At 36.0% G+C, this 288,358-nt stretch overlaps 1 protein-coding gene across 1 annotated transcript; it reads left to right on the forward strand.

Annotated features, from left to right (window-relative positions):
- The first annotated feature begins 31,060 nt into the window (after window positions 1–31,060).
- On the forward strand, window positions 31,061–165,187 carry LOC131078129 (truncated transcription factor CAULIFLOWER D). The gene is made up of 8 exons (XM_058015804.2): window positions 31,061–32,023; window positions 43,453–43,531; window positions 107,962–108,023; window positions 108,163–108,262; window positions 108,511–108,552; window positions 164,439–164,480; window positions 164,568–164,686; window positions 164,776–165,187. The coding sequence occupies exons 1-8, from the start codon at window positions 31,842–31,844 to the stop codon at window positions 164,783–164,785; spliced, it is 636 nt and encodes a 211-aa protein (XP_057871787.2). The 5' UTR covers window positions 31,061–31,841; the 3' UTR covers window positions 164,786–165,187.
- Window positions 165,188–288,358: the final 123,171 nt, after the last annotated feature.

A 288,358-nucleotide genomic window follows, 5' to 3' on the forward strand; every position in this document is an offset into this window, starting at 1 on the left:
TGAGTTTACCAAAAGAGGATAACTACTTGCCTTTCCAAATTGCAAGCTTGGATTTGCACTTATCAATAAGATGCTTCTAATAGTGAGTTACTGTTAATGAAGAGGGGGATTCCAAGAAATTTCCTTGGGAAGTTTGCAACTCTGAGATTAAGAATCCTTGATAATACACCTTGCAAGTTAATCGGAGTATTGACAAAAAACACTTCAGATTTATGCAATTGATTTTTTGCCCAGAAGCCACATAGTAATCATCAAGGCATGATTTAATTGTTCTTGCCTCCCTCCTGCAAGCCAAACCAAATAGAATGGTATCATTGACAAACTGCAAATGAGTCATTTTTTCAACCCATGTTGCCACAGTGACTCCAATCCAACGATCATCTTGCTAAAGAGCTCTTATTGATCGACCTAACACTTCAACCATTATGATAAACATAAATAGTGATATTGGATCACCTTGTCGAATTCCTCTTGTCGAGGAAAAGAAATTTCTAAGGGAAAATGTTGAAGCTAAGGAGATAAAACTGGTTTATGTGAATACTAAAGAGCAGATTGCAGATATTTTCACTAAACCTTTGCTTAAAGAGACTTTTGAATATCTCAAATATCAGCTTGGAGTCATACTACCACCAGTAGAGACTTAGACAGTTGATGATTTGTCATCAATCAATAGAATTAACAAAGAAATCTTTTACTCTGGTCTTTGATGAGGAAGCTACTTCTCAGGGGGAGTAGTTGGTATACTGAATTGATTGGTATCTTGTATATGAACTTGGTTTTATTGTAACTTTGACATTTGATGTCAAAGGGGGAGAGATATATATGGAAAAACACATTATCTTTTGGAGAGATTGGTATTGAAAAACTTTGGAAAACACATGTTTTTCCCAGGGGGAGAGATTGTTGTTTAGGAGAGATTTTTACTCTCTAATTTTTGGTAATGATCTTTTTGGAGATTGTTGGTTTTTGATACTTGGCATTTTTGTTTTGGCACTTTGATGGTTTTTCCATCTTGTGTTGCCATCAATGCCAAAGGGGGAGATTGTTGGTATTTTGGTATGGTTTTGTCATTGATGTCAACACCTACTAAAACACTAGCACTTTGGAGAGCCAACAACATTCATCGGCAAGCAACTATTGCACAATTACTGGTATATGACACACTGACAGGATATAATGATCACCGACACTTGGAATGGCATGGAAGACACATGGTTATGTCAAAGACATCGTTTGGACATCTTGTCCTGGAGTTTTGTTCATTGGTATATTCATAGTTGCATATTTGCTATTACCGGCAAATAGCTCTAGGGTTACACCGGTAGGTTTATCTTTTCCAGATCAGCATGGCACGCAATGGAGATGATTAATTATTGTTGTAAATGCATTAAGATGACATGTTCAATCGGTTATTGCATCGGATATTATATTATTTGTAAAATGTTTTTATTGTAATATCTTGTAGAGCTGACCTACTAAAATTGGTTTTAGGTTATGGTATAAATGTAAGATCTTATTTGTAAGATCAAGTGTGGAATGCGAAAAATGATTGTGTGAAGGTATATGCGAGATTAAGTAGAGCTATACATGAAGACATCATTTGAAGGTGAAGCTAGGTTTTTGTGAAAGCATATCAGCATTACACCGGTACTGAATCCAGCATATGAAGATGTTATTTTGTGCAGTACATTCTTATTGGATTTAACCATCCAACTTTAGTCAGCGTGACTCCCATTTTGTGATTGAGCAGTGAGCTCTAGGTTGTTGGCCTTTCTGCATGTGTAGACCCCATTTATGTACACTTACTATCTGCAGTAGTATCATCTGATTGTGGGTAAGGTTTCCCACCGTGGTTTTTCCCCTTACAGTGTTTCCACATACAAATATTGGTGTTATGTGTTGTGGATGACTTTGTGTTTATGTTTCATGCACTAGTCCTTACCAGTATAGCAATTAACTATTATAACTGTATACCGACATGCTTAACCGATTTACCGGTATTAAGCATGAAGTTGGTTAAATTGTTTTTGGTTTAAATTTATCTGACAACTGATTCACCCCCCCTCTCAGTTGTCCCTGGGACCTAACACTCTCGACGTTCTGATGCTTTGGGATGCATGAAAGGAGCATTCCTAGCATAAACCTACCCACCCAAATGTGCTCGTGATGTCAGTTTGTCCACACGACAACCAAAATTTGACCATTGCGAGTGTGAGGGTGCTCTCGCACCACACACATATTGTTGTTTATATTCATATTGTTGATTACATAGGCAAATATTTATTTAAATTTATAAAAGGGAAGCCACTAAATACAGGGAATACACAATAATGAACTAAATACAAGGAGTTTTGTAGGGTTAATTCAACATTTTAGAAATTTTATCAAATCATATTCCACGATTGCAATGTTTTATATCATAGATTTTTGTTGTTTATATTCATATTGTTGATTACATAGGAAAATGATCAATTGACTTTATAAAAGGACAACCACAAAATACAATGAATACACAGTAATGAACTCACTACACATTTATTGGATCAAATATCAAAATTTATATATATAAAAAAAGGCATGTCTGTCAAGTCAATACAAGTATTACAAAAAAGTGGCATATGCCATGTCCAAATCGATATATAATAAAAATGTAGAATATATCTACATGTATTAGTCATTCTATGACCAAAAATAACACTATATGATCCTAAACTTGTGTGGATCATCAAAATCGAGCCTCTTCGATGTAGTATGTGGTTCTGTAGATGGTTGCAAAACCACAATTCAAAGGCCAAGTTAGAATTCTTTTGTAGTAAATATTTCACAATTAACAACATAACTTTGCATGAAACTATAATTCCTTTGCAATTGAAATGTAGATTACCTCATCGGCTGATCTAAGAGCTAATGCATTTGCTCTCCTCTCCTTGTCACTCTTAGGAGTTTTCTTGAAGACATACTTAAAAGGATCCACGTTATGGTCGTACCGCGAATGGGTCCTTTGTAGATTAAATAAACAATTAATACAATGTGATGCTCTACAAAAAGGACAAGGTTAGGATAAACAAACAGCCAAACAAGAAACAACAAGAAGTTGATTGTTAGATGTTAAAAAATCATAAATTAAAAACTATCCTAAGCAAGCATATCAAGAAAGACACTACTAAGCAAAAAGAAAGCTTAAGGAATCTACAAAAAACAACTAAGCTCCTCCAAATGCTCTCTACCATGCTGGTAGTTTCTCCTTCCTTGTTCCTCTCCTCTCCAAGTTCTAAAATAGTGTAGCTCTCAGCAGCGTTTTGCACTATGGATGCTTATGGAGATTCAAGATTAAAGTATTTGCTCTAAATATGAATGAAAAGCTAATACTAGATGCTATAGATACTAAGATGATTTGTTTTAAACCAAAATGACAATTATATGAGTTTATTATGCTAAAATGCTCTCTAAAATTCACTATAGATTAAATGCATACAAGTTTTTAGGATCTGGATTATGAAGAAATGGACTCTATTTATAGGTAAAATGGAGCAATGGATGGTTGAGATTGAGTAATCTCAACAAGGGTCAGGATTGAATGATATTCAATCCATGTGATGGCTTTGAACCCAATCCCAAGATGACAAGTGTTAATGTGAGATAGGTTGAGAGGAGAGGGAATAAGCATTAAATGCTTGGCATGACCTGGGAGTTAACTTGGGGTTAGGGTCAAGGTTAGTTGAATGAATAAATTCTTTACTCAAAGAATAAAGTTTTTATCCAATGGATAAACTCTTGTGCAAAGGCAAAAGGGATAAACATGGTCAAAGCAATAAATGCTTGAGGAGGCACATGAGTGCAAGTTGAAATAATCATAAATGGTCATGTAAGAGTCATTAGTGGTTTTGGAAGACTTTGGAGGTTAAATTATTGAACACAAAGCATTAAATGTTTTTCAAAGACTTTGAAGTCTTTGAGAAGTGACTCCAAGTTGCTTAGGAATGTGACAATAATTAGGGAATGGATTAGGCTAATTAGGAAGGGGTTAGAAGAATCTAAAAGGGGATTAGATTTGCAATTGGGTTTGGTGCATGAGGGAAAATAGGACTTTTATTTAAAATAAATTAATTTATTTCAATAAATGTGTGCAAGATGCATTTGTAGGAAAATGCAAGTCGGGGGGGAATAAATGATTTAAATAAATGTTTTATTTAATTTATTTAAAAGAGGAATAGGGGATTAAATGATATAAATATGATTTATTTATTCAATTGATTGTGAATTTGGTTTGATGAATTAATTAAAATAAATTAAGTAATTTATTTAATTAATAGGAAAATGTTTGAGGATGAATTAATTAAATATTAATTTAATTAACTGATGGCTAATGGATTTTTAATCAAATAAATAGCAAATATCCATTTAATTAAATTGGACAGATTTATGTGACTACATTTGCCCCTCTTTGAGACGGTGCGGTTTATCGCGTCATTTCAAAGAAAGAAAAATAGGTGTGAGGAATATGCCCCATAAAATTTTAATTTAGTGGGTGGTATGCCCCCTCGAGAGATGGGCCGAAATTTTTTGAAAAACCAGGCGATCTCTCGAAAAAGAATGAAAATTGGCAGGGTGATAGAAGAGAAGAAGTTAGCAATGCAGGTGAAAAATAGAAAAAATCGGAGATAAAATGGAGAAATGGGAGGCTCGGGAAATTAATGGGGACCACGACGGTGAGCGAGGGAAAGTTATGGTGACGACAAAGGGTTTATATGGGGAGAAAGAGATGAAAACAGGATCATTTGCAACCGCGACCATTGTGAATTCAGAGCTCTAATAGTGACATTTTTAGAGGAGGGAGCAGCAGTCAGGATGTTGGTACCTATTGCAGAGCACTGTTTTGAGCGAGTCTGTCGATTCCATCGGCCAGACGACTATGGACTAGCGGTACGCAAATTTGAAATTTTGAATTTTACGCATTTTTGTCATATTTTTTTGCTGAGTCCAAGTTGAGTCAGGACAATAGCGTTGAAACTATGTTTTGGCGCTTTTGTCCAATTAATTAACGCTTTTGTGCCGCAATGGCGCTATTGTAGTGTTGTTTGAGCGCTATTGAAAATATTAGCGCTATTGTGTGTATGTTTAAGTGCTATTGTTTGTTTAGCGCTATTGAGGGGTTAATTGAGCACTTTTGTCTTTAAGCAGCGCTATTGCATAGGTCTTGTAGCGCTTTTGCAATTTTAGCGATTTTGTAGGGTTGATTAAGCACTTTTGTTAGGGGTTTAGCATTATCGTGAGGGGTTTAGCGCTCTTGTTGGCAAGATAGCACTTTTGTTTAGAAAAATAGATGCCCCAGTTTGTGTGAACAAAAATCTCTCGATGCCAATGATGGATGAAAAGATGTGAAGTGAGAGTTGTTTAGAACTATAGCAGCCCTGATGAGACTTCGGTCATTAGGATAAATGTCTTTTGAAGTCTAGGTGTGCAATGATAGTTTACGTGTTGAGACCTGAAGATACTTGATCAAAGTATCTGTTGATAGTCTAGGTTTAAACTTAAGAAAGTTTGAAAAAAAACAACTGATAATGATTGATTGATGCGCGTGTGTAGGAGGATCTACGCGTGTTACAGTTACGTGAGAGACATCTAGCGACACAGGGGTTACGGGATTGACTGACAGAGGCTGAGATTGATTGCATTCCAGCGACTAGGCTGTATGATGTGACGCATATGCCCATGATTTGGATGAATCACGGTTTGATTACAGCCTTGGCAGAGTGCTAGCACAGTGAGACGTGCACGTTTCACCTAGCACAGGGGGGATGATAGTGACTTTGGAGGATGTGTGGCGTATCCTTCATATTCTCATTCGGGGTGAGCTAGTCACATATGACAGATCATGGGGGACTCTAGCAGTGCAGCGATTCTTCGATGAGGATATGTTCATTGATGACGGCTCCATAGCCTAGGAGGACATCATGGCGTTTGTACGAGCCATTGCCAATAGTTTTGTCTTGGATCGTGGGAGGGATACTATGTCCGGATAGGCGCTCGCATGGTCTAGTCGTTGGATGGAGACAAGTTATAGAGCAAATGATGATGAAGGGGACCCAATTTGTCTGGGGACCGTGCGTGTTAGTGCACATGTATCAGGAGCTGCATGAGGTAGCGTATCGTGGGAGAGGCTCTTTGGTAGTGAGAGTGACGTTGCTACACATTTGGGCGTGGGAGCACTTACCAATGACTCGACCAGTAAGTCTTAGATTTTGGGCTGTTGATCAACCTTATATGTTCATGTACAGTGGCATGATGAGTCAGCCCCACCTGAGGAAGTTAGAGTGGTGGCGGCGGGCGGTAGATGATCTTGATGCGGTGATTTGGAGACCTTATCTACAGTGTGAGCCTTGGGAGGATGATGCAGAGGCCTTGCCGTATGTATTCATGACTCGATTCATCATTGGGCGAACTTCTTACGATGTAGAGAGACATGTGCCAAGCAGGGTTCTGAGGTAGTTTGGACAGCAGCAGGGATTGCCGAGGGGATCAGGAGAGTACGTCAGAGTGGTCTAAGAGAGATATGCATGGGGGCTAGTACTTCCATATGATCAAGCATTGGCGGAGTTCCAGACGCTTCAAGCGAGGCCATGGGATATACGGCCGAGGGTGGTGGATGCTGGGGTGTCAGATGAGTATACACAGTATATGGCAGCTCATCTGATTTTGCGGATATTAGATCCAGTAGAGCCTATTCCTGATTTTGAGGAGGAGAGGGGATGGAGATGAAGGAGGGGAGGAGGTTCAGGGCCGATGATAGGCGGACGAGGGAGGGGGGATGGTGGTGATGGAGGAGGAGGAGAGGGTGGAGGTGGTGGAGGAGGAGATGGTGGAGGAGGTGGCTTAGGTGGTCGGGTCCAGTGGAGAGGGAGAGGTAGATTGCCACTATGGATATCACAGGGACCGTTGGTGCCAGGCGGAGTTAGATTAGGTGGCCGAGGTATGGAGAGGGAGATACCGATGGACAAAGAGGAGGGAGCCACTGGAGAGGTACCTATGGAGACGGGGGAGGAAACGACAAGGGGTGGTGATCCTCAGGAGCATATGCTAGCACATTTGCATACTCGATTGACAGCAGCCAAGACATGATTGGAGGATCTAGAGGTAGAGGTTGCGGCGAGAGACATGTAGCTATTTGCATGAGAGTCAGAGCTGACTGTAGTGCTGCGGGAGAGAGATCAAGCCGTTGACAAGGTGGTCCAGTTGTAGGAGAGAGTGAGGGTTTTAGAGGGAGTGCAAGGACAGGGTGTTGGGACTCAAATCAACAAATTGGATAGGTTCTAAGGAAATGCCAACTCCTACGATCAAACCCTCCAATTGACTTGGCCAACTTATAGAGTGAACCTATTTGGTTACTAACTCTCTCACTTTAGGCTCTGCAGGACCTAGGCGGGTATATCTACTCACTAGTTGTTCCTTCAACTAATGCTTTTTATAGCAGATTTAGTGTCTTAATCTAATATCTCCTAGTCTCATAATGGCATAAGTTTCTCAAACAGATTGATTTCAGAAGTGTGTATTGATCTATGTATCTTACAAAGGTATATATGTTACACTTTGGTTAAATTACCTTACTATACCTACTCTACTAATCCTAATGCTTAAAAGTAAAGGTAATTGGGATGGTTAAAGGGTTTGTTTACAAATGATCAGTGCCTTTCCTCTTATTTGGGCTACAGAGTCTTATATTTTTTCAGGACTTATTGTGTAAACTTATGAGACAATTTTTAAACCCACCCCCTCTCGATGAGTCTGTCAGTTACTGTTTCTTATGAGCTCCTTTTAAATGTCTATATTGTAAACCGCTTGAATGAGTTTAACCCTAACTTTAAGAGACCATCCAAGGAAGAAATACAAGGAACAATTACAATTCACAAGTAAATCTTTTTTGATCCAAATCTACACTATGAAACACAAAATTTCACTGGAAGAACACAAATAACCTTATCTCCTTTAGGTAATATCACAAGCAACTGCCTTCTAAAAATATGTTAACTCTCAACACATATGAGAAAGAAAATGCAACTAGTTATTTTTGATAAAAAGTTTAAAAGTACAAAATTGCCTCCACCTCTTGTCTCTCTCTTCTCCCTTTTTTTTTTACATTTTACATCACACATATATATGTGTTTGAATGGTTTTCATACCCCTTTGGGTGAAAAGACACCCCCCTTTTAAATAAAAATAATTCCAAATCCCGAAATTGCCTTAGTTTATGTAATTAATTGTCACTTTACAAGTTGTTTAGGCATATTAGAGGTATTTTAAGGCTATTTTATGGGTATATAATGGATAAATGGTCTTTAAATGATGTAAATACCCCCTTTGGTGCTTCACACTCCATTTTTTATGCCCATTATTGTGTTTATGTTATGGTTTCATATTGTGCAACAAATATAAAATATTGTAGCGTCGTAAATTGTACGCACTTGCTAGGGTGGTACAATTTCACACCTAGTTTAGCACCCGCCTTGGCACATTTTACATTTTGCATTGCATTTCCCTTTTAGCACTTAATTAATTAAATTAATTAGGTCTAAGGTCCTATTTCATCATCTCCCATATCATAAAGTTGGGCCCTTTCATTAAAGTGTGCCCTTTTCATTTTATTCCTCCTATACATCATTTAATCAAAAACCCTAATTAGGTCCTATTTTGAACTTGGGGGCTTGATTTCGGGGGTCAAAACATCTCGAAATCACTTGTAACTTCGGGATTCTCTCTAAAATCATCATATTCGACGGCCCTGAAAATTTGGTGAAAAGTTGTTGGGACCATGGCGCCCAGAGAGGACCATGGCGCCCGGAGTGCACATGGTCCCGGACATTTTTCCCGAAATTTTAGGAGCACAATCCAATCATAAAATAAAGCTTAACCCCAAGAAATTGGCGGGAGATTCAATCTCTAGGTCGGCCAAAAGTTGAAATTAAGACCTAGGGTTTCATATATATGAGCTCTCTTTCTTCATTTGAAAGGACCCGATTTTGGTTTTCAGGGACCTTCTATGCAGCGAAAGAGCAGATCTTTGAAGACTTCAACAACATTCAACATCCTTCTATCAAGCATTTATCAATTTCATTCATCCATTTAGGGCTTGGAAGACATTGAAGAACAATAGGAGATTACCGACTGAAGATTGGCTTGTACTCCTCCCTTGAGGGTCGGGTATGATTTCATGTTGTTTTCATGTCTTTGCATAAGCTTCAATATATATCCTTTATTCATGCTTTAGATCACTTTGCATCTTGATTTAGAGCATTTACATTATCATTTACAAGCAATTAGGGTTTACTTTCTAGGTTGCTCTAGTTTGCTTTCTTGCATTTTAGGACCTTGCACACACACTAGGTCTGCACACACAATACATTTTACAATACAACTTGGCTATTCGTGGAGGTGGAAATCACCGAAGCGGGGGTTTGACTAAGGCAAAACCCTATATAGCCGCCCACCATACCCTTTTTAGATATAAGTGCAGGTTTTAGAATTCGAACGACGCCGCAAGTTGCAAATCCGAGAAAAGCAGGCCGAGACAGCACTCCACACCAAATTTCAGAACAAAAGACCAGGACAGGGGCGTGGGGCGCCCTGGTCCTGCCAGGACAGGGGCGCTGGGTGCCCTGGTCCTGCCGGGACAGGGGCACTGGGCGCCGTGGTCCTCTTGACAGATAGCATTTTCAGCATTTTTGACAGCTTTTCAAGTTGCAAAATAGCAGTTTCCGGAGCAGTTTCAGGGGCAGAATTAGGACAGTGGCGCCCGCGCCCCCGTCCCAAACATTTTCATTCATATTTTAACACTAGGTACGCATTTACATTCTTGTCTTGTCCTTGTGTTTACAGCTTTCCATTGTTTAAGTTCAATTCTACAATCTTGTTATTAGTTCATACTTGCACTTTGGGGTTAGGAATTGAACTTGCATCATTTTATCTTTCAATTACAACAAAGGAATAGAAATCCTAATAGGTTGCCCATGGCTCTCTCTTCCACAAAAAGAAGTAGCCAATTGTGTGATACCTCTAGGCTCTTTCGTATTCCACAAATGTGTGATTAAAAGTGAGATTAGGGCCTGTTTGCTTAGTGTCACTTTTTCTCCCACACAAATATATTACTTGCACCTATTCAATATATATATATATATATATTTAGAATTTTTCTTGCTCCTTGTCTTGGAATTTGGAATTCTAAAAATTGCAAATTTTAGGGTTCTAACACAGGGGCCATTTGTGGAGGCATTGACGAGGGAGGTACAAAGAGCAAGTGGAGAGGTTGATTATTGGCAGGGTGTATATGAGCAGGTGGTGCCATCTAGTCAGCGAGCACTGAGTTATTCACAAATGCGATAGGCCAGATTAGAGCGATCCTAGAGGATGCAGAGCAGTGGGGGTGTGATGGGTACTCTACAAAGAGATAGGTCAGGGGGTGTAGGAGCTAGTGGGGGTTTGATGGGGCCTCCACAGAGAGATAGATCGGAAGGTGCGGGGACTAGTGGTGGAGCAGGTGGCAATGGTGGTGCAGCATCCGGTCAGAGTGACATCTGAGAGAGCATTTTGCATGTATTTATTTTATCATTGTTATTTTTGGATTGTATCTTGGATGGCTCTTGGTAGCCAATTTTTTGTAGACTTCATTGTACTCTGATATATGAGATGATATATATGAGGAGATCCCATATTTTGATGATATGCATTTGATATGTATGGATGTTATGCAGGATGGTGATTTTTATGAGTTTATGCTTAGATGGATACGTGTATATGTATGCATTGATGAGATGATTCCTATATGCATGTTGTTATGATGATTTATGATGTTGGATACTGACATATGAATGCAGGTTTATACATGTGTGCATGTTTTGTTTGATGTAATGCTTTATGTATGTAATGCCATGATGACGATGTATGCTTATAATGATATGGACAAGATTTTTGTGCTTCATGTTATATATAATGATGAGATAATGATATGCAATGATGTTAATGCAAAGAATGAATGATTTATGTATGGATATGCATCTAGATGTTTTTAGATGAATGAAATATGGATAAACAAATGTAAAGTACAAATGTTTATATGATGATGTCTAAATGAAAGCATACGTATGAACGATATATAAAATGGTATGAACGATATATAAAATGGTATGAACCAATTTTGAGACAAATGGTTTGATGATTCTAAATGCCTAAATATGATTAAGTAAAAAATGATAATGTGATGATAATGCAACATATGGTTTAATAACTACACCTTAATACAATTAAAAAAGGATAATGAATGCAATGTAAATGAATCCTAAAATGAGCATAATAAGACACTTAATAGTGGATGAATGAATGCACTTTTTAAACTAATGAATAGATAAATGAATGTATGCAACGATGCATGATAAAGGATAATAAAGGATGATAATATGATAATGGATAACTGACACTAAATGAATGTATAGTAAATGGTTAATACAATCAGGGACAATTGATTTATAGGAATGAATCTAAACATCCCGATTATGCAATGATGAGATGATATAAATGTTTAATAAATGATAATGAACTATATGCTTTTTAACCAACTAAAATGATATGAATGGTTCTTGATGCAAATGTAACTAAATGTAATGATGATGATATGACCATGATGAATGCAAGGTTTTTTTAGACTTTGCATGAAGCATTGATGATGTATCAGAGTACTTGGTCGTGATTGTATCCAAGACCAGCTCAATTGTCGCAGAACTTGCTCATTTTAACTTTGTTCATATTGGCATACAAAAATCATACATATAAATGAGTGAATGGATGGGTGATATGCAACGGAATGACACATATAAACAGATGAGATGAAATGACGATCCATAGTGCTCTATTTTCATCATTGAGCTTTTAAAATGTTGTAAGAAAATACAAGCATCTTGACATAATGATTCAAGATGACCAGAGTATTTCTTACATGGATTTGATATAGCAGGTTAATACAAACAACTTGATATAATGGGTCAGGTTGACCAGAGTATTGCTTGCGGAACAGACAAGGATCATCTCCATTTATGCATGACTTGGATCATCCTCCTTGATCTTGGGCTGATCATATCCTGAGACAAGTTCACACCTTAATAAGAGACAAAAACCTTTATCCAAATTGGATGAGGAGGAACCAAAGAAGGAGCATTGTTTGCGCAAACAAAAATAGTATATACATAAAGAATAAAGAATATGGATCCTAGGTAATGGTTCATGCTCATATGGTCAAGGTATACGCTGTAGTTAGCAAGCCGTAGTGATCTATGACTGTATTTTGCATAAGATCACATAGCTTAGTGAACTTCCCACGTAGGCACCATTAGTACATGCCCCAGAACTTCATCAGAATAATGCGTTGAAGATACACAATCAATGTCATAGGAACCTGATACATATAAATGAATTATTTACTCACAAATCAACCAAGTATCTGATAGCTTAACACATAATTTTCTTGTCAAGTAAAACGTCATTTTGTCTTTGCTTTGGTAAGGAAGGATGCATCCTTGTTGAAGACAGTTTTGAGTGTTGATGTTGATTGTTTGGTCAATTGGAGAAGTGATCATCGTGCGAGTATTTTTCAATGCTTGTTTGGTATCTGCTTGGATGAGTATGTACAATGTGTTGCCATGTTTTTGTTTTATTTTTTTTTATGTTTTCTGATGTTTTTGGATTTTGTGATATATTTTTGAATGTTTTTGGTATTTTGATGATTGTTTTGAATGTTTTTGGATTTTGAGAAATAGTTTTGAATGTTTTTGGATTTTGTGAGATAGTTTTGAATGAAGAACCCAACGAATCATAAGAATAATGTATAATCCACTTCCATCAAACTAGATTAAGGCCATTGCCCCCAATTTAGATATGCCTATGAAAAAGCGGGATGCAAGACGCATGGAGTACTTTCTTGATTACAGATAAATAACAAGCCATGGTTTGGATGGATGGACGAAGGGATGTAGTGAATGTAATCGCAACAAGTCTGAAAGCCAATGGAGCCATAGCCTTTACGAGTGGCGCCTGTTTGCCAGGTTTTCACCATCGCACTTACCCAAAGTGCCACCGGAGTGGTTGTTCACTATTTGGATGTATGATTTTTCTTTACTCTTTTGATGTTTTTGTATTTTCTTTAGGATCTTTATCTGGATGTTTTTGGTATTCTTGCCAGTATATATGGGAGCCTGATGCTCTATGCAACTTATGTATAAAACCTTTTGAGGTGCATACTATTGATCGTATCTGCTAGTGGTTCTCCTTCTGAAGTAGCCAACTGATATGCCCCAGACCCAAATACAGTAGTGACAACATATGGACCCAGCCAATTGATTCAAACTTTCCTTGATGTTCTCGGTTGGGTTAGTTACAAGGATTTTCTGAAAGAACAAGATCACCTACCTCGAATGTACGAGGTCTAACTCGATGATTATAGCTTCTGCTCATGCACTGCTGATAGGCCTTGAGGTGATTGTATGCAGCTTGTTGCTTCTCATCAAGTAGCTCTAAGTCTTGGAGACAGGATACTCTGTATGCTTCATCATCGATGAGATTGTGCAAGGAAACCCGTAGTGATGGTATCTTGACTTCAATAGGTAAGATAGCTTCTGCACCATACAATGAGTAGGGAGTTGCGCCTGTAGGGGTTTGAATGCTAGTTCGATATGCCCATAGTGCTAGATTCAATTGAACGTGCCAATCACAACTGGCATCATTGACTGTCTTCTTTAGGATCCTTAATATGTTCTTGTTTGATGTTTCGGCCTGACCATTGCCTTGTGGGTAATAGGGAGTGGAAAAGTGGTGTTGGATGTGAAATTTCTCACAGAGTATACAGGACATCCTGATTTTTGAAAGGAAGATCGTTATCTGTGATGATGGACATGGGTACACCATACTGGCAGATGATGTAATTGAGGATGAATGAGGCGATCTACTAGCTGGTAACTTCGGTAAGTGGAACAACTTCGATCCACTTTGTGAAATATTCGGTGGCGGTAATAATGAATTTGTGACCATTGGATGAACATGGATGGATTTTACCCACAAGGTCAAGGCCCCATTGACAAAAAGGCCATGGTGTCATGATTGGTTGGAATTCTTGTGCTGGTGCATGTATCAGGTCTCCATGAACTTGGCATTTCTTGCACTTTCTGACAAAGTAGTAGGAGTCTTTTTCCATGGATGGCCAATAGTATCCAGTGCGCAGGAGTTTCTTGGCTAGTGATAGACTGCTTGCATGAGTTCCATAAATTCCTTCATGTACCTCTTCCAAGGCCTTTGTTATCTCATCTTGTTCTAGACATCGAAGGAGAGTACCATCAAGACTGCGTCGGTATAGGGTTTCAGCAATAATGGTATATCGAGTAGTTTGGCGAATGAAGGTTTTACGTTGGTTATTCGATTGGTTAGGAGGAAGGGTGTGATCATGGAGGTAGGTGTAGAACTCACCGTACCATGGGGATTCGGAATCGATAAGGTGACATATTATCTCGGATTCGAGGATATCATAAGCGAGAATCTAAAGCTATTCCACCAAGAACTCGTAGCGTGTTGAATTTTGTGAAACATCTAAGAGAGATGCAATGGTAGCCATAGCGTCAGCAGCTCGATTCTGATCTCTAGGTATCTGCTCAAAGGTGATAGTAGTAAATGATGCCTTTAATTTGTCCACCATTTGCTTGTATGGCATGAGTTTATCATCCTTGGTCTGATATTCATTTGTTGCTTGTCAAATGACCAGTTGGGAATCACCATAGACTTGTAGTTCTTGTAACTTTCATTATATGGCTAGCCCGAGTCCTGTGATCAAGGCCTCATACTCTGCTATGTTATTGGTGCATGGAAATGTGACCCTATAAGACTTCGAGATGCTGTCACCTTGAGGTGTGATAAACAGAATGCCTGCCCTCGAGCCATGCCTAGTGTATGAACCATCAAAGTATAGTTTCCATGGTTGTGTTGTAGTAATTATGAATATCTCTTCATCTGGAAAGTTGGAAATGAGAGGATGATCACCTATGAGTGGTGCATCGGCCAATTGATCTGCAATGACTTGTCCTTTGATAGCCTTACGGTCCACATACTCAATGTCAAATTCACTTAGAATCATCACCCATTTGGCCAAGCAACCTATCAATGTTGCTTTGCTAAGTAAGTACTTGAGTGGATCAATCTTTGCGATGAGCTATACTTTGTGTGTCAAGAGATAGTGCCTTAGTTTAGTAGCTACCAAGATTACTGCTAGGCAAGCTCTCTCAATAGGGGTGTAATTGAGTTCATAGCCAACCAGTGTGCGAGAGATGTAGTAAACAACGCACTCTTTCCCTTCTGCATTATGTTGTGCTAGTAGTACACCCAATGCTGTACTTGTTGTTGATATATAGAGTAATAACAGTCTACTTGGATCTGGTGGGATCAGCAATGGTGTATTTATGAGATAGTCTTTAAGCATTTGGAATTCTTGCTGGCACCTGGCATCCCACTAAAAGTGGATGTTCTTGTGTAGCAGGTGTGTGTGAATGGGTGACACTTATCTACCAATTGTACAATGAATCTTTGGATGGATTGTAGCCATCCTTGTAATGTCCTTAGCTAATTGATGTTCTTTGGTGGTGGCATGTCCATGATTGCTTTGACTTTTGTTGGATCGACCTTAATACCTTTGCTTGAGACAATGTATCCTAGAAGCTTCCCTGAGGTTACTCCAAAGACACATTTCTTTGGGTTGAGTCGAACATGATATTGTTTCAGTCTATCAAAGATTTTATCTAATATGTCTAGATGACTGGCTCTGGTGAGTGATTTTGCTAGTAAGTCATCATCATAATCTTCCATCATAGTATGCATCATGTCATGGAAGATGGTGGTCATTGCTTATTGATAGGTCGCTCTTGCATTCTTTAGATCAAAAGGCATTATTCCAGCAGTATGTGCCCCATGGACATGTGAAGGTTGTCTTATGTTGATCCTCTGGTGCGATCTTTATATGATTGTATCCTAAAAAGCCATCCACGAATGAAAGCATGACATGTCTTGTTGTTAGGTCCACTATGATGTCGATGTTTGGTAGGGGGGAGTCATCCTTAGGACATGCCTTATTCAGATCTCTGAAGTCAGTGAAAATATGGATGACCCCATTTGGTTTGCCGACAGGCACAATATTGGATATCCAATCTACATAATCAATGGGTCTAATGAAACCAACATGTAGGAGTTTCTTGAGTTCTGCTTTGACTAGTATTGCAATTTGAGGATGCATCTTGCGAAGCTTCTTCTTGACAGGCTTGGCTCCTTCTGCTACTGTGAGGTGATGCATGACTAAATCAGGATCAAGACCAGGCATGTCTGCATATGACCATGCAAACTTGATCTGACGCTTCTGGAAGAACTTTACAAACTGAGGTTGTTCCTCTGGAGTTAGAAGAGATGCCAGATGTATGTGGTGAGGAGTTTCAAGAGTCCCCACATTGTATTCTTTTATTTCCTTGATCAGAGTCATTGATTGTTCCTGCTATGTACTAGCAAGGAGAATGTCAAACCTTTCATCCTCAGGCGCCTCAGAGAGGTTTTCACTGTTGGATACGCTCTTTCTTTTTACTTTTATTGAATCAAATGGTGCCACGGTTTGGTTTTCACTAGAAGATCCATGTTTTATTGTTATATTTTTGTAGCTGAAAGGTTTGGCATCCGCCTCGAAGTATGTTGCGCTATTAAGTTCTATGGCAAATCCAACTTTGTGATCCCCACTTGGTATGTTATCTCGTAGTTCCAAAAAGTCAATGATTGCCTCATCGTTTTGGAAAAAGTCAAGACATGGGGGATTTGGTTGGTTCCATTCGATGAGTTCAGGATGGATAATGGACATTACTTCATCGATTAGGTTAAGTTCATTAGATCTATCAGTGAGGGTTAAGACGTTGTGGTGAAGGTTATTGATGGTACTCTCCCTGTCAGAATCAAGCGTCGGATGTGACGTAGGGGCTGTGGAAGATGTTTCTAGCTCAGGAACCCAAGAGGTCGTTATCTGTGCTTCTCCCTAAACAAGGATGTCTTTGCGAAGTGGAGGTAGTGATGTGTCTTCCTCATCAGAAGTATTAAGCTAGATGGAATCAAATTCCCATTCATGTGAGTCAGTCTCTGAATCACTTTCCAGCATCCGATTACTATACCATACTAGGATGTCCTTTGTGTTAAATACTGCAGGTGTGATTGGTTGATGTACCTTTGTAGATGAAATGATCAGTGCTACAGGAAGGATGATGGGGATCAATGAATCTGATACGGGGAGTATCAGTAGTGTTGACTCTGTTGCTTCTGCTGGAATTGTTGGTGTTGTAGATGCTGCTACGGGTTTTGATGTAGTGGCTACTGCTGATGGGATCACTAGTTTGATGAGTGGGATGATTGGTCTTATAGGTGGTTGTGCTGGGATTTTGAGCCTCAGTGGGGCAGTTGCGATGGTATTTGATGCTGCTTTTATGATAAAAGGTGTCCTCTTTGCAATAGGCTGATATAGTGGTTTGCTGGGTTTTCCTTTGAATCTGAGCTTAGGAAAGATCTCCTTTTGAAAGCCTAGGCCTGCATTATCCTTGGGCTTTAATTCCGGCAGCAGTGGTTCATGTCTTCCTTGTTTGCAAGGTCCCAAAGCACTCTGACCATAGTAACCCATTCTTTGCATAATGAGGAGGCTTTTACCATACTGATCCGTGGGAAGTGTAGCTTGCGGTATATCAGTGGTGATGGGATCTTTATAGATCCATTCTGCTAAGTCCTCATCTCTGGTCTCTTCTTCTTGACTTTTCCCAAGGATGAAAGGCATCAAAGTACATGTTGGCATGATCAGTGGTGTTTGAAGTAACTACTGAGGTTTTCCATGTGTTCTAGGAGAAGTGGGCATTTGTCCCACATAAAAGAGTTGACTCAAATTGTATTCCCCAGGACCTTCCTCTGCTATTTTCATCTTAAGCTTTTCTTGCTTGGGTATAGTGGTGTTTGAAATGGCAAGAGAGGCTAGACTTATGTATGATGTGGAGGAGATGGCTTCTCTATTGTTAAGAATGGTAATTTCTGGTTGATGGTTGATATTATGACAATATGCAAAGGGATTTGCATCACCCAGGATTATGATCTCTACACCGTTATGTGGGAGCTTGATACATTGATGGTAGGTGGATGGAATGGCTTGCATGGCATGTATCCAAGGTCTTCATAACAATAGATTATATGGCAGAGGAAGGTCTAGAACTTGACAGATGATATGCTTCACCACAAGGCCTACTCGGATAGGTAGTACCATAGCTCCTTTGGATGAACGCTCTGCATCATCATAGGCTTTGATTGTGATCTTCTTGCGAGGATCCACGAATTCAATGGCATATCCCAAAGCTATGACCAACTGTAGTGTACAAATATTCAAGCTTGCTCCATTATCAATCAAGACTCACTTGATCCTTTGGTGGTTGATAAATCCTTCAATGTGTAGCAAAGCATTATGAGGTTGTTGGAAGGAAGAGTTGTCACTTTCAGAAAAGTGAGACAAGGTGATGACTTTAGACTTCCAACCATGGCTTGGAACTGATCGGTATTTAGGTTTGCAGGGACTGACGCCTCTTGGAGAGCTTGATCCAAGATTGTTTTATGAGATGGAGATAGGCACAGTAGCTCTAAGATAGATATTAGTGCGGGCGTTTTGTCTAACTGTTCCACAAGATTGTACTGCTTTGGGATAGATAGGGTGCCTTGTGGAGCTGCCTTTATAGTAATCTTGTTGTGACGTGTAACAAATTGCAAGTGAAGCTGGGATTTTTGATGGTTATAGTTGCAATTTGTTCACTAGCATCGTACAGGTGATTTACAGTGTAATTATACACAGTTTACGTATAATCAGTGGTATCAGTACCTTTTCTGGAAGTGGAAGGAACCCTTTGATCTTGTGACGGAAGTGGATTTTTGAACATCAGATGATCATTGTTTGTTGTTTTTGGGTCATGTCCTTCAATTTTGATTTCACCTCGTTCAATAAGATCCTAAATAAGATCTTTCAATCTGTGACAATTGCTTGTCTTGTGTCCTCTCCCTTGATGGAAATCACAATGTTCAGTATTCCTCCACCATGCAGGTTTAACTTGAGGTTCATAGTTTGATGTTTTGGGTAGAGTTACCAGATTTTGAGAAACCAATTGTCATAATACTATTTCGATGGGTTCCCCTAAGGGAGTTTATGTTCACTTTTGTTTTGTTGACGAGGTCAGGGTTCATCGTGAGATGTAATGCGGCCTTGATTTGGAAGAGCAACTATGTTATCCTGAGGTGGGGGATTCTGTCCTGCAAATCGAACTACAGGTTGTGCACTTTTGATAGTTCTTGCATCCACAACCCCGTCATTGACAACATTTTTGTTTTTGTTCCAGAAGTTAAGCTTGTCACTATTGAAGCATGGGCAAGGGTCGCCCTTTGGCTCATTATATATCTTGATAAGCCCTTTTTTGATGAGAGCCCGCTCACACTTTAAGCTTTTGGTGATCATGTCATTAAAAGAGTTTGTGTCTTTGACATCCAGGTGAAATTCCATTTCTTCGTTTAAATTGGACACAAATATTTCCACTAGTTCTTGTTCAGGTAACTGAAGAGAACATCTGCTAGACATTTGACACCATCGTTGCAGGAATACTGAGAATAGTTCACCTGGTTTTTGTTTAGTGTTACATAGATTAGCCATGGTGATATCACGTTCAATGTTATGAGAGTAATGTGCCAAGAACTTCTGAACTAGCTCTTCAAAGGTCCTAATGCCACCTGGTAGTCGGGAAAACTGTGATGTGGTTGTTCCCCCAAGCTTTGGGGAAAAAGGCGCATGAGGTACGTATCTTCGTATGCCACTTCGAGGCAAGTTGAGTGGAATTCTTTGACATGATCGTGAGGATCTCCCTTTCCTCTATACTTTTTGAATTTGGGTGTTTCGAATCCTCGTGGAAAAGGTGGCATATAAAGATTTCTATCAAAGGGATAGGGACAAATGTCATTGAGTGAAAATTGATTAGTCTTCACACCACTATGAAGTTGTTGGGTGAGATTTTCAACTTGTTGTTGCAACATCTCTATTTCATTTGGAGGAGGAGGTGGTGGGTTACCTCAAGGAATGTTATATCTGATGGGATCTCTACCTCTTTCTTCTTCATGGAGACTTTGTTGTTCTGATGATTGTCTTAGTTGTGCAAGATCAAAGTTAGAGGGGAGTTTGGCTCCTTCTTGAGCAATCTTTAAAAAGTGAGCATCTGCATTACTCCTAAGTATTTCGTCAAAAAGTCTGTTAAAGAGAGGGTTGTGTTGAGCCCTTTCTATTGTTGTAGGAGTAGGAGTACTTGGGTTTTCGTCATTAGCATTTCCTCCAAGTGCTTCTTGAAATTCATTGATATTTTCCTCCTCTTCTTCTTCAATTTCTATTTCTCATTGCCTTGACTGCGATCGAGTATGAGCCATTTTGTTTATGAGTTTTTGTTGAATTTAGGTGAAAATGATGATGAGTTTTTGATGAAATGAAAGATAGATGGTTGGTGTGTTGTTTTACATGTGGATCTCTAGCACTTAAAGGTAGATATTACCAAAGTTTTCTTCTTTGAATTGCTTTTTGTTTTTTATAAGGTTTGATGTGATAAGGTTTAGAGAAATCTGAGATGTGTTACAGACTTAACTACCTAGTAATGAGAAGATTCACTCATAAACTAGTTTTAACCTGCGATCTAAAAGGTGATGTTTTGTGTTTGATTCAAGCAATATCTAAAAAGAGAACTTGGGACAAGAACCTCTTAATGTTTTGAGAGTTGAAAGGGATTGATGATGAAGGGAATGTGGGAATGGATGAGATGTTTTAACTTCAATAAAAGCTTTGTGTCACAAATGGAACAAATTCTACCTCTTCCCTTTCGGGCGTTGGTGGCATTTTCCGAGCTACGTTGTATGTGATACAAATGTTTGGGAAGAAGTTGGGATTGATCTTGCCTCCTTGGTTTTTGTGATAACTCAAAGCTCTATATTGCATAAAAGCTCTGCGGTTTAATGACTCTGAATCAAATTCGTTTGATTTGCCTTGAAGGTAGAGACGCATGTGACGTAGAAAAACTCAATGAGAGACAAAGATTTGTCTATTTAGATAGAAGAATTTCCTCCTTTTGATCAAAGCCTCTAAAATCAATGGTCTTCTTTTCAAGTTGATGTTTTGATGAAGATTCTTCTTTCTCAAGATGTGAAGAATGGTCATAAAGTTTGATACTTTTCTTTGTTTTTGATCTTTTTGGTTGTTTGTGGGTTTCTGAAAAATGTTTGTGTTGGATGAATACTTGTTTTGATTTTTGGATTTTATGATGTCTCTTTGACAAGAAAACAAAGCAAGCACATAAATACAAGAATGCTGCCTAAAAAGGCACAAATGAGTATGGGTGTAGATCAACCCAATCCTTGGACTTTTTATGACCCTTTCCTTTAAGTGTATTTTAGGTGTTTTTCTTTCCAAAGCCTGAAGTCGGCTCAATTTGTACTTGGTCTTGACTAAAACAAAAACACTTCAAACACTTTGTATCCCTAAGGTCAAATGGCCAGTTGCAATAAATTCAACCCACATCTTGATATTTCTTCGACTTTGGTACTACATACCTTATGAATCCTGTCGTGGCAGGTAAGGATGTGATATACTAAGTCTTACACGAGCATAACAAATAGATGGTTCCTATGATGGGAGAGTCACCACTTTCATCAAGCCACAAGTGACTTTTCAAAAAGCTATGTTTCTACTCAAGGAAATATGTATGGTGAGTATCTTGGGAGCAAAACCATCTATGCTCTTACACTGAATTATATCGCAAATATCTTCAATCAATAGAACGAGTGGGCTACTACTTAAAGGTGTTTAGTAATTTTTGATGTCTTGGGCATAAGTTCATTCTGCAGTGACTCACTTAAGAGCCTTGTAACTTGTGGTGGGTCTCATTTATCCTTTCGGCAAGTTACACTGTAGGAACAGCTATACCCAAGGCTACAACTTTCGCTCTCACCTGATTTCTATAGCGGCTCGAAGGATTTACTACGCGAGGTCGTTCCCAAGAGTGATGTGTCTCTTGGCAGACCTCTCTTAAAAAGATAAAAAATTGAGTGTTACTAACACTTTTCTCTTGCACCTAGGACCACTAAAGCCAAGGGAGATGATAGTGTGTGTTAGAAGTAGGACCACTCGACCAACCTTTTTGCACAAGTGTGCCAATCACGAAAAACACTTGTTCTTTTTAACTTGTCATTGCAATGATTTTCTATCTAATTGGAGATGTTGCTCCAACAACCATGATGTTCTTTTTAACTTCAAAGGAAATATGTTTAAGTAACTAGGAAAATGAAATCCTGGTCAACTTAATAAAAAGTACGTTTGCTTGAAGTAAATAGCTTTTGCAAAAATTGAGACAAGTTGATTGTGAATTTTATTTGCACCAAAATTTTGAAGTGTGGATTGTAAATTTTAGTTTGATGCAAGAAAAAAATTTGTCTTGTCTTGTTTTAAGCACCAAAATGAAAAATTAAGCCTAAACTTGCAATAAACAAAGTTTGTTTAGTTTAGTTTTAAGGCACCAAAAATAAATGATCCTAACTGGAAAGAAAAGAAAAGTTGTTTTTGTTCAATTTTTAAAACACCAAAAACAAAATTTTGATTTTAAGGAAGTGAGTTTTAGACCTACACAAAAAGCAAACAGTTAGTAAAATCCACACCTAAGGGGGGCTTCCACAAGCCTAAAATAAATCAAATTTTTGGTTACAAGGCCTTCCTTACAATGTTCTGTTACAATAGCGCTAGTCTGTGTGAAAACATAAGCGTTAGTTAACCAAAACCACATTTTTACAGAAACAAAAGCACTAAAAGAAGAATTTGCCAATGAATACAAAAGCGCTAGAACAAACTCAAAAGCGCTGAAATAAGCACAAAAGTGCTAAAACCATCACAATAGCGCCAAACTTGAGACAATAGCGCTAGAATAACAAGTTGCAATAGCGCTACAATGTGATCAAAAGCGCTAAAGCACGATCTTCGTGTCAATTTCAACATTCAAACATGTTAGTTGGTTTTTAAAAAAAAAGTTTTTAGGTGCTTCGATTCACGTTAGGTTCACCAAATGATGCTCTGCAAAAAAGACAAGGTTAGGATAAACAAACACCCGAACAAGAAACAACAAGAAGTTGATTGCTAGATGTTAAAAAATCATAAATTAAAAACTATCCTAAGCAAGCATATCAAGAAAGACACTACTAAGCAAAAAAAAAGTTTAAGGAATCTACAAAAAGCAACTAAGCTCCTCCAAATGCTCTCTACCATGTAGGTAGTTTCTCATTCCTTGTTCCTCTCCTCTCCAAGTTCTAAAATAGTGTAGCTCTCAGCAGCGTTTTGCACTATGGATGCTTATGGAGATTCAAGATTAAAGTATTTGCTCTAAATATGAATGAAAAGCTAATACTAGATGTTATAGACACTTAGATGATTTTTTTCAAACCAAAATGACAATTATATGAGTTTATTATGCTAAAATGCTCTCTAAAATTCACTATAGATTAAATGTATACAAGTTTTCAGGATCTGGATTATGAAGAAATGAACTTTATTTATAAGTAAAATGGAGGAATGGATGGTTGAGATTGAGTAATCTTAACAAGGGTCAAGATTGAATGATATTCAATCCATGTGATGGCTTTCAACCCAATCCCAAGATGACAAGTGTCAGTGTGAGATAGATTGAGAGGAGAGGGAATAAGCATTAAATGCTTGACATGTCCTGGGAGTTAACTTGTGGGTTAGGGTCAAGGTTAGTTGAATGAATAAATTCTTTATTTAAAGAATAAAACTTTTATCCAATGGATAAACTCTTGTGCAAAGGCAAAAGGGATAAACATGGTCAAAGCAATAAATGCTTGAGGAGACACATGAGTGCAAGTTGAAATAATCATAAATGGTCATGTAAGAGTCATTAGTGGTTTTGGAAGACTTTGGAGTTTAAATTATTGAACACAAAGTATTAAATGTTTTTCAAAGACTTTGAAGTCTTTGAGAAGTGACTCCAAGTTGCTTATGAATGTGACAATAATTAGGGAATGGATTAGGCTAATTAGGAAGGGGTTAAAATAATCTAGAAGGGGATTAGATTTGCAAGTGGGTTTGGTGGGTGAGGGAAAATAGGATTTTTATTTAAAATAAATTAATTTATTTCAATAAATGTGTGCAAGTTGCATTTGTAGGGAAATGCAAGTGTGGGGGGGGGATAAATGATTTAAATAAATGTTTTATTTAATTTATTTAAAAGAGGAATAGGGGATTAAATGAAATAAATATGATTTATTTATTTAATTGATTGTGAATTTGGTTTGATGAATTAATTAAAATAAATTAAATAATTTATTTAATTAATAGGAGAATGTTTGAAGATGAATTGATTAAATATTAATTTAATTAACTGATGGCTAGTGGATTTTTAATCAAATAAATAGCAAATATCCTTTTAATTAAACTAGACAGATTTATTTGACTACATAATGTACTAACATAAATACATCAAAAACACTTAAAAGCTATATTATAGAGAACAATGGCGTACCATTGCATGAGATGCTTCTCCAATGGACTGAGGATGACTCACCATCGATGGAGAAACTGTCGCTATTACCTATACAAAAAAGATCAAAGATTAAATACAATTAATTTAATGATAAGTATTGTAGGTTAAAAACAATTAATGTAATATATCAAACAAAAGTGTACCAGATCTTGAGATGCTTCTCCAGTGCACGGAGGAGGGCTCACCATTGATGAAGCAACTATGGATATTTCCTGTATGAAAAAATTATAAGATTATAATATATCATAAGTTCACATGTATGTGTGCATATAATTATGAAATCAAGAAAATAAAATAGAGATACATACCTCCGCCCTCTCTTGATCCACGAGTGAATCAGGTGCACTCAACAAATCCACATAGATCAATGGTCGTTGTATATGTAAAATAGACAAAAAACACTAATCAATATACAAACTCCAACTAATAGTTGATTTCAACATTTTCCAACAATTGTACAATGAAAAATGTGTTCAATTACCTTCTTCCCACGTTTTGGCGTCTTCGAGGAATTCTTTTTCTTAGGACGAGTTCTAGATGCAGAGGGGGAACCCTAAAAAAACAAAATTAACATGAGATATTGGTACAGATAATATATTAAACATAATTTAAAAAATATAAAATGAAATGACTTGCATATTCCATCAAAACAATACATAAAAAAGGTTGTACAAAATATGATACTGTATAGCCTTGTAGGCCAAAATCGATTGCTGAGAGCGTGGTGTCATCAATTTGGGACATTTGGTCCCTTGTCAACACCTACAAACCAAAAATTGGACCAATAATTAAAGATAGTTAGTATATCTTGTAATATTTTTGAATTCAAAGTGTACTATTCTATTTTAACATGTTACAAAATTTATACCTCAAGCATCGAAGTTGCAACTGTAGTAACTGCGGGAGGAGTATGGGATACTACTGCTGCATCCTGAAATGCATATTATTTGTCTCAATTTAAATCGATGTATATATCAAAATTCATTTATGTAATTACAAATTTAAAGTGACTGATAAATAAAATGCTATGAATTCAAATCAACATACTTGTGTCTGTCGCTGATGGGCAAACACCATGTCTATCAACTCATCTGTCAACGCCAAATCCTCATACGTGCGGGCCTGACATCTACTCCCACAAATCGTGCATGGATCATATGTGTATCCCTCTACACTGGCCGCATCATCTATTCCTGAGCATATCCCCGAGCAATTGAGACACATATGGTGAATGGGCTTTCTGTCGCCACTTGGAGCAACTAATGGCTCATCATCCAGTACAATAGGGTGTGCTAATGATGTCCCATGCTGGATGATGGCACCAGTCAATGTTGTGGCTTCCTGAAGAGCCTGTAGCTCCATCGACTCTTTCAGCTCTACTGGGACAACCTGATGCACCTTGGGTTTGGGTGCTAGGGGGCAACGACTCTACGGGGCTACTCCCCTATGGGCTGCAAGTCTATCTTGGGTAGAGTCGCCACCTCTACCATGGAATTCTCTCATGTCAAAATAGTTTGGCCGCACATTGAGCACAAACTCACAGTATACTTTTCTCAAAAAATACAATGGTACCTCATAATTATTACAAGGTGGATCATCAAATACCATCCACCACCTCTGCCAAAAAAAATTCTTCATCTGCACATTGGTACACCAATGTATGGGAAACCTCTTTGCATTAAGAGGGAACGACTAACCAGTTGTAGGATCAATAAAAAGGGCACATATTTGTTGTTTACTAATATTTTTGTTTTTCACTCCCTCATATGATAGCCCATCAGCATAGTATTGACGACACCTATCCCTAACGTTTCCCCATTTTATAATTTGTGTGGAAACAACTATGGCACCACTAGCTAATGTTTCTAAGCTAGTGGCAAAGGATTTATGATGCTCAAGTTCAGATGTTTTCAATTTATCAATCGGTTTATTTATTTTAGACGTATTTTGCCCTAACTGATTAATTAATTGCTCTTGTGTTTCAGGTGTGCGATCAAAAGGAGGAATTGGGGGTGTATCTTGCAGGTTTTGAGGAGGTGCATTTTGTTGTTCTTGTTGTGGATTATCAGAATCTGGTTTTTGAAACAAAAAATGAAAAAACCTAATCAAAATTAACAAAATTAAATTCAAAACGTTAAACAAATTGAACAAATGGGAAAGAAAGACAAAAATTAACAAAAACTAACCTTAATCCATAGTGTCTGGAGGAGAAATGAGGCACCCCGCTCGCGGTTTGGCGGAGGAACTGGGGAAAAAAATGTGGTTATCACGAGAAAATAAGACCCAATTTTTTTTTAAAAACTTTTTTGACAGGTACCGCGTACGCGGTCCTTTAGGGCTTATTAGTGCGTACGCGCTACCTTTTTTAGGTTCAGGAACAACGGACCTAAGTGTGTATGTGATGATTTTAAATTTTTTAACCGCATACGCGCTACTTGCTTTTTCATATTTTTTTTGGATGGTGTCCACTTTTCTGACCACCGTCTTTGTGCACATACCCCATGTGTTCTTCCTTCTATCTAGTCTTTCCTCCATATTCAACCTAGGCCAATGATGTTCTTCCATATTTCAGATCTTCTTTAGATAACTTACCAAACACACCATTGCTAAAGCTTCCAAAGGATAAGTGTCAGTTTCTGCCAAAAGAATATCATATGGGACAATAGTTTAAATTTTGAAACTGCTTATGATTAGGTGTTTTCAAATTCTTTCTAGTTTTTTCCATTTATAATTTGATATACTAGTGCCCCAAATTTTACATCCATAAAGAATCACCAGAGTGAAAAGCAAACCAAAAAGCATTCTCTTGGTTTTCCAATCCCATAGCTCAACATTTCTGCACATATTTTGTAGTGAGTACAATTCTTTCCAACCTCCTTGAATTCTTTTTGCTCTACACATTTCCCAACACAACTTCTTGTTAATATCGAGCTTGAGATATTTTTATTCATTCACAACTTCCAACCGACTTTCTTCAAAGAGAAAGTCATTTTGTGCCTTTTTATTTCTTTTTAGAGAAAAGATAATCACTTTGGTCTTTCTAATACTAACTTGCATCTCAACTTCTTAGCAAAATGCTTCAAGTGTCTTCAAGTGTTCTCTCAAAGCTTTGACAATTTTAGCAATTAATACGAGATCACCCATGTATAGAATTACTTTATTACATAATTATCCAAGTGGTTTCCTTCTCTGCTAGTATTGTTTAGCCATTCTTCTAACTTGTCAATGTATAGCCCAAACAACGTTGGGGACATTGGACATCCTTGTTTGACCCCAATATCACTGTCAAAAGATTCTGACATTCCCTCCAAGGTTTTGATTTTAGCCTTGACCTACTCTTATAGCCTATGAACTGCAACCCTAAGCTTATTGGGAACACCCAATTCTTCCATCCTCTTCCACAGTTTATCTCGTGGGACTGTATCAAAAGCTTTTCTAAAATCTACAAAACAGTAAAATGCCTCACCCGTTTGGGTAATATTCCATAATATTTGAACCAAGAACCTAAGTGTAACACCATGGTCTATAGTAGAATGTTTTGACCTGAAACCAACCTGTCCTTTGGCTCTTTTTCCTTCCATTTCTACCTAGCTACTAATCCTTCGTTCAACCATGAGCTTCCAAACAACTTCCCGAGAAGAGGGTTGACCATGATGGTGTGGTAATTTGATGGATTGTTAATATCACCGCTTTTGTGAAGGGGGACCACAACACTAGTCCAATTTTCTAGAAAACCCTCTTGGGTGACATTGTTGAAGATGCAGTTGATATGAGGTGCAGGGACCTCAATAACCCACTTTAGATATTTTGCTTGCAGTCTATCTATATCTCGTGCCTTTCACCCTACAAACCTTTTTGTGCCTTGTTTGATATCTTCAATGGTGAAAAGTTCAGTAGTGACATTGATTATCGAAACTTCCTATTTATCTTGGTCACATTCATATAGCATCTTTGCATATTCAAACCACTGACCTCCTGTGATATTGTTCTCTATTTGATTTCTCTTTTGTTGTAGCTCTTTCCAGAATCTTTTGGGGTTTTGCTTTCCAAGGGTAATCAATATTTCGTTCTCATTTTTACTTTCCTTGTCCATGCCCCCCTCTCGCAAATTTCTTTTTCCTAACTTGCATTCCGCATCAAACCAAAGATTTTTCGGGAAATTGTTCTTTGATGGTCTTCTAGATCTAGTTCTTTTACACATAAGTAGAGCTTTGTGAATTGAGGGGACCAACATATCCTTGCCTACAAGATGATCACGATTATTTTCTAATTCCTTAATAACCCATTTGAGGGCAACCTTGAATATTTTCTAATTCTCTTGAGTCGTGATTATTCTCCCTTGTGAGGGTGCTTTCTTTTGTTTAGGATGTGTTTGTTCTTCCTGCTACATGTTTATGTAAATGACCAACTTTAGATATATTGGGTTATGATTTGAGTTTATCCCTAGTGGATATTCTCCTGTCTTCAATTCTATTAACCTTGAAGTGTGATCTTGTGACCAAATAACATAGTCAACAACACTTTGATCATTGTATGTTCCACAAGTAATGTTTCTAGATTCTGGTCATGTGTTTATACCATTACATATGACCATGTTGTGCAAACTGCATAAACTCAACAATTCTGCCCCAAAATGAGTATCATTGCCCTTACTGTCCTGTGAAGTTCTTTCCTAGTTTTGAGCACTCTCCTCTTCTAACCATAGAGGGTCACCTTTTTCTTTGCAACTCCTTTCCAAATTAAGGGCTTGGTTGTTTGTTGTCCTAGCATTAAAGTCACCTATTATTAAGACTTCCCCCATGGTATTAAATACAAAAATATCTTTTTTTAGTGAGGAATACAGGTCTTCTCAATTTAGGTTCCTTTTCTTATATGATTTTGAGCCTTTTGGAGCAAAATAGCATGCTGTCAACCTTATAGTTACTTGATTTTCTGTTATTTTCAATCATATATATTGCTTGTTTGGGTCTTCTTTTTCTTGTCCTTTGCCACTATCAGTTCATTCATTCCACACTGAAGCTTTTGTGTATCCCTCAAACTCTAGAACTTTATATCCTTCATGCTCATGTGTCTCTGTAAGAACTATAATATCTTTATATGTTTCTATGGGCCCTAAACTAGGTTCTCTTTTGCATGGGAAACCTCTACAATTCTAGCTTACCATTGTTAAGTATTCCCGGGGGGCCTCAAATTCCTATTTTTTATGTCAATTTGTCGCTGATTCGAGCCTTTCCATTTTGTAACCAAGCTTATTTTCCGATGTCTCTTGCTACCTTTACTTTTTCCCACTCTATTCACCTTTCTTCTTGTTGAATTATTGGGCCGCAACTAAACTGGCTCCAAAACCACACAGTACAGATCAATAACCTTCATGTTATTAATTTTTGCAAAAATTATAGATTGTTGATTGTGATCAACATAATTAGGTACGGATTTGATTTTTCAATTTAAAAAAAAAAAATCAATAACACGAGTTTTGGAGCTAGTTTAGCCACATCCTCATTATTGTTAGGTCCTCATCTAGATATATTTGTGTACCTTTGAGGAACCTTTTGTTTCTTAGTATCATTTTTTTTTAATCTCCTATAATCTTTAATGTAACCCTTACATGTCTGCCCCAAGGTAACATTCCAGTCATAGGCCTCTCAACTTGTTTACCCCTTTAAAGTTTTATATTGTTTCAACATTGTTGGTTGTGCAATCCGTTGATCTATAATATTTTTGACACCCGATTCTTCAGTATCGTTGTTTGAAACACCCGAATCTTAAGCAGGGGTCCCATGAGGGGAGCTTAAGCTCTATTTTTAAGGAAGAGGTGGTCCCATGAATAAATTTTTTTGTGCTGGAGGATTATTTGAAATCTTTTTCAAAAAAATAGAAGCCCCTACTTTTTAGGCATGCAAATTTGAGTGGGTGAAAAAGGGGTGGGGCTAGAAATTGCCCCACCAGTTTAGGATGTTATCTCACCAGTTTAGGATGTTATCTGGCACTTGTCAAATATCTAAGTTTAATTTCTATTAAAAAATAGTTTTGTAGGGAAATAAATTATTTTTATTTGTTTTTATTATGCACATACAAAGATATCATATTCATTAGACCACCAGCTTCCTTAAATTTTAGAATTTAAATTTTTAAGCTGAACTACACTACAAAATTCATAAGACTGCCAGCTTTAAAATTTTCCTAAAAAATCCCAGGACTCCAACTCTGTTTTTAAGGAATCCCCCTCCATAGAACCCTCACATCAGAACTCTTGTTACTTTGTGTGTTCTCCTTTATTAGAACCACCGGTTAATTGGCTACCGTAAAAAGACTCTTTTGTTTTAAGAGTATACTAAAAACCCCCAAGGTAACATTCCCATCATAGGCCTCGCAGCTTGTTTATCCCCTTTGAAGTTTTAAATTGTTTCAACATTGCTGGTTGTGACATCTGCCGATCTACAATGTTTTTGCCACCTGATTCTTCAGTAACTTTGTTTGAAACACCCGAATCCGCTAGGCCTCCGTTACTCTGACTATTCTGCTTCATTAGAACCTACCCTTGATTGGCTACCGTAAAAAGACTCTTTTGTTTTAAGATTATGATTTGCTTTGACTGAAAGATTGCAATGTTTTCTTGTGCATACAAAAGGAAAACAAAAAGATGCGAGACAGGCGGGGCCAACTGTTTCCGCTTGCGACTACAAAATCCTCGAAAGCCCATGAAAATCTTCAGTGACCAGCACATCAAAGGCCTAAACTGGCACCGAAAAGGTTGAGGTAGGTGTCCAGGGAGAGGGGGAAGGGAGGGTAGGTGTGCAGAAAGTAGGTGTTGGAAAGTAGGTGTGCAAGCCACCGCTGAAACCCTTGAAATGGGCATTGAATGAAAGCAGTCGGTGTGACATTGAGCGAAGGCATTTTTATTAAGTTTGTTGGTGACTAAGCACGAGATTGACACGCCAAACAACAGTTACTGTGAAGAGGACATATGGCTTGCTATTTAATTAGGTTTTGAGGAGTAAGGAAATCCACATGTGTATATATAATATAATACAAGATTGGAGCATCCATTCGTATATGCATATGCCCATTATATGATCATTTGAGTGGTGGGAAGCTGCTGTTCGGCTGAGGGGTATTTGCAATCTGCAACTGCCGCATCTACAAAACAGAATGGTGAGGGGCAAGGTGCATATGGAAAAAGTACAGGACCCTGTAAATCGTCGGGTTACGTTCTGCAAACGCAAGACATGCCTGTTGAAGAAGGGTAAGGAGCTTTCTACTCTTTGCGACGCGGAAATTGGCCTCATCATTTTCTCGCCAACGGGGAAACTTTACGAGTTTGCTAGCCCCAGGTAAGGAATCTTCATTTTCCCTGTGCATTGCAGTCTCCAAGCAGTGAAAAATTACTTAAATAGTTTATTTCCAAAGTTAGTGAATTTTGAAATATAAAATTTAGCTTTTGCACATGCCGAAATCTAGAAGAAAATTGTGTAATAGATTTCTGGATTAGATTGTATGTAGAGATAAAAAGAAATCACTTATTATGTGCGGCGAGTTCTGCAGCATTAGAGGAGCAGGAGTTCCTGTAATTTTTTTTTTCGAAGGAAATCGGTCTTTTTTGACAACCTATACTTCACTAATCTCTGTGCAGCGTGGAGGGCACGCTATTCATCAAGTGCAAGTGGCGCTTAGATCCCGTGATTGCCGTACCCCAGTTTGTACCCTCATTCACAAGACTTGCTATACCACCTCTCGCATTCATACTTAAAACATTCATTGTCATCATTGCACCAATGGAGAGAGGGGGTCTATGGGGTAGCGTTGTACAAAACCTGCACCGACTCATATGTGCTCATAATGAGCAGATTTTAAAAGAAGTTTCGAAGGAAGGCTAAGTTTCTAGGACAAATCTAGGCATTTGGATAGAAAAGAATGAGTGAGTGAGTGAGTGAAGTGAGTTTTAATGACGTCTATGAGGTCATTGGTTTATGAGATCGGAGTTTCATTTTGACGATTTTCAAGTTCCTTTCAATTTTGATGTTTCTATTGTGGATCTCCATCAAGAAACTCGTGTTTTTGTGAAGCCTTGCCTCTTCAAATAATTCATTTAGACTGCTCACCTTAAAATTGCTTTCATATAGTGTATGAATGTCTTCATATGCTGAACAATCAAACATGAAGTGCCGTTAGTTTTCCACCACCCCTTTATTACAGAAAAGCAAGTTTTTCCATCCCACTCTTCTCTTCTTTAGGGACTGCCCATCTACCATCTAAGATGATGAGAAACGGTTCCCAGTTGCAGAACTAGAAGTCTAACCTTTCTCTTAATTGTTATCCTTAGGTAGTCGTTTTCATCATGTTCCATTAAGGAGTTGAACTCTTTAATATAGTGTGCTTTTTTTCAACCAACTTGTTTTGTCCACATGTTAATTCTAAATTTTTCAAGCAGATACTTTTTTATCTCTTCATTATTATTGGGGCAATCTTGCAACAAGATGTCCCACTTGCTCAACCACTTGCTATTCTACCTCATCCAAGTCCTCTTCCTTAGTTTTAATTCCTCCTCAACAACAATTTTGAGCCAGCGTTGCTTGTCCATATGTTTAACTTTTTTTAAATAGCTTAGCAAACGTATTATTGTTGAGGCCTTCGTTAGGACCATTCTTGCTTCTGTCAAGAGAATCTCATTAGGGATCATTGATTTAACTTTGAGGCTATTAATGATAGTATGCTTTTGGATTCTTTCTAATTGTCTCTATTTGTGATTTGATAAGCTACTCCCCCAAATCTCACAACCATAAAAAACAAGTAATGTAATCAACTAACCAAAGAAGGAAACCTAAGTTTTTTGGACGATGTCTATTTTTGAAAAGTAAGAAAGCTAAGTTAATCAGACAACATCTATTTAAGTTTATCGGACGACATCTATTTTTTAATATTTATATAATCAACAAATTACATAAAAGAAAGCAGTAACTGGTTGTCCTGAAAAAAATAACCGAACCACTACAAACAGTTCAAGACAAGCAAAACGCTGTGGGCAGCAACATGGCTTCCAGTATTCCACACGAGCCCAACAAACTAATACAACATAACAAAATTACAACTTGAACTCTATATAGAAACACTTCCTAACAAACCCATAATTTGGTGTAGTTGTAAATCTGACTCACAAACACAGACAAATCCTCCATAATCTAAATAGAAACAAACATATAATTTGGTATATTTGTAAATCTGGTTGTAAACTCAATCTCTTTATCTCCTAATATTGATAAACTAATATTAGAACTTGTATACACCTTTTTCATGCATGACGCTTTCCTTAACAATCTTATGTGAAAAATATCTATCACTCCTACACATCTAGTGTCCTATGTCACTACTTCCTATAGCTTGAAGATACATTGGTTCTTCTTGATCCTACTTGACATGATTATGTTGAAATTTGTTTATTTGTGTTACTCTTACTTTCTGTACCACATGTGATATAAGCAAGATTCATTCATTGTCCAACTATACAATGGCCATCATCTTGGTGATTCCTTGTACCTAAAACTCTAGATATATCTTAAATTATTTTTTAATTGTTAACAAAACTTTGCCTCTACTTCTCTAGCATAGGCAACATTCATTAGATGTAGAAAACCATTTGTAATTTGTCATGCAGATTCACCTTATTCTTTTAATGTACACTGAGAGGGGAGGGGAGGAGTGGGGTGGAGGTGGGGGTAGGGGTTGAATCAGTGTTTTGTAATTCACAAATTTATTAAATTAATTCTTAAACCATCGGATGAATAAGAATGAAAGTAAAGTGCAGAAATGTAAACCAATAAACCACAAAACCATAACACCAGAAATTTTACATGGAAACTCGGAAAGGGAAAAACGACGGTGGGATTTTAACTCACAATATTATTATACTTTGATTAGGAGTGTGATAATATTACAAAAAGAGGAATGCACTTGCATTCAGGCACACAACCTAGAGCTCACTGCTCAAATACAAAAGATGGCTACAACTTGGAGGACTCACAGTATTATAAATAATTACAATAGTGTCTGAATTGAAGAATAACATCTATTAATGCCAAATAGTAGTTCCGGTTAAGCACAATTTCTCTTCTGCAACTGTTCTGTCTCTCTGCTCTGCTCTGCTGCTCTGTCATATACTGGAGCACTAAAACCTTCAATTACATTCACCAAACTTCGCACATTCACTCATATAGTCTTCTCACACTCATACTATATCATAAAATGCTCAAATGAATTGGTCTTATATATCAGCATCAACAAAACACGTTAATTCTCATGTCGACTTCCAAAAACCGCATAACATGCAACATGAAACGTGTAACCAACAAGTCAGCTCAGTCCATCCACAAATCCATATGCGGGCCTAAATAAGATGAAAATAAGCATTACACATGTCGGCCCAATCTCCTTGAACTCGAAACCAATCACCGAAATCATCCCTAGGATTCAGGATCACACATTACATCAAAATAGCTCCATTCTTCCTGAATTACCAATTACCCCACCTTCAATCTCGTTCATGAATCAACACCGGAAACTAGGATTACAAAATAACTTGCCTCGAACGTCGAATCATCTTCCTCTACTACCGCAACCAAAGTTGTGCAACCAAAATCAAGATCTACATACTGTACTCATACTATGTCGGATACTGTATTCCATCTTTCAGACTTATGCCTAATGAATAATGCAACTTCCGGTAAATCAAATCTGCATATACCAGATATGATTTCTGAACTGAGTTGCCATCAATGACAACTCCTAAGCATTTCTTATGCATCAATCTTCCCCGGAACAATGTCTCATGCCAACAAAACTCCAGACATATCTTAAATTATTTTTTAATTATTAACTAAACTTTGACTCTACTTCTCTAGCATAGGCAACACCCATTAGATGTAGAAAACCATTTGTGATTTGTCATAAAGATTCACCTTATTCCTATTAATTAAGAGATGAAAAATATAACAATATAATCCCACTAAGTAAAGGAAAGTAAGATTTGGACACAATATACCAAACTAATGTATGCACATCCAAATAAAAAATTAAAATGATCTACTCATACAAAATCGTTTCTCAAGCATTATATTTCATCCTTAAGTGAGAAGTTAACCAGAGATAGATGATAACCTATGTAATCTAATTTATAGATGATTGAGAATTCTACTTATAAATTAATTAAATTATTCCCTTTCCTCTAATATTGAATGATAAATTGGGTACAATATTTTGACTATTTAAAAAACCCTAATATGCATAAACATTATTATTCAAGAGGGGAAACTTAAAAAAATTACACTAGTTGATCAATAAGTTCTCTAATTGTGTTAACTAAATCAATGATTCAATTGCTTCTAAAACAACTTCTCCATGTGTCTCAAGTAGACATTTATTCTTGAAGCCCTAATAGAATATGTCAAAAAAAATTACTAGGGTGTTCTTTATTTTTATTTTTAGGATGCCTATCAAGTTTCCGTAAAGGGGGGAAAATGGTGGAAATGTAGTAGAGAAGGGGCCTGATATAACTTTGTCGGAAATATATGCAAAACCAAATGTTGTAGGGCTAATAAACTTTTCGTAGCCCACCAAAATCTCACCGCTTTACAAAAACTTTGGAATGTTACTGAACATTCTATACTTAAAAATTCATCATTTTTTTACAACTTCGAACATAGGACACATACATAAGGGATGAAGGAGAACAACACGTAGACAAATATGAGAAAGGGGACAAAATTGAAGATCCCTTAGATTGATTATCTATGATGGATAATATAAGACCTAAATACACAAAAAAAAATAGGGACTCATTTTTTTTCTGGTAAGGTTTACATTGAGTATCAACAATATTAACTAATTAATAGCACAATCGTGATGAAAAGAGATTAAAAAGAACATGGCAAGGTGTTGGTTGATATAAACACTTTTAAATGCTACCTAGGAAAGCTAAACAATATGGTTAGATTGCTTTAAGTATGAAAGTTAATTTGTCTAAAAAAATAAATAAAAATTAAATGGAAAAAGGTCATACATGAAATGGAAAAAAGTAGATCATAAGAAATAACTTATTTCATAGAATTATGAAAGTAGCTTTCTCTTTGGAAGAGTATGAGATTATAGATTATATAACTCTATATTAGCTTTACTAACACCTATTAGATGAAGCAAATATTTGGATCATTTTTTCACTTTAAAAATTGCTTCAAATTTTTACGAGGGCTTCACTTAGTGAGCTTGGGTTATAGCACGTGCGTTCATGGAATACTAGCTTGAGTTATAACACGTGCGTTCATGGAATACTAGCTTGGGTTATAGCACGTGCATTCATGGAATACTAAAGAATCCTCTTATTTTCAAAAAATATTGCCCTAAACTCCTTTTTTGTCATCCCCTCCCAATATATAGACCGAATTAAAAGCCCCCCTATTTTCACCTAATATTGTATTTTTTCATAACCGGAATTAAAAACCCCCCTATTTTCACCGATAGGCAATATATTGCACCCTCATTTTTGGGATATTAAACCCCCCAATATGAATGCACGTGATATAATATTGCCTAACCAGTGAAGTCCCCGTGCAAATTTCACTCTACAATTATGATAGTTCTCTAATATCAGCATCTTTGTTTGTGGTTTCTTACAAGATGATCAATTAAATTTATTTTTTTTTCAATAAAAGTGGATTATTCCACTAAACTTTTTTATTAATATTTTTTATTTTTTAAACAGGATTCAAAGAGCATACCAGAGGAAAGAACCCTGGGAAGAAAACCTCCTGTCACAACCCATAAAACAAACCTATAGTATCTAACGGATCAATTATACACCTCGCCCAAAACCACATACAAAATGCGGTCACAACACATATAATATCAGTTTTGCATAGAGCCCATATGACAATTTGCCAAAAAAAACCCATCGGATAATTTTCAAATGTAGACTCCATAGCTGCTATCAATGGAAGAAGACAAAATTTTCCAAAGCCCTGTGCCAAATCCCATGAGCCAAAAACCTTCCTGCCAAAAAAGAAAGTATCAACAAACCTTTGGAAAAACACTATTATATCAAATACCATGACCTCGAACTCTTCTCTAGACAACGCACATGAATACTTGAAATGAAAGGGGAAAGCGTGAATAATTATCATCATAAAATTTTACATCGACATTACTCAAGAAAATCATATGACTATTGCTGCAAACCTTCCCATACCCTAGAAGGAATTTCCTTAAAACCCACCTCTCGCTGATTAGCATTGCTATCAATGGCTAAATTTGCCAAATAATCTGCAATCTTATTAACTTCTCTGTAACAATGGGATACCAAGAAAGATTCAAACAATTCTAATTTTTGTAAAATGGGATCAAGTATATACTGCAAATTCCAACAATTTGATTTCTTTTTCATAACACATTGAATAATCACCATAGAATCACCTTCAATTATTAAGTCCTTAATTCCCAAAGAGATTGCCATATCCAATCCAAAAGACAAAGCATGAAATTCCGCATAATTGTTAGTTTTAAAACCAATAGCATGAGACTTAACTCGAATAAAATTTGCATTGTGATCATAAATTACCATGCCTACCCCAGCCGGTCCAGGGTTACCACGAAAGGCCCCATCAAATTCAGTTTAAAGTGCCCTTGCGGAGGAGGTTTCCATCTAGCAGAGCATCTCTTACCTATTGCATCATTCTTTTTTAAAATTGAACCATGAGAGGGTAAAACTGACAGCAGCTTCCAAACTCTAGTAACTCTACTATCCCAATGCGAAAAAGAAGTAAGATTTTCCAAATTCTTATAAATAAATGACAAAGCAATCTCAGAGATTGAAGACTCAATTTTTAATAGAACCTCAGACATAGGAGACTTTGTTTTTTTAAATATCCTGTTGTTTCTCTCTAGCCAAACATTCCAAATCACAATAGACGGAGATATGATCCAAAGGCATGCATAAAAAGATGAGGCAAACATAAAGGGCCAATATCTAAAATGGGAAATGAGATCCTTACTAATAACAAAGGATATATTTAACTTCTCAAACAACCACTGCCAACATTCATAAGCATAATCATAATGTAGGAACAAGTGTGAAGAAGATTCCAAATTTTTGTTACAAAGGACACAAGGGAAAACAACAGTAATACCAAGTCTATCTAGTCTCATACCTGTAAGGACTCTATCCTGAACTGCCAACCAAGCAAAGGCTCCAGCTTTGGGAAGACAAGCCAAATGCCAAAACAACTTATAAGGCCAAGAAGATAAATCTTTAGCAACCATAAGAGAGTTGTAACCATCTTTAACAGTGTACTTACCAGAAATATTCTTTGTCCAAATAAGTTCATCCTCAGAATCAGAAAGAAATACAATTCTATCCCCCAAAATTTTTTCAAAATCTAATTTCATGCTTTGATCAACATCTAAGAAATCAATCGACTTCCATCTAGCTAGCTTAAGGGGTCCACTAGTCACAATTTCAAAATAATCTGCTACAAAAACACCCCAAAGGGAGGAAAGAACAATGATTAGAGGAGACCAATCCCTAATATTCACCAAAGGTGTGTGTCCATTCCATACTTCATCCCATAATCTGACATTTCTAGCATTATGAACAATCCATGAGAGATGAGGCAAAATAACTGATCTACATTTACAAAGGAAATTCCAAATAGCAGAATCCAAAGGCAAATTTGAGACTTTAAAAATGTACTCTCTCGGTCCATTATTTAAATATTTGGCAAACATAATCTGTGCCCATAAGGAGCTAGGCTTGTCATATAATTTCCAAACCAACTTAGCACCTAAGGCTAAATTCTGATTCTCTAGACTCCGAATTCTTGTTCCCCCAAGTTTCTTAGGCAAACATACCTTATCCCATGCAACTAAAGGGAGTTTCTTCTTGCCATCTTTATTATTGTTCCAAAGAAAATCTCTAAGAGTATCCTGTAAACTAACAATGACTACTTTTGGAGACTTCAAAACAGACATGAGATATATGGGAACAACATTCAAAACAGACTTGATGAGAACAATTTTACCCGCCAAAGTTAACCATCTATGATTCCATGAGAGAATTCTTTTAGAAATGACCGAAATAATCTTATCCCAAAAACCAATCTTATCCTGTTTAACAAAGAAAGGAATCCCAAGGTAAGTACATGGAAGATTTCCAGTCTCAAATCCCCAAAAGGATTGCAACCTATGTTGAACCAGTTGTGATGTATTAAGGAAAAAAATCTTTGATTTATCACCATTCACTTTCTGACCAGAAAATGATGCATAATTTTGTATTATTCCTTTAATCACTTTTGCCTCAACTAACGAAGCATGTCCAAATAATAGAGTATCATCTGCAAAGAGACAATGAGAAATACTTTGGGGAATATTCTGAATCCTTATACCTTTCCAAATCCCCCCCACTTTAGCAGCCCTAATAGCCCAACTAAAGGTTTCAGCTAGGAGAATAAACAAAAATGGAGAAAGGGCATCTCCCTATCTCAAACCCCTAGAGGAATGGAAAAAACCACAAGGAGAACCATTAATTAAAACCGAGAATCTTGCAGAAGAAATACATGCACGAATCCATTTGACCCAGGTCTTGGAAAAACCTAACTTCTCAAGAACAACACATAAAGCCCCCCACTCTACTCTATCATAAGCCTTCATCATGTCTAGTTTAAGTATCATGGCCAGGGTTCTTTGGGTGGAAATAGAATGTAGCACCTCGTGCTACAATTGCACCCTCTGTCGTCTCCCTTCCAGGAACAAAACCACCTTGCTCCAATGATCCTAGTTAGAATTTTTGCCAACCTAAGCGAAATTGCCTTCGTAAATATCTTATACAAAGTGTTACATAAAGCAATGGGGCCGAAGTCAGCAAAAGTCTTAGTATCCTCTTTTTTAGGAATAATTGCAATCATTGTAGTATTAATTTCTTTTAAAATGGACCTATTTCTCTTAGATTTCTCAAGAGCCAATAAAACATCATTTTCCACAAAATCCCAACATTTCTGAAAAATAAAAGGAGTAAAACCATCTGGTCTCGGGGCTTTATCCGGATTCATGGTAAAGACAACACTCTTAACTTCTTTTAAGGAAAAGGGAGACATCAACATCTTATTGTTTTCCAAAGATACTAAAGGAGGAATATTAGATATAATATCATTGCTGAGATTTCCATTTTCCGAAGATAATAATGACTTAATAAACCTAACTGCCTTTGAAGTAATGTCCTCTGGCTCTATCAATAAATTCCCATTCTGACACTGAATACAAGATATCTATTCTTACATCTTTTAATCTTAGTTGAAGAATGAAAAAATTTTGTGTTCCTGTCACCATCTGAAAGCCATAACTCTCTAGATTTTTGTCTCCAATAGATTTCCTCTCTAGCTAACACCTCCTCAAGCTCTAATTTTAGTGACTTCAATTCATCAAAAACTTGTGGCACCATACCATGTTGAAGCACATGAGTATTAAAACACTCAATCATATCTTGAATCCTTTGTTTCTCCTGAAAAATGTTTTTAAAATGCGAGATATTCCATTCCCTAATATTCAATTTCAAATAACTTAACTTCTTAGCAATCTGAAACATACGGGACCCATAACAAAAAGGAGCAGAATTCCACCATTTCATAAGCAGGGGTAAAAAGGAAGAATCCCTAAACCACATGGGCTCAAATTTAAATGGAGACTTAAAAGAAGCCCTATCCTCAATAACTGAAAGAGAAATTGGAAAATGATCAGAACCTGAGATTGGTAGAATAGAGGAAAAGAATTCAAGATCTGAATCAATCCAATTCTCAGATAACAAAAACCGATCTAATCTCTCAGCAATCTGAGAAAAATCCCTTCTCATGTTTGTCCATGTGAAAACCCCATTCTGAGACTTACAATAAAAAAGGCTCATATCAGAAATGAAATCCCCAAAGTCATCCATAATCCTTTTATTAGGGAAAACACCTCCTTTTTTCTCATCTAAATCAGTGATAGCATTAAAATCACCCCCTAAGATAATAAAGGAACCATGTTTTAAGGGAGAAGAAATCCTCTTTAATTCACCCCATAACTTACTCTTCCCTTGAATTCTTGACGGAGCATAAATGTTAAAAAGCCAGAATTTAACCTTCGAAATCTTGCTTATAACTAAAGCCAACATCTAATTTGTAGCAGATGCCACTAACTGTACCTCAATATTATAATTATTCCAAAGCAGTGCCAAACCTCCCGAAGCACCACAAGCCGGAGAAGAAAGAAAATTCCACCTTTTCCAAGATGAAAAAACCAAATCAGCAGACTCCTTTGACAACTTTGTTTCTTGCAACATAAAAATATCACACTTTGGGACTTAATTAAGTGTCTCTTGTTAGGGGCATTTAATCCCCTAACATTCCAAGAAATAATTCTCATTGTCCTCGAGGGGAGGCCGTAGCTCCCCTCTTCCCAATAATCGGAGAATTTTTGCTTTCCCCAAAGCAACCTTGCAAATTACGTTTCACAGCCCCTGATCTTGTCACAAGTGGACTAGTCACGAATCTTTTACTCCTCTTTCTTTTTACACTTACAAGAGTTAGGCATGTTTTCTTAGGCCTACCAAGGGAGACCGAATGCTTCCCTTGCCCACCAGCAGGAGAAAGTGACAAAGTCTTTTGAATTCCAGCATCAATTTCCATTTGAGTCTTAAGATTATTTGGAGGCCTACCTCTCCTAGGAGAAACCACCGATAGTGAAAAAACTGGAGTTTGAGTAAATATTATTAATATTATTTATAATCAATAATTTTAATAATATTTACTCAAAATTTAAATACAAACTTATTAATATCTTATTCAAATTGATTTTATGAATTTTCTTTCTATTTTTATATTGTACAAATTAGAATTTGTACACCATAAGATTATATTTAATCAATTGATTACATAATAATTCATTAACACGATCCATTAATTTTAAATTGCCCATATTTTAAAAAATTATATTAGAGATTGCTCCATTCAATTTAAATATTAATTTTTTAATGTTGTTAAGTTCATAATTTGAGGATGACACTTCCTATAATAGATGGAGCAATATTTATTTGTAAGATGTATTCTCAATGTATATATATATATAATAATTAAATTAGTTTTAATAGAAATCTGAAAAATGTTCAAAGTTTGTTGTGATTTGAGATTAAATTATCCCTTATTATCTATTCATTGGTAATCCCAAAATTTGGCCATTTAGAGTTTCATTCGTTTTTCTCATAATCTTAATATTACTAGGCACCTCTAAGAAATTTATTGTTTGGTTTTTGAGGCTTTATATAGTTCTAGAGATTTTTTCTATATTCCTTGATGATTTCTAGAAGGCATGTGAATCTCAATATTAAGCTTAAGTCAAGATAATGTGAATATAATATGAATACTATAAGATAATGTAGGAAAATATATGACTGACTTTTGAACTTTTGGCAATATCTATAACATTGCTTAATTATCGGTGCTAATTCATGATCCAATGTTTTTATTTATAAATTGACCTTTCATTTTAGTAAATGACATTTTATTATATGTTTTAAACAATAAAAATACATTTATAATAAATATATTGTTTCATTTTATTTATTTCTTGAAGTAACATCTTTTTTAGCTATTAAAAGTAAAATTTTATAATTTGTATATTAAACACAAGTAAAATGTGCGTTAATTTATTTATCAAATAAAATTGAAGTGACTGGAATATTTCTTTGATCAAGCATGAGGAGAATAATGAAGAAGTATCAAAAGTTTGGTGCTTCTATGGGACGCCACATACCATTAGATGAACATTTAGAGGTATAATTTAAATTTTGTTTATTAAATTCTTTGAATTTAGTGATGATATAATTAAAAATAGTTAGGTAGTAATATAAAAAACCTATTCAAATTTGTTTCTTAAAATCACTTTTGAAACTTTATGGTGTTTACATTTTGTGTTAATGTATTGCTTCAACTATTTTATAGAATTATTAGGTATTAAGAATTTAAAAGATGAAGTTCGTAGCTGATGATCTTGTGAGTGAATGATTATTATATGCTATTTAGCGAGAAATAAGAGAAAAATGTTGGTGGCATATATTTATTTTGAGATACAAGTTATAATCTTTTAGGAAGAAAAAATAGAACATAATATTATATGTATTTTTTTAATATTTGATGATAAATTTAAATCAATAAAACATATTTTGCACTAATAAGAATATTGTCTTTCTTCACTCTTAGATGTATTTATAGAACAAAATTCTATAGATCTCTCATTTGCTAGTTCAAATTGATGTACTTCCTATAACAAAATAAAACTAACAATAAGAGCATTCAATTATACTGAGAGGGCGGCGGGTGAATCGATATAACAGCCTTCTTTTACTTTCCAAACTTAATGAATCGCAATTGTAATACTTCAAAAATTAATATTCCAAAATGGTAATGTAAATGCAAGATCAAGCAATGAAGAACACATGAATTACATGAAAACCCTTGCGGGAGAAAACATAAATAAAATATTACTTTTGTTTTAGAAACTCCTTACAATGGTGTTCGCACATCAACTACAATAGTGATTGATGAAAAGAGAGCTTATCTTGAAAAAGGATAAAGGTTGAAACAATAATGAAAATACTTGAATCTGCCAATGTTATTTTAGATATGAAACCCTTGGCTTGAACTCTCTAATAAGGCTTGATATTTCTTGAATGATGTTCACGTTTGCCTTCATCACAAAGGAACACATCAAAATTGATCTTGATTGATGAAACAAATATGTAGACTTGCATGCTTGATTCCTTGATTGTAGATATATACTTAATTGAGATACTTATCTCAATGAGAATTGAATCATGTAGGTTCTAGTTTGAAATGAGAGAGGGACTTGTATTTATATGCAACTTCCACCTTTTGAAGTTTAATTTTTGGGGAAGGTCAACATTAGAGGACAATTTACCACTACTTGCAAAGTTGACATTCGTAATTCAAAATTTAGGGCCAAATTACTCGGATAGGGGTGATGGAAACCCTAGTCCTAGTAGTTTGAGTTATAACAAAAGTTGTGAGTAGGTGATTGTACCAAGTTTTCTGAAACGGTCGTGAAACTGATCATAATCAGACATGAATTAGGTACACATTATGCACAACCACCAAAGTACGTTCAAAGTGAGTGTAAAATTGTAAAGGGATTCAATTTTCTTTGTACAACAATGATGTCTTATGCAATGTTCTCTCGCACTATGATTTTATCAATTACGGTTTAGAGTTTCTCTAAAAGGAGGTTTGGTATAACTCAATAATGATTCCTTTTCTTCCTTTTCTCTAGGTACAAAAGGAGGAATGGAAGGAACCTCTAAAGTTTGAGAGATAGGAAGAGGTTGAGATGGTGTTACACATTTTCCTTGTTATCCTATATGGGATGGCGGAGGTGGAATTGTAACATACGCACTAGATACTCTAGTGAGGGAACGATTTCCTATTCAGGATATGGTTCACTCATTACTTGGGTAGGAATAGTTACTTATATATCTATAGATGTTGAGGGATCCTTAGGGATAGTAGTTAGAGTGGATCCTGAGGAACTACCTAAGGATAACTCTTGGCTTTAAAATTTTGGTAAGAAATAAATAATATATCTTTACGAGGTCAAATGGGTTGAGGTTGTTTTTGATTAGTGTAAAATAGGTTTTACAGGGACTTGAAACCCACGCAAAAAGAAATAGTCATTAAAGACAATCCAAACGCCAAGCCACAATGGGCCGGTAGCAACAAAAACAACATAAAACATGGTCTAAAATCCTAGAGATTATACAATTTCATTCAGCATTTGAACAATGTTAACATTTTTATCAATAAAAATCCTATTGATATCAACAAGCTCCTCCATATCACTAGCTTTGACCAGCTTACCTTTATCCCTGCTTTGAGTACGAGCTGAAGGTCACTGATTATTTTGGGTCTTGCCTTCCGGGATGGACTCCTTCTAGTTGCCCTTGCCACAAATTGATATGGAGGGGGAAGCATGAGTGGCCGAGGGCGATACATTGAGAGATTGGGCTTTTTCATTCAGTTTCTGAAGGCCCTCCATGCTATTAGTTATAGTTGTTATGCTCATTACAATAATAGCTCTCAACTTCTCATTGACCTTATCCAAAGCCACCTCCAGGTTCACAATTTTTTCTTCATGGTCATTCTTCATGGCCTTAATATCTGACACCAACTTTTTACTATGATCAAGTAGGTTGTTCGTGTTGTCCAAGGAGGGAGAATTCAAAGAGCTCTGTCCAGTAGTAAGATTATTGATCTTGCTTTTCAACCCAGAGATGTCCGTGACCACCCAATTAAAGAAACTAGTTTGTCCTTCCATAGTTGCCTTCACCACAATCTCACCAGGCCCGGTATCCACCACAGAGGAGCTCATATCTTTACCCATAGGCCTAGGGGTGGAAACCCAGATTCTGTTTATTCGCATCAAGCCTAGGGGTGTTTCCAACCACTTTTTTCATGGCCATTTTATTTCCTTGAGAAGTCTCCAGGGGAGGGGTTTTTATTTTCACACCAGAGGCAAAGCCCAGCTTGAAGTTCCTATTATTGCCATCAAAGTATAGGGGATTAGGGGCTTTTCTTCCATAGGGGCTTCACTTAGTGAACCTAGGTTATATCACGTGCGTTCATGGCTTACTAAAGAATCCCCTTATTTTCAAAAAATATTGCCTTGAAATCCTCTTTTGTCATCCCCTCCCAGTACACAACCTAAATTAAAAGCCCACCTATTTTCACCAGATGTTGCATTTTTTCATAGCACGAATTAAAAACCCACCTATTTTCACCGATAGGCAATATATTACCCTTATTTTTGGGATATTAAACCCCCCCAATATGAATGCATGTGATATAATATTGCCCAACTAGTGAAGCCCACGTGCTTTTCCCTTTTTGGCAGAGCAAGGGCTATAGGAATCAAGGACAAACTCATCAGAGGGGGCATAATTACAGTCTCCCTTATTAGATAACTCCTTATCAGAATTAAAACCCTTTCCTTTAGAAGCTCGGTTTTCTTTTTACGGGTACCCAGGTGGAAAAATTCTTCATTAGAAGTTTCAGACTTCGAGGATTCATCAGTGTAGTGTCAATGGACATTTTGGGTGTAGATATTTTTCTTTCTGGAAGCCAAGGGGTGAGGCTTAATCTCAAGGGATTTAACATGTTCAACAATCAGGGGAATTAAACCCCGATGAAGAACAGGGGAGCTCCATTTTTTGAGGTGGGTATTAACACTATTACATAGAGAGAAAAGCAAATAAAATGGATTTGAAATGCACCTATCATTGCCTAAAATGGTTCAAAATGGTTAAATGATAGGTAAAAATGCTTTTGTAGCGTCTGTCAATAGTAATGTACCTCATAATAGCTTCAACAACATCCGCCCACAGGGATTTTGGGTCCTCACAATTGTATCCTCCATCAATAGTGTGATAGACTTTAGTGCTCTCGTTCTTCTGGAGAAATATTTCAAGGGCTTCCTCCATAGCTTTCTTGTCTCTGTAAAATTTCCTTCCTTCCATAAGCATCCCTTTAACCTCAGCTATGAGGTTCTCATCCACCACGAATTCACCCCCGAACACCTATAGGATGCCATTATTCCTACATTTGATGAAAAGCCAAGTAGCCCTAAGGTCGTGGCCATGAAGTTTCTTGATATATGGTGTTATTCTTCCCTTTGACACTTCATCTCAAATCTTTGCCTTATTTCTCCATTTTTCATATGAAAAGTTGTCCAACTTCCGGAAACCATAACTTTTGATTCAGTGGTCCGATTGATGCGTTGTTTGAAGCGTTGGAAAGCTCTCTGAGTGAAAAATATCAACAAATCTGTCTAGTGAAAGGATTGATGTGGAAAATTGCATTTTTTATGAGCTAGGCTTTTGGGCCTCTTGTGCAAAGAGTGTGAAGGTAAATTTTTTATAAATTCTACATTATGTTTTAATTTTTATTCATATTTGTCTTTTATTTGCTTATTTTCATTCATCTTAAGTGTTAACATTTTACAATATTTGTAGTTCATTGAGCCCTTGGTAGTTCTCCTATGAGTTGGTGATGGGGAGAAACTTGCAACGGGCTACATATATGCAAGTATGGATAGTGCCAAGGAGGCCATTAGATTTATCTATGTAACCGATGAGAGTAAGTATTGTCCCATTTGGGAGATCATTGATAGGAGATGGCAACTTTAGCTTCACAAGCCCCCCATGTAACTTCTTATCACCTCAATCTGCATTTCATTTTCGCCTTAATTTCAAGGTTGATGAGGATGTTTATAATAGGCTCTACCCAGTGATAGAGCGGATGTCACGTGGTGATACCAGCACTATTACCCACAAGATATAGGCCTTTTCTAATGCACAACGAAATCCATTCTCTCATCAAATTGCAAAGACAATTAGACAAAATTGCAAGTAGGTAAAAATATATTTTAATGATATAATTTAAATTTATTATGAAATGTATAAACTTTAAACTTAAAGTCTTAAAGTTGGAAATGAGGCTTATTTTTTTTATTTTTCTCATTTAAGATAGATTGTGGCAAATTTTTGGTCCCAAAACATTAAATCTTAAGAGGATAGCCATTTGCATTTGAGCCAACCATGTAGTGCTTCTTATTGTGTGCTCAATCGAAGTATGTTTGAGCACATACACTCCAAGAGGCGCAATAGATTATTTGTCGAGAGGTTGAGTGATCTTATCTTTATTTATTACAACCTTCATCTTAGATAGAGATAGGTCCAAGGAGGTTGATCAAGAATTTGAGTGGATCACTAAGGCTATGGATCCTGTTTTTATTGACAAGGACCTTGATTGGGTTGACCAGGTAGATAGAGAGGCTGAGGCTGTAGCCATGGCAGAGGATGAGGATAGAGAATGAGTAGACACAGACACAATTGATGTTGGGGAGGGTGGCATGGAGTCACAAGTAGAAATTATAGTTACTGAATCATCTAGGACCTACCTTAGACACCTTTGTGGAAGGGATGCAAGCTCCTCTGAGCCATAGACCTGTGGTTATTGTTTTGATATTTGTTTGAAACATTTAATGTTATGGATTTCATATTCCATGAGTTTTGAATACATTTGATAATATTTATATATTTCAGTTTGTCGTTTCCTTTAGCTACAATTTGTGTTTATACTTATGTGATTGATGCATACATGTGTATGTGATCAAATTTGCTTCTATTAGATGATGATATTGTGTCTTTAAGGTTTATTTAATAAAGGGTTCATGAAACAAATTTTAAATCTTTAAAAATCTCTACATTTCTTGGGTTTTTCACTTTGTCGAGTCTTTATTGAGTCTACGCCAAATTTTTGGCCGAGTCCTAAGTCGAGTCATCCTCATCGAGTTTGTGCATGCCAAATTTTTAGCCGAGTCCTAAGTTGAGTCATCCTCATCAAGTTTGTGCCGAGTCCAAGTCTCATTTCTATGACAAATATACAATAAATTGTTAAATTCTAATATGTAGAACAAACCCATATAACGCTTATTGCACAATTGTGTATGGCATGCAATTCGAGAATTATGCACCTTACACCCTTCTAAGCTTAACTCTTGAACTGCACAACCAAAAAATTCTATGTGGTATATTGTGGACAAAAATCCAACACTCAGACATGAAAATTTATTGTTCAACACAGACAATTTTTCTTAACATCATAATTTTGAAACCAAACTCCAACATCACTCAACAACTGCTTGAGCATGTATCGAACAACTAATGCAATTTTATCCTATAACTAAGGTATAAAGCATATGTAACAATGTGTTACTATATACATATTGTGCTTCTAGATTGATATACTGCCATTGGTACAACTGGTGATCTCTAGAGTGTCTTCAATTATGCTAATCATGTCAAAACCTTAATCAAATTATCTCTATCAAATGTCAAACCATCTTTGTCAAATGCCAAACCATCTTTGTCAAATATCAAACCCTCTTTCAAATGTCTGACCACACATATCATTTGTCAGCCTCTTCATCTTTAACAATAACCTCAAGTTGACATCAATGACAACGTCATGCTACACATATTGCCAACAAACATACCTTAGACATCCATGAACATGTCCTCAAAGCTGCATGGCTATGTCGAATGGTATGATTGAATGTAGAGCATTCCAACTTATCTTCTAAGGCCCTTTGCTATGTCTTGGTGCAGTTCGACATGCTGTGATCTCTAACTTTCTTTGCGGAAGAGGTGGTGACCTGAAACTTTGAATATAATATCTTTATAACTCAACGATCTTAACTTTTAAACTGCAAGATAATATTTTTCTATACGGAGGAGTGTGGGTTTGATTACTGTCTCTACCTTAGTAGATAGTCATTTATCGGCTTAGCCAAATTTCTTGCGCCTTACCACTCTGTGCGGTGTGCCAAATTGATAGGATATCACTACAAATTACTTTAGACACGAGTAATCATTGTCGCATCTTACTTAAACATCCAAATTAATTATCTTTGATATAAATGTCATCAAAACACTAACACATCAAGGATACGCAACATGGATATGAACTTTTGAAGATTTGGTACAACTATGTAGACTAAATACTTACTCCTCGTCTTCCTCATCATTGTAATCATAAGTTTTCTTTCACATGTCTCCAAGGTTGAACTATACCATAAAGATAACATGTGGATAGTATATCTTTACTAAACTCCCCCTTAGTCATGTCTGTTAGAATAATAATTTCTTATATTGTTAATGGTCAACTTAGGTTGTTAGATTTCATTAATGTATCTACAATATTAGGTAGATAGAGGTAGGTAATATCATTAATTTCTACAGTGTTTTGTATTTCTATAAATTTTAATCTTTACCAGTTAATATGAACTAAGATATTTTACCAATGAATTTGATTTTCACATGGTATCAGAGTTAGGGCACGAAATATGTTTTTCTCAAAAAATCTGCACGTTTTTTAACGACATAGGGTTTTTGCAACTTCGCCTAGGGTTTTAACCCTCTGTTTCAAGGCAATTTTTTTTTCGATCACAGATTCTTGGTGGGTTTTTCGAAACCTCAATTGGGTCACCATCAGATTTTTTTGGGTTTGTAGATTTTTTTTCACCTAGGGTTTCTGCAACTTCGCCTAGGGTTTTGACCCTTTGTTTCAAGACAAATTTTTTTTCTGGTTGCAGAATTGTTGTGGGTTTTTCGAGAGCTCAATTGGGTTGATGTCGGATTTATTGGGTGCATCGTTTTTCGTGCCTTGTTTTTTGAGCCTGCGGATTTGACCCTTCATTTTCAAAAAAATTATTTTGTTTGTAGACTCTTTTTGGGTTTTTCGCAAGGGTTTCTGGGTCTTCGTCGGATTTTTTGGGTTAGTCAAAAATTTTACCTCGAAAACTGTGCTAGGGTTTTGAGATTATCTACTTTGTTTCAAGTCAAATTTTTTTTATTAGCAGAATCTTTGCGGGTTTTGGGAGATCTGAATTGGGTTGTCATCAGATTTTTTTGAGTCTTTCGAATTTTTTTTGCCTCGAAAACTGTGCCAAGGTTTCATTTTCTGCCTCTGAATCCGACTTGCAGAATTTGTTTCTAAAAACCTTCTATTTTCATCCTCTAGTTTTCATGCATTCATGCCTTCACCATTTCGACCTTGGGGTACGTGATGACATCGTTGACGAACATTATGCTCGAAAGCAGCCAAAAGTTCAATGGTCGCAACTACAACATCTGGAAGCAGCGTATGTTGACGATTTTTGAGTACCGATGTCTTGATGCAATTGTTCTAGGCACGTCTCAACCAGTGTTCCACGGGGATGCGTCCCCCCCTTTTTGCGCGCGTCCCCCCGTCAGAAACGTCTCGGGGACGAGGATGCAACGTCCCCCGCCGTCCTGCCACCGCCACCCAAGCACCGTCGGGACGCGGAGACGTCTTCGCATCTCCCAAGGAGACGTGGAGACGTCTGGACATCTCCCCGTCTCTCGAGAGATGCCCAGGCGTCTCCCACGTTCCCACGTCAAAGCAAACCAAAAAAATGCAATTTTTAAAAAATGTGACTTTTGGGGGGTTAAGGGTAACCCTAATTGGATGTGGGCCCCACCCTACCGCCCAAAACAACACAAAAACATGTTTCTTGTAGATTTCACTCTCATTTTGGAAAACATATTTTTTTTCCAGCAAGCTGAAGAGGAGGAAAAACTTGAAGAAGACTAATTGAAGGGGTGAAAAAAGTGATTGCAAGCGTGATAGGAGCTAGAAGAAGCAAGAAGAAGAGGAAGAAGAAGATTCTTCTACATGTTGGAGAGATTTTTCAAGTACAAGGTAGGGTTTTTCAACTTTTTCTTGTTTTTTTTTTGTTTTATTTTCTGATTTTCATTGTTCTATGTCAGTTTTGGATTTTTTTTCTCTATTCATCTCAAGACTCAAAATGAGATTTGATGTTGAATCTTGAGGGCATTCATCATTTTGCCCTTGAGATTCAACATCAATCTCATTTAAGATGAATAGGAAATTTTTTTAAAAATATATTGTTAAACTAGGCTGATTTTATTTTTATTTTTATTCTGTGAAATGCAGTGTCAATTTCACAATGAGCTCCCAAGACATGAGTGAAGATGACATGGAAATCCATTCTCATAGTGAGAATGATTCAGAATATGAACCTGAAAATGAGGGGAGTGACCATGGGGTTGATCCTGGAGCCCAATCTAGTTCTATGGCGAGTGCACCAGCTAGTACAGGTTGCCCTTCAGAGTTGTTGGCACCATATCTAGGGGTCATTTTGATCCTAAGTCTCCTCTAAAATAGTTTGCTTCATGAAAATCAGTACAAGGCACATCACATTCAAGTGGGGGAACAAGGAAGTGGAAGTGCAATATTTGTGACACAGAATGGTTCGGTAGCATTAGTAGGGTGAATGCACACTTTCTGTTTTGGAGAGGAAAAGGCGTGAAAAATTGTAAGTTTTTGGAGGAAGCCAAAAATATACAGTACAAAATTGAGTTTAACAGGCTTTGGGGAGTTCCAGATGACACAAATATTTCAATGCCTAGTACTTTGTCTGTTAGGGCAGCACTTTAGGGCAACCAGAATGTGCCACATACTTTTCATGCTTCACAGACGGGAGGAATGATGTTTGGATCTCCATCCACTTCCACTTCTACTGCCACTAGGGCTGGGAAACGTAGGTTGCAGACACCACAGAGCAACCCCATTGCTGATATGTTTAATGTGCAGCTGAGAGATGAGATAGATGAATCCATTGGCAAGTTCTTCTTTGCCAATGGCATTCCATTTCATGTTACACGATCTCCTTATTATAGGGAGATGATGGCTATGGTGGCCAAGGGAGGACCATCTTATGTGCCACCAAGGGAGACGAAAAATGAGGACCTCGATCTTGGATAAATGCTATTCCAAGATCGATATTTTGATGGAGAAGATGAAGGCATGTTGGGTGGCATCGGGGTGCAACATAGTTATGGATGGGTGGATGGACATTAGCCATCGTCCACTCATCAACGTCATGGTCACATGTGCAGAGGGCCCATACTTCCTTAGAGTACTTGATTGTACAGGGCATCGTAAAGATGCTGATTTCCAGTTTCAGGTCCTTAGGGAGGCTATTGAGGAGGTTGGGCCACAAAATGTGGTCCAAGTAGTGACAGATGCAACCCATGTGTAGAGCTGCAGGGAGACTCATTGAGGCAGCCTATAGACACATTTGGTGGACCCCATGTTGTGTGCATGCCATGAACATTGCACTCAAGGACATGGGGAAGATAGACTAGATTAGAGGAGTGGTCACCGATGTGAGAGATGTGCAGATGTTTATCTGCAACCACCACACTTCACATGCACTCTTCAAGACCTTCGTGAAGAAGGAGTTCTTGAAACCAGTTGAGACTAGATATGCATCCTATTTCATTCTCTTGTAGAGAATGATTGAGTTGCAAGAGCAATTGCAACTCATGGTTATGACTAATGAGTGGAATAGGTGGGCTGAGGCCAAGACAGAGCAGGGGAGAAGGGTGAAGGAGATAGTGAAGAGTGATGTGTTTTGGACCGATGTGAAATACATTGTCTCCATCATTTCTCCAGTGTTCTAGGTGATCAGATATGGGGATGGGGATGCACCTAACCTTGGAGAGGTGTATGAGTGCATTGACTCTATGTTTGACCAGATGAGGGCTACTGTGCGAGTGAAGGACCCCTCTTTAGCATTCTACCATGAGCAAATCCGGCCTATCATTCAGCGGAGATGGGACAAGTTGAACACTCCTTTGCATATGGTTACCTTTGCCTTGAATCCTAAGTGGTACAAGACTAGACCGGGTAGACTGACACCGATTCAGGATGATGAGGTGAAGGCGGGTTTCTTTAGGTGCATAGAGAAGATGTTTGATTCTAGAGATGCCGGCACAATGCGCACTGAGTGGGGAAGATTTGCCACTCTTAGAGGTTATTCAGATGCGGCAAAGATGGATATAGACACTATGGCACAGGAGGACCCACTTTTGTGGTGGAATTGTCATGGCCCGAAATCTTTGACCACCACTCTAGCCATCTGTCTACTTTCCCAAGTTTCGAGTTCTTCAGCTCCTGAGAGGAACTGGTCTACATATAGCTTCATCCACTCTCTTAAGAGGAACAAACTTACCTCTAAGAGAGCAGAGAAGCTTGTGGTTGTACACAGTGCTTTGCGTCTCATGGACCGCAAGACACTTGTGTACAAGGAGAGTCCAGCGACACGATGGGATGTAGAGCCAGAGGAGCCTTCACAGATTGATGAGGATGATCCTACCACTTCAGATGCAGGGCTAGTTGGTGTGAGCTTGAGGGACCTTGATCTTCAGGAGTCCAACAGTTCCAGTGAGGAGGACTTCGCAGATGATTAGAGGCCTCCATTAGCTACATTTTGAGTTCTGTCATTTTGTCTTTGACTCTAGTCTCTTTTGTAATGCTATTGCTACATGCATTTGTATTTGGCTACTCATTGTAATTATGAATCATGTAATCATCTTTATTATTATACACTTTGCAATGGCATCAGATATTCGTATTTTTGTTTTCCTTTTTCGATATTCATATGATAGAAATGAGAAATCTCCAATTTGACAATTTCATTTGTCAAATTTTATTTAGCATTTAGCAATTAGTATTACTAATCTAAGTAATCTTGGTATTTCCTATAGTTTCATTTGAAATCTAATTCTTATACTGTTATACATATTTTCAAAACTAGTTTTTCAAGTACTATATGTATATGTATAACTATATGAGCACCACCACTCCGCCACCCCCCCACCGCCGTCTCCCCGCTGTCCCCAAATTTAGGCCCTTGGTCCCCCCCGTCCCGGAAACGCGTCCCTGTGTCCCCCCGTCCCCAACGCCCGTGGAACACTAGTCTCAATATCCAGACACTGCTGGGAAAGATCGGGACAAATGGGATGAGCGCAACCGGGAAGCCATCATGCTCATCAAACTCTTTATTACCGATGAGAAGCTACCTCAGGTACTGTCCGCCAAAACTGCAAAGGAAATATGGGATCATTTGAAGAGTCTTCATGAAACCTCTGACAAGAGCAGAGCGTTCTTTCTTAAGAATATGCTCTTCACAATCATGATGGATGAGAAAACATCTCTTCAGGAGCATCTGACAAAGATCAAGGATATTCGCGACCAACTGGAAGCTATTGGTCGAAAAATGGAGGAAGAAGATATGGTGGTCATTACTTTGAAGAGTCTCCCACGCTCGTATGAGAATTTCATTGAAACACTCAATATCACTTCCACTGACGTTGATTTGAAGTTTTTCAATCTTTGTAACAAGCTTTCACAACAAGATCGGTGGCGCCAGCAGTTTGGATGTAGTACTAGTTCTCACTCCACCAAGCAAGCGTTCTCTGCCAAATCTTCTGCTAAGAACAAAGGGAAGGCTCAATCTTCTCAGCCGAAAGGCTCTGGTTCTTCTCAGGACAGCAAGAAGAAGAAGAACGTTCAGTGCAATTATTGTCACAAGTTTGGTCACATGAAGGCCGAGTGTCGAATTCAATTGGCTTCTTAAAAAAAGAAGCAAGGAGGGTCTCAACAAAAAGCATATGTCGCTGAACACTCTGAGCAGAAATAATCTGCTTTCTATGCTTTTATGGCAAAGAGAATAGCGGACCCAGTACACTCTTCTACCTAGTATATTGATTCAAGAGCTTTGCGACATTTTACTCATCGTCATGATTGGTTCACAAAATTTGAACCATTTTTTGGATTTAGTAATCTTCAGAGGAGAAGATTACATAGTTACTGGTAAGGGCACTGTCCAGATTCACTCAAGAGGTAGAAATTTAATTTTTCTTGATGTCTACCATGTTCCAGGCATGGAACATAATCTCCTCCCCATCAATTAGATCATGAGGCATTCTCTATGGGACTTGAAGATCATGGTTTGTATAGACTTGCTGTTTCCGGTGATTCTCAGGAGCACGCTTTGGTTGCTAGGAGTACATCCATCAGAACACTTTGACATCAGCGTTATGGGCACTTAAATGTGCCCTATTTCTCTCAGTTATATCGAGAGGGTTTGGTTACTGGTCTACTTGAGATCCAACCCCAAAATCATGGAGTTTGTGGAGCCTGTCAAGCTAGGAAGTAGCATCGGACACCATTCTCGGATGGTGATTCTTGGCGAGCCTTCAAGGTCCTTCAATTGGTTCACGTTGATGTATGTGGGCCAATGAATACACCTTCTGTTACTGGTTGCAGGTACTTGTTATTTGTTCATGATTTCAGTTGTAAAATGTGGGTGTATTTTCTGAAAAATAAATAAGATGTGCTCAGTACATTTCAGCAGTTTAAGGCCTTGGTTGAGAAAGAATCTAGTTCTCAGTTTGTCACTCTAAGGTCAGTTAATGGGGGGGGAGTTTTGTTCCAATGACTTCTCTACATTTTGTGCTACACATGGCATTAAATGCCAACTCACCACACCATACACCCCTCAACAGAATGGTGCAGTTGAACGTAGAATTCGCACCATTACTGAAATGACTCGTTCTATGATAGAACATAGAAATATTCATAAGAAATTCTGGGCTGAAGCAATTTACACTGAAGTCTATCTCTTGAATCAGTCACCTACCCATGCCGTCAAGAAAATGACTCCTGAAGAAGCCTGGTCAGGACGCAAGCCTCAAGTGGGCCATTTGAAAGTCTTCGGTTCTACCGCTCATGTATGGATTCCAGACGCCAAACGTGCTAAGTTGGATTCAAAGAGCCAAACACTTATGTTTATTGGTTACAACGACAACCACAAGGCCTACAAGTAGATTGATGTAGAGACAAATCGTCTCATTTTCAGTCACGATGTTGTGGTTGATGAGACTATTGGTCCATTCATGCTTCCTACTACTCCTAGTCTTGCGACTCCATCTATGCAGACACCTGATGTTGGTGTTCATCTTCCTCTTGGTTCCCATGATGGGAGGGCTTCAGAGCATTCTAACTCTAAAGATGAGGAATCTACCGATCCAGGACCACTTGATTTTCCACAGGATTCACATCCAGATGATTTTGTTTCAGAAACTCCGGGGGATGTTGTTCCTCCAATGCCAGATGTTGGTACTTCTACCCTCAGGCCTAAGTGGTGGGCCAAGACTATCAAAGATCTTCATGATGATGAGCTTATTAAGGGCAGATCTGCTCGCAGAAAGAGAAAGCGACATAATACAATCAACTTTGAACTTATGGCCAACATTCACAGCATCCATGGCTACGGAGACCGAATACCATAAGTCTTCTGAAGAATCACACTTGGGTTCTTTCTTATTTGCCTCTTGGGAAGAAACCTATCAGCTGTAAATGGGTTTACAAAGTCAAGTATCATGCAGATGGTACTTTGGATAAGTACAAGGCTAGATTGGTTGCTCGAGGTTTTACATAGTGGGAGGGTATTGACTATGAGGAGACTTTTTCTCCCATTGCCAAGATGAGTACCATTCATCTTCTTCTCGCCATTGCAGCTCAGTTTGGATGGAAACTTCACTAGATGGATGTTAAGAGTGCATTCCTTAATGGTGAGTTGCACGAAGAAGTTTATATGACTCAACTTCCTGGCTTCAAGGTTCCTGGTAAGGATCATCAAGTTTGCAGATTGGTAAAAGCCCTCTATGGCTTGAAGCAAGCTCCTCGGGCTTGGTTCTTCAAGATTGATCAGTATTTGGTTGAACATGGTTTTCAACACAGTCCCTCCGACACTAATCTGTATGTCAAACTTTTCAGTTATGAGATCCTTTTTCTTGTTATCTACGTGGATGACTTGATCATTACTGGAAATTTAGCACATTTGATTGACGCAATCAAACAGGACTTGTGCCAAGCTTTTGACATGACAGATTTGGGGCTTCTCCATTATTGCTTATGTGTTGAAGTGTGGTAGACTAATGACAGTATCTTTATTTCACAATCCAAGTATGCTCGTAGTTTGCTGGATAAGTTTCGAATGCAGGATTGTAAACCTGCTTCCACACCTATGGAGAAAGGGACGAAGTTATTAGCCAAGTCTGATTCACCTGTAGTAGATGAAACAAAATTCAGACAACTAGTAGGTAGCCTCATCTATCTCACTGCCACTAGACCTGACATCAGTTTCGTTGTCAGCTACATCTCTCGCTTCATGACAGCTCCAAAAGCTGATCATTGGATTGCAGCGAAACGAGTGTTACGATATGTGAAAGGTACTTCAGACTATGGCATTCTATATACTAGTGCAATGATCCAAAGTTGATTGGTTATACTGACTCAGATTGGGCAGTATTGGTGGATGACAAAAAATCCATTTTTTGGTACTATTCAGTTTGGTTACTGGTGCCGTCACTTTGAGCAGCAAGAAGCAATAGGTCGTGGCTCTTTCTTCGATCGAAGCTGAATACTTGGGAACAGTCAAGGTTGCATGTGAGGCAGTTTGGCTTCGAAGGATGCTCTCTGACATGCAGATGCCACAGATAGGTCCTTCTCCCTTGTATACCGATAATCAAGGGGTGCTCAAATTGGCCAAAAATCCAGTCTTCCATGAACGTACCAAGCATGTTGAACTTCATTGTCACTACATCCGCAAGCTGGTAGAAGACATATCAGTTCAATTACAGCATGTTCTGACAGCGGATCAGACTGCGGATATTCTCACCAAGTCTTTGAGTCCGGATAAATTTGTAAAATTCAGGGGGCAACTTGGTGTTTTTGATAGATTGACCATTAAGGGAGGGTGTTAGAATAATAATTTCTTATATTGTTAATGGTCAACTTAGGTTGTTAGATTTCATTAATGTATCTACAGTATTAGGTAGATAGAGGTAGGTGATATCATTAATTTCTATAGTGTTTTGTATTTCTATAAATTGTAATCTTTACCAGTTAATATGAATTAAGATATTTTACCAGTGAATCTGATTTTCACAATGTCATACCAATTTCTTTTAGTCATGCAAGTATTTCTTTAGTTATCATATAAGTGTAGCATGAGTTGACATTAATGACAATATTCTACACCATAACTGCATTAATCTCCCCCTTTATCATCGATGGTAATATTATACACGGTTTGTCTTCTCTGCCCCTTTGACATCAAGGGAAAAGGGTTTCTCGTCTAAATTTGTAATGAAAAGAAGATACCCCTAATGGTATCAATCCTCTACTCACTCCCCTTGAGAGGTAGCCTATGTTGTCTTGAAACTGATATAAAAAGTTTCCAAGACTGATGATATGTACATGGTGCCTTGCTAAAAACCTAAATGACATTGCTATAACTCATACTTATTCTTCACATATTCACATGATGACAAAATTGGCCTATCTGCAACAATCTTCTACCTACTTAAAAGGGCAAAATATTCTTACAAATTACCTTTAACTAAGGAAGAGTGGTATCCTTGTGCACCTTTGCAAAGGCTAGGATGTGAACTTGGCATTCAAACTGGATATACAAGCCTTCTTCTTCTTCTGGAGTAGTTGGCACCTTCATCTTTTGATCAACATTTTTTCATGTTAGCCAAGATACCAATTAAGGATACCAACCTTAGACTCACAACTTCTCTGAGCTTATTGATGTCTCATTTGATTTGTAATTTTTGATATATAAGATACTTAACTGAGTATGTAAGTTTTCAATTTGTGCTCTTATAGCACCATCCTTTTCGTTCATAGGATCATAGATATTTGCTAATTGAGTTATTTGAGACTCAGAGTGTATCTGATCATTTAAATGCTCTTTGTTGATATCTGATCATTTATGCTCTTTGTTGATGTTGGTCATCTTAGACAAAATTGATATAGTGCGGTGGCATTATCTAAGCAACTTTTGATGTTTTTTATATTTTCCATTAGAGTATTATGTGCTTTAGCACATCTACCATAGGCATTAGCTAACGTCTTGTCATTTATCTTCCTTATTGCATTCTAATGTGCCTTAAGAGAATCCAGTAAAAACTTCATTTATTGTGAGGAAGGCATGAATGAGTCAATTTTTACCTCAAGCAATATCTCCTAAATTAGTCTTTTGGCTTCATCCAACAATTCTACATAATAAATATGATTGTTGAAGTGTCTTCTTTCTTGTAGATTAATGAAATATCTCCCCTATTTGCAACTTGTGGAGAGGAAATATTTTAGACAGATGGACTTGTCGATCAGGTGTTGGCAGCTGTAACAATTGGGAGTAATCACTTCTTGAAATTATATTTTTAGCCAATACATTCTTGATGGTATTACGAAAGTAATTTGGTAAAAAAATGATTGTATTTATGAATGATCATGAAGATCATTATAAATAATTACAAAGAAATACAAAATAGAAAGTTTCTAATAAGAAACTAAAATTACAATATATTACATTATTGAGCATAAATAACTTAGGAAATTATAATATTAATACCCTCCCTTAATGCTCAATCTATCAACTACACCAATAGACCCCTTGAATTTTACAAACTTATCTGTATTGAGGGGCCTCGTGAGAATATCGGCTTGTTGCTCCGCTGTAGGAACATACAACAATTGAATGGATCCATCTTCAACCAATTGTCGAATGTAATGACAATGAAGCTCTACATGTTTTGGTCTTTCATGGAAGATTGGATTCTTGGCAAGTTTGAGAACTCCTTGTTTGTTAGAGAACAAGGGAGTCGGACCTGCTTGAGATATTTGCATATCTGCAAGCATCCGGCGAAGCCAAACTGCCTCACAAGCTGCCTTAACTGCTCCCCGATGTTCTGCTTCTGTCAAGGACAGAGCCACTGCCTGCTGCTTCACTAGTCCAAGTGACAACACCGGATCCCAAACTGAACACATATCGAAAGGTTATTTTCCTGTCATCAACCGAGCTAGGATCACGACTCCGAGTGTAAAGAAGTCCATAATCAGAGGTGCCTTTCACATAACGTAGCACACGCTTCGCCGCTACTCAATGATCAGCCTTGGGGGCTGTCATGAAGCATGAAATATAGCTCACTGCAAAACTGAGATTAAGTCTAGTAGCAGTAAGATAGATGAGAGTGCCCACTAGTTGCTTGAATTGTGTTTCATCTACAGGAGGAGAATCAGACTTGGCTGACATTTTCAAGTTAGTCTCCATAGGTGTGGAAGCAGGTTTGTAATCTTGCATTTGAAACCTATCAAGCAAGTTCCTGGCATACTTAGATTGAGAAATAAAAATGCTACCATCAGTCTGCCAAACCTCAACACCTAAACAATAATGGAGAAGCTCCAAATCTGTCATATCAAAATCCTTGCACAGATCCTGTTTGATTTCTGCAAATAAATGTGCTGAATTGCCAGTAATTATCAAGTCATCCACATAGACAACAAGAAAGAGAATATCATCACCAGAGTGTTTGATATACAGATTACTGTCAGAAGGGCAACATTGAAAACCATGAGCAACCAAGTAATGATCAATCTTAATGTACCACGGTCGAGTAGTCTGTTTAAGCCCGTAGAGTGCTTTAACAAGTCTACATACTTGATGTTCTTTGCCGACAACCTTGAAATCAGGAGGCTGCGTCATGTAGACTTCTTCCTGCAACTGACCATTGAGGAAGGCACTCTTAACATCCATCTGATGGACTTTCCATCCAAACTGAGCTACAATAGCGAGAAGAAGACGAATGGTACTCAGCTTAGCAATAGGAGCAAATGTCTCCTCATAATCAATGCCCTCCCGCTGTGTGAATCCTCGAGCAACTAATCTGGCCTTGTACTTATCCAAGGTACCATCTACATGATACTTGACCTTATAGACCCATTTGTAGCTAATGGGTTTCTTCCCTGGAGGAAGATTAGAGAGAACCCAGGTGTTGTTCTTCAAAAGGCTCTGGTATTCTGCGTCCATTGCCTATTCCCACTCTGGAATCCCTTTTGCTTCGGTATAAGTTTGAGGCTCATAAATGCTATGAATGTTGGCCATGAGAGCAAAGTTAACTGTATTTTGCTGCTTGCCCTTATTTATGAAAGATCTACCCTCAATGAGCTCATCAGGACAAAGATCATTGATGGTCTTAGCCCACCACTTAGGTCGGAGAGTAGATGTGCCAACATCAGATGGAGGAGGAATAACTAGAACTGGAGGTGGAAGAGGATCTGGAATAGGTGGAAGATTAGCATCATCCAGAGGAAATTCAGGTAGTGCATCATCAAATACAGAATCTGCATCATCCCTCCCAGGAGGTGAACCAAATAGAAGATGAACACCTAAATCAGAAACCTTCAAAGGCGGATCCTTAGAATTTTGCTCATAGGACGAAAGCTGAAATGGTCCTCGATCTTCATCAAAAACAACATCGTGACTGAAGATGAGACAATCAGCGTCTACATCAATCAGTTGGTAGGCCTTATGGTTGTCACTGTACCCTGTAAACATGAACTTTTGACTCTTGGAATCCAACTTAGAGTGCTTGGCATCTGGAATCCAAACATATGCAAGAGAGCCAAAAACTTTCAAATGGCTGATCCTAGGTTTGCGACCAGTCCAGGCTTACTCAGGAGTCCTCCCTTTAACTGATGTTTTATGCCATGTATATCACAAAAAGTGGAGAAAGCAGTAGAACAAAACTCCCCCCATTATCAGACCTAAGAGTAATAATAGAACAACCAAACTCTTGTTCTACCAAGGCCTTAAATTTTTGAAATACAGGAAACACATATGATTTCTGTCTAAGAAAGTACACCCACATCTTACGACTGTAATCATCAACAAAAGTAAGAAATACCTGTACCCAGTAACAGAAGTAGTATTCATTGGACCACATACATCAGCATGGACCAACTGCAGTACCTTAGATGCTCGCCATGAGTCACCATCCTTGAACAGTGTCCTGTGTTGCTTCCCAGCTTGACAAGCGTCACAAACTCGCTGATTCTGAGTTTGAATTTCAGGTAAGCCATGTACTAAATCTTCCCGAATAAGCTGAGAAAGATAATGAATGTTCAGGTGACCATATCGCTGATGCCATAGACGGGAGATAGAGGAGGATTTTCCTGCGAAGGCATGCTCAAGAGAATCACCTGTATCCACAAGTGTATAAAGACCACGATCCTCAATACCAACAACAACTATAGTGCATGTCGCACGATCAACAATAGAACACTTATGTGCACTGAAGATGACATCAAGCTGAGGAGAATGCCGCATAATCTGACTCACAGAGAGAAGGTTGAGTTCTATGCCAGGAACCTAGTACACATTGAGGAATATGAGATTCCTCCCACCAGATTGTATCTGAACGTTGCCCTTGCCAACAACGGTGTGCTCCTCACCTCCTCCAAAAATAATTGAATCCGTATAGGGAGTGAATTTTGTAAACCAATCACGCCTGTGAGTGAAATACTGAGAAGCGCCAAAATCAATATACTAAGTAGAAGATTTCACATGGTCTGCAGGTCTTTTAGCCATGAAGGCATAAAAGGCAGACTCTTTCTGCTCTGTTTGCTTAGCGACATTGGCTTTAGGCTGAGACCCTCCCTGCTTCCACTGTTTGGAAGCGATCCGAGTGCGACAATCCTTAATCAAATGGCCATATTTGTGACAATAATTGCATCGAACCTTTTTCTTTTTCGAGCCTTTTTGTGACTGACTAGAGCCCTTCGACTGAGAGAACTGAGATGACTGAAATTTGCCTTTAGCCTTGTGAAAGGATTTGGCTGCAAATGCTTGCTTAGAGGAGGATGAAGTGGCACTGCTACCAAACTGTTGTTTACAACGATCTTGCTGCAGAAGTTTAGTACATAACTCTGGAAATTTCAGATCAACATTCGTAGACGTAATGTTGAGAGCCTCTATGAAGTGTTCATAGGATTTTGGTAGACTTTTGAGGGTTATGACTACCATCCTCTTCCTCCATTTTCCGACCAATAGCTTCGAGTTGATCTCAAATGTCCTTAATCTTCGTGAGATGCTCTTGTAAGGATATGCGTTCGTCCATCATGATGGAGAACAACTGGTTCTTCAAGAAGAATGCTCGGCTTTTGTTAGATGTCTCGTGCAACTCCTGATGCTTTCAAATTTTTGAGGCTGATGGACCAGAAGGAATTTGAGGGAGCTGGTCTGTGACAGAGAGCTTGAGAAGCATGACAACTTCCCTATTGTGGTCATCAAATTTGTTTTGATCGGCTCCGGTTGTAGAAGGATGAGATTCTTTTCCCAAGACAACATCATCTAGGCGGCGATATTCGTAGATTATCAGCATGCGCTGCTTCCAGGTGTTATAATTTTTGCCATTAAATCGCAGGCTGCCTTCCAACATCAAGTTGGTCAATGACGCCATCTTGCACGTTTTCCAATGCATGGAAAATAAAAATCAGAGAAGAGGCGATAGCACAGAATACAAAGCATAAATCCCAATGCAGAAAACAAAGGCAGATACAGGTACAGACTTCAAAAAGATTATGAAGTACGGCTGACACGGATTTCAAGAAAAACATTTGGCTGACCCAAAAAAATCCAAAGACAACCCATAAATCTTTGCGAAAAACCCAGAAAGAATCTGAAATCAGAATTGAAATCTGCTAGCTCACAAATCAAGGCACAGAAAACGATGAACTCAAAAATTTTTGACGACAACCTGTTTCAGATCTTGAACAACCCAGAAGGAATCTTCTATTAAAAAAAATTTCCGACTTGAAACAAGGGTATAAACTCTAGCCGAAAAACAGAAACCCTAGGTCGTGAAAAAATTCGCAGGTTGGAAGGTTGCAGAAAAACAATTGAGCATAGCTGCCAGAAAACATGGAAAAAACCGTCGCGTGTGCGAAGAAAGAGGACGAAATCCACAGTCATAATGCAAAATCGCGTCGTGGATTTAGCCAAAAATTGCCAAAAATTGCCAAAAAATGCTTTGTCGGAGCAGAAAATCACGACACAAACTCGCGCAAAAGAGAGGAGAGATCGCGGGTCATGGGTAGAGAAGAGAACCAATCGCGCAATTAAAAAATGCGCACTGTTAGAGGCCGTCACAATAAAACCTATCAAAGATAAGCAGATTGCAAAAGGGCAGAATCACGCAGAACAGAGCGCGAAAAAATCATGACACAACTTCAGAGGTCGATGCAGGTTTCGGAAATCATGGATCGAAACTCAACAACGATCTGAAAAAACTGCCCCGGAAAAAATTGTTTCACAATCTAAAAAAAATTATTCGATTTTTTTTTTGAAACAAAAATGGTGCTCTGATACCATATTACGAAAGTAACTTGGTAAAAAAATGATTGTATTTACGAATGATCATGAAGATCATTATAAAGAATTACAAAGAAAGACAAAATAGAAAGTTGCTAATAAGAAACTAAAATTACAATATATCACATTATTGAGCATTAATAACTTAGGAAACTATAATATTAGATGGATTCATTAGGAGCAGTAGAAGAGGAATTTCTTCCTTCTTTTCTAAGTTTTCCCCTATGCTAGTATGTACCTGTGTATTTTACTGATCAAGGGTTGTCTTCTATGGGGTATTTTCTTGCTTATCTTGTTTGATATGCTTTTCTATATTTCTCAAGCATCTGGAGGGAAAAGACTATTGATTCAATGTTAATATCTTTTGTAGTCTACTCTTGCAAGTCTTGTTCGTTAGGATCATCTAAAGGAGACACTTGTACTTGTTCTTGATCATTTGCATCCTATACCTCATGTGAGACAGAGTATAGAAATGTCCCCCATAATTTTTTTTCAATTTTTACACACAATACATTCACCCATTGGCGTTAGCATGATAAAATGTAGAGAGCAATTCAAATTGGTGGTTGGACTAGCTACTTCATCTTTTCAGTGGGATAGAGAAAATTGGAATTTAACAACTAATTGGCGGTGTAACCAGCCAATTGCAAATCCAAAATGACTGAAGTAAACAAGACAATCACTCAACCACTTATTTAGCAGGAAGATTGAAAATAATAATAACTATCCACTCAACCGCTTATTCAACGAGAGGACAGGAGAACAATGAAATAAGATAGGCGGTGAAGCCAACCCCTTCCACTTATTCATTGGGTGTTGTGAAACAATTCTGAAATAAGACAGCTGTTAGTACTACTAATCAGCATTACAATACAAAACATGGATTTTTCAGATCAAAAGATATCGCTGTCCAAAGCTGCAAATAATGTTCAATGTACTTCACAAGATACACGAGACTAACTAACCAAAAACAAACCCACACTCAACAAATTTTAAATCTGATATACTTTTCCAGCAAACTGAAAAACACAGACCAACAACATCAAATCACACTAAAATGCTCACTACTCCTCCAAATCTCAACGGAAAGGCTCAAAACTAAATGCAAATGAATTCTAGGAAGGAGGCGACCTAGCCAAGACAAACAAACAGTGCAAACTTTCTCAAAACATTAATGCATGCCTCTCAGGACAACTTCAGACATGGTACGACCTGGGCATTAGGACGATTTGCAATATAAAATCCAAAGCTTCAAATTACCCTCTGAAAATTGGCATAAGAGATCGTCTAGGCCTAAGGAAAATTATTAGAGAATACCCAGATGCAACAAAAATTTCACCTTTGGACTTATGATGAGAAAACCACTTCAGCTCTACAACCGACTTGCAACCTGAAACACCCCAAAAGACATCAGAAAATATCAAATGTTTCTACAACAATGAACTCCATTTGTTCTTCAATGTAAAGAATAGTCTCGCAATCTCAACTAGTTTCTGTCTTTCAAGCAAGAAGCCAAGAACCAGCTAGGAGGTATGCATTCCTTGAAGCAATCAATCAATATTTCGGTAGCGTTTCGTTGCAAATAATCATGAATAACAAAAACAAGAGCTCAACACTCTTGTTTATAACTTTTTGAAGCTCCAAATTCAAATTCAACTCCCTCCAAATTGCCATGAAATGAAATGAAATTACCTCCAATTTGGATGCCTAAGCAAAAATAATATTTGACTATAATTAAAGTCATGTAATTTCTTCAAAGGGGGACGCCAACTTACCTTAAGTAAAAAAATATTGCTTTATTCACCAAATCGACCCCCTCAAAGTAGCAAATATACTTATAAAATATTCATAAAATGTGTTTCAGCGTCCAAGGTAATAAAGTGAATTATTTCATATAATTAACACATTTCTCTAAAGGTGTTCATCATGCTTTATAAATAATTCACTTGTAAAATATTTTCCGTCAACCATGAATTCGCCCAACATAAGCTCCGATTTGCCAAAAAAAACTTGAAAAATGCTGGAAGACAAACTGTTCAAACTGACCTGCCTGAAATAGCCATCTGAACAGACCCGTTGAACCCCTACTAAAAATAGTACTACTAAAAATAACACTTACTAAAAAAAGCATATTGCTAAAAATAGTAAGTGTTTCCAAAGTGATTTTAACCACATTCTAAGCAGCCATCGCAACTTGCTTAAAATAGTAAGTCCGGAAAAGTCTTCAGATTCATTTGCATGTTACACCATCGTGAAGCTCTCTGAAAACCCAGAAAAACCTAGAGAAATAAGCTGTCCTCGCCTCCACTTACTAAAAATAGTAAGTTTGCCCAACTCCACTGCTAGCTATGCATGTACCATCATTGCGAAGCTTTCTAAAAACCCAGAAAGAATCCAGAATCAAAACTGACAAACTTCAACATGCAAACCACCAAGAACGTTGAAAAATCCCCCTAGAGGTAAGAAACCCTAATTTTTGCTCCCGACTAGCCTACCGGTCTCTGGAATAGGCTAACGACCAACTGAACTGGTTATTGCTTAGAAGGGGACATAATAGTCTGCCCTCCCCAAGATTGCTTGTCCTCAAGCAACCGCAAGTCTGGATGCTGCAAAATCTCCTCATTCTCCCAAGTAGCATCCTCCACAGGCAAATTATTCCACTTCACCAAGTACTCCTTGATTGTCCTTCTCCTCAAAGAGCGTTCTCTAAAATCAATGATTTCCTTTGGAATCAACACCAACTTTCCTTCCTCATCCAAGAGAGGCAATTTAGAAGAAACAACTATGTTATGTTGAAGTGCCTTCTTGAGGCGGGACACGTGGAAGACATTGTGAACTTTGCTACTCGCTGGTAGCTCCGACTCATAAGCCATTGCATCAACTCTTTTGATAACTCTGAATGGCCCATAGAAACGTGTTTTGAGTTTCTCCGCTCCACTCTTCTTGAGAGTAGACTGTCTGAAAGGCTGAAGCCTAAGATAGACCATGCCTCCAACCTCAAATGTGCACTCAATACGCTATTGCTCAGCACACATCTTTTGCTGATTCTGTGCAATCTGGAGGTTATTCTTCAAATCCATCAAAATATCCCGACATTGCTGCACCATATCCTTCTCTTGGGGGGCTTTGCTATCACCAAATATCAAATCAGCAAAGCTAGGGGCCTCGTAACCATAGAGTGCCATGAAAGGGGACATTTTGATGGACATGTGGCAGGAGGAATTTTAGCAGTATTCTCCTAAGTGAAGCCATCTTACCCAAGCTTTCTGCTGCTCCGAGACATAATTTCTGAGATAGCCCTCCAACCATTTATTTATAATCTCCGTTTGCCCATCAGTTTGTGGGTGATAACTAGTGCTTGGAGTGAGCACTGTACCACACAATCTGAAAATCTCCTAAAGTGCTTAGGAACTTGCTGTCCCTGTAACTCACAATGTTCTTTGGTAGCCCATGCAGTCCAAACACCTCATTAAATAACACATCAGCAACTTGAGCCACTGTAAATGAGCTAGCAATGGCATAAAAATGAGCAAACATGGTCAATTTGTCCACCACAACATAGATACAATCCTTTGCATTAGCTCTGGGTAACTTCGTGATGAAGTCCATTGAAATACTTTTCCACTTTTGATTGGGAATTGGTAGAGGTTGCAATAATCTAGCAAGGTGAGTGTGCTCATTTTGTTCTTTGACAAGTGTGACACTCCTTAATGTAGCTCAACACATCATTTTTCAACCCTTTCCACGAGAACCTCTCACAAATCTGCCTATAGGTTTTGAAATATCCTTGATGACCAGCAAGAGGAATGTCATGGAAAGTTTGCATAACCTTCTTCTTAAGCTTAGATTCGGGCAACAAAAAGATTCTTCCCTTGTAGTGGATCAGCCCATCAACTACTTTGTACCTTTCATAATGAAATTTACCCTCAATAATGCTGGTTGCAAACTGATTTTTGGCATATCAGCAAGCAAAAGTCCTTCCAATCAACAATAAGCTCACACAAAGAGCTCAAGTGGGGCCTTCTTGAAAGTGCATTTGCCACAATGTTGTTCTTGCCCTTGACATACTTGTTGATTTTCCCAGGTTTTATTGGATGTATTTTAATGTATATATCTGATTCAATCTGATACTTGCATTCTTAGAATTCTATGTGTTCTCAAATTGAATAACATTATACTATATATATTCCTTTGGAGAGGCATGTCCTTGAACGGACATGTCTCTCCTTTAATTATAATAATTTAATCAATATTATAATGTTTCATCAATCAATTATTAATTTAGAATAATATAATAGATTAATATTGAATATTAAATTTTATATGATTAATAATAATATATTAATATAACATTAATTTTATATGATTAATAATAATATATTAATATAACATAATAATATATTATTATTAATCAACATATATTATATGTATTCTAAATGATCATTCGACTGAAGCTACAAACATTAACACTCCCTCTTAGCTAGGGAGGATGATCAGACAAAATGTGTAGTTATCTCCCATGTCAACACTTATGGCCCTCACCATAGCTACACAAAACATAATTAACACTCCCTCTTAGCTAGGGAAGATAAAATCAATGCAAATGCATTAAGTCTAGATTAATTATGGAATAGAGAAAATATTATCTCACTATGATATTAGGAAGTATGGTATAAACAAGAATATCAAGGCACATGATATTCACCATAACTCAAAAATATCATCTCATGATATTGGGAGTATTTGCATCAACCATATGATGCTCATCACAGGGGACCATAGTCTCAAGGTGTGAATTTGCCTCCGTTGGCGATTTTATTCACAAGCTCTTGTGTGGATTGCCTCTGTCGGCGATTCTATCCATAGACTCTTGTGTGGATTGCCTCAATCGGCGATTCTATCCATGAGCTCTCACGTGGATTGCCTCAGTAGGCGATTCTATCCACAAGCTCTTACGTGGATTGCCTCAGTCGGCGATTCTATCCATGAGCTCTCACGTGGATTGCCTCAGTCGGCGATTCTATCCACAAGCTCTTATGTGGATTGCCTCAGTCGGTGATTCTATCCATGAGCTCTCACGTGGATTGCCTCAGTCGGCGATTCTATCCACAAGCTCTTATGTGGATTGCCTCAGTCGGCGATTCTATCCATGAGCTCTCACGTGGATTGCCTCAGTCGGCGATTCTATCCACAAGCTCTTACGTGGATTGCCTTAGTCGGCGATTCTATCCATGAGCTCTCACGTGGATTGCCTCATTTTGAGGCCAACCAAGGGCCATACAATAGCATATTTCAGACTGAAAAATCTAAAAAAAACTGAATTCTCCAACCCTCTCCAACCTCCAAATTAAACTTCACAGGCCTGAGCTCTAATACCATGTTGATTTTCCCAGGTTTTATTGGATGTATTTTAATGTATATATCTGATTCAATCTGATACTTGCATTCTTAGAATTCTATGTGTTCTCAAATTGAATAACATTATACTATATATATTCCTTTGGAGAGGCATGTCCTTGAATGGACATGTCTCTCCGTTAATTATAATAATTTAATCAATATTATAATGTTTCATCAATCAATTATTAATTTAGAATAATATAATAGATTAATATTGAATATTAAATTTTATATGATTAATAATAGTATAATAATATAACATAATAATATATTATTATTAATCAACGTATATTATATGTATTCTAAATGATCATTCGACTGAAGCTACAAACATTAACAATACTCAATGTCAAAATCGTAAGCTTGTAGCTTACTCAACCACTTTTGTTCTTTCACTCAAATCTTTTTGGTGCATGAATTTTTTGAGGCTATTGTGATCTGTTTTGATAACAAATTTGCTTCCCATCAAGTATTGTCTGAACTTGGCCAGTGCATGCATGATTGCAAGCATTTCCTTGTCATAGATAGAATAAGTTTTCTCAACTCCTCTTAGCTTTCTGCTCTCAAACGCAATTGGATGCCTCTCTTACATCAAAACAACACCAACACCTTCTCTAGATGCGTCACATTGTAGCTCAAAGGGCTTGGAGAAATCTGGTAAAGGCTAAACAGGACACGAGCTCATAATTTCCTTGAACTTTTCAAACACATCTTGTGACTTTTATGACCAAACAAAAGGTCCCTTTTTAGTGAGATCCGTGAGAGGAGTGACCAACTGAGAGTAGCCCTTCACAAATCTCCTATAGAAGCCACAAAGACCCAAGAACCCCTTCAGATGTGTCAAGTTTTAAGCTGGAGGCCAATCAACTATTGCCTTAATCTTCTCAGGATCAACCTTAACTCCATCTGCACTGATGATATGACCAAGGTAGAGCAGCTCATTCATTCCAAACTCACAGTTGGATTCTTTAGCAAATAATGATTCTGACTGCAGAATGCTGAGCACTTCATCCAAGTGCTTCAGGTGCTCCTTCCAAACTTTGCTGAAGATGAGAATATCATCAAAAAAGATTAGCACAAACCTCCTCAACTTCTTCTGAAAGATCCTATTCATACAAGATTGGAAGGTAGCAAGAGCATTAGTCAACCCAAAGGGCATGACTAGGAACTCAAAATGCCCAAAGTGGCATCTAAAAGCAATCTTTTCAACATTTGACTCCCTCATTTGGATTTGATGATAGCCTAATCTGAGATCAATCTTAGAGAAGAAAACAACTCCATGTAGCTCATCAATGAGCTCATCAATCCTGAGAATGGGGTATTGATTTTTGATAGTCTTTTGATTAAGGGCTCGGTAATCCACGCACATGCGCATGGTCCCATCCTTCTTCACTATAACTACTACAGAAGCGAAGGGGCTCTTACTTGGCCAGATGTAACCCCTTCTATTGCCTTGCAACATTAGAGGGGATTCTATACCTATCTAGCATCTTAGTTTGAAATTTTTTTAAGAAACCCCAATACATGGTGTTGTACAACTTATCATCACGAAACCCTTTCATATAATTCCTGATCTATGCAGCAACCAAAATGTGAGGTTGTCAAATCATTCCCTTGAATCCAGGCTACGCATTGAAGAAACAAAGAGATAAATAGATAATTAGGGCCCCATAACTTGAGTTATATCCTGTTTCTTTTGTTCTCTTTAGGTTTTCGAGGAGTTGCTCTCTCATGACTTCGTAGAGATCAAAGTCTTTTCCTTCATCATTTGGTACATAGTTTGAATTATGGTACCAGTAGCAGATCTTTCTCTATTTGTTTAATAGACCTTGTATGTAATTCCCATGATGGCATATTGGACCCCTAGATCAGTTATGTCATTGACACTTAGGGTTATTTTATCAAAGTTTGCACCGGTTAATCTTGTTACCTCCTCATTCTCGATTGCTTTCATCATCAGGATAGTTTGATGGAACACAGACTAGTGATTGCCCTAATTGCTTCCTTGGTAATTCTGTAAGGTTTGTCAAGATAAATGAAATTATCATGAATTCTTCTTAACACAAACCTCACCCATTCTTGCTCGTAGTAGAGTTAGGATAATCTTTCCAGATGTTTAGTTGTTCTGATTCCACATTTGCATACTCTGAAATCTAGTAGTCATTAGCATCAAATAGTTTATATCTAAGCTCTTCGAACTTGGTGTGATCAATCTCATTCAGAGGAGAGTGAATGTAGTTCTGGACATCCTCTGTATACCACATTTGTCGGAATTGAGGAAAATGCACCGCTCTTGTCTTTTGTTATGGCTATGATTGGTAATTTCATGTGCTTCGGTTATGGTCTTTCAACGACATTATATACTTGTGGAGTTGCCATTGCAATTTCTTCTAAATTTTAGAAACCAGGGTTTGAAAATTATTTAGAATAATACCTCTGCAATCTATCGCTAGGGTTTCACCTTTTGTACTATGAAACTTGGATGCTTACTTTTTTTCTTTGCTCTAGACTCAATCACTTGCTTTCAAATGAGATTGGATTGATTGTAGATGGTCTAAATACTTTTGCACTTGCCCAAACTTTTTCATTAATGCATTTGTCTTTGTTAGGTAGTCTTTTGCTAGACAGATTTGTGTCTTCCCTATGATCCAGACACCTACCACATTTCTTTGCATAATATGCTTTAATCCGCTACTTTGATCTAACCATTAGATCTTCGTCCATAATCATATACTCCAGATAGGTTGTCATGAATCTTTATGTATGTTACAAACATTAGTACTTTCATACTAGTCTGGGGTTGAAGGATCTTGCATATGATAACTCCCCCTAAGTCAATGCACTGCCTTTTTTCATTATGAGGTTTTGTGTATCATGCACAAATACACAGTCATTATTCTTCTCATCATCTAACCCTTGTTTCCTTCTCCATACCTTGGTAGTTTCCTTCTTTTCCCTATTCAAGTCTCCTTCTTCTTGCCCTGAGTAGGTGGTTTCACAGATTCACTCCTGCAAGGCTTTGCTATATGCCCATGGTTGTTGTATTTGTAGCAAACAGCATTGTAGTTCGAAATAAATTTATTTCTCCTTGCTTTAAATTCTACTACCTTATGTCCAAACTTATTGCATGCATAGCAGTAACCACGAAAGGGATGTGTAGTCATAGCATTATCTTTTGGAGGCATGAAACATTTCTTACTGATGTGCTATTTTTTCTTGATTTATTTCTACAATCAATAGCTTTATGAGCAAACTTATTGGAAGAATAACAATAACCATGAAATATTTGGGAGTACCTGGAATTAACAGCTTGCCTAGGGAAAGATTTCTTGAAGCCCTTCTAATTGTTGACCTTTGGTTCTTATTTATCTTCTGCCTTTCATCTATAAACTCCTTAGAGTCCTCTGCACAAGTTTCATTCTTCTTTATCTCGTAAATGTTTGTAGAAGTATCTGATTTTGAGTTCTAACCCTTTTCAAATCCAAGACCACCCTTATACTAATGGCATTTTCGGCTATTGATTATCTCATCAATGATGGTGCTTTTCTTGAGTTGCAGGCCTTTATAAACCTGATCCTTTTCTTACTCCAGTTTTTTTCTTAGAAGAACAATCTCTTCCTCAAGCTTTGAACATTCAGTTAATTTGTCATTGAGCTTAGTATTTAGGCAATCTTTAATTCTCTTTCCTTTGTTAACATAATTTTCAGATTGGTGATTGTTTCTTTATAATCCTCGAGTTTTGTCTTAAGCTCTTCATTTTCATTTCTTTTTGCATCTAGATCTTCAGGTGCAGGTATGGGTTCTGCTTCATAATCAACTTCACAATCTTCTTGATTGAAGTCAAACGCGTCTTTATCAACTTCAAGAGAATTAGGCAATATGTTAGATCCCATGTGTTCTTCTTTAAGATCTACCTTAGCTGTTAGGTTGTAAAAAGGAATCTTGCTCTGATATCAATTGTTTAACACACAAATACTGAGAGAGATAGTACTTAATCAATTTCATTTAATTTTGATCATCAATCATTTATCAAATGTAACTTATCAAACTGTAAGAAGGAAAACATAGAAGCACACAACCATAATACCAGATTTACATGAAAATATAAACAAGGGAAAAATCACGGAAAAAAAATTGCTTGGATTTGCTGTCTAAATCGACCTCACAATAATATAACAGTTTTAACAGTTTTACATTTGTTTTTAAGGACTACAACTCAAAAAAGCATCTACTACATAAATTACAACTTTGTTTTAGGATTACAACCCAATGAAACGACAACTCCCTAAAATATAATGTTGAAATAACAAGGAATGATTGTAATGGATGGTTTTACCCTATTGATTATTCAACAATATTTCTGTTCTGTTCTGCATCATTAACTGCTTTTGACTCATTGCCTTCAGCGTCTGCACATTTTCAACACTCATTTTTTTTTATTCAACAATTTTGATCTTCTATATATATAGATATCCACCACAATTTTCAAAAACTCAATCATGTCGGCTTCACGATGACATGTAGATGAGACATGAAATGATTTCATCAGTCGGCCTCATAATATGCCCTCCGCCACTAATCAAAACATCAATTAGGTCGGTTGGAAGTGAAACATGTAGTGCACTGCCTGTTGGCCATAAAACAACCATATCAAGAGAGATAACGTGTTGTGGTGCCAGACAAGATTCAATTGGTTCCAAACACATTTGAATACAAACTCTCAAAGTCGCACGGACTCGAGGAAACATGGCACAAGCATGAAAACAATGTCTAGTCGACCCATCACTCGTTAGTCACCCGGAGATATATGTTGGCCCAAGTACATGATTACTCGTACAGATGAAGATAAAGCATACTAGGCAACTATGTCACTTGTGCACTATGATAACTGTTTCTTGTGGTACACTACACCATCTGGAACTTGGGTAGAACATGCCTTAGAACATGTCCTGAAAATTGCATAGCCATGTCGATTGGTATGATGGAAGGTGGAGCATTCCAACTTGTCTTTTGAGACCCTTTGCTCTGCCTTGGCTGAGCTCTAACTTTCTTTGCAGAGGAGGTGGTAGCCTGAAACTCTGAATATAACATCTTTATGGCTCAACACTCTTAACTTCTGAACCGCAGCACAATATCTTTCTATGCGGAGGAGTGCAAACCAGATTACTATGCCCTTACCTTCGTAGATAGCCTGTTAATGCCTTAAGCAATTTTTATGTGCCTTACCACTGTGCGCTGTGCCAAACTGACAAGATATCACTGCAAATTACTCTAGACATGTGTACTCACTGCCGCATCTTTCTTAGACATCAAACTGATTGTCTTTGATATGGATTTCATAAAAAACTGACACATCAAGAATACACAGTATGGATATGAACTTTAAAAGATATGGTACAATTGTGTACAATAAATAGTTACTCCTTGTCTTTCTCATCATTGCAATGTTAAATCTTTGTCTTTCGTATCTCCGCAAGGTTGAACTATACCATAAAGATAATATGTGTATACCATATCTGCACTAAATTCCCCTATAGTCATGTCAGACCAATCTCCATTAATCATGCAAGTGTTTCTTTGGTTAGCATATGAGTATAACATGAGTTGACATCATGAATTCACTACAATGACAACATTTTACCAATATTTACAACAGTTTTTAGTTAATGATTTAGATATTTTGCAACATTAGAAAGAAAACTGTTCTTATTCAGTTAATTTCCTTTTTTTTAAAGCTTGCAGTGATCTTTTTGCCTTTGAAGGCAGCGAATTTCATTATGCTTTCTATGATATTATGTTATGATAAGAGTGTATTGAGCGCTAGTTTGTGCTGCTCGGTTTTGTAGAAAATATACAGCATGCTTAAAATTTCTGTATGTAAAATGGCTCTGTTGTAAGTGTTTTTAAATTTTTTTTTTTGTTGATATAACTTTGTCATCTTCTGGGACTTTAATTTTCTTTTTCATGTTTTAGCACAACCCTTTGCCATGCCTTTTCCAACTTTATTGAGTTTCGCATAGGTAATTTTTAATTTAACATCCTTCATTTCTCAATGTATCTTGTTACTTACCTATTCTCTAGGTACACATGGTTTATTAATTTGATTAGCCAATTTTTTGGTTCATGAACTCCTCTAAAATTTGGCTGAGAATCTCCTTCCTGACTTGGAAACCATTTTCTTACTCAGGCTACTCAAGCCATGTAAATTTTGTCTATGCTAGATTGGTCTATCCCTCAAACATGCAACTGTATTGGTACTTTTACCTTCATCATAGCGTTTCTCTATTTTACAATCCGTCTTCCTATTTCTCTACCAATCAGTAGTCTAATTCGTGTTTTTCGTGACATTCTCCACGTTCTACGATTTTGACAAATTCTCCTTGGCGATCCTAGTTTATTTTACTCCCTATGTATAGTTGTTTGACTTTGCCCTACTATCATCTGTTGCATTCATATGACTCATTTTGTCTTGGATTCATGCAGCTAGCATCAGAATCCGGATACTTGATTGCTCTTTCTTTCTTCTGTTGGTCGCTCCTGCTGATTAGAATGCACGTTAAATTATACACTCTACCTTCTACTTTGTTGGCCTTAGTGAACATCACGTTCACATTTGAGACAAATTTATCAAGGCAAAACGATACCATTAAAAGATGAAATGTAAAATCTTTGGTTTAGAAACCTTAGTTAAAGTCATCGTCTTATTTCATCATTCTCCTTGACTTCCGAGTTCTGGCGAGTATAATATTATGCAAACGTTAGTCTTGAGTTCTTTTTTAAATAAATCCACATTGCTGCCAAATGTTGGCAGGACGTTTTTTGAAATTAATTTGCTTTCAGCCTGATACTTAAAATTATAAGAATCTTGATTGTACTTAAAAATCCCTAATTTATTTAGAACCAATATTGTTGGTGGTAACCCATAAAATGAGTCGGTATGAAAATGACTCTACGAGTCACTGTTCTTTGATATGTCTTTACATAAGAACTTATAGAATATAAGAAAATATGTTGCAATGAGCTGCTTTCTTATAAGTAGAAAGTTATACCACTTATTTTCAGTCAATCGCATAATCATTATAAAGTAATAATAAATATATTATGCAACAATCATATAAATGTATAGAATTATAAAACATGTTGTATAGTATATATTATGTAACAAAACAATCATATTAAAAAAAGTCAAATTTTATTAAAAAAATAATGAAAAATTATAATTTAATAATTTCTTTGTCAAACTAGTGACTAATAAAAATAATCTGATTTAGAACTGTATAGGGACATCTCTACTTTTTTTATCACAGAAGAATTACAGAAATATTGAACTCAAAGTGTTGGGTAGGTTAGCACAAATGCTACAGCTTAAGACCTTTGCCAATGGTCATTGGAAGTGGTGACAATGATGATAACAGTGAGTAATACAGCAAATAGGAGGGCTTTGAACAACAGGTCCATAAAAAACTCAAATAAAAATGAGAATAACATAACACTTCATTATTGCCACTAAGTAGATTAGATTTATAACCACTAATAATACAAGTTGTATGGCTATAGATTCAGAGGTTTATGGTTTCTATTTGAGGAAAGAGCAGTTTTATTGTTACAAGTGTTTTACAATTGTTCAAATGAAAAGCATTATTATACTTAGAACTGGATAAGCTTCCTTGTGTGCATCATTGATATTGTAGGTTCTTTTATTTGTCATTGTGATGAGGGCAGAACTCGAGACTTAGAAAACAGAGCAGTAGAGACAACAAAAGATATATTTTATTAGTGATTGAAATTTATTTTCAGTACATGCAATTACATTTAGGAGGATTATATTTTCACAGGTTGCAACACATTACGACTTACACAATTTTTTTGGAAAATACCCTTTCTCACAATCCAACTTTTTCAAACCCCAAAACTCTTACAAGTTTCCTCAAAATGAGTTTTAAATAGCCTCCCTATGGTTTGGAGCCAAAAGTACAATTTGAAATTTGAAATTTGGCGGTTAGACGCCAAAACTTGAAATTGGAAATTTTGAACTTGAGCCAAATTCGAAAATTAGAAACTTTCCAAAAAGTTGTCCAACTTCCGGAAGCCATAAATTTTGATCTGGTTGTCCGATTGATGCATCGTTTGAGGCGTTGGAAAGCTCTCAGAGTGTAAATATGTGAAGAGTCCGCTTTGCTAATTACTGCCATTTTTGGGGCCGTTCGGGCCCATTTAGTGCCTCAACTCTGACTTAGAAGATTTTTCAGGAAACTGAAACTTGAATATCTTTCAAATCTTAAATGATTTTGATCTAATTCTTTCGCTAGATTGCTTATTTTTTTGTTCTGAAGCTTCCCACAAATTTCTATATCCATCCGCCTTTGTTTTGAAACTTTCTAAAAATAGCAAGTTGGCTAGAAAAAGTAGCAAGACAATTTTGAAAGTTGGAATCTCTTATTTGCCCAAATGGGTATCTAGAAATGCAAAAACATTAAAAGAACAACTAGAAAAAAAAGGATTTTTTTTTGGGTGATGCAGGATTGCCCTTACACCACCAGACGCTCCTACATCAGACGCTTGGGGTAGTTTGAGAAGTGACCCTATCACGTCTCAGCTGGTCGAGGAAAACCCAAACGGTCAATCTCTGCCTTGGACAACCATGATGAATCTTCAACAGGTCTTCCCTTCCATTTCACCAGATATTCCTTTACTGCTTGTTTTTGATACTCTTTCTAGCACAGCTATCTAGGATTGCTTCTATATCCTCCTCTAAAGTAGGTGCAAGGATTTTATACTGTTCTATTACTTGCTCCTCTTCTCTGTCACCTTCATGATATTTTGTTAAATCTGCAATGTTGAACACAGGGGAAATGTTGATTCCATCTGACAACTCTACCTCATATGCACTCCCTGAATCATGCTTATTTAAAATCTTGTAGGGACCGAACTTCTTCATCCTCAGCTTATTGTAGGTTCCCATTGGAAACATTTCTTTCCTCAAGTGGACCATCACTTCACCTCCAATCTGGAACTCCTTATTCCTCTTCTGATCTGCCTTCGCCTTATATTGCATATTCATCTTATTAATGTGCTTCCCCACCTTTTCATGTAGATTCTTGATGTAATTTGCAAAGTCTTCGGCTTTGGCACTTGTATGCTTCTCTTGGTCCATCTTCCTTAATTCTGAAGTGGTTCTTGGATTGCCTCCATAAACAATTTGAAATGATGATCTACCAGTGCTCTTGTTGACAGAATTGTTGTAAGCAAATTCTGCCAGTGGTAAGATCAAATCCCATCCCTTGGGTTTATCTCTTATGAAACATCTCAATAGATTACCCAGACTCCTGGTCACTACCTCAGTTTGCCCATTAGTTTGTAGATGGTGTACATAATTGAACTTCAACTTTGTTTTCAATTTCTTCCACAAGGTCCTCCAAAAGTATCCAACCAACTTGGTGTCACGATATGAAACTATACTTTTTGGTAGACCATATAGTCTTACCACCTCCCTTAAAAATAAATCAGCAATGTGGACAACATCATGGGTCTTCTGGCATGGGATGAAATGTGCCATCTTTGAAAACCATTCAACCACCACAAATACTAAATTATTTCCTCTTTGTGTCTTTGGTAAACCAAGAACAAAGTCCATACTTATGTCCTCCCATGGCCTCTTAGGTATTGGTAATGGCTGATATAGCCTTGTATTTTGGCTTACTCTTTTAGCCACGTGACATACTCTGCAACTTTGCACAATTTTTTTCACATCCTGTGATAATTGAGGCCAATAATAATTTTTATTGATAATGGCAATGGTCTTATCTTGACCAAAGTGTCCTACCATTCCTTCACTGTGCTTCTCTTTGATCAAATTCTTGCTCATGGAGCTCCTCGGAATACACAACTGGCTTCCTTAAACAACATGCCATCTTGGATTATGAAATCTAGCCAATCTTGTTCTATCCAAAGTAATAGGCTCCTTGCAAGCTTTCCAAGCCTCTGCAAAATTAGGATCTTCAGGATACAAGGTCTTGAGTTCATTGAAGCCAACCACTTAAAACTTCATTTTTGTCAACAAAGTTTGCCTCCTGCTTAAGCATCTGCAACTCTGTTAGACCTTCCACTCCTGTCCTTCAAAACAAAAGTATAACTCTGCAAAGACTCTAGCAAATTGGCTCTCGGGATCAAGTGAATTTGCTGGTTGATCTTATTGGTGGTAAATTCTCATGTACTTTGTCAGACACAATGTCCTGAAACTGTTAAAATAATATTATTATCTTCTATAATGGTCATCTTCTATTTTTAGCAGTTATCTTAGCTGTCGACTTATTTAGCTATTTAGCTTTTTAGTTAATTAGCTTTTAAGATTTATTTAGCATTCGGCTTTTTCTTTTTAGTTAATTAGCTTTTGAGCTCTATTTAGCGTTTAGCTTTTTAGTGGTTCACTTTAAATGACTTGTTCTTAATTTAGAACATCGTCCTTGTAATCTCTTTATATACGATTGTATATTGTTGAATAGATTATCCAATTATTGAATCATTCATTCAATTTATTTTTCATGGTATCAGAGCATGGAAATTAAAAACTTCTAAAGTTTTTTTTATTAAAATTATTCGAAGTTTTTATTGAACAGTTTTTTTTTTCAAAACAGTTTTTTTTTTAAAAAAAAAAAAGAGTAGGTTCCTTTTCTCTTCTTGGGCGGATTTTTTTTTTTTGCAAGTTGAAAATTTTCCTAGGGTTTCTGCAATTTTCGACTAGGGTTTTGCCCTTTAGTTGAAATTGAAATTTTATTTTGGTTGCAGATTCTTGGTGGGTTTTTCGAGACGTCAACTGGGTCATCATTAGATTTTTTTGGGTGCATCGTTTTCCGTGCCTCAAATTTTGAGCCTTTAGATCTGCATTTTGTTTTCAGATTCTTGGTGGGTTTTTCGAGATCTTTTTTGCGTTGGTCTCTGATTTTTATGGGTGCCTCGTTTTCCATGCCTCAAATTTTGTGCCAGCAAATTTGCCTTAGAATTTAAAAATAGTTCACAATTTTTGCTAACTCTGTGGACGTCGGCAATTTTGCTATCTTCTAGGCACTGTTTATTGTATTTTAAGTTTGTAGAAAATTTTAATTTCTGGGTTTCTTCCAAACCTCGAAATTCGTGGCTTCGAATTCATGCCAGAATTCTCCTCTAGGGTTTCAGTTTTTTCAGCAACTACTTCTATTCTGATTTTTTAAAAAATCAGATTCTTTTGTCTCTTGCTTTCACTCAGTTGACTTCGTTCAACCTCGATTTCCGTGATGGCATTTTTGACCAACATCATGTTGGAACACAGTCATAAGTTCAACGAACTCAACTACAACACCTGGAAACAACGCATGTTATCAATCTTTGAGTATCGTTGCCTTGATCAACTTGTTTTGGGCAAGGAATCTCGTCCTACACTCAAGATCTGATCACACTAGAATATATCGGAGGAAAAACCGAACTCTGCAAAGCACTGATCAGAAAAAACCAAACTGCAAACCAGATCATATGATATGATCAATTAAGCTTCCCGGATCACCGAAACCAATACAGAAAGATGTAATGACACTAGAGATACTCCAAACATCGAACTATGATCCCAATAAATCAATCTGCAATCACCGGAGCAATAAATCACATGAATATATTGACATAAATGACAACATATCCTAGTAGCAGCAATGTTCAACATGGATCCCACCAGATATCACTTCTGCAGCTGCTAATGTAGGTATGGAGGTTGTGCCGACTCTAGGGTCAGGTCCTAATCTACATGGAGTGCAAGATCAACAGGGGACCTTGAATGATCCTATGCAAGATGATATTATTTTGGCTAATTTGGCTAAGGAGGTTTTAGCTTCTAATGAGAGTAAGGGGTCTCCTCAGGGCTTGGGGGTGCAACAACGATTCCTTAAGAAAGGTCCTTCTGACAACTCTTGCAAATGGCGTAAGAAGGATCTCGAGAAGATCAAGATTACTAGAGATTTATTGGTGGAATCAGGGTCCGTTAAACCCATTGATGTTCACTTTTCTCAGTCCCCTCCATGATTATTCTCTCCTAGAATGTAAGGGGGTTGAATAGCACCTCCCATCAAAAGGCTATTCATGACTTGGTTGCAGTTCACTCACTAGACATCTTTTATGTTCAGGAGTCTAAGGTTTCTATTGATGTCATGGTTTAGTATGCTTCTCGTATTTGGTATTTTGGTCAATGTCAGTGTTAGTGTATTGGATCTTAGGGCAATTTTGGAGGTTTGGCTCTTTTTGGGGATCCATGCAAGATTGCTCCACTTTGGTGGATTTCTAGTCATTCTTCTATCTCCATGGTTGCTTCCGCTTTGGATTCTAATTACTTATATTTATGCTCCAATTGATATCCATGGTAAAATCCAACTTTGGGCACATATAAGGTATGTCCATTCATGTGCTCCTTATTTTCCTTGGATTTTAGGAGGTGATTTTAATTCTGTGTTGAGTTTGGAAGAGAAAAGAGGGGGGTTGCCTAGGTTAGGGCCAACTTCTGATCTTTTTTGAGCTCAGGTGGATTCTCTTGCTTTAGTGTATGTTAAGCCTTCTAATGGTACTTTCACTTGGAATAATAGACGAAGTAGAGAGGAAGCAATCTCTGAATGGTTGGATAGGTTTCCTGTCTCCTATTTTTGGGTAGGTGGTAGCTTGGTTACTAGTTTTGAAATTCTCGACTGGAGAGGTTTTGATCATTGGCCAATTAAATTTTCTGCCTCTTTTTTTGTTGTTCCAAATAATCCTCCTTTAAAATTTCAGCTTAGTGGCATCGGGACTCTTCGTTGCATGACTTAGTAGCTAAGTGGTGGAGAGAGGGAGGCCCTGCTCATGGCACAACTGTGTATTTCTTTGTTAAGAAACTTCAATATATCAAATATCACCTTAAGAGATGGAATACTTTCTATTTCAGTAACCTTAAGTCTAGGAAGAGAAATGCTTTGGAACGTCTTGTTGTGATTACTCGCTAGATTTAGGATAATGGTTTCTTGGATGCTCTAAGAAAAATTGAATCTCAGATTGTGTGAAATATGGAAAAGTGGGAGTTTCATGAGGAGATTTATTGAAAACAGAAGGCTCAGGTTGATTGTCTTCAAGAAGGGGATATGAATATTGCTTTCTTTCATCATTCTGTTTAGGCTCATCATAATAAGGGGTACATTTCCTCTCTGGTTACCTCTGAAGGACTTCAGATTTTTTTTGTCGGCTATGTCTCGCAAGGCCCATCAGTTTTACTCTGCTCTTTTTGTTGAAGGTTCCCCTCCTCCTGCTGAGAAGAAGAATTTGATCATCTCTTGCATTCCCTGTTGGTCACCAATGTGATGAATGATTCCCTCATTCATCTGATTTCGTTGCCTGAGTTAGAAGAGGTGGTGTTTGGGATGAACAAAGGTAAAGCTCTAAGCCCGAATGGTTTTACTGTTGAATTTTTCCAGGAGTTTTCGGATATTATTAATCTAGATCTTTTGGAGGTTGTTCGGGAATCTCTTCGTAGTAAGCAGATGCTTCAAGCCTTCAAATCTACCTTCTTGGTTCTCATTCCCAAAAAGGAAGGAGTTGATAAGCTTGAATTTTTTTGACCTATTGCTCTTTGTAATGTGGTGTATAAGATTATCGTTAAATTGATTGCAGAGAGGCTCAAAACTTGTCTTCCTGTTGTGATCTCAAAGGAACAAGGGGGTTTTGTGGCTCGTAAACAAATTCTGGATGGGGTGGTGGTGGCTTCTGAGGCTATTCACTTTATGGAAACTTCAAAGGAGAGATCTATGTTCATCAAATTGGACATGGCCAATGCTTACAATAGAGTTAAATGGAGTTTTGTTCAAAAAATACTCTTAGCCTTTGGTTTTAGTCTAGCATGGGTGAGATGGACTATGAGTTGTGTTATTTCTTCATCTTTCTCGATTATTGTGAATGGAGAACCTTCGGAGCTTTTTGGTGTTTCCTGTGGCCTTCGCTAAGGGGAGTCTCTTCCCCCTTACCTATTTACTATTATGGCTGAGGGTGTGGGCAGTTTTCTAAAGTTTTGAGCTTCTCAAGGCTTTATTCATGGGTAGCAATGGGGCAATGGTTTGCCACAACTCTCATATCTCCAATTTTTGGATGTGTAATGCCCCGCCAGGAACCCTAAAGGAAAACAACACATCTAGGCAACGAAAGGGTGAAATAATTTTTTTTAAAGATCAAGTGCATTAATTATAACCATTGCACGTCTAATAACACAACGAAAGACTAACACATGATTTCCTAAGGGTTACCAACGAAGATTAATCATAGATTATATTAACACCATGGTTAATCCAATTGTCCATTTAATTAGATAAAGTAAATGCTTAAGTTCAAAACTACACATACATCTAAATTCCATAATGAAAGAATCAAGTATTCCCATGCATTCAATTTCCCATAAATCATTTATACATAAGATCAAAGCAACTGAATTAACATACATTCCACTAACATAATATTACAATATCCATAAATACATGGCTTCCAATAACACCATGGATTACAAAGTTACAATATCAAGGTTACATAAAAGTTTGATACAATGACCACAAGGTCTCAACTGAACAATGATCACGAACAAGAGCTAGTACATGAACCATGAACCAAGAAACACCAACGAAACTTTTCCTCACCTGAAGATACAATCCAGAACATCTGATGGGAAGTGGCACTACCACCCGACCATGTGATTCCGAAATGGAACCACCCCACCGTGCTAGGAGATAGTAGAAAACCCTCAAGCAAGCAAAGTAAGACAAGTACAAAAGAACTACATGACTCCGCAAACATCCATGTGACTCAACTCACAAACACTAGTGACTCCAAGGAGAGAGTGTCATCGCATAGCTTGATGGTTACCATGGTAGGCCTCCTAGGTCCCGACTCTCTATCCTGGTAACCTCTCCTGGCTTTCGGCTCCAACTAAGTCTCATGCGGACCCTACCAATCCTTTCGTGAAGACAAGGTGGTAAGTTTGTCATTCTAGGCCTTCTCGTAACATTATGAGCCTTGTACTAGCACTTCACCTATGCACGATGTACATTATCTTAATTAATATTTATTTCACTCCCCCCCCAATATATTATTAGGTTATCACTTTTTAACTGACTTTCGACGGGTTATCCTATCATCCACTTCGAGCACGACCCTCGCTCGAAGGCCACTCTCTCTCAAAGGATACTAACAGGAAAGATCTCTCTACGAAAACTTTATGGCGAAACAGACAGCCATAACTAATCTTGACAAACCACAGGTGAAGGATACACAATAACTAACCCAAGATTGACCATTTGGAAAAAACACACAATGACTCAAATCAACAAGGTTATACAACAACACCTGACCAAAGAGATATAATAACATAGGACACAATGGCAACTCAACCAGAATTGCAACGGAATTAAGCTTGACTGAAAACACCATTTACACAAGATCCTAATACAGACAATCTTTCCTTAAAACAGCTAAATGCATAAATAACTTGCAATTAAAGATTTTCCAAAAAATAAGAAAATACAATTATATTAATACAAATAAATCAATTTTGTCATTTGTCCAATAAGATTTAAATCAAGCACATAAAAATTAATCTCCTAATGTTTTGTTCATGATTACTTTACAAATAAACTCGATAGATTGTATCAATAATCTAAATTAAATTCCAAATTCCAAATATAATAATATAATATAATTACATAAATATATATATTCTACGAATATAATATTATATAATTATATCACATTAAAATATATAATAAAAAGGTGATTTAATTTGAAATATCTTTCATTTCCAAAATAACATAATTAAAACCACATAAAATATTATATACATATATATATAATATATTTTATATTTTTTAATTATTATTATTGTTATTTTTTTTAATACAATAATCTAAAACAAGTAAATTCTATTTTCACCCAAAATTTATTTCCAATCAAATTTATTTACAGGGAAATTAATTAATACATAATTTCTCCAAAATAATATAATAAAATAATTTCCCTTAACTTTTAATAATACAATAAATTTAATTAATAATTAAATTTATTTCTATAATAACTAATAATATCACAGATATACACAAATATTAAAAAAGACTGCCATAGCCAAATATCGAAACAAAAATCAAACAAGAGGGAATGATTTCTCTGGTAAATCTCATTCCTCCCAAATCTTGCAATTTCCATGCACAATAAAAATCTTGGCAAAATTTGCCATAATAACTTTTCTCAAATCTTCTCAAAATTTTAATCTAAAAACACCGAGAAAATAACTTTTTTCCATAAACCAAAAATTAACTTCAGGAATGAACTTTAGCCAAGAACAAGAAATAATCAGACAGGATTTTAGATTTGATAAACATCTTAACACACACATCATTCAGAAAGAAGAAAGAAATAAAATATTTTCTTTAAAACAAACAATCAAACGAAGCCACCCAACTTGGTATAGCTTTCCTAGAAGAAATTTGTAGAAGAGGACCAATCCTTCAACAAGCTTCCAAATAAATTTCTCTTCACCTAAATCCCTGACTTGTTTCCTGTCTATCCCTAAAATAAAGACCTATTCCCCTTTTTAAACTAAAATTCTAGGTTGAATATCTTTTTCCCAAAAACCTAAATTTAATAATAAAAGCAATTTTATTTTCATTTCTAATTTTCTAACAAAAGATAAGTTAACATGCAATAATTAAAAATCATTATTTTTTCTTTTCTTTTCTCATGCAACTCTAATTAATTTTCTAAATAAAGAAATTAAAGCAATACTTCAATTCTAATTAATTCTTTTATTTATTTATTTATTCTTTTATTTATTTAAAATTCTAGGAAACAATAAATGAAATTAATCTAATTTATTTTTCACTAAAATTTAAATAAAATATATTTCTAATATCATGCAGCCTGCAACTTAATTTAATAACTTCTTTTTAACTGATTAAATTTATAATCTCAATGCATAAAATGCATAATTCAAAAATACCAACTATGAGATAACTCCATAAATTTAATTAATTAATTAAATACACTAAAACACACAAATTGAACAAACCTCAAGCAAATACTCATAAAAAAATCAAACGACAAAATACGAAAGCCGAACAAACTGGCAGGACGACCAACTAACGACACTCACACGAGTGTAACTGAGTAAAATAGGGTCAACTACTATCTCCTCCACTTCCATCGGAAAATATAAGGCACACTCAGACCTGTGAACCCAGGTGGAGACAATACCCCGTACCTACCCGGTACTTGTACCTGCAAAATCCTGCATCACCGAACCACACATGCATATATACAATATAGAAAACATGACATACACACCGATGAAGGAGAATCACGACGTTCCCTGTCTCACCGAAATGAGTGAAGGAAAATTGTCCCCTTGCATCCAATACACTCGCAGATGCACAACATATAATTACACATTGCATAGATAAAGTAAAATGTTAGTACATAGCAATAATCCATAAAATGCCATAAATCACAAGTACTGAAATACTGCAATAAATTATTCATCTCATATTCAGATAAAGCATGAAATAATGTCATATAAGTCTGAATAACACATCATGGTAATATATCCACTGAAAGTAAACAATAATAAAATATGAGTCTAATGAGTTCAAATGAGTAGGGGTACTACATTCTCCCCCCCAAAACTAGGCTTACTTCTGGAAGCCTAAAATAAATAAGAATACAACTCTCTCTCCTCTGGAACCTGCTGACGCGACTCCTCAACCTAAGCATGAATAGGCTGCTCAAACTCAGGCCTGTGGCCTAACCTAGCCAGAACCTCTTGAAACATCTGTCTCAGCTCTTTCCTTTTGGGAACCTGCTCTCCTGCATGCTGAGGATCCTGATGAACTGACTATTTCGGCTCAACACTCACATGAGTGGGTGGTGGTGAAAGACTGTGATGGTAAGAACCACGGCTCCGTCCTCCACCTCTGCTTCTATTGCGACCACCCGTACGACCACCTCCCCTAGCTTTCCTAGCCATGACCTAGCACTGAAAATAGAGAACACAGTTCAGATCTATGACAAGGTTAAGACGAGAGATGCAAATATTAAGACCTAAGTAAAAAGGTCAAACTAGATAGGCTTACTACAAACCCAGAGTACCCAGTGTTGAAACTTGGGCTCTGATACCAAATGTAATGCCCCGCCAGGAACCCTAAAGGAAAACAACACATCTAGGCAACTAAAGGGTGAAATAATTCTTTTTAAAGATTAAGTGCATTAATTATAACCATTGCACGTCTAATAACACAGTGGAAGACTAACACATGATTTCCTAAGGGTTGCCAACGAAGATTATACGTTAGTCTTCCGCTGTGTTATTAGACGTGCAATGGTTATAATTAATGCACTTAATCTTTAAAAAGAATTATTTCACCCTTTAGTTGCCTAGATGTGTTGTTTTCCTTTAGGGTTCCTGGCGGGGCATTATAGGATGACACTACTCTTATGGGATTGGATTGTCTTCGGGAAGTTGAATCGTTTCAGCAAGTCTTGGATATTTACCTTGCTGCTTCAAGTCAGAAATTCAAGGTGCATAAATCTTCCATTTTCTTCTTTAATACCCCTCAAGCCATTTAGAGGTGTATTGCTGATATTCTGCAGTTTCAAATTGGGTCTCTACCCTTTGTTTATTTGGGCATTCCTCTTACTGTTGGTAGACATCCCAGGTCCCCTTGGCAGATTCTGGTTGATAAGCTGCATCAAAAGATTAATCATTGGACTCTTTGTTGGTTATCTATTGTTGCCTAATTGACTCTTTTAAAATTTGTTATTCAAGCTCTTCCTATCTACAATTGTTTTATTCAAATTGCTCCCATGCATTTTCTTCAGGAATTTGATGCCCTCTCTCGACAATTTCTTTGGAGTGGTACTTTGTTGACTGCTAAATGGAGCCTTGTGAAATGGGAAACTGTATGCAAACCTAAGAATGAGTGTGGCCTTGGCTTACGGTCTGCTATTTTGAATGGGCAAGTTCTTGCTGCTAAGTTATATTGGCACTGGTGTACTAGCCAGAATTAGCTATGGGCTAGTATTATCACCTATAATTATCTTAAAGATGTTAATGTGTTTGATGTTCCTTGCTTTCCTTTGGTGTGGTGAGGTTCTATGATCTCGTATACTTTGAAATTGGGGGCTCAATTAGTAGAGAATGGTCTCTTTTGGATCTGTCATATAGGTTCATAAGCTCTTTTTTTCTGGATTCTTGGGGTGGTCATCCTTCTATCCTTTCTACTCATCCTCACCTTCAACCTCTTTGTGATACTTTTATTATTGTTGGCTAGGACATTGTTGACCATTATAAGATTGCTCATAATTGTGGGTTGGTGGCTCGTTTTCACTGGAAAAATCTTCTGAATGGTCGCCACGAGGATCCAAGGAAGATAGAAAAGAGTTGACACAAATTCTGGAGTCTCGTGAGTGCATCGCCTTGGCTGGGACTGATGTTTTGGCTTGGGCAAGTAGTGATCTGTCTGGAAAGTTTTCTATTTCTGTAGGTTATGTTGAGCTGGTGCGACAAAATTTTGGGGACATTCAGGTTCCTTGGTGGAAGCAAGTTTGTTACAAGTTCTCATGGCCCAAGTGCAATATTTTCATGTGGTTGGTGGTCCATAATCGGTGTCTTACTTGGGATGATTTATGCAAGCGTGGTTTTCAGGGTCCCTCGATGTGTGTGTTGTGTTGTAACAGTGAAGAGAGTGTCTCTCATCTCTTTTTCCAATGTTCCTTCACTAGATATATTTGGCACTTTTGGTGGGATGTGTGGAACCAAGCTTGTTGGCATGTTTCTTCTTTGGTTGAGTTTTTTGTTCGATGGGGCAAGGCCCCTATGAATTTTTTTTTCTTCAAGTTGCTTGGACTCTTGGCCCTTTTATTATTTGGCATATTTGGTTGGAGAGGAATTGTCGGATCTTTCAAGATGTGTTGTTGGGGGCCCACCACTTGTGGTGGAAAATTCTCCTCTCTGGGAGAAATTGCTTAAGTAAAATGTGACTTGACGGAGGTTGTGGATCTTGGTGATGTTATTTGCTAGAATCGTCTCCATCTCCCTCCTCCACAAGGCTATTTTAGGAGAAATAGATGTAGACACCCTCTTCAGAAGATAAATATGGTGGGTAGGTGGAGCCCTCCTCCATAGGGCATTCTCAAAATCAATGCGGACGGGTCTTCGTGGGGAAATCCTGGTCCTGCTGGAATTGGTGGAGTTGGTAGAAATAGCTTGGGAACTGTTCAGTTTATTTTTCTTGTTTATAAAGGTCATCATACTAATAATTTGATGGAGGCTCTTGCTATTTTATATGTTGTGGAGCATGCTTGTGTTCTTGGATGGAGTAGGCTTATTTGTGAATTAGATTCGTAGGTGGTGGTGCATTTGTTGACATGGCAACATTCTGCAGATGTTAATTGGCAGTTAGTTTTGGTTAATCAAATTCTTAATTTGTGTGCGTCTTTGGATTCTGTTACTTTTACACATCCCTTGGGAGTGGAACAGAGTAGGGATTGTCTAGCCAAATGGGCTTCTAATCAAATGCTAAACTAGAATATTGTGGATAAGGGTCAATTACCCCTGGGTTTGTGGCAACAGTTAGATCACTTAGTGGAACTTGATAGGGTTGTTTGACACCCCTGGTTTGTATTTCTTCTTGTTTGAATAAATTTTAACCCCTCTTTTATTAAGAGTTATAGGCCTTCTAAGGGATATTCTTGGCTATTTGTGTAGTAGCATATGGTTAAATAGGTTAATTTTTCATGACAATTATAGTGCTCTTATGGGGTGTGGAAAAAAAGATTTTTGGGGATTTGGGTTGCTATGCTTGAGCATCAATTAGCTCATTTTTCTTTGTGCTTTCTTTATTAAGGTCTTCTTACAGGAATTCATCTCAACCATATGAGAATTACTAATTCAAATTATCCTTACTCTGAATAAATGTTTATCCTCAAGATTAAGTGTCCTAGAATTGGATTGTGAGTTTTTAAAGCCTTTTGGGCCCACCTCATTTTTGTGGCATATGGTTTTTCTTGGGGATTGACCTTGTTGTTCTCACAAGTTTTCCTCGAAATGACACACTTTTAGGGCGGAAATTATTTTCAATATTTGGAAGGATAGAAATGATACTCTTTTTAATCACAAAGTTACTGACAATTTTTTTTTGTACTCTAAAGATATGATTTATTCTAATATTCTTAAGAAAATCTAGTTACAAGCTAGAAAATTTATACTTGAGGTTGCACATCTCCAAGAGTTTCTAGACCACTAGGGTAATGGCCCATGATTGTTGTTCTGTTTCTTCCCAATTCGACATCTCCTTGTGTTGGCATGGATTTAGAAACTTTTTTCAACAAGACAATCATGGAGACAATGGGTCTCACTCTCAAGATCTTGCATCTGAAAATAAAAGAGACTTTATTAATGATGGAAGATGGGCTCAACATCTTTTTTTGTCTCCCCTTCGTAAACTTGTGGTTGAATTAACACTAGCAAGTATTTTAGTTTTCACTCACCATCACTCCAATTTGCACTCAACCTCCTAAGGAGAATGTAGAAGATAGTGCTCTTACTCACTAGGAGCTAGTTGATGACTCCATCCCTTCTGATGTTTGAGAATGCTGATGACAATTATTTGCATTTACCTGGTATAGCCATAACTGCTTAATTTAGTTTTTGTTGTTTCAAAGATTGACACTTATGCTAGACGCACAGGTGTTCCTTTTTACCACCCTCTTTTGTTTTGTCTATTATACAATTTTCTTAATATTAATAAAAATTAAATATGAGATATATAAAAAAATCATGACCAACATTATATACTAAAATAGTTACTATTTACATATGTGCTCCAAAATATTAGGGAACGGTGGAAATCAATTCATGTATTTTGCTTGCATGAGGAGATAATCTTGTCTTTTCCTTGCATGAGGAAGTAATGAAGATAGAAAATAAAAACAAATGTTTATCTTTATAAGTATATGGACACATTTTATTCTATTGTAAAAGGTTCTATCTAGAATAGTAAAACAATATCCTAGTATGTTATTCTACATTCTATTTTTCCTTCATAAATATATTTAACCATGTTTAAATCTCTTCTCAATTAAAATTACATATCTATAATAGCCCTTGCAATTTATTAGTAGTCTTGATAAAATCACATGCTTTATTTTCTTATATTTCTGTGTAGTTTTTCTTAAATAAATTTTTATCCATAAACATCTAAAGTATAAAATGTTTGGGAATTAAGCTTAAATATTATACCAATTAGATGGTATCATCAATTTCTTAGTAACTGGTATGTTTTCATCTTTAATCCAATGCAAATTGTTAGGTTTACAATGTTGTAAAATTATTAAGGCCTAAATTGTCTAGAACAAACTTTGTGCAATTAATTTAGTTTGTGAAGAAGTTTCAAACAAAGTATCCACTACATCACCATTTACAATAAACTTGATACTGATAGGCTTTGAATACGACATCTTTGTACTAACCATAACTCCACTTGACATTAAGGATAATGGGGAATGTTGAGAATGTATACTAGGTGCTCCTTCAAACCATAAATATATTTCTCCTTCATGATAATTTGGGCTAAATTATTTCCTAAATAACTTCTTAATAATCACTCCAAGGTTTGATAGAAATTTACTTTCCAATAGCCATATAAATTAGTAGTCTCTCATTTGAATGCATCTTTCACAAAATGATTATTAGTATAAAAAATTTCGTTCCAAATAAAAATGATATACTTCTAGTTACTCAGTAAATTGATCAAAATTTTCTCTTTTTTATTTGAAGTATATAATTTCATCTCTTTGTTTCTTTGTTTCCTTTCACTTGATGCATTCTTTGAGGATTATATTTTGGTTGAATATCCTCTTATATAAAATGGGTTTCACCCTTTCTCATGATCTTAACTTCTCCACGAGGATTTTTATACAACATTCTCCACGAAATGAGAAATGAGCAAGAATAGGTTATAGATTGAGGAGTCTCATATTTTTACAAGACTTGACACTTACGTATTTATGCTTCTAGTTTACTTCTCTAAATTTTAAAAAAATAAAAATTATAGAGTAATGAGATTGTTGACTTTTTCTTTTTGTGTACCTACAAATTCACAACAACATACTTCTCAATGAAAGAATTTCAAGTTAACTATAAGAAAATAAAAAAGGTAACATATAGATAAAGCATATACACAATACCTTTTACCTTATTTCACCTTCCTCGTCAAATAGAGTGAAAGTAGAGTGCACCAAAGCTCCACTTCATTTTAACTTGTAAAATGATTGCTTGCTTATAAATGTAGAGTGATCAGTAAGAAAAATAGCATAATCTTGGTTCTACGAGGGATTTGTGATAGAAAAATGATAGCATGAACTTGATAGTGAAAGAATTAATGATAACGAAGCTTTACAGATTCTATTTGTATATTCATTGTGTGAGGAATAGATGGCCAAGATATTGCTAAAAGATCAATGATTTAGATTAGAAGAGGTTTCTCAAGCAAGAGGAAGTTGATAAGTGTCATGAGAGGTTTCAGTGAAAAGAATGACTTAATGGCAGAAATTGGGCTAGAAAATGAGAAATTATTGCAGGATTCACAAAAGATGCGAGTTTAACATTTCTCCTATTCCAAGAGAGTTTGGAATTTAAAAATCGAATTTATTAAGAGAATGGAGGTGTCCCCATGCATAGTAAAACCCCAAAGTGACATTTTTCCTTAGTGGATTTATGAATAGCATGGTGGATAATTTTTAGAAGAATGTGTAAGCTTGCACATGTGAGGAGGAAGAATACATGGCAAATTATTGCAAGTTTGGGAGTTGGAGGAATATTTAATTGAAGAACATGTTAATGCAGAATGAAGAAAGGATAACTTAATTAACTAGGATTAGAAGAATTAATAGATAAATATTATGGTTGAATTGTGTAAATTAATCAGCATCACAAGAAAGACTAACATAATCAATTAAATAACATTTAATTAATTATCATAATACCAAAATATTTACTAATTAAATATTAAAATTATTTAATTAATATTGAGAATAAGGTAAGGTAGTGGATCTAGTAAAATAATCAAATTAACTATTTATCCAATTAATCATAAAATGACAAGTCCATTTTGGAGTTTTTACAAAAGTAAGATCTTTTATCACCCAATTCATAAACCACTAAGGGTATTCCTGATCAGAGGAAAATTTGAAATAGTTGAAAAAAATATTTTCATATTTTTTAGTTTGTCTATACGTTAGTAATTGGCATTTTTGAATGCCTTCAAGGAATTTTTAGCCCTTGAAAGCGGCATGCTCTTTCAAATTCTTGTCTACAACTCTTGGAGACCTTTCCAACGAGTTAAACGGCTCGTAATTTCTAGTCTCGTGTAGAAAGTTATGCCTAGTTAAAGTTAGGACAAATTTTATATAGCTTTTTGAAAAATTACAGTTTTAGATTTTATTATGTAATAAACAAATGTGACTGTTGGACTTCGATTCTCAAGGGTTTTTTGTGACCCTTGGAATCTCATGAACTTCTATATGTTATATTTTTGAATGGAATAGATTACTTTTTGGCTTGCTTCAATTTTATGCTTTTTCGTTCTTGTAAACAAAATTTACAATACCACAGGTTCTCACTCAGGTATTGTCATCCGAATCCATAATTCGGATTAGTGGTATCAAAGAAAGTTTGCTCCTGTATGTCATATCACACGCGATCAACATATCAAAAATTGGGGTTGGAAACAAAGAATCCTTCAGATTACCTTCCTTTGAGATGTACACGATCGTAGATGGCTAAGTTGCAGACCGACGATGACATTAAAGCATTAGTTGCAAATGCACTAACAAAACAACATGAAGAAATGATGGAGCAGTTCAAGCAAATGCTGGAAATTCGTTGGTCACAAGCAAACCCACCATTCACTGGGTATACGCCATTCAAGGTGCAAGTGAATTTTGATATACCCACATTTCAAGGAAAGATCGATGCAGATGTTGTTGATGATTGGGTTTCAAAACTGGAAAGATATTTCTTTGTCAATCAGTTTTCAGATGAAGAGATGATAACTTTCGCTCTCCTCAAAGCTGAAAATCATGTGAAAGATTCGTGGGAAGCAAAGTTAGCATCCAAGGCAGCAGAAAACGGCAGCACTTTTATTTTTGATCAAAAACCCACATGGGGAGAATGTGCTGAGCACATAAAGGAAGAATATTTTCTTATTGATACATATGAACATAAATATATGTAGTGGCAATTGCTTCGACAGAAGAAGGACCAAACCGTTCAGGAATATACTAATATGTTCCATGCCTTAGCAGCAAAGCTTGGCATCAAAGATTGTGAGAAGCACCGAGTTTTGAAATATCAGAGTGGACTCCACAGGTACATCCAAACCGAAATGGAATTCCTGAACATAGAGACTTTACCTAGTGCATATAAATTTGCTACCAAAATTGAGGAGAAATTCAAACAAAAGGGAAGGAGGGATAATTTCGCAAACAACAGATGGAAGGGTGAAGGTGGCAAAACTACATGGAAACAAACCTCTAAGGACCCCTCTCCCAATTCACCAACAAAAAAGACATGGAGTATGAAGAAGACACAAGAAAACGGCATGTGGTGTGAATTCCATAAGAGTCCCTCGCATAAGACAAAAGATTGCAGAACCATAAAAAGCTTAATGATGGAGACGCATGAAGACACGGCAAAATCTAAGGTAGCAGAAACTTGCACAGAAGGAAATCATGAACAGGTCATTAAGGCTGATCCATATGCCACGGTAGCTACTACAAGGATATTGCCCCGAGAGGATGAGGAGAGATTGTTCCATTCACAAATGTGGGTTGGAGGAAAAGACCTGTACTTTATCGTTGATAGTGGAAGTCAAAAGAACCTAATATTGGTAGAGACTATGAAGAGACTGAATCTGAAAACAACAACCCACCTGCAACCCTATTCAATGGGATGGATTAGTCAAGGAAGAGATATCTAGGTGCACCAGCAGTGTTGGCTTTCATACTCCATAAAGCCTTTCAAAGATGAGGTAATCTGTGATGTGGCTCCCTTAGATGTTTGTGATGTTCTGTTGGGACAACCATATATGTACCAGTGACATGGTGTTTATGAGTCCAGGCCTCACAGCGTGACCATCAAATTAGGTGAGCAGAAATACCGAATACCAGAGGTAAGCCTTGCATACACTACCTCTTTGATTAGTGTCAAGCAATGTAAGAGGTTGGTTGCCAAAATAGGAACATTCATTTTATTGATGATTCATTTTGAAGAAGAAAGGAAATCAGTTTATAATTCTCATACCATCACAAACACCACAACACTGCAAAAAATATCAATGGATCAAATTTTGATGAAATATAAAAATCTGTTTAAGTTACCAACTAGGGTACCTACACACTGCCAAGTGAGCCATACTATTGATTTGTTACTAGGAACTCCATTACCTAATGAACTAATCTACCGTAGGTCAGTATTAGAGAATAATGAGATCAAGAGGCAAATACAAGAATTGATTGAGAAGGGACATATTCATCTAAGTGCATCACCCTGTGGTAACCTCATTGTTCTAGCAAAGAAAAATGATGGAACTTGGAGATTTTGTATTGACTATAGGGCCTTGAATAAAATTTCATTCAAAAATAAGTATCCACTTCCCTGGATAGATGACCTCTTGGACCAGCTTAGAGGGGCTCGATTCTTCACCAAAATTGATTTGAAATCAGGGTACCATCAAGAACCAATTGAATCAGCCAATGTGTGGAAGACAACTTTCAAATCTAAAAAAGGGATTGTTTGAATGGCTAGTGATGCCTTTCGGTCTAAAAAATGCTCTAGCGACATTCATGAGAATGATGAATGATATACTTAGACCATTCACTGATTCCTTCGTGGTGGTATATCTTGATGACATACTCATCTTCAACAAAACTTGGGAGGAACATTTGCAACATGTGGAAAAAATTCTCTCAACCTTACAAGATCATGGGCTTTATGCAAACAAAGAAAAGTGCTCCTTTGGTATACAGAGTATCAGATACTTAGGATATGTTATTGACAGTGAAGGTGTCCATATTGATCCAGAGAAGATACAAGTTATTAAGGACTCGCCGTATCCTAGAAATCTCACAGAGTTACAAAGTTTTCTCGGGTTGGTAAACTTTTATCGTAGATTTGTGTTGGGATTTTCCCATCAGTCTTGGCCTCTAAATCAGTCATTGAGGGGGGGACACAAGCAAAGTTTAAATGGACAAGTGCTCAACAAGAAGCATTTGAGGGGCTAAAATGAAGGTTATGTTTTGCACCAGTTTTATCTCTTCCTGACTTGCAATAGTCATTTGAAATACAAACAGATGCATCAGAATATGCTCTAGGGGCAGTCCTCATGCAACATGGTCATCAAGTTGCATATCACAGTCAGACTTTTTCTGATACAGTACGTCGATATGCTACTTACGACAAGGAACTGTATGCTATTGTTCAAGCCTGTAAGTAGTGGGAATATTACATTTTGGGTAAGGAGACTGTCATCCACACAGATCACAAACCCCTTCAATTTTTGCAAACACAAGGGAAGTTGCAGAATGATCGACATCAACGATGGTCAACATATCTTTAACAATTTCACCTCAATATTCGCTACAAGAAGGGAAGTACTAACAAAGTAGCGGACTATTTGAGTAGACCTCCAATTGTAGCCATAAGTATGGTTTTGAACTCATGTTGTCATCAAACTGAAGCTTGGGCTTGCTTGTATGAGAACGATGTTGAATTTGCAGATGTTTCTAATCAATTAGTGAAGGGACAGCAAGTGAATGACTTCTATTTGTTGGTATTTTGGTATGGTTTTGTCATTGATGTCAACACCTACTAAAACACTAGCACTTTGGAGATCTAGCAACATTCACCGGCAAACAAGTAACTATTGCACAGTTACTGGTATAGGGTTACACCGGCAAGATATAATGATCACCGACACTTGGAATGATATGGAAAACACTTGGTAATGTCGAAGACATCGTTTGGACATCTCGTCCTGGAGTTTTGTTCATTGGTATATTCATAGTTGCATATTTGCTGTTACCGGCAAATAGATATAGGGTTACACCGACAGGTTTATCTTTTCCAGATCAACATGGCACGCTATGGAGATGATTAATTATTGTTGTAAATGCATTAAGCCGACATGTTCAATTGGTTATTGCATCAGATATTATATTGTTTGTAAAAAGTTTTTATTGTAATATCTTGTAGAGCCGACCTACTAAAATTGGTCTTAGGTTATGGTATAAATGTAAGATCTTATTTGTAAGATCAAGTGTGAAATGCGAAAAAGGATTGTGTGAAGGTATATGCGAGTTTAAGCAGAGCTATACACGAAGAAATCATTTGAAGGTGAAGCTAGGTTTTTGTGAAAGCATATCAATATTACACCGGTACTGAATCTAGCATATGAAGATGCATATCAGCATTACCCCATTTATGTACACTTACTATTTGCAGTAGTATCATCTGATTGTGGGTAAGGTTTCCCACTGTGGTTTTTCCCCTTACAGGGTTTCCACGTACAAATATTGGTGTTATGTGTTGTGGATGACTTTGTGTTTATGTTTCATGCATTAATCTTTACCGGTATAGCAATTAACTGTTAACACTGTCTACCGGCATACTTAACTGGTTTACCGGTATTAAGCATTAAGTTGGTTAAGTTGTTTTTTGTTTGAATTTATTAGACAACTGTTTCACCCCCCCCTCCCCGCCCCCCCTTAGTTGTCTCTGGGACCTAACAATTGGTATCAGAGCCTAGTCCTCTTTTGCAGAAGTTTAACAGCTTGAGGAGATCCAATGTCTACTAATTATTTCAGGAAGGACAGTCCTAAACTCGATGGAACCATGGCATATGGAAGATCAGAATGGAGACACATCTAAATTGCATTGGAAAAGACATCTGGGAGGTTACAAAGAATGGTTATACTGCTGCTATACTTGGTCAGCCCAGTCCAGCTAACTTCACAAAAGATGAGGAAAATGATTGCAAAGCAAGAGAAGCACTTTTGAGCGCATTATCAGATCAACAAATCATGGGACTATCAGATAGGTCTACTGCTAAAGCTGTTTGGGATCATTTGGAAACATTGAATGAAGGAGATTGCACAGTCAAAATTGCAAAACTTGAAAGCTTCCGAGTCAGGTATGAACATCTAAAAATGGAAGAAGATGAAAGGATTTCTGCTTTTATGGAAAGAGTAAATGAAATTGTTTTGGGTATTAAATGTTGTGGAGGAACCTTAAGTGAGGATGAAATTGTTTCAAAAGTTTTAAGAGGATTGCCACCGGCATACAAAATGAAGGTTACTGCTATAAATGAGTTAAGAACAATGCCTAATACATTAGTTACTAGGGACACATTGATTGGAAAACTTTCAGTTTTTGAAATTGAAGAATTTGGTCCTGTTGCTACTATAAAGATAGATTTGGCCTTTAAAGCATCAACATCATCTGCTCCATCAGTTGACAAATCTGATTGGAAAGCCTTTTATGCAAGAGAACTTGAAGAAAGTAGGAAAGAAAATGAAGATCTTGAAGAACTTGAAGCACTATTTGCAAGGAAAATGCCTAAAGGTCCAGTTGGAAGTAAGTATGAAGGTAAAGCACCCTTTAAATGTTTTAACTGCAATAAGATTGGTCAGATGGCTTCAAGATGCCCTGATAGACATGCTAGACTAAGAGAAGAAGTTAGAAGAACATACAAGCCTAACCCTGAATATCAGAGATACAGATTTAAGAAGAATAAAGAGAAATATTGTTACATTGCTGATAAAGGTGTGACTGATGATTCTGATGAGGATCCAATAGACAATGGATGGGTTTTTGTTGCATAATAGAAGATCAACCGACACCTACTGTTCAATCGGTAGTACAGGCTCTGGCAACTAAAGTTGAAGTAAAAGATGAAAGGATCATTGATTCAGGATGCTCACATCATATGACAAGAGATGAAGGTAAATTATTGAACTTTCAAGAATACAATGGAGGATTAGTAAGATTTGGAGATGACAAAGCTTGTTCAATCAAAGGTAAGGGTACAATATCTCTTGATGGTAAGCATAACACTGACAATGTCTACTATGTTGAAGGACTAAAATATAATCTTTTGAGTGTTGGTCAATTAGTTGAGAAAGGATTTCAGTTACAATTTAAAAATGGAAAATGCAAAATCATGAATAGAACTAGTTTGGAAATTGCAACCGGTAATCAGACTAGAGGTAATATCTTTCATTTGAATAACAATAAAAAGACATGTTTAATTGCACATATAGATGAAAGTTGGTTATGGCATAAGAGACTCTGTCATGTAAACTTTGATTGCATGGTAAAGATTAGTACTACTAAGGCAATTAGAGATTTACCTAAAATTGTCAAACTTTAGAATACAGTATGTAAGGAATGTCAATTTGGAAAACAAGTTAGAGCTAGTTTCAAAAGTATTCCAGAAAAATCAAATAATGCTCTTGATTTGATTCACACTGATTTATGTGGTCTAGCTAGAACTAAAAGCTTACAAGGTGATAGATATTTCATGCTAATCATTGATGATTATTCTAGAATGTGTTGGGTTACTTTTCTCAGAGAAAAATCAGAAGCACTTGGAAAGTTCAAACTATTCAAAGCAATGGTTGAAAATGAAACCAGTAAAAAAATCAAATGTTTAAGATCAGATTAAAGAGGAGAATTTACGTCTAGGGACTTTAACAAATTCTGTGAAGTGAATGGAATCTGAAGACAGCTATCAACACCTCGGACACCACAACAGAATGGAGTTGTTGAAAGGAAAAACATAACTATCTTGGATGCAGCAAAAAGTATGTTATCAGAAGCAAACCTACCACATGTTTATTGGAGAGAAGCAATCAGCACAACGGTCTATACATTTAACAAAGTTCACACAAAGGTGAAACCGGTAAGACCCCTCATGAACTATTGTTTGGTAACACTTATACTCTTAAGTATTTCAAAATTTTTGGAAGTAAATGTTATATTAAAAGAGATGAGTATATTGGCAAATTTGATCCTAGAAGTGAAGAAGGAATATTTTTTGGTTATTCATCTTAGAGAAAAGCATATAGATGTTTTAACAAGAGATTGCATAAAATTGTTGAGAGTACAAATGTAAAGATTGATGAACAATTCAGAGGAACTTCAAGGTATATAGACTCTGAACCGACAACAAATTTTTTGACAAATGAACCTACTATAAATGCACTGGTACAGAATGAAGATCCAGTTACCCCGGTACCATTTGAGGATTCCACAGTAATTGAAGAACAAGAGAAAACTAAGACACCCCGGTATGTAAGACTGAATCATTCTGAAGATCAGATAATTGGAAACAAGTTGAAAGGAGTTATGACAAGAGAAAGATTGGCAAATGAAGAGGTATGTCTTATTTCTCAAATTGAACCATCTTCTGTTAATGAGGCATGTGAAGATAAATTTTGGATTAAAGCTATGGAAGAAGAATTAGAACAAATTGAGAAAAACATCACTTGGACATTAATTCCCCGGTCTAAAGATAAAAATGTAATTGGAACCAAATGGGTATTTAGAAACAAACTTAATGAAGATGGTAAGGTTGTCAGAAATAAAGAAAGATTAGTGTGTAAGGTATATTCTCAGAAAGAAGGAGTTGATTACAAGGAAACCTTTGCACCGGTAGCTAGAATTGAGGCAGTCAGATTATTCTTGGCTTTTGCAGCTCACAAAAACTACAAAGTTTATCAAATGGATATTAAATGTGCATTTTTGAATGGAGATCTTGAAGAGGAAGTATACATTGAACAACCTGATGGATTTTCTTTGACAGATGACAATGATATGGTATGCAGGTTAAGGAAAGCTCTATATGGACTAAAACAAGCTCCAAGAGCTTGGTATGCAAGATTGGATAAGTATCTTTTAAAGATTGGTTTTACTAAAGGAAATGCAGACAACAATTTATATTACAAAATAACTAATGATGACATCTTGATTATAGAAGTATTTGTTGATGATATAATCTTTGGAGGAGAAGATGGATTATGTAAGGAATTTTCTATTAAAATGTAGCAAGAATTTGAAATGTCTATGATTGGACATATAATTTTTTTTTTAGGATTGCAGATTTTATAAACTGATAAAGGTATATTCTTGAGTCAATCCAAGTACTTAAAAGAGTTACTAAAGAAATTTGGGATGGAGAACTCTAAACCGGTAAGCACACCTATGACAACAAATGACAAATTATCATAAAGGGATGAATCTACACCTGTAATCCAACTAGATACAAATCTATGATAGGAGGTTTACTGTATTTGACACAAACCAGACCTGATATTATCAATGCAATATGTATTGTTTCAAGATTTCAAAGTAATCCTAGAGAAAATCATGAATCAACAGTAAAAACAATTTTTCGGTATTTACAAGGCACTATAAATCTTGGATTATGGTAGAGATGAAAACTTTGAATTATGTGCATACATAGATGCAAATTGGGCACGAGATGTGGATGATAGGAAAAGCACCACCGGTGGAGCATTCTTTCTTGGAAACAGACTAGTTTCTTGGTTGAGTAAGAAACAGAGTTGTATATCTTTATCAACAGCAGAATCAGAATATGTTGCAGCAGCAACTAATTGTACACAGGTACTATGGCTTAAGCAAATGTTGAAAGACATAAAGGTAAAATGCAAGGAACCTATTACTATCTATTGTGATAACACTGGAGCAATTGATATATTTAAGAATCTAGTATTACATTCTAAAACCAAACATGTTTCTATCAAACTGAACTTTCTAAGGGAAAAAGTTGAAGCTAAGGAGATAAAACTGGTTTATGTGAATACTAAAGAACAACTTGCATATATTTTCACAAAACCTTTACCTAAGGAGACTTTTGAATATCTCAGAGATCAGCTTGAAGTCATACCATCACCGGTAGAGACTTAGACAATTGATGATTGTCATCAACCGGCAGAATTAACAGAGAAATCTTTTACTCCGGTCTTTGATGAGGAAGCTACTTCTCAGGGGGAGTAGTTGGTATATTGAATTGATTGGTATTTTGTATATGAATTTGGTATTATTGTAACTTTGACATTTGATGTCAAAGGGGGAGAGATATCTATGGAAAAACACATTATCTTTTTTGGAGAGATTGGTATTTAAAAAAAAACTTTGGAAAACACATGTTGCTCTCAAGGGGAGAGATTGTTGTTCAGAAGAAATAATTTTCTGGTTATGATCTTTTTGGAGATTGTTGGTTTTTGATACTTGGCATTTCCGTTTTGGCACTTTGATGGTTTTTCCATCTTGTGTTGCCATCAATGCCAAAGGGGGAGATTGTTGGTATTTTGGTATGGTTTTGTCATGGATGTCAACACCTACTAAAACACTAGCACTTTGGAGATCCAGCAACATTCACCGACAAACAAGTAACTATTGCATAGTTACTGGTATAGGTTACACCCGCAAGATATAATGATCACCGGCACTTGGAATGATATGGAAAACACTTAGTAATGTCGAAAACATCGTTTGGACATCTTGTTCATTGGTATATTCATAGTTGCATATTTGTTGTTGCCGGCAAATAGGTCTAGGGTTACACCGACAGGTTTATCTTTTCCAGATCAACATGGCACGCTATGGAGATGATTAATTATTGTTGTAAATGCATTAAGCCGACATGTTCAATCGGTTATTGCATCGGATATTATATTGTTTGTAAAATTTTTTTATTGTGATATCTTGTAGAGCCGACCTACTAAAATTGGTCTTAGGTTATGGTATAAATGTAAGATCTTATTTGTAAGATCAAGTGTGAAATACGAAAAAGGATTGTGTGAAGGTATATGTGAGTTTAAGCAGAGCTATACACGAAGACATCATTTGAAGGTGAAGCTAGGTTTTTGTGAAAGCATATTAGCATTACATCGGTACTGAATCCAGCATATGAAGATGTTATTTTGTGCAGTTAATTCTTATTGGTTTTAACCATCCAACTGTAGTCAGTGTGACTCCCATTTTGTGATTGAGCGGTGAGCTCTAGGTTGTTGGCCTTTCTGCATGTGCAGACCCCATTTATGTACATTTACTATTTGCAGTAGTATCATCTGATTGTGGGTAAGGTTTCCCACCGTGGTATTTCCCCTTACAGGGTTTCCATGTATAAATATTGGTGTTATGTGTTGTGGATGACTTTGTGTTTATGTTTCATGCATTAATCTTTACCAGTATAGCAATTAACTGTTAACACTGTCTACCGACATACTTAATTGGTTTATCAATATTAAGCATTAAGTTAGTTAAGTTGTTTTTGGTTTGAATTTATTAGACAACTGATTCACCCCCCCTCTCAGTTGTCTTCAGGACCTAACACTATTTGCAGGATGGAATGCTTTGTCACCTTGGCCAAATCTGTGTGCCCAATGCAGAACGCAAAAAGTTGATATGGGAAGCTCACTATAGTAAGGTTGCTGGTCACTTTGGTATAGGTAAGACTACTGCTATACTTCAGAAGTATTTCTATTAGCCAAAATTACGGAATGATGTTATTTCATATATTCAAGCTTGTATCGCATGTGCTATTGCTAAGCCTGCCAATCGTAAACTTGGGCTGTACTCACCACTTCTTGTTCCTGAAAAACCGTGGCACTCAGTTTCTATGGACATGGACTTTATGTCTGGTCTTCCTACCACCAAAAGAGGCTATGATTGTGTGTATGTTGTGGTAGATAGGTTCTCGAAAATGGCAGTAATAGTTGCATGTAAAAAAACAATTTTTGCAGAGGACACTGCAAAGCTATTCTTTGAATACATTTGGGTTCTTTTTGGTTTGCCGAATACCATTATCTCAGATAGGGACAATAGGTTTCTTAGTATGTTCTGGTCTACACTATTGGAAACGATGGACACAAAATTAACAAAGTCTACTGCTTTCCACCCTCAAACAGATGGCCAAATAGAGGTAGTGAATCGGATGATCATACACATCCTACGAATGTACCACTCAAAACATCCCTGCACATGGGATGAAAGTCTTCCATATGTTCATCATAGCTACAATAGGGCAATTCACAGTTCATTTGACCACAACCCATTTGAAGTTTGTCTTGTTTATCAGCCACTTGCACCCATGGACGTTGACATACCACTTATTCAACTTGATCTGGTTCCACGTGTTGGTAAGGAGGAAGATAAGGCAACCCAGTTCATTGATAGAATTCATCATCTACAACAAGAAGTTCATGAAATTTTGGAACACACCAATAAGAAGTATAAGGAGAGACATGATGAGCATCGTACTCCTCATAATTTTCAAGTCGGGGACAAGGTGTGGTTGCATATCCAGAAGGAACGATTGCAGGGTGCCAATAGGAAGCTTCATCTTCTGCGTTATGAGCCATACACCATCATCAAGCAAGTTGGTGATAATGTTTTTGAGCTTAACTTACCTCCATTTCTGGGTCTTCATCTAGTCTTCAATGTGGAACTCTTGAAGCCATATTTTCCTCCACTATTAGATGTTGCAGATGTGGCGGAAACAATCTCCACTATAGAATTGAATCCAAATGCAGCTACCCCATTTCAATGCAATCATATTGTGGACACCATGGTGAAAACACTCAAACAACAACAGATTTACTTGTAGAAAGTGGTTCGAGCAGGGCAGATTGCTCAACAAGGAAAGTGGTTTACCAGAAAGCGGCTTCAAAAACGTTTTCCTCATCTCATTCAAAGTGTTGATGCAATGGGGCCCATTGCTTTCCAAGGAGGAAGTAATGATCAGAAGAAAATTTGAAATAGTTGAAAAAAATATTTTCATATTTTTTTTAGTTTGTCTATACATTAGTAATTGGCATTTTTGAAGGCCTTTAGGGCATTTTTAGCCCTTGAAAGAAGCGTTCTCTTTCAAAATTTCGTCTACAACTCTTGGAGACCTTTCCAACGAGTTAAACGATTCGTAATTTCGAATCCCGTGCAAAATGTTATGCCTAGTTAAAGTTAGGACAAATTTTATATAGTTTTTTGAAAAATTACATAGTTTTAGATTTTATTATGTAATAAACAAATGTGACTGTTGGACTTCGATTCTCAAGGGGTTTTTGTGACCCTTGGAATCTCATGAACTTCTATATGTTGGATTTTCGAATGGAATAGATTACTTTTTGGCCTGCTTCAATTCTATGCTTTTTGGTTCTTGTAAACAGAATTTACAATACCGTAGTTCTCACTCAGGTATTGTCATCCGAATCCATAATTTGGATCAATTCCATAGGTTAGTAACCATCTTACATAATGAAATAGAGTTGAAATTTTGGAGAATTGAATAAAAACGAAATTAATAAACACCATAGAAAAGAAGATGTGAGATTTAATGCGGAGAAATCCTTTGTGAGTGCCTTATCAAACACTATGATAAGTGCACACCAATAGTTCAAATTATTTTTATAATTGATGTTTAGTTTGTATAATTATTTGATATCTTGAAATAATTTCTGAAGATCAATTACAACTCCCCACTATAAATTCTTAGTCATGAATATGAGAATAAAACTCTCATACTTAAAATCAAATCCTTTAGTTAAAATACACCACACGCAAAGCGAATAGAATTTTGTTCAAGAAATCCACATGTCGGCGTACACACTCTTTCTGTAAAAAAATTTGTTCAAGGGAATTTAATACGTATTTGATAATTAAGAAAATGTAATATGGGTTTATGTTCAAGGGCAGTAGAGGGCATACATGGTAGCAATCTCCCATGATTGGACATATAAAAAATAAATACTCTTTTGAATTACGACATTTGACGACATATAAAAAATAAATACTTTTGACTTACGACATTTGACATAACGTGTTCAAGAAAAAATAGAGAATAATAATGTGAATTCTATTTATCAACTTTTTTAATATATACTTTGGATCACATACATCTTTCTTATCTATTTAGCAGGATGCATTTAATAGTATTAATCGTCGATGGCTTAACACTTTTTGTGCCAATAGATGCTACGTTTGGAAGTGGAGAACATGCGAAAGAGGATTACTTTTTTAGAAAAAACATACAAGTAAGAATTTAGAATTAATTTTATGTTGAAAATTATATATTTATGTTATAGGTTTCAAATTATAACAAATCTTTTTACGTAGTTTTCTAATAATATTAGAAATATTTTAATAATAAGAAATACTATTCTATTGAAATAGACATATGATTGGTGAAGATTTGGAATCATCAAATTTTAAGGAGCTGCAATGTCTTGAGAAGCAAATGAGTTTGGGTGCTAGAAGGATATGGACCAGAAAGGTAATTATAACAACTTTTATATTTAGTTTAATATTTCGTAAATTTCTTCATTTATGATTTAAGTTCTATATTTACTTTCATCAAAGAGACATAATTCTAGATTAGTATTATGCATACTTCTTTGAATATTTTCTCTTTGTAGGAAAAAGTATTCAAAAATATGAAATTGAGTTATAATATGATTTTCATGCATTAATTTCAATCAAAATTACATTATCTTATTGGGAGCATGCTATTTGAAATTGAAGGAAAAAATGTCACTAGAGCATATTCGATCTCTAAAAATGAAGGTATAATATAATTTTCATTTGAATAAAATCTTATACTTCATTGTTTTAATTTAATATGAACTTTTATTTTGTATCAATTAAATAAACATAAATCATATACATTTTGTCTAAAAAATGTTACATAAGTCATTGGATTTTAAACTACAACTAGACTCAGCCTCTAATGGTACTATATGGGTGATCCTACAATATTGAGTTACACGTTTTGATACATCCTGATTTTTCCCGAAATCTCACATTTAAAAAAAAGTATAATGATTTAGACCTTGAGACGTCTCATTTCAAGAAATTAATTTAAGAGAGTTAGATCAAAGCCTCTTAGATCAAACTCCATTGGATAGAACCTCTCTACTCTTAATACCTGGAATGAAGTCTCTTACACATCTATCAAAATGTTGACACAAAACCACTTTTACATTAGCTCTTTGGGCATCAAATGAGCTCATTTAGAAGTTTTGTTTTGTAAGAATGTAGTCCTTGTTATAAGCCACAAAGAATTTTAATATATTAAATTTCATTAATATATTTATTTTTTATTTCTATGAATGTAAGTTTTTCATCGAATATTAAGGACTGTGTTTGCGCATGTGGAAAAAATGAAAAATAGAGAAAAAATTATATAAAATATCTTTTCCATAGGTATTGATAGCCTTATTTCAACACAAAAAAGAAGTTGATTCAAATGGATACAAAAAAGATACACAATAGAATGCACCTATGTCCAAATTACAATTACTCACATTAAAAATTAACTAAAAAATATATATGTAACATAAAATTATGAAAAATTATCTATCCACTAGATATTGGTGTGACAAATTTGAATTTTGAAAATTAGAATTTAATTCTTGCTATAAAAAATATTATGCAATACACAATAAATGTCACTTTTGAAAATTTTTGATTACTATAAATAGTAAGTTATTAAAAGTTACGTAAAAATATGGACAATTCATTTCTAGTTTTAAAAAATAGTAAGTTATTAAAAGTTACGTAAAAATATGGAAAATTCATTTCTAATTTAAAAAAAGAAAATATTTAGAACCTACATGAAAAATCTCAAACATTGATTTAAGTGTCAAGTTTGACAAAAAAGTGTAACCCAATATTATGAGATCACCCATAGGATATCAAATAATTCTTTCCCTACTAGTGGCTTGATCTTGTGTCTTTTTCCTTTCTTATGAAAACTGAATTTAATATCTTACTTTGATGAGATTAAATTTTGGTATTTCATCGAGCTTAAAGTAAGCCTCTTGTTGTGTACGTAATTTATGTAGGAAGATATAAATGACAAAATTATGCAAGATGCTTGAATGTTTTGATATGGATGGTATAAAGTTTAACTAAGTGGTAAAATTGTGATATTTTATGATAATAAATTTCCTAGGACTTAACTTTAAGTATAGATTCATAGGTAGAAAACTTAAAATATTTGGACACAAGTTGATAGGGAATTATCATTTTTTCAAATTTAGTCTTGCAACATGATATTAAAATAAATTTTGAGGAGGACAAGATCACATCTATATTGTTTTTTCAACAAATATAATTCCACCTATGATATCAAATAAGGTGGGGGAATAGTTAAAATATGAGTTAAGTACAAACTACAGTGGTGAATTTGATAAAAAAGGCATTGGAAGAGACTAAATTTAGTAACCTAGTGAACTATATTCCATAAAATTAAGCACTAGGTTGTCACGCAGAAATGAAAAGGCTAAAGTTAGTAAAAAACACATAGAGATGAGTGTGAAGTATGCACTTTTTTTTTCTATATTTTCTTCTCATTTGTATATATGTAGGAACCAAGTATCCTAAATGAATATAGGACTAAGTAAAGTACCAAGCATGTTTCAAATTAATATACATTTGGAAGATGATTGTTTCTTTCTCTATGTTTTTCCATGAGTCTAGATCTCAAAAATTCCACACATGGGTACAATAAAGCATGAGCAAGACAATAGTAACCATAAAAAGACATACACATCACAATGTATGTGCACTTGAATTCAACATATTATCTCATTTTGAAAAATAAATGATAGGGGAGGACAAATGAAGATGTTGTTAACAGGGCCCTAATAAAGACATGTGAATAATATGTGAAGTGAGAAGGCATCAAGTTTCTAGAGTTGTTGAAGGGTTAGTATTGGTGTGGTCCCTAGTTCTTTACATAAGACACAGAGAGAAATGTTGTTAGCTTAGTGTGTGAAATTTATAATGTTAAGAACATGGATTTATAAATAGCCTAAACAGAAAGGCTTTCTGTCTAACCTTTCCACCATTTAGGATGACACCTCAAGTGTTAAAGATAATTTATGTTGGTGTAATAATCTTAAAACATGTCTTGTGTGATATAAGCATTAAAGAGATTGATTTTATGTATAAGTGTACCTTTTATAAGTAAGATAATGTGTTATTATATGAATATTATCTTAAGAAACATACAACTAGAGATATCATATAAAAATATGATCACAAATTTATGGTGGTCTATTCTTTAGATTTCTTTTCAAAAGAGGGAAAAAAAATCACCGTAAGGGTGGTGTAGGTGCCAAGTTGAGAAAAGTAGTAAGTTCCATAGAATTTAATCAATATTTATATAAAAGAAAAATATATAACTAAGAAGAGCCTAAATTACCGGGGACATGTACCTAGATAAAATTGCTTTGTTCAGGGGTGGAAACTCCTGAGAGGTGTGGGGACACCTTTGAAGTGTGCCCAACCATCCCCAAAAGTGAAAAATTTATTTGTAAATGTTTTAGGTACATCCCTAAATACATAAAAAATATAGTCCAGCGTCCATTGATCGTCCCAAGGACAACTAGCCATCCCCTATGCCACAATAAGGAAAAAGTGGTTCATAAGTAATAAAAAATAGGGATGTGGGGGCCAAATACGCTGCCCAAATTTTTCAAGGGCATTCTATTTAACTTTGTTGGCAATTAACTATAAAAGAAAACAATATTTTTCCCACACCTTGTGAATCCAAAACTGTTCTAATTGTGAGGTTGGTTTTTCTAAATCAATTTTCTGATCATAACTAGTAATGTATAAGTATATTGAATGTCTCAAGGTCTTGTTACCAGCCAGTAGAGTGTTTGCTAAAATTTAAAAATATATTTTTTTAATCACATCTAAATTTATCTACGATAAGTTTGAATAGTTTTAATCTTGGTGTTTGATCAAAGTGTAAATATTATATGAACAGATTAAATCTATGTTTTTTAGGTCCTTGGATACTTTAATTGATTTTGTGGTTAAGTGTTGCAGTAAGGAAAAGGTTGCCATTTAGTTGGTTTCGTATTCTTCTTGTGTTAGATTCTTATTGTGATTTTATATGATAGATATTCAATTATTGGCTTGTGGCATCTCTTACTTAGCATGGTAATGAGTTCAATGTATTTTTATGTGTAGTTGTTTTAGAAAACTATGATTTTTTAGATGGAGATGACTAGGAATACACTCATCTAGATTCTCTATATTTTAAAAATTTTCTTATTTTTAATATTTGTTTCCTACCATCTCCTAAAAAATGTCCCCATCCTATCCTCGTCCTTGAAAGGTGTCCCTCATTCCTACTCTATCTCATCCCAAAAATCTGGAGTAAAATAGAGAGGAGTATAACAATCAAGACATAAAGAAACATTCTGATGTGTAGCTTATAAAAGAAAGAGATAGGAGAAAGAATAAAGTAAAAAATTCTCAAGAGAAAGTGTAATAAAATAAATATAAGGAGAAAACAATGACATGATGAAATGGGTGATGAGCACACAAATAATTTTGGGAGGTGCGAGGGGGGGCGGTGAATAAGTATAATGCAACTTTACTTATTAACCAATTAACAATGATAGAATAAAAAATAATAGCAACAACATCCACATAAGAGAGAAAGCAAGTTTTATGTGGAAACACTTTCAAAAGAAAACAACGGTGAAGGATTCCTTGGATCTACTATCCAAATCTAGTTTCATAAGAAATAATAAAATCCCCACTTATAGAATTTACAACCACCAACCTCCTAGATACACAAGTGCCCACTATTGAAAATCAAATCAGGAAGAGAGATCAATTTCATCTTCTCTCAAGAAGCTCAAACCTTAGGGATACAAGATTTCATCTCCTAGTGTAGCTTCTTCAACAAATGATGAACACTTTTCTCTTCTCTACTTTTCTTTACTCCACTCCTCTACTTTTGATATGTATTAATTTTTCTATTATTTTTTCTACTACATGACTAATTTTATATTTTATAAAAAAACACATCACTTAATTATAGAGAGAATTAATCATTAAAATGATTAAATCAATTCATAGAAATATGTATGATGTCGACTGATAGAGATAATTTAAAAATAAATTTATTAAACACTTGATTTAGCCATTGCAAAATAAATGGCTATGCAGAAATTAGGGCATTGTAGATTGAGGTTTAGTCATACTGCATTTACTAGAATGAAAGAAAATAGTGAATAGTGAAGATTCGTTAAGGGTCATAGGTCAGAGCTTCTTCACACGTCTTCTATTATTAACCAAACATATTAATTGGACATGCCAATCATTAATCACTGAGAGGATAGACCATTTTAGTGGTTGGGAATCTGAGGTTCACCTTAACCTCGACAAACTTAACACTTGGAAGAGTCGATCATCAATAGGATAGACCTTTGTTGATGTTAGGGCTTGGAGGTTCTCTTTAACCTTTACAAACTTAACACTTAGTTCAAAGACCCAATCATCATCTTGTTAAGCTCACATATATACTAAGAGGGGGGTGAATCTGTATATACCAAATTTAACTTCAAATCCAGTGTAACATTAGAATCATTATTGTATCTCACTATAACGTTAAAGAAGTTTAGAAAGAGCTAAACACAATTAAACATCAACACATGATAACACTAGATATACATGGAAAACCAGAAGGAAAAATTAACATTGAGAATAGCTGCTTCGTTCTACAAGCCAAATTCATCCTCACAAAGATAATAAAGAACTTACAATATTTTGTATGCACCAACCCATTGTTGGCAATAGACACTCATCTGGTGACTTTCGGTAGTTGCTTATTGGTCTAGGGTTGTCATTGATGGCAACTCTTCTTGATGATTCGATCCAACGATCGTGATTCATCGTATTCGGAAGCAGCAGTTAACCGGTAAAACAGGGCTATCTCGGTAATGTTTTGGTCTGGAATGACTTCCGATGATTGCGGTCATTTTGGTGGTTGATCTCGTGTTTTTGGTGAATGGGAAGATCCTTAGGAAGCGTGTGATCATGCTCTTTTGGTCCAGTGCTATGTTTTGTTCGAGATTGAAGCCAACTTGGAGCTACACGTTACACTTCTTGAAGACCACTTGGAAGAGATTATTTTTATGTTAAGACCAGATATATAAGATCGAATTGGAGATTGGTTTTTGGTGTAATATAATTATGGTTATCTATTTTGGTGCGATTGAGCACAGTGTCACGTGCGTATTTGGTTTACAGATAATCTGGTAGCTGACTGAGACAGAGATATAGTATTTGTAGAGCGAGGACAGTCAGAGATCTAGTGCTTAACCATAACTCATTTTTGCATTGTCAGATGCTATCTCAGAGTTCATTTCATTGTAATCAAATTGTAAGTCGGTGAGACTTCCCTGAAGGTTGTAGCCTTCCGGGTCATTGTAATTGAGCAGTGAGCCTAAATGCAAGTGCATTCCCCATCTATGTAATATTTATGTATTCCTGGCCATAGTATATGAATATTGTGGGCTCTAGCCCCACCGTGGTTTTTCCCTTTCCGGGTTTCCACGTCAAAATTTCGGTGTTGTGGATCTGTGGTTTATTTATTGCATGTTTATGCTCTTTTTTGTTATGCATTGCTAACCGGTGGATAAAGAATAAGTTTGTGGATTTTATTTTCTACAGATCATTGATTCACGCCCCCTCTTAGTGATCTCTAATTATAACTGTTACTGAATTTTCATAATAATTACAATTTAATGGAAAATTCAAGTACCTAGGCAAAGATTACAGTTACATGAAAAAAATTTCAGAAAATCTTTCAATTGTTTTCAATTTATTATATTTCATACAGTTGAAAAGATTAAGAGAAAGTAATCTACAAAATAAATGTTTCTCTCACACAAGACCGTGAGAGTGATCTTTATTTTCCTATGCAAAGGAGAAAATCAAAATTAAATAAAACAAATGCATAGAGGAGATAAGAAGGGAACCAGCCATTGCCTGGGGGTATATGGCTGACATAAGTCTGTTTCTAAACTTGTAGGTTTGCATTCCTGACATCTTTTGGCCTCCAGTCGCCTTCTTGTCCTGAAAAAAGTCAAAAAAGTGGTTTGGGTTAGATCCAAGGGATCCAAGCAATGACTAATTTCCTACTAATCTTGCCTATACATTTGTATTATTCAATCATGATCCCTTTTTGACAAAAAAATAAACATCATGGAAAACTAAGAGGAAAAGGTCATTCTCATTGCTTTGGAGAATCATTGTTTTTCTGACTGTTTGTTTAATGTGCAGAAACAGGTAATCCAAAATTGCAGATTTCAAAGGTTTCATTTATGAGTGGGATTAAATGAGGCTCCCACGAGGGTTGAGCCCATCTCATAGAAACTATATGATTGTTCAGAGTGTATTTGCAGATATATATAGGATGTAGTGTGGAGAAGATCTTTTGATTCCAAGACAGGAAGGGAAGGAAACATAAGATGGGATAAAGGCATGATTAATCCAAACAGACCACAACTGATGAAGTTTTCAGCTTGGTCCAACGGTGTAATGATTTTGTGATGGGGTTTTCTCATTTTCATTTTTATTTTTCCCATGAATTCATTGCAAATTCAAACCAACAGAAGGAATGCTACAAATATGTGAAGAAAGTGGGACAGACATAGCACAAGCTGTGTGAAAGGAAATATGCCAGCAAAATCTATAAATTTAGTACAGATTGTAGAAATTCCAAAGTTCAAAAAACTATATACAGCTGCCTGTGCATGAAAAACCACCAGCATTGTTTCATTCAACAAAAAATTACAGAGATTTCTTCTTGAGATATACAGTTAAAAAAAAAAACCCAGAAAGTTGCAGAGAGGGTTTCGTAAAAATGCAAATTGCAGAAATTCCAGAGTTCTGTGCATAAAAAGCCATCAACATTTCGTGAAGGAGAAATTTCCAGAGATACAGTGAATGAAACCCCATTGGCACCGTTTCCTGTTTTTGCATTTCAAAGCAAAAAATGGCAGAGATTTATTCAAAATATAAACAGAGTTTTCCTTCTTTTGAAAAATGAAAAGCAAAATACAAATGCTGTTCGAATTGAAAGAAATTCCCCAGAAAATGGAAAAACTATATACAACTGCTTGTGCATGAAAAACCACCAGCATTGTTTCCTTCAACAAAAAAATACAAAGATTTCTCCCTAAAAAATGCAAAGTTTTCCTTCTTGTCTTAAGAAGAAATATGCAAGCAAAACCTACAAATTCTGTCTAAATTGCAGAGATACATGAAATGTGAGAGGACGTGAAGGATATTTGTGCAAAATTCTTTGAAAAGCAGAGATTTATTCCTGAAAAAATGCAGACTTTTTAAATGCAAGCAAAAATAAAAAAATTATAGAGATTGTAGAGATACAGGAAACGTGAGAGTTTTGTGAAGGGAAAAAATGGCAGAGATATCTTCTTCGAAATACTATCAAAACTCATTCAAAATGCCGAGTTTACAGTTGAAAAACAATAAAAATGTAAAATGTCTCTGAAAATATGCAATCTGAAGGAAATACCTCTCATTTTTCTGCAAATGAAGAAATGCCATGGTTTTTAAAGAAAACCCTATGAATTCCAAGAGTGCAGCAGACCGAATCAAGTCTTAGACAACTGCTGAAGAGAAGGAGTCATCACGCAACTTCCATTTTTCATCTTCAGTCCAAAACCCTAACAGTTCGGCAGAATACCTCTTCACCGAAAGTTACAAATGCAAATGAATGATAATGTCTAAGTTGCTGCCGATATTGTTGGCATTATAACAGACAAGGGAGATTGTTGGCATTTCACTAAGGATATTGAGAAGAAGGTTGATGATTATGGATATAACTTCTAAAGGATGTTTACTGTCTTAATATTATTATTTTGTCATTGATGTCAAGAAATTGATTTTCTAATTCAGTATGATGTCGCCATATCTTGAGAAGTATGAATTGATGAGTATAAAGATGTTGGTAAAAGACACAGAAAGAATGTGATGAATAAGGGGAGAAATAAGTTATTCAATGGGCAACTATTACTGAGTTAGAAAATGATGAGATCATGATGTTTAGATTGTTTTGATATCCTACATATGTTATTGATTGTAAGGTTAATATTATACTATGTTACCGAGCAAAGAACCTAGTCGGTAAACCCTAAGGTTATCGCTATCGGTTAATGAAGGCGGTATGTCTACCGAGTGAAGTTTAGTATTTACCGAGTTGCAAACGAGTAATAACAGAATGCATTGAATGAATAAAAGCATTATTTAATGAAGGAAGCTGATGGGCTGGTTATGATTAAATGATTGGTATGTCGTGAATGAAGTTTGTTAAAGAATCTATGGCAAAAGAAAATTGGCAGGAAGATCTACAACGCAGATTGAACCGCTATACCCTTGCACAAGTTCCAAGAAATGTATGCAAGTTCCAAGGTGGGGTAAAACGTTTTCAGATCGAAGGATACATTGAACCTGGTCAAGTTTGAAGATCTGATGGCTATGATTGATCATGGGAAATGTGATAAAGGACATTAAGCGATTGGCAAATTGTTTATAAATAAGGAACTGTTGATAAACAATGTATGCGGGCAAGTGTATGCACAGGGATGCTGCATAGTGATTACCGAGCACAGAAGCTTGAAGACCTGTTTGAATAACAGAGTATAGAGCCCAGCAGATGGACAAGATAAGTCCTATGACTAAATTGCATTGAGCAAATAAGAATCTGCTTTAGCATTTTAGATGTGAAGTTGCAGATAGATTTTTATTACTGTTATTTTGTAAAGTGACAGAAAATCTCTTAACCGAGTGGACTTAACAGTCTTATTTGTAAAACCCTCTAGCAAGGTGACATTCTGATTCAGTGTTTGAAATATTTTAACAAGGTCACTTCTAACAAGGTGAAGATCCTAACAGATCTGAGGGAAATCCCTTAACCAGGTCACATCTAGCAATGTGTTTGTAATCTTTAACAGGATTTGCTTTTAACCGAGCATACTCTGATAGAGTATATTTCTTAGTGGGTTCGAAATCCCACAGTGGTTTTTCCCTATTTGGGTTTCCACTTTAAATCTGGTGTTATAAGTGTTATGATGTTTATGTGCCTATGAGTTTGCATATTTAGCAGTTTTGGTTATATTGCTGAAGTATATGTTACCGAGGTTGAATCTGTTGTTTTTATGGAAGATTAAGTTTGTATGATTCACCCCCCCCTCTCATCTTATTAGCTTGGCATCTGTACTTAACATTAAGTATCATAACTATCAATTGGTATCAGATCTTTGGACTCTGGAAGAAAAGTTTAAAGGTACTTGAGACAAAGATCCAAAGATATATAAGAGAGATGCACCGAAATTGAACAAGTCAAGTTTCTCTACATGGCAGAAAAGGATGAAGCTGCACCTATCAGGTGTTGGAGAGTATGCTATATATTATCTAGAGAATGATTTCATTACACCGAGCACCTATCCATTGACAATGGAAGAGATAAAGGAAAAGCAAGAACATATTCAAGCAATGATTGAAATAACATCTGCATTTACCGACTCCGAGTTTAATGATCTAGAAGGCTGCAATGATGCAAGGGCAATGTGGGACAAGCTCATATCTGTGTATGGTGGAGATGAACATGTTCAAAGAGCAAAAGTGGACAGTCTAAGAGGACAACTTGAATCTATGAGAATGAATGAAGGTGACAACATAACCCAGTACAATACAAGACTAAAGGAGATTGTCAATCAAATCAAAGGAGTAGGTGGAACTATTGAAGAAAAGGATATAACAAGTAAGTTGTTAAGAACCCTTCTACCAGCTTATGCAATCCGAGTCTCTGCAATCAATGAATTAAGGTCTGTACCCAATATGCCAGTTTATTTAGATGCTACTATTGGTAAGCTACATGCATTTGAGTTAAGTAACTTTGATAATAGCGGGTCATCAGTAAATAAAGTTGAATCTGTATTTAGTTCTTTTCATATTGGTGAATCTGATGATTACAATGATAGAATGAGTAAGTACACTGAAGGGGATCATAGTGGAGCAAGTGAATGATTTCGCAAGAACATGGAAAAAGTGCACAAACTGTATGAGGAAATCAGAAAGCAAGAAGAGTTTGAAGCACTATTAGCCAGAAGGTTACCGAAAGGCAAAGGTAAGTATAAAGGAAAACTACCTTTGAAATGTTTCAATTGTGATAAGATAAGACATATGGCTTCTAACTGTCCTGACAAAGATTCTACTGAAAAGAGAGATTACCGAGATGACAGACTGAAAGATAATCATTACAGAGAACACCGAGACTTTAGAAGAAGAGATAGAAAGTCATGCCTAATCGCTGATGAGGAATCAAATGATGATAAATCAGATGAAACTGAAACAAAGGAAGTAGTTTATGTGGCTATCAAAGATGGATTAGATGAAGAAAGGTATGAAGAAAAAGCCCTAATATCTCACATAAATACTAATGATTCCTTGATCATAGATAGTGGATGCTCACATCACATGACAGGTGATAAACACAAATTTGTTACATTAGAAGATTATGATGGAGGCTATGTAAGATTTGGTAATGATGCACCATGTCTGATAAAAGGTAAAGGATCTATAACACTTCTTGACAATGCAAGATGCAATGACGTTTATTGGGTTGAAGGTTTGAAATACAATTTATTGAGTGTAGCACAGCTAAACAATACAGGTTTCCGAATATAATTTCAGAAAGGAATTGTCAAAGTTCATGACAAGCATCTAAAGTTAGCTACTACCAAGACACAAACAAAAGGTAACACATTTCACCTTGCCTCAACTCGGAACAAGTGTTTGTATGCAAAGATAGATGATACCTGGTTATGGCATAAAAAGTTTTGTCATGTAAATTTTGATAATCTGATCAAAATAAGCAAGAAGCATCGAGTAAGAGGTCTACCGAGTCTTGAAAAACCTGAGAATGCTATGTGCCGAGGATGCCAGATGGGTAAGATGACAAGATAAAGCTTTACAAGTAAGTCCTACACTTCTAAGGGAATTTTAGATCTTGTGCACACTGATCTTTGTGGTCCTATGAAAGTTCAAAGTTATTATGGTGATAAATATTTCATATTATTTGTGGATGATTACTCAAGGATGATGTCAGTAATGTTTTTAAAAGAAAAATCAAAAGCTTTTCAAATGTTTAAATGGTACAAGGCAAGAGTTGAAAATGAAACAGGAAGACAACTGAAATGTCTTATATCAGATAGAGGAGAGTTCACATCTAATGAGTTCAACTTATTCTGCAATGATCATGGTATAAAAAGATAAGTCTCTGCACCAAGAACTCCACAACAAAATTGGATCGCTGAGAGAAGAAACAGATCTATTGTGGATTATGCCAGAACCCTGATGATTGAAAAGAAAGTGTCACAAACATTTTGGAGAGAAGCAATAAGCACAGCAGTTTACACCCTGAATCGAGTACAACTGAAGAAAGGAACTTTGAAGACACCATATGAGATCTGGTATGACAAGAAACCTAATGTAAGTTACTTCAAAATCTTTGGAAGTAGATGCTATGTTCACAAAGATGATAGAAATGACAAGTTTGATCAGAAAAGTGAAGAAGGAACATTTCTTGGTTATTCTTCTAGAAGTAAAGCATTTAAATGTCTAATCAAATCATCTAACAAAATAGTAGAAAGTGCAAATGTGAAAATTGATGAATTTGCAGAAAGAAATGATGAAGGAAACTCCAAAGAACCAGAAGATTATGATGAATTTGTCTATGTTCAACCGACAAGTCTTACCGAGAGAACTGTTGAAGAAAATGAAGAGAATATCCAGTTACCGAGTGATGAAGAAGATCATACAGAACCTACCGAGCCTGTATTAGCCAAGTATGTCAGAAGACATCATGCATCAAGTCAGATTATAGGAGATAAGGATGATCTAGTGATGACAAGGAACAAACTGAGACAGAACACATGTCTGGTATCTGAATTTGAACCGAGGATAGTGAAAGAGGCATTTAACAGTGAAGATTGGATAAATGCTATGACAGAAGAGATTGATCAAATCAAGAAGAATGACATATGGACACTAGTCCCAAGACTGAAGGACAAAAATGTAATCGGTACAAAGTGGATTTTCAGAAACAAGCTGAATGAAAAAGGTGAGGTCATTCGAAATAAAGCAAGATTAGTTTGCAAAGGTTATGCCTAAGAAGAAAGAATTGATTATGGTGAGACTTTTGCACCTGTGGCAAGACTTGAAGGAATAAGAACATTGTTGGCATATGCTGCTTTCAAGAATTTCAAGGTATATCAAATGCATGTCAAATCTGCATTTCTGAATGGTATATTAGAAGAAGTTTTTATTGAACAAGGATTTGGTTGAAGACAAGAATAAAGATCAGGTATGTAAATTGAACAAAGCTTTATATGGTCTGAAACAAGCACCTAGAGCATGGTATGAAAGATTGCACTCTTATTTAATCAAGATTGGTTTTATAAGAACAAGTGAAAACAGTAACATGTACATGAAGAATGATGAAAATGGAATACTGATCTCAGCCATATTTGTTGATGATATTATCTTTTGTGGAAATGACTCTCTATGCAAGAACTTTGGAAATGAAATGAGCAAAGAATTTGAGATGTCATTAATCGGTGAGATAAAGTATTTCATAGGTTTACAGATACCGCAAATGAAAGATGAGATTTTCATTACTCAATCCAAGTACATAAAGGAAATCTTGAAGAAATTTGTAATGGAGGATTCAAAACCAGTAAGTACTCCTATGATTACCAACTGTAAACTATCAAAGAATGATGAATCTGCATATGTTGATGAGATACTTTACCGATCCATGATTGGAAAGCTACAATATGTTGTTCACAATAGGCCAGATATAACACATGCAGTAGGTATAGTTGCAAGATTCTCTGCAGATCCCAAGGAAACACACATGACAACAATCAAGAGAATTTTTCAGATACTTGAAAGGCACTGAAGATTATGGCTTAGTATATCAGAAAGGAAATGTTTTTGATTTAAAAGTTTATACTGATGTTGATTGGGCAGGCAACATTGATGACAGAAAAAACACAAGTGGAGGAGCTTTCTTTTTAGGAGAAAAACTAGTGAGTTGGCTGAGCAAGAAATAAGGATGTGTTTCACAGTCAACAGCAGAAGCTGAATACGTTGCTGCAGCATTGAATTGTACCAATATAGCATGGATCAAACAACTGTTGGAAGGTATAAATGAGCAAATTACCGATTCAGTAACTATATTCTGTGACAATACTAGTGCCATAAACATTTCAAAGAATCCTGTTATGCACTCTAAGACAAAGCACATCACTATCCAAATCTTAGAGAAGAAGCTCAAGAGAAGAAAGTGGTGTTGGAGTATGTTAGCACAAAGGAACAAATAGCAGATATCTTCACCAAGCCACTACCAAGGGAGACTTTTGAGTATCTCAGAAGTAAGTTAGGGGTCCTACCCCTATCTTCCATTCACTGACCGAGTTCGGTGAAAGCATCAATTCGATGACTCTACAGAATATCTTTTAAGAGTTGACGCTGATTTACACACTTTAGGATGTTTTCTAAAGGTGTGCAGGAAATAAATGCAGGGAACAGGAATTGAAGACAAAATGCTCTGACCGAGACTAAGTTGACACATAATAGCAGGAAATCACTTCATACAGGAAGAAATTATGTTTTAGTTCTTTACTTTTTGGCATTGTTGTCAAAGGGGGAGAGGACTTAAGAAAAGGGGAGAAGACTAATGTATGGGGGAGAAGACTGATGATAGGAGGAGAGCATTTCAGCATTTCAGAATCTCACAGCAATCCAAATCAATTAGGTCATATCAATTGGTTTTGCCATCAATGCTAAAGGGGGAGATTGTTGGCATTATAACAGACAAGGGAGATTGTTGGCATTTCAATAAGGATATTGAGAAGGTGGTTGATGATTATGGATATAACTGCTAAAGGATGTTTACTATCTTAATATAATTATTTTTTCATTGATGTCAAGAAATTGATTTTCTAATTCAGTATGATGTCGCCATATCTTGAGAAGTATGAATTGATGAGTATAAAGATGTCGGTAAAAGACACAGAAAGAATGTGATGAATAAGGGGAGGAATAAGTTATTCAATGGGCAACTATTACCGAGTTAGAAAATGATGAGATCATGATGTTTAGATTGTTTTGATATCCTACATATGTTATTGATTGTAAGGTTAATACTATACTATGTTACCGAGCAAAGAACCTAGTCGGTAAACCCTAAGGTTATCGCTATCGTTTAATGGAGGCGGTATGTCTACCGAGTGAAGTTCAATATTTACCGAGTTGCAACCGAGTAATAACAGAATGTATTGAATGAATAAAAGCATTATTTAATGAAGGAAGTTGATGAGCTGGTTATGATTAAATGATTGGTATGTAATGAATGAAGTTTGTTAAAGAATCTATGGCAAAGGAAAATCGGCAAGAAGATCTACAGCGCAGATTGAACCGCTATACCCTAGCACAAGTTCCAAGAAATGTATGCAAGTTCCAAGGCGGGGTAAAATGTTTTTAGATCGAAGGATACATTGAACCTGGTCAAGTTTGAAGATCTGATGGCTATGATTGATCATGGGAAATGTGATCAAGGAGATTAAGCGGTTGGCAAATTATAAATAAGGAACTGTTGATAAACAATGTATGCGGGCAAGTGTATGCACAGGGATGCTGCATAGTGATTACCGAGCATAGAAGCTTGAAGACCTGTTTGAATAACAAAGTATAGAGCTCAGCAGATGGACAAGATAAGTCCTATGACTAAATTGCATTGAGCAAATAAGAATCTGCTTTAGCATTTTAGATGTGAAGTTGCAGATATATTTTTATTACTGTTATTTTGTAAAGTGACAGAAAATCTCTTAACCGAGTGGACTTAACAGTCTTATTTGTAAAACCCTCTAGCAAGGTGACATTCTGATTGAGTGTTTGAAATCCTTTAACAAGGTCACTTCTAACAGGGTGAAGATCCTAATAGATCTGAGGGAAATCCCTTAACCGGGTAACATCTAGCAATGTGCTTGTAATCTTTAACAGGATTTTCTTTTAACCGAGCATACTCTAGCAAAGTGTATTTCTTAGTGGGTCCGAAATCCCACAGTGGTTTTTCCTTATTTGGGTTTCCACGTTAAATCTGGTGTTATAAGTGTTATGATGTTTATATGCCTATGAGTTTGAATGTTTAGCAGTTTTGGTTATATCGCTGAAGTATATGTTACCGAGGTTGAATCTGTTGTTTTTATGGAAGATTAAGTTTGTGTGATTCACCCCCCCTCTCATCTTATTAGCTTGGCATCTGTACTTAACATTAAGGATTAGAACTATCAGATATATTTCCCTTGCTTTGCTTTTTCCCATTTTTATGGGATTGTATTTCATTTATCTAATACAAAGTAATGCATACATGGTGGTCAAGTTTCCCCAAACTCCCACTTATGTTATGAAGTATCATTGCCTAGCCGTGGGGAGGCTTTAAAACCCCTAAGTCTTTTAAAGACTTATGTATTTAAAGAAAGATGTAAATTAATTTTTAATAATTAGTTATTATATGAATGTTGTAAAAAATTATATTTCTTAGCAACATTAAATAATAACTAATTATTCAAATTAATTATTTTTTGTATATAGAAAATTTCCTAGCACCATATTCTATAAGGAAATTATTTTTTTGCATCGTTTTAGCCTTTTGGGTTCAATATTTTTCACCCATCGACACATTGAAACTGTAAAATGAATATTCTAATTGGATAATTTATAAATCCAATTAGTATTTATTATTTGTGTCTTTAATGTTTATCTCCAATATGCATATGGAGGGAAAATATTAAATCCAAAAGAGGGAAAGTTATCTCATGAGTTTGGGGTTGTATTTGAGCTTAAGGTGCAGTTGTCCATGAGTTTGTGCCAGTTCTCTAGCTGGTAAGACTTGATTTTGAGTGTTTCATGGGTCAACCTTCAGTTGACCAAGAGTTTACGCTAGATTTCACACATTTATGCAGAATTTGAAGCCTTTTTTAGGGGGGTTTCTTTCTCTACTCAGATTTTGGAGATATTTTTGACTTGGAGATCACTCTTGTATGCTTTCAGTTGACTTGCAGTCATCTTATCCTTGCCTTTGGAAGGCCTTTTTTATAAAGGAAGCAAGGATTTCATTAGAGGAGGTTCGGGATTTTTTTTTTAAGCTTGGCAGAGATTTCTTTCTTGTAAACCATTTACAGTTTTGACAACGAATTCAATAAAATATCAGTTTATGCCTTCACATTTCTGTGCTTATTTTTCATTGTGTGATTGAGAGTAATTATCATATTGTGTTATTCATCAAATAACCTTTTTGAAATTTCTGTCTCATGCATGAATCACAGGTTATGCATTGCGATTTTTTAGTTTAATTGTTTGAGAAGGTCATTTCCTTTCAATTTTTTCTGAGTAAAGATCCTTTGCATGAAACATTTTTTGTGGTATAGATTGAGAGATGTTATGCGTGTAAAACAAGTGGCTTTAGAAGAGTTTCTCTATCATTTTTTCAGATCATATGGTGTATCACCCTATTTAGGTTGTTAATTTCCTTTCCATCTTTATTTTTTTCCCTTTACCTTTTCACAAAAAAGCTTTTTTCCAAGGTCTTGTTAGAATAGGTGATCCATCAGTATCAGTAACAGGCCTATCCAGAGGTCCAATCATACCAATAGTTTACCCATAGATTTATGATTGTTCCCATGTTATCCCAAAGTGCTAGGTTTTAATAACTTAGTTTTCAGGTGCACTTTTGGGCCTTAACAATAACACTTGGTATCAGAGCCTAGTTCCTCTGAGGAAGCTTATCCGCTTGAGGAAGATCCGGGAGATTGATTTTATGGATTCCGGTTTTCGGAGACAACTCAATGTGGCACATGAGGATCTTGATGCAACTAGAAATGAGATATGTACCCTGAAGAAGAACTGGAATGTTGTTGATGAATTCATTAGTGAGCTGAAGGATCAAGCAAGTGTCTGCAAAGAGAAGAAGGAATTGATGGACAAGTTGAAGGAGAAAGAAGATCAGATCATGGAATATAAGGACAAAGTTGATGAAGTTAACAAGCTTGAGAGAGAAAATGTTGCCTTGAAGAATGAGATGCAATCCATTGTAATGAGGCTGACCAAGGAAATTGAGGAACATAAGAAGAATGAAGAGAATGTCGCACAATCATTGAAGGTTAAGAGTTGATGAATGCTTCAGGCTTACCTATGAGAATGATCAGTTGAAGCTTGAGTTGACACAATCAAGGAATATTGGTCAAGAACTTGAAAGATAGATTGCTACCTTGAGAGATGAATTTGCTACTGCTAATGAGTACAAAGACAAATTCAAAGCTAGCTCAGCAAGGCTTGATGAGATGCTGGAAAGTCAGAGGCATGGAAAGGATATGCGAGGCCTAGGATTTGAGAAAGGTGAATCGTCTGAATTAGGACAAGGCAATGCAAAACCTGATCAAAAGAAGAGCAAGAATCCTCCAGTAAGACAACCTAATGCTCATAAATTCAATGGTAGATGTTTTACTTGCAATAAGTTTGGTCATATGGCAAGTCAGTGTTGAAGTAGGATGAATAATGGAATTATGAACAGTAACACTATGATGAACAATATGAATAATATTCCTACCTTTACCGGTCAGTGTTTCATATGCAATAACTTTGGACACAAGTCAAATAGGTGTAGAGCAGTAATGAATAACTTTTAGAATAAAAGATGTTATGCTTGTGAAATATTTGGACATATTGCTAATCAGTGCAGGACAAGACCAAATCAGATGAACTTCAAACATATGCAGAATAATGCTATTTGCAAAGCATGCAACAATACCAGTCACATTGCAAAGTAGTACAGAAGCAAAAACAGTGCTCGAGTAGACAAGAACAAATCAGATTAAAAGGGAAACGAAAAGGTAGATGAGATCAGAGATCAACATAAGAAGATGTGGGTAAAGAAGGATGAATCTAAGGCAGATAATGGATCTGTACCTGAATCTGATGCAGGACCTTCACCCGGTAGCTAGGGCTTTTGGCCTTAAGGGGAGGCAAATTCATGCAAATATTTAGTACCCTTGATGAGATCTATAGTCGATGGATTATAGATGGAAGAAATTGAATTTCAGTTGATATCCGGGATTCAGATGGGTGATTTTGGCATCCAGTAGTTAAATAGGTCATCCGGTTGGATATCTGAGGCGCATTTATTTCAAAATGAAATTAGGGTTTGTAAAGATAAAAGGACAAATACGAGGGTTATTATTCACTTTGCAAATAGTGTTTTTGAGCTGCAGAAGCAAACGATCAAGGCTTCCAGGCGATCAGTGAGCTAAAATCGATCCAGCGACTGATCTAGGGCATTTGACAGTTAGTTGAGGTATTTTTCGAAGAGCATTTCTGAGTTTGGTTTTTTGAAAATTTGAAATGGCATCCTCGTCCTCCATTGCTACTCCACTGGTTGTTGAGATCAAGGATAGACCTCGTCCTGTGTTTAAGAAGCACCCTTACAAATCCATGAAGGTCGACTCGGTTGGAGCCTTCTCATCCATTTTGCACGAAGTTTTGTATATAGATGATGTACGAGCCTAGATTCACTATGAGATCAAAGAAACTAGCACTGAGGATATCTTGGACCTATATACCGACAACATCATGGATGAAATCGACAACCCTAAGCCAAAATTTATGCAATTGCAGAGAAAGGGTTTTACTTAGTTTGTGAAATTTACGTCGTTCGATAAAAATGAATGGGTGAGGTATGTATTGAGCAGAATTAATGCATAATTTATATGTCTAGACCAACCCTATAAAATTAGTTTAGAAGCAATTAGGGTGGTAACTTGTTTGAATCAAACTGGTGACAAGATAGGGTTACTCAAGGTTACAAACCCTACTGTCAACAAGTTAACCAGTGCAGAGTTTTATGGACTCTCAATGAAGATCAACACAATCAAGGAAGATGATGTTAAGTTTGCTACAATGGTAATTGGTTACAAGGTATATCAATCTAATCGACTGAATTTTGTATCCGGCATTGCCATCCATGCGGTCTACTAGATGGTTAAGGAAGATGCTCATTATGATATGTGTGGTGTTCTGTTGGAGGAATTGAAGATAAATTTGAAGAAAATTAAGCAAGATAAAAAGCATGTCTTCAAATTTGGTTCCTTGGTTATCTGTTTGGCACTGCACTTCATGAATCAGATCCCCGAAACCGGTAGTGCAGTGGGATTTTGACAGACCAGTGGCCCAACAGATTAAGCAGGGTCTTGGCAGACTTGGTAACAAAGACAATAAAAATGCTGCATTATGGGCATTCTTCAAGACCTTTCAGGACAAGATGAAACAAAGTCAGAATCCCCAAGGAAATTGTGAAGAAATATGAAGGGACAATCTGTTTCATGGTAAATAAAGATGAATGTCTCATGGAATCTGTTCCACCCCAGACAGTGTGGATAATGCCTATGGGTCGAGGTTTATGCAAGGACTTTGGATGCTTACGCACAACACCTGCTTAACGCTCTGGTGGATGCTAAAGAAGAAAGGTTCAAAAATTGCAAGGAAAAATCAATGGAATTGCACACCAAGTTCACCGAACCGGCTAGGAAAAGAAGTTCCCAAGATAGTAGAAGAAATGCTTGTTGAGGAAGGTCACCCTCGAGAGAAAGTCAGGGCTACAAGAGTTACAAGGGATGCAGTTGAAAAAGTGAAGAAACAAAAGATTGCACCTACTCCAGTCAAGTGAAGGTGACAGGGTCCTCTCCTGCTCCGGTGAAGACACCTCCTACTGAATCAGAACCCTCCAGTTAATCTACAAAAGGGAAAGGTGTTCTGAGGAAGAAGCAAAAACCCCAAAGGAAGTATGTGGCAGTTTCTCTGGTGGCATCTAAAATGGATTCAAATGCGGACATTCCAAAGGTGCAAAAGAAAGGAGAATTTGCAAGAGTAATTCGGAAACCCCAATCTGGTGCTGAGAAGAAAGGGCTGGAGGAGAAGAAGGCAAAGTCTAATCCTCTACCGGCAAGCAAGCCTAAGCGAGGAAAGAAGATAAAATCTGACTTGGATGAGGCAATAGAATCTAGTAAGATGAAGACTACCCAAACAGAGTAACATATTATTCCTTCTTTGTCTACTCAAGAGTTAATTGATGAAATTATTAAAGATGGAAATTTGAAGAACATTTCTGTATATTATGAAAACATGGATGATAAGGATAAGAGATAGATTGAGGAAGCTGTAGTTTTGTACTTGGATGTATTTAGTAAAGCATTGATTGAATTAGAAAAATATCTTCCAAAAGATTTGTACAGTTTAATTGACGCTAGGAGAAAACTTGCTAGTCAAATGGATAGAGAAATAAAGGAGAGTGAACTGGTCAATCAGTGCACCAGTATCACTATTGAGGAAATTGATAGATTAATTTTGTTAGCGACTAAAAAGGAATTCAGGAGCAAGCACAGAGTCAACAGCGTGATGGTTGGCCGAGTTGGAGAAATAAGGAGAGAAACCAGTGCAATCTCGAAGAAGTTTCTAACTGAGAACTGGCTAGTAGAAACTGTTTCACAAGATGAAGCCACTTAGTCAGAAAATCCTCTAGTAAATGATGTAAATGAGGTCACTCAGGATGTTGCAGAGCAACAAATTTTGGATTATGTAGAGGTTGAGCCTGTTAAGGAGAATGTTAAATCAACTGAGGTAGAGGATGGTGCACCAAATGGTGACACTGATGCACAAGAGGCACCCAAAGAAGACAAAACCAGGCAGGATGAGGTTGAGAATAAGGTAGAAGAAAAACAGGAGGAACTGGATAAAGGGAAGGGTACGGTAACAGAAACTACGATTCTAATGGCAATTGACACATAAAAAATTCAAAGCCAAGGGAGCTTTCCACAATTTAATATTAGTTTTGACAAACCATTCAATCAGATGTCTCTGACAGAAAGGATGATTGCTACTGCTGCTCTCCAAGCACAAGCTAGTCAGGAGTTAGCACAATCTAAATCAGAAGAGAAGAGACTCATTGAGAAAACAGTTTCAGTTTTGAAACATATGGTACGAGAACTACAACTTGATGCTAATGACAGTTCATCTGGTAAGCTTCCGAACTTGATAGATCATATATCCACTTAGTTTGATTCTTTGACCAAGGCATCAACCAGGCAGGCTATGGAGAAATTTAAAGATGCCAAAATTCAAACATTTTTGCAAATGATCAGCAATGATAAGGCTCAACTTGAAAAGGAATTAAAACTAATTGATGAGGCCTTAGTGGAAGGTAGTAAAATTTATAAGTCTTGTCTAGTTTTGACAAATTTTACTAGTGAAATAGATAAGCAAATAGATAATTACAAAGGTCAATTAGCTCAGATTTCTTAGGCTTATGATCCTACAGCTAACTTAATTGACAGTATTGAAGGCCAAATTTTGACTATTATGGAGCATATTAGAAATTTTGAGAAGGAGAAGGAGGGAATGGTTAGGTAGATAGGTGAACTCCGGAACCTAATTGGTCCCTGGTTAGACACCTTAGTGTACCATAAGATGGAATGTATTCAAAACATGTCTCAGGAGACTCCAACTGAGATTGCAACTATAGAATTTCATGCTTATATTTTGAATGGTTTTGTTTCAATTTTCGAGAAATTGCGGGCAAGTTGGAACACCTATATTGGGTTCCTTAAGATGGCATATGCAGACATACTCAAGCATGTATAGATTTGATCATCTGGTATGTGTGTATATATGTACAAAATATTTTGTTGCACACCCTATCTTTGGCATTTTTGTCAAAGAGGGAGAGATGGGGCAAAAAATGTACAAGCTGATTGAGTATACAATTCAGTGATGCAGATTTTTGGGTTATTGATCTAAGGGGGAGCCTTAGAATTCTTTCATTTTTTATCTGGTGTACATGCTTCACAGGTTTCAACACTTAGGCATTTTTCACAAGTGTTTCCATCAATGCCAAAGGGGGAGATTGTTGGCAATTGACACTCATACAGTGACTTTTGATAGTTGCTTATTGGTCTAGGGTTGTCATTGATGGCAACTCTTTTTGGTGATTCGATCCGGGATCGTGATTCATCGTATCCAGAAGCAGGAGTTAATTGGTAAAACAAGGCTATCTCGATAATGTTTTGGTCTGGAATGACTTCCGATGATTGCAATGATTTTGGTGGTTGATCTCGTGTTTTTGGTGAATGGTAAAATCCTTAGGAAGTGTGTGATCATACTTTTTTGGTCCGGTACTATGTTTTGTTCGAGATTGAAGTCGATGTAGAGATACACGTTACACTTCTTGAAGCCAACTTGGAGGAGATTATTTTTATGTTAAGACCGGATATATAAGATCGAATTGGCGATTGGTTTTTGGTGTAATACAATTGTGATGATCCATTTTGGTGCGATTGAGCACAGTTTCATGTGTGCATTTGGTTTATAGATAATCTGGTAGCTGACTGAGATAGAAACAAAGTATTTAGAGAGCGAGGATAGTCAAAGATCTACTACTTAAATGAAATTCATTCTTGCATTGTTAGATGCTATCTCAGAGTTCATTTCATTGTATTTTCTCATTGTAATCAAATTGTAAGTCAGTGAGACTTCCCTGAAGGTTGTAGCCTTTCGAGTCATTGTAATTGAGCAGTGAGCTCTAGGCAGTGATCCTGAATGCAAGTGCATTCCCCATCTATATAATATTTATGTACTCTTGACCATAGTATATGAATATTATGGGTTCTAGCCCCAGCATGGGTTTTCTCTTTCCGGGTTTTCACGTAAAAATTACGGTGTTGTGGATCTGTGGTTTATTTATTGCATGTTTATGTCCTTTTCTGTTATGCATTGCAAACCATTGGATAAAGAATAAGTTTGTGGATTTGATTTCTAGCAGATCACTGATTCACCCCCCCCCTCTTAGTGATCTCTGATTCTAACACCCATAGGAATTATAACACAAGATGGAAACACCAATTGTCAATCCCTTAGCCCAAAGAACTGAGAAGCTACTCAAATTGTGATACATAAATCTCAATATCAATAAACTATATGAAAGATATGTCATGTGGACCTTCAAAGCTTATTGTTTAATATCTTTATGATCTTCTCTACTTCAAAACATTCTCACACTGCATGAGATTTGTTGAGCCCAAGGTAGGACTGAGAGGGGGGGGGGGTGGTGAATCAGTCTGAAACTTCAAAATAGATTAATTATAAACAACATTCAACCATTCAAAACACTATTGAGAAAAACTTAGTAACCATCAACACATGAACACTATATTTTATGTGGAAAATCTAAACTAGGAAAAACCACGATGAGAATCTAATTCACAATATTAGTAACAATGGTTACAAAGTTGTAGGCTCATTGCCAAGGAGCAACAATACCTAATGGACTTGCTAAACTAAGCCACACAACCTAAGACAAGATACAAAATAAGGACTTTCTCAATTGAGGCTCATTGCTTTTCGGAAAGATACAAACATGGTGCTTGAAGACCCACTATCATATAGCAATTGAAGAAATACTAGAACTGGTATGAGAAGGATCAACTAATGTTTATTGCTTCTGAGACACAAATGCTACTAGAAGACCCACTGTCATCCAACAACTAAAGAAATAGTAGAACTAATATGAGAAGGATCTCTTAAACATGAAATTGTCTTTGAACAATAATATGAGAAGGATCTCTTAAACATGAAATTGTCTTTGAACAACATAATCAAGCAACCAATATCATGCAAAACATCTCTAAACACAGTCTCTATCTTTGTACACTATATTCCTCTTCACAAATTGACTTTCGCACATTCACAAACTCAAATCTGCTTGCACTCCTTGAATATGAGATATTGCACAAAATAAGCCACTTGGACCAAAAGTACTAAAAGTGGTCCACTCCAAGAGAAATAGGGGACCCAAATACATCATAAGACATACTTTCAAGATATATCCAATGATCTACACATTCTAACACATACTTCAAGGTCAACACCAAATGTAATGTATAGAAAGTCATTAAAGCTTGTCAAATAGTCAGCCAAAAAGATATCTTCCGATGCAAAATACTCCATGCAGATCTCCACACACTAAGGTGAGTTCCATAACAATATCCCAACTTGTCATCCAAAGCATATCTGGACCAAAAACATGATCCAAATAAGATAAACCAATCGAACATACTTAATCACAACATAACATAATATATCACACTCAAATCAACCTAACTTGCGAAACACAATTGCCACAAGAGAATCATATTGAGAATAGTGTAAGAACCATATAATCATGTCCATTAAACCGCAACAAAAACTTCAACATATTCAAAGACCACCAAAGACGTTTCGTACCAGTCTAACAGACATTGTTCATGTCAGAAAGTAGTAACTACTGAAATCTGCGAACCGCGAACATAGAAAAAGGAGGGGCCATAACCCCAAACTTTTTTCCTGAGATGCTCAAAAGTATCCTTTGCCAACACCTTAGTGAAAAATGTCTGCAACTTGCTCCTTTTTATAAATATACTCCAATCTGACTTCCTTTTCTATAACTTTTTCTCTTGAGAAATGCTATCTGATTGAGATATGTTTAGTTCTTGAATGCATCACTGGATTCTTTGAAATGTTTATAGTATTGATATTATCACACATAATAGGAATAGCTACATCATACACCACTTTGATATCTCTAAGAATTTGTTTCATCCACAACTTGAGTACAACAAGATGTTGTTGCAATGTATTTTGCTTCTGCAACATATAAAGATATTGAATCCTACTTCTTAACTAAGACACCAACCTGTCTCCCATGAAAAGTGCACCAGCACTAGAACTCTACCTACCATCAATACTTCCGACCCAGTCAACATCTATGTGTATTTTCATTATGAAATCTCCATTCTTCTTGTATCATAGTCCAAAATTCAGAGTCCCTTTCAAATACCTGAAAGTCCTCTTCACAGTTTGTTCATGAGTTAGTTTCGAATTAGCCTAAAATATAGCAACCAAGAAAACGGCTTGCATGATATCCAATCTAGAGGCATTCAAATATAATAGTCCTCCAATCATAGATCTATACTTCTTCTGATCAACATCTGAAGATACATCATCATTGCTCAACTTATAGGCAACAGCCAATGGGGTTGTTATAGGTTTACAATTCTTGATTTCAAATTTCTTTAGCATTTCTTTAACATATTTTGTTTGAGAAATAAAAATTTCATCTTCTAACTGAGTAACTTATGGACCAAGAAAGAAAGACAACTCACCAATTATTGACATCTCAAATTCCCTCTATATTTCTTCTGCAAACTCTTTACATAGATCATCACTTCCACCAAATATAATATCATCAACATAGACAACAACAATCAGCAACTTGATACCTTCAAATTTGAAATATATATTGCTATCTGTAGTACCTTTACTAAATTTTCGTCGTAACTGATATATGTCCAATCTAGCATACCAAGCTCTATGCATTCGTTTGAGTCCATACAACACTTTCTTCAATATACACACCATACCTGGTTCTTCTAACAGTCTAAATCTGTCTGGCTACTCAATGTGTATTTCTTCCTTAAGTTATCCATTCAAAAAGGTTGAATTAATATCCATTTGATACACCTTAAAGTTCTTAATAGCAGAGAAAGCAAGATACATCCTTATAGATTCCATCCTAGCTAATGGAGCAAAATTTTCTTCAAATTCAATACCTTTAACTTGCTAGTATCCTTTACATATCAATCTCGCTTTGTTCCTTGTGACTTGTCTTTGTTCATTTATCTTGTTCTGGGACACCCATTTAGTTCCTCTCACATTTATGTCCATTAGTCTAGATACTTATTACCATGTTTGATTTTTCTGTATGTGATTTAGTTCTTCTTCCATTTCTCTTACCCAACTCTCTTCTTTGCCTACTTCTTATATGATTTAGGTTCCACCAGTGAAAGGAAATAGTAATTTGTCTAATCACTTTCTTTTGCAACTCTTCTCCTTTTCTAAAATCCTTTGCTATTATCTTCAATTATCTAATTTTCAAAATGTTTCTTTTGCACATATTTGTTTGGGGTTATCATAACTTTCTCTGGTTCTTCTTTTTCTTCCTCTTCTTCATGACTTGTCACTTTCTCTTTGCCATCTTTTGGATCATTCTTTTCTTCTGCAACAACTGGGGTGATCTCAAAATCAGTTTCGTAAATAGGTTTAGGAGCAGTTTGATCTCATACTTCACATACTTTCACATTTTTACTTCACACTATTTTGTTCAGTCTCTTGTTGTAACATTGGTAAGCTTTGTTGTTTGTATCATATCCCAAAAATATCCCTTCATTTGCTCTTGTATCAAACTTTTCAAAATCTTCTTCACCTCTTCTAATGTAGCACTTGCTTCCAAATATTCTAAAATACTTCACCGTAGGAGGTCTTCCTGTTCCACAATTCATAAGGTGTCTTAGTATGATTCACCCTTATCTGTACCTTATTAAGAACATAGCAATATGCACAACTTCCTTCCAATACACATTAGCCAGGTTAGCATCCTTCATCATAGTTCTATCCATCTCAATAATAGTCCTATTCTTCCTTTCTACTACTCCATTCTGCTGAAGGGATCTAGGGCAAACAAGTTCCTTCTAATTCCATGTTTTTAACAAAAAACATCAAACTCATTTGAAGTAAATTCTCCTCTATAAAATCTCAAACACTTGATTTTACCATCTACTTGATTTTCAACTATTGACTTGAACACTTTAAATCTTTCAAAATATTTTAGACTTATCTTTCAAGAATGTAACCCATGTCATCGTACAATAGTCATTAATAAGCAACATAAAATAACTTTCTCTATTGAGTTCTCTTTGTTAGGCCCAATATGAAAAGCTAATGTACTAAGAGGGGAGGGGTGAATCAGTACTTCAAATCCTTTCTTCAAAAATATCTTCACTGATATGCATAAACCAAAAGCTGCTGTAACATAACATAAAGCTAAAACAAATAAATAACAATCATACATGATTCACTCCATAACACATATATTTTGGTTACGCAGAAACTCTTTGTTAGAGAGAAAAACTGCGATGGGAATGGCACCCACAACTTCACTAATGCAATAATAAAGGTTGCTCGGTTAGAGCTACATGTTCAGCTATTTTTGATAGCTTACCCTGTTAGGAGTATCAAGATCATTAGATCTACCTTGCTAAAGGATTTTACAACACTTATTCTAAATGATGCACCTAGTTAAAAGCTTTACAATTTATAGACTTTGTTAGAGTCTTTTACCCTGTTAAAGGTTTCTTTTACAACTTCAAAATATTACAATAAAATCTTTACAAATATCTGCAACTTTACATCTAGAATGTTATAGCAGATTCTATGTGCTCAAAATGAGATTACCTTGCTTATAGCATACCTTGGTAACCCATAGAATAACTCGGTAAACCCTTCTGTTTACTCTGTTCTTTGACTGTTCTCTGAAATCCTTCTCGGTGACCTCTGTGTCTCTGTAACAGTCATAACACTCAGTGCTTTCTTATGTATCACACATGTCTTGCTTCATACACCTCTATGTGTCTCTGTCTGATCTCAATCCATGCTGTATAAATAGATCTCTTATGTCAGCGATTTGGTTCATTGCTTCGATCTTACAAACATGATTTATTGAATGAATAACCATACAAAATATTTCATTGGATAGATGACCTCAAAATCATACACAATCCTTAAGTGCAATTTCCAATGTGATAACGGTTCTATGTTCCTCAATCTTGTAACACGTTTCCACATGTGTCTAGGTTCAATGAATCTGGTAACACGATTCACTTGGTGTATCATTATTTTTGCTCGGTAGACATAGAATGTTACTCGGTAGACAGCTCGATGAATACTGGGCTCTATGACTACTTTCTTCTATAACTGACTGCTTTGTGCATACCGACTGAATGTTTCGGTAGAGGTAACCGATTAGAGTATATAGAATGACTTTGGATATAAAACTAATGGCAACTATAATAAATAGTAACAATCTCCCCTTTTGACATTAGTTGAGATGTTTGACAAAACTACTTTCAAAGTCATAACTCAAAATTCTATATACTTACAAAATTTGACTAGATAGACAGTATATATATTAGTCAACAAAATGGTATGTTTCAGATATACTCCCCTTATCAATATATTGTACAAAACTCCGATTTTGCATGCTCGGTGATCAATATTCTGTATTAACTGGTCGGTTCACTGGCCGATTCACTGCTCTTCTTGTCAAAATTAACTGTGCATATGAATACTTTGTTCTGCTCGGTATACTCCCCCTGTATACTACATTTCCCTCTTTGGTACTTTGATGCTATACTCACCCCCCTTTTTGACAAACATCAAAACTTAGTTACCATTCGGTGGTGGCAACTGGTCATAAATGGATATATACTTTGTCTTTGCATCGGTAAGGGCGGCAGAGAGGGCATCCTTGACACTGTCCATGAGTGAATTCTGAGTTGTAATGTCAGCTAACAGTGAAATTAGTCCATCTAAGGTGCTTCCCTCTTGCTGAGTGGATAGGGAGGTAGCTTTGTTGATCTGCTCTTGGACGGATGAAAGATGAGGAATGAATAATGTTTGAAGTGTCATTATGTCCATCCTTATCTTGTGTTCTTCATTCCTTAGTTCCAATTGTTGAGCCATGAGCTTTTGTAACTTTGTATAAAAATGCTGAATAGAATATGGCTCAGTGGTCAACTTATTTGAGAGATCGGTGATCTCTTTCTCAATTACTTCAGTTTTATTTTTGACATCTTTAATGAATAAAAAGAATGTACAGAGTTTCTGAAATAAATAAAGAATGTGCTTGAGTTGAGGGGACAACTCAGCAATAAATTTGACAAATTTAACTTTGCCAATAGCAATAGCTATCTGTACCTCTTCAATCATTTTAGCAGTGAGCTCCTTGTCTTTTAACTTGCTCAAATATTCAGATGCATCTACTCCGGATGTCTCTATCTTGGTTAGGAGTTCATCCAGTTGAATGTGGATGGCAGCATCTTTTGTCACTGTTGCTTCAGGTAGCATATCGGTTAAGAGTGCTTTCACCTTCTGAAGTACTTTATTTTTCTTTTGAATAGCCATTTGCTTCTCCTGTTCGGCTTTGGCTTTGCATAGTTCACGAAATTCAATGAGTGCTTGCCCTTTTAATTTGGATATATCAACATTGGACAACACTATTGGTTTTGACAAATCTAATTTGAAACTATGCTTTTTCATCTTCTTTTCTTTACCTTTCATCGGTTGAACTAAAACAATGGCTTGGGAGGCTTGTTGACACTCGGTAGGTTGCTCGGTAGAGGCAACACTTTGGTCAGTTTCTTTAGCCTCTGTAGTGTCCTTTGGTGTCTCGGTTGTAACATTTTCAATGCTAGATGGAGCTTGAGAGGTTTGTTCTTGAGAAGTAGCTTATCCTACTGTTGACTTGTGATCTTCTGTGCCTTGTTCTGTATCCTGAGGGGCCTCGATTGAAACAGGCTGATTGACCGGAGGATAGGGCTGAACTTGTTCCAAAACTGATTCACTGGATACAAGTTGATCATAAGCATTCCCTTCTATCATTTCTTGTTTTGGTGCCTCGGTGTCCATGATATCTTCATCAACTTGTATAGTGTCAGCAGGGTCTTGCTCGGTGATATCAGGATCTTGCTCAATGACATCAACTATTTCAACTTCAGCTTGCTCACCAACATTCTTGATTCGAAATATTTCCTGCCATTTTTCTTTGGTCTCATTCTTTACATCCAAGTAAAGGCCATTCATCAATTTCAAGGCTCTTTGCTTGACTAGGAATTTTGTGTGGTAGTTTTTCAGATGTTCGGTGATCTCATCTACCAACATGTCTGGGAAAATATGTACCAAACTTCTTTCTCTCATCTGTTTCTCTAAGTCCATGGCATACTTCCACTTGTTGTCAATATGCAAATATAATTCATTTGGAAGAGATTTAGATACTTCCAATGGGACCAATCGGAATTTCAATAGTGTGCAGATGACAGCTTCTTCTATTTGTCTCTTTTCATCATCAGATCTGGATTCATATTTTACATATCTGAATGATCCATATCCACCATATTGCTTTAGATTAGCACAAAAATTTTCAACACTATGTACATTTACCTTTTTACTCTTGACAATCTGAAATTTGCTTGCATCTTCAGTTTCAGTGTCACTAGACTCTTTAGCCAAAATTAGTCTCCAAGTAGATTTCTTGTAAGTTTTTGTTACCTTTGGTGCGGCAACGTTCTTTGGTTTCTTACTCGGTGATGCTGCAGATGCTCTTGTGTTAGGTCGCTTTGCTGGAGGAGTCGGTGATACTTTTGATGTATCCTGTTTCTTTCTTTTCAAAACTTTCCCTTTAGACAATTCGGTGCTCAGTGTTATAGCTGCCTCTTGGGCTTCAGATTCCTCTTCGGTGATGGCTATAGTGCCCTTGAAAGGTGTGGAGGAAGAACCTTCTCCAAATTTCTCCGTTAATACCTTGATCATTTTTGTTGCCTTCCTTGTAGCCTTGGGTACTACAATGCTCATTTTTACTAATTCCTTCACTTCTTCATATGTTCCATACCTCAGCTCGGTAGCATGCCTTGGTAATGTAAGAAAAGCATCTATTTGCTGTTGTGTGATGTCAAAATCAATCTCATAACCCATAGGTGGCAAAGATTGAGTTCTTGGTTCCACAACATTAACATAGCAGTAATCAGTGTCCACTTCAAAACATATGTCATCCTTGTATCTCTCCACTAACTTGGGTGGAATTCTATATCTGTTATGCATCTTCTCCTAAAACTTGCTGAAATAATCATCCATAATATTATTAATATTATCACCTAGCTTCTTGATGAAGTCATTGATTTGATGGGTGATTGGTCAGTGTAGTTCCCAAATAACTTTACTGACTGATGGAAAGAATTTCTCAAAATAGAAAAACATGCATACCAGAAGTGATCCAAATTTTAGTGTATTAGCCGAATTGTTCTTCTCTGGCTTCCTTATGGTATTGAGATTCTCAAACAGGTTTTTCAACAATACCTCACATAAATCAATTTTCATGCCTTTCTTCACAATTTTATATGCTAAGTTGACTGCTACACAGGGTACATTGTTTTCCTTTGCTGATCGGAAGAAACAATAACCTATTACTCTAATGGCAAATTTTAGCTCTGCATCTGTGACATTGTTCAATTTTAGTCCCCTGCAATCAGATTCTACTCCGGTTAAACTGATCAATTCCTTTTGTGATATCATTTTCTGAGCCCGGGCATGATTATAAATAGGGTAGCTAGTGATCAAATGAATGATTTCCTTGGTGATCTTAAATGGTTGCTCTTCTAGCCACATGAAGTCATCATGAACTCTGCTCAGAACAAACTTGACCCATTGGGGTTTGAAGACACGGGGATAGGTTAGGGCTTCAGTCAATCCCTTGATTTTGATGTGTTCATATTTGCTATCCATTTTACCATCGGTACACAATTCATCATATGTGTCTTTGATCTCAACATGACCTAGTTCTTCAACTCGACACTTAGTGAAGAATCTCACATCCTTGACTAATAAAACTCTATCCGGAATGAGTGAAAATGCAGTTTTGTCATTCGGTTTAGATGCAATTTTGGGAGTTAAAGAGTATTTCAGTGAGGGCTTTTCAATGTTCTCAACAACAACGGGCTTCTGGATCTTAGGTGCCATTGCAGATTTCAAATAAATACTAACAAAAGATCCTTAGGGTTTGAGGACTTTCAAACGACAGACACTTCCCACTTAGCAAATGATAACAACTTGATATTCACAAATGATGTGATCGGTAAACTAGTCCTTAGAAATGCTTGAGATCGATGTGTAAATACCTTGAAATTCGCTCAGGAGGTGGTTTGATCGCCTTTGATTCACTTTGCTCTGCTTTCCTGAAAACTTGGTGAGTGAAAAATGACCGTGAAATAGCTTTAAGTATTCATTGTACCTCATCGGGCTTCATGCGGTTAGGTCAGAAAACATTAAATGCACTTGGTACCACTACTTTTTTTTATGCTTTTACCAAATAGCTAGTCTTCCTGCATTTACCGACTTGACAGGCTTCCAAAAGACTGATAAAATTTCAAATTTTCTAATGCATCTTTAATTATGCAGATTTTGAATTAAGTACAAGATGAAATAGGAACTGTTAAGATTTGACCTTTGAGAGAATGCAGTCCCCTCATACCTTTATCGATTAATTTGGAATAGGTGCACCTAACTCGTTAGGTAAGGTGCTTTCTTCATTTGACACAATTTCCTTCTTTCTCCAAATCATCTGTAATTTTTCTTTTATTTCCTTAGTGTCTCCTCTAGGTTGATCTCTGCAATCTCTAGCCAAGTGTCCAACTTTATGACAATGAAAACATGCCATACCAGGATTTCTCCGTGATCTTCGGCTGTTCATTCTAAACCTTATAAAGCAGTTGGCACTTATATGTCCATATCTTCCACAACATTCACACCATATCCTTGTATTGTAATCTCATGGTACTGCAGAATACTGTCGGTAAGGATCTGTGTGAGTTCGGTAGCCTCTAGTATTTGCTCGGTGTGTAGACCACATATAGTTTTTCTGCTTAAACCAACACTCCTCGGTACTATGTCCATATCTATTGCAGTTTTTACAAATCCCTTTGAATTTTGCCTTCTTATAATTGCTAGTAGATTTTGTCCTACATTGGTTAGATGTGTGACCATATTTGTTGCAATTGTGACAATAACCATTAGACCTAGTGACATTCGATTGCTTACCTTTTCTGATTTGGCACATGTTAGCAGTGTGACCTTGTTCTCCACAGTAGTTGCAAACAGGTTTCTTTCCTTTGATATTCTTCTTATTTCCAGCTTGCTTTGATGATTCTCCCTTCTCGGTTGTATGAATTCTTTTCTCGGTAGAGTCTTTTCCTTTGTAACCGAGTCCTACTTCTTTGTTGGGTCTTCTTGTATTCAGTTGCTCATTCAACATCTTTGATGCTTCATAACTCTTTTTTAGTGTTTCCTTGGATTTCATTTCTGTTTCAAGTTCATTGGTCAACCTTGATATTTCAAGTTTCAATGCTTGATTCTCATCATCTTTCAGATTTGCTTCATGATGTGCATAGCCCAATTGATATGACAGATTACTTTGTATTCCAATCATCCTAGTGATTTCATCATTCTTTTCAGATACTAATGCTTCAAGCTGTTATTTTTCTCTTTCTAGATCTCTTATTTTATCTTCAACTGTCCTCAATGCATCAAGATTCTCAGTCATCTGTGTGCTGAAATGTTCATGTCCTCTTTTCATTGCTTTTAGCTGACTAGTCAGTGCTTTGTTCTTCTCCTTCAGTTCTTCAATCATCTCTTCAGTCTCTTCAGATATACTGTTCTGAGAAGATGTTTCAATTTGTTCCACTAACTCTTGAGAGTCCTGCAAATCATTATATAAGCTCCTTCTAACTTTCAATGATTTTTGCATTTGTCTTTGCATGTCTACAATCACTTCATTAGCATGATCCAACTCTTCTTGCAAATATACAATTCTTCGAGATTGTTTATAGCCTTCCATTGATAAGATCTTTTTCTTTAGGTTGTTAAACCCTTTTCCAAGATTCAAGCTTTGATTCCAATTGTTAGGCCCAATATGGAAAGCTAATGTACTGAGAGGGGAGGGGTGAATCAGTACTTCAAATCCTTTCTTCAAAAATATCTTCACTGATATGCATAAACCAAAAGCTGTTGTAACATAACATAAAGTTAAAACAAATAAATAACAATCATACATGATTCACTCCATAACACATATTTTGGTTACGCAGAAACTCTTGGTTAGAGAGAAAAACTGCGGTGGGGATGGCACCCACAATTTCACTACTGCAATAATAAAGGTTGCTCGGTTAGAGCTACATGTTCAGCTATTTCTGATAGCTTACCCTGTTAGGAGTATCAAGATCATTAGATCTACCTTGCTAAAGGATTTTACAACACTTATTCTAAATGCTGCACCTGGTTAAAGGCTTTACAATTTATAAACTTTGTTAGAGTCTTTTACCCTATTAAAGGTTTCTCTTACAACGTCAAAATATTACAATAAAATCTTTACAAATATCTGCAACTTTACATCTGGAATATTATAGCAGATTCTATGTGCTCAAAATGAGATTACCTTGCTTATAGCATACCTCGGTAACCCATAGAATAACTCGGTAAACCCTTCTGTTTACTCTGTTCTTTGACTGTTCTCTAAATTCCTTGTCGGTGACCTTTGTGTCTCTATAACAGTCATAACACTCAGTGCTTTCTTATGTATCACACATGTCTTGCTTCATACACCTCTATGTGTCTCTGTCTAATCTCAATCCATGTTGTATAAATAGATCTCTTATGTCCGTGATCTGGGTCATTGTTTCGATCTTACAAACATGATTTATTGAATGAATAACCATACAAAATATTTCATTGGATAGATGACCTCAAAATCATACACAATCCTTAAGTGCAATTTCCAATGTGATAACGGTTCTATGTTCCTCGATCTTGTAACACGTTTCCACATGTGTGTCTAGGTTCAATGAATCTGGTAACATGATTCACTTAGTATATATCAACTCGGTGTATCATTATTTCTGCTCGGTAGACATGGAATGTTACTCGGTAGACAGCTCGGTGAATACTGGGCTCTGTGACTACTTTCTTCTATAACCGACTGCTTTGTGCATACCGACTGAATGTTTTGGTAGAGGTAACCAACTAGAGTATATAGAATGACTTTGGATATAAAACTAATGGCAACTAAAATAAATAGTAACACTCTTGTCGTTGTAGGCCCACAAAGTCCTATATGAATCATCTCTAGGAGCTTGGAAGTAGAGTACTCCTTGTTCTTGAAACTCCTCTTTGTCAGATTTGTGAGTTGACATTCCTTGCACAAAGCATCAATAGGCTTGACAATCCTTGGAAAATCTCTTACAGCTTTAGTATTGTAAATATTTATCATCTTATCAAAGTTGACATGTCCCATCCTTCTATTTCATATCAAACATTCATTTATTTGAATTGAAGAACATCTGTTTCCACTTCTATCTTTTATATAATAAGCATTTTCACTTATCCTAGTGCCTTGTGCTACCAACTTTTCAGTTTTTCTTTTTTTGATTATACATCCAGTATTGTTGAACACAACTTCATAACCTCTATTACACATCTAACTAGCACTCAATAAGATATATCTTAAACGTAACTAGTTTTATGTTTACCATTAATTGAGATGCTTCATATTCCACAAATAGGTGTAGCTTCCTCTCCTACAAATTTCATTGATCCATTGTCATACTTTTTAGGATTATTGAACTTTCCTTTGTTACTTGTCATGTGATTTGAACATTTAGAGTTCATGTTTACGATTTTGGTTCTACCTTAGCATGAAAGACAATCTTCTCATCATTACTCTTTCCTTACGTCTTCTGGATATATCCTTATTCTTCTCTTCTATAGCCAAGAACAAGTATTCATTTGAGTTTTCACCCTCTTCATCCTCTAACAAATGTGTCTACATAGAACATAGTTATTTCTTTCCTTTATCATCTGTCTTCTTCTTGAAGTCATTGTTAATCTTAGAGGATCCGGTTAATACTAAGAGGGGGGTGAATCAATATTAACAATTATTTGAAATCAGAAACTTAGACTCATAAAACTTTCACCAAATCAAATATAGATCAACATTAGAGTCATTTACCAATACCGATATCTACTGATAAACATTTGCTAAACTGATATATCAATGTTGCACATTAAGTGCTCATTAACCATGCATAAACTGAAAGTAAAGCAAACCAACACATTAAAAACATTCACCATATGAACACCATGATTTTCATGTGGAAACCCAAATAGGGAAAAACCACGGTGGGAATTGGTACCCACAAATATTTTGCACTCTTTCAGAATGCGCCCTATTTGGAGCCAAGCCCGGTTAGAAACTTACAATGATACCCTGTTAGGAGCAACCCCTGTTAGGAGTCACCTGGTTAACGGATTTACCTCAGCCCTATTAGGAGCTTTGATCTATTAGGATCAACCTCCTAAGAGGATTTAGAACTTAGATATTGAGTCACCATGTTAGGGGGTTTTAAAATGTGAGGCCTGTTAGGACCTACCTGGTTAAGGGATTTTAGCTGTTGTATTTGTTAGAGAACAACAGTGAATGATCTATGTATAGCACTCAACTGCTTGCTTGATCAGATCCAATTAAGTTCTAAGTCAACATCACTCTGGTAGATCTTCTCACACACCCTGGTTTGGCTTCACACACTTCTTAAAATCACCGACACTTCAAAACATCAACCTTACTGACATAAATAACCTTTACAACTAGGTCTACATCAAAACCCTAAGACTTACTACATAGATCATCACAGATCTTTACAACTCATTACAGATTATCATATGGATCATTACAATCAATATCAGTCGTTGAATGATCATAAATCGTCACAGCAAGTCGATCTGATACAAAGTCAAACCTTTAGCTCATTCCGCTAAGCTCTTTGTACATTCCCAAGAAATTCACTCTCCAAACGCGCCAAAATATCTTTCAAACACATCGCATAGTTTGTGTTGTGTTATCATCAACATGTGAACTTGATGTAGATCACCGCCAAACCAAAAATCATTGTCAGTCAAGAGAATTCTCTACCAGTCCTTAAACCCTTCTTAAAACCTGGTAAAAACTCAATATAAATTATAAACATAACTTCCGGTTGTCACAACATGATGCGGTTCCGGTCAGATACATGTTACAATGATAGAAACCACAAAGCCTTAATCATCACCAATCGCTAGATACAATCAGAATATTTCTTCGTTTATTGTTTAAGGTCCTAATTCTCAATTTCTTGATTCTTTACCGGTAAGCCCTCTCCGGTAGACCAAAAGATTTAGATGACACAAAACAACATAAGTAAACATCAGTAGACATGAATAAACATTAGTTTCAATCAATGACAACATAAATAACTGATCAAAGTCATCTATCATGCAATCTCAATCTCTTCATCACAATGTCATCTCAAACAGTCTTGTTCCGGTTCAGTCATCATTCTCCATTTGTATCAGTTATGCCAAACATGCCAACAATATCCCCCTTTGACATTGATGGCAACACTAAACATCAACATACTCAACTTATACTGTTCCGCTCTGTTCTGGACCATCTTTGCAACTCTTCTCTTCTCTGTTGCACCTCATCTGCCGATTACACTTTATCTTCAATTACACATTTTCTCCTCCCGATCATATGTCTTCTGTTATGAGTAATCATATTTCTTCTCCCCCTTTAACAATGCCAAAGGTGCATAAGCATCACAAATCATCAAATCTGTTGCTCCTGTCTTCAACATGTCTGCAGACTCATCTAAGCTACTCCCCCTGCGGAGGAGCCTGCATCTTATCAATCCAAAGTAAAAAATAGTCATGAGGCCCACTGGATTGATTCATCCTGCATTCTAGTTCTTTTTTAGTAGGTGTCTGACCCCTAAATTATCTCTCAGATACTCAAAGGTTTTCTTCGGAAATTCTTTTGTGAAAATGTCAGCTAGTTCCTCTTTGCTTGTCACATACTCCATTCTAACTTGTTTTTCCTGTATTCTTTCCCTTAGAAAATGATATTTCAATTCTATGTGCTTTCTTCTTGCATGTAACACATGATTTTTTGAAATATTAATTGTACTAGTATTATCACAGCAAATAGTTACCGGTTCAGACATATCAAATATGAATCCTTCAAGCACATGTCTCATCCAGATTGTCTGCATGCAATTCATTGATGCTGCAACATACTTTGCCTTTGTTGTTGACTGAGAAACACATGTTTTCTTCTTACTTGTCCAAGCAACCAATCTGTCTCCAAGAAGAAAAGCTCCACCGGTAGTTCTTTTTTGGTCATCAACATTGCCTGCCCAATCTACATCAGTAAACACATTCAAAGAAAAATTTCCTTTATAAGGATACCATAAACCATAATCTATTGTGCCTTTCAGGTATCGGAATATCCTTTTCACCGCTACCAAGTGAGTCTCCTTGGGATCCTTTTGAAATCTAGCAAACAATCCAACAACATTTGCAATATCCTGTCTGCTATGAATGACATAATGCAATTTACCAATTATAGACCTGTGTTCTTATGCAATTTACCAATCATAGACCTGTGTTCTTTCTCATCAACAGATGGTGAATCATCTTGTTTAAATAAATTGCAGCCACTCACCATTAGAGTACCGACCGGTTTACAATCCTCCATGCCAAATGTTTTCAACACCTCTTTGACATACTGACTTTGACAGATAAAAATTCCACCATCCAATTGCTAGACCTGCAACCCAATGAAAAATTTAATTTCACCAATAAGAGACATCTCAAATTCCTTTTTCATCTCCTCAACAAAATCCATGCATAAGTCATCATTACGACAAAAAATTATGTCATCCACAAATACTTCAGCTATTAATACTTTCTCTCCATCAGTCTTTAGATATATGTTACTGTCCTCATTGGTACGCTGGAATCCTATCTTGATCAGGTGTGCATGCAACCTTTCAAACCATGCTCTCGGTGCCTGCTTCAATCCATACAGTGCCTTATGTAGTTTGCAAACCATATCTTTGTCTTCAAACAAAGCCAATCCATCCGATTGTTCTATGTATATTTCTTCTTCAAGGATGCCATTAAGAAAAGCTGATTTAACATCCATCTAATAGATTTTAAATCCTTTAAATGCAGCATAAGCAAGTAGCATTCTTACTCCTTCCAATCTCACCACAAGTGCAAAGGTTTGACCATAATCTTCTCCTTCTTCTTGTGCATATCCTTTGCAAACCAATCTTGCTTTATTTCTCACAACCTCGCCTTCTTCATTTAACTTGTTTCTAAAGACCCATTTAGGTCCAATCACATTCTTGTCTTCTGGTCTGGGAACAAGTGTGCATGCCTTGTTCTTCTCTATCCAATCCAACTCCTCATTCATTGCATTAATCAAGTCATCATCCTTTAATGCCTCTCTTACTATTTTCGGCTCAATAGTAGAAATCAGACAGAAATTTCTCTGATTTTCCTCCTTGTTTGTACTCCAACATTTTTATCTCCAGTTATTTATTCTTCTGAGTGATTTAGCTTGGCATACCTTGGAATAACCGGTTTCGGTGTTGTGCTTCCTGCTTCATGTTCTTCATCTTCTTCATCGCTCTTTGCATTTACCAGTTGAGCACCTATTTCTACAACATTTTGCTCATTAGTCTTCTGCACTTCCGGTTCTATAAACACAAGTCTTTCTTCATCTTTCTCAGGCTCAGATCTGTTGTCTCTCCAGATTTCTCAAAGAGTTCATCTATCTTCACATTAGTACTCTCAATGATCTTCTTAAGTCTCTTGTTATAACATTTAAATACCTTACTCTTTGTATAGTAACCAAGAAAAATGCCTTCATCACACTTAGCATCAAACGTTTTAGTGTAATCATCTCTCTTAATATAACATTTACTCCCAATTTTTTTGAAATAACTTACACTAGGAGTCTTTCCATGCCATAATTCATAAGGTGTTTTGTTATTACCTTTTTTGACAAGTACCCGGTTCAAAGTATAAACATAAATGTTGATTGCTTCTCTCCAAAACATCTTCGGTTCTTCACCTTGAATCATCATGGTTCTAGACGCTTCAACAACTGTTTTATTCATTCTCTCTGTTATCCCATTCTATTGTGGAGTTCTAGGAGCTGACATCTGCCTCTTAATTCCTTGTTCATCACAAAACTTCACAAACTCATCAAAAGTAAATTCACCTCCCCGATCAGATCTCAAACAATTTAGATTCTTCTCGGTATCTTTCTCAACAAGAGCTTTAAATGCTTTAAACTTACTGAATGTCAGAGACTTTTCTCTCAAAATGGTTACCCACATCATTTTGGAATAATCATCAGTAAAGATCATAAAATATCACCAAAATAGCTCTTCATCCTCATAGGACCACAAAGATTAGTATGAATCAGATCAAGAATATTCTCTGAAGAGAAAGACTTACTCTTAAAAGATACAAAGGTCATCTTACTCATCTGACAATCCTTTCATAACACATTGTCCGGTTTCACAAGCTGGGGAAAACCTCTCACAATACAAGACTTACTAACTTTAATCAAATTCTCCAAATTGACATGACAAAATATCTTGTGTCACAACCAGCTGTCTTCAATCTTCGACACCAAACAATCATTTACATTAGTATTCAGATGAAATAGATTACCTCTACTCTGCTTCCCAGTAGAAATCAATTCTCCATTATTTCCAAGAATCCTGCACACTCCACTTTTGAATTCAAGTAGATATCACTTATCATTAAGCTGTCCAACACTCAAGAGGTTATGTTTTAGTCCTTCAACCCAAAAAACATCATCTGCATTACTCTTTCTATTTGAGGAAATTGATCCTTTACCTTTAACAATGCAGGGAGAGTTATTACGAATTATTAGAACTCCTCCATCAAACTCTTCAAGGGATAAGAACTTACTTTTGTCACCGGTCATGTGGTGCGAGCAACCACTATCTATTATCCATTCATCACTGTTATCCAAGTGAGACACCAAAGTCTTCTCATCAGTCAGATCCTCCTTCACAACAACAAATACTATCTCCTCATTGTCATCTTCTTTTGATTCATCATCGGTCACACCTTCATCCATTGCAACATGACAATGTTTTTGGCCTTTTCCTTTGAATCTCCTAAACTTCTCTTTCTTATCAGTGTTAGGGCAGTTAGCAGCTATGCGTCCAATTTTACTACAAGAGAGACACTTCAAGGGTAATTTACCTGTTACTCTAGGGAATCTTTTAGCCAGTAATGCCTCAAGTTTCATCAAATGATCTTCATCATCACCATCACCTCTGCTACCACAATGAATAGATCTGCAGTCATGATTATGACAAACATCTTTTCCTTTCCTTGCTGATGTATCGGTTACAGAAGCCTTAAAATCAGATTTGGAACGTTTGGAAACACTATTATCAAAACTGTTTAGTTCAAACACAGTTAACTTTACAATTAGAGAATCAACGGTGACTTTATCTTTTGAAATGGATCTCAGTTCTTTAATAGCAAACACTCTGATAGAATACTATGGTAAAAGAGTTCTGAGAATTTTACTAACAATAGTACCATCTTCAATCTTACCTCCGACACTCTTTATACCACCTACAACTTCCTTAATCCTTTGTCCATATTGAGCTATGTTCTCACCGTCAACCATTTTCATATCATCAAATTTTCCTCTCAAACTCTCTTCCTTTGCCCTTTGTACATGTTCATCTCCTCCATAAATTAAATTAAATTTCTCCCATACCTCATTTGCAGTTTCTAATCCATAAACATCAATATACTCAGAGTTAGACAAACTACTTACAATTACTTCAAGAGCTTGAATGTTTTCCTGTTGTTCTTTGAGTTCATCCGATGTCAAGGGACTGGTAGTAGGAGCAACATACTTGGTTATCACATAATTCCAATACTGTGAACCCATTCCTTTAATGTAGATCTTCATCCGATGACTACATATCCGGTAGTTGTCCTTGGTAAACTTGGGACCCTCCTTCATCATCTTTCATATAATCTTTCTCTCAAGCTGTTAGGCTTTTTGCACACAGAGGACCAACGCTTTGATACCAATTGTTAATCTGAGAGAATCCAGTTAATACTTAGAGGGGGGGTGAATCAGTATTAACAATAATTTGAAATCAGAAACTCGGACTCATAAAACTTTCACCAAATCAAATATAGATCAATACTAGAGTCATATACTAGTACCGATATCTACTGATAAACATCTGCTAAATTGATATATCAATGTTGCACATTAAGTGCTCATTAACCATGCATAAAATGAAAGTAAAGCAAACCATCACATCAAAAACATTCACCATATAAATAGTATTCTCCGAAGAGAAAGATTTACTCTTAAAGGATACAGAGGTCATCTTACCCATCTCACAATCCTTGCATAACACTGTCCGGTTTCACAAGCTGGGGCAAACCTCTCACAATACTTGACTTACTAACTTTAATCTAATTGTCAAAATTGACATGACAAAATCTCTTGTGCCACAACGAGTTGTCTTCAATCTTCGCCACCAAACAATCATTTACATTAGTATTCATATAAAGTAGATTACGTCTAGTCTGCTTCCCAATAGCAATCAATTCTCCATTATTTCCAAGAATCCTGCACACTCCACTTTTGAATTTAAGTAGATAACCCTTATCATTAAGCTGTCCAACACTTAAGAGGTTATGTTTTAGTCCTTCAACTGAAAAAGACATCATCTGCATTACTCTTCCCATTAAATAAAATTGATCCTTTACCTTTAACCATGCAGGGAGACTTATTACCAGATCTTAGAACACCTCCATTAAACTCTTCAAGGGATAAGAACTTACTTTTGTTACCGGTCATGTGGTGCGAGCAACCACTATCTATTATCCATTCATCACTGTTATCAATGTGAGACACCAAAGACTTCTCATCAGTTAGATCCTCCTTCACAACAACAAATACTATCTCCTCATTGTCATCTTCTTCCAATTCATCATCGGTCACACCTTCATCCACGGCAACATATCAATGTTTATTGCCTTTTCCTTTGAATCTCCTAAACTTCTCTTTCTTATTAGTGTTAGGGCCGTTAGGAGCTATGTGTCCAATTTTACTACAAGAGAAACACTTCAAGGGTAATTTACCTTTATATTTACCTTTTACTCTAGAGAATATTTTAGCGAGTAATGCCTCAAGTTCCATCAGATGATCTTCATCATCACCATCACCTCTGCTACCGCCATGAATAGTCCTGCAGTCATGATTATGAAAAACATCTTTTCCTTTCCTTTCTGATTGACCGATTACAAAAGTCTTAAAAGCAGATTCAGAAGGTTTGGAAACACTATTATCAAAGTTGTTTAGTTCAAATGCAGCTAACTCTCCAATTAGAGAATTAACAGTGACTTTACCTTTTGAAATGGATCTCAGTTCTTGAATAGTAGACACTCTGATAGGATACTGCGGTAAAAGAGTTCTGAGAATTTTACTAACAACAATATCATCTTCAGTCTTACCTCCGACACTCTTAATACCACCTACAACTTCCTTAATCCTTTGTCCATAATGAGCTATGTTCTCACCGTCAACCATTTTCATATCATCAAATTTTCCTCTCAAACTCTCTTCCTTTGCCCTTTGTACATGTTCATCTCCTCCATAAATTAAATTAAATTTCTCCCATACCTCATTTGCAGTTTCTAATCCATGAACATGAATATACTCAGAGTTAGACAAAGTACTTACAATTGCTTCAAGAGCCTGAATGTTTTCCTGTTGTTCTTTGAGTTCATCCGGTGTCAAGGGACTGGTAGTAGGAGCAACATACTTGGTTATCACATAATTCCAATACTATGAACCGATTCATTTAATGTAGATCTTCATCCGATCAGTCCATATCCGGTAGTTGTCCTTGGTAAACTTGGGACCCTCCTTCATCATCTTTCACATAATCTTTCCTTCAAGCTATTAGGCTTTTTGCACACATGGGACCAACGCTCTGATACCAATTGTTAATCTTAGAGGATCCAGTTAATACAGAGAGGGGGGGTGAATCAGTATTAACAATAATATCCCAAATTACATTTTGCAAAGTCTCCAAATAAGATTCCATCCTATGCTTCTAGTAAGGAGAATTTGTGCCATCAAACAATGGAGCCTTAATATGTAGTTCTTGCACCATTTTTGATCTACCGCAAGTGTTTAATCTTTCTAAAGAGGAACCTTTCTCTGATACCAATTATTGAACCTAAGGTAGGATTGAGAGGGGGGGTGAATCAGTACGGAACTTCAAAACAAATTATTAATAAACAACATTCAACCATTCAAAGCACTATTGAGAAAAATTGACTAACCATTAACACATGAACATTAGATTTTATATGGAAAACCCAAACTGGGAAAACCAAAGGTGAGAACCTAACTCACAATATGACTAATAATGATTACAAATTGTTAGGTTTATTGGCAAGGATAATAATGATGTTCCTGTAGATTTTATTCCTAACGATGGTGTTTATGATAAGGATTGCATTGATCTTGTTGTTGACATCACTCCATCTTCTCCTCCTACTCCACCTGTACCGAGTCGAACGTTATGGGCTTGTAGAGTTCTTGAGGATGTTGGTCCTCTTGTTGGTGATCCAAATGCTACATGCTGCACTCTTTCCCGTACTCCAAGTATTAGTCTTTTGAGTCATGTAGTTTCTGCTAATCCTCAAAAAAAATTCCTCTTTTTCACTTTTTCTGTTTTAGCTTTTGTTTGTTCTCTCTTTTGGAGAGGATTTTTCTTACATGGGGTTTTTCTCCTTTTCTTTGGTTGTGAGAGATTCACTTTGCATTGTAGTTGTACATGGGTACCTAATATTGCCGATGTGGTTGAGACCCATAATGCTTCTCTTATTGTATTTTTATTTGCTTAGTGCAACTCTTGCATATTTCTCCCTATGTTGCACTTAAGGAGGGATGTTGGTGTATGCATTTAGGCTTTACATAATTTCTTTACATAATTTCTTAAGTTTACATTGGGATAGTTAATCTTATAGATGCATAGTTGTCTATTAGCTATCAGGTAAGGTATGCCATTTTTTGTGGAGTGGTTATACCTACATCTTTTCTTGATTAGTGCATCTGTCCTCGTTGTCTGTACACTACTCTCCTAAATTTTGCTTTATAAGCATGGTTTCTGTACATTTGTAAACATGTCATTCTCATCAATGAATTGTGTACGTTGATTGGTGAAATATCTTGTGGTTGCTTCTCGTTGTATGGGGCAGGTTTTGTGTTTTGGCTTGCAACACAGGCTCCTTGGTGCGTCAACAGTAGAAGCTTAGGATAAATCATCATCATAGTCAGTATTTCTGCATGTCGTTAGATAGAAGTTATTTTGTCTATAGAGGAAGGTTTCCATTAAAATTTCAGTATTCTATTCATTGAATTAGAAACCTTGATTAGCCAGAGCATTGTCTACTTTATTCACTTCTCTGTAAGAGTGAAGAATTTTTATATTAGAGAATTTAGTATGCAGGCATCTAGCTTTTTCAATGAAGTTCCATAGTTTCCAGAGGGGAGGAGTAGTGGAGTTTAATAGAAAGCTAAACTAAGTTTTGAGTCATATTCTAGAGTCCAAGAGATTAGGATCTTTTTAATCTCCAGCAAGAAGCAATATCCTCCACCTCATTGTTTGTCCTTAAGTCCATATACTTTGTAAATCATTCTATTACATGATTTTTTTCATTTCATATGATCCCCCTTGAGGCACCAGTTTTGGGGTTCCATTGCTACTGCTATCAAAATTTAAATTTATCTAGCCTACATCTATCTTTTTCCATTTAATATATTTTTGAGATTCTTTTAAAGTGTATGATTATATCCATAGGTTTAGTAATACCCAACTAATGCAAATTTTCATCTCTTGGGGGATGGGAGCTTATGGGCTACTTTTAGATTAGCCAAATTGATGTTTTTCTTGATTCCATTTAAAACCATATTGGAGACTCCTCTGCTATTTTTGGATTCTTCTCTAAATATTGTATTGTTCCTCTCTTTCTAGGTACCTTAGGCTACGGAGGAATTTGATTCCACGACTCTCTAACAAGGAGATGGTATGAAGATGGTAAAAGGGAGAGTAATTAGTCAAACTTTCCAAACTTCCCAAGTAAATCTAGAATTCAAGAACAAATGATCTATAGATTCATCTTCAACAAAATAGAGAGAACATCTATTAACCAAGTTTAACCCTTTATTAACCGAGTTATCCTTTGTCAAGACTTTATATGGGTAACAACCCACCAAATATAGTCTATTTATGGGGTGATCTTATCATTCCAAAAAAAATTCTAATTGAAGGGAGACAAAGGAACATCATTCATTATCATGTCTTAAAGAGAGGCAGGATAGTAATTACCTAAGGGATTTTGTGACCATATAGCTTCATCTTCTCTAGTAGCACTAAAGAAAGTACATTTTGCTAGTCCTTAGTTCTTCATTCCCTATGTTCTGAAATAGATTCAGAGGCAACTCCTTCCAATTAGGTTCCCTACCTTGTTGGTTTAATGTAGTGAGAAAAATTAGTGCCGTACACGTTGATCAAAGGAGCGTTGATGGCAAAAGAAGAAACAACTGATAGTTAAAAATCGTTACACCACTGGTCTTCCTAGAAGTAGGTTTTTCTACCATTTCCCACTCTCCATATAATCCCTTATTTTAGAAGCCATATTATTTGAATATTGTTGTCCTTTACTACTGAACCTTTTGGGATTGGGAGGGTAAGTTGAAAGCTACTATTGTCTTCATTACATAGGTATTTAGCTTTTACAATTTTAACCCAACCTTTTTCATTGGAGATGACATTCCATTCAATTTTAGATAAGAGGGCTTTATTGGAATGTTTTTTTTTTAATACCCATGCCTCCAAACTTCTTTGTTTTGCAAACAATGTCCTAACTGACCAAGGGTAGTCTCTCCCTTTTCCTCTATACCTATATATAAAAAAACATTTTGTAGAATTTCTCAATATCTATAGCCATTAAGGAGGGGATTTATTTTAATTATTTTAACTTATAGATAATAAACTGGAATATTTTGGAGAGCCACTAAGAGGAGTTGAAACTTCTTATCTTGGCTTTGGAGTTTGCCTTTCTAGCCTGCATACTTTTTTTTTATTCTTTCAACAATTGCATTCTAGTAGTCTTGAGGTAGCTTTTTTTGGAGTTAGAGGTAGTCAAAGTTAGTGTGCAAGGAGAATATATTTTCGGTAACCTAGAATGTAAATTTTTTATTCTAAATTACTTCAAATTTTTAAAGACATAGAAAATGCTTTTTCTATAATTAATGTGCTACCTTGATAGCCTAGCATACCTACTCAATAAATCTTTCTAATGATTAGCTTTTTGAATAGAGAAGATGCTTAAAAGGATGGTTTCATCAATGATTTGTTGGTGGGAGGAAGTACAAAGGGATGTAATAACTTTTGGCATTTGGCATAACTGATGCAGATCAGGTGATGCAGTTGAAGTTGGATGATTGCACCGGTAAAGGATAGAAGTCTATTTGTGATGAAGAGATTGAGATTCTATGAATAGCTGACATGATCAGTTATTTGTGTTGTCATTGCTGGCAATTGATGTTCCTGATGTTTTGTTTTAACATCTAAGTGATTTGGTTTACCAGCAGACAGGGTTTACCGACAAAGAGCTAAAGTCTATGAAATAGGACTTTAACCGGTAAAGCTGAATTGTTTTGATTGGATCGGTAGATTGGTGATGATTGGTGATATGCGGTTTGGATGATGAACTTGTATCATGGGAAGATGTATCTTTCTGGAACCGAAACTTGTGATGATCATCGAGAGGTGTGTTTCAAATTTCTGATAAAGTTTTACCAAGGTTTTAGTAGGGTTTAAGGACCGGTGAAGAAATCACCAATCCAGTAATGATTTCTATTATGACGGTGATCGACAATGAGTCTACATAAAGTTGGTAACACGGCACAACCTGCGTGGAAGATTTGATAGTTGTTTTAGCACAATTTAAGGAAGATTTTCTTGGGAATCAGCGAAATGCTTAGTAGAGTGTTTTGAGGATACAGATCGAATTTTCGTGATGAGTTATGATCAACCAACGGTTGATATTGCATTGTAATTCATTGTTATGATCTAGATAGCGATCTACGATGATCTTTTGAGATCTTATTATAAATTCATGATGTAATTAGGTTGTGGTTGACCTAGTTGAGATGGCTATTTAGGTTGACACAATTGATGTTTATTGTGCCGGTGGTCTTAGAGAATGTGTTAAGCCGTCCAAGTGAAGTGTGAGATTTGCCTGAGAGTTGCAGAGTGTTGTGTATAACTCGATTTGATCAAGCAAGCAGAGAAGTGCAAGAAAACAAATCGTTTTCTTACTATTATTTCCTAATAGTTGAGGCAGGTTAAATCACTTGACCGGGTAGGTTCTAATAGGCCTTAATTATTTAAGACCCCTAACAGGGCAGCTCTGAAAAGAGTGTTAAATCCTCTCACGAGGTTGATCCTAACAGATCATCAAGCTCATAATCAAGTTGCAAGGCAAATCCCCTAACCGGGCGTATTATAAGCTCCTAATAAGGCTAAGCTCCTAACAGGGCCAAGCTCCTAACATGGCGTACTTCCAAAGAGTACAAATATTTGTGGGTGCCAACTCCCTCTGCGGTTTTTTTTCCCTATTTGGGTTTCCACGTCAAAAATTTATGGTGTTCATTTGTGGGATGTTTTTCATGTGATGTTCTTGTTTATATTTCATTTCATGCATTATTTTTGAGACATCGGTTATGATGTTTTATCAGAAGTTTATCAGAGGTTACCGGTATTGATAAGAAGTTGTTTGAGAAAGTATTTGATCTTGTTGATAAGGTTAATGAGTTGGTAATCGATTAATTTTATATGATTACTTTGGTGGTGAAAGTATTGGTAAATGATTTGATTAATGTGTTAAGCAAATCTGATAAAGAGGTTATTAGATTTGATTATAAAAGTTGAGATATTTGTTATATGGTTTCAGATCTGAGATAAGCTGAAATAAGTTTGAATTGGTCTGAATACAAATTCACCCCCCCCCCCGGTCCTCCCGCCCTCCTCTCAGTATTAACTGAATCCTCATAGGATTAACAATAATATGGATGTCTTTGATTACTTTTTGGAGGATTAACTCTTTAAGATTCCTCCCTAAGACTTCAACCACCAAGATGAGTAGATGGCATGAAATAGGAACCCCTTGTCTCAAACCTCTTTCACTAGGGAAAAATCCTCTAGGTACCCCATTAACACACATAGAGAACATTGGAGTACGAAAACATTGTATGATGATATAAATTATTCTTTCTTCAAATTCAAAATTTTCAAGGGTGGCTAAAAGAAAGGACCAAGAGACCCTATCATAGGCTTTCAAGATGTCAAGCTTCAAAGCCATACAAATTTTCTACTATTTTTCATGAAATGGATTACTCATGAGTGCAGATAACATCTTAAATTTCTTTACCTTGGATAAATCTTTTTTGATTGTGGGAAATGAGGGTGGATAAGAAAGAATTAATTCTAAACACCACTAATTTGGAGAAGATATTATAAACAGTGTTGCAAAGGCTTATTGGTCTACCATCTAGCAATTTATCATATTGGTATTTTTGAGGAACCAAAGTAGTAATAATATTATTTAATTATTTTAGAATATCATCTATAGAGAAGCAATCATTTTACGTAACAACAAGATCATGCTTGACAATCTCCTAGAAGATCTGAAAAAAGATTGGAGGAAAATATTCCAAGCCTAGGGCATTATATTCTCCCAAGGAGAAGACAACATTTATAATTCTTCCTCAGATAGTTCTCTAACAATTTTCAAATTCTCTTCCGCCATCATGAATTTTAGGATAACTTCAAAAATATCATTCTAGGACTTGACAAATACTTGTGTTGTCTTTATATGCTTCTTGGAAGAAGAAAACAAAAAAAATGTATATTGTAGGGCTTGCTAGTTTCTTTAAGTTTTGAAAAAAAACAATCTACATGGAAGGGTATGCTGATTTCTTTGAAAGAAAATGAAAACAAATGTTTAAAAAAAAACGATGTAAATTTCGCTTATAAAACACCAAAAAAACCAAAAAAAATCTATCTTACCTCTTAGAACAAGGTTGAAATTAAATGCAACCTGTTTTCAATCCTCTCTAACAAGCTCTTGATGCACCAAATGTAATTATTACACTAACCCAATGTGATTTGTTGAAGAAATTTTGCTCCTCCTCCTTGCTGGTTGCCCTACTACGCACTTTTCGTTTTCCTCACAACTCACTCTTCTCCTCCTTTTTTTTCAATAGAATGAAATGAGATGAGTTTTACACCATAGAAGCAAATATAAATTAAAAAAAAAACAAGTTAAAACACTTTTTAATTTTTTTTTGTTTGTCTATCCATATGCTACCGCCGACCGAGTCCTTGCATTGGGACTCGCCAGGTCTGGGCCGGGTCAGCAAGTCCATGGATTCGCTTGGACTTGCCCAAGACTCGACGAGTCTGGGTCCGAGCCCCTAGGACTCGCCTAGGGTCACTCGGGACTCGTCGAGTCCTGACAAGTCCAGGCGAATCTTGGAACTTTGGTTAAATCCCATGAAAGGAAACATGAGTGGCAAAGTATGGAAAATATCTCAGACAAATGCTGGGAAAAAATAAAGAAGAAAACTAATATAGGGTACCTATTCATAGCATTCAAGTATGCTACAAAGTTGTCTTCAAATTGAAAGGGTGGTCCAACTACTCAAATCCATTTGTGAACTATGCTCACAAACTTCTTACTTGGTGTGTCTAATGCAAGATTATTTGTGCTCACAAGCAATCTTGCATCAGCAAAAAAATAATTTCTTTTCATGTTCATTTTCTGCATTTTTGTTATAGGTTGGAGATTTAAGAGTTTATTTTGGAGTTTTATAGGATAAAATATTTATTTTATCTAAAGCTTGGCTTCCATTTAAAAAATTAGAGGCAAACAAGTCATTTAATGTGATTTTAAAAGTATTATATTGCACAATTTCAAAGTTTCAAGGGTTGAAGGGATTCATTGGCATATTATAAATTAAAAAATTAATTAATTTACTCAATTTGGATGATGCCTAGATAAGTTTGCAAAAGACAAATCACCTTTTGCATTCCATTCTTGTCTTATTATTTCAATTCATGTGCCTAAATGGAGAAAAAAGCTAGTGATTTTTGAGAGAATAATTAAAAAAACTTAAATTTCTGAATGAGAATGACTTGGTTTATCATTTTATTCATTAAATTCCAAAGATATATACAGCAGAAAGGTGTTGGATATGGTGAAACAACATTGACAACACATTTTTGAAGCGAAACTATGTTTTTATTGCATTTTTTAAAGAACATCAATGGTCATGTTATGAGAAACAAAAGAGTAGATTTGGGTGCCTCTTTTTTGTGACTCAAAAAGGTTGTGAACTCTATTAAATATAGCATTTATTGGTGTTAAGAGGTAGCAATCAATAGCAGCAAGTTTGAAGAAAGGATTTGTAGGTAGCTGTAGAGGATTGCTTGAGAAAAGTGTAGGAAATTAACTTGCCAAGAGGAGAGGAATAGAGGAAAGAGAAGAATGAATTTGTAGGTGTGTTGGTGGTGTTCAAGGAATCCATGAGAGTTGTAAAGTGAAGTTAAAATCAGATTTTAAAAGAGGAGTGAATCTGTGAGCATGTGAAGGCATGGAGGAAAAACTTAAAGGCATGAAGTGCCTAAAAATATTATAAAATTTCTGAATTTTGTTTCTTATTAATATCCTCCATGTATATAATTGCTCATGATGTATTCTATTGCATGAATGTATAAATGAAAGTTACAATAAAGACGTTTCATATTTTATTTTCATATAATGAATTAGATGACATGTTAAGGTTGCAAGATAGGTAATTTTACGAGACCCCCCAAGCTTGTCTGCATCACTTACCAATAGCTTCATCATCTTCAATAATGTCTCGTCCTTCAGTAATCAAGTTTCTTATCATGTTTCTCCTTCTATGCATTTTTGTAGATTGATGCAAGAAATGAATATATATGTCTCCTTTCGTGAGACGCTAGACTTTGGATTTCTATTTCTAATATATTTCCTCTTGTTTCAACTTTTGTAATTCCTCCCTAAGATAGTTCTCCTTTGAGTAAGTTTCCGTATCATTAGACCCAACAAGCATAAAATCTTGGATCTCTTTTATATCCATCAGCTTCATTTTCTTCAGAAAGATAATCCCATAGCATTACTTATTCCATCCTTTGATCCCGTTTTTAACCAAGTTAAGATTTTAATCCAAGAAAAACATAAGAGTGACCTGTATGGGGAAATTATATATAGAATAATTATAACAATCAAAGATAGTTTTTAACCAAGTTAAGATTTCAATCCAAGAAAAACATAGGGGTGACCTGTATGGGGGAATTATATATAGGGGAATTATAACAATCAAAGATAGTTCCTTTTAAGTTTGGGTGGGAGGAATACATGATTTCATAGCTAAAAGGAAAAGGTCCTTCTCTAGTAGGAGATTACCATTTCAGCAGGAGAGCATTGTGATCAGAGCACACTATTGGGAGAGAAATAATATACAAGTCAAGAAGGATATATTCCAACCGCTAAAGATCAAGAATATATCCAGCTCGACTTGGATTAAATTATTTCCCATATGTCTATTGGACCAGGTGAACTGGGTATCTCTCAACTCCACGACTGTAACCCTGTTCTATTTATTTAGAAAATCTGCAAAGTTAAGCATATTGTCAGAGTAATCATCTTGGCCTCCAAGCTTTTCCAATGGGTACAAAGGGGTGTTGATGTCCCCATCCAACATCCAATATCTTTTTGGGAATCGAACAGCAAGGAGAGCTTGTCCGAGAGCTAATTTTCTAATCAGATTTAGTATTGGGGGCATAGATATTAATGAGATTCCAGTTGAATTTGCTCAAAATATCAGTGAGGCTAGTATTGGGGGAGTAGATATTAATGAGATTCCAGTTGAATTTGCTCAAAATATTAGTGAGGCGTACTGTTACTCTTTTCTTGTAACTGCTCACTTTAACCCCCATAAACGAAGAAGGGTTCCACATTGTAACCATTCCTCCTTAAGCACCTTCAGACAGTAATACAAAAAGTAGCAATCGGCCAGATTTTAGCAGCTACCAAAGAAAAAATTGATTCTACTATTACTAATTCTTGAAGGAGAACATCTATCTCGTTATCTAAGATGCACCATTTTAGTTTGTGCGGCTATTTTTCCCTCTTATATAAGAATCTTCATGATCATAAATACATAAGTAGCAATCGGCCAGATTTTAGCAGCTATCAAAGAAAAATTTGATTCTACTATTATTAATTCTTGAAGGAGAACATCTATCTCGTTATCTAAGATGCACCATTTTAGTTTGTGCGGCTATTTTTCCCTCTTATATAAGAATCTTCATGATCAGAAATACATAAGGTGTTCAATTAAATGAAATATTTTAATCTTCAGTCAATTTTTTTCTTCATTCAAATGTAATAATTTTTCAATATTGGATTGTCTCTTCGATTTCTGATGAAGACATAAATGTAGTGACCACTCAACTTCTTTGAAAGCTTATACATAAACTCAACTCGAATCCAACAGACAGAGTGATAGGCATACAACTTTTAGGACGAGTTTGTCAAGCTGTTACATACATCTCGTCTGTCGAGTTAGCTAATTTGTATCAGCTCTCATGAAGTCCATAGGCATACATCTCTTTCACGAGTTTGCCTAACTTGTATGGACTCGGGCATACATCTCTATCACGAGTTTTTCCAAATTGGATGGATTTGAGGGCATACATTTCTTTCACGAGTTTTCCCAAAATTGTATGGTTTTTGCATATATTGAATGAAATGAAGCTTTCACATGATTTATTATGTATTTTTACAATACCACCAATTCTTCTTTGGTTATTGTCCCCTAAATTAGCAAAATAATTCAGATCAGTGGTAGCAGAGCCTCTTCGATCCTTTTAGGTGCATCTACAAACAAGTTTTTCGCCGTTGGTAAGACATGGGTGTTCTTCCTCTGCTCCACACAGTCATTTCCCTCTCCTCATGCTGCTCTCACCACAAATCACCTTCCTTCTGAGTTACTCGCTCACCACATCACTCTAGACCATGGCAGATTATGGAAGCCCTCTTAAAAGAGAACATAACTTGCAACGCAACAGGTGTGGAATTCTTGTCGTCTATTTCAGCTCTCCATAATCCCCTGTCATTACAAGGATGGCAGATTCAATGGTCACAAAGAAAAATGAGATGGATGACAGTAAAGATGCAACTGCTCACAATCTATGCAAAGCTCACCACCAGATTGTTTTCTGCTACCATTTTGGTAATGTGGAGTTTCGATTGCACAATGTTCTGGAAGATTCCCATTGGAACTCCTAATAAGTTCTTAAAAGTGCCGGCAATTTTGGATATCATCATAAGCTCTAATCTGAGATCAATTGATTTTTTTATGAAGGCTTATAATATAAAGCTTCAATCATTTTGAAGTTGGAATACAAAGGCTTGAAAGGAATAAATGAAAGGAAATCAAAAGGTCATAGAAAATAGAGGTTCCTGTTCTAGTTATTGTTGTACCTCTGATAAGCCTTTTTGATATTTAAAAGAGGAATGAAATATAATTTGATGCACATTTTCATCTAATATAGAAAAGAAAAAGCAGTCACATTATAGAACCTCCCTGTCTCCTTCATTTATGTGAAACACCAGCATCCAATGTGAAGGAAAAGTCAAGATTTCTGCATTATGGGGTTATTGATTTTATACAACTCTAGTCCGTCACACATTATAGATGCCTTCTAACTATAGTTGTAGGATCAAAAACTATTTGCTCGAATAAATCTTAATTAAGTTATTTGATCATCTATATGATCTTATATATGTAGTTAGGTCAAGTTTAATTGTATTCATGATATAACTATAGTATATATAAGAGGTATTGATTAGTTTATTATTATTATTATATAGTGAATTATATTTTTGAAACTTTTGAAAGATGACCTCCTTAAAATGATTTATTATTATCAAGCATTTGTAACTTATTTACTCCTCTATTCTTGTCCCATGCAAGTAATTTTACTATAGGTATTTTTGTGACCCCTTTAAGCTCTCAAGTTATGCTATAAAGAATGTTGATGTAGCTATAAAATTATTACAAAACTATATATTTATTACTTTCTAAATTTAAATTATATATAAGATTAATTTTGATTCTTTATTTGAAAAATATGCTTTCACTTTATTCTTTTAGAATTACACTCCTTTGTCCAGTGAAGTGTCACCTCATCCTTAAACAATTATGCCTTAAAAAATAAGTTATGGCTCCCATCTCTTTAAAATTTCTATAAACATAACTCTCTTATATTTGTTTTATATATTTTATAAATAAAATAGTAAAATTTAATTTGTTGCTGATGAAATTTTTATTTTTTTAATAACTTAATTATTCATATCTTTAACTTCAAAATCATTTATCTTGAAATCTTACACCACTTTAGGGCTTAAATATGTATCTTTTTTTGCAGACAGACATTTGTCATTTTTTAATCTGAACTCTTCTAGTTGGAGATGGTCCACTTCTACCGATCAGTCTGACCTAGAGTGGACCTGATTCCAAGTGAAAAAAATTGTGCTCCTCAATTCACCAACCGAAGGGTCAGATGAACATGGTTAATATTTCCCATTCATTTTTGTTTGGTTTTCTCGACATTTTATGCATTTTAATCTGGAATTAAAATACACTGCATAACCGAAACTGCTGTAAATTCCTCACTAACACAGCTATACTGAAGCTATTTTGGTAATGGCTGATGATTTTAATTGTCATGCAGGCAAAATCACTTATAGTAGAAAACGCTAATCTGTTTAAAAAGGTAACAGGCTGTCTATCCAAATTCCATTGCCATCATAATGCTTCTTTTGCTTTTGGCATGAATATTAAAACTGTAAACTTGCTACAGATTGGTAGAAGTCGCACGGAATGTTACCTTAATAATGACATCATGGAAGGAGTCAATAGTAGTTTGGAAACAGATGCTGTAACTCAACAAGATCTGCCTCAGACTAATCTCAATCTCGCGTAATTATCATCATCATAATTTCTGGTAAACAATTCTTCTTTATTGCTAAAGATAAAATTTAATGAAGAAAATGTGTGTGTGTGTGCAGCCTCTCATGAATTCAAGGGGTCTCTATGGTCAAAGTGATTTTTCTTGAACTTATTTCAGGCACAGTGAAGTTCCAACAGTATTCAAACAGATCATATAAATTAAGAAATAAAGTATTCCATTAATGTTCCTAGACTCGCACCTCTCACTTTCTTTGTTGTCTATGCTATGATTTGAGCTTGACGCTTAATTTTTTAACATTAATTTTACCAAATAGAAAATAACTTCTAGATTGAAATAGTATACAAGGTTAAATAACAGAGCGCCTTATGTTATCTTTAATGTAAAGAACAGAATCTGGAACATTCAACAAACCACAACCCATCAAAGTTTCCTTAAATTGTTTTTCTCCATTACAAATTTTTAGCAGTTTACATTTCCCAAATAATAATTCAGGAAAACTTTTGATTCAATATCTGCTGTGCAAGGTATGTATTATAGTGTCATATAATGTACGCGTTGTTCTTCAAATGCTTTGTTTTTACTGTACTAAAAACCTCTTGTATTCACAACTTATTAGATTAAAAAAAAAAGCATATAAGCAAAATCGGTTAGACGTATATACACAGAAAATTATAATAGCTGGTGCTGTTATTTTAGCTCTGCATTACATATAGGAAATAGAGCAGCAATATTTAATGATAAAGAATAATGATTTACAAGCCATATACTTCCATATGCATTATGAGGGGGATTTTCTATCATATAGAAAATTATACAAGTAATTTGAATGAAAATAATATATAATATATATTTCAGATATTGATTAATCATGTTTTACAATACATGTAAATTATACAATGAACATGATTCTTTCATCCTTATTCATAATAAAAGGTAGAAAAAATATAACCAAAAGCTTAAATATAAGTTTCAACTTCTCTGCGTATTCTGAGAGGAAATTTTTTATTATATAAAAACTTATAAAAGTAATTTGAATTAAAATAATATGCAATATACATGCAAATTACTGATTAATTATATTTTACAATATATGTCAATTATACTCATTAGAACCATTAGAAAAAATGCAAAGCAAAGCTTAAAGTGTAAGCTCCAATTTCTGTGTGTTGTCTGACTGGCAATTTTTGTTTTATAAAAAATTACATAAATTTTTTAAATTAAAATAGCATTTAATATACATGAAAATTACCAATGAACTATATTTTATGATACATGTAAACTATATAATGGACATAAGGGAACTGCCAAAGCAAAGCTTAAAGTTTATGCTCTAACTTTTATGTATATTTTGACAGAGAAAATTTTATGTTACATATAAAATTACACAAGTAATTTAAAATATAATAATAGAAAATTATTGACTGGTTATCTTTTACAATACATGCAAATCAATGAGTTTTATTATTTGATTATCAATTATACTAATCATTGGAAAAAACTCAAATCAAATCTTAAAACATAAACTTCTCATGAGCTAAGATAATATAAAATAGCAAGCAATCCTTGCTGAACCAACTCTGTCTCAATATGCTTGGTGTTATTGTGAAACATTAGCTTTTTTCCCATTAATATACTAATTTGGTTATGACAATAAAATAAGATAGTTCCATGTTGTATCTTTCACATATTCTCTTATAATCTTGTCAACCACATTGTCTAACAAGTTGCAAATGTGGTAGCTTTGAGCTTTACTATGAAAAGTGATAGGTTTTTTTATGGATTTCAAATAAAATAACACAAAATAAGAAGTAAAGAATAACTTAAAGTACACATCTTGAATTTGTGGAACATCCCCAATCTGAATCTAGACATCTAATTGATTTAGTAGTGTTTTGGCTTTCAAAATTTTATTTCATTTTCCAAGACTTTCACTCTTAAAAGAGATCTTATATACTAATGTGTAGTCTTCAACACCATAAGAATTAATATTTATATACCAACATACAATCTTCAACACCATATGAATTAATATTTGGGTTCTCTTAAAAGTTATTAGCATATATGATAACATTATTTATTACAAAAAAGACAGGCTTTGAAGGGGCCTCAAAACCCTTAACAACAAATTATAAAAGAGATAAAACATGAAAGTTCCAGCTAGAAAACACATAAACAACAAACAGATACAGTTGGCAAAAATAAAAAGCCAACGAGAGATCCAAGAGTAACAAAAGGATAGCACAGCGACACCCAAGGGATAGCCAAAAGCACAAGCCAACACAACTAAGAAAAATTATCAAGAAGCTCCATAGCTTCTTTCTCCAGCTGAGCCATAGAGGCAACAACACTCTTGAAATCATCTAGTTCCTTAGCTTGTTGAGCCATCTTCCTCGTATTCGTTCGTGTTCTTTTACCAGGCCTAGTAGCCACACCTTCAAGGGTCAAGTCCTTGTCCTTATAAGTATCAATCGTATTCTTTTCCAACTGGAATTGTTCCAGTTTATTGATCAACACTTTGAAATTATCAATCGAAGCTTTCAAAATTTTGTGACTTTGTTCTCCAATCTTCTTCAGGGTTTCCTCATGACTATAAACCCTCTTTTTCAGCTCATTAAACATAGCCTCCACAGATTTAAATTGGGATCCATAAGCTTGAGTAATAGCCTTCGCATCATCGATGACTTTTGTTAATTCCTTCAGATATTTAGGAAAAGAGCTGAGATTACCCATCCCGACAGCTTCCAAAATGTCCACTTTCTTAGAAGAGTTTAGACTTCAAACTTTCAATCTCTGAGTAGATCCTTTTTATAGCTTTATAAGTCTCCATCACCCCATTCTTCGCAGTGTGAAGCATAGCTATGGGAGAATCATTGCTATCTTTATTGAATTATAAAAAATCAACATTATTCTCTAGGGTTTCCACCTCAACAATTGTGACTCTGTCTTTAGGAGGTAGAGTTTTACCTTTCGCCACATTCTTTCCCTCTTTCTCAACACCACAAGTCCATTGATTAGGATCCAAAGGAGGAGGGGGGGTTGCATTGAGGTACCAACCTCCTTCTTCGAGTTGATTTAAGTGATAGCAGGACTGCGCTTACCTTTATTTTTTTCTTAGGCGGTGGGGTGGCATTTTCGCTTTCAGTCTCCATACCATTATCATCCTCATCATCTTCTTCAAACCAATTGTCCTCCTCCTGTACTTTTTTCCTATTTCCCTTAAACCTTTGTCATAAGTCTTTCTGCCAAATCCAAAACCAATATCTTTATCCTTCCCCTTTTCGGTTTCCTTGCCGGAGGTATCCATGTCAAAATCACCTTCCAAATCTGTATTAGACCCCTCATCATCACTGTCATCTAAACTCTCAGATTCCTCTTATGAGGCTGAAAAATTAGTGATGGAATGTTGAACAAAAGTGGCCTTAATATGATTATATAAAATAAAAATAAACCCTTCATACATGGGCGGATTGCTATCCGAGTTAGCCCTAAAATCCTTTAAACTAGTGTTCAAGGAATAAAACAAGTAGAAAGGAATTGACACCATATCCTTGTGGCAGAAGTGATTCAAGAGAACAAAATGATAACCATAAACTCAAGAGTATCTACCATCAAGAGTAACATATTGCATCGCCACAAACAAAACTCCATCTCCATACCTTTTTAATCACCTTCGGCGAATAATAGGTCTTGGTGGATTTCACCAATTTGGCTTTCTCAAAGTCTTCCTTCGAGAACTGCTTGATAGCTGCCTTTGTGAGCTTTCTATCCTTGTAGAATTTTTTTCCCTCCATAGGCATCCTAGAAACTTCAGCAATCATACCTTCATCAATTTCCACCTTCCTCCCACCTATGGTGATTCTGCCCTCCTTCCAATTCTTCTTGAATAGCTTGGTAACAGTGGGGTTATTACCAAGAATTTGCTCCATATATCCTGTCATTTTTGCAGCTTCGAGGATAGCCTACGCTTTAATTTTCTTCTTCCATTTATCACAAGTATTCTTCCATTTATCACAAGTAAGCGGTTCAATCCTCTTCCCATTGCCCCCCATTACAACCACAACAAAGTTTCTAACACCTTTCACAATGCAAAACATAACAAAAACAGAGGCTAAAATGTAAAGAATAGAAAGCCTCAAAAAAGAAATGGACACCCAAAAAGCGTGCAAGGTCTTGTCCGCATTAAATGCCAGCTTGTCCTTCAAGCGTCGCTCTTTTCGATTCATTATATCAACTTTCATTAATAAGTACGTTGTTATCATCACTTACCGCTCCCTTTTTTCCATGCACTCTGTCATAAATGAGGATGGCACGAGCATCATTAGGAAGATCTAGCTCACCTCTCCAGTAGATCATTTGATCAGCTTGAACAACCATGTTGGCATCCTAGTCAGCCATGGCATTGGTTTTTTTATAATTATGTGAAATAACACACCGCTCAAAGGAGTTAATTATCTCCTTGGTAGAAGATATAATATTTTTGATAGTCCAAGATGGGGAGAGAGACCCTTAAGACATCTTATGATGTTATTAGAATCTCCCTCAAGCCAAACATTTTTATAACCCAAGGTTCTGGCTAGGGTAATAGCTTGGTAAGTTGCCATGGCTTCGGCTAAGTGGTTGGTCTGAGATTCCATGGGGAGTGCCACCACTGCAATACAATAACCAACTTCATTTCGTATCACTCCCCCACACCCAGCCGACCCTGGGTTCCCCTTGGACGCCCCATCAAAATTAACTTTGATCCAACCACTTGGAGGAAAAGACCATTTGTTGCTATCTCTTGGAATTGAAGGAATCCAAGAACACTGAGAGGGGGGGTGTGAATCAGTGTTCTGCTGGTAATATAAGGTTTAAACTTATTATAACATACACATATAAATTGGTAAATGAAGAAACATATAACATGAATGAACATATAACATATAAACTTATAATAACATATAACATATAAACCAGCCACATGAATGAACACCATAATATACTGAATTTTATACGTGGAAAACCTCAAAGAGGAAAAACTATGGTGGGATTTGTGACGCCCAATATCAATTCATTGGCCATGTGAAATATATTACATAGCATGGAGGCTTGCACATGCAGGAAGGCACACTGCTCAACACAAAAGAGTCTCACTGACTACAAGCTTCTGCTGAGATAAAACAATAATGGTGAACTCAAAAATACATTTGTAATGCCAAAAAGAGTTCTAGTTAAAGCTCTATTCTATACCGATTCATAAACCCTAAACCCTTTTATCGGTATCTCCTTTCCTCTAAGAATGCTTTACAAACCATCTACTGACCATTGCATGATATTACTTTTGCATACAAATGATCTACATACATATCCTTCGCATCACTTTTTTTCTCCACATTCATTGTCCTATATCAAAATGACCTAATAAACTGACTTATATAGCCTTTACAAACAATATGCCTTATGTCAGCTTACAATACATTACAACAAATATTCAATGTCGACCCTATACAATAATTACAAAATGATTTTACAAATAAAATCTTTCGGATCCCAAACTGATGTTGGCTTCACTGAAGTGCTGGATGTCAGTGTCGGTGATGACACTGATTACTCCAATGTCGGTATTTATCCGTGTATGCCTCCAATGTCAGTATCTGCCGATATATGCCTTCTATAGAATCTTGTTGCCATCAATGATAATATATGAATCCAATGAATGTTAATTGCCAACAATCTCCCCCTTTGGCATTGATGGCAACACTCATGTGAAAAATGGATTCCCTGCCAGTTCAATTGAAATTGAAACATGCTCCCCCTGAGCCTATTGACCACTTGATTCATATACTCTCTGTCTGATATCCTCCCCCTAGGATTATATACATAATTTTCTTTTCATTTCATTTTTCACATACATACACTCCCCCTTCAGCATCAATGTCAAAGACCGGTGAAATAATTGTTAGGAATATGTGCAAAAGAATGAATAATTACATATTACTTACTGGAGCTTGACCAATTTCAAGATTTCCAGATAATCTTTCTCTAGTAACTGTAAATAAGTATCCCAAGTAGTTTTGAATATTTCGGATATGGATACAAGTCTGCTCAATAAATATGCAAGCGATTCTTTCTCAGTGACTTCTACCGGTGTGGGCTTCGCAAGCATATCCATGCATTCCCTCTTATGTACACTAAGTGAATCCAATCTTGGACTCACCAAACCTCTGAGACTTCTTGCTCTCCGAATGATCTTATCTCTTTCCTTTTCAAAAACAAAAAATTTGGTTCTCCAAAGTCAAAATTTGTCCATCAATGGATGTTGTAAGTGAAATTAGTCCATCAAAATAATTAGCAATATTAGCAATCTTCTCTTGTAACTCCTTCATCCTCCTATCTACATTTGTTGTAAGAATCTCTATATTACAACAGACCTTGTAGATGTTACTACACTATTTCAAAGAATTTTCAATAAGTATAAGTTTCTCTTCAATTTTCTTTTTCTCTGTGTCAATAATCCAGTCAAAAGTGGCTTTCTTAGCCAAAGTGAATCTTTCAAGTGCTTGTCGATCAGAAATCTGTTGTAATGATTGAAAGTTTTTTAGAGATGTGCTCTGTCAATGCTTTAAGCTTGCCAGAAGGGCTTGCTTCATTTTCAATCATACATTTAGGAATCAATCTGTGCAAAACTGTTATTGATTGATCTATTATTCCTTTGTCTGCAGATCCCTCCTTCATTAGCTTTTGAGAAGCCATCATCATTAGCTCTGTGGGACTCATCTCTGTGATTGATTTCTTCTCAACTTGAGAAGTGTCAATTGTCAAAAGTTTTGCTGAGGAGTCAACTGCCGATATAGTATTGGGTGTCTTATCAGTCTCTTTTTTCTTTTCTTTCTTTTCCTTATCCTCTCTTGGTGTATCCCTTTTCTCATCGTCTTTTGCACCCGGGGCTTCGCCACTTGGTGCAGTATCTGTCACTGCTAGTGGATTATCATCCACAATATTATCTGTATCCTATACATTCTCTATTTTACCTTGCTCAGACTGTACAAATGTTGTCTATCGGTTTAGCCTGTACACTCTTATTATCTACTAGCTCATTCAAAATTTGATCTAAACTTCGCAAAATTCCTTTTCCTTTGGTTCTATCCGGAATGGTGGGAGTTGTTGCCTTAGCAAATTCTTCTTGGGAAGTAAGGAAATAAGGATTCTTTGGAAGAATTTAGCCCAACCATCTCTGGTCTCATTTATTATTTCATTGACTCTACCCATCATTAAGCTTATTTGCCAGGGTTTACTGCCAAAGATTGTTCTATTTGCAACTTCTATACATCTTCTCATGTCCTCATTATTTATAGAACCACAAATACCTAAAAGTTCAACTTCTTTAATCTCTTTTTCCCTCTTAACTGCATCTAATCTCCTTGCATCCAACTTATTATACAAAGATGAAGGAATTTCCTTCAAAATTTCTACAAAAGCCTCCTTATATATGTCTAAATGTAACAAAATTTCTTCTTCCATTTCATTTTTATCATTGTCATCTAAATGCTCATAAAAATTTGACACATTCTTGAAAATTCCATCTTTAGTTACCTCATCAATTAATTTTGCACAGGTCATATTACCGGATTCAATTGCTTCATCTATCTCACTCTTTTTCTTCTTCTTGCCAGGGGTTGCTGGATTGGATGGAGCTGGCTTCCTCTTCTGAGTAGGTTTCCTTGTCAGAGGTGTGGATATTGGTGTCACCTTTCTTACTATCTTTCTCCTTGGCTCCACCTTCTTCTCTTCTACCAGAGGCTTGTCAGCTTTCTTTCTTTGTACCCTTCTGAATGCAAGAGGTTGTTTATCCTTTGTATCAGAGTTAAAAGTGATAGGAGATATGAAAGTTGTTGGCCTCTTTACCTCAGGAGCACTTTTCACTACAATTGTTACAATTGCCATTGCCAGTTGATCTACCGGTTTAGATCCAGAACCTAGTTCTCTATCTATCTTGTGAATTATATTTTGAACGAATATAGACAATTTTTCTATTTTCTTTTCCCTCCTTTTCTTGTTGAAACAAATTTTAACTTCAAGAGCCTTCTCCTCGGTCATACCAAAGTGTTTAAATTTATCATCCAAAGGAGCATCAATCAACATTTTAGCATATAGTTCCAAGATGCAGTCATCAACTTCATAACCTAATTCAGTGACCCATATTGTTCTTGGTTCCACTGCTTCCATGAGGGTCTCATTTGTTTTTACCATGAAGTAGATTTTAGTGGAGTATTTCTCCATAATGTGTTTGGAGATTCTCTCCCTCAGTCTCATGTTCTCTTGAAAATATTTAAAGAAGCCCCATAACTTCTCATCCCTGTTGTTGCCAAGACTGATGATTGCATCTTTAATCTACATACCTACCAGGAAGTCATGAGCCCATCATTTCTTTCCCAAACTTGGTAGCTCATTCATGAAATACAACATCAAGATGACAATAAGATTGCCAAACCGGAATGTTCCTTTCTTAACACCTTTGATTTTTCCAAGATTTATCATTAATTCATTTCTTAACCATTCACACAAATCATACTTTCCATCATTCTTTATCATTTGATATGCAACATGGATACAAGAACTGGCAACAAAGTTCAATCGACTTGATTGTGTTACCTTGTAGCCAATGATCATGCTGGCAAATTTTACATATGTATCTTTAATGGTACTGATCCTCATTGACCTTCCATCATGGGTTGAATCGATGATCTTTTCAACCTCAGTGTTGGAGATCTTCTTCCCAGGTTCCTGTCCGACTTTGGGTAAGCCGATGACCGCCTGAATTGCTTCTTTGGTGGTCATGTGAGGCTGATCCAGCCAGATGAATTCATTATGGACCCTTCTCAGAACATATTTAATCATTTCATCCTTGAATTCTGGTTAACCCTAGGTCTTCAATGATTTGATATTCCAGCTTGATTGTTCTCGAGCTGCCTAGTATCACAGATTGATACATTCCCTTGATTTCCTCAATGCCTAAATCCTCCAAAGTGCAGTGAATATAAGCTCTGACATCTTCCACATATACTATGCCATTGAGAACCCTCGAAAATGCACCAGTAGAGTCTTCCTTCATTGCTATTTGAGGAACTTCCTTGAAAATAGGTCTAAGCCTATCCTTAACCTCAACTACAGTGGGATTCGCAATGAAAGTAGGAGCAGAGGATGATCTGGATGCCATTTCAAAGAAATACCTGGATAACAATCGTCGGTTTGAAAGATCTTGATCACTTCTCAAATAACTACTGGAAATCTTTAGAATGGCTTTGCTTGCTTTTGATCGCCTATGATTCGCCTCTTCTTTGCTCTGGTTTTCTTGAGTGCCGGGTGAGTGAAAATGAATCAATTTTTCCTTTTTATCGGCGAGTAAACCCTAATTCTTCACTGTCATAAATGCTTAGTGGTGCGCCCTACCGCATGTCAGTTTCACAGTTTTATGCCAGATAAACCTCTATCAATGATCAATACCACTTTCTAGATCTCTTCCGTGGAATATGCAAGATTTGAAATGAATTTGCCAACCCCTAAGGCGTCTGCCTCAGTTACCGGTTGAATTTCCTGCCGGTGCAGGAATGCTCTATTCAACCAGTGGAGTTACTGGTGCAGTTACCGGTGGAGTTGCATCTCCACTTGGTTCTTTAGACTTTCTAACCCATCTCTTGATGTGATCTTGATGTAATTCATCTACCTTTTGCTTTCCTTTCTCATTTGCTTTGTCATTGCTAACCAATTTAGTCTTGCTTCTGCAGTACTTAGCAATATGACCTATTTTGTTGCATGCATAACATGTAGCATTGTTCTTTTGAATTTCTTTGCCATATCCGGTATCATTCCTTGATCTGCATTGGTTAGCCAAATGTCCAAAATTTCCACATGCATGACACTTAACATTTATTTTGCAATCTTTTGACTTATGACCATATTTCTTGCTATTTGTGCATTGACCGAGAACTGAATTGTAGTTTTGATTTGCTCTATTTCTACATTGTTTAGCCATATGCCCAAATTTATTACAAACAAAGAATCTACCATTAAATTTGTAAGCATTAGATTGCCTTACCAGTTTCCTCTGGTCTGGTGAGTTTTACATATCGGTTGTCTGATCTTTATTTCCAGTACAAGACCTTTCATCTTGTTCAAATCCAAGTCCTCTAGAATCATCAATCTGCCTTTGTCTTTTCAATAAATCATCCAACTGTGCAGCACTAATCCTAAATTTTTCTTTATACTCACTTGCAGTAGTCAGATTATTTCTCAGAGTCACTATTTGTCTTTCAAGCTCTTGTTCATTATTCCGAGATTGTACCAAATTAGTTTTCAACATATCATTCTCAGAAGCCAATCTGCCACATTCTTCAAATTTGTTCTTCAAAGATACAACAAGATTTTATTCCTTCTTCTGTCTGTCCTCAATTTCTTTTGACATCCTCATAGCTAGGTCTTGCATTTCATTCTTCATGAGCTTGTTTGCTTGACTCAGCTTCTGACATTGTTCCTCAAGTGCAATTTTCTCTTCATCATCCTGGTTTTGCAAAAGTTCCTTCCTCTTAGCTTGAGCTGATGATAACCTTTCTTGCAGAACAAGAATGAATTCACTAGTAGAATTCAATTCATCTTCCAGCTTTAAGTTCTTCAACCTTTCAGCATCATAATTCTCAAGTGCCATCTTAGGTTGCTTCTCCATAGCCATATTTAATGATTTCAGTTTTAGGATCTTCCTCAAGCTGTTAAACTTCCTCTGAGGCACCAGGCTCTGATACCAATTATTGGAATTGAAGGAATCCAAGAACACTGAGAGGGGGGGTGAATCAATGTTTTGCCGGTAATATAAGATTTAAACTTATTATAACATACACATATAAATCGGTAAATGAAGAAACATATAACATGAAATAAATAAACTAGCCACATGAATGAACACCATAACACACTGAATTTTATACATGGAAAACCTTAAAGAGGAAACACCACGGTGGGATTTGTGACCCACAATATCAATTCATTGGCCATGTGAAAGATATTACATAGTACGGGGGCCTGCACATGCAAGAAGGCACACTGCTTAGAGCACACTGCTCAACACAAAAGAGTCTCACTGACTAAAAGCTTCTGCTAAGATAAAACAATAATGGTGAACTCAAAAATGTATCTGCAATGCCAAAAAGAATTCCAGTTAAAACTTTGTTCTGTACTGGTTCATAAACCCTAAACTGTTTTATCAATATCTCCTTTCCTCTAAGAATGCTTTACAAACCATCTGTTGACCATTGCATGATATTACTTTCGCATACAAATGATTTGCATACATATTCTTCACATCACTTTTCTTCTCCATATTCATTGTCCTATATCAAAATGACCCAATAAACTAACTTATATACCCTTTACAAAGAATATGCCTTATGTCGACTTACAATACATTACAAAAGATATTCAATGTTGGCCCTATACAATAATTATAAAATGATTTTACAAATAAAACCTTTCAGATCCCAAACTGATATCGGCTTCACTAAAGTGTTGGATGTCAGTGTTGGTGCTGGTGATGACACTGATTACTCCAATGCCGGTATCTGTCGGTGTATTCCTCCAATGTTGGTATCCGTCGGTATATGCATTCTATAGAATCTTGTTGCCATGAATGACAACAAATGAATCGAATGAGTGTCAATTGCCAACATATCTTTTATCCTTCTTGTCATTCTTGTATAAAGAGGTAGAAACATTCCAATTATTGAACAAATCCAACTCATCCTTGTTTTTGAAAAGAAGAGATTTACCATCAGCTTTTAGATATTCCAAAATGGCTCGCTTGATTTTAGTAAAAACCGTTTCGAGAGAGGAGTAGGAGTCTCTAAAGATTTTGTTGTTATGCTCTTTCCAAATTCCCCAAACCACATGAGGAAGAATACAATCCCATAATTGGTTGATAGAATTATTTGAGGAAAGGCATCTCCACCCAATGAACAACTCTTGAATAGAAGCAGGAAAGACCTTGTACAGATTCCACAACTGCAAGACCTGCAACCAAATAGAATAGGAAAAGGAATAGTGGAGAGAGATGTGGTTGACATTCTCTTCCTCATTTAGGCAAAGGTAACAGCCATTAGGGAGATGAAAGCCTCTTTTGCAGAGATTATCGATGGTGAGAATTTTGTTCTGCAGAAGAATCCAAAAGAAGATATTGATCTTGGGGATAAGGCCATGAATCCAGGGTTTAGACCAGCAGGGGGATCTCCTGAAATGGGACCACAAAAGAAAAGCTGAAGCAACCGAGAATCTACCAAAATAAGTTTTTTTCCCAAATAATCCTATCCTTAAGCATTGGGTCTAACAAGACAAAATTAAGAAACAACATCAAAGGGTTGAGGGTTGGGTCTATGGAATTTAGATTCACCCACTAGTTATCCTTCCAATAGTCAGCCACCTTAGATCCAAATATGGCCTTGCATGCATGGATAAAAGGAGAAAAACTATCCATGTTGGAAAGAGGGGTCTCCAACAACTAAGTATCCTCCCAGAAATTGACTTATCTGCCATTACCAATAGCCCATCTTTTACCAATCCCAACCACACATTTAGATTGAACAACATTATTCTAAATCGTAGATCTAGAAAGGGCTTCAAAGGAAGTAAGAAACTCATCAAGAGACGACTGAGAATGCAGCTATTTAGCTTTCTAGATTGAATCCTATTCACCAATTTCCCTTAATGTCCTCCAGATTTACTTGGTGAGGAGAGCTTTATTAAGGGTTTAAATGCTTCTCAGTCCAAGGCCACCCATTTTTTAGGTCTACAAACTTTATCCCAAGCAATTAGAGAAATCATTTTCCTCTCCTCAAGCCCTGACCAAAGAAAAGACTTTTGATTCTATTCAATGGCATCAACAAACTTGCTTGGGATTCTAAACAAGCTTAAGGCATACACAGGTAAACTATAGAGGGAGGATTTTAATAACTGGGTCTTTCCAGCTTGGCTAAGAAGAGCTCCTTTCCAACTGACAAGATATTTGTGGAACCTATCCACCAGACTGCTCCAAAATGAATCAGGAGGTTTTCTGCATAGAGGGAGACCCAAGTAGATAGAAGGGAATAAAATAATCTGACATTCTAAGATTCTGGCTATTCTCCTTTGCCTGTCTTCAGGATTTTTGAGGAAGAAGATGAAGCTTTTCATCTAGTTTATCAGCTGCCCCGAAGCTTGGCAATAGTGATTCAGGGCCGATTTTAGAGATCTAGCTTTCTTGATAGTCAATGATCCTAGCAAAACCGTGTCATCAACAAATTGTTGATGGGAGCAGGCCCTGTTAGCCAACAACAACCTAAGATCTTTTAGATGACCTTCAAAAACAAGCTTGTTGATATATCTACCCAAACTTTCAGCCAAAAGAGAAAACAAAATAGGGGATATAGGATCCCCTTGTCTGAGGCCCCTTGAAGACTTGAAGAAGGCGGTAGAAGAACCATTAACAATAACAAAGATAGAGGGGGTATAAATCAGTTGAGAAATCAGTTGAAGCACTCTCTCACCCGATCATAGGCCTTTGACAAATCAAGTTTCATTAGAAATCCCTAATTTTTTTAAACTTCCAAAGAATGAATGTTCTCATGGACTGTGATGATGGAGTCAAGAATCTGCCTTCCAGGAATAAAACGATTTTGCTGAGGAAAAATAATATTAGGAAGGAGGGACATCAGTCTTAAGGTGAGAACCTTGGAAATGATCTTATAAAAGGAGTTGCAAAGGATAATAGGTCTAAAAAGATTCATAACATCAGCATCTGGGACATTAGGGATGAGAACAAGAAAAGTGGCATTGATCTTCTTCAGAATCTTCTTAGAGCCAAAAAATCCTTTTACTCCCTTGACAATATCTTCACTAATAATATGCCAGAAATACTGAAAGAAGAACATTAGGGAACCATTTGGTCTGGGGGCTTTACTGCCTTCAAAGGAGAAGACCGCCTTCTTAATCTCCACTTTAGAGGGGATAGCAGAGAGGAATCTATTTTGGTCATGCCCAATCATATTTGGGATCACATCAAGGAGTAAATCTTCAACAGATTTATCCCGATTGCAGTCAACAGATAAGAGAGAAGAGAAATAAGATCTAGCTTCCTTTGTTATTTGCTCTTCCTTAAAAGACAGGGTCCCCCCTATAGATATTCTTGAAATTCTATTAGCCACTTTGTGTTTCTTGGCAGTCATATGGAATAATCTAGTATTTTTATTTCCCTCCTTAAGACAAAGAGAACGCGAGCATTGCTTCCTGTAATGTGGAAAAATAGTGAATGATAGATCAAGAGGAAACTACCCTTTCCCTCCAAGGAGAGATGAGAGTTTCACTATTGATTACCCTTCAAACACTTTTCACCAAATTACATTTGGAAGAGGAGAGGAGAATTCACTAGATTCAACCTTCAAAGATGAAGATTAAATTCTGAATGAAATGGGAATGATAAGTTGATACCCTCTTCCTTATCTGAAATGGAAAGGAATTGATTGAATTATGTAGTGCAAAAGTGACAAAATTGATTATAACTTAAAATTGGAACATGGGATGAAGCTGTGCACCTGGATTTGGCAGTAATATCTCGAGACGAAGTTGCCCTGCGAATCCACAAAACAAAAAGGGTTTTTCTGCCTCTGCAAATGGAGCCTAAATCTGAGAGTACAGTTGCGCACCTGCAACCTACACACAAAAAAGAGAGGAAAATGGGTTGGGATTGGGGGTTTGCCTTTAGGTCAAACCCAAGTTTTGGAATTAACCAAGTAATGAAAGAAAGTACTTGCAAGTAGATGTAAATGAAAGACTGAATTGTAAATCACCTCAAGGGAGGTTGTGGTAGCAATGTTGATAGAAGTTCTTGTGTGGAATTGAATGTTGGAATCAATCTCCTCTTCAATGGTTGAATCCTTGACTTGAATGCAACACGTAGCCTTGAAGGGAGACTTGAGAATACTCAATGCTAGAAAATAATGTTTGAATGCTTGATCGCTTATGCAACATGACCTTATCAAAATTCTACCTTATTGAACTTATGCAAATGAGAGGACGAATGCCCCTTAAATACATGTTAGTGGATTTTATTTTTATCACAGGTCGACATCGAGGGAGTTTCCCGCCCAATGCACAACCAACAATGCAACCCTAGGAAGGGTCCTGCCCCAAAATAGGGTAGGGATGGGGGCGCCACACCCCTGTCCAAGGGTGACAGTGGCACCACGCCCCTTTCCTACCCCTTTCTCCAGGGTAGAATGTGGACAAGATGATGCAGAGGTCAAGAAAGAAGTTGTTTTTGAAGGTTGAGCAATCTTTGGTCTCCGATTAGGCTAAATGATTTGATCTCACGTGCGTGAGGACCCTAATGCAATCAAAAATTGCTAGGGTTGCAATTTAATAACACTACATTTATCCTCCACTTTAGCGGGAGTATAAGTGTACGCCAATACTGTCGGTAAAGTACAAGGAAACAAGATTGAAAGACTTTTACCATGTCAAGGAGGCGAGATGCACCAAGCCCCCAGTGGACCTAGGACCTTACGACTTCAATTGAAAAAGAAAAAGGAAAGATCAAGAAGGGGAGAACCATGACTGCAAGTATAAAAGTTCCCTTCACTATTTGTCATGAAAACAAGGATACCAAAGATTACAAAGTAAAACAAAGTTCACTAAGTAATTCTAAGCATCAAAGAAGGAAAATATGAGTGGAGTGTATGCTCCCACGTTAAGCAATCACACACACCTTATCGGGAGCGATTGGTTTAAGGTAGGATACACCCAAGAGAAAGAGAAGAAGGGAGCACATTATCGCAAGGATGTAGCCCCCAATCAAGGAATAAACCCAAGGAGAATGAACAAAAAACACAAGGTAGTGTCACTTTCCTTGGGGTCAGTATGTTGTATAATAACTCGTGTATATCATGTATGTATATGCATATAATTATCTTCATTCCCCAAAGAAGGACACTACCTTAGAAGCAATGGAGAAGAGGATGCCTTTTCATTCAACATGAAAGAGACCAGGAAAAGATGTCAATGCTTTGCATCGTCCCTAAGTAGACATTAAGGGAACAATAGAAGAATGGTCACAAAAGAGAAAGAAAGGAGAGAGAGAAAGATCTGCAGTGCTAATATTGCTAATCTAGGACGATATCCGCCTCTCGATCTTGTTGATCACTATTTCGGGAACTCAAGCAACACACCAGAGGAGCAACATCAAGCACAACAGATGGAGCTATCACAAGATCCAAACAAGGACTATGCTCATGTTGTAAGTCACTTTGTTTGATTCTAGGAGCTAGGATTAGGGTTTGTGAAAACTCATCTGATAAATGCTTGTCCACATCAACATACTCATACTCACTGTCAGAAGCATTAGGAGTTATATTGTCATTATGAATAACATTTTCACCCATTTCTTCATCAAGGTTTAGAGAAAGACGAGCAAGAACACGAATAGGAGTAAAACCATCACATGTTTTGTGCAACTTATGATTTGGAGATGTAGGTTGAACATCTTTCTTAGGAGAAAAGGGAATCATGTCAACTGTCAGAGTCTGAGGAGATTGAGTATTTTGAGGGATAGCTTCATGAGCTTAAACACGACGTCTTCGTCTGTGTTTCTCTCACACAACGATTCCGTTGAGTCTTAGTTGAAGGCAGAGAAGGAGGAGGAATACTTGGAAAAGTAGGAATGTTTCTCTCCTTAATAGTGGAAGGTTTAGGTTGAGGTCTTTTTGGTTGAACAATAGGAGAAGTAGGCCTCTTCTCTTGATAAGAGGAAGGAGATGGAACTGCACCATAGAAAAGAGGAATATTAGGTGTAGGAAGGAGACCATGTCCATCATGAGGAGGAGGTATAGGTCTAACCTTAGGAAGAATATTGTTGTTCTCCTCAAGAGAAGGTAAAGTCACTTCCATAGGAATAGGTGGACGATCTTCCTTAGGAAGGAGATTAATACTATCCGTGAGGGGAAGAACCTCATTTTGAAGAATAATAGGAGTGTCAAGTGTTGGAGATCTAGGTTGACTTAAGGATAAGATCACATCTTTCTTCCATTTTTGATAATATTGAAAAAGAGCATCACTCCTTGATGGAAGAGATTGAAATTGTTTAGGCCAAAAGAAATCAATAGGAACACCAGGGCTTCTTTTAGATGGACGAAATAAGTTATGATTCACGGTTATGATTTCTCAATTGTGAGGAAATTTTAGACACCTATGGATTGGAGAAGCAATATCCTTCATGGAAGATAGCCAAGGATAGCCCAACTTCACATGGAATTGCTCAGAAGAGGGTATGATAACAAAGTCAACATCCATGCATTTAGTATGAGCTTCAACAGGAAGGGTGATAGAGCCAATGGTAGGACAAGAGAATCCATCAAATAACTTCACAACCACATTAGAAGCATGATATATTGGTTTATGCAATCGTAAAGTGAAAATATACTCTTCACTTATGACATTAACCATGCATGAGGGATCAATTAGGGCACCACGGCAAGGGATATCCTTAACCTTTGCAACTATGTATAAAGGGCCATTGGGTGCTCTAATGGTCTCGCTAGGGTCAAATGTAATACAATGATCCTTAGGCATATCTTGTGTTTCTACCATATTAATCAAGTTTGGAGCCATAGAGGTGAATTCTTCAGAAGAGAAATAATTAGGCACAATCTCAATAACATTAGGGGTATAAGAAGGCAGGGGATCAGTGAAAATATTAAGATTTTAATTAGGAGGAGCTATTGATTTATTCCCTTAATCATTCACACCTGCCACATATATAGTATTATTATTAATAAAGTTTTAAATCTTATTGTTCAATGCGAAATGTTTCTCAATATCATGACTAGGCCGACGATGAAATTGATAAAAAGAGTTGTTATGAAAATAAAGGGATGCAAGTTTAGAAGGATCAAGTTTTTTTATAGGAGGAAGTTTGATACATTTTTGTGCAACAATTGAGACATAATATTATGTAGAGATTCATTCAAGGAAGTAAACTGTCTTTCTCTTTGGAAAAATTTAGAAATAGAAGGCACACCCATTGTAGCATTTACATTGTGGTTGTTGATTGTATCATTGAACTTGATGAAGCTTTTTGTTGGTTTTAACTTTGAAAATGGTTATTGAACACTCTCCCCCTTATCACTCGGAGCAATAGGAGTAAATTGCTCCATTTGACTCACAACCAGTTGATAATTATGGAGTGTTGTGCACAACTGTGAAAAGGAAGTAAACTTAGACAAAAGAAGCTTTTCCCTGATGTCTTTTTATAAATTAGAAATAAAAATTCTTTGAATATCATTATCAGGTACATGAAAAGAAATTTGAGCACATAAATGCTTATATCTACCAATGAAATCAGTCACTTTTTCTTTAACACCTTGTTTACAATGCATTAAATCAGTCAAAGTGATTTTAGGACCAATGCTATTTTGAAATTGTTTGATGAAATCATTTGCTAGTTGTTGAAAAGAAGTGATGCAATAAGAAGGAAAAGAGTAATACCATTGTAAAGCCTTATCTCTTAGTGTTCTTGTAAACAATTTTGCAAGCAATCTTTGATCATAAGGAAAATCATTACACAAGGTTTGAAATATTTTGACACACATAAGAGGATCACCTTTTCCATTATAGTGTTCCAATTGAGGGATCTAAACATGTTTAGGTGGCATGGTTTTAACAATATCAAGAGAAAGTGGGCTCGCAACATCAAAGGTGGGCACACTAAACTTGGATTGACTCATAGAAGCAATTTGTTGTTGTAAGGAAGACATAGTTTGAGTAAGATTGTTAATTGTCATTTTGATAGAAGAATTGATTTTAGACATAGGTGATTGAGAAGGTGGTGTGATGTTATTGAAAGAAGACATCGACTGAGAATAAGGTAGTGGTACATTATGATAAGTAGGCATACGTGATGATTGAGTATGAAAAGGGACACTTAAAGGAGGAATAAAGTTGTTCAAGGAATTGCCCCCTTGTGTCACATTGATTGGTTGAGGAATAATAGGAACACTCATGGAAGACATAGGTAAAGATGGAGGATTGAATGAAGAAGAGGGATTGTCCCCATGACCAATGGTCGTAGGAGTGAAATTTTGAGTTGATGTAGCCATGATGTTGGAGGTAAAAGCATGAATACTAGTCATAAGAGTAGTCAAAGGAATAGAAGGATTAACTTGTCTTGAAGGTTGTGAATAACCTAAGGTTTCAACACAAATCTTGATAGGCATGACATTAGAATCAACAATATGTGCAATGCCACATAATATATCAATTCCATTCTTATCACTTTGAATCATGTGTTGAAGGCCTTCAATTAATGGAAGAGCTTCACTACTAGGCTATTCTTGGGACATCCATTGTTGAAAGTTATCAAATTGATTGTCCAATGTGGGAAGTTCATTTATAGAGACCCTAGTTAAAGCTTCTTCTTCATCATGGGATTCATCAATGGGGTGAATATGCACATGATTAGGATGGGAAGAAGTAGCATGATCCTCATTAAAGAAGTCACCCAAATTAGGCTCCATCTCTTTGGTAATTAAACCTTGGGAAGCCTTAATTCTAATGCTTCGTCTAACGGGGATAGGATAGGTTGGACTAATAGTGGTAAAACTCATGCACTAGAAGGAAATTTGAATTTTGAATTTTGGAACAAAGCTTACCAAATTGATTAATGCAAAATTTAAGAAAATAATGATTACACAATTTGAATTTTATTGGGGGAAGAGGATGACACAATTTCCGAAAATGAAAGGAAATTGAAATTTTAAAATTAGGACCAAGGGAATACCACTCAATTTTAAAATCAGAATTTTTAAAATCATGGTAGTCTATCATTAACCTCTTAATTTAAAAAATTTTCTTGAAATTTGAAATGTTGAATTTTGAAGGTATTTCCAATTCTAGAGGGATCAAAAATTGATAAAATCAGCTAGTCTTCTAGATTTAGGCTATTGAATATAGTTATAACAGTCTCCCAAAATTTCGGGAAAAAAGCTAAGGACTATGGTGGGAATGCACATGGTCAGACCAACTTTTTTTGAAATTTCCATGGATGGATATTATAATGATTTTAAAGCTAACCACCCCCAAAATGATGAATTTTACAACCTCTATATTGGCAAAATGAAGGCGCAAATGTGAAAATAGGACCCTATTAGGGTTTTTAAGAAAAAGAGGAATTGAATTGCGAATTTGAAAAAGGTCAAACCTAATGGATAGGGACACCTTGGAAAATGTTTAGAAATATGAATTGGAATGAAATTGATTTGAAATTTGCACAAAATCCAATCAATTTTAAAAATTAGGGTTTTATGACCTAACCACTTAATTTTAAAATTTAAATTTTGGAAAAAAAGGGGGAAGTTGAAAATTGGAATTGTAGGATTGAAGACAAATCAGGGAACAATCAGAAATCTGAAAATTAAATGGAAATACAATTTTTGCACAAGTTCAAGATAATTTTTAAAAATTAGGGTTTTAACAAGTAACCTCTTAATTTTATTTTAAATTGCAAATTGGACAAGACAATGAGGAAATTGAATTTGACAATCAAAACAATTTTCAGATCTAAGATAAGTACAAGCAATTTTTTACAAATTACAAGTTCAATGTTAAAATTAAAAACTAGGGTTTTTAATGATTTAACCACTAAGTTTGCAGAAATTTGAAACTTGTAAATGAAAAATATGCAATCTTGTTCAAATGAAAGCATGCAAGACTTTGGGTTCACCAAAATGTAATGTGGAAAAATGGTGAATGATGGATCAAGAGGAAAACTACTCTTTTCCTCCAAGGAGAGATGAGAGTTTCACTATGATTACCCTTCAAACACTTTTCACCAAATTACATTTGGAAGAAGAGAGGAGAATTCACTAGATTCAAACTTCAAAGATGAAGATTGAATTCTGAGTGAAATGGGAATGATAAGTTGATCCCCTCTTCCTTATTTGAAATGGAAAGGAATTGATTGAATTATGTAGTGCAAAAATGACAAAGAAATGATTATAACTTAAGATCGGAACATGGGATGAAGCTGTGCACCTGGATCTGGCAGTAATATGTCGAGACAAAGTCTCCCTGCGAACTTGTAGAAAAGTTGCCTGGACCGTGGCGGGAAAGTACATGGTCCTCCAAAAAATCTGGAAAACAAAAATAGTTTTTTTGCCTTTGCAAATGGATCCCGAATCCGAAATTACAATTGCGCACCTGCAACCTATACACAGAAAAGAGAGGAAAATGGGTTGGGATTGGGGGTTTGCCTTTAGGTCAAAACCGAGTTTTGGAATTAACCAAGTAATGAAAGAAAGTACTTGCAAGTAGATGTAAATGATGTTGGTATTATGGATGACTTCATCATGTGTTGCATTGGTTTTGTCATTGATGTCAACACTTGTCTTCTTGGAGGTCGACATTATGTTCACCGGTATGGTTAGTGACTTATGCACAATCACCGGTATGTGTTCAGCAACAGGATATATTGTTCACCGACAACGATGATGACTTGTTATCCTTTCAAGATCATTTGGTTATGTCGAAGACATGGATTGGAAGTTTGGATTTGGTGTTTTGCTTATTGGTCTAATCGGGTTGACAGATTTGCCTTTAGCAACAGATAGGTCTAGGTTATGGACCGATACATGTTATCTGCTCCAAATCAGCATGACACATTATGGAGATGGTTTATGTTAGGGTTCCCATAGATACTGAGAGGGGGGGGTGAATCAGTATCTGACCGGTAATGAATTTTTCTTAAAACTGAATATGCAGAACATAAAGTAACAGTATACCGGTATGCAAGAATTAATGTAAATAATAGAATCAAAAACATCCACACGAAAGGAACACCATAACACAAGATGTTTAATGAGGAAACCCGGTGTGGGAAAAACCTCGATGGGATTTGTGACCCACAATATTCACTTACTGGCCGCCAATAAGAGAATATTACTTACAATAGGGGCCTGCACATGCAGGAAGGCCAACTGCCTAGAGTACACTGCTCAATAAGAAGTCACACTGACTTACAATGAGGATTATGCAAATCTAATGATCTGTACTGCTTTACAATAGCATCTTCAATGCCAGATTCAGTACCAGTTCTTGCTCTGTTCTTTACATATACCCTTGACCTACGATTCGCATATTAGGTCTTCCTTATAATTTTCTTATGCTTCCTATCCATATCCTACAAATAACTACAATGATCTCTTTTATATACAAGAGTCATTTTCAATTTACCAAGTCGGCTTACAATAATAAACAAAATATTACATATCAAAAATCATGTCGGCCTTTGTGCCGGTATACATGTTTTCTTCTATGCTGGTGCCGGTGTAGAGTGATCTTGTTGATGCTAGTGTACTGTCTTGCTTGAATAATGTTTTGCCGATATAATGTCTTGCCGGTGCCATAGGATTGCAAGGTTGGCTGTGTAATTCTTTGCCAGTATAATGTCTTGCGGTGCCATAGGATTGCAAGGTTGTCTGTGTAATGCTTTGCCGATATAATGTCTTGCCGGTGCCATAGGATTGCAAGGTTTCCATCAATGACAAAACCTTCAATCACACACAATGTCTCATTGGAGTGTCCATATGCCAACAATCTCCCCCTTTGGCATTGATGGCAACACTCATAAGAAATTTCAAAAGATATCCAAAAAAATTTGTAGACCAAAAATGTTACCAAAAATGTGAGAGCTCCCCCTGAGCATGTGATCCCCGTGTTTTGAATTTTCTCATCCTACTACTCCCCCTTTGGCATCAATGACAAAGGTTAGTAGATTTTGTAGTTGTACCAATCTATAACCTCAACCTTGTAGTTGGGTAGTTATTATCTGAAGAATATCTCCCAAAATTAAGTTTATACCATCCATAAACTTCTTACTGTCTTTTATTGTTGTCTTAGTTCTGTATACTGTACCGGTGAGATGCTGCAAGTGCTCTACTAGTGTTTTGCTTCCCTGTGTTAGTGCCTCTGAGATTTCCTTTGGCAGAGATGCTAAATAGTCCAATCTTGGACTTAGTTTAGATCTCAAGAATTTTGCCTTGTTTATTATTTTCTCTTTCTCTCTTTCTAATTTGAGCAATTCTTCCTCAAATTTTGTTATCTTTTCCTCAAAAACTGATAATGTATCGGATGAGTTAACAAAATTATCTACAAGTTTATTGATCTCTTCCTGTACCTTGCTCATCTTTTTGTCTACATCTATGGTCAAAAAGTTTATCTTACAGGTGTCTTTGTACAGAGTTTTGTACTCTTTCAATAAATTACACAGTTCCAGTAGAAGTGTGTCAAATTCCCTGTTACACTTCTTTATTCCTTCCTCAAAGAATTTCTGTTTCTCTTTTTCTATAATTTCCTTTACAGATTCTACCTTTGTTTGCTCAAAATTTCTGGAAATATATTTACAAAGTGTATCGAATTGCCCTAAAGAATCTTTATTGTCTATATTACAATTAGGAGCTATCGATTTCAAAAATGGAATTGAATCATCTATCGCTTTATAAGCTTGTGAGCTATAATCAGTTATTTTCTTGATAGATTCAAGTAATACCTTAGTCACATTTGATGGTGACCCAACAAACTGAGTGCCGGTGGAAGTGACCAAGCTTGTATTGACCTCTGGTAGGTCTGTTTGTGTCTGCATTTCTTTAAGCACTGGTTTTCCTGCATCATTTCTTACCGGTGGCATCTGTTCTGGAGCCTTTAGCTCTGTTGGTTTCTCTGTTTGTGTTCCAGATTCCATATTTTTCTCTGTATCTACTACCGGTTGCTTTGTGTTTCCTGTTGCTGGAGGCTCTTTGGCTATACCTGATTTATGTGGTGTATCCTTATCTACCACTATGTTGATCTTCTGAGTATCAACATTCACAGTATATAGGACTTCAGGATTAGGATTATTATCCTCTGTATCCATACTCTCAGCTGCCGGTTGATCTTCTGTAGTTGTTGTTTTTACCGGTGGAGTATTTAAAGGAGGTGGGGGTAAGTTGTCTCTAATCTTGATACTTGGTGGTCCACCAACTTTACCTTTCCCTTTGTCCTTCTGATATACCAAAATGGGCTTAGGATTCCTATATTCTTCTTGTTTTTCTTTTTCAACCAAGAATATATCCCAACCATTTTCTGTTTCCTCTGAAATTTCTGTAACTCTACCTGCCATTAGTGAAATTTGCCGGTGTGCAGTAGAAAAAATTGTCCAGTTGGCCTGAGCTATCAGATCATCAATTTTCTTAGGTGAGTTAACTGGGTATATTGCAAGTAATTTTTCTATTTTAATTTTCTTATCCAATTCAATTATTCCTTGACTTCTGGCCTCAAGTCTTTTGTATAGATCATCAGGAATTTCATTTAGGACCTGCATCAAAAACTTCATGTCCATGTGTAATATAACACTCTCCTCAACTTGTCCTTTTTCATCATCTGTTAAAGTCTCATATATTTTCTCTATGTTTTTCAATTTACCTTCCTCTGTGATCTCATTCAGTAATATGTCAAGAGGGGTCAAGTCAGTGTTTGTCTTCTTCTTCTTTTTGGGGGTCAGCTTCTTCTTAGGTGTGACTTTCTTGATTAGAGATCTCATGGCTTGTTGCTTCTGTCTTGTCCTTCTAGGTGAAGGAGTGGTTGCCGGTGAGGGGTCTCTTTTCCTAACAACTCTTTTAAAAGTTGTTGGCATATCTCCTTTTGAGGAAGTAGCTACCGGTGATAGATGAGTTTCAGGTTGTTGGGCTGCCAGCTCATCTTCAGTTATGCCAGTTTTCTTTAATACATCTTCCTTTATGGCTTTTGCTAGTCTGGATCCTTTTCTCACAAATGCCTCAACCTTCTTCACTATCTTCTTAGATTGAATTTGACTTTCTATGGTCTGAGCAGTACCAAATACTTCTTCCTTTGGTTCATTGGGGGCTTCCAGAAGTGCTTTGGCATAAGTTTCCACTATGTGGTCATCTGTTTCATACCCCATCTCTGTTACCCAGATTGTCCTTGGGATGACTGCTTCCATCTAGATCTCATCCTTTTTAATTACAAAACATATATCATCCTTGTATTTTTTGACAATTTCCTGTGATAGTTTGATTCTTTTATTCATTCTGACCTTTAGTGCTTGAAAATACTCATTGATTTTCTTTTCTTTGTTTTCACCCATGTTGTTGAATAAGTCAGATAATTGTTTTCCTACCGGTATGTCAAATCCAAAATCCTTGTTGCCTATACCGGGAGCCTATTTGGTTATATGTAGCATTAAGCATACAAGTATATTTTCAAATCTAAAGATTCCTTTCTTATCCTTCTTGATTTTTGCTAAATTGTCAATTAACTCATCCTTTAACCATTCACAGATATCAATTTTTACATTGTCCTTAACCATGTCATAAGCACTCTTTATGCATAAACTAGAAACTGAGTTAAGCCTATTAGCATGAGTTGCTTTGTACCCTAAAATCATGCTAATGAATCTCACATTTGTATCAGTTACATCATTAACCCTCAATGATCTCTTGTCGGATGTTGCACCAGATAACTTTGTTACTAGGTTATTGGAGACCTTCTTAGTCTTGTTAGGTCTGTTACCGGTGGAAGGTAACCCTGTTACTTCTTTCACAGCTTCCTTTGTAATTTTATGCACTGAGTCAAGCCAAAAGAATGAATCATGTACCTTGCTCAGAACTATCCTAACCACTTCCTTGGGAAATTCAAGAATGCAGAGGATTTCAATGAATCCTAGGGTTTCAACAATTTTATGCTCAGGTTTCACATTTCCAGAATTGTCACATATGATAGACTTATACATGTTTTTAATTTCTTCATCACCTAATTCCTCTATGTTGCAATGAATATACATTCTAGGGTCTTCTGCATAAACAACACCTTTTGGAATTTTTGAAAAAGCACCTGTGTTGTCATCTTTCTTAGCTACCTCGGGAACTAGCTCAAACATGGGCCTAGGTCATTTTATAACTTCGACTACTGTAGGGTTTGCTATGAATTCAGGTGCAGAGGAGGATGCCATGATGATAAATACCTTTTTCTGCCTTTGGATGGATTGATTGCTGAAGTGCTTTGCCTCTTTGCTCAGAAATGCCTTAGCTCAAAAATCTTCACGCTCTCTGAAAGTTTGAATTCATGGTGAAATGAAATGGAGCCAAAAACCTTATTTTATAAAGTCTTTTCTACTACCTACCACATTAATTGCTTGCCGGTAATGTATTAGCTTAACTTTATTTGCCGATAATGAATGATTTTCAACTTCTTTTCTCTAATCGAGGGAATAATAGCACATGTGTCATTAGATTGCCAAACCCTCAAGATAATTTTCTTCAATTTGATGAAGAACATCCTGTCGGTGGAGCATCACATTGTCCTACCGGTGGAGCATTTGTTGGTTCTACTAGTGGAGAAGTATCCCTAATATTTATATCACCTTTTCTAATCCATTGCTTTGAGAATTCTTGCTTAACCTCTTCAACCTTTTCTTTACCTTTGAAACTAGTACTTTTGTTATCTACCGGTGTACCTTTACTTCTACAAAATTTAGCAATATGACCAATCTTGTTACATGCATAACAAGTTACATTATTTTTCTGAATAGCTTTCCCATAACCTATGCCGGTTTGTGTCCTGCATTGATTTAATAAATGACCAAATCTTCCACAAACATAACATCTTACATTCATTATGCAATTTTCAGAGTTATGACCAATTTTGTTGCATTTGGAGCATTGACCGGTGGGAGGATTGATATTCTGATAATTCCTAGATCTACATTCATTTGCCCTATGACCATATTTGTTATAGTTAAAGCATTTTCCATTGAATTTGTAAGTATTAGAAGGTCTTACCAGTTTGCTGTGATCCTGGGTATTTGTAGTATCGGAGCTTTCTCCAACTTCAAATCCAATTCCAGAAGTGTCACCTTTGGGTTTTTGATTCTTCAATAAGGTACCAAGTTCTTTAGAGCTTTTCTTGAATTTTTCTTTGTGTTGATTTGTAGTTTCCAATTCCCTTTCCAAGATTTCTTTTTGTCTCATTAGTTCATTCGAGTCATTCTGAGTATGCATTAGATCTGTTTTCAACATGTCATTTTCATAGCTAAGTCTTGTGTTCTCATTTGCTGCATCACTTAGTCTTCTGGTCAATTCTTCTTCATTCTTCTTTCTATCCTCAATCTCTTTGCAAAATCTCATAGTCATATCCTGCATTTCATTTTTTGTTGTCATGATCTCTTGTTTCAATTTGCTTATCATATCATTTAGTGATTCCTTTTCATTATTCTCATTTTGCAATTTTTCACAAAGTCTCTTCTCTTATTTCTTGTAATAGTAAGATTTTCTTGAAGTGCCTGAATAATGTCCTGAAATGCTTTTAAATCATCTTCTAATTTGATATTTTTCAATTTTTTTGCATCATAGTCAATAAGAGCTCCTTCAAGTTGCTTCATCAGATTTTCCATCTTTACCGGTGTCAAGATCTTCCTTAAGCTGTTAGGCTTCTGAAAATAGAGGACCAGGCTCCGATACCAATTGTTAGGGTTCCCATAGATACTGAGAGGGGGGGGTGAATCAGTATCTGACCGGTAATGAATTTTTCTTAAAACTGAATATGCAGAACATAAAGTAACAGTATACCGGTATGCAAGAATTAATGTAAATAACAGAATCAAAAACATCCACATGAAAGGAACACCATAACACAAGATGTTTAACGAGGAAACCTCGGTGGGATTTTTGACCCACAATATTCACTTACTGGCCAATAAGAGAATATTACTTACAATAGGGGCCTGCACATGAAGGAAGGCCAACTGCCTAGAGCACACTGCTCAATAAGAAGTCACACTGACTTACAATGAGGATTATACAAATCCAATGATCTCTACTACTTTACAATAGCATCTTCAATGCCAAATTCAGTACCGGTTCTTGCTCTGTTCTTTACATATACCCTTGACCTACAATTCGTATATTAGGTCTTCCTTATAATTTTCTTATGCTTCCTATCCATATCCTACAAATAACTACAATGATCTCTTTTATATACAAGAGTCATTTTACAATTTGCCAAGTCGGCTTACAATAATAAACAAAATATTACATATCAAAAATCATGTCGGCCTCTGTGCTGGTATACATGTTTTCTTCTGTGCCGGTGCCGGTGTAGAGTGATCTTGTTGATGTCGGTGTACTATCTTTCTTGAATAATGTTTTTCCAGTATAATGTCTTGCCGGTGCCATAGGATTGCAAGGTTGCTTGTGTAATGCTTTGCTATTATAATGTCTTGCCGGTGCCATAGGATTGCAAGGTTGCCTGTGTAATGCTTTGCTGATATAATGTCTTGCCGGTGCCATAGGATTGCAAGGTTGCCATCAATGACAAAACCTTCAATCACACACAATGTCTCATTGGAGTGTCCATATGCCAACAGTTTATTGATTGGTAAATGTATTTATCCGACATGTTGTATCGCATCAAGACTTATTTGTAATTAATTTTAATTGTAATATCTTTAGTGAGCCGACCTATACATTTGGTCTTAGGTTTTGTATATATGATTGTAAGATCTTATTGAAGATTGGGATATGGATATGGTATGAGTGTTTTCGAATATTGAAGAGCGAAAATAAGCAGATCCTTGCGTGAATCACACAGACATTATTTGAAGGTTGAAGGAAGGTTATGAAGGTGTTTAGCACTCATGTTCAAAGCTTCAACTGGTACTAAATCCAATATTGTAGATGTTATTTTGAACAGTACATTATCATTGGATTTAACCATCCAATTGTAGTCAGTGTGACTCCTATTTTGTGATTGAACAGTGAGCTCTAGGCGGTTGGCCTTTCTGCATGAACATAGCCCATTTGTATACACTTACTATTTGCAGTAGTATCATATGATTGTGGGTAAGGTTTCCCATCGTGGTTTTTCCCTTATCGGGTTTCCATGTCAAAATGTGTCATGTGTTGTGGATGTTGTTTCTCTTCTTGTTTTATGCATTAAGTTAAACCAGTACTGCTATACCTGTTAATCTGTTTTACCGACACTTAAGTTTGGTTTATTGGCACTAAGTTTAAGTTGGAATAATTTTCATTTGGATTATAATTTATTGACAACTGGTTCACAACTGATTCACCCCCCTCTTAGTTGTCCTTCCCAGGTCCTAACAAATGAAAGACTGAATTGTAAATCACCTCAAGGGAGATTGTAGTAGCAATGTTGATAAAAGTGCTTGTGTAGAATTGAATTTTGGAATCAATCTCCTCTTCAATGGTTGAACCCTTGACTTGAATGCAACACCTAGCCTTGAAGGGAGACTTGAGAATGCTCAATGCTAGAAAATAATATTTTAATGCGCTTGAATGCTCGATCACTTATGCAACATGGCCTTATCAAAATTCCACCTTATTGAACTTATGCAAATGAGAGGAAGAATTCCCCTTAAATACATGTTAGTGGATTTTATTTTTTTCAGAGGCCGACATCGGGGGAGTTTCCCACCCAATGCACAACCAAAAATGCAACCTTAGGAAGGGTCTTGCCCCAAAATAGGGCAGTGACAGGGGCGCCATGCCCCTTTCCTACCCCTTTCTCCAAGGTAGAGCATGGATGAGATGATACAGAGGCCAAGAAAGAAGCTATTTCTGAGGGTTGAGCAATCTCCGGTCTCCGATCAGGCTAGAGGATTCGATCTTGCATACATGAGGACCCTAGTGCAGTCAAAAATTGCTAGGGTCGCAATTTTATGACACTACAATTCCAAAATTCCTCATCTTTTCCAATAATGTCATGATATTTAGATAGGATCTCATTCTTAGAGGTGATGGAGACCTCGTCATACCCATTAGCCAGGATTTTATCCTTAATGTCTTTGAGTTCTAGTTGAATCGCATATTTGGAGGCAAAGATATCACCAAATACTTCCTTATTCCATTTCTTGACCATGTCCTTAACATGCCTCAACTTTTTTGCCATCTGGAACATGGAAGAGCCATCCATTAAGATATTCCACCATTCCATAACTACCTCATCAAATTTAGGGTACTCCATCCATATTTTTTTGAATCTAAAAGGGAAATTTCTCCTCCCAGAGATAGGGTCTTCCGCGAAAGAAATCAGATCGTGATCAGATCCTATACGAGAAAGAGTGTTCAAGGAGAAATTGTAATGGTTGAACCAGTCATTGGAGATAAGGGCTCTCTCAAGTCTCACCTGAATAAGATCATATCCAATCCTTCTGTTAGTCCAAGAGTAATTAGCACCTTGAAGATCCACATCATGTAGCGCTTGACTATAATGAAGTTCATCAGATCCATTCTACTCTCAAACTGAAAAGGAATCCCTCCAAATTTCTCACTCTCCTTGAGAGGCGTGTTGAAGTCTCCCATGACTAGCCATCCTTTAATATTGAATTGAGCTCTGATGGATTCTAACTTTTTCTAGAATTTGCTTCTCCCTTGTCTAGTATTTGGGGCATAGATATTAGATAAAAGCCAAGTAGTACCATCTTTAATATAATAAAATCTAACAAACACCATATTATTATCTAACCAAACAAGATTCCCTTGAACATGTTGAAGGTTCCAAAAGAGAATTGTGCCACCAGAGGCACCGTCCGAGCTATCCCCCATGACCCCACAATTCTTAAACACTTTGATTTTTTCCACTTTATCCTTAGACATTTTAGTTTCTTGAATCAAAACAATATCAGGTTTATGATCCCTAACAAGGTTTGTGAGAACCTCCTATTTATGTAGACCATTAAGTCTGTGAATATCCATGAAATAATCATCATATTCATTTGAGAGAGCATACCTCATGGATGGTCAGCTGGGTACCATCCGCAATATTATTGTTGGCTTCCAACTCCCTCATTTGCATCACTGATCTCCTTCCTGGCATTGATGGGAATGAGCCCACATTAGATTTGGCTCTTCCCTTGGTTTTCACATGAGTAGTTTGTGGGGTAGATTTAGAACCCTTTTTCCCTCCCCTCTTTCTCTTTGTGGCATCATCATGTTGAGTTTCATCCTCCAGAGGGATCTGGGCAGCAAATTTATGCATAGCTGCAATTTTTCCTTCTTCATCCACCCATTTAGTACTTATGTTGAGAAGAGAATTTGTCACTGACATCGGAAACCTCCAATGGACTTTACAAACTCAATAGACTTTTGGGATTTAGAGGAAGAACCTCGTCCAACAATATTTCATTGTTGGGCATCTTCGAAGCTAGGAAGAGAGTCCTCACAAATCGAGTCCTTAATGACTGAGTTCGAGTCCTCCTTCTCATCATTCTCTTGTAGAACCATATGGATTTCCCCTTCCTCCAGTTCTTCTTCCTTTTGTTCTTCATAGTTGGGGTTTGAATTTTTTTCTTCGTTTATTCTAATCTGGGCTCCATCTTTATCTTCTTTCTTTGATTCCTCTGTGGCTTCCTTATTTGTATTTCCTTTTTCTCAAAGGTGTGGGAATGATAACATTCTAATTCTCTTCTTCTGCCTTCTTACTAGGACTTTTAGCCTTCCATTGCATCTTTCTTTCTTTTTTGGCTTTCTCCTTTTCAACCTACAATGGACATTTCTTAGCAATATGCCCAACCTTTTTGTAGTGTAAGCACGCAAAAGAGGCACTCTCATATTCTAGATGTTGGGTCCATTTCCCAAGCCTGGAGTTAATATCTAATGAGAGATGCATATCCGTACCTTGTGATACACCCACATAGATTCTAGCAAAGGTGAGTCTTCTTCTAGCAGTTGTTGTTGGATCAATGGATAAAAGTTCACCAAAAGAGCTTGCCAATCCATTAAAGACATCTTCAACCTAGAATTCTAGGGGAAGGCCCAAAAGTCTTACCCACGTAGGGGCCTGAACAAAGAAAGATTCTTTTAGATCCATTAGTGATGACCACTTCTGAAGCACCAGATAAGTTTTCCCTATCATCCAAGGATCGCGAGAGAGAATCTTAGTCATGTCTTCCTCACAGGAAAAAGTGAGGGAAAGATCTCCTTTCGGCATAGCAGTAATTTTAATTTGTCCTTTAAGAGCCCACTTTTTTCTAGCATATGCCCTAACCACATCAATATTGGGTCTAGGACCCATGAATATACCGACCAAAGTCAAGGCCATCAAAGCAATATCATGATCAATCATAGGATCAGGGATTTCTAGCACAAATCTCCCCTGTGTAGGATCAGAAATATTATGTACCTTAGGGAAAGAGGATTTCCTGCTTGGTTTAACACCGAACAAAGAGGACTAGGGGCGAGAAGCATCCACCCAATTGGGATCCTATCTTTGGGTACCACCAACACATATCATTCCCCCTCCACCTGGGTCCAAGGGTTTGTCACCCCCTTGTGGGTCCCTAACGAATGGATCCTTGCCATCTACTTGAGGGTGTGCAGTCTCAGGTGCATCCTGTGATCCTTCCTTTCTTCCTGCATCCTAGATTGCAAGGCAATCACAGGACTTCCCGCCCAAACTAGAATTCAAAATTGCTCTCTGCACCATCGTTCAAACTATTTCAACAACTATTATGATAATGCTAAAAAAATGGTTTTGCAAGTTTATTTGATAGGTTTTAGGACTCATGCCCAAATTCAATGTAATCATATATTATTTTTAGAGGGATACACATTTGTAATACAATTTCAATGTTTTTTTAATACATTTCTATTGAATAATATATTTTTCCATTGCCATTGTTTAGACCATTGTGATATCAAACACTCAAATGGTACAAAATATGAGACAAAAGTCATATTTTCACATAATACAATTGAAATTATTGACAAAATTGTTTTTTCATTAGAAATGAAAAACCTTAGTATATTCTTTAAAATCCTCTAAATTTTTTCTTAAACTCTATCCAATATGAATATAAAACCAAATATGGTGACTTAGAAAATTTGATTTCATGTTTTATCATAAGAGAAAATTGGGCATTAAATTATTCAAATTCTTGTCTTATTTCTTTCTTTGTCTATTTTATAAATTTTTCTCTATAAAAACTATAAATACAACATCAAATACCCTTTAGTTTGTAGAAAGAAAGATAAATGGTTAAAATAATCAAATAAGTACAAGCCCATGATTATTGACATAAGGCTTAGACCATCATATTTAATTTAAATAAGGCATACATGGATAAACATGGTGGAATGCTTTTGCAAGGAAGGAGGCCACCAAAACATTAACTATGTAGGGAGACCCATGTAGAATAAGACAAATAGGATGGGTCTCCAAGCTTAAAGACTTACACATTAACAAACATAATCAAGACAAACAATATTGTATTTTCTTGGACAGTGTTGAGGAATTTCCTATCATACAAATTTTGACATCTTGATGTGTGATGCAAAATAGACATATGATAACTCCAAGAAAAAAAATGATTTGGAGTAGTACTAGGATGGGTGACCCCATGGTAAGGCCCAATGCTTCACCTCTATGACCATCACTCACAAGTGTACCATTTGTTGGAGTAGGCTAGAGATCAACTTGCAAACCAAATAAACCTTCACAAAGATCGAGAGAAGCAAAACAAGAAAAAATATTTCACTAATGAATCCATTCATTCACACAAGACATGGGCTCTTGTGAAGCACTACTCATTGAACATGGGTCATTGAGTTTGACTCAAAAAATATACAAATGAATCTTGATAGAAATATGATAATTTTAATTTCTATGGAAACTATCTCCTACTTATCAATTGATGAGATAAAGGGTGAAGCAGTCACAACAAGAGACTCCTCAAGGAGAACAATTTGGACCGTGCAGGATGAGTAAACACAACAGAAGCAACACAATGTGATGGAGGCAATGCAGAATCAGACTTGTATTATATCAAAGGATTCAAATACGAAAATTGGCTAGCAACATGCGGGATTTCGGATTCGGAACACAAGCCCGATTACAAACATGCTCAAAATATAGTATTCGGGCTTAAGCAAGAATTCAAGCCAACTCCAGATTTCCTAAACTTCAGATTATTCTTCTATGTTCTAAAGATATATCTTCCATATGCTTAATTACATCGATTTATATGATATTCATAACTCTAGGGTGACCCATGTTAGCCCAAGATGAAAAGAAAGATCGATGAAGAAGATGTAATGTGAAGAACAACTAAGTCATCCTCCATCAAAAGAATTCCTCTGGAAACAACATAGAAATATGTGTGGACCCAGGGGAAGGTCGGCCACAAATCAAGGAACATTAGAGGATGTGAAATTGGGCTCCGCAAGCTATAGAAATGATCCGCATGATTCTCCATTAGCAAATAGGTCCAAGTGACTCTGGTGCATAGGTCAAAAAACTGCCCCACATTTCAGAAGCAATAACATGCTGGAAAAAGATCCAAATAAATTGTGGACCTAGGATAAGGTAGATGAACATGTCCACAAACAAAATCTAGCTCCACAAGATCTGGTGAACAAATGCGACAAAACCCAAAATAAAATGCTGAAACTGCAAGGCCAAACTAAACAAAAAAACAAACTGAAATGTAAATGTTTTTGGTTGATGCAAGATTGCCAAGAATCAAGGATGCTCCTACATCATAGGGTTTCTATAATGAATGGTTCATAACTAACATCACTTTGTGTAAGTTTTTCAAATGGGGTAGAATGGTAAGTAGGATTGAACTTAGGGGAAACTTCGTGGTTAAACACACTTGAGTTGGAGTAGTACTAGGATGGGTGACCTCCCAAGAAGGCCCATTGCTTCACCTCAATAAGAGTCACCTAGATGCAATAAGTGCTATGTGGACCATTCAATCTCATGAGAGATGGGTTCTTGTGAACCACCACCCATGAAATGTGTCAATGAGTTTGACTAGAAAAATATAGAGATGAATCTTGATAGCAATATGATAATTTGAGTTGATGTGGAAAATATCTCCTACTTATCAAATGAATTGTATTTGAGAGAGAAAAGTAGAAACAAGCATTCTACTCTAGATCCTAAACATGGAGATGAATACAATAGTTTGTTTAAATATAAAAGGGATCTAAGTATTTTAGGAAATAAAACTATGGACTCCATCCAAGCATTTGAACATTTTGGTAAACTATTTTAAATAGGGTAACTCATTTATGGAAAAGATATAGAACATATACAGAAAACAAAAGAAGCTAGTTTGTTAAGAGAATTAAGAGAAAAAAATGTCAAACTTTGACAAAATAATTCTTAGTGTTTATGGGACCTAAGAATGTTCTATTTATACTTACAACTATATATGTTGTCGGGTTCCATAATAACCTTTCACTATTACATCAACTATCTTCATTAAATTATTCAAAATAAGGATTGAATCAAGTATGCCAAAATGTTAGGGGGTGGGTGAATCATATAGGAAGCTCATTATTTCTACCAAGTGACTTGATCAATTTGGGCTACAAAATTCTATCCAAGTCTTTTAAAAGAGCTCAGAGAAAAAAATTCTCAAACTTTTGTAGAGTAGTTCTTAAATTTTGTGGGGGTTTAATAATGCTCTATTTTGAACTAGTGCTAATAGATATAGTGTCCTTTCATAATAATATCTTTTTTTTTTCATCTTCAAACCAATTAACCATGATTACGAAAAAAATCACTTTTGTAAAATATCTAATTTATGTTAAAAATATTGTTGTCAAGAGGGTAAAGCATTGTGGTATTTAAATAACTATATCAAAATAAGGGCGATAGGATAATTTAGAGGAGGCTTGATTTTATCTAGCAATATTTTGATCTATCCATTATACACAATGATGAAAAAGTATTTAAAGAGAATTAAGATCAAAATGCTACTAAAATTTGATAGGGTGATTATCTAATTTCATGTGGCTTAAGAATGTTTTATTGGGCATAAACATAGACATGGGGTTCCTCCACAATATCCTCTCCTAATTTTCATCAAATGAAAACCATTTTACCGTACTAATAATTAATGCATTCTTACAAATTGTCTTTGTGGAATTCAACATAATGTTGTCAAGCTCCATGTATTACATTCTTCATGTTGTGGAGCCTATTGAGATGAGAAGGTGAATTCTATAAAAAATATCATTTCATTTTTTATGGGTCCCAATCCATCTAGCCTACATGGTTCCAAAATAGTCTCTCAATAGATCTAATTGATAAAAATTGACAAACTTTGACAAAAAAATATACTACACTTCATGGCCCTAATAATATGTTAGACAGTTCAGATAATCGAAAGATAATGAGGGGTGAATTAGTTGTCACAAATTACAGGAGCATTGAGCAATTAAAACTTTAATACCAAAACCCAAAACAATAATACTAGAATAGCAGTTAATCTAATTAAGCATAAATGGTAATCATAGAATAAAAGCCATCCACACAACACCAAGATTTGTACGTGGGAAACCCGGTAAAGGGAAAAACCATGGTGGGAAGCCTACTCACAATCAGATAATACATTTGTAGTAAGTATGTGAATTACAATGAAGGGGCCTGCACTTGCAGGAAGTCCAACAACCTAGAGCACACTGCTCATCACAAAAGGAGTCTCACTAACTACATATAAATTCAGACTACAATCCGGAGAAGTGTTGAATTGCAAAAGATAGCATCTCCTATGCCAGAGTATAGTTTTGGTTATGCTCAATATCAAATGACTAAATCCTCTTACATAAACCCAATTCGATCTCCAATGATCAACCAACTCCTCTGCCTAAATGATATTACATTATTCGCACATTACATTCCTTGACCATGACCTCTTACATTAACCATGATGATCTACAATGAGATCTTACATCTATTTATACAAACCATCGACCATAAACAATTAGGTTGGTCACCAGACAATAAATGGATTACATAATTACAAACCATGTCGACCTTAGACCAAACAAATAATATCAACACATAAGACATCTTGGAAATATATCAATAGTTCCTATCCACACATTACATTAAAGTCGGTCCATAACCTAGATCAACCAGGACCAAGTATAGGTCCATACGCTTCAACAATGATCTCTAAACACCAAGTCTTGAACATGATCACCAACAACATCCTGAAACTTCATCAGAAGCTGTACCAACACCACTTATGCAATTCATCAAAGATCTCCACTAAAAGCTTTGTCGGTGAAACCCTCACCGAAACTAGAAACCAATCTTCTAAGCATGTAGGATAGCATCCAATCACCAGACCAAAACCAACTAACCAAATATGAGTATAAGTATCACCAACAAGCCAATTCCATCACCAGATTATACCGGAGCCTGTCGGATCATGTCAGATCCAAGTTAACCAAAAACCACTTAACCTACCGGGACCAGAAGGGTGTCGGTAAAGCATCCAAACAACTAGTGTTGAAATCAATGAAAAAACATCAATGCAACACATTATCAATTTCACCAAATGGCCAACAATCTCCCCCTTTGGCATTGATGGTAACACTAGATGTGAAAAAAATCAAAGTACCTAGAAATGCCAAACAAGTCTTCCCCTATGGAAGACAACCAACAATCATTGCATATAGCTCTGAATATCAATATCTCTCCCCATTTGACTTTTACTTATTCACATCAATATCACTCCCCCTTTGACATCAATGCCACAAGTCTGACAGAAATATCTAATAAAAAACATAAGCCTTTGAATCTCAAAGCTGACTACTCCCCCTGAGCAGTAGCATCCCACATAAGTGTTAGAATGAATGGTATCTCAGATAGTGCATGCTAGACTGATGCCAAACCGCATCAATCAAGTCTCTACCGGAGGGGTAGAAACTCCCAATTTGCCTCTTAGGTACTCAAATGATTCCTTGGATAAAGGTTTAGTGAAAATATCTACAATCTTCTCTTTCGTGTTCACATAAACCATTGTAAATTCATTTGCTTGCACCTTCTCCTTCAAAAAGTTATACTTGATAGATATGTGCTTTATTTTAGAATGAAATACTAGATTCTTTGATATATCAATAGAAACAGAGTTATCACAGTGAATAACTACCGGTGCATCACAATCCACCTTTATATCGTTCAATATTTGCTTCATCCATAAAACTTGTGTATAATTAGTAGCAACAACAACATACTCAGCTTCAGCAATAGATAAAGAAGTACATGACTATTTCTTGCTAATCCATGAAACCAACTTCTTTCCAAGAAAGAAAGCTCCACCAAAAGTGCTTTTTCGGTCATCAACATCTCCAACACAATCAGCATCTGTATATGCACATAAAGTAAAGTTGTCATCCTTAGGGCACCATAAGCCATATTCTGATGTACCTTGCAAGTATCTAAAAATCCTTTTCACCACCATCTCATGATTTTCTCTAGGATCACTCTTAAATCTTGAAACAATACAAACAATATTCATAATATTAAGCCTAGTCTAAGTCAAATAGAGAAGACCTCCAATCATAGATTTGTATCTTGTATGATTTACCGATGTAGAAAAATCTTTTCTTGTCAATTTCTCACTTGTAACCATAGGTGTACTTACCAGTTTAGAATCTCCCATACCAAATTTCTTCAACAATTCCTTATCATATTTAGTTTGACAGATAAAAATACCTTTGTCAGTTTGAGTAATCTGCAAACCTAAAAAAAATTCATCTCACCAATCATAGACATCTCAAATTCTTTCTCCGTGTTCTTAGAAAATTCTATGCATAACTTATCTTCACTTCCAAAAATAATGTCATCAACAAATACGTCAACAATCAGTATATCATCATCGATGATTTTATAATATAAATTACTGTCAGCACTGCCCTTAGTAAAACCAAGCTTCAAAAGATATATATCCAACCTTGCATACCAAGCTCTAGGTGCTTGTTTCAATCCATATAAAGATTTCCTTAACCTACAAACCATATCTATATCATCTGATAGTAAAAACCCATCAGGTTGCTCAATATAAACTTCCTCATCACGATCCCCATTCAAAAAATGCACATTTAAGATCCATTTGATAAACCTTGTAGTTTTAATAAGCAACATAGGCAAGAAATAATCTTAAAGCTTAAATCCTAGCTACAGGTGCAAAAGTCTTTCCATAATCAATTCCTTCCTTCTGATAATATCCTTTACAAACCAATCTAGCCTTATTCCTTATAACTTGACCATCCTCATTCAATTTATTCCTAAAAAGTCATTTAGTTCCAATAACATTTTTATTTTTAGTTCAGGGAACCAAATTCCATGTGTTATTTTTCTCAATCTGATCTAATTCTTCTTTCATAGCTTTTAACCAATGTTCATATTTACATGCCTCAATTACTGATACCGGTTCAACTTATGAAATTAAACATACCTCATTAGTTGTCAATCTTCTTCTTGTCATCACTCCATTTCTCTTATCCCCAATGATTTGATCTTCATAATGATTCAATCTCACATACCTAGGAGTCTTCTAACTCTCTATTCCTCTTCCCTATGCTTCAGTTACTGTAGAGTTCTCTAATGTTGTTGGAGTAATTGGTTCAACTCTCTATTCAGGTAAAGGTGCTACCAGTTTAGATATAATCATTTTCACTACCGGTTCCTTCTCATAAACTCTGATTTGAGTTATGTTCAACTCATCTACTTTGACATTAGCACTCTCCACAATTCTCTATAATCTCTTGTTATAAAATCTATATGCTTTGCTTTCATTAGAATAACCAAGAAATATGCCTTCATCACATCTACGATCAAATTTCCCAATAGTATCATCTCTCCTGATATAACATTTACTACCAAAAATTCTCAAATACTTGACTTTAGGTGTATTGCCAAACCATAATTCATAAGGTGTCTTACCGGTTTCTCCTTTGATATTTACTCTATTGAATGTATAAACCGTTTTACTCACTATTTCTCTCAAGAAGATATGAGGTAGATTAGCTTCCATCATCATTGTTCTAGTAGCATCCAAGATAGTTCTATTTTTCCTTTCCACAATTCCATTCTACTGAGGTTTCCAGGGAACAAAAAATTGTCTTCTTATACCATGCTTGTCACAAAAGTTATTAAAATCACTGGATGTGAATTCTCCACCATGATCTGATCTCAAAAATTTAATCTTCAATCCCGTCTCAGTTTCCACTTTAGCCTTAAAGATTTTAAACTTTTCAAAGGCTTCAAATTTTTCTCTGAAAAAACTAACCCACATCATTCTAGAATAATCATCAATGATTAGCATGAAATATCTATCAACATGAAAACTTTTAACTCTAGTAGGGCCACACAAATAAGTATTAATAAGATCAAGAACATTATTTGATTTATCTTGTATACTCCTAAAAGAGGTTCTGACCTGTTTACCCATTTGACATTCTTTACATACCGGATTATAAGGCTTCATAATCTTAGGTATATCCCTAACTGCCTTAACCTGATCTTCATAATGCAATCAAAAATTCACATGACACAGCCTCTTATGCCATAACCAAATCTCATCAATTTGTGTAATCAAACATGTCTTCTCACCGAAGTTCAAATGAAATATGTTACCTTTTGTTTGTGTATCGGTTGCAATCTCCAAGCCTGATCTGTTAATGATTTTTCATTTACCTTCCTTGAACTGTAATTAAAATCCCTTATCTTCCAATTCTCCTACACTAAAAAGATTATTCTTCAAACCTTCAACATAATAAACATTGTCAGTATTGTTCTTACCATCCAATGATATAGTTCTTTTTCCCTTAATCATACATACCTTGTCATCTCCAAATCTAACTACTCCACCATCAAATTATTGTAAAGACAGAAACTTCCCTTTATCTCCAATAATATGATGTGAACAACCACTGTCAATTACCCATTCATCCTTGTCCAGGTTTGTTGGATGAGGACTACCAGATTCTGGATTATAGGGTGTGACACCATTCTTGTTGGCTTGATGATGATTGTAATGAATAACTTCATATGTTGTCATTGATGAAACACATACACACACATATGTTCATATTGTCTACCGGTGTGACTTTAAAGTTGTTTATATTACAACCGGTATACTAGAAGTTTTTATCTAACTGGTACATGGTGACAACCGGTATATACATGGAGACAACCAATGTGTATTTATATATGGATATACATAACTTGACATCAACCTAAAGATCCAGCGGAGATTATCAAAGCAGAATCAAAGGACAAACGGTTTATATGTTTAATTAACTCCAACTGGTATTGTATTTCCAACTAGTATTCATTGATTATGTGACGAGTTATCACTCGTCGTGATGAGTTATCTTAACCGACAAATTTTTGTGGTATTTTTGTGATGAGTTATGATTGTTTGACTAGATACACTACACTTAGGAAATTGTGATATGATTTCTAGAGGCCGACATGAAATTTAAATGTCTATATATTGACATCACAATGAATTATTTTGTATGAGCGAAGGAGATATGATATGGGATGATTTGAAGTGAAGGCAAAAGTGTTAAGTTGCAGAGTATGTTGGTAATGAAGTTTTGAGTGCGCAGAAGAGGATCTATTCAAGCAAGTCATGCTACTACTAGATCACACCACCTGTTGTTTTCTAATCACTACAACAGTAAAATCCCCTAATCGGGTAATCTCTAACAAGCTTCATTGTACAAATCCTCTAACCAGGTGATCCATTAGTTTGGATTCATAAATCCTCTACCGAGGTTACTCCTAAAAGGGTACTACCTTTAACAGGGTATATCTTTTAACTAAGCTTTGGGATCTTTAACAAGATTCGCTCCTAGCAGAGCAACTTTTGTAGACCTTAACCGGTCAGTTATCTATTACTGCATATAGTTAACTTGTGAGTCCCATCTCACCGTGGTTTCTCCCATTTGTGTTTTCCATGTACAAAAACTTGTGTTATGGTGGATGTTTTACTTATTGTAGATGATTTTATATCATTTGGGATTACATGCATAGTGTTAAAGAAACTTGTTAAGTATATCTACCGATCAGTGTTTAAAGTAGTATTGTTTTTGGTGTCACTAATTCACCCCCCTCTTAGTGCTTTGCAGGTCCATCAATTCTATGTATTATTCGCACATTACATTCCTTGACCATGACCTCTTACCTTAACCATGATGATCTACAATGAGATCTTACATCTATTTATACAAACCCTCGACCATAAACAATCAGGTCAGCCATGTTGGTATTATGGATGTATTGCATTGGTTTTGTCATTGATGTCAACACTTATCAACACTTATCCTTCTGGAGATCTTTGATTATGTTCACTGGCAAGTTTAGTGACTTATGTACAGTAACTGGTATTTGGTTCACCGACAGGTTATATTGTTCACCAGCACTGAGGATGACTTGTTATCATATGGAGATCACTTGGTTATGTCAAAGACATGGTTTGGACACTTGGTTTTGGTATTTTAGTTATTGGTCTAATCGGGTTGACATATTTGCTATAACCGGCAAATTGGTCTAGGTTATGGACCATCATGCATTATCTATTCCAGATCAGCATGACACATTATGGAGATGATTTAATCAATTGGTATTGTTGTAATTGCATTAAGCCAACATGATGCATCACATCTTGACTTATTTGTAATTGATTTAATTGTAATATTCTTTGTGAGCCGAGCTACACATTTGGTCTTAGGTCTTGGTATATATGTAAGATCTCATTTGTGAGATGATGTAAGTGAAGTAATGGGAAGAAGGTATATGGTTATGGTATTGTAACATGGTATGTGCGAATATAGAAGATCATATGAGTAGATCATAGAGAAGGTGATTATCAAAGCTTAACCCGTACTGAATCCAACATTGGAGATGCTACTTTGAGTAGTACATTATCATTGGATTTAATCATCCAATTGTAGCTAGTTTGACTCCTATTTTGTGATTGAGCAGTGAGCTTTAGGTGGTTGGCCTTTCTACATGTACAGTCCCCATTTGTACACACATTCTATCTGTAGTAGTATCATCTGACTGTGGGTAAGGTTTCCCACCATGGTTTTTCCCCTTACAGGGTTTCTACGTACAAATCTCTATGTTATGTATTGTGGATGTTGTTTCTCTTTCTGTTTCATGAATTAAGTTTCACCGGTATTAATATTAACTGTTAATCTGTTAACCAACATTATCTTTGGTTTACTGGTATTATGTATCAAGTTTGATTACGTTATATTTGGGTTGAAATTAATAGACAACTGATTCACCCCCCTACCCTCTTAGTTGCCTTAGGGTCCTAACAGGCCACCAGACAATAAACATATTACATAATTACAAACCATGTCTGCCTTAGACCAAAAAAATAATATCAACACATAAGACATCCCAGAAATACATTAATAGGTCCTATCCACATGTTACATTAAAGCCTGACCATAACCTAGATCAACTAGGATGAAGTATAGGTCCATACACTTCAGCAATGATCTCCAAATGCCAAGTCTCGAACATGATCACCAACAACATCCTGAAACTCCATTAGAAGCTACACCAACACCACTTATGCAATTCATCAAATATCTCCACTAAAAGCTCTATCAGTGAAACCCTTGTCAGAACCAGAAACCAATCTTCTAAGCAAGAAGGTTAGCATCCAATCACCAGACCAAAACCAACTGACCAAATATGAGTATAAATATCATCAACAAGCCATTTCCATCACTAGATTATATCGGATCATGTCGGATCCAAGTTAACCAGAAACCTCTTAACTTACTGGGACCAGGAGGATGTCGGTAAAGCATCCAAACAACTAGTGTTGACATCAATGACAAAACATCAGTGCAACATATAATCAGATCCACCAAATGGCCAACATAATATTCCATCTAGACCTATAGTTTGGTGTGGGTATAGGTACAATAGCCTTGATTAATTATTCTTAACTAAAATTAATTTGATGGTGCCAATAATAAATACATCATTACCTTTTTGTTGAGTGATATTTGTTGAACACAATGTACCATTGAGAGGGGGGTGAATAAGTGGTTCCTAAATTCTTTTCTTTTTTAAACAACCTTTGAAAACCTATTATTATCCTAAGCACTAAATATTCAAACCGGTAAGACAAATGTGGATACCAAAAAAGACAAACACAAAATGCAATCCACAACACTTGATGTACGAGGAAAACCCAATATGGGAAAAACCTTGGTGAGAAATATTGTTGGAGACTACTGCTTCAATCTAGCCTCACAAGTGAAACAATTAATTACAAAGATTTAGGGCACAAAACCAAGGAGAACCAACCCTTGTTGATTTAGGCCACCAACCCAAGGAGCACCAACCCCGACACCAAGCTCCAACTTGGTGATATAATTGAAATACAATTTTGATATAGTTATAGCTTCTGGTTGCAAATAAGTTCTGCAACACTTGATCAAATAGATTTATGTCAGTTAATAGCCTTATCTTCTTCTCTATCAGCCTCACACCACACTTAGTCACACTTGGATGCCTTCTTAACTGATCACACCTCACTTGTTGGCTCAACTGTCAGACCTGCAACAATTTACTGGTACTCTGTCTCTGCCAGTTAAACCCTCTCACCGGTTTGCCTGCTAACTCACTCTGTAAATTTCTTAGAATAATTTGTTGGATCAATCTCTCTTCACTCTACTTCTTCACATCAAGCATCAATCATTTCTATCTCGAGCTCACATATTTATAATCTTGGATTCCTACCAAAACCCGCATTCAAACAATGTCGTGTTAGGTTTTGCCTTCTCCAACTTGATCCAAATCTGATTTGATTCAATCTTCTTTTCCAGGGATATGATCTTCATAATATCAATCAACACCAGCAAAGCTTCACATTCCAATGTGCATTTTCTAAATTTGGAGGTTTGCACCATGATTTTCTGCTTTTGTCTATCATATGCCATTAATGGCTTTGCTGTTTCATTCAACAACTATGTACGAAGATCAAATCTTCTTGCAGGATCAATTCAGTTGTTTTCTAGCTTGCCTTCCTTGAGACACAATCATCTGGCATCCTCCGTGACATGCGGGTTCTTCATTAAAGTTAACCTGCTTGCTGACTTGTTACATCGATGTACACTCCACCGACCTATGCAATATCACCACCTGGCATCTAGTTGTCATGTTTGTCGATATTGACCTTTGCTTGGATTTTTATGTCAGTTTGACATTCTTTGTTGACCAAGGTTGACTACAGGCTCAGTTTGCCTTACCGATATGACCAAAAAACATCCTCTGTACCAACAACACATCCTCTTAATAATTCATCTTTCCTTCTAGTATGTCTTCATGCCATCCTCTTTGTTCTACTCAGCGGGTGGTGTTGTGATTCTTGTAACATCTCGCCTCTTCATCACAAACAAATAGCCAACCTTCATCTTGGTTTGTGCCTTATCGGTAAGCCTTCTTTATTGACAGATGACACAATTCATGTGTACCGGTAGCCTTCCTTTTGTCTACTCACTCACATGAGCATTGCCATCATATGTCTTGCTCTTCTTATACTAGTCACCACTTCTTACTTACCGATGACCTTTCCAAACCAATTGACATCAATGACAACTTACTACCAATAATGCCAACAATCTCCCCCTTTGGCATTGATGTCAACTTATTGCAAGAAAATTTATACTGGCAAGTTTCTCCCCATTTGACACAATGACAAAGGGTATTGTACACTCCCCCTTTGATCTATACCTAGATCCCCCTTAGGCTGCTACTAGTGATTGTAGCTGGTACTGAGATGTGGTTCAAGAGTTATAGATGTTGCTGTGAACTCCCCCTAAACTATATAAGTCCTTCCTTTCTCAAGTGCATAAGGCAGAGGACACAACTCCCAACTTGTGTCTTAAGTGCTCAAAAGTGCTTACCAGCAATGGTTTTGTGAAAATGTCTGCTACTTGTTCTCCGGTAGGGACATAGTCCATCTTTACTTCCTGTCCTTCAACCTTCTCTTTAAGAAAATGATACTTGATGACTATATGCTTTATCCTAGAATGCATCACCGGATTCTTTGATATGTTGATGGCACTCGAATTATCACACCAAATGAGAATAGGATCAGTTTTGTCCACCTATATGTCTTTGAGGGTTTTCTTCATCCAAAGTACCTGAGAGAAACATGTAGCAACAACAATGTATTATACTTCAAGAGTTGATTCTTACTATGCCATGAGACCAACTGGTCACCTAGGAAGAATGCACCACCACTTGTGCTCTTCCAGTCATCAATGCAACCTACCCAATCGGCATCAATGTATGCTTCCAAGATGAATTCCCCTTGTCTAGGGTACCACAAGCCATAATCAAGTGTTCCTTGGAGGTCTCTAAAAATTCTTCTTACAACATTCAAATGTGACTACTTAGGTGCAACTTGAAATTTGGCCACCATGCACGCTGCTTGTACTATATCTGGTCTAGAAAAAATTAGATACAATAGGCTGCCTTTATGGATCTATACAATGTTTGATCCACCATCGGTGATTCATCATTCTTGCTTAATTTGCTTCTAGTCACCATGAGGGTACTTACTGGTTTGTAATCCTTCATTTGAAATTTCTTCAACATATCATTTGGATACTTGGTTTGTGAGATAAAGATTCCCTTATCTTGCTGTAATATCTGCAAACCAAGGAAGTATGTCAATTCACCAAGCATTGACATCTCAAATTTTGAACGCATCTAATCATCAAATTCTTTGCAAAGGGTGTCCTTATTGCCTCCAAAAGTAATGTCATCTACAAACACAACCATAATGATCATGTGGTTTCCATCTTTCTTTTTGTATAAATTGTTGTGAGCACTCCCCTTTTTGAATCCTTGCTCCTTCAGGTACTGATCTAATCTTGAATACCATGCTCTAGGAGCTTGCTTTAAACCATACAAGCTCTTCTTCAACCGATACACAAAGGTTTCATCATTATATAGAAGAAACCCTTCTAGTTGTTCCATGTACACTTCTTCCAAATTTCCATTTAGGAAGGAAGATTTTACATCCATCTGATATACTTTATAACCCTTGTAGGCAGAAAAGGCTAGAAAAATTCTAATTGCTTCTAATCTAGCTATGGGTGCAAATGTTTCTTCAAAGTCAATGCCTTCTACTTGAGAGTATTCTATGCACACAAGTCTAGCTTTATGCCTAACAATTTTACCTTCTTCATTCATCTTATTCCGATAGACCCATTTAGTGCCAATGATGTTCTTGTCTTCTGGTCTAGGGACTAATTCCCAAGTCTTGTTCTTCTCTATCTCCTATAGTTCTTCTTCCATGGCATCCATCCATTCATGTCTTTTGTTTACCTCATTGAATGTTTTAGGTTCTACTTTAGTTATGAGGCAGAAATTGACTTGTTCATCATTTCGGTCAAGTCTTCTTCTAGTCTGCACACCATCATTCTTATTTTTTAGAATTTGCTCTTCCAAGTGATTCAACTGCACATACCGGTTGGGATCCTTTTTGGATGTTTCTTCTAGTTCATTGTCTGACTAAGCTTCCTCACCTTCATCATCAGAATCATCATATCGGTTCACCTATGATTGACTTCCTTTGTGCATATCCTCATCAACTCTTACATGCATACTCCTAATGACTCTTCTTAGTCTTTTGTTGTAGCATTTGTAGGCCTTGCTGTTAGATGAGTAACCAAGGAAGATTCCATCATCACTCCTGGAATCAAAACTACCTAGACTATCCATATCTCTCTTGATAAAAAACTTACATCCAAATACCTTGAAGTATTTGACTGAAGGTTTCCGGTCATACCACAACTCATAAGGTGTCATTTTGTAGTTTGTTTTTAATTGAACTCGGTTCAAAGTATTTGCAGTAGTATGAACAACTTCCTTCCAATATGTGTCTGGTAGAATGGCCTCATTTAAAATGGTTTTGGCCATCTCCTTGACTATCTTGTTCTTCCTTCTACCACACCATTTTGTTATGGTGTCCTAGAGATTGAGTATTGCTTTCTAATTCCATGTTTTTCACAATAATCTTCAAATTCATTTAATGTGAACTCTCCACCTTGGTCTGATCTTAGACATTTTATCTTGCACCCACTTTCCTTCTCCACCATCTTCCTAAATATCTTGAATTTGTCAAATGCTTGTGATTTATCTTGCAGAAAAGTGACCCATGTCATTCTTGAATAATCATCAATAAAGAGCATAAAATATCTTTCACCAACAAGACCTCTTGTCCTAGTTGAACCACACAGATCTGTATGTACAATTTCAAGTGGTCTTGAGGTGTTGTGCTCTTTTGTCCTAAAGCTCACTTTAGTCTGCTTCCCTTTTAGACATTCATTACAAAATGTGGTTACTGGTTTGATGATGGCTGGAATATTTCTTACACACCCCTTTTTTCTTACTGCAACTAAGCTATCAAAGTTTATGTGGCCTAATCTTTGGTGCCACAACCAACTTTCAACAACCTATCCCATCATGCATTGGGACTCATAACATTCCTTCAGATTGTAAAAATTGCCATCTGTTCTCTTTCCTTTTGCCACAACTTGACCAGTACTCTCTTTCTTTATCTAGCATCCGGTAGAGTCAAAGGTGAATTTATAACCTTTTTCACACATTTGACTAGCACTCAACAGATTGTTCTTTAGGCCTCCCATATAATATACATCACATGCCTTCAATTTTCCACCAACATTTAGAGTACCTTTTCCCTTTATTTTGATGGATGAGTTGTCTCTTAATCTTACTGAACCACCATTCTAGTCTTCAAGCTTGATAAATTTATTTTTATCACTGGTCGTGTGGTTGGAACAACCACTATCTACAACCCATAGATTTTTCCTTTCAGCATGTAAAGTAGTCTGCACTATCAGACTTGATTCTACCTTGTCATTTTATTTCTCAACCCATACCAGTCTGGTTTCCTTCTTCTTGTCAGCTGCTATTTTGTGCTCCAGTTCAACTACTGGTTCTTGATCAGGATTTGTCTTCTTCTCCTTGATCTTCTTATTTTTAAAAAAAATTTCATTTAAAGATGAATCTTTTAAATTATTGTAGGACACCAATTTATTCTTCCTACATTAAAAAATCCTATGACCAAATCCATTGTACTGATAACAGACAACATTCATATCCCAAAGTGCATTAAAATAATTTCTACTTTCATAACTCATAGTGGACTTATTGGTTAATCTGCAGTCAGCTATTCTATGCCCAAATTTGTTACACTAGTAACAATAACCATGGAAGTTTGGAACATACTGGTTAGGCTGCCTTGGTCCTGCAAACGACTGCCTCACCAAGGGTCTTCCTTTGATGCTGCTGACTCTGGTGAATCCTTCATGGTCAACCATTTCATTTCTCCTTGGATCTGCATGTTGGTACATTGAGTGTGGCCTCCAATTTATTGATTGTGTATACTGAATTGTGTGGCAATTTCTAACAGCATCTGCATATGTCTTCTTCCTGGTATCCTTTCTTATTGTGAACATCTTCTTCTCTTTACCTTCATTGGAAGAAGTGAACTGTATCTCCTTACCGGATGTGTCTTTGCTATTTGAACTTTGACCTTCTTCAAATCCTAAGCCACTGATATCTTTGGATTGCTTCTGTTGCTCAACATCTTGTCTAAGGCTTTGGTGCTGCCTTCATATTTGCTTCTCACTTGTATTTCTTTCTTACTTTCTTCAAGCTCCTTTCTGAGCTTCACAATTTCTACTTCCAGATCTTGATGCTCCTTTTCTTTCCTCATCATATAAGAGGATGTAACTTGACCTATTCTCTTGGCTTCTTCCAACTGCAATTTCAAGTCACATATAACTTGATTGGACTCATCCAGGGATTGCTTCAAGAGACCTTGTTCATCTACTACAACAAGCTTGAACTTCTTGAGTTCCCTTCTTGTTTTACTTAGCTCCTCAAGAGCACTTATAAGCTCACCTTCTAGATCCACTTCAACCTCAATGTTTTCTTCTTCCTCATCTTCACCAACCGGCTCATCAAGTGCAATAAAGAGATTAACTTCTCTGTCATTCTCATGGTAGTCATCTTCTGATGCACTTTATTCATCTGAGGCATCATACTCAATAGCATATAGGTTGTTTTTCTTCTGATAGCCTCTTCTTCCTTTCCGGTAGACATTTCTTTCTTTATCTTTACCAACAGATCTGCTAAATCCTCTTGACTCATCTCTACTGGTTTCATTGTAAGGACATTTTGTAGCAAAGTGTCCAGCTTTACCACAGTTGAAACATTTGAGTGGTAGCTTTCCTTTATACTTTTCAGATTTTCTTTTGATCTTTTTGACAAATTTTTCTACCTCTGCATCAAATTCTTCACTAGATCCTTTGTGAGAAACCACTTCTTTGCCATTTTTGGTGTAATTAAATGCTTCCTCTTTCCTTGAGGATGTATCACTGGTTGTTCTCATTTCATAGGCTATCAGTGAGACAAATAGCTCATCCATTGTGAAGGTCTTAAGATCCTTGGCTTCTTCTATCAAAGACACCTTCGTATCATACTTAGGTGTGAGAGATCTAAGTACCTTCTTGACAAGAATCTCATCTGTAATTTCTTCTCCAAGTCCTGTGATGGTGTTCACAGTTTCATCAAATCTCTGAAGGTAGTATACAATCTTTTCTTCATCCTTCATCCTGATGCCTTCAAGCTAGCCCCTTAGTGTTTGCATCTTGGCCTCTTTGACTTTTGTATCTCCTTCAAATAACCTCTACATTTTATCCCAAGTCTCCTTGGTGGATGCACAGTGCATGACCTTGACAAACTCTTTCTCAAACAACCCGCTCAAGATAGCATGTTTAACCTTTGCAGTGTTCTCATACTCCTTCTTGGCATCCGGATCAGTGGGAGGAACACTAGGGACAATATACCCATTTTTGATAGACATCCACACATTAAAACCAAGGGAGGATATATAGGTCTCTATTCTTCTACTCCAGAAGGCATAGTTAGACCCATCAAATATGGGAGCTTTTGAGGAGGCAGACTCATTTCTTGCCATTGTGTTCTAAGGCTAGAATCTACCCAAGGTTTAATCCACAGGGAACCTATGCTCTGATACCGATTGTTAAACACAATGTACAATGTACAATGTTCCTAAATTATTTTATTTTAAAACAACCTTTGAAAACCGGTAAGACAAATATGGATACCAAAATAGACAAACACACAAAATGCAATCCACAACACCTGATGTACGAGGAAAACCCAATATGGGAAAAACCTCGATGAGAAATGGGAAACAATGAATTAAAAAGATTTAGGGCACCAATCCAAGGAGCACCAATGCCTGCACCAAGCTCCAACTTGGTGATATAAATTAGAATACAATTTTGACATAGTTATAGCTTCTGGTTGCAAATGAGTTCCGAAACACTTGATCAAATAGATTTTTGTCAGTTAATAGCCTTATCTTCTTCTCTCTTAGTCTCACACCACACTTAGTCACACTTGGATGCCTTCTTAACCAATCACACCTCACTTGTTGGCTCAACCGTCAAACCTAGAATAATTTACCGGTACTTTGTCTTTGCCAGTTAAACCCTCTCACCGGTTTGCCTGCTAACTCACTCTGCAACTTTCTTAGAATGATTTCTAAGGAAGATGATCCTTCTCTATGCTCAAGCTCTCTTCACTCTACTTCTTCACATCAAGCATCAATCATTTCTGTCTCGAGCTCACATATTTATAATCTTGGATTCCCGCAAAAAACCGCATTCAAACAATGTCATGTTAGGTTTTGCCTTCTCCAACTCGATTCAAATCTGATTTGATTTGATCTAATTTTTCCAGGGATATGATCTTCATGACATCAATCAACACCAGCAAAGATTCCCATTCCATGTGCATTTTCTAAATCTAGAGGTCTGCACCATGCTTTTCTTCTTTTCTTTGTCATACGCCATTAATGGATTTGTTGTTTCCTTTAGCAACCTGGTACGAAGATCAAATCTTCTTGCAGGATCACTTCAGTCATTTGGCAGCTTGCCTTCCTTGAGCCGCAATCCTCTGGCATCCTCCATGACTTGCAGGTTATTCATAAAAGTCTACTTGCTTCTTGACTTGTTACATCGATGCACACTCCACCGACTTGTGCAATATCACCACCTGGCATCCAACTATCATGTTTGTCGACATCCACCTCTACTTGGATTTCTATGTTGGTTTGACATTATTTGTTGACCAAGGTTGACTATCGGCCTAGTTCTCCTTACCGATATGACTAACAAACATCCTCTGTGTCAGCAACACATCCTCTTGATAATTCATCTTGCCTTTCGGTATGTATTCATGCCATCCTCTCTGTTTTGTTCACCGGGTGTTGTTGTGATTCTTTTAACATTCCGCCTCTTTATCACAAACAAACAACCAATCTTCATCCCAATTTGCGCCTTACTGGTAAGACTTATTTACCGACAAATGACACAATTCATGTGTACCGGTAGCCTTCCTTCTATCTGCTCACTCACATGTGCATTGCCATCATATGTCTTGCTCTTCTTATACTAGTCACCACTTCTTACTTATTGGTGACCTTGCCAAACTAGTTGACATCAATGATAACTTAATGCCAATAATGCCAACAATATTCAATATAATATAAGATTTAATATTTAGTATGGAATCTAGTTTCTAAAACCCTAATTTATTTCAAATTTTTATGAACGAGTGAAAAACAATACCTTTAATACCACATGTTGGTTTAATCAAGAAATAAATTATTCACATACAATTTCAATAAGATAATCCATAGTCATGCCATTTAAATAGAGTGCAATAGTATAAATATTATGACTCAAGGGAAAAAACAAATTTATGTGGAAAATCCAAACAAGGAAAAACCACGATGAAAATCTAACTCACAATATGAACATGAATGACTACAAAGTTTTAGGCTCACTGCTAAGGAGAAACAACACTTGTAAGAATTGCAAGGCTAAGGCACACTGCCCTAGGTCAAGATACTAGGACTTGCACAACCAAGCCTCAGTTCTTCAAGGCAAGATACACATTGTTGCCGAAGGAATTTCTATCAATTAGCAATGAAAGAAATAGCTGAATTGGAACTAAGAAGGATTCTCCTAAACATTAAATTATCCTTGAGCAATTGGATTGAGCAACTAACATCATGGAAAATATCTCTAATAAATTCTTCTATCACAACAAACTGACTTACTGAATATATCACCTTCAAAGCTCTTCTCAATCTACCTGTGCACATTCACAATCTCAAATTTGCTTGCATATCATTCGCATACACTTCTCATTAATTAATATACAATCCATTTTTCCATACTCTAGAACTCATTCATCTGCACTCCTTAAATATGAGATATAACATTGAAAACCTAATAGAGGGTCTGAAAAAATAGAATAAATAATATTACACAAAATAAGCCACCCAAACCAAAAATACTCAAAACAATCCACTTCAGGAGAAAGAAGGAACCAAAACATATTACAATACATCCTTCCAAGATTAATCCAATGATCCACACACACAAATACATTCCCCAAAGTCGTTACCAAATGTAAAATGTAGATATAGCTATCAGTCAGCCACAAAACAACATGTGGATCTCCACACATCATGGTGAAACCCATAACAACATCCCAATACAACTTCCAACTCATATCCAAACCAAAATAATATGATCCAATTATGATAATTTAATCAAAAACACTAAGTCATAAAATAACTGAATATCTTGAACCCAAATCAACAAAGGTCTCTTGTAGAACAAAGAAACCAGCTGAGAAATATACTAAGTGTTGGCATATGCACACTCCAATGAGACATTGTAGGTGATTGAAGGTTTTTTCATTGATGGAAACCTTACAATCCTATGACACCGACAATTTAGTTCACCGACACTAGCAAGATCAGACTCTACATCGGCACTTAGGTCACCGACACTAGCAAGATCAAACTCTACATTGACACTCAGATCACCAACACCGGCAATGAAATGTAGCATACCGACACAGAGGCCGACATGATTTTTGTTGTAATATATTTTGTTTATTATTTGTAAAATCATTGTAAGCCGACTTGGCAAGTTGTAAAATGACTCTTGTATAAGAGAGATCATTGTAGAACATTTGTAATTAAGAAAGAGGAATGTAATTAGGCGAAATAAGGTAGACCTATTATGTGAATTATAGGTTAAGGGTTTATGTAAGAAGCAGAGCAGAAACCGGTACTGGATCTAGCATTATAGATGCTATTTTAAAGCAATACAACACACTGGATTTATACAATCCATTTTGTAAGTCAGTGAGACTTCCTATTTTGTATTTGAGTAGTGAGCTCTAGGAAGTTGGCCTTCCTGCATGTGCAGACCCCTCTTGTAGCAATAATATTCTCTTATTGGCTAGTAAGTGAATATTGTGGGTCACAAATCCCACCGAGGTTTTTCCCACATCGGGTTTCCTTGTTAAATCCTTGTGTTATGGTGTGTTTTTCATGTGGTTGTTTTTATTTCTATTTATTGCATTACTTTCTGCTTACCGGTACACAGTATTAATATGCTCTACATGTTTTAAGTTAAGAAAATCTATTAACTGGTTAGATACTGATTCACCCCGCCCTCTTAGTATCTGTGGGAATCCTAACAATTGGTATCAGAGCTTGGTCCTCTATTTTCAGAAGCCTAACAGCTTGAGGAAGATCTTGACATTGGTAGAGATGGAAAACTTAATGAAGCAACTTGAAGGATCTTTCTCAGACTATGATGCAGAAAAAATTGAAAAATATCAAACTTGAAGATAATCTAAAGGCTGCTCAGGATATTATTCAACCACTTCGAGAAAATCTTACTATTTCAAGAAACAAGAGAAGAGAACTTTGTGAAAAGATGCAAGATGAGAATGATGAAAAAGAAACTCTTGATGACATGATAAACAAGCTGAAACAAGAGAACATGTCAACAAAGAATGAGATGCAGGATATGACTATGAGATTCTATAAAGAAATTGAAGATAGAAAGAAAAATGAAGAAGATTTGACTAGAAGACTAAGTGATGCTGCAAATCAAAACACAAGACTTAGCTATGAAAATGATTTGTTGAAGACAGATCTGATGCACACTTAGAATGTCTCCAATGAACTGATGAGATAGAAAGAAGTCTTAGAAAGAGAACTAGATACTACAAATCAACATAAAGAGAAACTCAAGAAAAGCTCAAAAGAACTTGGTAACTTGCTGAAGAATAAAAAACCTAAAGGTGATGCTTGTGGAATTGGCTTTGAAGTTGATGAAAGCTCTGGTACTGCAAACACACAGGATCATAGCAAACTGGCAAGGCAACCTACTGCTTATAAATTTAATGGAAAATGCTTTAACTGTAACAAGTATGGTCATAGAGAAAATCAATGTAGATCTATAAATTATCAGAATATCAACACCCCCACCGGTCAATGTTCAAAATGCAACAAAGTTGGTCATAACTCTGAGAATTGCAGAATGAATGTGAGATGTTATGTTTGTGGAAGATTTGGACACTATCTAATCAATGCAGAACATAAATTGACATAGGTTATGGGAAAGCTATTCAGAAGAATAATGTGACTTGCTATGCATGTAACAAGATTGGGCATATTGCTAAATTTTTTAGAAGTAAAGGATCACCAGTAGACAACAAAGGTCCTAGTTTGAAAGGAAAAGAAAAAGTTGAAGAAGTTAAGTAGGAATTTTCAAAACAATGGATCAGGAAATCAGAAATGAATTTGGATAGGAATACTCCTCCATCGGTAGAACCAAGCAACACTTTACTGGCAGAACATAGTAGCACTCCACCGGCAGGAGTCTCTTCATCAAATTGAAGAAATCTCCTTCAGGGTTTGGCAATCAATGAGACATATGCTATTATTCCCTCGGTTGATGGTAAGAAGTTGAATTTACTTCTATACCGATAGATATGTTAAGTGATTACTTAACCGACAAGAATTAAATGTGGTAGTTGGCAAAATTGACATTATAAATTAATGTTTTTGGCTCCATTTCACTTCACCAAGCATTCAAACATTCAAAGAGCGCGAAATCTCCAGAGCTAAGGCATTTCGAGCAAAGAGGCAAGACATTTCAGCAATCAATCCTTCCTAAGGCAGAAAAAGGTATTTATAATCATGACATCCTCCTCTATACCTGAATTCATAGCAAACCCCACTGTAGTCAAGGTAATCAAATGATTTAGGCCCGTATTTCAGCTAGTTCCCGAGATAGCCAAAAAGGATGACAATGTAGGTGCTTTTTCCCAAATTCCCAAAGGAGTTGTTTATGCAGAAGACCCGAGAATCTATATCCATTGCCATATAGAAGAATTGGGAGATGAAGAAATCAAGGACATGTACAAATCTGTTATCTGTGATGATTCTTGTAGAGTAAAACTTGAACACCAAATTATTGAAACCCTAGGATTCACAAAAATTCTCAGCATTCCAAATTTCCCCAAGGAAGTTATTAGGATAGTATTGAGCAAAGTACATAGTGCATTCTTTTGGTTAGATTCAATCCATAAAATTACCAAGGAAGAGGTGAAAGCTGTAACAGGGTTACCCTCCACCGGTAGCAGACTAGACAAAACAAAGAAGGTCTCAAATGACCTAGTAATGAACCTAACTGGTGCAACATCCGACAGAAGGTCTCTAAGGGTTAATGATGTGACTGATATAAATGTGAGATTTGTTAGCATGATTTTAGGATACAAAGCAACACATGCAAACAGATTTAACTTAGTTTCTAGTTTATGCATAAAAAGTGCACATGATATGGTAAAAGAAAATGTGAAAATTGATGTATGTGAATGGCTAAAGGATGAATTGATTGACAACTTAGGGAAGATCAAGAAGGATAAGAAAGGAACTTTTAGATTTGGTAATTTACTTGTATGCTTAATGCTACATATAACCAAACAGGTGCCCAGTATAGGCAACAAGAATCTTGGATTTGACATACCGGTAGGAAAACAATTATCAGACTTATTCAACAACATGGGTGAAAACAAGGAAAATAATATCAATGAGTATTTTCAAGCACTAAAGGCCAGAATGTACAAAAGAATCAGACTATCACAGGAAATTGTTAATAAATACAAGGATGATATATGTTTTGTAATTAAAAAGGATGAGATCTGGATGGAAGCAGTTATCCCAAGAACAATTTGGGTTACTGAAATGGGCTATGAGACTGATGACCACATCATTGAAACATATGCTAAAGCTCTTTTGGAAGCACCAAATGAACCTAAGGAAGAAGTACTTAGTAGTGTTGAGACCATTGAAAGCCAAGTTCAATCTAAGAAGAGAGTAAAGAAAGTAGAAGCAACTGTGAGAAGAGGTTCAAGGCAGGCTAAGGCTATAAAAGAAGATGTACTGAAACAAAACGGTATCACTGAAGATGAGTTACAAGAACAACAACCAGAAACTCACCTGTCACTGGTAGCAACTTCTTCAGAGAGTGACAAGTCAACTCAATTTAAAAGAGTTGTAAGGAAAAGACAACCTTCACCGATATCCACACCCTCGCCTAGAAGAACTAGACAAAAACAACATGCAGTGAGGTCTTCGGTAAAGAAGACAACCCCAAAGAAAAAGCTAACACCTAAGAAGAAAAGGACTCAACAAAAAATTTCTCCAATTGATAAACTGTTGGATGAAATCACAGAAGAAGGAAATCTCAAGAACATAGAAAATTATATGATACACTATCAGCAGATGAGAAAGAGCAAGTTGAAAACAATGTCATTTTACACCTGGATATCTATAAGAAGTTTTTAATGCAGGTTGTAGATGAATTACCAGATGAATTATTCAAGAGATTGGAAGAAAGAAGACAATATGTTGTAGAACTTGACAAGAAAATCAAAATTGAAAAATTACTTGTTGTCTACCTAGTCAACTCTCCAAAAGAAATAGATGATCTGATTGCAAAGGCCAACCGATCAGTATTCTCTACTGCACACCAACATATTGCACTAATGGCAGGAAGAGTAAATGAGGTAACAAAAGAAACAGAAAATGGATGGGATATATTCCTTGTGGAGAAGGAAAAGAAGGAAGAATATAGGAATCCCAAGCCTATCAAAGTCTATCAGAAGGACAAAGATAAGGGTAAAGGAAAGGTTGGTGGACCTCCTAGTATCAAAATAAAAGATAACATATCCCCACCGCCTCTGATTACTCCACCAGTAACAACAACAAAAGACCAACCAATAGATGAAAATATGGATGTATCACAAGAGGATACTAATCCTAATCCTGAGGTACTATACACAATGGATGTTGATACTCAAAAGGTCAACATTGTGATAGACAAGGACACAACTGGTAAAACTAACATGGCTAGTGAGCCACCGGTAGCTGACAACACTGTTAACACTAAAGGTAAACCAACAGATGATAGCATAGGGAAACAGACAGAGACACGGACAGAGAAACAAGCAGAGCAATAGGCTCCGGAACAGGAACAGGTTCATGTGGAAACAGTGCCATCAGCAACAGGAGAGAAACAGAAACCCTTGCTTAAGGAAATAGAAACACAGCCTGACCTACCAGAGGTCACTACAAGCATGGTTACTTCCTCCAGCGACAGAATTCAGAATGTTGGTTCCTCCTCAACAGGTTATAAATCAACCAATGTAACTGAATTTCTTTTAGATTCTTTGAAGAAAATAACTGATTGTAGTTCACAAGCTTATAAAGCTATAGATGACACAATCCCAATTTTGAAGATGATATCTCCAAAATGCAACATAGATAATAAGGATTCTTTGAGTCAACTTGACACTTTGTTGAAGTATATTACTGACAACACAGTGACAGTTGAACAAATAAAGGAACATGCATTCAAAAACAGGTTGGAAATTGAAAAACAAAAATTCTTTGAGAATCAAATAAAGAAGTGTACTAGGGAATTTGACACACTTCTATTGGAACTATGTAACGTATTGAAGGAATTTAAAACTCTGTACAAATATACTTGCAAGACAAACTTTTTAACAGTGGACATAGATAAGAAAATGAGCAAGATATAGGAAGAAATAAATAAACTTGCAGACAATTTTGTTAATTCACGTGATACATTATCAATTTTTGAGCAAAAGATAACTAGTTTTGAGGAAGAATTACTGAAGCTAGAGAGAGAAAAGGAGAGAATGATAAACAAGGCTAAAAATCTGAGACTAAGACTGAGTCCAAGACTGGACTATCTAGCATCCTTGAGAAAAGAAATATCTGAGGCATTAGTACAAGGACAGAAAACACCGGCAGAGCATATGCAGCACCTCACCGGTACAGTTCAAAGAATAGAGGCAGCAATAAAAGATAGTAAGAAGTTTATGGAAAGCATAAATTTGGTTTTGGTGGATCTTTTTCAAATTGTAACCACCTAGCTACAAGGTTGAGATAGAAAAACTACAAATCTATTGACACCTTGACAACCTTTGTCATTGATGCCAAAGGGGGAGTAGTAGTATGAGAAAATAATCTGCAAAAGACTTATCTGCTCAGGGGGAGCTCATATATTTTTGGTACACAATTTTGGATTACAAGTTTTGGATACACTTTTGAAATTTTCTCATGAGTGTTGCCATCAATGCCAAAGGGGGAGATTGTTGGCATATGCACAGTCGAATGAGACATTGTAGGTGATTGAAGGTTTTGTCATTGATGGAAACCTTACAATCCTATGACACCGGCAAGTTAGTTCACTGGCACTAGCAAGATCAAACTCTACACTGGCACTCAGGTCACTAGCACTCAGATCACCGGCACCGGCAGTGAAATGTAGCATATCAGCACAGAGGCCGACAAGATTTTTGTTGTAATATATTTTGTTTATTATTTATAAAATCATTGTAAGCCAAGTTGGCAAGTTGTAAAATGACTCTTATATAAGAGAGATCATTGCAGAACATTTGTAAGTAAGAAAGAGGAATGTAATTAGGCAAAATAAGACAGACCTATTATGCGAATTATAGGTTAAGGGTTTATGTAAGAAGCAGAGCAGAAACCGGTACTGGATCTAGAATTATAGATGCTATTTTAAAGTAGTACAAGACACTGGATTTATACAATCCATTTTGTAAGTTAGTGAGACTTCCTATTTTGTATTTGAGTAGTGAGCTCTAGGCAGTTGGCCTTCCTACATGTGCATGCCCTTCTTGTAGTACTAATATTCTTTTATTGGCCAGTAAGTGAATATTGTGGGTCACAAATCCCACCGAGGTTTTTCCCACACTGGGTTTCCTCATTAAATCCTTGTGTTATGGTGTATTTTTCATGTGGTTGTTTTTATCTCTGTTTATTGCATTTCTTTCTACTTATTAGTACACAGTATTAATATGTTTTGCATGTTTTAAGTTAAGAAATTTAATACACCGGTTAGATACTGATTCACCCCCCTCTCAGTATCTGTGGGAATCCTAACACTAAGAATACTAAACATTCCATGAAACAACATCCACTAAACTGCAACACAATTTGCAACATATCCAGAGGGCATCAAAGGCTTCTTGGACCATTCTAATAGACACACTTTATGCCAAAGACTGAAGATAACTATCCAAAACAAAATGCCACAACCAACACCAAAAGTACTAAACTTAATCTGCAACACAAAGCATAACTGCAACAACCAAGAGCATATTTAGATAACCAAGTTTGACATCAATGACAACCACACAAGCTCATGCTTCCAACAATCTCCTCCTTTGTCATTGATGGAAACACTTGAACAACTTGAACAAATCTGGAAAATCTCACAACTCTCTCCCCCATACAACAAATCTTGTTGGTATTTGACTCTGAATTGGTTGGTTTCACTATGTTGTCATTGTTGGCAACATGGTATCTTGTTCTGGTTTAGTTGTGTATCGACAGGCACTTCACAGACATTTCACCGACACCAGCACCGACACCGGCAGGATGGAAGGATTTCTTTGGTTACTGGAAATGCAGGCCAACATGGTTTAGAAAAAGGTTATCAGTATTGGAGCCGACATCTTTTGGATCCGGCATTGACAATTGTTTTTGATATTCCTGTATTTATGTTATCTAGATGATATGTATATTGACATTGTAATTATCTTTATAAGTCAACATAAGGCATGATAAATTGTAAAGGGTACATAGGTCAGTTGGTTAGATCATTTTGATATACTATGTGATTATTTAAATGGGAAGGAAATAATCAAGGAGATGCAAAATATCTGAGAGAGATTATGTATGTGAGGGTATTTTTGTAAAGGGGTGTTTTGGTAAAGGGTTTAGGGTTTCAGACTAGAATAGACAAAGCTTAACCAAAACTATATTCAGGCATATAAGATGCTATCTTAGCAGTTCATTCATTTCTCTGGATTGTAGTCTAGATTTATATGTAGTTAGTGAGGCTCCTTTTGTGATTGAGCAGTGTGTTCTAGGCTATAAGCCCTCTTGCAAGTGCAGGCCCCTATGTTTTGTAATATCTCTTCATATGGCCAGTGGATTGATATTGTTGGTCACAAATCTCACCGTGGTTTTTCCTCTTTGAGGTTTTCCACGTATAATTTTGTGTGTTATGATATTCATTTATGTGATTAGCTTATTGGTTGCTTGACTACTTTCAATTCTATATGTACCGATATATCAATTGGTGTATGCATACTTTATTAAGGTTAAAATTGTTCATTCTTGTAGAACACTAATTCACCCCCCCTGCCCCCCTCTCAGTATTCTTGGATTCCAACAATTAGTATCAAATCCTTGTACCTCGGAGGAAGTTTAACAGCTTGAGGAAGATCCTAAATCTAGAATCCATGGATATGGGTTTGGAAAAGAATCTTGAGATGGCACTTGAAGATTATGACGCTGAAAGGATGAAGAACTTAAAGCTACAAGATGAACTGAATTCTGCTAAGGAATTAATTCTTGTTCTACATGAGAGGCTATCATTTGTTCAAGCTAGGAGGAAGGGACTTTTGCAAAATCAGGATGATGAAGAGAAAGATGCACTTAAGGAACAATGTCAGAAGCTGAGTTAGGAGAACATGGTCATCTGAAATGAAATGCAAGATATAACTATGAGGATGTCTAAGGAGATTGAGGACCAGAAGAAAAAGGAAGAAAATCTTGTTGTATCTCTGAAGAACAAATTTGAAGAATGTGGTAGGTTGGTTCATGAAAATGATATGTTGAGAATTGATTTAGTACAATCCCAGAGTAATGAACAAGAGCTTGAGAGACAAATGATAATTTTGAGAGATGATTTGACTATTGCAAGTGAGTATAGAGAAAAATTCAAGATTAGTTTAGCACAACTAGATGAGTTATTGAAGAGACAAAGGCAGAATGGAGATTCTAGTGGACTTGGATTTGAACAAGGACAGAGTTCCAGTACTGCTAATGAAGATCAAAACCATAAGGCACTAGTAAGGTATTTCAATTCTTATAAATTTAATGGTAGATGCTTTGTTTGTAATAAATTTGGTCACATGGCTAGGAAATGTATAAATAGAGCAAATTAGAGCAATAATTTTGCTCTCGGTCAATGTTCTAAATGTAATAAGAATGGTCATAAAACAAAAGATTACAAAATGAATGTAAAATGTTATGCATGTGGAAAATTTGGACATATGGCTAATCAGTGTAGGTCAAGCAATTATACCAATTTTAGTGAAGCAATTCGAAAGAACAATGTTACATGTTATGCATGTAATGAGGTTGGACATATTGCTAAATTCTGTAGAAGCAAAAATCCACCGGTTGGTAATGGAGGACCAATGAGAAAGGAAAATAAAAGGTTAATGAAATCTGGCAAGCTCATACCCAAACATGGGTCAAGAAGACTGAAGAACAATCAGGAGATGGGAATGCATCGATTACTTATCTGGTAGAGGAGGTTGCTCCTGCACTAGTAGGTAGCTCATCCGATAACTAAGGCAGATGCCTTAGGGGTAGGCAAAAATTCATGAAGATGTTGCATATGCCCCGGGAAGAGGTTCTGAAAGATGTTCTTGACATTGGAGATTCTTATCTGGCATGAATATGCTTTGTTTGAGATCCGGTATCTTCCACCAGAAGTCATTGATATCAATGAAAGATTAGTTTTTCTTGGAGGATAAAATTTTGAATCTACTTCATTTTTTATCACCTTGCATTTAGAGTGATTATTCAATGCAATCAGATATCTTCTTGAGCGATTTCACAAATGATTGGAAGAGGTCTTTAGGGTTTTTCACTGACAACGATTCACAGGTATTAATCTTTAATCATGGAAGTGAGATCATCATCTGTACCTATCTTTGTTGCAAATCCTACTGTAGTTGAGGTCAAGGACCATTCCAGGCCGATTTTCAAGCGATATTCGCATGTGGCTACCCTAGACGATTCGGTTGGAGCTTTTTCCTGTCTCCTGGAAGGAGTTGTGTATGTTGAAGATGTAAGAGCCTACAGTCATTGTCATATTGAGGATTTTGGAATGTTTGATATCAAGAGAATGTACATGAATGAGCCAATGGGAGATTTTGGAAAGATTAAACCTGAATACCAGCACATTGAGGATTTAGGGTTTATCGACATTCTGGACATTCCAGAATGCAAAGATGAAATTGTTAGGTATGTTTTGAGAATAGTACATAGAGAGTTTATCTAGTTAGATAGACCATATAAGATTACAAAGGAGGACATCAGAGCAATCACCGGTTTACCACAAACTGAGCAACGTTTGGATAAGAAGGTTTCTAATGATCATGTCAACAAGATTACCAATGCAAATTTGGATAGGCGATCTATGAGAATTAGTACTATCACTGATATAGACATCAGATTCAGTAGCATGGTCATCGGTTACAAGGTAACTCAATCAAATTGACTAAATTCTATTTCTAGCTCCTTCATTTACGCAACTTACAAAATGATGAGAGAAAATGAGAAATTGGATCTATGTGTTTGGATGTTGGATGATTTGTTGATAAACCTAGGAAAGATTAAAGGAGAAAAGAAAGGGACTTTCTAGTATGGTAAGCTAATTGTCTATTTAATGCTATTTTTCATCAATGAGACTCCTGGTTTTGGGAAGAGACAATGGGCATTTGATATCCTAGTAGGGAGGCAACCGAAACAGTCTATTGCTACATTAGGTAGTCAAAGACATGACAAAGTATGCGGTTATTTTAAGGCATTCCAGAAGGCTATGAAATCTAGAGAAAGGATTCCTAAGAACATTATTGAGAAATACTCAACTGACATATGCTTCATGGTAAAGAAAGATGAAACACTCATGGAAGCAATCAAACCTCAAAAGATCTGGATTGAGTAGATGGGCTATGAAGTTGATACATAGATTTTAGATTCTTACACAAAGATGTTGATTGATTCACCTATTGATGAAGCTGAGAAACTTTGTGGTACTGTTATGAAAAAAGACACAAGAGGTTAAAACTGAGTTCAATCGGAAGAAGAGAGAGAAGTAGGAAGGAAAGACAAGTAAATTTGTTGAAAAGGTTTCACAAGACATCAAAGCATTGATTGATGTTGTCTCGAAGAAAGGATTTAAGAGAAAAGAACTAGAAGTATTCATTGAGCCTATTGTAGCAGAGTCTACATTTGAAGATGACACACCCTTGACATTCAAAAGGGTAATAAGGAAGAAAACAAAAGAAACCAAGGTAGAGGCTAAAAAACAACCGGTTAGGAAAGTTACATTCAAGTTACTGGCATGAAAGAAAACACCAAAAATAACACCTTCAGCCCCATCCAAACCTGGAAGGAGAAAGAAGAAGGATTACTTTGATCTGGCAATTGAATCTGGTAATGTAACTATCATTCCACCAAAGACTTGTGCAGAGTTAGTTGATGATATTACTAAGGATGGTATGTTAAAGAATGTACAATTTTATTATGAACATTTAGAGGATGATGAACAAAGAGAGGTAGAGGAAGCAGTATTGTTATATTTGGATTGTTGGTATTATGGATGAATTTGTCATGTGTTGCATTGGTTTTGTCATTGATGTTAACACTTGTCTACTTGGAGGTTTACATTATGTTCATCGGTATGGTTAGTGACTTATGTAAAGTCACTAGTATGTGTTCACCAACAAGTCATATTGTTCACCGACAACGATGATGACTTGGTATCATCTAGAGATCATTTGGTTATGTTGAAGACATGGATTGGAAGTTCAGTTTTGGTGTTTTGCTTATTGGTCTAATCGGGTTGACAGATTTGCCTTTACTAGTAGATAAGTCTAGGTTATGGACCGGTAATTTAGATTAGCACGACACGTTATGGAGATTGTTTATTGATTGGATATTATGGTAAATGTATTGAGCCGACATGTTGTATCGCATCAAGACTTATTTGTAAATGATTTAAATGTAATATCTTAAGTGAGCTGACCTATTCATTTGGTCTTAGGTTTTGTATAAATGATTGTAAGATCTTATTGAAGATAGGGATATGGTTATGGTATGAGTGTATTCGAATATTAAAGGGAGAAAATAAGCAGATCCTTGTGTGAATCACGTAGACATTATTTGAAGGTTGAAGGAAGGTTATGAAGGTGTTTTGACACTCATGTTCAAAGCTTAACCACTACTGAATCCAGCATTGGAGATGCTATTTTGAGCAGTACATTATCATTGGATTTAACCATCCAATTGTGTAATTAGTGTGAATCCTGTTTGGTGATTGAGTAGTGAACTCTAGGCAGTTGGCCTTTTTGCATGTGCAAACCCCATTTGTATACACATACTATCTGAAGTAGTATCATCTTATTGTGGGCAAGGTTTCCCACCGTGTTTTTTCCCTTACTAGGTTTCCACATCAAAATCTCTATGTTATGTGTTATGGATGTTGTTTTTGTTTCTATTTCATGCATTAAGTTAAACTGGTACTGCTATAACTATTAATCTATTTTACCGACACTTAAAATTGGTATTATCGGTATTTAAGTTTAAGTTGGAATAATTATCATTTGGTTTACAATTTATTGTCAACTGATTCACAACTAATTCACACCCCCGCCCTCTTAGTTGTCCTTTGCGGGACCTAACATGGATATATATAAGAAAGCCTTGATAGAAATTGAAAACCAAATATCGGCTGAATTGTATGATATATTAGATGCTAGGAGACTCTTAGCAATGCAAGAGGACAAGCATATTAATATACAAGATTTGTTCTATTGCTCTAGAAGAGATGGATAAGACACTTGAGGTTGTAGATAGGAAAATCTTTAATGGCAAACATAGAATAATCAGTCTTATGTAGGAAGGGTAAATGAGATAATCAAGGAGACCCACAAGGCATGGGATAAGTTATTTGAAGAGAACCATGGTTTTTATACTTCACTAGAATCTAAGAAAGATACTACAAACATCCCAGTTGAAGGGAAAGGAAAGGGTATTATGGGTACTTCACCCTCAATTTTGAAAAACATTAAGATAGTGGAAATTAAACCCCTAGAAGATACAAATGTACAGGCAAATGTTAAGATACCGACAAATACAGAGAGTGTAAAGATTGATAATGTACAGATTGAGGTTACAATTCCTAGGGAGGAACTGATAGTTACTGAGATTGCACCAAGTGGCAAAGCCACCGTTGCAAGTGAGGAAACTATAAAGGATAAATCATTAGAGGAGAAGAAAAGGGAATCTAGCAGGGAACTGGTAGTGAGTCCATCATTGTTGTCAATTGACACCTTGCAAGTTGAAAAGAAAAACATAACTAAGATGAGTTCTACTGAACTCGTGATGATGGTTGTACAGAAAATGATGGAGGGATCTATGGATAAAGGGATTATTGATCAGTCTATCACTATTTTGCATAGACTAGTCCCAGAGTGCAAGTTTGACAGATAAGCGAGCCCATCTAACAAGCACTAGAGAGGTCCACACAAGAAAAAAGAGCTACATTTGATCAAGTGATTGAGTCTAAGAGGAAGAAGATTAATGAAAAGTTGAAATTGATAGACAATTTTTTTAAGGAGTGTAAAATATTTACAGAGTATGTTGTAACATAGATATTCTTGCATTTAATTTGGATAAGAATATTGAGGAATCTTAGGAGAAAATTGCAAGTATAGCCAGTTCTTTTGATGGATTGACTTCATTGACTACATCCATTGATGGTCGGATTTTGGTTTTGGAAGCCCAAATTTTTTATCTTGAGAAATAAAAATACAAAATTATAAGAAGAGACAAAAGTATTAGAGGTTTGGTGAGTCCCCAATTGGAATATTCACTCAGTGTACATAAGGAGTGTATAGATCTGGTTGGTAAGCCCACACCGACAGAGTTAAATGAGAAAGAAGTCATTTGCCCATATGCTAAATGGACTTGTATCTATTTCTGATACTTTCAAGTCTGGTTGGGATACTTACCTTGAGCTAGTGGAGAAGGCATATATGGATATTTTCAAATATATTAAGCTCTGGTAAGGTATTTTTGAGATATTCATTGTACAGTCTTTTCATTCTTCATCCCAGTTTTAGATTTTTGGTAATTTTTTTGGAAATTTTGATGGCATTGATGTCAAAGGGGGACTGATATAGATGTGAAAAAGAAAAAGGGATTTATATACATTAGGGGGAGATATGGAACTATGGAAGTATGTAGTATTTTGTATTGATGAATATTTAGCTCAGGGGGAGCATGTTCAGGATGAAACCGATAGATGAAACCATGATCATTTTTCACATGAGTGTTGCCATCAATGCCAAAGGGGGAGATTATTGACATTTGACACTCAATTGGTTGGTTTCACTATGTTGTCATTGATGGTAACATGGTATCTTGTTCCGACTTCATGTTTTGGTTCAGTTGTGTATCGACAGGCACTTCACAGACACTTCACCGGCACTGATAGGATGGAAGGATTTCTTTGTTTCCGATAATGCAGGCCAACATGGTTTAGAATAAGGTTATCAATATTGGAGGCTGACATATTTTGGATCTAGCATCAACAATTGTTTTTGATATTCATGTATTTATGTTATCTAGCCGACATGTATATTGATATTGTAATTATCTTTGTAAGCCGACATAAGACATGATAAATTGTAAAGGGTATATAGGTCAGTTGGTTAGATAATTTTGATATACGATGTGGATGTGTAATTGGGAAGGAAATAATAAAGGAGATGTGAAATATCTGAGAGAGATTATGTATGTGAGGATATTTTTGTAAAGGGGTATTTCGGTAAAGGGTTTAGGGTTTCAGACCAGAACAAATAGAGCTTAACCAAAACTGTATTCAGACATAGAAGATGCTATCTTAGTAGTACATTCATTTCTTTGGATTGTAGTCTGGATTTATATGTAGTTAGTGAGGCTCCTTTTGTGATTAAGCAATGTGCTCTAGGCTGTAAGCCTTCCTGCAAGTGCAGGCCCCTATATTTTGTAATATCTCTTCATTTGGCCAGTGGATTGATATTGTGGGTCATAAATCTCATTGTGGTTTTTCCTCTTTGAGGTTTTCCACTTATAATTCTTTGTGTTATGGTATTCATTTATGTGATTGGCTTATTGGTTGCTTCGCTTTTTTCAATTCTATATGTACTGGTATATCGGTTGGTGTATGCATGCTTTATTAAGATTAAAATTGTTCATTCTGGTAGAACACCGGTTCACGCCCCCTCTCAGTGTTCTTGGATTCCAACAAATCTCTCCAACAATCTCGAAACAATTGTTTGCCCCTTTGATAATAGTGACAAAAGGCACTGCATAACATACAAACCAACACACATCACTGCCCACCTAAGAGAAACAATAGCATGAATCAAAGAGATAAAGGATAAGTGTTGAATCTCCCCCTAGACAAATTCACCACTGAAATGTATCTAGTTAAAAAAAGGAGGGGAAATAACCCCAAGTTTCTCCTTGAGATACTCAAAAGTATCCTTTGTTGATTCCTTAGTAAAGATGTCTATTACCTATTCATTTGTATAAATGTATTCCAATCTAAATTCTTTCTCTACAACCTTCTCTCTTAAGAATTGATAACATATTGATATATGTTTTTCTTGAATGCATAAGTGGATTCTTTGAAATATTTATAGTGTCGATATTATCACACAAAATAGGAATGCTTTATCGTATATCACTCTGATATCCTTAAGAGTCTGCTTCATCCACATATCTTGAGTACAACAAGATTCTATTGCAATGTATTCAGCTTCTATGGTAGATAATGACATAGATTCTTGCTTCTTACTTATCCATGAAACCAATCTATTGCCAAAAAAAATGCACCGCCATTGGTACTTTTCCTATCATCAATGCTTTTGGCCCAATCAATATCTATATATTCTTTCAACATGAGATATTCATTCTTCTTATACCATAGACCAAAATCTTGAGTTCCTTTCAGATACCTAAAAATCCTCTTCACTTCTTGGTCATGAGTTTTCTTCGGACTAGCCTAAAATATCATAGCTAAACATACATCTTGCATAATATCTAGTCTAGAGGAAATAAGATATAATAGTCCTCCAATCATATATTTTTACTTCTTGTGATCAACATTTGAAGATCTATCATCTTTGCCTAATTGCAACTAGCAACTAAAGGGGTAGTAGAAGGTTTACAATTCTGTATATCAAACTTCTTTAACCTTTTTTTACATATTTAGCATGAGAAATAAAGATTCCATTGTTCAACTGAGTAACTTGTAGACCAAGAAAGAATGTAATCTCTCCAAACATAGACATCTCAAATTACTTCTACATCTCTTTTACAAATCATTCGCACAAATCATCATTTTCTCCAAAGATAATATCATCAACATAAACAACAACAATAAATAACTTATTCCTTTCAACCTTAAAATAAATATTACTATTTGTAATACTTTTCTAAAGTTTTACTGTAACAAATATCTATCCAATCTAGCATACCATGCTCTAGGTGCTTGTTTGAGTCCATACAATGCCTTCTTTAACCTGCAAACCATGCCCGAATTCTTTGACAATATAAATCCATCTTGTTTCTCAATGTATACTTCTTCCAATTTTCCATTCAGAAATGTTGACTTAACATCCTTATATATTCCATCCTAACTACTGGAGAAAATGTTTCCTCAAAGTTAGTCCCTTCTTCTTGAGAATAGCTATATATGGTGAAAATGGATAACAATAATAACGATATTGAAAGGCTAAATGAATTCAACCACGACACCCTAGCCTAACAACAACAAAGATCCACCATAACATATGAAGATTACCTAAGACAATGCAAATCAAATGAAATCACAAAGATTATACCATCACATGTCCAATAGGGTTTGGATCTCCATTCTTCCTATCTCCATTGATCTTGCTTGATATATTTGCTCTCAGATTTTATGTGTGCACAAGAGCTCAATAAAGAATAGAATGTGGTTGCAAGTAGGTTCGCCTATGTTCAAAAGCGTAGTGTAGTCAAGTAGTCAACGGGGGGTTTGATAATGAAGGAAGCATCTCCTTATATATAAGACACTATATGAAATGGAGGGATAAGATTGAGAGGTGTAAAAGGAGGTCGGCTATGATTAGAGGGTAGGTAAAAGAAATAATAAAATAATGAAAGGGGTAGGTAGTGTATAAATTAAGAGATGAATGACATGTGTCATGGGTAGAAAATGTTAATGAATTAATTAAATAAATAAAGATTCATTTAATTAATAGGAGTGAGATCAATTAAATAAATAAGATATTTATTTAATTTAGGAAAAGGATAATTTAAATAAATAAATGTATTTATTTAAATGAGAAATAAGGTTAGAAGAGGATAAATGAATTAATTAAATAAATAGGGATTTATTCAATAAATAGAAGAATTAGGCTTAGATAATTAAATAAATAAAGATATTTATTTAATTAGACATGACAATTTTAGGTGTCTACATTTTTCCCCTCTTTGAGACAATGCAGCTTGTCGCGTTGTTTCAAAGAAGATAATATGAACTGATACAAAGTTGCCCCAAGATGGGAATGATATGCCCCCTCGAGAGATTGGATGAAAATGTCTGGAAAGATCACAAACAATCTCTCGATAAGAAAGAAAGGCTAGAAAGGACTGACCGGATAGAGTGACAGAGTCACGGGATAAAGAAGACTGACTTGGGCTAGGGTAGTCTATAAAATAGACCACGAGGGGAAAACATCCTCATTGTCATCCACACATCCAAGAGATCAAAGTGCAGAGAGAGAATAGAGTAGCAACAGTTAGCAGCGATGGCTTTGGTTCACAGATTCGACCGCGTTCGTCGATTTCAGAGGCCAACAGATGTAGGAGAGTTGGTAAGTACCACAAAACCTCCTTGTACTTTGATGCATTTATTGTTGTCATTAATGCATGCTAGGTAGTGTAATAAATGCACGTTTATGTCAGGAAAGCGCATTTGTGTCCAAAAATGTGAATTTGTGTCTTCTAGGTCAAATCGACAGTTCTGTGATGAACATATGCTGTCGATTGGATAAGCTGCTGAGAGGATACACTCAAGTAGGTCCTCTAGGGAAAACTAGGATAGCAAATAGGGCTAGGATTGACAATTCTATGATAGAACATATGTTGCCAATTAGGAAACTACTCAAGAGGATTCACTCAAGCATAGGCCCTAGGATAAGATAGATCAAGGCACTTTGTGATGAACAATGAGTACCAACACTAGTACATTCGGGTCAAAATTTTGACGGCAAATCATCATCTTTCCGACACAATTTTGTCGCACTACTGACAAAAATAGCCATCAAAAACTTTTTGTCGGAAGTTTTGACTATCCTTGTGGTTGTTGCAATTCCAACATCCTCTCTAACCTTTTTGATGGCCGCCATGGATGGTCATACCTAGAAAGAATACCGTCGCGATCTCGGCCTTCCGTCAGAATTCTGATGAGGATGCTGTGCATCTGATGACACTCCTATGTCGAAATTACGACGGACCCATGAGAGTTCAAATGGGGATGTTGTGCATCCGACGGCACTCCACTGTCGGAATTTTTACCCTTTGATGTCAGAATTTCGACGGTAGGCCGATTTTTTGGAAAAAAAAAATTTATAGAAAAAGATTTCTCTACTATCTCTCTTCTCTATCTTTCTCTACTATCTCTCTTCTCTCTCCCCTCTCTAGGTCTCTTTCTCCATCCCTCTCTTCTTCTCTCCCTCTCTACTTCTCTTTCTCTACCCTCTCCAGGTCATTATCTCTTCCTCTCACCCTCTCTCATCAAAAGAGAAATAAAAACTTGCATGGCCTTATAATTCATGAGTTGAAGTTTGAGTTTAACATTTTGGAGGTAATTTTCTTAGACTATTCAATGCCCATTCTAACTAAGGTCAATCAAAATTCAAGATAAACCTGTGGTAAAGATGAGGATCTCGAGTTCATTGGTAGAGAATTCCACTTTTGATGGGAGAAAACCCTAGTATTTAGTTTGGTAAGCTCTAGTCGAAGGTGCAGTATGACAGCCACGTAGAAGGAGAACCATGACATGTTGCAAAATTAGAAGGGAAATTCTAACAAAGAGTAGCTACATGTTTGGAACATTCAAAGCATTTCATGTCTGGGCTAGCTATCTTCTTTACTCTAGTCTAGGATTTCACATTTTTTAGAAAGCATGATTTGTATGGATGGTTTGTTTGTTTCAAATGAAGTATAGTCCAGCCTCCACCAAAATAACAATGACAGTAAGGACTAGTAGAGTAGTCTGTTAGAATGTTTAGACATTGATAATAGTGTCTAGGTTTTCCCCAATTCTTGAATAGCATTAATAGATAATCATAAGTATAGCAAGGAATAGATTACTTAGAGCTTGTAACGAAGAAGGGTTTTGAATTAAAAAGACAATGATAAGAGTTTTTTTACGGTTCAAAACACAAAGACAATCACAACAGAAAATTACAAGTTATAGGGTTACATTGAGTAGGTTAGATTGATTATTGAAGAATATATTGTGTTTCTCTATCAATAAATAAGAGGTCTCAAGAAGCTAAAGACAATGAAAACTAATTGATGGGCAACCTTTTGACTGTCAAGAAGTGATTGCCTCAGATGAAAGTAGTGATAAATGTCACTATCAACAAAAGAACAACCAATAAATGATAAATTTGCAGTGAGATCATAGTGCCTAAATCAGTCTAAAAGCTTATAAGGATCAGAACCAAGCCATATAAGCTTCAAGAACAATTTGAGAGCATCAAAGACATCTACCAGACATTAGAAATTGTCAAATCAATGACACATAGCAGCCTCATTACAGTCTTATGTTGTATTAAATAGCAAAAGCCAAGTCTAAGATAGTGTTAGAAGGTGTGTGAGAGTCTTCAACATGGATAACTGATAGGTATAACACTAAGAGCAGCAATATATGAGATTTGATGAATGACAGTGGCCATGATATGGAGATGACAGTGTCAAGTATCACTGTCAAAGCATGAATAGAGGTCCTAATCTGAGTCTTTTCAAGAGAGAACAATAAATATGAAGCACCAAGGTCTACAGTCAGATCAAAGACAACCATCTAGCAGCCCAAAAAAGAATCAAAAGGCTATGAAAGGTCAAAATCATAGTATTTCCATAGCCCATGAAGTTCTAGAAAATGTGCAAGGGCAGTTCATAGTGCAAGGTCATAGGTATTTAGTGTCATAATTATTTTCTTCACCCCCAAATCTTGATGAAAGATAAAAGGATGCCATGACACAAAGTGAAAAGTCTACAACATTGATAAATAGGTTAGCATTATGTCATATGCATACAAGACATCATGAAGCATATTTGATAGTAATAAAGTTGCAGTAGTCATCAACTCAAGCATAATGAAGGCATGGACACTAAGCATGCAAAAATATAATTGATAACAGTGGTGAAATGATTAATGTTGTATCACAATTTGATATCAAACTGTCTATGAAGATGGTTGTTTAAAGGTTTAGTGTTGGTTTTAAAGGTGAAAACATTGCATGAGGTCTGCCACCATAAAGGAAATACAAAGCTACAAATAAGATAGTGACCATTCAAAGATAAAGCTACAAAGAACTATCAAAGAAACTACAGTCCAATGAAGAATCAAGAGACAACAGGCCTAAGTGTAGTCTCAAATATTTGAAAATGTCATTATGGATTGTTAAGAAAAATAAATGCATTCATGATATTTGCACTCAACAAAAGAGAAGGGTTTGTATTCATCAAAGATTAGTTGAAACACTTGTGAGAGAGAGATCAATATCCATCAAGCCATAAATAAGATAATCACCATTACAAAGCATGACGAGTCAAAAAGGAAATCAAGAATTATCAGTTCAAAGGATCAATAGGTGAATCTTCTCTTGTTGATAACCTCTAGTGATGGTGTATAGGATCCCTGTTCCAATCTTAATGTGCCAAAGCTTGATGAGAAGTCATGGATTAGAAGTTACAAATGCCTTAAACAATTTTCTATTGAGAGAAGCCATATAGTCAAATCAAGACTCAAATCCACAATGGTAAGATACAAACAATGATGATAGTCAAGGAGTCATTCATTGTAGGGTTTTCATAAAATTTTAGAATATGGTATGAGCAGTCCAAAGAACTATGACACTTCACTGAAAGGAGTAGCATATCAGTCCTTATTGGCATCAAATTATATAAATGACAACTAGGGATGAAGCTACAGGAGACAATCATTGTCTTAGTTTAAGACCCTAGAACAATATAGCCCCAATGGAGAAAGCAAAAATCAAAACATAGGAGAAGTCCTAGAATCCCACTAAAATCTTATTTGCAGTCGTAGAGTTGCAAGATCAAAAGCATATAATGGTAAAGATGACCTAGGGTTCTCTTTTTATTATTAAGACAATATTATGTGAATATGATAGTTTAGCAGTCCTCGAATGCATGTGAGTAGTCCCAATGAAGAAACAATACCATCAGGGTATTAGAATAATTTATGAAACCTGCAATCATGTTAGATAAAACCTGCAATCATGTTAGACAAGTATTGAAAGTATAATTCATAAAGCAACCATTTCAACTAGGTTTAGATAGCATATATTCATAACTATTTCAATTTTATGTGAACTACACAATATCTATAATGCATAATTGGAGTTAAACCATAATAGGGCTGGGGTTAGAAACATGATAGGGCACCTAAAGCTATCCACATGCTAAGCCCAAGAGCGGATATACCATCCCTCTTGGCCCCATGTGGTAGTCCGCCATCCATATGAGGTGGTGTTCTTAGTGGGTAAACTTGTACCTGCCCTCCCTATCCATGCTACATTATCCACCCTTCTATGATTGAGACCCCTTTAATCACAATGGTAGAGGTTGATGGGGAAACCACAATTACATTATGTAGGATCTCCTACCCTATCTCATTGAATTCATTCCTACACCAAGTGACTATGAACAAAAGTGTAGGTATTTAACAACAATGACATGGTCCATGGACTAGTGATCCTCCTCTTGATACTCCATCTACAAATGAGAACATCTCTTGTACACGTTGCTACTTCAGAATTAAAAGTTGCTTCTTCTGGAACTTTCCATGATTCTTTACAATATGATTATATGTCTTCTAGATTCACCCCACTAGGACACATTCATATCAAGCATCTTTACTTTTTTGAAAAGTAGACCACATTTCAGATCTAGATGACAACATAATGACTTTGATTTCCTCTTGCAAGATATTCCTCCATCATGTATTGCTTCATCGAAGTTCAAATTTTCTTCTTCAAGGGCTCTCAATGATTCTCTATATAGGATTCTTCATGTCTATGAGATCCACTTCATTGGGAGGCCTACTTAAACATTTCACATCTGTTTGTGGACTCTCACCTTTCAAACATTTCACATCTTATAATTGAGCTTCGCTTTGTTTTGAGAATAGTTTAATATTATCTACTTAACAGGGCCAACCACATGAAGGTGGAAGCTCATATGCCCCCCCCCACCCCCCCTAACATCACTCTAAATTCCCCGTTAACATCTAACATTCATTCATTCTTTCATTCATTCTTTCATCCATTATTAAAATATAACATTCATTCATTATCACATAACATTTATTAACACATAAAATTCATTAACTTTCACTAAAACGCAACATTCATCAATAATCATCAACACATATCATTCATGAACATTCATTAGCACATAATTACATTCATTACACATAAAAATCAGTCATTATCAAATAAGGTAGATTACAATCATTTCTTTCTTTGTTTTTTCTTTGAAGCTATGAAAAGACTAAGTGGAACATCAGTTTCTTCATCATTTCCCCCATCTGCAGATGTTATGCCCTCTTCTCATGCTCTTGATGTATGCCTAGTCCTATACAAAGGACGAGGATGCTGAACCAAAGGGGGGTCCTTTGCAATAACAAAGAATTGGGTTAAATTCAAAACATTTTTTTATTATTGTTACAAGTATTTCATTAATTTAAAGAACACAACCATTACACTCTTTACCTGATGGGGCCACATCATCTTCCACATCATTTTGTCTAGCCTCAACCTCAACATGTTGAGCACCCTCTAGATCCTCTGGAGTTGAAATACGAAACATTACATTAATCAATACACCAATTGCAATTAAATTTGTTTAAAGGAATAACAGTGGTCCTCTTTACCTGATTGGGGAACATCACGTTCCTAATGTTGTCTACCCGAATCATGCTCCACTTGGTCACCACCGACTACATGCTCTAAAATATTAACAATAAAGGTTACATTAATTACTACACTAATTTTCAATTTAAGATGTTTAATTGTATTAATAATTACATAAAAAAATTTGAATAGCAAATGAATACCTCCACTATTAGGATGCACATCCAGACCTTCATGTACAGGTTCTGTTCCACGATTATCATGCTACATTGCAATGTCATGCGCAGTGTTATCATTGCTTGCTTATTTAAAAAAAATATAGTCACTTTATGTTGAAACTTAACATCAAATAGATTATTGGTTAAGTATTCAATTTGAAATAATTTTCATTTAGCTTAATTACCGTTGTGACAGATGCATCAGAATCTCATGTTTGCCCACTCAATTCTCATAGTCGTTCAGCCACGGCTATATAGCCTTGCAGGTAGCCAATTGTCTTGTCATCTTTCGTGGGCACTCTATTGAATTCAGAGCCTTGCATTTTTGCTTAGTATTGTGAATTTTGCTTGTATTGTTTGATAAAAAAAAAATTGTTTACAATTTATAAATATTTTGATGTGATACTTAATTTACTGATTCTTAAAATTCGTGTGACAAGTTTCATATAACCACCAGAGCCGAGTTTGTGTTGCCCATGCTTTCTTGTCTTGGTTGCCTTTGACGTGTCACTCAATCTATGAAAAGTTTGAAATATGTTAGATTATATAAATATAATGAATAATTAGTACATATTCACATTCTTAATAGTATCACATACCTTCTTTTGGCGTTTGGTGGTGTATTTCCTTTTTTCCTTTCAATTCTCTCCTTTTCATCCAAAATCAGGTCCTTCCACTCCCTCTTTGGAATCATGGGGGGACGCTCATACTTTACGTTCTTCTCTAAATGTGTCTTGTATTGGTCCCTCACATACTTCAGATATGTGCCAGCTTTTTCCAGGAGCTTAGTCTTGTCGAATGTGTCATTTCCAAACAACCCTACCATACAGTTTGTGAGTTCATCTTTTAACTTTTTTTCTTGGTCATTCCACCTTTAAAGCAAAAACAAACCTGTTAGATTTAGAAAGAAACTGAAGCTACCTTTGATATAGATCAAGAAATGGATAAAAGGAAAACTATTCTAGCAATGATATGAAATCAAAATAGTGGATAAGGGTTAGTTCACATATGATGTTCCACCTTTTACGTATGGTGGGCCCAAATATTTGCAATGAAATGTCATTAAGATTTTTATAAAAAATATCATTTCCTACAAAAAAAATATGGGATCATTAGTCCAAAATGAGTGATCAGTAAGTAAATTACAATTAGACTATATATAATAATATTTTTAAAGTACCTGGAACCTTCTGTATCTTCAAGGGAATCAATTCTTTGTCACTCACCACCAATGTGTCCTGCAACGTTCCCGTACTAGCAATACGGAAAGATCCAAGAAATGATGGTATGTTATCAGTAGTACTCACCTCTAGCGCATCCTCATGTGCATCTCTTGCCACAGTAAATGAATCCACTATGAAATGCCTCCAAGAAAGAGCACTTCAAGGGTAATAAACACATAACGAAAGAGAGAGAAAAAGAGGGATCTACCACCAGTGGGCGGGTCAACATGAGCCGGTGCAATAGACAATGTCCACATGCTACATGTTGTCGACATTGCAGTTGGCAATACAGTTGGGCTCAACCTCAGACCCATGTCAGCACCTGAAGAGTAATACATTAAATATGTAAAACATTAAAAAAGCAAGTTCACAAGTCCAAAGGAGTGGTTTTAATATATAGAACATGGTCATCACCTGAACTACTTGCAATACCTTGATCATTGCCACTAGGATGATGAGGCCCTATACATTTCTGTAAAAACAACACATACATATTTTAGTTAATGATATAAAAGAGATAAAAATATAAACCATTATTGAACTTTTGTTATGATTAAAGCTTTCATTACTGCTTACTTGCAAGTTTTCCATTGTCGTCAACAATAGTTGCATCCTCTTTGTTATCTCATCAGTCTAAGGACTTCTGCTTGCCAAATCAAGAATCTCTTGCCTAATTTTTCTAATATTCTTTTGTAAAAATTGCATAGAGTTTGCGCTAAGTGTGATGTCATCAGCGCATAACACTGTCGAGTGCCCCACATCCCTATGGAGGTGCTGAGGTACTACAGGTTCCTTTCCCTTATCCTGAACATTCGTCTGTGACAAGAATATAATTAACACTATCAAAATTACTTCAAAACACTCAAGAAAAGATCATAATGTAACAGTTTGATTCTATCTAATTTGTACAATTACAATGAGGTTTACCTGATTCGTAGAAGTGTCAGGACCTACACCCCTATCTGTGCTATGTGGTGGATCCATGTGGCCCTATGACAAAGAAAAAATATAAAAAAATTAGCGAAATGAAACCAATAGACTTAGCAAAAAAACTTAATAATACAATGGTGTATTGGATTCATTAATTGGAAGTTGGCTTAAATGGTATATATATAGAGTACGTACCACCCCCATGATAGTAACTTTGTTTGTATCTATATGATTCAAATTGTAATCGATTAGCAGCTCTTCCCCTGCACTTATTAATTTTATCGCACATACAAACACACAATTTCCCTCACGTGCCTCAAATATGCAATTGGGTTGCTTATTAGTTGACCCAGGTCGTGTACTATTCCCTATTGCTTTTGGCCTTCCATCAATGTATACAGCCACTCGTTTACTTTGATCATTATCTTTTTGTTGTATATAATTGGCTGACAGTGCATACCTACGCATACTTTTTTATATCAAACAATCTGCATCCAATCATTATAATTGTAACAAGGTCCAACAAACTCCATCAATTTAGCAACTTTGTTGTAATAGACCTTTATGTTGTCCATGGAAAATAGGCCCAAACCATGTAACGACGAAGGTGCTATGTGATATATCCTGTCATTAACACAAAAATCAGTGTTTATTGGAGGAAGTTCCTTGGGTACACATTGTTTCAGTAGATGTTTGTACCTCAAGGGCACCTCAATGTTGCCTTTGGTCTCATCATCATAAGAACATGACCCCCCTTGAGCAAGAAAAAATTCCATGCGTTTATTGAATTTTCTTCTAATCTTTTGACCTCTAGTTGATCTCCCTATTTGAGATCTACTACATGTCTCACTTTCCTCTTCTATTGTTGCATTTCCCTCACTCGAGGAAGACACATATGACAAATATCTATTTGGTGATACCTGTGCACCATCAAATGAGAGAGTTATTTGGTAATGAGAGAGATATTTTACAAATGAGGGTAATATTGATGAAGAAGTCGGCCATAAAGTTGATGTTGAGATTAAAATTTGAGTAAGTCCAACTGGGGCCTCAAGTGTTGATAACTGTATTAGATTTCCTGCTAATGTTGATGTTTGAAAAATTGAGGAAGTTTATTTTTCTTGTAATTTTTTAAAAATATATTATTTCTATAAGGTGTATTGACTTATACCTGTCGATCCATGAGACTGTACAAGATCCTCGTCAAAGGGGTTCAGGTTCCTGCACCAACAATTGAGCATCATAAGTATTACATTTGTAATTTGATAAACAATAAATATTGCAGTATCATAAGCATCATAAGCATCACATATGTATCATCATATATGTAATTGAGCATCATAAGAATCACATATGTATCATCATAAACATGTAATCCATCACATACGTATCATAAATCACCATCCATCACATAGCTAATAAGTAGTCCACATTCCATAAATAAACACAAAGTTCAAAAAATGTCACATGTATCATCATAAGCATGTAATCCATCACATATGTATTTTAAATCACCATCTATCACATAGCTAGAGGTGCATCATGAATTAATTAAGTAATGGCATTAGAATTCAAAACATATGAATTATTTATGTAACCATATAAGTCAAATCAATTTCTATCAAGATATCAATATTAAATAGATAATATAATAATCACATCTCATACATTTCATTCATGTCATTGATCTTCTTCTTCATCCAACTCATCATCATCATCATCATCATCATCATCCTCATCGTCGTCATCATCGTCGTTGTCATCGGCATCGTCGTCATCGTCATCGTCACCGACACCATCACCATCACCATCACCATCACCATCACCATCACCATCACCATCACCATCACCATCACCATCACCATCACCATCACCATCACCATCACCATCATCATCAGCAGCAACACCATCATCATCATCAACACCATCATCATTAGCAACAACACCATCATCATCATCAACTTCTTCTTCGTGTACATTTCCATCAGGAACATCATCGAGTAACTGTCAATCATCATCGTCATCACCATCACCATCACCATCATCATCATTAGCAACACCATCATCATCATCAACTTCTTCTTCGTGTACATTTATGTCAAGAACATCATCGAGTAATTGTCAATCATGATCATCTATATCATCTTCTACTTCTTCGGTATCTTCTTCTTCCATCACATTATACATTATTGGCCTTCCTCTTGGATCATGTCTAACAACAAATGACCAACCCAATTTATGTGGAACCTCTAAGTAAAATACCGGCTCACATTGACTTGGAAGAACATAGGGCTCATCCCCAACTCGTTCAAATGACCTTGTATTAACCTTTGTAAATCCATTATCATGTTCGATAATAGTTCTATCAGGATCATTTATATTCAATCGTAGCCTATACCATTTGACGACGAACATAACTAATTTGAAGGAATTAAAGTCACACTCAAGTATATCATCCAAAATGCCATAGTATCTATTTTGAGACACTTGAGGATGTATGTCATTTCTAGATGAAATATTGGTCACGTCAAAGACTACAGTTATCCCAGAATCACAAGTTTTCTTCGTGTCATCCAACTGTTTGATGTGAAATTTATGACCATTGCAGCACATAGCCTTGTGGTGTTTGACTTGCAATATGTCTAACATATTAAAATTATTGCATCATGAGTTGATAAACATACGGGTGATTAATAAAATCATACGTACCTATTGATCTCTTAAACCATGCTAAATCAATTTCCCTTTGTGTAACATTGGAATCTCCATTACAATGAGCTTCTTTAACCAATGAAGTGACACCATCCCATGTTAATGTGCGACCAAAATGTTGACATCGTTCAATCCACACCATCATCCAATCAAGATTGTTAGCAATATACAAATGTAGTGCATCCCACTCCCGACCAACTGTACAAATAATTAATAGACCACTTACAATTGATTTATTTAGAAGATGAATAATTAATTTATTACAATAACATCTTATAATTACCTCTCACTTTCTTCAATCTACCTTTCCCCATCAAGTGCTCCCCTTTGAATTTATTAATGGGGTTGGGATCCCAAATGCGATCTACGTGGATTTTTGCTGCAAACTTAGGAAGATATTCAATAATGTACACCATAGTTTGGTATACCATATATCCCTCCACCATAGAACCCTCAGGATGTGCTCTTTGTCGAACCAAAGCCTTCAAAAATTTCAAGTGCCTCTCAACCATCCACATTGACCTAGTGTGTATAGGTCCACACAATTCGATCTCCTCAACTTGGTGTATGAGGTAGTGTTCTTGTGCATTGAAAAAAGCTGAAGGTAGACACTTTTGCATTTCACACATTAGATGAGGGATTTTTCTCTTCCAATATTTTATATCTTCCTTGTGGATTTCTTTAGATGACAACCACCTAATTAAAGAGATTGAAGATGCAAAAATATATAAATGAGACTTTACAAAATAATATACAAATATATTGCATAACAAGTAAACAAATGGCAAATATAATATCTATACAACAAATTGAACAAACATCACTACTTACCTCATGTATTTTCCAAGATCATATATGACTTTCTTGATATTATTGTTGAAGTGGTCTGGGAGAGATAGAGGTAGAACGTACTGCAATAATTATAAAATGATCTTTTCATTGATTTCTAACATAATACAATGAAAAGTACATGCACAGTATACAAATATATAGTAAATACATAAGAACGTGAATTACCTTAATGAAGGTATGCCAATCATGCATTTTCATCCCTGGCCCAAATTCACTCTTCTTTGATATGAGATTGTTTATGTTCGCAGCAAATCCTGTGGGAAATCGAATTTTTCGTATGACTTCTTTTATAGAATTGCTTTGTTGCTTCGTTAATAACCAAGGAAGGGCACCTATATTAATTTGATCTCCATTGCTATTTGATTGAATGACATTTTTCATTGCATGACTGGATTCCACAATGTCACTACAAATTTTGACAATTTTTTCTTTGTCATGCCTTCCATCCAATATTTTCCATAATGTCTCTGTTATATTCTTTCCAATATGCATTGTATCAAACAAATGCACAATTTGTAGCTGCTCGTAGTAAGGCAACCTACTGAATTGTCTGGGATAACTTTTTAGTCCCTTTGGAAGGTGGCCATCCATGCCTTGACGACCTTCAGTATCATCAATTACATCATCAGTAAACAAGACACGATAGAAAAATTCAAATTCCAAACATAAACCATTAGATGGAATGACATTACCTTGATGATTAATTCTATTATATTCCAACTTCCATAAGTGAGGAGTCATTCTTTGTGGCTTTGATGTAGTCTCTTCTTTCCCATTGAAAAGATGTTTTTTAGTATTCTGGTACTTATGATTTTTGTGAAGGAAGTGCCTATACTCATCAAACACCTGCTTTCCTAAACTTTTTGAATGACGAGATTTCATCTTTGGACCATAAACTGGACATGCAAATTTTCCCTTTGTTTGAAGACCTACAAGATAATGTATAATTCTATTAAATCTGTTAATTTTTATAATTATAATTATCATGAGCAACTTGAACACTATAACGTACCACAAAAATGTGTTAGCCCTGGGGCATCATGTATTGTCCATACAAGCATTGCATGGAATTGAAATTGTCTTTATCCTATTGGTGTAGAGATGTCATACATGGTCACACCATTCCATAACTCCAACAACTCGTCAATAAGAGGCTCAATATATACATTCATATCTTTAACTTGGTACTTGCCTAGTGGAATGAACAAAAACATTACATAATTATTATGACCATTTTACTACAATATTTATAATTAAATGTAGATGACTATTAAATGATAAAATACCTGGAACAATCATTGCCAACATTATGTGCTCCCTCTTTATTGACATCCATGGAGAAATATTATTGTTGATAACAAAAATAGGCCACACCGAGTAAACAGATCTCAACTCTCCAAATGGATTGACACCGTCCGCTGCCAATGAAAGCTTGAGATTATGAGGTTCTTCTTTAAAGTGTGGCCACTTTTCCTCTATGTCCATAAATGTTGAACCATCCACAAGCATTCGAATAATGTCATCTCGACTTCTATTGCGTGCATGGTAATCCATAAATTGTGCCAAGCTAGTGCACCTGAATAATCGTTGCATACGTGGAATAATGGGAATATAAAGAAGAACCTTGCGAGGCACCTTTTTTGTTATTTGATCTGTTCGATATCTACTGATATGACATTTAGGGCATTCTGTTCCAAATTCATGTTGTTTATGATATATAATATGATCATTGGGACAAGCATCTATTGTTTGATACTCCATTCCAATATCTTTCATAATGGCAGATAATTCTCGGTATGAGCGAGGTAGAATATTTGATGGTGGTAAGAAAAACTCACCTATCAATCTACAACAAAAAAAAAAGTTTGAGGTGTTAATATAAAGAATATTAATGGTACATGATTCACCATTTATTAACTGTAATGACATGTATGACACACCTTAACATACGAGAGATTGTTATGTTGGATAAACCATTCATAACCTTCAAGTTCACCAACAACAATACAATAGAGAGAAGAGTTGTTTGGGAGCCTTTGTAAAGGGGCTCATATGCCTTCTCAAGAAGAGGTAAATCATGAACATCAAGGTCATCCTGATCATCATGATCAACTATGCCAGTACTAAATGTGTCATGGATCAATGTATTTGTACCATCATCTTCAATTGTGTTTTCTGGTGCATGATTGTCATCTTCCATGGGATCGTTATCTTCAGCTTCGATATTCACACCTCCATGTTCCTCCACTTCCAAAACCATATTCTCAGGGTTTTTTTGATCTATACCATGTGCTCTAGGGTGCTCCACCTATATAAAATTGATATACATAAATAAACCGTGATCATGATCTCATTATCAAGTGATTTCTTATGTATATAAATTGTTAAAATGATATAATGAACAACTTACCAGTGGATGATAATCATGTCCCCCTTCAATGTGACCATGCTACCTACAATGTTTCTTAGCTTTTTTGATTAGAAGTCTTCTAGTCTTTAAGCCCTTACAAATTTTGCAGGGACAATAACATTTCCCATCACCTTTTCTTTTCAAGTTAGACCATAATCTAGCAATTGTCTCCTTATTTTGTTCTTCGCTGATATTATCTGACATGGTCTTTCTTCACAAGCAAAAAAATCAGGCTATGGAAACTTCAGTGCAAAAGCTTCACAAAAATTGCAAATCGAACCAAAACCATTGAACTTAATAGAGAACGTATTTAATGTAGCTGATTGTGTGAATTTCTAAGCATTGTGTCTGCAAATTCTTATTAAAAGTTTGCCTGTTGCAGACTTTCTGAGAGACATTTTTGAGTATTCTAAGCAAAGCATTTATTTAAACATACACTTATTCATCCACATTGCAGGGATAACAATACAAGGCTCACATATTGGTCTAAGAGGATGCAATGGTCTCACAAAGTAACCAAGAACCATATGAAATGATGGTCATCTTGAATCCACACACAACTAGGGAGGATCCATATGATTATGTATGACTTCCCCCTTGTTTGTTTAATGGGATTAGCTAGCTCCAAGACATAGCCGTCAATAATCACTAAGAATGTACAAGTGGATCGTAGCTACCCATACAACAAACACTTACCCCTATCCTCAAATTTTTCCAATGTTTTATTCCTTATATACACTCATCCAAGGTTATCTATGTCGATCTTGGTGAGGAATCACATCACAACAAAGAAGGCAACATTTAAAAATAGCAAGAGTTTCACTAAACTACCAAAGATCATAAATATTGAAAGAAAGAAAAAATAGTAACAATAATAAGTCAAATAAATGTGTTCAATTCCAATAGCAAATCAAACATAGCCACAATAACTACACAATAGAGAAAACTCACAATAGTGATTAAACTAATTCAAACAAGATAAAATAAAATTGTTGGCCCATGCAACAAAGATGAGAGATCATCAATAATTGAAGGAAACTTCACAATCCTTAAAAGTGCACATTACATAACTATACGACTAGAAATTGTGGCTAAATAGAGTGAAGATTCATCATGACTCCAATAATAGTCCCTCATGTGTGCATTTGTGGCATGAACACAAAAACTCCCACATGGCATGGCCATGTACCTAATAGAGAAGACATGCCTAGGCTACATGCCCAAAAAACATGACTATAATAATAGTCCCTCATGCATGCATTTGTGGCCTGCACACTACAAATCCTATCATATCATGGCAATACACCTCATAGAGAAGACACACCTAGGGCCACATTGCACATAGCAACGTGCCTCACAAAGAAGACATGCATAGGGCACATGCCACATAGCAATGTGTCTTATGGAAAAATGTGCATGCATGTCACACACCAAAGCTATATGTATACATCATGAGGCACATTCATATGTTATCAAACACAACCTATTGTATCTAACATGAGTTCCTCTCTACATGTGTGCAAATCTTCCAACACTAATCACCACTAAGAAGGAATAATATAAAATGCATCTTCAAATATTTGTGTGTGTGTGTGGAATTGTGTCTTTGAACCCAAATCGCTACCATCAACAACATGTAACCATCACCTACACTATATCAAAACATAAGTATGGTGTGGCATCATATCTATTTGCATAATGTCAAAACACATGCAAACATGAAAATCATCATAGCATGACAAAAATCAATCTCCACATGTTGGAACAAAGATATAAATAAGATAATAGGGTAAGAGGAAACCCGTACCAAGAACCACATACCAACTATCGACAATGCCATCAAGATAAATGTAGGATAGGATACCACTATGAGCCATCCAATGGTCCATTCTATGAGGAGAACTAGGGGATACTATCTTTGAAAGGTGTGGTCAATAGAGATAATCCCTACTAATGCCACAATATGTCACCATAGCTTCTTGAGTTTTCCATTCTTCTACTTAACACCACATTTATTGAGTTCCTCAACAGCGAGGTTGGTTCTCAATAGGATGCACAAACATGTAAACACACAAGCATGGTTTCATCATACTTGTACAACAATACAAATTCATTTTTCTAGTTAATTACTTAGTGTAAAAATAACTCCATTACATAACATAGGGCAATAATCACCATAAGTTTTCAAATAAACTGCCCAAACATCAATTGGAGTTACCCTTTCTAAGGTACAAACATAATTTATTTATAACTTCAAAATTAAAATAATCACAATACATCCAAATAAGTTCAATAGTGCATGGAAATAGACAACATGATCCATAATTAAACCCATAAATTACCCTAATTGGATATGCTAATAAAATGGTGTCTCAAATAATAGAGATTATGTTGGACCTACAATAGAGATCTGGACTTTGTTTCATCATACACAAGCATGGTTTCATCATACTTGTATCCAAATACACCATCCATAGATAGGTACTCAGTACCACAATCTCATGGGTACCCTTTTAGGTGAATCTACCCTTGTATCATTCCTTGATCTAGTATGTCATTCAACCAATCAATAATTTTGCCATATTCTTGGGAGAATACACTATCCCTTAGGTGAATATGCCATATCCTTAAATGAATCCTCCTTGTCATCATCCTAAGTCCTCTTTTTGTTAAGTCTTATCCCTTCATCTTTAGGAAAATCCACCTATCATTATGTGAATCTGCTTAGTCTCTTAGGTGAATCTATTTAATCCAATTCACCCACTCTCACAATCACAACCTATTTAATCCTATTCCCCACATTCCCCTCCTCAATAACCTCTAAAAATGGAATCACCAATCTCTACCCTAAACCTCATACTACTAATCTCCCTCATTCCCCTCGCATACACATCCCCTCCTCCCTCCTCGGCCCTCACCCTAACTCTGAGGTGCAGACCCAACTCAAACACCACACACAATCCCGATATCCACCCACCCCTGGTTTCCTTGTCCGGTATCTGGTTTCTATCTATCCTCGGGTAATGGTTTATCCACCTTCCTGTTCATGGATTAGCGGTTTCGCCTTCCATCCATATATGGAATGGCAAGTTTCTTGATTTTGGTTGTACAGCTATCAAACTATAGGTAGGGTGGGATAGCAATAGTTCCAGGAAGTAATAGTTGCTTGGACACCCGAACCCAAAGACACAACAACCAATTCCAATCATGGGGTAGCATCAAAGAATAATCAAAGGGGGTTTTAATCACAAAATGGGGTAGCATACACACGACATGTGAACTGTATGATGGAATACCTCAAAGAGATGTCATTTCATGGAATTTTAAGATCGCAGGATATGCACAAAATAGATTAATTCGAAAAAAAAATCAGTTGCAAAAAAAAATTAGTTGCCTTCATTGAAAAACAAAGAGTTCTTACCTTGCTTGTGCAAAGATCGCTCCGGCGGGGGGGGCAGGGAGGCAAGACAGCTTCGGTTTGCTTTCAAAATGAAAATGCCTTGTGTTTTTTTTTAAAAATAAAATGCTCAAGGTCGTCGGAATTCTGACGAACACGGGCATTTTAAAAAAAAAAAATCAAATTTTCACACAATGCTCCTTGTCCGTCGGAAACCTCTGTCAGAATTTGACCCCAAATGTATTAGTGCAAGATATAGTACTTTGTGATGAACAGGGAGTACTAAAATATGAGCAGCGCTTTGTGATGAATAGTGAGTGCAAATGTTAGCAGCACTTTGTGATGAACAGGGAGTGCCAAACACGTAGTACTTTGTGATGAACAGGGAGTACCACTAGGATAGAAGCAACACTTTGTGATGAATAGTGAGTGTCACTAGGACTGAGATGATTGATTTGTGTGTCTGCAAGAGCATTTGCCTATGCTGGAGTCACGGGAGAGATTCCCATCGACTCAGAGGTTGAGACCTGAGTTGATAGCTGAGGACCGAGCTGCGATTGAGGCTATGGGATTGAGACATTCTGTATGTGCCTGAGTTTCAGGTGAACATGGGATTGCTGACTGCACTGGCAGAGAGGTGGCACTTTGAGACTTGCACTTTTCATTTGCCGATGGGGGAGATGACAGTCACCCTGGAGGATGTATATAGGATTCTGTGGATACCGATCGATGGGAAGCTGATTCTATACAATCGAGATGGAGACAGGGATGCCCTTAGACGAGTGTTTCAGGATCCAGGACTAGAGATGAGGGCCAGACATGTGGCATGGGATACCATGACATGGACAGGATTAGCACTACCAACAGTGTTGGCAGGAGTTATCAGTGGGTTCCTCTATCCGGATAGGGCGACACGAGGGGTGGCTGTAGAGGACATAGGGGCTAGGAGAGATGATCTTGGGGTGGGTCTTTCTAGGGCTCAGACTCCATTGAGGCCGGCCAACTTTGAGGGAGGGAATTCATCATAGCCATAGAGGGCTCCCTATGTATCAATTTTGTACCATTTTGTATGATGATGTAGACACCTTCGGGTGATTGTAGCCATATGATTTTGACATCATTGTATCATGACACTTTATATATATATATATATATATGAGATGATTCATCTTTGCGGCAGCTATATGCATGCGTACCTATGTGATGAGATGTTTCATGATGTATGTTTCTATGTGATGGTTATGATATGGATGCAAATATGTACATAATGAAATGCAATTTTTTGTTCTTTTATATTTTTATATGTTATGCCAATGCAAATGTGAATTTATGAAATGCAGATGAATATGATAATGCAAATGTAAAATGTGCTAATATGTGTTGTGTGCATGGTGTGATGCAATTGTGATATCTATATGTATGTATGAAATGCTTAATATGTGGTAATGCAGGTGCAACTACATGAAATGTAAATGTTTTTGGTGTGTCATTATACTCAGTCATGTGATAGCAGGCTACGCGGACTCGAGAAGGATGATGGAAGTCAATCAAGAAAGGGGGATGAAAGATAGAAGATATGAAAGTGAAAGAGCTTCTTGTGCCTTATCATCATTGAGCTTTATTATGGCAAGTAGGTTATGACAATCGAGGCATATGTTTGACCCAGAAAGTCATTGTACCTGTTTGCATGGAGATAAGATAGTCACAAACAAAGAATGCCCCAATTCATACGAGACTCACAGTGTCCTCATATCCTTGGACAAGTCATAGCATTACTACAAGACAATCCACAGACAACAAATACAAATAGGTGACGATACCCCATCCTCGCCTTTCTAGTCAAAGACATCCTAGAGATAAAATCTCTAGTCAGAGACATCCTGGAAAAGCTAAAAGATATGTCATCAAAAGATAAAATCAAAAGAAAACCAAGACTCGACACCAACATCCACTGTAGTCCTCAAATTTAGTGTCTCTTGTCACTTGTATAAGTCTTATTTGATTGTGGTCACAATGTTTACTTTCACAGAAAGGATAGATAGCACTGAACCATATGTTGTCTGAGTCTGTTGAAAGATTTGATTTGTTGAAGCCCATTGTTGCTGTTGTGTCTCATTTGAAACTGAATCAATCCATGAAACTGATACTTTATTGCAGAGAAGATGAAACTTTATTGTGGATCTGTGATGCAAATGTTGCTTTATTACGGATTGTGCACGGATAGACTGAAGGAAGCTGGAAGAAACTGTACTCCTTGAAACATGTGATGTTCTCAGTTCCACACCCATCACTAGATGTAGGATTTGCCTTAGCCACAGATAGGATCTGATTTATTATGGATGGAAAGGGAGGTGAAAAGGGAGGTTTATTATGAATGGCTAACCAATCTTGGGTAGATCAATAACAAGCCATGATGGGAATAGGTAAGTTTATTATGAACGAATAGGTTGTGAGTGTGTGCAAAGTGAAAGGATGAAAGTGAATTCTGAAGAAGGGAGGAGCAATGTCTCTACGCATGGTGCTGGTGACCCATTTTTCACCATGGTACTTGCCTAGGGCACCACCGAAGTGGTTTTCACTGTTGGACGAAATTATTTCTCCTTACTTTTTTCGATTTTTCAATGTTTTTTTTTTTTGCTATGTGTAAAACCTGCGAAGGTGCATGATGTTGATAGGATCCTCCAAAGGTTCACCTTCTATAGTTGAGAGCTGATATGCCCTAGATCCATATGCTGCTGTAATGATGTAAGGACCAAGCCAATTTGATTCGAACTTTCCCTTCTTCTCTCTGTCTTGTTGATTTTTAGGATTTTCTCTGAGAACCAAGTCACCCACCTCAAATGTGCAAGGCTTTACCTTGTGATTGTAGCTGCATTGTTCCTTGATTGAATGATGTGTAGCTTGAGTGACTGTCTTCCTTGATAAAGGAACTGAGATAGAATTACTAGCATGTGGACTACACAAGCCCGTATGCGTGTCACCTAAAGAAGTTTGGGCATCCCTGATAACAAAGTCCCTTGAGGAAGCTCCATTAAAGGTCCATGATGTATCGCCAAAATGAAAAGGATGTGTGAAACAAGTGGATGAGTGATGAAGGCTTATGATTGTGAAAAGAAGTGAAAGTAGGATAGCATGATGGAGACTTAGGATCAACAAGTATTCTTTTTGACTTGAAATTTTAGAACTTTTGCCCCCAGTTATTTTGATATTAGGGGAGATCAATTCTTGTTCCTTTTCTTTCATAGGATTTTTATCCTTGACTTTGATTTTTTCAGAGTCCAATAACTTTTGATTTTGATTTGGACTAAAGGACTTTTCTTTATTTTTGACTTTTAGATTTTTCTTTTCAAAGCTTGATTTTTGATCCCCAATGAGTAAGGGCTTTTGTAATTCTTGTTGATCCAAGTCTAGGAGAGGAGTGAAATGGAAGGAGTGGATGATATGGTAAAGCTATGTGAGTTCTCAATAGGGCTGGCAATATGCTCAATAGATTCTTTGTTGGAACCACTCTTAGGACTATTAATATCAAGAGGTGCTTGCACCAGTAGAGGAGATTTGCATTCAGAATTAGTAGCCACAACACTAGGTTGTTCACACTCGATTCCTTGGCATTGAAAATTGTTTGTAGGATGTTCCTGTTGACTAAATACCTTAGGAGATAGTGGGAGTTGATCAACATGAAAGATATACTCACCACATCCCATGTCTTTAATCTTGAACTTTTCTTTTAGCTCTGTTTGCTTTGATGTAGAAGCTTTTAATGATTATAGATCCACATATGTTGATGAAGGAATAGCTTCTCGATTGACTGGGATTGTTATTTTTGATCTAGGTCACAGATTGTTGCAATATATGAATGGATTTGGGTCAGCTTTGATGGTCACTTCAGCTTCATTGTGTGGAAACTTGATACATCGATGATATGTAGATAGGACTTCTTTCATCTCATGAATCCATGGAAGTCCTAGCAATATATTGTATGTGAGATCTAGGTCTAGGACTTGACAAACCACATCCTTTGTAACTGGCCCAACTTGGAGAGGTAAGGTGATTGTGCCTTTGGATGAATGCTCTTCATCATCATATGCCTTGATGGTAATTTTGTTTGTAGAATTCACAGCTTTATCAGAATATCCCAATTGTTTAATAGTGCTCAATGTACAAATGTTTAGACCTGCTCCTCCATCTATCAGGACTCATTTGATTCTATGTTTGTGTATGAAGGCTTCAATGTGTAAAGGTGCATTATGTGGTTGACTTACGGAGGTGTCATCAGCTTCTGTGAATGTAAGGGAGTGTGGAACAGAAAGGTATCCCACCATGGCTTGAAACTGGTCCACATTCAGATCAGTAGGGACAAAAGTATCTCTCAAGATTTTGTCAAGAATGGATTTATGTGCAGGAGATATGCGCAAGAGTTCAAGTATGGAGATGAGTGCGAGTGTCTTCCCTAACTGTTCTACAAGGTCATACTCAAGTTTGGTTGATGAGGAAGTGGTGTTTTTAGCTGGAGCACCTTGCAAAGTGAATTTACCTCAATGAGTTGTAACATTACATTCAGAGGTAGGTTCGGAAGAAGATCCAACGCCTTTCAGAATGATCTTGGGTCTCTAGGTAGAATTCTCAAGGGTTTTGTCCTTGATGATAATGGTAGAGACATAATTGTCCATCGAGATGTGATTGATGGTTGAATCATAGTTATAAGATGCTCTGGTATAGTTGGTTTGGTCATCTGTGGCTGCAGCTTTTCCCTTGTCATGCTTTGGGAATGGTTCCTTAAACATTTCATGTTCTTGATTGGATGAGTGCCCTTCAATCTCAATGTCACCTCTATGAATGAGATCTTGTATGATGTTCTTCAGTCAATGACAAATTCCTATCTTATGACCCTTGCTCTTATGAAATTCACAATATTCATCATCATTCCACCAATTTGGTTTAACCTTTGGTTCATATGGAGGAAAATTTGGAATAGTGATTACCTTGTTTGCCACTAGCTTTTTGAAAACTGACTCAAGTGGTTCTCCCAATGGAGTGTACTTCCTTCGTGATTTAGAAGTTGTTTGAGTATTCACCTAATTTGATCCAGAAAAAGCAAATTTGGGTCGCACTGTATTGGCATCAACAACACCATCATTGACTGTGTTCTTTTTTTTATTCTAAAATCTTGGCTTGTCTTTTCCTTTAAAGTCATCTTTGTTTTCCTTGAATATCTTAATGACTCCTTGTTCAATTAGGGCCTTCTTTGTTGCTAAGCCTTTTTCAATGACGTCCTTGAAGGTGGACAAACAAGCTTTCCTTAAGTCATAACCAATCTCTTTGTTAACATTTTGGGTGAACATTTCTACCATTTGTTTTTGTGGAATTTCACAAGAGCATTTGCTGGCTAGATTCCTCCATCTTTGTAAAAATGATGCAAAAGACTCTCCCTCTTTTTGCTTGGTGTTGCACAAAGTAGTGACTGATATTTATGTCTCTATATTGTAGGAGAAATGTTGAATAAATGCCTCTGCTAAGTCACCCCATGACTTAATAACAGGTGGAAGTTGGGAGAACCATTCCATAGCTTGATCACCTAGGCTTTGTGGGAATAATCTCATCAAATATGTCTCTTCTACTGCTATCTCAATGCAAGCTGTGAAAAATTGTCTTATGTGTGCCTTAGGATCCCCTTTTCCTCTATACTTATCAAATTTAGGTGTCACAAAGTGTGTAGGAAAAGGAGGCATTGGAATGCTCTTGTCAAATGGATAAGGACATATGTCTGTCATTATGTGTGTTGGCTTCGGTGTATTTATGTCCTCCATTTTCTTTTGTAAGTCCCTGATTTGTTGCTCCAAATTGCTCTTAGGTGGAGATTGACTTCTTGGACCATACCCCATGCTTGAGGCACCAATTGGAGGAGAAGAATGTTGCATATATGGATGATATTGATCATACACATGTTGATATGGAGGAGGTCTATAGTGATGCTGCATATATGGACCACTTGGTATAGATTCATGTTGAGGAACGAAATATCTATTTTGTCCATGTATACCATACTCTACAGGCATGTCATGTTCTAATGTATTGCCCCCAAATTTGACACGGGGTTTCCTTGTGTCCAAATTTTGAGCATGCCTTTGAATATCCAATTGCTTTGGTGGTTGATCCTTAGCATTGATATGTGATTGAGCATATTTCTCTACATAAGACTTCCATAATGGTTTGTGAAGGTGAGTATCATATACTTGACCATGTGTATGTGGGACCTTTGGTTTTTGAAACAAAGATGATGGTGATTCAGGCACAAGATGTGGTCTTCTATTGCCTCCACTATTAGGCCTCCTTTGATCCATGTTGGAGTGAGGTTGTTGCAAAGGTCGATTTTCCATTATTTGAGACATGTCAAAATCATGAGGTATCTTGGCTCCACTTTGTGCCATGATTTGTAAGAAGTATTGTCTATCCCTCCTCATTATTTCCTCAACCAATCAATTGAAATGGGGATCCATAATGGATTCTTCCACATCTACTGAATGTACTGAAAAGTTGTCCATATCATCAATGTGTGTATCATTGTTGTTTGTAGTGTCCATGTTCTCAACATTTGGAATGTTTCTATAGGCATCCATGTCAGGTAATGTAGTATGATTAGAATTGAAAAAGACATCATTGTCATACTCATAAGAACTCATGTTTGTGGACTCTTGAGCCTCTTTAGTTTCTCTCCTAGATTTTTGAAGATGGGTTTCAACCGTGAACTAGGTATTGACCGAGATGTGTGAAACTAGATGAAAATGGAAAAAGTATGAAAGATCAAGAGTTGGATGGAATGTAAATGAATCTGATGTATACTTGCAATGTCCAAAGTGTAAGACCAAGTATGTATGTAGTAGAGTAGGTGTGACTTCCAAAGAGAGAATAGTTTCTCTTGATGAGGTAAGTTGACCTTGACTCTAAGTAAGACCAAATGAGACCCAAAGGTGATAGACCTTGATGAGGGACCACTTAGCAAAATGTTGTTGTATGTAGTGTGTTGACAAAGTGTGATGAGGACAAGCAAGTGACCTTTTGACTCAAGTTTAGATAAATGTAAATTTAATGCAAGATGTAAAGCAATGATGGACTTTGTGAGACCCAAAGACAAGTTGAATGCTAGATGAAAACCTGGAGAAACAACCTAGGAAGCTCAAGAATTCTGAAACTAATTGCTCTTGTTTGTTGGACTATAAAATTTTTCCAATTTGTGAAGTTGTTGGTTGTGACCAAATTTGAATGTTTGACTATTTTTTCATGACAAGAGGACACAATGTTGATGAGGACTCAATGTTTGCAAGTGTTTAGACTCAAAATGACTCCAAAAAAAGTGTCTGATTTGATGTAAAAATATTTTGCATACACTTGAAGACACAAAAGACATAATGTTTTGTTGTTTGGTCTTGAATGTTTTGAATGTTTAAAATAAGTCAAGCACAATTCTTATGGCTGGCCAAGACGATAGTTGTTGATCCCACATGAGGTTTTACCCCCGAGGCTACGCTATTCAGAGCGGATACTTAGATTCTTGACCTCATTGGCTCCACCCTCGGCATTCACTTCTTGGGTCAGCCAAGCATCAGTCCCCACGAAAACTCCCCATGGCGAACTTTGTATCTCTACTAAGAACTGTATGTGTGTGGGTTGCTAGCAGAGGTCTGACCTCCTGCCTCAACAACTAGAAGGATTTTGGCTTCTAAAATAAAAAGGTGCTAGTAAGGGCATCCACTCACGTGGCCATACATGCGACACTTTTAGCTCTGTAAATACAGAAGCCTCCTAGCCGGTAGGGGTTACGCCCTACAACTGATCAAATAAATTTGATCAAACGGGTTTATGGGGAGACATAGTGTCGGTATGAACTAATCAGCACACGTTATCCATAGTTTTCACCATGAATATAGTTGTTTTTAGTGGTTCAGAAGAGGTGGGTTTTCCTCGCTACCACTTGGGTCGTTCTTTTCTCACTAGTAGTCCTAATGATCACACGGGAAGATAGACCCTTTAAAGATTAAACAAAAAAAGCCTATTGCTTAAGACATAAAAGACAATGATTCAATTTTAGTGCACCAATTGAAGTGTTTGCGAGTCTATGAAAATAAGGCACACAATAAAAATCCAAAAACCCTTGCTAAAGACCTGCAACAAAGATTTATTAGTAGTTTGGATTGTTTGAAATAATCACCCCTTCCTGCAAGCACACAAGTTAGGTAAATTTTAGATCCAAAAGACTTTGTGAAATAGGGGCCTTCAACAATGCATTTTGTTGACCAATTCAAAGATCTGAGTTATCATAAAGAAAGACCAACTGTAAAATTTCAAGAGATTTCTAGAAATGTAAGAAAATCCAAAAAATTTGTTAATTTGCTCCAAAAATTAATTTTTTATGAAAAATCATAAAAAATTCATATAAAATGCAAAATCGATCCAAAAAATATGAAATTTTTACTGGAGAGTCCTGATGGTCTTCCAAACCCGCATAAAAAAAATTTCTACAACAAATCCAAGCAGCTTATGAGATATGAGTAATATAATGCAAAACCCTAATTTTCAAAGATCTGATTTTTGAAGAATTATTTTGCATCAAATTTAATATAAAAAAGAATAGATCCTGTGTATAATTCTGAGAGATTTCCAAAAATGTAAGAAAATCCAAAAATAATACTAATTTTCTCTCAAAATTAATTTTTTATGAAAAATCATAAAAAATTCATATAAATTGAAAAAGTGATCCAGAAAATTGGAAATTTTTACTGAATTCTTTTGATACTTTTCTTGACCTGCACAAAAACTTTGATGCCAAAATTCGAAGTCATTTGTGAGATCTGATCAAAATAAGCAAAAACTCTAAGTTTTAAAGATCCGATTTTTAGGGAAATATTTTGCATTAAAATTAAAATAAAAAAGAATAGATCCTATGTATAATTATGAGAAATTTCCAAAAATGTAAGAAAATCCAAAAAATTCTCTCATTTGCTCTCAAAATTAATTTTTTTTGAAAAATCATAAAAAATTCATATAAAATGAAAATCTGCTCCAAAAATTCTGAATTTTTGATTGAGAGCTTCTGATACTTTCTTCAACCTAGAAAAAACATTTGGTGCAAATTTTCCAAGCCGTTTGTGAGATATGATCAAATCTCTCCAAGATCTTGATTTTGTGTCCAAAACCCTAGCTGCACAAGGTTATTCTCCAAATTGTTTTACAAAACAGCAAGGTTAGAAAAATCTACAAAAAATATAGATCTAACAAAAAACCATGTCTCACGGGGTGTGCCAAAATGTATATGGTGAAAATGGATAACAATAATAACGATATTGAAAGGCTAAATGAATTCAACCACAAAACCCTAGCCTAACAACAACAAAGATCCACCATAACATATGAAAATTACCTAAGACAATGCAAATCAAATGAAATCACAAAGATTATACCATCACATGTCCAATAGGGTTTGGATCTCCATTCTTCCTATCTCCATTGATCTTGCATGATATATTTGCTCTCAGATTTTATGTGTGCACAATAGCTCAACAAAGAACGGAATGTGGTTGCAAGTAGGATTGCCTATGTTCAAAAGCGTAGTGTAGTCAAGTAGTCAACGGGGGGTTTGATAATGAAGGAAGCATCTCCTTATATAGAAGACACTATATGAAATGGAGGGATAAGATTGAGAGGTGTAAAAGGAGGTCGGCTATGATTAGAGGGTAGGTAAAAGAAATAATAAAATAATGAAAGGGGTAGGTAGTGTATGAATTAAGAGATGAATGACATGTGTCATGTTAGAAAAGGTTAATGAATTAATTAAATAAATAAAGATTCATTTAATTAATAGGAGGAGTGAGATCAATTAAATAAAAAAGATATTTATTTAATTTAGGAAAAGGATAATTTAAATAAATAAATGTATTTATTTAAATGAGAAATAAGGTTAGAAGAGGATAAATGAATTAATTAAATAAATAAGGGTTTATTCAATTAATAGAAGAATTAGGCTTAGATAATTAAATAAATAAAGATATTTATTTAATTAGACATAAAAATTTTAGGTGTCTACAATAGCCTTTGCATACCAATCTTGTCTCATTCTCTGTGACTCGTCCTTGTTCATTCCATTTATTCTAAAACACCTACTTAGTCCCTATTACATTTTTGTCCACTGGTTTGGGTACTAGCTCCCATGTCTGATTCTTTTATATCTGATTCAATTCTTCTTTCATTGATTTTACCCAACTTTCTTTCTTTCTTACCTCTTCATATGATTTATGTTCAATAAAAGAAAGAAAATAGTAAGTTGCTTGTTCATTTACCTCTATAACACTTCTTCTTGTCTGAAATCATTTGTTTTTGTCTTCAAATATTTGATCTTTTGAATGGTTCCTCTACACATATTTTGGGGTCTTGATTGCTTGCTCAAGCTCTTCTTTGTCTTCTTTAGTTTCTTTTGTCTTTTCCACATTGTTATCTTCTTGATCTATATTTTCTTCTACAACAACTAGAATGATCTCATATTCAATCTCGTGAATGAGTTCAGGAGTAGTCTGATCCCATGCCTCACATACTTTCACATTTGTACTTTCCACTATCTTGTTCAATCTCTTATTGTAACACTAGTAGTCTTTGTTATTCATAGCATATGCCAATAATACTCCTTCATTTGATATGGTATCAAACTTTCCAAGATCATTTTCATCTCTCTTGATGTAGCACTTACTTCGAAATATTCTGAAATACCTCACATTAGGAGGTCTTCCATTTCATAGCTCATAAGGTGTCTTAGTATGATACATTGTTATCTATACCTTGTTAAGAATGTATACAATAGTATGCACAACTTTTTTCCAACACACATTAGCCAAATTAACATCCTTCATCATAGTTATAGCCATATCAATAAGAGTCCTATTCTTCCTTTCTACCACACCATTCAGTTGAGGAGTTCTCGGAGTAAAAAGATGTCTTCTAATACCATATTCCTTACAAAAAATGTCAAATTCATTTGAAGTAAATTCTCCACCTCTATCAGATCTTAGACACTTGATTTTAGCATCAACTTTATTTTCTATCATTGATTTGAAAAACTTTAAACCTTTCAAAGGCTTCATATTTTTCTCTTAAAAATGTAACCCATGTCATCCTAGAGTAATCATCAATAAATAATATGAAATACCTTTCTCCATAAAATCTTCTTGTCCCTGTAGGCTCACATAGATCTGTATAAATAATCTCGAAGTGATATGAAGTAGAATACTCCTTTTTCTTGAAACTTCTCTTTGCCTGCTTCCCTGATTGACATTCCCTAAAAACAGTATCAGTAGTCTTGATAATCTTTTGTGATTCTCTTACTGCTTTAGTATTATTGATATTTATCATGTTATCAAAATTAACATGTCCCATCCTTTTATGCCATACGAAGACTCATTGCTCTGATCTATCTTTTATGTAATAATCATTTCCAGTTGTCCTAACACCTTCTGCTACCATCTTTCTAGTTTTTCCTTTTTTGATTATACATCTGATATTGGTGAGCACAACTTCATAACCTCTATTACACATATATCTAACACTCAACAAACTATGTCTCAAACCTTCTACATAATATGCATCATCAGTTTTATGCTTACCATCAATCAAGATGCTTCCTATTCCACAACTCGGTGCAACTTCCTCTCCTACAAACTTTACTAATTTACCATCATACTTGATATTAATGAGCTTGTTTTTATCTATTGTCATGTGATTTGAACATTCGGAGTCAATGACCCAAGATCTTGGTTCTACCTTAGCATATAGTGCAGTATTCTCTTTGGGTCTTCCAAACCTATCCTGATTATTCTCTTCTATAGCCATGAATAAAGATTTTTCATTTGAGTCCTCACCATCTTCTTCTTCTTCAGATGAATGTGTCTCCATAGAAAAAAATATTGTTATCCATTTATCTCTATCATCTGTCCATTTCTTAAAATCACATCTTCTCTATCTATTTTTCTTTTCATCGTCATTAGATTTAATGTAGTCTTCTTTATATATATATATAGAAGTATAATGACCAATTCTTCCACAATTAAAGCATTTTAAGGGTAACTTACCTTTGTATTTTCTAGTCCCTCTCTTTAGTCTTCTTATAACATTTTCTTCAATCACATCAAAGTTCTCACTTGTTTCCAATTCATCTCCTGGTATCCTTGAAACATTAAATGTAGCTTCTTTTCGATAGGATTTTATGTCTTTCATCTCTCCAATTTCATAGGTAGACAACTTTTTGATAAGTTTATCAATCAAATAGTTATTCAGATCATGATATTCTTCAATTGCACACTTCTTTAGTTTATAGGTTTGGTTAATGTAAATAGGATATTTCTGATAACATCACTTTCTTGTAAAATTCCACCAACAACTTGGATAGCCTCTGTGGTATCATTCACTCTATATATGTAGTTCTCAATGCTCTCATCATCAACCATTCTAAAACCTTTAAATTTTTCTTTCAAATTCAAAAATCTAGCTTATTGGGTCTTTAGATCACCTTCATATGCATAACATAACTTATTCCAGAATTCCTTAGCTTATTTCAATCCTTTAACCTTACCAAATACTTCATCACTTGGACAACTGATAAGTATTGTTCTAGCCTTTGCATTTGTCTCCTAAAATTTAAGTTCATCTAGAGTCAAAGGTCCCTTATGAACTCCTTTATAACCAGTCTGAGTAATCTCCTAGATTCCATTCTCCAGTGTTTCCCAGTAGGATTTCCTTATTTCCTTCCTATAAGAAAATTTTATTCCATCAAACATTGGCGCTTTAACATAAAGTTCATGTACCATTTTTGGATCTACCTCAAGCAGTTAACCTTTTGAAAGAAGAACCAATTCTCTGAAACCAATTTTTGAACACATGATAGGATAAAGAGGTGAGGTGAATCAGTCTAAAATGTTAAAGTAGATTAATTATAATAGCATCAACTTACTTAGCAACAACACATTAATTATCAACACATGAGCATAAACACATGAACACTAGATTTATGTGGGAAACTCAAATAGGGAAAAACCTCAATGATAACATAAATCACAATATGAACATAAATGATTGCAAATTTTTAGGCTCATCACCAAGGAGTGACAACACCTGAAATAATTAAGACTAAGGCACACTACCTTAGGGAAAGAAACAAGGACTTGCACAACTAAGACTCACTGCTTTAGTGCAAGATACACATTGTTGTTGAAGCATTCACTGTCAATCAAAAATGTAGGAAATAGCTGAATTGAAACTGAAAAGGATTCTCCTAAACATGAAATTGTCCTTGAGAAACTAGATCAAGTGACCAAGATCATGGCAAACATCTCCAATAACTTCTTTTTTCACAACACATTGTCTTACTGAATGTATCACCTTAAAAGATCTTTTGAATCCAACTTTGGCACATTCACAATCTCAAATATACTAGAATATCATTTACATAAATTTCTCATCAATTCACACACAATTTAGTTTTCCATACTCTACAACTCATCCATCTGCACTCCTTAAATATGAGATACAACATTGAAAACCTAATTGATGAATAACCAAAACATAATAAGCAATATTACACAAAATAAACTACCTAGACCAAAAATACTCAAAACTATCCACTTTAGGAGAAAGAGGGAACCAAAACATATTACAATACATCCTTCCAAGATTAATCCAACAATCCTCACATGCTAATACATTCTCCAAAGTTATTACCAAACCTAACATGTAGATATAGCATTTAGTTGGCCACAAATAGTCATCTTTTGATGCAAAATACTCCATGGGGATCTCCACATGCCATGGTGAGACACATAACAACATCCTAATACAACTTCGAACTCATGTCTAGAACAAAAGAATATGATCAAAATAAGATAACTTAATTAGACACATCAAGTCATATTATAACTAAAGATCTTGCACATAAACTATCAACAAAGCTCTCTTGTGGAACAAAGAAACCATCTGAGAAACATACAAAGAATACTACACATGCCATGAAACAACATTAACTAAACTGCAACATAATTTGCAATATATTTGGAGGGTTCTAAAGGCTTCCTAGAACATTCTAATAGACACTCTTCCTACCAAAGAACAGAGATAACTATCCCAAAAAATACACAACCAACACCAAAAGTACTAAACTCAATCTATAACACAAAGCATAACTGCAACAACCAAGAGCATATCTAGACAAACATCCATCTGGATAACCAAGTTCAACATCAATGAGAACCAGACAAGCTCATGCTTCCAACACAACTCTCTCTCTCTCTCTCTCTCTCTCTCTCTCTCTCTCCTCCTCCTCCCTTGTATAGGGTTTAGCTAATAGGGTGTAGGATATAGTATCTAGGTTTTATTGTATAGGGTTAAGGGTATAGAGTTTAGGATACAAGATTTATGTTACAAGTTTTAGGGTACATATAATTAAGGGTATTTTTTGTATTGATACTTCCCTCCCCCCTCTCTCTCTCCCCTATCTAGGTATATCCCTCCCTTTATTCCTCTCTCTTTATATCACCCTCCTTGCTTACCTTGATAGCTATCTCTCTCCCCCACTCTCTTATTCTCTCTCCCTCTCATATTCTATCTTTGCATTGTCTAGGTTGTCACCTATCCCTCCCATGCTCTCTCTCTTCCCGCTAGGTTTTTTCTCCATCCCTCTCTACCTCTCAACCTCACCATCTATGCATCATTACCCACCTCTTTATCCCCCTCTACCAATCTCACCCTTCTCTCTAGTCATCTAGGTCTCTCACCTCTTGTAGAGATTTCAAATTCCACTTGTGATTTTGTGCCAACCTAATGGATTTTCACAACTCAAGGATTACTTATCCAAATATGAGCAACTATTTAGGGACTACAAGGTACATTTAACTTGTTAATTGTAGGGGTCATAAAACCTGAAATATAATTTCACTCTATGTGTATTATGATTTTACCTAGATTATTATCCCATGTTAAAAGAAACAATTGTAGTAAAGTTAAATGTAGGAAAGTAACCATTGAGGATTACTATGGATGATAATGAAATATTCCATAATGAACAAGTAGAATAAAAACAAAAACATGTGAAGGAAAAAGTAATTATAACAAGAGCATCTATAACTAACACTTATGTTATCCTAATGAAAGGAACAATAGTGCTACATGATAATAGTTATAAACAAATTACTAGTCTCATAGCTACATGAAATCTAACAATGAATTAAATATAACTAACTAAAATGCATAAAAAAAATATTATATTTGCATTATGTTGATTGGAAAACGGGATTCAAACACTAGTTTGAAGATATAAAGACCCAGTGATAGGATTATAGAAAGTATGGTTTAGCAAATAAATAGACTTTAGGGATACTATCTAAGGGTTATATCCCTATCCATATATAAGTATAGATAAGAGATCTATTCGCCAAGATAGAAGAGAAATAGAGAAGAATTAGAAACTATAATAGATAACATACAAGATAAAAGGAGACATAAGGAATGTATTGAATATGTTGATATATGAATATAAGTACATCTAATTGTTGGGACCAATACATGTGTGTAATATTTCTTGCTGTTTAAGAACTTATAATAGATCTGGAATAACTCTTCTTGCCACTTCAATGGGATTGAGTTTGGGGTAACTAGAATACAACTATAGAAATCTTTTGGGAACAAAACTTTGATTTGTCTCCTTTATATTTCTTACTAACATTAGTTTCATTGTGGGGACCCTAGTTAGGTTTTTTTGGGGTTACTAAAGGGAAAAAAATTCAAAATCTTAATTTATTATTAGATTGAATAGAAAGTAAGAAATAAAATGACTCACAAAATATCTATCTTCTTGATGTGTGCCCTGTGAAAAGGGCTCAAGTGCTAAGGGGATGAGAAATGGAAAGGGGGAAAAGGTTTGGAGATATATGAAAATATGTGGTTGTTGAAGAAACTAAATGAATAGCCACCATGGGATGCAGTATGGGAGTAATGCAACACCAAATCCTAAACACCCATGGCTAAAGGTGATAACAAGAATTTGAGAGAGATCAAGGAGAAAAACAAAACAAGGATAGTAGACATAATGGCCAACCCTAATGGAAAAAATGAGAGACTAAAAAAAGAAATAGAAAGAGAAGAAAGACACCAAAGAAGAATGTAAACAAAAATAAAGGCAAGGTTTTGGCAATAATAGTTATAGTTTTTAGTGGGAGTTTTTGATAGTGATGGTTTTTCTTCTTGGCTTGGATATCTTGGTCTCACTTTAGTGTTATTAGTATTTCAGTTGTAAGTGTGTAGACCTAGATGATTTTTAGATTAGGAGGGGGTTTTATCAAATGCTTAGAGAGCTCAGTATCACAATTTAGTGGGAGCTTTGGAAATTATTTTGAATGCATCAATTGGTGATGCATGATCTTCTTTAGTGTTGCAAATGCTTTGGAGGGGCTCTTAGAACCTATTGTTGCAAAAAGGTTCTTTCACATTTGCATACTCACTATTTGGAGATGGTTACCTTCATGTGATCAGAGATGTTGTTACTTAGTTTAAAGTATGTCTAGTATTGTGTCATGGAACAGATGATTTTAATTTGAGTTTTGACATGAAACATGTTTTCTTGTGACCAAGATGTTTGCATTATTGCATGTGATCTCCTAGGAGGAGATATTTACATCATGATTTTGAATGGTTATGTTCTCATTTTTATTTTGCAAATGTGTAGTTGGAACAATGATAATTGATCTTTTTTGGATCTCTTGGTATTGTGTACATGATCATTTTCTTTTAATTACTTTATTATAATGATGACACATTGGATTTTGGAGTTTGGTATGGATGAATTATTTTTTTTATCTTTCATAGACATGTATCTTGAGATATAGATAGATGGTTCCAAAGGATTTTTTTTGAGGGATGGATAGCATGGTTATCTCCTTATGCATTTTGGTTCATTTCTGATGGCATTCATTTCTTATGAGGATCATAGGAGATGGTGTATTCGGATTAATTCTCGACATGAGAATGGTTAATATGAGTTTGATCTTCTTGCTTTGAGAGGATTTCATCCATATGGATTACATGATACATATGTTATGTTTGATATTGATGATTGAAAATATTAAATTTTGCTACAGATTTTTCTTTTAGGGAGTTATGAAGAAGATCATGCTTGAAATAGTTTGCATTTAATGGTGTATGTAGAATGGCATTCTACAAGTGTTGATTTGCAGTGTTTCTTTCTTTGGTCTTGGTTATCATCCTGGATGTTTGGATTCACAAGATATTAGTTTTTAGGTTTCATTGGAGCTCTGGCGATAACTAGTTTTTGTTACGTGTTGTCACTTGTCCTTTTGGTATTTACATGGAGGTTATTACTATATCTTTCTAATATTGGGTGTGAAGAACTTGGGAGAGCTTTGGAGATTTCTAAGAGATATATTTTGCAACAGTTTTTCTTGGAGAATTTGCATATCATTGTGGATGTTCTTGGGTAATACATGATATTGGTTAACACCTATGTGATGCTATGTGTAGACTTGATATGACTTGGTTATTTTCAGATTTGCATTACTAATGCAGTGGTAGTTCCTTGATATGTATGTTCTTTATTGACAAATTTGCACCTAGAGCTTGATTGTGGTTTATGGGCCGAATTATTTTTTATTTGTATGAGTTTACTAATGTTGTTAATACCTTACAATTACAAATGATTGGATGGTTTATTATTTTTTGTGGTTTCTTTTTTAAGTCAAATGGGTTCTTATTGGAGTTGAATGTGAGCAATCAATTATGGTTTTTGTTCTAACAAGTTTTTTGAATATTTCTATTTAGCCTTGTTCTTGGAAAAGTTTTAGACCTGAAGGTTGTATTCTAGTAATAAGATTAACCTTATTGATTCTTCTATAAATATCTTGAGTGCAGTGGAGTTGTGGTGGTATTTTGTGTTTTGCATTAGACTCTTGACATGTCTTTGATAAGAGGGAGAATGTTGGGATTAAGTTGTCTCAAACTTTGAGTCCAAACATTATTAATTAATTTAATTAATTATTTGGGTGTATATTTATTTATCATAATTTGATTGTTTCCTATGTTTTCATTCACTTTTTAGGTCACCTTCGAGAAGTGACATCCTACATGGCAAGTGAATTCAATGGCATGTTTTCTATTATGTAGGAAATAAGATACATTGTGATCCCTACCTTTTAGGAAATGGATGCCCACTTTGGAGGTCCTATGGTTTAGTAAAAAAATGTCACATTGAAGAAAAAAAATGAATTTGGCAATCTCCTATGTTTAGAAGAGAGACTTGTTGTGTAGTTTTTAATCTTGAATAGGAAAAGAAAATAAATAATTTTTTTGCTTTTATCTTTTCTTGGAGGCTAAGTTAAGCATTGAAATGATTTCCTTGAATTTTTATGTCTAAGGAAGATGATAGCTTTTTTTGGATATATAGGATGAATTTAGATCCATTAATGATGTGCTTTATTTAGTTGTTTGTTTTTTTGAAAGATGAATTTATTTTATTTGACACAACTTATGTATTATTGAATATTTGTTGTATTATTCATTGCAGAGAGAAAGGCAGGGTGATTATTACAAAGCTATTGTTATGTTGTCAAATTTTCTCTAAACAAGTGAAAGATGTAGTTTCTATGTTAAGGCTATGATCTTGCAAGCATATTGTAACTTATTTGCTATAGATTAATATATTGGTTGCATGCTTTAGAGTGTGGGATTTTTAACCTAAAGAGGTTTTCCCATGTATATTGGTGTTTCTTCTCTTTTGTCTTATTCTTCTTTCTTTCATGTTTTAAAGCATTAATTTACATGTTGTTATGTTGTTGAAATTTACATAGATTTGTGACTTGAATTATCTTCCCTCAAAGGATTAATGCAATGAAAATTTAGGTATTTATCTTTTTGCTTTAAAGGCATATTACCTAGTATGTTCTTGTATAAGGACATTAACTATTTAATTAAAAGGAAATATTGAAGGATACTAAAGAATTATACTAATTCTTAGAGGTCTTTCTATGATTTTCTTTTGCTTTCAAATATTACTTGAACATCTACAATTTAAATCTTGTTAAATGAATGATGGATATGTATATATAATATTAATAAAAAAAATTTAGAAAGAAAATTTGAAACAAAGTATTAAAAAAAATGAGAGAAAATTTATGACAACTTTTTTTACAGTTACATTATTTCAACTTAACTTTTATCAGCTTATTGTTAAATTGTAAAAGCTCCACTATTTAAAAATAAATAAAAATTTATCCATCATATCTAATTCAAAATAGGCACGTAATAGAAAAAAAACCTATAAAATTAGAATCACATTACATTTTAAGTGCAGAGAAGAATATGCCATTGTCTCCTATGGTTGGCCACTGATATAAGAGTCCTAATAATTAAACATAGCTACTTTATAGTTGTAAAGCGGAAAAATCGAACCCTAGGTGTTCCCCCCCACTCCAAGGAGAAAGGAGGTCACTAGGATTGACGGTTTTCACTTAGGAGAGACTTTACATTCAAAAGAGGGGTTGAAACCCACAAGATCCAATCCCACACAATGCAAGATCAGATTCTAAATGAGTTTCAAGGGTTAAGACAGCAAGGCTACCCTCTTTTGTAAAGAATGTAGATAGAAGGATTGAACTAGGAGTGCATGTAAAGTAAGAAAGATTCACTTATAAATAGAGATAGGAATACAGGATGAAGCTGCGGACCTGGAATTAGTAGTAAAATGTCGAGATGATGTTGTTTTGCAAATTCAAGTGAAAGTTGACGAGAAGATGGTGCCCGGAGTGCACACGGTCCTCCGAAAAATTTGCGAAACGAAGGGGGATCTGTTCGTCTCTGCACAAGGATTCCAGATCTTCAATTACAGCCGCGTACCTGCAACCTACACACAGAAAAGAGAGGATGATTGGGGGGTTAGGGATTAGGGGTTTGCCTTTAGGTCAAACCCCAGTTTTGGAATTAACCAAGAAATGAGAATGCTGTAAATGTAAATGTTTGTAATGTAAACAAGTACTCATACCTTGTCATAAGAATGTTTGTATTCTTACATGCGAAGGTGTAATGAATGTTGTATTTTGTATGTTGTAAGTGATCTCCTCTTCAATGGTTGAATCCTTGTCTTGAATGCAACACTTAGCCTTGAATGGAGACTTAGAATGCTCAATTGCTTGAAGGAATGCTTGAATGCTTGAATGTTTGAATGTTTGAATATCGCTTCCGCCTCTTGCCTTTTCTTCTTTCCTTCCTCCCTTTCTAGGAGAGGAAAAGTAGTTTATATACTTGTCAATTAGGGTTGATAGATTGATTTTTTCGACCTTAGGCCGACTTAGAAGCATTATTTTCCAATTTGCAAACTTAAAGACCCGATGCCCAAAAGAGACCGGGCCCAAAATAGGGCCAGGGACCAGGGCACTGGGTGCCATGGTCCCACCTCCCGAGACAGCAGGGTGCAAGGAAGGATCAGGCCAAGGTGCAGAAAGATGCAGTTTTGATGTCATAAACAGATTTCGGGGTCTCCATTCAGGTTCAGTGTTGCGTCACCATCGTGAAGACCCAAATGCAGTCGAAATTGCAAGTGTCACAATTTTAGGACGCTACATTTAGCCCCCACTTTAGCGGGAGTATAAGCGTACGCCCATACTTCCGGTAAAGTACAAGGAAACAACATTGAAAGACTTTCACCACGTCAAGGAGGCAAGATACACCAAGCCCCCAGTGGACTAAGGATCTTACGACTTTGATTGACAAAGTAAAAGGGAAGATCACGAGGGAGAACCACGACTGTTTGTAGTAAGGTTCCCTCACTATGAGTCATGCAAGAAAAATATCAAAAATTTTCAAGGCAAAGCTAAATTTGTCAAGAAATTTTCAAGTATCTTGAAGAGATATGAACGGGGTGTATGCCCCCCTACATTAAAGCGGTCGCACACGCCTCATCGGGGGTGATTGCTTTAAGGTAGTGATACATATAGGGAATGAGGAGGAAAGGAGCACGTTATCACAAGGATTTAGCCCCCAAGTGTGAGATAAGCCCAAGGATAATAGACACAAAACACAAACCACAAGGTGACTTCGCTCTCCTTGGGGTCAGTATGATGTATGATAATTCATGTATATCATATGTATGTATGCATAATTGTTCTTCATTCCCCTATCAAGGAAGGTCACCTAAAAGAAGGGAACACATGTGTCTTTTGAGTCAACATGACAGAGACCAAAAGAGATCTCAATGCTTTGCATCGTCCTCAAGTAGACAACACTAAGGATGACAAATAGAAGAATGAGAATAACACATAGAAGAAGTAACAAAAGAGATCAAGAGAGGAGGAGAGAGTCTGCTATGCTAATGAAACTAGTCTAGCACATCATCTACCCCCCGATCTTGCTGATCAATATTTTGGGAAGGTAGGGAACACGCTAGAGGAGGAACATCCAACATAGCAGATGGAGCTATCACCAGATCCAAACAAGGGCTATGTTCATGTTCCAAGCCACGTTTTTCTTGTCTAGGAGCTAGGATAAGTGCTTTAGAAAATTCGTTAGATAAATGGTTATCAATATCAACATATTCACATTCACTATCAGAATGAAGAGAAGTAACATTTTCATCATGAATAACATTTTCATCTATATCATCATCAAGATTTATAAAAATAGGATCTTTAACTCACACAGGATCAAGACCATCATGCATCTTATGTTTAGGAGATTTTGGCTCAATTTCCGGCTGAGGAGAAAATGGAATAATGCTAGCTGAAGGTGTTTTTGGGGATTGCAAAGTTTGAGATGTAGCTGCCTAAGCTCTAAGATGACGCTTTCATCGGCGTTCACGTGTAGAATGATTTCGTCTAGTCTTAGTAGGAAGTTGAGAAGATTGAGGAGGAGGAATGTTCTCATCCTTATCACTTGGGTGTTTAGGTTGTGGTCTCTTAGGTTGGATAATAGGAGAAGAGGAAGGTCTCTTCTCTTTATAATAGGAAGGAGGAGGAACTGCTCCATATAAAGGAAGAATATTTGGTTTAGGAAGGAGACCAAGTCCATCATGACGAGGAGGTATAGGTCTACCTTTAGAAAGTTTATTAGACATAGACATAGTCACATCCATAGGAATGGGTTGGGAATCTTCTTGAGGAAAGACATTAGTTTTATCTTTCAAAGGAAGAACTTCCTTCTCAAGAACAATAGGAATATCAAGTTTGGGTGTTCTAGGTTCACTTAGAGATAGGATCATATCTTTTTTCCACTTTTGATAAGATTTGAAAAGATGATCACTTCGCGATGGAGGAGATTGGAATTGTTTAGGCCAAAAATAATCAATAGGAACACTAGAAGTTCTTTCAGCTAGTTTAAAGAGACTATGATTGACAATAACAACTTCACCATTATGGGGAAATTTCAAACACTTGTGAATAGAAGAAGCAATAGCTTTCAGGGAAGATAGCCAAGGATAGCCTAGCTTCACACGAAATTGTTCAAATGATGGAATAATAGCAAAGCTCACATCAAGGGATTTGTTATGAACTTCAATAGGTAATGTAATAGAACCAATTGCAGGAGAAGAAAATGCATCAAATAATTTCACCACCACATTTGTTTCGTCATAGATCACTTGATTCAATTGCAAAGTAAAAAGAAATTCTTCAGTAATGATATTAACCATGCAAGAAGGATCAATAAGCACTCCATGGCAAGGTGTATTCTTGACTTTTGCAACTATATATAAAGGACCATCAGGTGCCCTGATAGTTTCACTGGAATCAAATGTGATGGAAGGTTCTTTAGGGATTTTCTACTGCTCCACAAAGTTAATCACAATTGGAGTCATAGACACAAGATCATCAGGTGAGACAGAGGAATCATTAGTATCAATCGCATTAGAGGTATGAGAAGGTAATGGATCAGTAAAAATCTTAAGATTCTGGTTAGGAGGAGCTACAGATGTGTTGCCTTTATCATACACACCAGAAATAGAGATAGTATTATTATCAATCAAATCTTGAATTTTACCCTTTAAAGAAAAACATTTTTCAGTATCATGCCCAGGTTGACGATGAAATTGACAAAAAGATTTATTATCAAAATAGGGTGAATTAATCTTTGCAGGATCGATTTTCTTTATAGGAGGGAGAGTAAGCACATTTTGTTCCAATAACTTATTCATAATATTATGCAATGATTCATTCAAAGGAGTAAACTTTCTTTCTTTCTTGAAAAACTTAGAAATAGGAGGCACACCTGATGCTACATTCACATTGTTGTTGATGATGTTTTCATTGAATTTAATGGACTCTCTATTTGGTTTAAACTTCCCAAATGGTTGTTGACTACTATCACCCTTATCACTTAGAGCCATAGCATTTGCTTGTTCCATTTGACTCACAGTCAGTTGATAATTGTGAAGAGTTGCACACAACTGTTGGAAAGAAGTAAACTTAGAAAACAGAAGTTTTTCTCTAATATCTTTTTGTAAATTAGAAATAAAGATTCTTTGAATATCATTGTCAGGCACTGGAAAAGAAATTTGAGCATACAAATGCTTATATCTACCAATGAAATCAGTCACTTTTTCTTTAACACCTTGTTTACAATGCATTAAATCAATCAAAGTAACTTTAGGACTTATATTGTTTTGAAATTGTTGAATAAAAGCATTTGCAAGTTGTTGAAAAGAAGTAATAGAATAGGAAGGCAATGAGCAATACCATTGTAGAGCCTTATCTCTTAATGTTCTAGTAAACAGTTTTGCAAGCAACCTTTGGTCATGACCAAAATCGGTACATATTGTTTGAAAGGTCTTAACATGTGTTAGAGGATCACCTTTACCATTATAAAGCTCCAACTGCGGGATTTCAACATGCTTAGGGGGGATATCTCGAACAATGTCAAGAGAAAGTGGGCTCGCAACATCAAATGTGGGCACACTAAACTTAGATTGATTCATAGAGGCAATTTGTTGCTGTAAAGAAGAGACAGTTTGTGCAAGATTGTTAATGGTCGCTTCAGTCAAAGAATTCATATTAGACGTGTTAGATTGTGATGGAGGTATTATGTTATTGAAAGAAGGTATTGATTGAGAGTAAGGTGGTGGGACACTATGATAACTAGTCATAGGAGATGATTGGAAAGGAGGAACACTAAAAGGAGGAATAGAATGGTTAAACGAATTGCCCCCTTGTGCCAGGTTTATTTGTGGAGATGTAATAGGGACACTCATTGAAGGAATGAATGAAGAAGTTGGATTGAATGAAGGAAGAGGGTTAATTGAAGAAGAAGGATTGCCCCCATGACTGGTGATCATAGGTGGAATGTCTAGTATTGAAGTAGTCATTATGTTTGATGTAAAAGTAGGTATACTAGCAATATAAGTTGTCAAAGGAATAGAATTATTGGCTTGAGTAGGAGGTTGTGTATAGCCTAAAGTTTTGGCACAACTCTTCATAGGCATCACATTCGAATCCACAATGTGTGCAATACCACACAAAATATCAATTCCATTCTTATCACTTTGAACCATACGTTTTAGACCCTCAATTAATGAAAGAGCTTGACTATCGGGATACTCTTGAGACATCCATTGCTGAAAATCATCAAATTGGTTATCCAATTTCGAAAGTTGTTCTATAGAAACCTCATGGAGAGCTTCTTTATCATTAAGAGGATTAGAGGAATTACCCATGTCCTCGTTAAAAAGGCCATTCAAATTAGGTTCCATCTCCTCGGTAATTAAACCTCGGAAAGACTTAATTCTAAGGCTTCGTCTAACGGGAATAGTGTAAGTAGGGCTTATTGTTGTGAAACTCATGCACTAGAGAGAGAGAGAGAAGATTTTGAATTTAGAGGTAGAAAATTTCAATAAAATCAGCCAATCTCCTAGATTTAAGCTGTTAAATGCAATCAGAACAATCTCTCGAAATTTCAGAAAAAATGTCAGGGACTGTGGCGAATGGAGTGCACATGGTCCTGGCAACTTTTTTCAAAATTTTCAGGGATGAAAGTTATGATGATTTTAAAGCTAATCTAAAAAAATTGAGTGATAATACGATCTGTAGATAGGCCAAATTAAAGTTGCAATCTCAAAATTGAACCCTACCAAGATTGTTGAAAAATGCAAAATTTGAATTTTGAAAAAGAGAGGGAAACTGAAATTTTGAACTTTATGATTTTAGAGGGAATACCAAAAGCAATGTAGGTTTTGAAATTTAAAAGTTGACTCAATTTCATGCAAAATTCAATTTTGAAAGTGGAAATCAAGGTTGTTGCAATTAAACTTTTAATTTCAAAAGTCACAAACTACAAAAATTTGAATAAAGCACGGAAACTTCGAATGAATGTCAACACACTTTTCAGATTTAGGATAGTAGGAAACACAATTTTGACACAAAATTTCAATTTCCACAATTTTTGAATGATTAGAAGCCTTAATCCAAGCAATCACTAGACCAACTTTGACTTTAATTTTGAAAGTGTTAGAATTGATGAAATCAGCCAAAATTCTGGATTTTAGCAGAAAAATACAGTAAGATCTAGCGCCCGAAATTTCAAAAAAAATGTCGGGGACAATGGCGCTCGGGGTGCACACGGTCCTCGCAACTTTTTTCCAAATTTTCAAGGATGAAAGATATTATGATTTTGTTGCGGAATCCAAAGTTACAGCCGATTTGGAGGTGTTTTGATCAGTGAAATCATCAGTCAAAGGCTGAATCAAGAGGGTTTTAAAAATTAGGGTTTTGACACTTAACCACTTAATTTTCAAAATTATAGCACAGATATGATTTGACAATTTGCAATAGGAGGGTAGATCTGAAACAAGCATTAACAATTAAACATTTCACAAGCTCAATTACTAAAAAGAAAATTTTAGGGTTTTTATGCAATTCACCTCTAAAATTTACAAAAGATCAAACATGGAAATGTAATTAAGGAAGAAATTTTTTTAGATCTAACCATGAATAATTAGAATTAGGATGTTCACGTCGGGTTCACCAAAATGTAAAGCAGAAAAATCGAACCCTAGGTGTTCCCCCCCACTCCAAGGAGAAAGGAGGTCACTAGGATTGACGGTTTTCACTTAGGAGAGACTTTACATTCAAAAGAGGGGTTGAAACCCACAAGATCCAATCCCACACAATGCAAGATCGGATTCTAAATGAGTTTCAAGGGTTAAGACAGCAAGGCTACCCTCTTTTGTAAAGAATGTAGATAGAAGGATTGAACTAGGAGTGCATGTAAAGTAAGAAAGATTCGCTTATAAACAAAGATAGGAATATGGGCTGAAGCTGTGGACCTGGAATTAGCAATAAAATGTCGAGATGATGCTGTTCTGCAAATTTGAGTGAAAGTTGACGGGACGATGGCACCCAGCGTGCACACGGTCCTCCGAAAAATCCGTGAAATGAAGGGGGATCTGTTCGTCTCTGCACAAGGATTCCAGATCTTCAATTATAGCCGCGTACCTGCAACCTACACATAGAAAAGAGAGGACGATTGGGGGGTTAGGGATTAGGGGTTTGCCTTTAGGTCAAACCCCAGTTTTGGAATTAACCAAGAAATGAGAATGTTGTAAATGTAAATGTTTGTAATGTAAAGAAGTACTCATACCTTGTCGTAAGAACGTTTGTATTCTTACATGCGAAGGTGTAATGAATGTTGTATTTTGTATGTTGTAAGTGATCTCCTCTTCAATGGTTGAATCCTTGTCTTGAAAGCAACACTTAGCCTTGAATGGAGACTTAGAATGCTCAATTGCTTGAAGAAATGCTTGAATGCTTGAATGTTTGAATGTTTGAATATCGCTTCCGCCTCTTGCCTTTTCTTCTTTCCTTCCTCCCTTTCTAGGAGAGGAAAAGTAGTTTATATACTTGTCAATTAGGGTTGATAGACTGATTTTTCCGACCTTAGGCCGACCTAGAAGCATTATTTTCCAATTTGTAAACTTAAAGACCCGATGCCCAAAAGAGACCAAGCCCAAAATAGGGCCAGGGACCAGGGTGCTGGGTGCGATGGTCCTAAGGGACCAGGGCGCTGGGCGCCATGGTCCCACCTCCTGGGACAGCAGGGTGCAAGGAAGGATCAAGCCAAGGTGCAGAAAGATGTAGTTTTTGATGTCATAAATAGGTTTCGGGGTCTCCATTCAGGTTCAGTGTTGCGTCACCATCGTGAAGACCCAAATGCAGTCGAAATTGCAAGTGTCACAATTTTAGGATGCTACAATAGGGATAATAAGACAATTAGTTGGGAACATGGTGTAGTCACAGATGAAGGGTTTGGATGGGACTGTCCAACCATGGAACATAGATTTCAACACAACATAAATAACACAAGAAAATTATCAACAAATAAGAGTGATATATTCACCCTTAGTAACATTCATTACATCATATGCCTTTTGATGCATTGAATAAGAATGGGCTCACAAGCCTACCATAAGGCGTTGCAAGTTAAACAATGGACACATTGGCCTGATCATAGTCCCTCAGACTAGTGAATTGAATCTAATGATAAAACTTACTATCTAACTAATTTTACTATCCTTGAATTATTATAAAATGATCTTATATATACTTCTCTAGCTTTGGCAAAGATCTGTGTCGGCCTTAAGGGTCTCAATATTGAAGAATGATTAAACACTAAGTTGGCCTCAAAACATGAGATGATACAGTGAAAAATATGTTGTGGACCATGGGAAAGGGTTTTCCTAGGACCCAAATGCTTCAAGTGATGTTCCAATTAGATCTACATGCAATGGGGAAGGTCCGCAACTGAGATGTTCCAACTCATACAAAATGCTCCAAAAGAGAAAATGAATGAACTTCTAGGAGCAATAACTTAGATTTGATGAGTGCAAATCACAAGGTTTTTGGATATGATGCAAATGGCCTCATGTAGAGTGTAAATTCACATCCTCAAGGCAAGAAGAGAAAGATCTAATGAAAGGTGGAAGAAAGTTGTGAGATAGCTGCAAATTAAATTACAAGAAAAGAAAACTATTTTTGGTTGATGCAAGATTGCTTGGTAACCAAGGATGCTCCCATGTCATCAGAACACCAACACCAACACCAACTATAAGTTTTTTATAGAATTGTGTGTACTTAATTAAGACCTATTACCTATTTTATAGAATTGTGTGGACTTAATTAAGACCTATTACCTATTTTATGTGGACTCTTTTAAAAAGTAAAATATGTATTATTTTTAATACCATGAGCTAGTAATAATTAATTTTTATATAAAAATGTATTAGACCTCTGAAAACATCCATCACAGTCATATGCATGCTCAAGTTATCATGTTCCTTGTAGACTTTGAAAAGGTTTATGATACAATAAAATGGTCTTTTATTCTTATGGCTCTTGATGCATTTGGTTTTCCTTTAAGATTCTACCAAATGATCAAAACAACACTCTAATATGCAATTTCTCATGTTGATATCAACAAGTCATTATCTAAGTCTATTATCATTTAGAATCTATCAATTAGAAAATGATGTCCCCTTGCCCCTAGTTTATCAATTTTCATTCTATTTTATATCTGTAGACACCTAAAATTGTCCTGTCCAATTAAATAAATATTTTTTATTTATTTAAGCCTAATTCTTCTATTAATTAAATAAATCTTTATTTATTTAAGTAATCCATTTATCCTGTTCTAAACCTTTTTCTTATTTAAATAAATACTTTTATTTATTTAAATTGTCCTTTTCCTAAATTATATAAATATTTCGATTATTTAATTGATCCCACTTCCTCTATTAATTAAATAAATCTTTATTTATTTAATTAATTCATTATCCTTTTCTACCCATAACACATGTCATTCATCTGTTAATTCCTACACTACTTGCCCTCTCATTATTTTATTATTTCCTCTACCTACCCTTTAATCCTAGCTAACCATCTATCTTTTACACCTCTTAATCTTATCCCTCCATTTCTTACAATGTCTTCTATATAAGAGGATGCTTCCTTCATTATCAACCCTCCTAAGCATTCTATTTAGCTAATCAATCTCATGCAATCAAGCCTTTTTGTGATCAAGCTATCAACCACATTTGCATTCTTTGTTGAGCTCTTGTGCACACATAAAATATGAGAGAAAATATATCAAGAAAGATCAATGGAGATAGGAAGAATGAAGAATCAAACCCTAGTGGATATGTGATGGTATAATGTTTGTGATTTTGTTGATTTGCATTGTCTTAGGTAATCTTCATATGTTATGGTGGATCTTTGTTGTTGTTAAGCTAGGGTTTTGTGGTTGAATCCATTTAGTCTTTCAATATTGTTGTTTCCATTATCCACTTATCTATTAAGAGACTCTAACCTAGGTCCTAGGGTTAATGGGAGACTTTGTAAAATCTTGTAACTAATCCACCAAAATAGAATATAGATCTAGCTAGAAAAAGAAGAGAATTTTGCATAGAAGAACTAAGATACAAAGACAAAATAAAATTATATAATTTACATTGTATTCATCAACAAATGTATCAATTAAAATATGTCAAAGTATAATTTTATACAAAGATTGAACTCCTGTAAGAGCTAAAATCACATGGAGGAAATGAAATTACAAAGGAGGTGCCTAAAGAGTTAAACTTCACTTCTTCATAGTTAGCTTAATGAAAACAAATAATACAATGACTATTCTAAATGCGATGCAACTATAATTTCTTCATAATTCATGGAGAAAATAGAAGTTATGCTATGTGCTAACTGCCCTTCTGCCCCTCCCCTCTCCCGTCAAGTCTAAATAAGGAGAGATATGGGTCTTAGCAACAAATTCTGATTAGGAACCCAATTAAAGAAAGGACGTGATTAAACCCAATTGAGAAAAACTCCTAACCATTTATCCAAACTAAAGAGGAAAGTTTCAATTGCCAATGTAGAATTGCAAATGAATCCACACTACAACATGATTATATCAAAGTCATAGAAACCACTTCATGAGTGTTGGAGTTTTATATTAATTAGGTTAGTTTTACGTTAATAGTTAAATAATATAAATTAGATAGATTGTTAGTTGATGGGAATTTATGTTCCTGTAAGAGAGTTTTGGTAGTTCTTTAGACAAATAATAACTTTATATAGCCAATCTTGATTAATGGAAAACCTATTTGATTGTATCAAATAATATATTTTCTTTCTACAAATAGTTTGATTTGTGATTACTCTCACATTTAGTATCAGATCATTTATGATCATTGTGTGCTTGTGAAGAGAAAGTAGGATGGATTGGTAGTAAAGATCTAAGGGCAGACTAGCATGAGAAGGCGTTAGTAGTCTTGGAGTAAGTGAAACAAATCTATCAAAATACCTAAGGTGTCCAACCATCTCTATGACATACAAACCACAAGGTTGAAGCATAAATAAGGTGTGTGAAGGGTTTGAAGATAATACTAATATGTTAAGATTTAAGTAACATGACAAGGCATATTATGTTAGACAACTCAGATAACCGGTGAACAATTGAGAGGGGGGGTGAATAAGTTGTTAACAGATTATACAAATTTAAGCATTAAAACCTTATTATCGGAATACATAAACCAAATACCGAAATAGTAGATATAACAGTTAAGCACAAGTATAATCCACATAACATTTACCAACCATCCACAAAAGATATACCAAGATTTGTACGTGGAAAACCTGGTAAAGGGAAAAACCATGGTGGGAAGCCTACCCACAGTCAGATAATACTTCTGCAGTAAGTATGTGATTCCAAAAAGAAAAGCTTGCACATGCAGGAAGGAAAACAGCCTAGAGCGCACTTCTCATCAAAAAAGGAGCCTCACTGACTACAAAATAAATCCAGACTACTATCCAGAAAGAAGAGAGAACTCCAAGAATAGCATCTCCTATGCCTGAATACAGTTCCAGTTAAGCTCAATACCAAAGGTCTTAAACCTCTTTCACCAACCCAATTCGATCACCTATGATCGACCAAAATATTTGCATATGATTACATCCTTATTCGCACACAGATAATCCTATATCCCAAAAACCCACAAATATGCCCATGATCTACAAAGAGATCTTACATCATATTTATACCAATTTAGGACCTAAACAATTAGGTCGGCCACCTAAAAGATAATACAATAAATTCATAACATAAACCCACAATCCAATGATCAACCAAGTCGGCCTAAGACTGAAATAACATAATCCAATCAATAGATCCAACCGAAAATGCATTGGGATCATCCACCAACATGTTAGATAAACCAGTCCATAACCTAGCCGAATAAGATAGCATTAGGTCTGGACCAAAATCCAACACCATTGATCAACAAGAACACAAACAAGATAACCAAAAACATCCCAAAAGTCATCTATAAGTTGTGCCAACAACACTTATCATGTGCATCAAAATATCTTCAACAAAGCTCTGTCAGTAAAACCCTTACCCGTGACCAAAAGGCTTACTAGAACAAATGATAGCTCTTGATTCATCAAATCCCAAACCAACTGATCATGATACACATCTGAATAGCATGAATGATAGATCCAAACTAATTCTACAAATTGAAGCATACTGGAGCATAGCGGATCAATATCATAATCCAACCGCTCTACCGGAACCTACTAGAAACCGGTAAACAACCAAAATAGCTAGTGTTGCCATCAATGACAAAACATCAATGCAACACATAATTAGTTCCTCCAATTGCCAAAAATATCTCCCTTTAGCATTGATGGCAACACTAGATGTGAAAAAAATCCAAGTGCCAAGAAATGCCAAACAAGTCTCCCCCAAAGGAAGACAACCAACAATCTCCTATAAGATGATATTACAATGAAGTTAACAAACTCCTCTTGAAAATGATATCCCTGTTAACCTCTAATCTCACTTTGACTGATATTTTGTTAAGATTTGTTTTTCACATATATCTCTCCCCCTTTGACATCAATGCCAAAAATCTAACATAAACATCAAAGAAAAATCATAAATCCACTGAACCACACAACTGACTACTCCTCCTGAGTAGTAGCACCAACACATAAATCCAAAATGAATAGAAGCTCTGTAAATGCATACCGGGCTGATGCCAATCAACATCACTCAAGTCTCTAGTGGAGCGGTAGAAACCCCCAATCTATCTCTGAAGTACTCAAATGATTTCTTAGGCAAAGGTTTAGTGAAGATATTTGCAATCTTCTCTATAGTATTCACATAAACTAGTCTGAATTCATTTGCTTCCACCTTCTCCTTCAAAAAGTTGTACTTGATAGATATGTGCTTTGTCTTAGAATGAAATGTCACATTCTTTGATATGTCGATAGCAGTAGAGTTATCACAGTCAATAACTACTGGTTCATTACAATCCACCCTTATATACTTCAACATTTGCTTCATCCATAGAACTTGTGTATAGTTAGTAACAACAACAATATACTCAACTTCAATAGTAGATAAAGAGGTGCATGACTACTTATTGTTGATCCATGAAACAAGTTTCTTTCCAAGAAAGAAAGATCCACTAGATGTGCTCTTTCGGTCATCAACATCTCCAGCCCAATCTGCATCGGTATATGCACATAGTGTAAAATCATCATTTTTAGGATACCACAAACCATATTCAATTGTTCCTTGCAAATACCTAAAAATCCTTTTCACCACACTCTCATGATTCTCTCTAGGATCACTCAGATATCTTGGTACAATACAAACTGCATTCATTATATCCGGTCTAGTCTGAGTCAGATATAACAAACCTCCAATCATAGATTTGTACCTTGTAGGATTTACCGGTGCTGATGCATCTATCTTAGTCAATTTCTCACTTGTAACCATAGGTGTACCAACCGATTTACAATTTTCAATACCAAATTTATTCAACAACTCCCTAGCATACTTAGTTTGACAGATAAAATACATTTATCAGTTTGAGTGATCTGCAAACCTAAGAAAATTTTTGTCTCCCCAATCATTGGCATCTCAAATTCATTCTTCATATTATCAAAGAATTCCATACATATATTATCCGCACCTCCAAAAATGATATCATCAACAAAGACTTCAACAATCAACATGCCATCATCAGTGATCTTATAATATAAATTACTATCAACATTACCTTTAGTGAAACCAAGCTTCAAAAGATATTTATCCAATCTTGCATACCAAGCTCTAGGGGCTTGTTTCAATCCATATAAAGCTTTCCTTAACCTAAAAAAAATGTTTTTGTCATCTGAAAGTGAAAATCCACCAGGTTGCTCAATGCAAACTTCCTCTTCAAGATCTCCATTCCAAAATCCACACTTAACATCCATCTGATAAACCTTGTGTTGGCAATTGACACTCATTGAATTCATTTTGTTGTCATTGATGGAAACAAGATTTAATGGAAGTCACAAATTGGCACTAGGAGGCATATACCAATAGGTATCGATATTGGAAGCATTTAGGCCTACACCGGCACCAACACTGACATCAACACTTCAAGGAAGCCGAGATCAAGGAAGATTTATTTAGTAAATCATTTTGTAATTATTGTTGAGGCCTACATTGAATATATTTTGTAAATGCATTGTAAGCGGACATAAGGCATATCATGTGTAATAGGTATATAAGTCAGTCTGCTAGGTCAATTTAAAATATGATGAGATAATGGTGATGTAATAGAGACAGACATATATAGGTATAGGAAAACTATGAGATGCGAAATATATGTATGGATATCATTTTTGTATGCGAACATTATTTCATGCAATTCTCTGTAGATAGCTTGGCAAGCATTCTTGGAGGAGAAGTAATACCGGTAATAGTTCAAGTTTGTGAACCAGTACAGAGCAGAACCAGAACTGGAACTCTATTTGGCATAGTAGATGCATTCTTGAGTTCATTTTCAGTAATTTACTTTGGCAAAAATCTTGTAGTCAGTGAGACTCTGTAGTGATGAGTAGTATGCTCTAGGCAGTGTGCCTTCCTGCAAGTGTAGGCACTTATTTTATGTAATATCTTTTCATATGACCAGTGAACTGATATTGTGGGTCACAAATCCTACTGTGGTTTTTCCTCATTGAGGTTTTCCATTTATAAATTTTGTGTGTTATGGTGTTCATTTATGTGGATGGTTTATTTGCTTCTTGTTATATGCATATTTGTTTACCGATACATACATGCATGGTTTAGAAAGTTAAATATTGTTGATTCTGGTAGAACACTGATTCACCCCCCCCCCCTCAGTGTTCTTAGATCCCAACAATTTGTATCAGAGCTTGGTACCTCGGAAGAAGTTTAACAGCTTGAGGAAGATCCTGAAACTGTAATTTTTGAACATGGCTATGGAGAAGCAACTTGAGATGGCTTTTGAGGATTATGATGTTGAAAGGATGAAGAACTTGAGATTGCAAGAAGAATTGAATTCTGCAAATGAATTCATTCTTATCCTGCAAGAAAGGTTATCATCTACTCAAGCCAAGAGAAAAGAACTTCTGCAACAACTGAATGATGAGGAGAAGAATTCTCTTAAGGAACAATAAACTAAGTCAATCAAACATGCTCATGAATAATGAAATGCAAGATCTGACCATGAGGTTATCAAAATATATTAAGGATAGAAAGAAAAAGGAAGATAATATTGTCTTATCTTTGAAGAACAAGTTTGATGAATGTGGAAGATTGACTCATGAGAATAATCTATTGAAGACTGATTTGGCACACTCCCGAAATAATGAACAAGAACTTGAAAGACAAGTAACTACTCTGAGAGATGATCTGACTACTGCAAGTGAGTATAAAGAAAATTTTAGGATTAGTGCTGCACAGTTGGATGACTTGTTGAAAAGATAGACATATTGATGATTCTAGAGGACTTGGATTTGTACAAGGTGAAAGCTCTAATACTGCTAATGAAGATCAGTCAACTGGTAGGCAAACTCATCAGAATAGAGGAAACCGATAAGGCAATCTAATGCTTATAAATTCAATGGTAGACGTTTTGTTTGCAATAAATTTGGGCATATGGCTAAAGAATGTAGAAATAAGGCAAATCAAAACTACAATTCTATTCCTAGTCAATACACAAACTGCAAGAAATATGGTCATAGATCAGAAGATTATAGAATGGATATTAAATCTCATGCATGTGGAAAGTTTGGACATTTTACTAATCATTGTAGGTCAAGAAATAATAATACCAGATATGTCAAAGCAATTTAAAAGAATAATGTTACATGCTATGCATGCAACAAAATAGGTCATATTGCTAAGTATTATAGAAGCAAGACTCAACCAGTTAATAATGAGAAAGGAAAGAAAAAGGTAGATGAAATACAACAAGATCACACCAAGAGATGGGTTAGAAAATCTAAAGAACAAAGTGGAGATGGATCTATACTGGCAAATCCACTGGTAGAACAGGGTATTCCTCCACCAGTAGGAAATTCCACTAGTAACTAAGGTATAAGACTTAG

This window comes from Cryptomeria japonica, chromosome 5 (genome assembly GCF_030272615.1).
Source record: "Cryptomeria japonica chromosome 5, Sugi_1.0, whole genome shotgun sequence".
Classification (NCBI taxonomy): Eukaryota; Viridiplantae; Streptophyta; class Pinopsida; order Cupressales; family Cupressaceae; genus Cryptomeria; species Cryptomeria japonica.

Bases quoted from the DNA above. Each gene is read 5' to 3' on its own strand.
- LOC131078129 (XM_058015804.2), top strand. From the start codon at position 31,842: ATGGTGAGGGGCAAGGTGCATATGGAAAAAGTACAGGACCCTGTAAAT. The intron at 43,532-107,961 runs GTATAATTTAAA...TTGTGCCAATAG, and splicing joins CATTAGATGAACATTTAGAG to ATGCTACGTTTGGAAGTGGA. The intron at 164,481-164,567 runs GTAACAGGCTGT...AACTTGCTACAG, and splicing joins ACGCTAATCTGTTTAAAAAG to ATTGGTAGAAGTCGCACGGA.